Source organism: Musa acuminata, chromosome BXJ3-6 (assembly GCF_036884655.1).
Source record: "Musa acuminata AAA Group cultivar baxijiao chromosome BXJ3-6, Cavendish_Baxijiao_AAA, whole genome shotgun sequence".
NCBI classification, from domain to species: Eukaryota; Viridiplantae; Streptophyta; class Magnoliopsida; order Zingiberales; family Musaceae; genus Musa; species Musa acuminata.
The window spans coordinates 39,805,991-40,073,877 of record NC_088354.1 but is presented as its reverse complement, the minus strand read 5'-3'; the positions used below and the strand labels follow the sequence as shown (position 1 = coordinate 40,073,877).

The 267,887-nt window shown below is 41.5% G+C and overlaps 48 protein-coding genes, 2 long non-coding RNA genes, 2 other non-coding genes and 2 pseudogenes across 108 annotated transcripts in view; 31 read left to right on the top strand and 23 right to left on the bottom strand.

The window, feature by feature from the left end:
- LOC135640172 (plastidal glycolate/glycerate translocator 1, chloroplastic-like) overlaps nt 1-3,623 on the top strand; it is a 6,184-nt gene extending 2,561 nt beyond the window's left edge. Inside the window, exons 5-8 of the mRNA XM_065154370.1 lie at nt 872-981; nt 1,167-1,344; nt 1,644-1,773; nt 3,390-3,623. Of these exons, the coding sequence (XP_065010442.1) occupies nt 872-981; nt 1,167-1,344; nt 1,644-1,773; nt 3,390-3,540 (569 nt within the window). The 3' untranslated portion in view covers nt 3,541-3,623. The remainder of the gene's footprint in view (nt 1-871; nt 982-1,166; nt 1,345-1,643; nt 1,774-3,389) is intronic.
- Nucleotides 3,624-3,925: 302 nt separating this feature from the next.
- Nucleotides 3,926-6,417, top strand: LOC103990138 (protein BASIC PENTACYSTEINE7). 4 transcript variants are annotated; one of them, XM_009409187.3, is made up of 3 exons: nt 3,926-4,545; nt 4,663-4,695; nt 5,228-6,417. In XM_009409187.3, exon 3 carries the CDS (start codon nt 5,335-5,337, stop codon nt 6,145-6,147), a length of 813 nt encoding a protein of 270 aa, XP_009407462.1. In that variant the 5' UTR covers nt 3,926-4,545; nt 4,663-4,695; nt 5,228-5,334; the 3' UTR covers nt 6,148-6,417. The 4 variants fall into 4 exon arrangements, with proteins under 4 accessions (XP_009407462.1, XP_009407460.1, XP_009407458.1 ...); XM_009409185.3 differs by lacking the exon at nt 4,663-4,695 and having other exon boundaries at nt 3,927-4,545; XM_009409183.3 differs by lacking the exon at nt 4,663-4,695 and having other exon boundaries at nt 3,927-4,545; nt 5,190-6,417.
- A 367-nt stretch (nt 6,418-6,784) lies between these two features.
- On the top strand, nt 6,785-14,205 carry LOC103990139 (probable LRR receptor-like serine/threonine-protein kinase At1g67720). 3 transcript variants are annotated; one of them, XM_065154368.1, is made up of 16 exons: nt 6,786-7,043; nt 7,556-7,699; nt 7,773-8,304; nt 9,914-10,419; nt 10,511-10,643; nt 10,719-10,790; nt 10,890-10,958; nt 11,038-11,109; nt 11,345-11,413; nt 11,943-12,094; nt 12,179-12,420; nt 12,589-12,715; nt 12,785-12,853; nt 12,947-13,130; nt 13,320-13,455; nt 13,617-14,205. In XM_065154368.1, exons 3-16 carry the CDS (start codon nt 7,907-7,909, stop codon nt 13,950-13,952), a joined length of 2,565 nt encoding a protein of 854 aa, XP_065010440.1. In that variant the 5' UTR covers nt 6,786-7,043; nt 7,556-7,699; nt 7,773-7,906; the 3' UTR covers nt 13,953-14,205. The 3 variants fall into 3 exon arrangements, with proteins under 3 accessions (XP_009407463.2, XP_065010440.1, XP_065010441.1); XM_065154369.1 differs by having other exon boundaries at nt 7,550-7,699; XM_009409188.3 differs by lacking the exon at nt 7,556-7,699 and having other exon boundaries at nt 6,785-7,043.
- A 551-nt stretch (nt 14,206-14,756) lies between these two features.
- LOC135640171 (uncharacterized) lies at nt 14,757-25,879 on the bottom strand. 3 transcript variants are annotated; one of them, XM_065154367.1, is made up of 14 exons: nt 25,693-25,879; nt 25,107-25,206; nt 24,778-24,908; nt 24,502-24,658; nt 24,305-24,417; nt 23,082-23,165; nt 22,951-22,999; nt 22,749-22,840; nt 20,851-20,971; nt 20,635-20,711; nt 18,978-20,569; nt 17,025-17,111; nt 16,273-16,919; nt 14,757-15,103 (listed from the first exon to the last, which is right to left on the bottom strand). In XM_065154367.1, the coding sequence occupies exons 2-13, from the start codon at nt 25,197-25,199 to the stop codon at nt 16,390-16,392; spliced, it is 3,126 nt and encodes a 1,041-aa protein (XP_065010439.1). In that variant the 5' UTR covers nt 25,200-25,206; nt 25,693-25,879; the 3' UTR covers nt 14,757-15,103; nt 16,273-16,389. The 3 variants fall into 3 exon arrangements, with proteins under 3 accessions (XP_065010439.1, XP_065010438.1, XP_065010437.1); XM_065154366.1 differs by having other exon boundaries at nt 16,995-17,111; nt 20,635-20,696; XM_065154365.1 differs by having other exon boundaries at nt 16,995-17,111; nt 25,693-25,878.
- Nucleotides 25,880-27,787: 1,908 nt separating this feature from the next.
- LOC135639999 (APETALA2-like protein 3) lies at nt 27,788-32,291 on the top strand. Its single transcript, XM_065154070.1, has 11 exons — nt 27,788-28,529; nt 28,622-28,647; nt 28,746-28,776; nt 28,889-28,976; nt 29,076-29,221; nt 29,758-29,802; nt 29,915-30,018; nt 30,129-30,262; nt 31,007-31,108; nt 31,636-31,869; nt 31,968-32,291. The coding sequence occupies exons 1-10, from the start codon at nt 28,009-28,011 to the stop codon at nt 31,867-31,869; spliced, it is 1,431 nt and encodes a 476-aa protein (XP_065010142.1). The 5' UTR covers nt 27,788-28,008; the 3' UTR covers nt 31,968-32,291.
- A 3,760-nt stretch (nt 32,292-36,051) lies between these two features.
- Nucleotides 36,052-38,183, bottom strand: LOC103990142 (ankyrin repeat-containing protein ITN1). The gene is made up of 3 exons (XM_009409192.3): nt 37,642-38,183; nt 37,155-37,564; nt 36,052-37,078 (listed from the first exon to the last, which is right to left on the bottom strand). The coding sequence occupies exons 1-3, from the start codon at nt 38,120-38,122 to the stop codon at nt 36,245-36,247; spliced, it is 1,725 nt and encodes a 574-aa protein (XP_009407467.2). The 5' UTR covers nt 38,123-38,183; the 3' UTR covers nt 36,052-36,244.
- Nucleotides 38,184-42,363: 4,180 nt separating this feature from the next.
- LOC135640503 (exocyst complex component EXO70H1-like) lies at nt 42,364-44,479 on the bottom strand. Its single transcript, XM_065154984.1, has one exon. It carries the CDS (start codon nt 44,428-44,430, stop codon nt 42,433-42,435), a length of 1,998 nt encoding a protein of 665 aa, XP_065011056.1. The 5' UTR covers nt 44,431-44,479; the 3' UTR covers nt 42,364-42,432.
- Nucleotides 44,480-46,606: 2,127 nt separating this feature from the next.
- LOC103990143 (caffeoylshikimate esterase) lies at nt 46,607-48,849 on the top strand. The gene is made up of 9 exons (XM_009409193.3): nt 46,607-46,780; nt 46,905-46,937; nt 47,012-47,105; nt 47,180-47,212; nt 47,301-47,447; nt 47,520-47,650; nt 47,836-47,973; nt 48,074-48,172; nt 48,426-48,849. Exons 1-9 carry the CDS (start codon nt 46,778-46,780, stop codon nt 48,717-48,719), a joined length of 972 nt encoding a protein of 323 aa, XP_009407468.2. The 5' UTR covers nt 46,607-46,777; the 3' UTR covers nt 48,720-48,849.
- A 142-nt stretch (nt 48,850-48,991) lies between these two features.
- On the top strand, nt 48,992-50,924 carry LOC135585801 (caffeoylshikimate esterase-like). 3 transcript variants are annotated; one of them, XM_018828061.2, is made up of 9 exons: nt 48,992-49,229; nt 49,291-49,323; nt 49,450-49,499; nt 49,578-49,610; nt 49,688-49,834; nt 49,910-50,040; nt 50,121-50,258; nt 50,345-50,443; nt 50,530-50,924. In XM_018828061.2, exons 2-9 carry the CDS (start codon nt 49,295-49,297, stop codon nt 50,770-50,772), a joined length of 870 nt encoding a protein of 289 aa, XP_018683606.2. In that variant the 5' UTR covers nt 48,992-49,229; nt 49,291-49,294; the 3' UTR covers nt 50,773-50,924. The 3 variants fall into 3 exon arrangements, with proteins under 3 accessions (XP_018683606.2, XP_065011217.1, XP_065011218.1); XM_065155145.1 differs by having other exon boundaries at nt 49,406-49,499; XM_065155146.1 differs by having other exon boundaries at nt 48,992-49,323.
- A 323-nt stretch (nt 50,925-51,247) lies between these two features.
- On the bottom strand, nt 51,248-57,625 carry LOC135640570 (protein SODIUM POTASSIUM ROOT DEFECTIVE 2-like). Of its 5 annotated transcripts, none has more exons than XM_065155142.1 (6): nt 56,624-57,625; nt 56,322-56,391; nt 56,104-56,241; nt 51,983-54,594; nt 51,831-51,906; nt 51,248-51,664 (listed from the first exon to the last, which is right to left on the bottom strand). In XM_065155142.1, the coding sequence occupies exons 4-6, from the start codon at nt 52,736-52,738 to the stop codon at nt 51,519-51,521; spliced, it is 978 nt and encodes a 325-aa protein (XP_065011214.1). In that variant the 5' UTR covers nt 52,739-54,594; nt 56,104-56,241; nt 56,322-56,391; nt 56,624-57,625; the 3' UTR covers nt 51,248-51,518. The 5 variants fall into 5 exon arrangements, with proteins under 5 accessions (XP_065011214.1, XP_065011216.1, XP_065011213.1 ...); XM_065155144.1 differs by having other exon boundaries at nt 56,332-56,391; XM_065155141.1 differs by having other exon boundaries at nt 56,104-56,331.
- Nucleotides 57,626-62,169: 4,544 nt separating this feature from the next.
- Nucleotides 62,170-64,990, top strand: LOC103990147 (probable glutathione S-transferase DHAR1, cytosolic). Of its 2 annotated transcripts, XM_009409198.3 has the most exons (7): nt 62,170-62,210; nt 62,304-62,653; nt 62,758-62,848; nt 62,935-63,081; nt 63,700-63,817; nt 64,168-64,308; nt 64,646-64,990. In XM_009409198.3, the coding sequence occupies exons 2-7, from the start codon at nt 62,575-62,577 to the stop codon at nt 64,730-64,732; spliced, it is 663 nt and encodes a 220-aa protein (XP_009407473.2). In that variant the 5' UTR covers nt 62,170-62,210; nt 62,304-62,574; the 3' UTR covers nt 64,733-64,990. The 2 variants fall into 2 exon arrangements, with proteins under 2 accessions (XP_009407473.2, XP_065011219.1); XM_065155147.1 differs by lacking the exon at nt 62,170-62,210 and having other exon boundaries at nt 62,287-62,653.
- Nucleotides 64,991-66,218: 1,228 nt separating this feature from the next.
- Nucleotides 66,219-69,398, top strand: LOC103990149 (actin-7). Its single transcript, XM_009409199.3, has 5 exons — nt 66,219-66,315; nt 67,628-67,698; nt 67,810-68,203; nt 68,275-68,888; nt 68,963-69,398. Exons 2-5 carry the CDS (start codon nt 67,639-67,641, stop codon nt 69,026-69,028), a joined length of 1,134 nt encoding a protein of 377 aa, XP_009407474.1. The 5' UTR covers nt 66,219-66,315; nt 67,628-67,638; the 3' UTR covers nt 69,029-69,398.
- A 298-nt stretch (nt 69,399-69,696) lies between these two features.
- LOC135640771 (uncharacterized) lies at nt 69,697-70,522 on the bottom strand. Its single transcript, XR_010497449.1, has 2 exons — nt 70,007-70,522; nt 69,697-69,910 (listed from the first exon to the last, which is right to left on the bottom strand). It is a non-coding gene; the product is annotated as an uncharacterized LOC135640771 (long non-coding RNA).
- Nucleotides 70,523-71,774: 1,252 nt separating this feature from the next.
- On the bottom strand, nt 71,775-72,221 carry LOC103990150 (zinc finger protein ZAT8). The gene has a single exon (XM_009409200.3). The coding sequence runs from the start codon at nt 72,219-72,221 to the stop codon at nt 71,775-71,777; it is 447 nt and encodes a 148-aa protein (XP_009407475.2).
- A 3,563-nt stretch (nt 72,222-75,784) lies between these two features.
- Nucleotides 75,785-78,413, top strand: LOC103990263 (protein ALP1-like; annotated as a pseudogene).
- A 105-nt stretch (nt 78,414-78,518) lies between these two features.
- LOC135639613 (ras-related protein RABE1c-like) lies at nt 78,519-82,094 on the bottom strand. The gene is made up of 8 exons (XM_065153448.1): nt 81,752-82,094; nt 79,911-79,983; nt 79,685-79,785; nt 79,509-79,574; nt 79,319-79,416; nt 79,146-79,208; nt 78,974-79,066; nt 78,519-78,907 (listed from the first exon to the last, which is right to left on the bottom strand). Exons 1-8 carry the CDS (start codon nt 81,822-81,824, stop codon nt 78,824-78,826), a joined length of 651 nt encoding a protein of 216 aa, XP_065009520.1. The 5' UTR covers nt 81,825-82,094; the 3' UTR covers nt 78,519-78,823.
- Nucleotides 82,095-83,181: 1,087 nt separating this feature from the next.
- Nucleotides 83,182-88,705, bottom strand: LOC135640366 (syntaxin-52-like). The gene is made up of 7 exons (XM_065154723.1): nt 88,546-88,705; nt 87,129-87,361; nt 84,494-84,595; nt 84,186-84,289; nt 84,007-84,107; nt 83,872-83,916; nt 83,182-83,473 (listed from the first exon to the last, which is right to left on the bottom strand). Exons 2-7 carry the CDS (start codon nt 87,344-87,346, stop codon nt 83,342-83,344), a joined length of 702 nt encoding a protein of 233 aa, XP_065010795.1. The 5' UTR covers nt 87,347-87,361; nt 88,546-88,705; the 3' UTR covers nt 83,182-83,341.
- A 217-nt stretch (nt 88,706-88,922) lies between these two features.
- On the top strand, nt 88,923-94,521 carry LOC135581594 (small RNA-binding protein 11, chloroplastic-like). Of its 19 annotated transcripts, none has more exons than XM_065155987.1 (8): nt 89,014-89,084; nt 89,360-89,428; nt 89,631-89,733; nt 90,063-90,239; nt 91,809-91,931; nt 92,259-92,355; nt 93,249-93,287; nt 93,931-94,521. In XM_065155987.1, the coding sequence occupies exons 6-8, from the start codon at nt 92,290-92,292 to the stop codon at nt 94,348-94,350; spliced, it is 525 nt and encodes a 174-aa protein (XP_065012059.1). In that variant the 5' UTR covers nt 89,014-89,084; nt 89,360-89,428; nt 89,631-89,733; nt 90,063-90,239; nt 91,809-91,931; nt 92,259-92,289; the 3' UTR covers nt 94,351-94,521. The 19 variants fall into 19 exon arrangements, 14 of the variants coding, with proteins under 14 accessions (XP_065012070.1, XP_065012068.1, XP_065012071.1 ...); XM_065155991.1 differs by having other exon boundaries at nt 90,054-90,239; XM_065155992.1 differs by lacking the exon at nt 90,063-90,239 and having other exon boundaries at nt 91,813-91,931.
- Nucleotides 94,522-97,909: 3,388 nt separating this feature from the next.
- LOC103990155 (ubiquitin-conjugating enzyme E2 7) lies at nt 97,910-103,308 on the bottom strand. Its single transcript, XM_009409208.3, has 6 exons — nt 103,101-103,308; nt 102,900-103,002; nt 101,501-101,598; nt 101,306-101,406; nt 99,710-99,787; nt 97,910-98,317 (listed from the first exon to the last, which is right to left on the bottom strand). The coding sequence occupies exons 1-6, from the start codon at nt 103,147-103,149 to the stop codon at nt 98,240-98,242; spliced, it is 507 nt and encodes a 168-aa protein (XP_009407483.1). The 5' UTR covers nt 103,150-103,308; the 3' UTR covers nt 97,910-98,239.
- On the bottom strand, nt 102,233-102,893 carry LOC135641018 (uncharacterized). Its single transcript, XR_010497538.1, has 2 exons — nt 102,512-102,893; nt 102,233-102,402 (listed from the first exon to the last, which is right to left on the bottom strand). It is a non-coding gene; the product is annotated as an uncharacterized LOC135641018 (long non-coding RNA).
- A 1,102-nt stretch (nt 103,309-104,410) lies between the features above and the next one.
- On the top strand, nt 104,411-107,217 carry LOC135639550 (heat shock 70 kDa protein 4-like). The gene is made up of 2 exons (XM_065153359.1): nt 104,411-104,750; nt 105,282-107,217. Exons 1-2 carry the CDS (start codon nt 104,534-104,536, stop codon nt 107,012-107,014), a joined length of 1,950 nt encoding a protein of 649 aa, XP_065009431.1. The 5' UTR covers nt 104,411-104,533; the 3' UTR covers nt 107,015-107,217.
- Nucleotides 107,218-107,342: 125 nt separating this feature from the next.
- On the top strand, nt 107,343-109,848 carry LOC135639551 (uncharacterized). Of its 3 annotated transcripts, none has more exons than XM_065153361.1 (2): nt 107,343-107,476; nt 107,650-109,848. In XM_065153361.1, the coding sequence occupies exon 2, from the start codon at nt 107,713-107,715 to the stop codon at nt 109,033-109,035; it is 1,323 nt and encodes a 440-aa protein (XP_065009433.1). In that variant the 5' UTR covers nt 107,343-107,476; nt 107,650-107,712; the 3' UTR covers nt 109,036-109,848. The 3 variants fall into 3 exon arrangements, with proteins under 3 accessions (XP_065009433.1, XP_065009434.1, XP_065009432.1); XM_065153362.1 differs by having other exon boundaries at nt 107,373-107,467; XM_065153360.1 differs by having other exon boundaries at nt 107,373-107,557.
- A 2,326-nt stretch (nt 109,849-112,174) lies between these two features.
- LOC135641020 (dof zinc finger protein DOF3.6-like) lies at nt 112,175-114,147 on the top strand. The gene is made up of 2 exons (XM_065156003.1): nt 112,175-112,610; nt 112,795-114,147. Exons 1-2 carry the CDS (start codon nt 112,560-112,562, stop codon nt 113,677-113,679), a joined length of 936 nt encoding a protein of 311 aa, XP_065012075.1. The 5' UTR covers nt 112,175-112,559; the 3' UTR covers nt 113,680-114,147.
- Nucleotides 114,148-115,663: 1,516 nt separating this feature from the next.
- LOC135586393 (protein spotted leaf 11-like) lies at nt 115,664-122,901 on the bottom strand. Of its 3 annotated transcripts, XM_065156001.1 has the most exons (6): nt 121,706-122,901; nt 120,372-120,588; nt 119,739-120,289; nt 117,772-117,888; nt 117,194-117,625; nt 115,664-117,095 (listed from the first exon to the last, which is right to left on the bottom strand). In XM_065156001.1, the coding sequence occupies exons 3-6, from the start codon at nt 120,027-120,029 to the stop codon at nt 115,923-115,925; spliced, it is 2,013 nt and encodes a 670-aa protein (XP_065012073.1). In that variant the 5' UTR covers nt 120,030-120,289; nt 120,372-120,588; nt 121,706-122,901; the 3' UTR covers nt 115,664-115,922. The 3 variants fall into 3 exon arrangements, with proteins under 3 accessions (XP_065012073.1, XP_065012072.1, XP_065012074.1); XM_065156000.1 differs by lacking the exon at nt 121,706-122,901 and having other exon boundaries at nt 119,739-120,302; nt 120,372-120,572; XM_065156002.1 differs by lacking the exons at nt 120,372-120,588; nt 121,706-122,901 and having other exon boundaries at nt 119,739-120,325.
- Nucleotides 122,902-123,245: 344 nt separating this feature from the next.
- Nucleotides 123,246-126,451, top strand: LOC135640121 (uncharacterized). Its single transcript, XM_065154265.1, has 4 exons — nt 123,246-123,614; nt 124,419-124,515; nt 125,597-125,656; nt 126,066-126,451. Exons 1-4 carry the CDS (start codon nt 123,331-123,333, stop codon nt 126,144-126,146), a joined length of 522 nt encoding a protein of 173 aa, XP_065010337.1. The 5' UTR covers nt 123,246-123,330; the 3' UTR covers nt 126,147-126,451.
- Nucleotides 126,452-127,367: 916 nt separating this feature from the next.
- LOC135641901 (small nucleolar RNA U3) lies at nt 127,368-127,577 on the top strand. The gene has a single exon (XR_010497839.1). It is a non-coding gene; the product is annotated as a small nucleolar RNA U3 (small nucleolar RNA).
- Nucleotides 127,578-128,945: 1,368 nt separating this feature from the next.
- On the bottom strand, nt 128,946-136,067 carry LOC135639822 (protein ESMERALDA 1-like). Its single transcript, XM_065153762.1, has 10 exons — nt 135,554-136,067; nt 134,852-134,921; nt 134,577-134,644; nt 134,367-134,455; nt 133,540-133,737; nt 132,542-132,746; nt 132,292-132,459; nt 130,956-131,123; nt 130,674-130,864; nt 128,946-129,677 (listed from the first exon to the last, which is right to left on the bottom strand). Exons 1-10 carry the CDS (start codon nt 135,941-135,943, stop codon nt 129,515-129,517), a joined length of 1,710 nt encoding a protein of 569 aa, XP_065009834.1. The 5' UTR covers nt 135,944-136,067; the 3' UTR covers nt 128,946-129,514.
- A 1,299-nt stretch (nt 136,068-137,366) lies between these two features.
- On the top strand, nt 137,367-138,860 carry LOC135640210 (uncharacterized). Of its 2 annotated transcripts, none has more exons than XM_065154446.1 (2): nt 137,367-137,517; nt 137,662-138,860. In XM_065154446.1, the coding sequence occupies exon 2, from the start codon at nt 138,008-138,010 to the stop codon at nt 138,689-138,691; it is 684 nt and encodes a 227-aa protein (XP_065010518.1). In that variant the 5' UTR covers nt 137,367-137,517; nt 137,662-138,007; the 3' UTR covers nt 138,692-138,860. The 2 variants fall into 2 exon arrangements, with proteins under 2 accessions (XP_065010518.1, XP_065010517.1); XM_065154445.1 differs by having other exon boundaries at nt 137,367-137,524.
- Nucleotides 138,861-142,556: 3,696 nt separating this feature from the next.
- Nucleotides 142,557-144,368, top strand: LOC135640522 (pentatricopeptide repeat-containing protein At4g11690-like). The gene has a single exon (XM_065155040.1). It carries the CDS (start codon nt 142,568-142,570, stop codon nt 144,041-144,043), a length of 1,476 nt encoding a protein of 491 aa, XP_065011112.1. The 5' UTR covers nt 142,557-142,567; the 3' UTR covers nt 144,044-144,368.
- Nucleotides 144,096-145,013, bottom strand: LOC135641475 (protein rough sheath 2 homolog; annotated as a pseudogene).
- A 331-nt stretch (nt 145,014-145,344) lies between these two features.
- Nucleotides 145,345-149,975, bottom strand: LOC135586392 (RHOMBOID-like protein 2). Its single transcript, XM_065155041.1, has 7 exons — nt 149,829-149,975; nt 149,352-149,689; nt 147,934-148,097; nt 146,573-146,736; nt 146,202-146,461; nt 145,829-145,955; nt 145,345-145,606 (listed from the first exon to the last, which is right to left on the bottom strand). Exons 2-7 carry the CDS (start codon nt 149,678-149,680, stop codon nt 145,484-145,486), a joined length of 1,167 nt encoding a protein of 388 aa, XP_065011113.1. The 5' UTR covers nt 149,681-149,689; nt 149,829-149,975; the 3' UTR covers nt 145,345-145,483.
- Nucleotides 149,976-150,832: 857 nt separating this feature from the next.
- LOC135641805 (protein IWS1 homolog 1-like) lies at nt 150,833-155,572 on the bottom strand. Of its 2 annotated transcripts, XM_065157542.1 has the most exons (12): nt 154,968-155,549; nt 154,472-154,812; nt 154,005-154,389; nt 153,055-153,275; nt 152,818-152,947; nt 152,540-152,602; nt 152,372-152,449; nt 152,008-152,096; nt 151,823-151,894; nt 151,545-151,698; nt 151,306-151,418; nt 150,833-151,088 (listed from the first exon to the last, which is right to left on the bottom strand). In XM_065157542.1, coding segments are annotated over exons 2-12 (1,326 nt in total). In that variant the 5' UTR covers nt 154,492-154,812; nt 154,968-155,549; the 3' UTR covers nt 150,833-151,087. The 2 variants fall into 2 exon arrangements, with proteins under 2 accessions (XP_065013614.1, XP_065013615.1); XM_065157543.1 differs by lacking the exon at nt 151,306-151,418 and having other exon boundaries at nt 154,968-155,572.
- A 413-nt stretch (nt 155,573-155,985) lies between these two features.
- Nucleotides 155,986-159,063, top strand: LOC135581593 (scarecrow-like protein 9). 2 transcript variants are annotated; one of them, XM_065157540.1, is made up of 2 exons: nt 155,986-156,247; nt 156,585-159,063. In XM_065157540.1, exons 1-2 carry the CDS (start codon nt 156,001-156,003, stop codon nt 158,990-158,992), a joined length of 2,655 nt encoding a protein of 884 aa, XP_065013612.1. In that variant the 5' UTR covers nt 155,986-156,000; the 3' UTR covers nt 158,993-159,063. The 2 variants fall into 2 exon arrangements, with proteins under 2 accessions (XP_065013612.1, XP_065013613.1); XM_065157541.1 differs by having other exon boundaries at nt 156,073-156,204.
- Nucleotides 159,064-159,768: 705 nt separating this feature from the next.
- Nucleotides 159,769-159,840, top strand: TRNAD-GUC (transfer RNA aspartic acid (anticodon GUC)). Its single transcript has one exon. It is a non-coding gene; the product is annotated as a tRNA-Asp (tRNA).
- A 1,989-nt stretch (nt 159,841-161,829) lies between these two features.
- LOC135640595 (laccase-4-like) lies at nt 161,830-164,740 on the top strand. Its single transcript, XM_065155211.1, has 6 exons — nt 161,830-161,987; nt 162,056-162,207; nt 162,292-162,536; nt 162,610-162,738; nt 162,822-163,778; nt 163,850-164,740. The coding sequence occupies exons 1-6, from the start codon at nt 161,877-161,879 to the stop codon at nt 163,978-163,980; spliced, it is 1,725 nt and encodes a 574-aa protein (XP_065011283.1). The 5' UTR covers nt 161,830-161,876; the 3' UTR covers nt 163,981-164,740.
- Nucleotides 164,741-165,558: 818 nt separating this feature from the next.
- Nucleotides 165,559-170,153, bottom strand: LOC103990265 (amino acid transporter AVT1C-like). The gene is made up of 11 exons (XM_009409342.3): nt 169,781-170,153; nt 169,409-169,698; nt 168,679-168,893; nt 168,555-168,578; nt 168,272-168,452; nt 167,958-168,177; nt 167,288-167,423; nt 166,942-167,104; nt 166,642-166,685; nt 166,500-166,562; nt 165,559-166,228 (listed from the first exon to the last, which is right to left on the bottom strand). The coding sequence occupies exons 1-11, from the start codon at nt 169,972-169,974 to the stop codon at nt 166,139-166,141; spliced, it is 1,620 nt and encodes a 539-aa protein (XP_009407617.2). The 5' UTR covers nt 169,975-170,153; the 3' UTR covers nt 165,559-166,138.
- A 624-nt stretch (nt 170,154-170,777) lies between these two features.
- On the bottom strand, nt 170,778-172,625 carry LOC135640586 (glycerol-3-phosphate acyltransferase 5-like). The gene is made up of 2 exons (XM_065155188.1): nt 171,962-172,625; nt 170,778-171,882 (listed from the first exon to the last, which is right to left on the bottom strand). The coding sequence occupies exons 1-2, from the start codon at nt 172,541-172,543 to the stop codon at nt 170,980-170,982; spliced, it is 1,485 nt and encodes a 494-aa protein (XP_065011260.1). The 5' UTR covers nt 172,544-172,625; the 3' UTR covers nt 170,778-170,979.
- Nucleotides 172,626-173,498: 873 nt separating this feature from the next.
- LOC135641474 (putative cyclin-D7-1) lies at nt 173,499-174,987 on the bottom strand. The gene is made up of 5 exons (XM_065156836.1): nt 174,721-174,987; nt 174,561-174,647; nt 174,378-174,476; nt 173,863-174,279; nt 173,499-173,663 (listed from the first exon to the last, which is right to left on the bottom strand). Exons 1-5 carry the CDS (start codon nt 174,985-174,987, stop codon nt 173,499-173,501), a joined length of 1,035 nt encoding a protein of 344 aa, XP_065012908.1.
- Nucleotides 174,988-177,759: 2,772 nt separating this feature from the next.
- LOC135641097 (noroxomaritidine/norcraugsodine reductase-like) lies at nt 177,760-179,409 on the top strand. The gene is made up of 5 exons (XM_065156141.1): nt 177,760-178,136; nt 178,237-178,444; nt 178,526-178,742; nt 178,826-178,932; nt 179,086-179,409. Exons 1-5 carry the CDS (start codon nt 178,060-178,062, stop codon nt 179,260-179,262), a joined length of 786 nt encoding a protein of 261 aa, XP_065012213.1. The 5' UTR covers nt 177,760-178,059; the 3' UTR covers nt 179,263-179,409.
- Nucleotides 179,410-179,742: 333 nt separating this feature from the next.
- LOC103990172 (protein HESO1) lies at nt 179,743-184,956 on the top strand. Of its 3 annotated transcripts, none has more exons than XM_065156140.1 (9): nt 179,743-180,029; nt 180,843-181,033; nt 182,381-182,542; nt 183,165-183,283; nt 183,360-183,455; nt 183,595-183,664; nt 183,888-184,018; nt 184,205-184,315; nt 184,451-184,956. In XM_065156140.1, the coding sequence occupies exons 2-9, from the start codon at nt 180,865-180,867 to the stop codon at nt 184,793-184,795; spliced, it is 1,203 nt and encodes a 400-aa protein (XP_065012212.1). In that variant the 5' UTR covers nt 179,743-180,029; nt 180,843-180,864; the 3' UTR covers nt 184,796-184,956. The 3 variants fall into 3 exon arrangements, with proteins under 3 accessions (XP_065012212.1, XP_018683475.2, XP_009407504.2); XM_009409229.3 differs by having other exon boundaries at nt 179,748-180,029; nt 183,105-183,283; XM_018827930.2 differs by lacking the exon at nt 180,843-181,033 and having other exon boundaries at nt 179,744-180,029; nt 183,105-183,283.
- A 517-nt stretch (nt 184,957-185,473) lies between these two features.
- LOC103990173 (uncharacterized) lies at nt 185,474-187,298 on the bottom strand. 2 transcript variants are annotated; one of them, XM_009409231.3, is made up of 3 exons: nt 187,203-187,298; nt 185,850-186,006; nt 185,474-185,751 (listed from the first exon to the last, which is right to left on the bottom strand). In XM_009409231.3, exons 2-3 carry the CDS (start codon nt 186,003-186,005, stop codon nt 185,704-185,706), a joined length of 204 nt encoding a protein of 67 aa, XP_009407506.2. In that variant the 5' UTR covers nt 186,006; nt 187,203-187,298; the 3' UTR covers nt 185,474-185,703. The 2 variants fall into 2 exon arrangements, with proteins under 2 accessions (XP_009407506.2, XP_018683476.2); XM_018827931.2 differs by lacking the exon at nt 187,203-187,298 and adding an exon at nt 187,030-187,169.
- A 2,518-nt stretch (nt 187,299-189,816) lies between these two features.
- Nucleotides 189,817-198,163, top strand: LOC135581590 (ultraviolet-B receptor UVR8-like). 5 transcript variants are annotated; one of them, XM_065155692.1, is made up of 12 exons: nt 189,817-190,216; nt 190,830-190,903; nt 190,987-191,071; nt 191,235-191,363; nt 191,469-191,699; nt 191,862-192,107; nt 192,793-192,836; nt 193,509-193,691; nt 194,667-194,757; nt 195,284-195,327; nt 195,410-195,567; nt 196,068-198,163. In XM_065155692.1, the coding sequence occupies exons 1-11, from the start codon at nt 189,847-189,849 to the stop codon at nt 195,530-195,532; spliced, it is 1,620 nt and encodes a 539-aa protein (XP_065011764.1). In that variant the 5' UTR covers nt 189,817-189,846; the 3' UTR covers nt 195,533-195,567; nt 196,068-198,163. The 5 variants fall into 5 exon arrangements, with proteins under 5 accessions (XP_065011764.1, XP_065011765.1, XP_065011763.1 ...); XM_065155693.1 differs by lacking the exon at nt 196,068-198,163 and having other exon boundaries at nt 191,868-192,107; nt 195,410-195,783; XM_065155691.1 differs by lacking the exon at nt 196,068-198,163 and having other exon boundaries at nt 195,410-195,783.
- A 2,806-nt stretch (nt 198,164-200,969) lies between these two features.
- LOC135640883 (probable mannose-1-phosphate guanylyltransferase 3) lies at nt 200,970-204,464 on the top strand. Its single transcript, XM_065155696.1, has 5 exons — nt 200,970-201,129; nt 202,278-202,411; nt 203,018-203,080; nt 203,159-203,398; nt 203,465-204,464. The coding sequence occupies exons 2-5, from the start codon at nt 202,301-202,303 to the stop codon at nt 204,134-204,136; spliced, it is 1,086 nt and encodes a 361-aa protein (XP_065011768.1). The 5' UTR covers nt 200,970-201,129; nt 202,278-202,300; the 3' UTR covers nt 204,137-204,464.
- Nucleotides 204,465-205,427: 963 nt separating this feature from the next.
- On the bottom strand, nt 205,428-211,582 carry LOC103990177 (uncharacterized). 2 transcript variants are annotated; one of them, XM_009409242.3, is made up of 7 exons: nt 211,232-211,582; nt 210,862-210,904; nt 210,661-210,732; nt 208,353-208,512; nt 207,239-207,512; nt 206,388-206,481; nt 205,428-205,973 (listed from the first exon to the last, which is right to left on the bottom strand). In XM_009409242.3, the coding sequence occupies exons 1-6, from the start codon at nt 211,283-211,285 to the stop codon at nt 206,440-206,442; spliced, it is 645 nt and encodes a 214-aa protein (XP_009407517.2). In that variant the 5' UTR covers nt 211,286-211,582; the 3' UTR covers nt 205,428-205,973; nt 206,388-206,439. The 2 variants fall into 2 exon arrangements, with proteins under 2 accessions (XP_009407517.2, XP_009407515.2); XM_009409240.3 differs by having other exon boundaries at nt 206,388-206,631; nt 211,232-211,579.
- A 1,165-nt stretch (nt 211,583-212,747) lies between these two features.
- LOC103990178 (folylpolyglutamate synthase) lies at nt 212,748-219,266 on the top strand. 9 transcript variants are annotated; one of them, XM_065153907.1, is made up of 17 exons: nt 212,748-212,946; nt 213,036-213,142; nt 213,211-213,276; nt 213,345-213,454; nt 213,600-213,660; nt 213,954-214,037; nt 215,500-215,556; nt 215,675-215,735; nt 216,159-216,205; nt 216,313-216,390; nt 216,506-216,670; nt 216,748-216,990; nt 217,060-217,180; nt 217,788-217,943; nt 218,185-218,294; nt 218,685-218,873; nt 218,997-219,266. In XM_065153907.1, the coding sequence occupies exons 1-16, from the start codon at nt 212,748-212,750 to the stop codon at nt 218,742-218,744; spliced, it is 1,725 nt and encodes a 574-aa protein (XP_065009979.1). In that variant the 3' UTR covers nt 218,745-218,873; nt 218,997-219,266. The 9 variants fall into 9 exon arrangements, with proteins under 9 accessions (XP_065009979.1, XP_065009975.1, XP_065009978.1 ...); XM_065153903.1 differs by having other exon boundaries at nt 215,497-215,556; XM_065153906.1 differs by having other exon boundaries at nt 215,497-215,556; nt 218,978-219,266.
- Nucleotides 219,267-220,211: 945 nt separating this feature from the next.
- LOC135641261 (uncharacterized) lies at nt 220,212-225,537 on the bottom strand. Its single transcript, XM_065156516.1, has 7 exons — nt 225,045-225,537; nt 223,960-224,136; nt 223,728-223,877; nt 221,817-221,918; nt 221,671-221,741; nt 221,495-221,562; nt 220,212-220,742 (listed from the first exon to the last, which is right to left on the bottom strand). Exons 1-7 carry the CDS (start codon nt 225,303-225,305, stop codon nt 220,498-220,500), a joined length of 1,074 nt encoding a protein of 357 aa, XP_065012588.1. The 5' UTR covers nt 225,306-225,537; the 3' UTR covers nt 220,212-220,497.
- A 1,154-nt stretch (nt 225,538-226,691) lies between these two features.
- LOC135640827 (26S proteasome non-ATPase regulatory subunit 14 homolog) lies at nt 226,692-231,137 on the top strand. Its single transcript, XM_065155596.1, has 6 exons — nt 226,692-227,001; nt 227,110-227,287; nt 229,791-229,872; nt 230,192-230,368; nt 230,455-230,622; nt 230,741-231,137. The coding sequence occupies exons 1-6, from the start codon at nt 226,863-226,865 to the stop codon at nt 230,930-230,932; spliced, it is 936 nt and encodes a 311-aa protein (XP_065011668.1). The 5' UTR covers nt 226,692-226,862; the 3' UTR covers nt 230,933-231,137.
- A 1,026-nt stretch (nt 231,138-232,163) lies between these two features.
- Nucleotides 232,164-237,361, top strand: LOC135640830 (uncharacterized). Its single transcript, XM_065155599.1, has 10 exons — nt 232,164-232,392; nt 232,632-232,728; nt 233,173-233,348; nt 233,475-233,541; nt 233,636-233,697; nt 234,804-234,889; nt 235,233-235,423; nt 235,615-235,749; nt 235,866-236,063; nt 236,135-237,361. The coding sequence occupies exons 2-7, from the start codon at nt 232,693-232,695 to the stop codon at nt 235,367-235,369; spliced, it is 564 nt and encodes a 187-aa protein (XP_065011671.1). The 5' UTR covers nt 232,164-232,392; nt 232,632-232,692; the 3' UTR covers nt 235,370-235,423; nt 235,615-235,749; nt 235,866-236,063; nt 236,135-237,361.
- On the bottom strand, nt 236,356-237,296 carry LOC135640829 (uncharacterized). The gene has a single exon (XM_065155598.1). The coding sequence runs from the start codon at nt 237,176-237,178 to the stop codon at nt 236,600-236,602; it is 579 nt and encodes a 192-aa protein (XP_065011670.1). The 5' UTR covers nt 237,179-237,296; the 3' UTR covers nt 236,356-236,599.
- Nucleotides 237,362-237,834: 473 nt separating the features above from the next.
- On the top strand, nt 237,835-244,995 carry LOC135640828 (guanylyl cyclase 1-like). Its single transcript, XM_065155597.1, has 9 exons — nt 237,835-238,220; nt 238,315-238,439; nt 240,217-240,328; nt 240,988-241,062; nt 241,189-241,277; nt 241,674-241,735; nt 242,361-242,433; nt 243,804-243,879; nt 244,517-244,995. The coding sequence occupies exons 1-9, from the start codon at nt 238,050-238,052 to the stop codon at nt 244,562-244,564; spliced, it is 831 nt and encodes a 276-aa protein (XP_065011669.1). The 5' UTR covers nt 237,835-238,049; the 3' UTR covers nt 244,565-244,995.
- Nucleotides 244,996-250,582: 5,587 nt separating this feature from the next.
- On the top strand, nt 250,583-252,736 carry LOC135641781 (uncharacterized). Its single transcript, XM_065157489.1, has 6 exons — nt 250,583-250,661; nt 250,820-251,206; nt 251,292-251,636; nt 251,719-251,998; nt 252,266-252,373; nt 252,462-252,736. The coding sequence occupies exons 2-6, from the start codon at nt 250,907-250,909 to the stop codon at nt 252,599-252,601; spliced, it is 1,173 nt and encodes a 390-aa protein (XP_065013561.1). The 5' UTR covers nt 250,583-250,661; nt 250,820-250,906; the 3' UTR covers nt 252,602-252,736.
- A 969-nt stretch (nt 252,737-253,705) lies between these two features.
- LOC135640710 (uncharacterized) lies at nt 253,706-255,751 on the bottom strand. Its single transcript, XM_065155408.1, has 3 exons — nt 255,073-255,751; nt 254,611-254,994; nt 253,706-254,524 (listed from the first exon to the last, which is right to left on the bottom strand). The coding sequence occupies exons 1-3, from the start codon at nt 255,361-255,363 to the stop codon at nt 253,886-253,888; spliced, it is 1,314 nt and encodes a 437-aa protein (XP_065011480.1). The 5' UTR covers nt 255,364-255,751; the 3' UTR covers nt 253,706-253,885.
- A 4,083-nt stretch (nt 255,752-259,834) lies between these two features.
- On the top strand, nt 259,835-262,224 carry LOC135640615 (laccase-24-like). Of its 2 annotated transcripts, XM_065155253.1 has the most exons (6): nt 259,838-259,972; nt 260,075-260,226; nt 260,309-260,556; nt 260,643-260,771; nt 260,851-261,816; nt 261,886-262,224. In XM_065155253.1, exons 1-6 carry the CDS (start codon nt 259,898-259,900, stop codon nt 262,014-262,016), a joined length of 1,701 nt encoding a protein of 566 aa, XP_065011325.1. In that variant the 5' UTR covers nt 259,838-259,897; the 3' UTR covers nt 262,017-262,224. The 2 variants fall into 2 exon arrangements, with proteins under 2 accessions (XP_065011324.1, XP_065011325.1); XM_065155252.1 differs by having other exon boundaries at nt 259,835-260,226.
- Nucleotides 262,225-267,851: 5,627 nt separating this feature from the next.
- The window catches only part of LOC135641062 (laccase-24-like), a 2,820-nt gene continuing 2,784 nt past the window's right edge, over nt 267,852-267,887 (top strand). The window contains exon 1 of the mRNA XM_065156070.1: nt 267,852-267,887. This exon is cut by the window's right edge and continues 120 nt beyond it. The gene's annotated coding sequence lies outside the window, so the exon portion shown is untranslated.

The following is a 267,887-nucleotide window of genomic DNA, read 5'->3' as shown; positions in this document are numbered from 1 at the left end:
CATTTGGGTAGAAAAGAAGGATGGTATTTGTGATTACAAGCTAATTTTTTGTGACTTAATAGTGCTCCCAATTAAACCTCTATGAGGTAGATATACATCAACACATTTTGATCGCGATGCAGCATGGTAGTTGGTATTTTCTATAATGGCATGAACTATTGTTTTCCACGACCACCTCCAGAAGAAGAACTCTCTCAAGGCTAGTGGAGACAGTTCACATATCTAGCAATCACATGTGGGTTTCCAATTTGGGACTGTTATCTCACATGAGGGATCAACATTGTTTCTCTGATGCCACCTCTAACAATTTGTGCAAGGGCCATCCTCCACCATGCCTCCATAAGGATTATGGTGGTATTTAGAAGAGAGGATGCACTAGCATATATTTGAGGATTCTGTGAGGTTCAGTACCCGATATCTCTTTTAGAGATCTTAAATATAAATCTTACCTTCCATAGTCCTTTCCAAAGATGTCATAGTCCAATGATGAGAACAATGATGAAGAGAAGCTAGGAGAGTATGACATGACCCCTCGAAGAGTAGAGGATAAGTAAAATAAAGAATAAGAAGATACGAATGGTGGGTGTCCCCCATCAATATGTGAACCTGCTTTTGGATATTCCTTGATCCTTGCGGAGTAAAAACCATTGCGTTGGAATTTATCTGGTCTCAAATTCAGTTAAAAACACTCGGGTCCAAGATTTTGGAACTGAAGAGCTAAATGCACTGAATAAATGAACTTTGTTTTCTGATGTCACCATTTTCACTAATTATGTAAATTACCTTTTACACATGGAGGGATTTCTGTGGGGCAGTCGTTGCTAGCCTGCAAAAAGGTGAACCTAAAGTATGTAACTAATTATTTTTGTAGGTTATTACCTCACCAAAGCATCATCAAACCCTGGAGCTGGTGATATTCTTATGGGTTTTCTTGGATCTGTTATAATTTCATTTGCCTTTTCAATGTTCAAACAAAGAAAGGTACATCATCTGCAGTGCCAAACATCTTTTGTTCTTAATACTGTGTTAAGCTACAAAATCAACAATATATTCTTTGATTTTTATGTTTTTTGTAAATTACATTCAACTTTTGTCAAAAGATGTATGTAGGTTTCAACAGTACCAAAAACTTTAGCTAAGCAGTATCAGTTGTTTATGGCTAGTAGCTTGTCAGGCGACATGCCGCTGAGATTTTCTCTTCAGTGATTATTGCGACCACCTTCTCTCTGTACTCGACTGCAATCGTTGGGCGTCTCATTGGGTTAGAGCCATCTTTAACCATATCAATTTTACCAAGATGTATAACTGTGGCGTTAGCCTTGAGCATAGTGTCTTTATTTGAAGGTATTTTCTAATACTTGTTCACTTCTCTTTTTAATATTTATTAGTCAACATGATTTGTGCATGCAGAATCAGTTAACAAGGTAACCTCTCTATGAGACAGCTTGAATCCTAATCTTTTCCTTCTAAGAATCAACATGAGATTTAGAAGTTCAACGTCAGCTGTAACTGTGCTAAAATTCCACGAAGTATAGGGGTTTCTTTAGAGAAGGAATGATATTTTCTTGTTTCCTTTAATCTCTTATTAAGATAACTGAGTGCTAACCTTTTGTGTTTCGTTTTCCTTGTGTGTTTGGCTTTAGGTGCAAATTCATCTCTTACTGCTGCTGTAGTTGTTCTCACTGGTCTGGTTGGAGCAAATTTTGTGCAAGCTGTAATGGATAAATTACGTCTAGATGACCCTATCGCTAGAGGAATAGCAACAGCTTCGAGGTACATGTTTCATAGATTCTTCTGCTCGATTAATGTGGTCTATAAATCTTTCTAATAACATGCATGCTTGCTTGAATAGCTTTAACAATTGATTCACAAGAGGTAACATTTGAGCTATGAGTTGCTCAAGATCAGCCAAGTAATATTTATTGTTAAACAAATATAATTTTTATTTGGTAACTCCAAGTCACCCTATCATGCAACTATACAATTTTTTGAGACATTTGTATATGAGATTTTTGGTTGATCAATTAGAGTTTGTTTAAGGTATTATTAAGATGTTGTGCATGTTTAGATCTTAATGTCAATAGCAAGAATCAATGACCAACTGATTGTAACAACAAAAAAAGAGTTCAACCATCTTTCAGTAAATTATATTATACAGATTTCTAACTAGTTGGACCATAAATGCAGACAAGATAAAGAGTATTACCTTTTCTTTTCTTGGTCACTATGGGAGTGAAATAAGAGATCTAAGGAAGAACAGAGGCTAGACTTTATTAGTAACAAGAAAATACTTTGTATGTAAAAAAAATCAAGATGTTGGGGGGATAAACACCAATAAAAAAACATGAGACAATTCAAAAAGCACTTGATCATGATCAAATTTATAAGCCTACTTGGATATTAAGCATTTACCTGTTCTTGAAATCTCTGTTTTGGTTCAAAATCATGGTGTAACGTGTATCCCTTTTTATTTTGATCATGAAATAGATGAAATAAATCAAAAAATAGATTTTTGTTTAAGAATGAAATCTTATTGGAAATGTCCATATCCGGTTCATCCTTTGGATCCATATCACAACCCGGATCTGATGAAATAGGATGAATTGAGATTATATATTTGTAAATACGTAATTATCTTGAATATATTAACCTTTTTTTTTTATTGCTTGTAAGGGACAAAAGAAACATCTTATTTTTTTTCCAAAAATTTCTAATCTCTAGTGGACCTCTCAATAGGATCTGAACCCTAGCACTCTATGGAAACCAACCGCTATATGTCTGAAGTATTCATGATTATATCGAACAAGAAGTCATTATTCAACAAAGTTCACTATCTTATGATTCTTGTAGGAGATATAAATTAATGCTGAGCTTATTTTAGAATTCTTAAAGTGGAAATTCAGTCACCATTGCTCTAAAGCCTATGCATATTTGGAATTGAATAAAGGATCAGAAGGCATGTGACTATCTTTCAAAGAAACTTCTCTATCAATTTTCTCGAGTGCGTTCGACTGATGTTCCCTGTAATTAATCATCCATAACTTTCACTTAGCTTCTACCTTTCTCTTGTGCATCGTGCTAGTTGTGTATATAGTTTCTTCACCATGTTTCCAGCAAGTGCCATCATTGAATCCCACAATTCATGAAAATTCTCCTTCTGAGGATTTTCTTCTGCATGCATGGAAACTTTTTTTCTTCTTCGACATAGATTGGAAAAATAAAAATAGTTAAAAGGCTTCACAAAGATCAACTTTAGGTTGTGATCAAACTCCATTACTAGGCTACTTGGGAACAGGGTTCACTTTTCCACTGCACTGTCTTTGGCTCAGAAAAAACAGTAGATGTTTAGCCGTGTGTAAGATGATTGCTTATATCTTTGTCTGTATCAGTGCTCATGGATTGGGGACGGCAGCACTGTCAGCGAAGGAACCGGAGGCTCTTCCCTTCTGCGCCATTGCTTATGCACTGACTGGAATTTTTGGCTCGCTGCTTTGCTCTGTTCCAGCGGTAAGGCAAAGCTTGCTGTTTATAGTTGGGTAATGCATTCTTTTAAGTACACTGTTCTGAGTTTGAGGTACACTTCCAAAGTTCAAATGTAAAAGACAGTGTTCTTTGGTGTCTGATTCTTTGGAATCCATATGTTGCTACCTCTCTCTCTCAAACTTTGGAATCCATGTGTTCTTTGGAAAATAAAAAGGAAATGATAACCAAAATATTTAGGTTTTAAAAATATCCTAAATTTTTAGTCCCTTATGTTTTTTTAACGAGATTATCTTTGACCTCTATATCATCAACCGGCGCTCCCACCCTTCTGCCTTCACCTCTCATTCGTCGTTGTAATTATATCCTTTTCTGTCAATTCCATCCTATTCTTCTTCTAACACCATCGTAATTGATAGTCACACCTCAACTAACGGGGAAGAGGATGAAGATGGGAGGGGAGAAGACGGCAATGATCGACCGCAACGACGGCGGAGAGGAATCGGTCGGCTGTCTCGTCCATCTCGGGGTGGCTCCCAACGGACTCACCTGTCTCGCCCGGACCAGGAAAGGAAGAAAGGAGACACGCGAGCCTACGTTTCAATGGTATCCCTGATCGGGCCCACGGCATCAGGCCATACCGTGGCTCAGAATCGTGTTTTGTGACCTAGCGAAGACAGGGGATCTCCTCACCCAAGTGAAAACCACGGCAGGATGCGAGGCCTGAGACGCGCCCCATCGTCTGCGCCGAGTGGACCCACAATGGGTAGGGCCCACACTCGAGAGTCTAAAAGGCATGTCTCTCCCACAAAGAGATAACAGTTTCCAGCACAGCGAGATGGATTTTGTAGTTTTCGACACAGTTGAGGGGTAAACGTATCATTTCGCTCTCTTGATTGGTGCGGTGCTCATTAAAAGCTTGACAAAAGGACACCACCTGCCCTTTCCTTTGCCTCCCCCTCCAACCTTTCTCAACTGCTCTCCGCCTCTATCATCAGCGGTGCTAAATTTTTCGTTTGATTTTAGATGAACGATAGTAGGAGGCGTAAAGGAATTCTCTCTTCCGTAAGATCTTCTTCTTCTGCTTCTTGTTTCTTCTATGATCTGTTGCATACTGCTCTCAGCCTCCTCTTTCTGTTTCTTGCTTTTCTAGTATCCTCTATCAATGTTTGTTTTCTTCAGGATCTCTGGGATGATGGAAGGATCTCACAATCAGTTAGTCTCTGATCATAGATCTCTGTTTATATTTTGCTCTGTCAACAAAAAAAATCATTTTTTTTTCCTTTTTCCTTGTTAGTATGCTGCTTAAGCCTCTTTCTTCCGTTGCTGAAATGTCCTCATCAGCTCAAACTTTTATCTGTTCCTCGATGTTGATCTTTCCATCTTCCCATTCCCATCGTTTCTGTACTTATTTTCTAATTTCTTCTTTGAAAAAGTATAAATCTTTAGACAAAATCTATGACCCAACATTCATGTGGGAACCATATTTACTTAGTCTCTTAAATATTGTTCTTTGATTCCATTAAAAGCTTATCTTAGATTTTAGTTCTTCAAAATTTTGATTTCTCTTTTGTGAGAACATTGTGGATGTGATGATCTTAATCGATGTTCTGCTCATCCGGGCATTCATTTGTTGCATCCATAGCTGTTATCATTGATATAAATGCATTTTGTCTCTTTTCTGGCTTCAAATGTTTCTCTTCTCGCAGCAATTTATCCTTGAATGATGTTGGTGTTACATCTCCAGAGGTAGATTTCACAGTCCTTCAGCACATATTTAGGGAGCGTAAGCAACAAGAATCTTTGATGGGCTGAACCTGGAGTTCTTCAACTCTTCAAACCCTCGGTAGTAGCATGGATGGAAGGGGAAGGTTGGGGACAAGGAATTGGGACTTCTGTGATCAGTCAAAACAAGCAGGGAAGATGCTGAAGTCGGTGTCTGGTGCTGTTCCTGCACACCAGGAGACCTCTCTTAGGATTAGCTCCTATCCTGCAACTGGTTCACACAGCTCTCATCCACCCACGATGGACTTCTCATGGTTTCCGCAGAGAAGCTTGGTCTCCCAGTCAAAATGTGTCGACCACCCTGCTGCAAATCCAGTGAGTTCAGAAATGATCGACATCCAAACCATGCCGATCGCTGAGGAGGAAACAGACGACAAAGTGGCCACTACCCCTCCGCCTATTCCGAAGCTCCGTAAGCAGCATTCTTCTACCAAGAAATCTGGTCGTGTCGCCGCCAAGGTATTGCGACCGAAAGAGCCAAAGAAACAGCTCCCCAACCCCACGAAGAAGAAAGGAGGCTCTTCATCCACAGGAAAACGCGAGAAGAAGAATCAAGACAGCGTTGCAGAGCAGGGAACGATGCTTGACATCTCGAGCGTTCCTGTGCCCGTTTGCTCATGTACCGGCGTGCCACGCCAATGCTACAGATGGGGGTCAGGCGGATGGCAATCCTCCTGCTGCACCACAACCATTTCCGAGTACCCTCTTCCGATGAGTCCCACCCGGCCCGGCGCTCGCCTGGCCGGAAGAAAGATGAGCATTGGCGCATACGGGAAGCTGCTGCAGCGACTCTCAGCCGAAGGTTTCGACCTGTCGTACGCGGTAGACTTGAAGGATCACTGGGCGCGGCATGGCACCAACAAGTTTGTCACCATCAGGTAGCATGTAAGGGAAAGCAAGATTTGCTTTCCTCTTGTCGCTGCTGATTTGTGTTCGAGCTGTGTGTTGTACAGTAGAAGACTTCCTTGTAAGTATGTTTAGTCGAGTGAGTGGGTGTGTTGGTGTGTGAGGGACGACACTAAAGGTATCACCTTTTTTGGGGACATCACAACGCACCAGAGAGAGGACAAAGTGCTCCACTGGGAAGACAGTCTAACTCAGAGTTGATGGCTTTTCCATGGCTTCACTCAGAAGCATCGTCTTCGTCGTCAACCTTTTGTGGAGCCTCTCTCTCTCTCTCTCTCTCCGACTTTATGAAGCGTTCACGCTTCTTCTACCTTTTTCTTTTCGACTGTATGGCCATGTCCTCCTCGAACAATAATTCAAGTTCTCGATGGCACACAGCCGCCACATAATTGTTGACGGCAATCTCCCGAATTCCTCATCGTATATCCTGAAAAATTAGCTGAAAAGCCACATCGTCACTGCCGGAATCTAATGCGGTTTAGCCGCCGCCACTGTGTCGGAAGGACTTCGATCCATGTGGCAGTTGGTGGGACCCTGTGGCAGTCGCCAGGTGGCGTATCCCACGCCGTGTCTCTTTCCTTCCACCGTCAACGCTTCACACCACCTTTCCCTTTCCGCCCCACTGGCCACTCGAATGCGCCAAAGCCTCAGCCCTCTGCCACGCAGGGGTTCGAAAGCGATGATGATGGTGGAGAGATAGCCATAATTGCCACCACCCGCCTCCTCTTCCACTCCGGAAAAGCATGCATATAGAAAGGCTGAGGGTGAGTTCGTCACTCTCTTCCGCTCGGGAGCAGAGATGGCCGCGCCACTTCTCCTCGTCGTCTTCCTTCTCGTCCTCTTCCTCTCATCGTCGGCGGCTCAGATGCCTGGTAACTTCTTGGTGCTCGTCTCTGTTTAGGTCTTGGTGAGCCCGTCGGTGATGATTTCTTACTTCTGTGTTCTTTTGTTTGTGATCTCCTTTATGGTCGGATGAAAAGAGATCCTTATGATTGTGTGTAAATATGTGCGCAAAACAGCTCCATGCGCTTCTGATTTAAGTGAAAGATTTGTTGTTTTCCACCTTAATATTTTCTCTCTCATAAAAGGTTAGAACTTTTGGTTTTGATGCATTAGGCACGCTATTTTAATTTGCATAAGATAGGGTATTGTGAACTTTATGTATCTTAAAAGATACTGGTGAGATTTGCAGATTAGATGTTGGGAAAAAAAAATGAATTTTTAGCTTACTATTGATCTCAACTATCAAGATCATGTTGATTGTACTAAACCAGAGCAAAGAAATTTGAATGTGCAATTAAGGGATTTTGATTTGCTTATGTGAATAACAATTTTTTTTTTGTCATCTAAGTCTGTTGTTATCTATGTTGATTGTAAGGGCCAGAACGAAGAGATAGCATAGGTTTCTGCATGCTCTAGCTTGTTATTGCTTGCCAAGATGATGTTCTAAGAAGGGCCAAACACGACGGATAACTTCTCTTGCAGTTCATCCTACAAAACTTATTGTCTCATTAAAATTGTTGTCCCTGTAAGAAACAATTTGCTTATGGTTTAAGATGTGAAGATTAATCTTTCCTACTTACCTAATTTTTCTGATGCAGGTTTTATAAGTTTGGACTGTGGGGGTACAGATGAATATACAGATGATATTGGACTTGAGTGGACTCCGGACAGTAACATTATACATGGACAAACTGCCAGCATATCCATCCCTGGCGAGAGCCGGAAGCAATATATGAAAGTGCGATATTTTCCGGCAGATAGCAGTAAGTACTGTTATACATTGAGTGTGAAGTCGAGGACCCGCTACCTAGTAAGAGCAACTTTCTTGTATGGGAACTTTGATAGAAGTAATGTTTACCCAAAGTTCGATATCTTCCTTGGGGCAACGTATTGGTCCACCATTGTGATATCAGATGCAGCAACCATAGAAGTTCAAGAGCTGGTTTTATTGACCTCTTCTCCCACAGTTAGTGTTTGCTTATCTAATGCTAGTACTGGGCAACCATTTATCTCCACACTCGAACTTCGTCAATTTAATGGCTCACTATATTATACAATATACGAAACTCAATTCTTTCTCAAACTGTCGGCGAGAATAAATTTTGGCGCAGAGAGTACCAATTCAGTAAGGTACTAGAACATATGTTTCTTTTTGTTAGTGATTTGTTCGTAAGTCCTAAGGCAATGATTCTATTTTGTGATATGTTCATATTTATTTTCTAGTTGGATGCAGGATCAGATATAGTATCGCAACCTAATTTCGTAGTGGTTTATTCACACACAACAATGCCCCATATAAATATATAAAAAAATGATTGTTAAATAAATGAATCAACCTGAAAGCTCAAGAAGAAATCTTCCATGCTAGTCATGCATTTCTTGACTTGCATATCAATATCATCAAGCTTTTAAGGCCTTACACTGTGGGTACATCCTCAAATGCCAAGTGTTGTTCACTTCAAGAATGGGTAGAGTTGGATTCTAAGATGGTAAATAACTCAATAAAGGACAATATTGGTTTTAAATTTAAAATTTCCACATTATTTTGTATTCAGTCTATCGAGTGCATTTAGTTATCATTAGTTAGTCCATATACAAGGAGAAGGTGGAGTGTATTTACTAGTTTAGGTTGTGCCGCTAAATGGGTTGGCAATTCAACTTAACTTTCTGAACAAGAATATACAAGTGTACTTGCAGAGAAGCATACAAGAAGCAATAGGACACTAAAGGTTTGTAGGCTATCAATGATTTTGGTCTTTTTATGGCATTACGCGACACATATTCTAATCATTCCATTACTTTGGTGATGACATCTTGGGAGACCTGTGAATTTTATCGTCTCACTGATTTTCTTATGATGTTCTGCAAGGGTAGGTTGAACAGTTGGCCTTATGGAGACCATGGCAGCGATGGTCTTTTCAGGCTATGGGTCAAGAGAACCTTTGAGGTTCTATCAAACTTAACTATATCCAATGACTGCCAGAAGTAATGTATTACCATTGATTTCAGCTTTAGTCAGTTTCCAATCAGCTTCAGCTAGGTTCAAGCCAAAACCAATTCAAAAATCATTTTCAATTGGTGGCTAACCAGAACATAGCTGGTTCTTGTCCGGCTTTTGCCTTTCTTAATTGGAACTAATACTTTTTGTTGAGATCATTTGAAGCCAATCCAATGCCTTTAAAGCAATGTGATATTGACAGACTGATATTCTGATACTCCTTCCAACCCATTTCTGTCCATGCCCAACTTTTTCCACTTTAGATAACAACCAAATTAGGAGATTTCCTTCAAAACCACTTTAATTCATAGATTTTGCCCTTTTGTATGACAAAAAGATAGCATAAGAAATTGCTTGACCAATTAAATATGTTAGGACACCAAAATCACCTAGCACTATCGTATTATGAATTCTCATGATATATGTTGAGCCTACATAATCAGAAACAAGAAATGTATGGTCTTGCATACCATTTAGGTAAAGCTTATATACATTTCATGTAAAATCTGAAAGTGTGAACATTTGCCACAGTAGAGTAAAGAGGAGAAAATTCAAATATTTGTGTATATAAGTATGTATATATATGTATATACATATATATACTCCTTTTCTGCTGAATTCCCTTTTCTATACGTGCATTTTTGTTTGCAAAACCTGATGTTCCATATATTTTTGTCTTCAAAATCTGGAAAAGCAGACTTGCCTCCTAAACCTTGTTTAGTGAAACTTTTATCATTATAGGTTTCCCGATGACCCATTTGATAGAATATGGGAATCAGATGCTAAAAGGAGAGCAAATTACCTTGTCGATGTTGCTCCTGGAACTGAAAGAGTATCAACTACAATGCCGATAGACGTTAGTACTTTTGAAATGCCGCCTGAAAAAGTGATGCAGACAGCTGTGGTGGGTCAAAATGGATCCTTGACTTACCGTCTTGACTTAGATGGTTTTCCAGGATATGGTTGGGCATTTTCATATTTTGCAGAAATTGAAGAACTCAGTCCAAATGAGACCAGAAAATTTAAGCTAGTAGTCCCAGGCATGCCAGCATATAGTAAACCCACTGTCAATGTTCAAGAGAATGCTCAAGGGAAGTATCGGCTCTACGAACCTGGGTACACCAATGTTTCCCTTCCGTTTGTCTTTTCCTTTGGGTTTAAGAAAACAAATGATTCATCCAGAGGGCCAATCTTGAATGCGCTGGAGATCTATGTGTACCTGCAGATAAATTATGGATCTCAAGATGGTAATCTCTCCTACTCATCTATTTGGATAGATTGTAACTTACATAAAAATATAATTTTGAGTTTATGATGCATTTGTTTAATGAGTTGCAGCAATTGTCATGGCCAGTTTGGTTTCACACTACCCGCTGTCTGATTGGGCACAAGAAGGTGGTGATCCATGTCTACCAGCATCATGGTCTTGGGTGCAGTGTAGTACAGATCCACAACCGAGGATAATTTCCATGTATTAAAATCAATTTTCCTTTCATATCTTGTATTCCAAACTGTTGAAGATTGTAAAGATGTACCTTTTTTGCAGTTTCTTGTCTGGAAAGAACTTGACAGGAGATATTCCAACAGAATTGTCGAAGTTAGCAGGCTTGGTTGAAATGTAAGACTTAGTGGATAAATTTTCTCAGATGATCATTGTGGATTGTCTGTTTGGCTTAAACTACTTTATATTATATTGAATAATTTCTTTTTACTGCAGACATCTTGATGGGAATTCACTTACTGGACTAATACCTGATTTTAGTCGAAGTGTAAATCTGAATAAGATGTAAAGGGATAATGCCTTGTACATTTTGCACTTTAGATTTCACATGAATTTAACAAAATGCTTTTTTTATTTCATGCAGCCACCTCGAGAACAATGAATTAACTGGTCCACTGCCTTCTTATCTAGCAAACCTACCAAGTCTAAAGGAACTGTAAGTTCTACAATTCGAGTTAAAGTTACGATTTAGGTGGTTTGGGGCTGTGGATGCAAGTTTTATCATTATATGCATTTTCATATTATTAGAAGTTTAGTTATTGTAGGAGTTCCACCATAACCATACAGTTCTCCATCTACTTCTGTAGAGCTTATCTCCATCTCATCCGTTTTTATTTAAGTGATATTATTCATTTTAAAAAATTTCAGAGCTTTATGAATATTCATTGCAGGTATGTGCAGAATAATCATCTGATTGGAGTAATACCAAAGGGGCTTCTCAATAAAAACATCATCCTCAAGTGGGTATAGCTTCCATTACATGAGATATCCAGTGCAAGTATTGTAGTTTATTTCCAAAACATGGACTAGAAATTAGGTGATGAATCTGCACTTTAGGCATAATAAGGCAACATATTGACAAAACTGCAAAGAAAATTCTTTTATGGTGGGTTGATTCTTTCCATGATTATATATATATATATATATATATATATATATATATATATATATATATATATATATATATATATATATATATGTATGTATGTATGTATGTATGTATGTATGTATGTATGTACATATGTATGTATATATATAGTGGGTTGACCACTGCTGGATTGACCAGTGCCATGCCTGATACTTTTAGCTTATGCTAGAACATTGCACTAAGAACTCTGAAGCACAAGCAACGAAAAGTCCATCTTTTTTTTTTTTTTCTCATTTTTGCCTTGTTTGATAATTGATATAGTTTTTCAAACTTCTTGTGCAAAATGCTCACATTAGATAAATTTTGAACTGATTTCTGTTCTTTGTTTTGTCCTGCTTTAGCTACTCCGGAAACAAAGGCCTCCACAAGGAAAGCAAAGACTTGTATCATGTCATAATTATTGTTTTTTCTGTACTGGGAGCTTGTTTGTTCCTTCTGAGTATTATAATATGCTGCTTGTTTTTGCGCAAAACAAGGAAAAATCTTCCGAAAGGTACATGTGGAAAACCTTTGCTTTATTATATCATCAGGATTAAGAGGATCACATTCACAATCTACAAATCTTTTTTCCTTTCAGATGATGTGCCAAATGTCCAACCTGCTCAGAAGTTGGGTACTTTCTTCAGTGAAGTTTCTGCAGAAACAGCCCATCGATATACATTGTCTGAAATTGAAGATGCCACTGGGAAATTTGAAAGACGAATTGGTTCTGGAGGATTTGGAATAGTTTATTATGGAAAATGGGTAGATGGAAAAGAAATCGCAGTCAAAGTTCTTACTAATGACTCCTACCAGGGAATCCGGGAGTTTTTAAATGAGGTACTTCTTTATACTGACTGTCAAATATACATCGCTATTGTCAAGAAAAATACTTTTTGAATTTTCAATGTAGATGGTTAATGAGTTCTTTGCAAAACATGCCTATACGATACAGAAGATACTTTTTTGTTAATATTCTTATTTGTAGTTACTACAATGTTCTTTCAGGTCACATTGCTTTCTAGAATTCATCACAGGAACCTGGTAACTTTTCTTGGGTACAGTCAACAGGATGGAAGAAACATTCTTGTCTATGAATTTATGCAAAATGGAACTCTGAAGGAGCATCTTCGTGGTATGTCCGGCCTGTTTGTTTCAGAATAAATGCTTTTACGATACAAAAGTTCATGTGCAATTTTTGCAGGACCTTTGGCTCATGAACGGAATCTCGGTTGGATCAATCGCTTAGAAATAGCAGAAGATGCTGCAAAAGGTTATAAACCCAATTAAGAATATTTTTTGCATTTTAAAACTGCAATCACATTACGTTGAATCTAAAAGACCCCTTCGACTGAAAACAAATCAGGAATCGAGTACCTCCATACAGGCTGCTTTCCGACCATTATACATAGAGATCTCAAGAGCAGCAACATTCTGCTTGACAAGCACATGAGAGCAAAGGTTGCAGATTTCGGTCTCTCCAAACCTGCAGTAGATGGTTCCCATATCTCAAGCATAGTTCGAGGAACAGTGGGATACCTTGACCCTGAGTAAGCCTTTGATTTTTCTTCACTAAGTAATTTCAATCCGAAAATAATTTAAATCTCTTTGCGAACCTGGTTTTCAAGTTTTATTTTACTTGAAAACTATTATTTGTGCTCCTTTATCGTATGATACGATACTTTTAACAATGCTTAGCTGTGAAAGAACTCCAACTCACTAACGGTAGACACATGCAGGTACTATACCTCACAGCAACTAACAGAGAAGAGCGATGTTTACAGTTTTGGTGTAATTCTTCTTGAGCTGATCTCAGGGCAAGAGCCAATTTCCAGTGAAAGTTTTGGCCTGAACTGCCGTAACATTGTTGCATGGGTCAGTCACTATCATATTATAACTGAGCTCAGTTTTTCTTGTGCTTTTTCTTCTTTTATCGCCGATATCAGTTGTCAAGGCATGGATCTTTCTCCATGTTCTTACAGCTAGGTGGCTACTATGTGCCAATCTCTGACACATCGAACTATATCGTATGGCAGGCAAAGTCACACGTGGAGAGTGGTAACATCGAGGCCATCATCGATCCCTCATTGCGGGATGATTACAACGTGCAGTCTGTGTGGAAAATTGCAGAGATCTCCATCATGTGTGTCAAACCTCATGGATCACAAAGACCATCAATAACGGAGGTTCTCAAGGAGATCCAGGGGGCCATAGAAGTAGAACGAGGGTCAAGGCTGGGTGGAGATCACACCATGGGGCCACAGTCGAAGAACTCTACGGATCATTCTATGAACTCGAATGCCGGGGAGTTGGCTACTCCAGAGCAGAATGTAACTTTCCCAGAGTTCTTTCTGGGACCAGGGCTCCGGTAACTGTTGAACACTTTGGACATTATACTACCACTCAAGAAAGAACATTGACAAGAGGAAGCTGGAAATGGATATACACTTGTGTAAACATGTCAATTTCTGGTTATTTTTCCAAAAACTACAGCAGCTTAAAACCTTTGTAGCCATTTCAGCATTAGACACTGTTGACTGGCTTCAGTGCCAACAGCTGCTGTTTCCTGTTGACTGATAGAAAACAAGCAAGGTCTATATATGATATAAGAACGGTTTGAGTTCAGGAAGAAGAGTTTATATGTTGCTCAAGTGCTGAGTTGCAAACAAAAAGAGACTGTTGCTGCGAACACTGATCACTAGTAAGATGAAAAAACCATGTGAGTCCATTGATATCATCACAACCTGTTAATCATCGAATCGTCACAGCAGCAGCAATAATCTTCGAAGAATGATTTTTGCATCTAACAAAATAATCCCTGAAAAAATCGATTGAAAATTAGATTATTAAATCTAAAGAAATGAAAATAAGATTATCCCAATCTAAAGGTCAAGAATAAAATCCAAACACGGACATCAAAGCCAACAATTCTCATTACCTTTCCTTCACTTCCACGTTACCAACAACGGACCCGATCTCTGAAAACCTGTTTGGTTCGACTTGGAGATGGGTGTTCTACTTCTCCAATCAGCATCATCACGCTTTAGAATATATCCCACCTACAACCGATTCCTGGATGACCTCAGGAAAGGTGGCTATCCCACCCTCTTGCGTCATAATGGAGAAAAGTCGAATCCACAACGAAAATTCCCATGTGATTCAAGGGTCTTACCATGTGTAGACAAAGCACAGATTTATGCAAATGATCAAACAGTAGCACCAAGGTACCGCAATGTGAGAATCACTCTTCCCAGCTATACAATTACTTTGGCCAATAAATCATATGGGCCAACAAAAACAAAATACATGTATTTACATGAAGATCTTCAAGGTAGAGTCAGAAACTTCAAAACAACCCCATACATATGCAGCAGTATCCTCCACGTCTGAGCAAATACAACAAGACACACCTCCACTGAGGCAGAGCAAACACAACAAGACACATCAAGATGACAGCCCTTCGCTAATGCCTCATCGCTCAAGAAACTAGTCACAAGAATTAAGCTCAGTAACTGATGCGTTCCTGCTTGGAATATATCATAGACATTACTTTACTGCTAAAAATAGCAAACAATACAAGATAACCAAAACACACCTATCAGCTAATCAGAAACAAAATCAACATAAACATTATAGTGTCATGGTTAACCATTATAAAAAGAAGAGATCAATGCTTCACATAAATTAGATAACAACAGACAGCAAGCAGAAAAAAAAAACTAGTAATACAAAAAAAATTCAACCATTTAAATGAGGTTCACAACCATAAACATGCAGTGTAGCTCTGTTTCTACACACACTAGTTCAAATGCAAAGAGTTCATTGGTGTATAAATATAGATATATACACGCGCTTTAGTGCTAGTTTAAATCCTGTGACAGTCCACTGCAGATATCATTAGTGATATATATTAATAATCAAATTCCCAACTTACCATTTGTAATGGACTACACTTTTTAATTCTGCAGATATGAAGTAAGGAAACTCTAACGTAACAATTTTAGCCAATCCTAGAAAGCAGATCGATAATAATGAAGTAAAATAAAATTGTGAAATGGGAACATAATAATAACTTCAATAATCGCAAAGTCCTAGACTCAAATCCCACCTTCTCCACTTTACACTATGCAAAAAAAAGAAAAAACGAAAAAATCAATAATGTTTGCCATATGGACAGCTATCTCAACCAATTATGAAATCATTTCTACATTGCTACACTTGGCCAACCTCATAATATTTATGCTTCTTAATACTGTAGACATGCTCAGCATCTCGTCTTAAAAAATAAGTAGTTTGCGACTGTGCGTTATTATATTCAATGACACCTTATAGACAAGTTAGTTCTTGCTAACGTCAACCAATATACCACTGAAACAAAAAACAGCTAGACAAATCTTAACACAAGAAGATAAAAGCAAGATGGCGACATGCAACTCCATGCCAAATGTCTTTCTCTTTAAAAGGAGCTATTAGACCATCAAACTAGCATGCATTTTAAGGAAGGTCCTTATAGTTAAGAAGTGCATCATAGAGATTCCAAAGATTCTATGCAGTTGAGAGATCTCTCGAACTGAAACAGCACAACATGGCTGACATTAACAACATTTCAGGTTTATAGATATGTTATTAAAGCACCTTCACCATATAGCATTCCCCACAGTTAATCCATACAGATTGTAAAAATGTGCATACCTGTCGATGGAAATTGTCCAAATATTAAGCTTTCAGATTGAAAAACTGACTGTCATCCATTGTCAGATATCCACTTTCACAATAACAAGGTCAGAGCAGCACAGCAACAGATCAGCGTTACATTCCAAATGCCTGGTTATACAGATTACCTGCACTTGGTATGTGGAACTTATTTTCGTCAGTGCTTGTGTAATAGTCATTAAGTCCAAATCTCCCATTCCTGAATTTCTCACTCATGCCTATATTATTGCCAGGGCATACACTCTTCCAGGCATCCCACTGGCTATTTGAAAAGAGTGGATTTCTCAAATGCTGGAATGACAACTGCATAATTGGAGAAATACCAGCATGGCTTTGTGCCAAAAGTTGAGATGCAATGTATGCATCATTCAACTGTAAGAATCTTTCTCCCATATGATCTGGTATTCCCAGGTTCTGAGGAGAAGAAACTGATTGCTGAGCCAATAAATGAAGCCTTGGATCATTATTGGGGGTGCTAAACTGTGCAGGAAATGAATATTTCAACCCCAATGTTGAATTATTTGGTTCAAGATGTATCCGTCCCTTACCAATAGCCAATATCGCCGGATCAATGAACTCCACATCTCCTGAACTTCCAGCTAAATGTGATTGATAATGATTTCCACCTAAAAAACAGCCAAACATATGATTTTCTAGAAGGGTGAAAAGTTTTCAAAACAAGCATCACAAAGTGCACAAACCTAAGTAGGTCATGTCATGTTCCTGGTTACCTCTGTCTGGACAAGAAAACCCCGGAGGCGACGATATGGTTGGAGCCAAGAATCCAGGTGGAGCTGTTATCTTGGCCCTTGAAACACCTTCCAACAAGTATAGGATTTAAAATATATATTTTAACTGAAATAACTGGAAACATAGAATGTGCATGCAAAAACCTTAATATTCAGTAAATTTTCTGCCATATAGAAACAGAAAAGCAGTGAACTAGTAGACTTCAAAGGCAGAAAAAACATAATAATTGGACAATAAGTTTAGACGGGTAGGGCTAATTTAAAAGTAAAGCTCCACTAGTTCAGATCTAAACTAAGATACAAGTAGGGCCAATTTAAAAGCTTAGATCCAAGTAGAGCTGAAAGTCGATTGGCTAGAATCTCACGTGTATGAGAACAAATATCTGTCATGTTTATTTTGATCTGCATTTTTCCAACCAACAACTTTTGACATTGGACATGGATCCGTTTGAGTTCTAAACAGCTAATAATAGATAGGCCATTTTAGTAATTCTTTAGTAGTTCTCCTTTCCTATCATTCCTTTCTAATTTAAGCTTCTCTAAACTAGAGGGGAACAAACCAAGCCAAACTGAAACTGAATTGTTTCATTCAGTTTGGTTTCTTATTCAGTTTCGAAAACAGGTGATATTCTAAAGATATGTATTACAGTTTAAAGTATCAAATTCCTAAGGAAAAGGTGCATTGCATCTATATTTCTTACATATACTAGGAGTTATACCCTATTTATGAGCATGAATTTTATATTACCACAGTTGATTACACATATGACTATATGCAATCAGTTCACTTTGGTTAACAGTGATTTCTTAAACCCAGACCATGCAAACTGAAAGTTGTTCCTTCTCCATCCTTTCAACCGAAACACTCAATATGAAAACCTGCACAAAATCTAAGTGCATAAGTTCAGTTGGATTGATCAAGTTTATCAGTTCAATTACACAGCCCTACTTTGGAAACAGATTTATCCTCAATTTTCTTCTCCCATTCACTTTTAACTGTTAATGGGTAACACTATTTCTCCAAAAACATTATGAACATTGCATGACAAGAATATGAATAACACTCAACAAGTATACTCCTAACACAAAACACAGCCAATTTTTAGTACCCATTCAATGCTCACAACTATATATTAGAATATGGATCCACCCACTATGGTGCTGAGACCAAAAATAAGCACCAAATTTTAGCTGCAGCAAGGTACTACAAACCATTTAGAAGATCAGAAAGGTGCAAAAAAGCCATTTCAGCATGTTGTTTCAAGATATACTAGAGTTCTCTAGCTCGTGCATAGGACAGGGCATTCTATTGGTGTAATAAGTGAATGTGTGTTACATTATGGATTTTCACATATGGGCCAAAAACCTTTAGTTATCCTTGAGCACAAGTAGCTGGTACGTTCAAACCAGCAGCCTCTGTCACGCTTGTATTCTCTTTTGACCCAAGATGCATACATCATGAAATGATTGAGGCAATGAATAGAAAGGGTATCCAATTAAAGTTAGCAAATCATGGCCATAATGCATGATGAATAGAAACGAAACAGCAAGATTCTCACCAACTGTGATGTAATTACTTCCATAGAACTTTCCTTACAAAAGGGAGGAGGGAGGGGCACAAGAGGCACATTTTAGATTATAAGAGAAAAGGTTAAGTAAAAAATATTCTAATCACTTGTTTAAATGATATCAACAGATTGTAGTTGAACAAATACTAGAAAGAACATAGAAAAATAAAGTAATCCTAATAGCCAAAGAGAATTTACACCAAATGTCAAGAAACAACAACCATGATGTAATCTAAAAAAGATACTGAAGGAATGAAAATTGCTGAATCAAAGAAACTTTAATACAATAATTTTCACAATAAGTACATATTATTGTGTCATATAATGAAAGATATAGCTATAGAGACTAGAAACAAGAAATACTTACCAGTAGTCCTATCAGACAAAGTGTTGCTACCGATGAAAAGATCAACATCCTCAAAATCATTGGATTGAACTCGATTCTGGAAACCATCTTTATATGAAACTCGTGATGAGGACTGAAGTCTCTGAGCATCACTAATTTCTCTAGCAGGTTCTAAAAGGATTGCTTGACTTTCTGGTCTCGCAAAAGAAAATCTAGACTGGTCACTGTTTAGGGATTTCCATGAACTTGATAATTTTAAACAATTGTTTTCTTCAATTTCACCACGCAGCCTAGCCAAATTGTTAGCTGAGGATAATGAGTCATCCCATGGATCAAAATCTAGTGACAATAAATCTGAAATGATGCTGCTCTCTTGCTTTTTATCTACACAAGCATCATTGTTACTACTAATTATATCAATCATATCTACTGGTATCATCTTTTCTTCCATGCAGTTGAACCCAGGACACTCTGAACCATTACTGCTTGAAGAATTTGAGTTTATAACATATTCGCTGTGTCCATCATGTATTACAGATTCGTCGTCTCCTATGGAACACATAGCCACCTCAATTTTTCTATCCATGTCCCAAGAACCATCAGTAAATGGGGGTTGTTTATTTCCAAGTCCAATACTCCAGGGAGCAGAATTTGACTGACTTGTACTGTTTTGTGGGTGACCTCCACAAGGTGAAAACTGTGTGTGCTGCAATTTCACGGGATCCTTCATCATATCCATTATAGAGATTGATTGTTGCTTTAGGGGTTCAGAATTCAAATCCATTGATTTAATCATGCTCGATGTAACAGAGGCCAAATTTAAATCTCGACTCCTGAGCATCTCAGTTGAACAGAGATCAGAGACTGAGGTTTGATGCTGGTCAATATTTAACTGATTTTCCACAGAATGGGCATCTATATTAACTGAAGAAAATCCTAAGCGAAAGCTCTGCATATCATCATTGACAATAGCAGAACCATTAATAACTTTATCATGATTGGAGTTGCCAAATTGTCTTACGGTACTTTTAGAAATAGTGGTGGCATTTTTTGGCTCTGAGTCACTACCACTTGAAATACTACCTCTTTCCTTGTCTTCAAGTGCTACTGCTAGAGGGTCGGATAAGCAACTTGAAGAAACCTGAGAGGTACCAACCATGACCGGGGCCACCTGAGTTGATGATAAAAGTGTTTGCTGCTGCCTGTCAAAGTCAGATCTTATAGACACTAACGGACTAGACCTGTCATCCAAATCTGCCATTTTTATTTGTTCCACTGGCTTTGATGTTACAATGGCATTGTCATTCAATGAAGATCTCAAAGAAAAATCAACAATCTTGACTGTCTCTAAAGATGAAGTCAGCGGTGAATCTGCCCGAGTATCAAGTCGTAAAGGTTCCAAGGACCCGGACGTGGAATGAACATCTTCCTTGCTTTCAGGTACCCTTGATGTTATAAGCATTTCATCATCCCGTGCTGAAGGTTGCTTTGTGCTTGTCGTCAATAAAGAAGGCAAAGATGAATTGCTTATAGCCTGTGCGTTTTGAATCGCAGGTGTTCGAGAGCATTGTATACTTGAAGCCAAAATCTGGCAATTTGAACCACGAAGTCCCCTGCATATGATCATAGAATTAGCAAAAATGACCATTGCCAAGATAAGGCACAAAAACAAACATACCATGAAGCAGCTGCTGGTAAAGCATTGGACTTTTCGGCACTAATATTAGAAGAACCTTTAACCTGGATTGAGGAATTCTTAAAAAAAAAAAATTAAGTCAATATAGAGAGGGAGAATGAGACCTAGGCATAAAAGCATGATGTGCATAATATCACTATAAAGAGTGGCTGATCCTATCTCACAGAAGTCCTTTGCATCAGGAAAATATGGGCTTACAATACAGGTCCTCTTGACTGGATGCTTGTCCAAGCCTAATCTGCTGTTGAAGTCATCCATTGGCGGAGGCAAAACATTTCCAAAACGTCGTTGAGAACTGGAAGAAGTAATTTGAGGAACCCTACTCATGAAGTTCCATTAGTGAAACAAAGTCAATCATAAGAAAGACAAGTATACGGGCATAAAATAATATGCCAAAAGTAAAGACAAAAAATTATGGAGAATAGTTGACTTGTCATCTGCTGTAAAATAGTCTGAAATGCACAATGTTTAACTCAAGCAAATGATTGTACATTGATCAACAATGTAGGTGCATCCTTCCTGTGACACCCAAATAAGCTTATATCTGAACATATGCTTTGAGTGGTCAACCTCAACAATTAAGAAGTGAACATTTTTAATATATACAAGTTTTGGACTTGTAGAATAATTGGATAAAGAGCAAGTCCACAAACCTCTCCGTGTGGTCTGATATGTGGGATGCACCTCAGCTTAGTCTGAATGCTGCACCTGGCACTAAGCAAATATGATTACGATATCCTAAAGCTCTCGCATTAAAAGACAACAAGGATTCAAGTTTCGGTCCAAAGGAGTACCGGAGACAGCCAAGCAGCAGGCAATGGTGAGGCAACAAGCACATTGGCGTGAGAGGAAGGAGCATGGGGAAATTAAAAATAAAAAAATATGATTGTTGTGGTCAAGACAAATAAAAAATAAATAAACTGATTCTGAACTAGACCAGTGATATTGTCTGGTTTGGGTGTTGGTATTAATCGTACTAGTAAATATTTACTGGGTTGTACAGTCCGAGGTTCCTAATCCCGTCGTATACGGTCTGATCCCTACCAGTGTAGTACCAGTGCATGAAGTTATGAACCTTGCTACAAATCGATCCCGTCGACTTTTAAAACCTTGAAGGCACAAACCGTTGGCCAATCACCAATAACTGGGGCTCAAATATTCCTTGGCTAAGGTGAAACCTTGTGCCTGCATCTAGCTGCTACATACTATGCCAAGATGGAAGCCCATAATTACTCTAACTTCTATATTTTATAGTAAATATCACGTTGCATTAGTACAGCAACAATTACTTTAATCCAAAAGGTTATTTCTGGTATCCAAACCCAAATCTAGACAAAAGAGTCTACACAATTTGTGACTTAGATAAACAAATTTGCAATGTTACCATGTTAAACCAAATGACTAACAGCAGAACTGGCAGGAATTGGCTGAACCCAACATGAATAAACCAATTCTTGCTGACCCATACTCGTCAGATAAGTATGGTACCAGTACACTGGGCAGGACCACCTAAATTGTCCAATATCATCGAAAAGATAGTAAATAAATAAATACCAACCAATCTACATGGTCCAATACGCCAACAGGTAAACATTGATCAGTATGTGCCAGTCCAACTAGTCTTTAATTCCTTGGTTATCAGTACTCCATAAAGGAATACATTGTGGTCCAACCAATACTTGATTCCTTGGTCAACAGTATTCCATGAAGGTGTCGCAAACTCCGAATGATATAGCACAACAAGTTTGTGCCCACTAAGCATCTCTGATAAACACTATGCATTAATTTAGTATGGCAGTGTCAGGCAAATGCTGCCATCAGGGCAGCAACAGGAACCTCAACCCGAAACTGCTTGCAGGAAAAACACAACTAAATTAATCATTTACAGCCCAACAATATACATAACTCCTACAAAGTTCACCAGACAATTTTTGGCTAGGCAGACTTCGAAGTACTAAACAAGTTTCTCAAATATTTTCTGGATGGAAGCACAACAATATGATTGTGTTGGTTATAACATGGAGTGTCAAAATTTGATCATACTAACAATCAGAAAAATCACCATCTGCATGCAAAAAGGTGTGGAAAAAAAATACCTTGTACAAGCTGAAATCATCTCATCTTTTGTAAAACCATCCCCGTGGCTACCTATGTCATGCAAATACAGACAATCGGGATTGCTGCAGGTCTGAATCAACACAACACCTCAATAAAAACAAACAAATGCGTGCAATTCTCGTAGACAGCAAAACCTTGTACTTATTAACATAGGAGAGCATGGATGAGCAATCTGCTTACCATATTTCTTAACCATGCACGGCAATATTTTGTGGTGCCAAAGCATGCTCTGGTGAAAGCCAAAAAATCAGAGACGTTTATATGATAATATGCACAAGTCTGCAAAATGGAAATTCAATTCATGTACTTACCTCAAGGATTTACCTTCCAACACATAATTGTGTACAGCTTGTATACATCGAACAGCTTCTTCCTCCTTGGCATATGTAACATAACTGTCCAACAAAGGTCATGTCTAACAGTCAAACATAGTCCATGATGGAGAAACCATGAAAAGCATATGCTGGAAACCTAAAGCTAAGATAATTCTTATTTCATGAATGCATCTCTTAAATTAGTGAATATCTCTTAGTTTGTTGTTTTTCACTTATGCCACATGTCCAATTCAACACACATATCAGATCAAACACCAAATTTTTGTACAAGTTTTGTAAAAAGAACAACATTATGATCTACACACAGATTAATGATAGCCTGATAATTGTCTGATAATTTTATTAAAATTAAATAGTAGTATCATTACTCATATATTAACTATTTGCTTGGTCTGCATTATCACAAACATAGATTACTCATCCTAGATCTGTATATAACATATTCTTCTGAAAAAATAATTAGAACATATCTTGAAGGCAAAAGACGCCTAAAATGAAACACTATGACAAATGTTTTGCAAGAAGCCAAGATCAGTCAGGAGGCCACCCAAAGCCTAGGTTGTTAGGTGTGAGGACTGATGCCCTAAGTCAAACCATCCCAAGAATACAAAAAAATAACCAAAAGTAATTTTAAACAGGGCACCTGATTGAAGTAAGGCATGGTATACATCAAAATGTGATGTATACATCAAAGATTAAGGAGAGAATACTAACTTGTCGATATCCACTGATCATTTTCAGGCCAACTTAGTCATCAAAATGTGATATACATCAAAGATTAAGGAGGGGAAACAAAGAAGGAATCTGGGAGGAGCATGTTGATATCATTTGGAGCATAGAACATGAGCATGAGTCAATAAACCATTATGGGTTTCTAAACAAAGAAACATGAGTAACACAATTCCAGTAGAAACTTGACAGGGGTCGAGAACTTGAAACTCAAGTCTGAACACATCAATGACACGATTGTGTGTGTATAGGAGAGATAGATAGATAGATAGATAGATAGATAGATAGATAGATCGATAGAGAGAGAGAGAGAGAGAGAGAGAGAGAGAGAGAGAGAGAGAGAGAGAGAGCATCTTAATGATGTCTACAGTAATTAATTTTCTCTATTTATAGACAATTTGGTGGCAGTATATCTGTCTTCACATCCCAGCCAAGTAAACAACATGGTAACTGAGTCCGATGAGACTTACATGCCAAATGTGTTGTTAGTTGATGTTTTCTGCGAAGAAGTGCCAGCTGCACGAGAAATTGAAACCTTTAAAACTTTCCCATACTGGCCAAAGTATTCCTTGCGCTCAAGAATCTGATGCAGAAACATGAGAAACCTATCACGAGGCCACGTATACATATATACTGATCCCAGTTGAACAAATGCCAATACACCTACATTTTCATCACATAAATTAAAAGGTAACCCAGTTATGTATACAAGATTCTTTTGCATCACTCTGGCACCGCTAAGATGCTTCATAGCTTCTGCTGATATCTTGGTCTTTGCTCTTTGAGGCCTTTGCTTTTTCTCAGAAAATATCTCAGCTATTATCCTGCCCCCAGGTGAAGCAAAATTTCATTGTAAACTATTAGTATGTTTGAGGGAAAAAAAGAATAAATAGATTTAATAGATAAATGTAGCGAGAAGAATAATTATAATGCAATAGGCAACCTCTCGGAGTTGGCAGGTGCCGCTTTAAGGACTCTGTCCTTGTCATATGGTGTGCGGCATGCTGGACACCGAGCTTCTGTGTCTTCTTTCTCAGCCATTTCAATTATATGATGCCAACACCAGATACAAATCTATACATTAAAGAAAATTCAAACGGCATCAAACCTACAATCCTTCTTATTAACGATAATGCATATATTTGAACAAGGCTGAATAATAATACATAGATTTCGAAAACATATCAAGCAGTATGTTCCTTGATGTTCCAGAGGAGTGTCGGACTTGCAAGCAATAGAAGTTGAATGGTTCTTGCATGATAGGGATCGTACCTCATACCCACACTTGCAAGGCTTCAGCTGCTGGTCGGTCAGGTCCATCTCCTCCGCGCACAGAGGGCAAATCCTTTCTCCGTCGTCACTCATCCTCGTGCTTCAAGGAACACAAAATTCTCAAGCCGACTAATAGCGAAGCAAACATCAAAATGAGCAATCCGTTGATCGATTACCAAATCCAACGGATAAGAAAATAAATCACAAACCCGTCTTCTATAAATCCTAAACACACCCTTTTTTTTCTTGCATCGATCAAACAAATCCATCTCCGAAAAAACAAACAAAATCCTGAAATCAAGAAAACTTACAATTAAAACGATCCAACTTACAAATCCAGCAAAATCTCCTAGACCAGTTCAAATCTCTCCGATGCGATCAACCAAAACAACCGCAAAAAAGAAAGCGACCCTAAAGATGCATCCGAATCCAAAAACTTCATCCCCCAAGCAACACGAACCCGAAAAAATCCGAATAAAGATTTCAAGATTGATCGGATACAAGCATCGCAGGTGATAAAATTCGAGAAAACGAACAGAACCGCAGAAAACAGATAAAATCAGGAGAGTTGTGTGAAAAAATATACCTGATTCGGGGGGGCGGGGGAGATCGAGGGATTGGAGAGGGGGAGGATCGAGACGCCGAACTCGAAGGCGCCGCGGATTCTAGGGAGAAAGAAGGGGGAAACAACGAGGACAAGAATGCACCCCCCCTCCCCGTTGTTCTTTGGATCAATTTCTAATCTATTTGTTTGCCTTTATTTCGTCGTTAATTTGGCCCGCTGCGTTTAGAGGGTCCGTCATTTAAATTAAATGCACCCCACCAACACCAACCCGCCCATATGTTTGCATATAATTACGATCAGAGCCTCCGCTTCTGCAGTGCCTTCTTTTCTTACCAAGTCCACGCTTGTCCGTCTATTATCTTCCTCGCAATTGGACGGCTGCACACCAAAGATTGAGATTTCCTGATATCGTACAATATTTTTTATATTTAAAATATTAATCTGATGATGTTTGGATAATTAAATTAATTAGCATATGATGGGGATAATAAATGGCAACGTGACACGCTAGGACGACACTCTACCCAAAGAAGGCAATAATGCCGACGGGATGACGCTGACGTCACCCGCTCTCATACAACGATTTTGTCATCGTTTGACCCAACATACTTGGCCGAGGCAGAGAAGAACGACGATCGAGGTATGCCCATGCCCTGCGACAGTTCGATTCTTCACGCAACGACAACGGCAATATCAGACGCCATCAGAGGTACGATCCTGCCCCCGCAGATAGGCATATCATGTAACACTAAACTTCCCTATAAATACCCCGGAGTTCCAAACGATGGGGGACAGACGACAAACTCCCCTCCACATCATCTAACTTGATCGTCGGAGGGGTCGGGCTGAGCTTCCGACCCGACCTGTGTGCAGGGAAGGAGACAAGACGATTTCCTAGGGACGCAAGGAGAAGGCGCCTTCCCTAGGGCATCCCGACGATCCCAGGCGTGGTCCGGTCCGCGCGGTCGATCACTCCGACAACCCCAAGAAACCCCGAGCAAAGATCCTCGTCATTCAGCCCCGAATCAAACCGTGTCGGCCCCGAGACACGACATAAAGTTGTTTACATCAACAGCATCTTTCAAATTTATCTGAGAAAAAAAGGAGGAATTTTTCTGATGACGGAACAGAAGTTATGGATCACTTCATCACCCCCATTCAAAAGGAAAGAGATCGCTGGAAAGGTTTGGAATATGTCACAGTCCATTTCCACTGTGACCAGTCGCCATGGAATTGAATCGACCCCACAATATTAAACTACAGAGTGCGTGCAGTCCACATCAATACTTTCTTCGATTGACACAATGGCGGAACCAATCTCCCCACTCTCATCGTCTTGGATTCTTTCCTGGATTACCAGATTGCCATGCCATTGACCGAAACATTGCCGAAGCGGAAGGTACTTTTGTGAGGATTAGGGAAGAAGACCAACGGTGTGCGGTGGTAGCAAGGAATAAGAAGTCACCATTGTTGCTTCATCTAAAGCTGCGGTGGTAGCTGATCGCTTTCGACATCACACGTTATTCTCCGATAGTGAATGTGGATGCAGATTCTTCTAAGCAGTGCTCTCTTTTCGTCTCAATCAAGGGAACCTCTGCCTAAACCATTCTTCTGTCAGGGACAGTCTTTTCAGGGCTATCCGAAGAAGAGTGCAGTGGTAGGGAGTAGACCTTCTCTGGAAGGTCTTTTCCTTCGCTTGGCACGTCTCTTTCGCCGGAGAAGGTAGTCGACAATCCCCTAATTGGTTTATGAGATCGATTCGTCTTCCATTAGGGTTTTTCGACTGATTTATGATATAGAATCACGCATTATTCCTGGCATCAAACAGACGGAAACGTGAGCAGGCCACGAAACGCGCGCTCACGGGACACCTGGCGGCCGCCGCACGTGACATGGGCCCATGCGATGCAACGTGGGAAAGAGGAAACAGAATATCGACGACTCCATCCCAATATTAATTATAAAATTATATATATATATATATATCATTAAAAAAATAAAGATTAATTCACATTTTGTTAATTCGGAAATATAAAAAATAATTAAGAGCTATATTGAATATAATAACGGTAATATTATGGAACTGATATGATATATGCCACTCGGGCTGATTCCCACGTCCGCGTCGCTCCCCACAGGACTCCTCTTTTTGTCTCAATCCCGGCCCTCTTCCTCCGCCTCCCACCATCCGAGAAGAAGCAACCCCTAAATGGACCGGATCCTCTCCCACGTCGATCTCATCCTCCTCCTCGGAAGTTTGCTGCTCGCTCCCTTCTGATTCCGTTCTGATTACTGCAACTTGTCGTATTGAATCGGACGCGGCGAAGCGTCGCATCGATGGCGCACGAGAGATTGGAGGCGAAGATAGAGTTTGATCTAAATGTCGTCTCTCCCGGTCAGTCGGCCGCATGGGCTTCCAACTCATCTGAGGCGTCGAGCAGCGCCGCCGCCGAAGAGGAGGATTTGCGCTCCACCAACGGCGCCGCCTCCCTCTGCTTCGACAACCTTAGGTGCCCCACCGAGCCGGCTGTTGTTGATGATGACGGTGAGGATGAGGGTGGTGTTTTGCCGGAGCGGCGCGTCGTCACGTGGCCGCTGCTTCCTACGACGGCGGTGGCGTCCACGTTTCAGCCTCCGGTGGCCGCGAACTCTAGCTCGACCTCCCGCCGGGGCGATCTTGGCTTCGTGGAGGGGACGGTGGGTTGCGCCGCAGAGGCGGAGGCGAGGGTTTTGCTGCATCGGCAGCAGCAGCAGCAGGAGGTGGTGAAGAAGAGTAGGCGAGGACCGAGGTCTCGGAGTTCGCAGTATCGCGGAGTCACCTTCTACAGGAGAACCGGGAGATGGGAGTCCCACATTTGGTTAGCAGATGCTTCGTCCTGATCCTTATTCTCTTTTCCATCGTGTTCTAGTTTAATGTGCTGTGCTCCTTACTACCTCTAATTCTGCGCAGGGATTGTGGAAAGCAAGTCTACCTGGGTAAGGTTCCATCTCTCCTCACATAAACGGAGGAAAGATTGTTAATTCTTTATGTTTTGGGGTTTAACTCTTTTGCTCTGTTTGCATTGCAACTTTAGGAGGCTTCGACACCGCTCATGCTGCCGCAAGGTTTGACATCTTTTCCCTTCCTCCTTGAAAAATGTTTGATGGCCTGTATATATACTGCTCGAGTAGTTCATGGTTTGGAAGGATTGTGTTGCATTTATTAAATGGACTGCAGAGCATATGATCGTGCCGCTATCAAGTTTCGGGGACTTGATGCAGACATCAACTTTGATCTTAATGATTACGACGAGGATTTGAACCAGGTAATCCCAGAACTCGGTATATGTGGGTGTTGATGTGATCCGTCTCTCTTAAAAGACATGGTAAGGTTAAATTAGGGTGTCTATGTTGTATTATTTCAGATGAGAAACCTGACCAAGGAAGAATTTGTGCATATACTTCGTCGTCAAAGCACTGGGTTTGCAAGGGGAAGCTCCAAGTATAGAGGGGTGACTCTTCACAAGTGTGGTAGATGGGAGGCTCGCATGGGACAGTTCCTCGGCAAAAAGTGTGATGTCGTAGTATTTCTTGATTTCTTGCTCTGGAATACACTTATGTTTCATATCTATAAAATCTACTCTCGGTTAGGTGGTTTGTGTATTTGAATTCAACGCATTGCTTCTATTTTAAATTGAGGAACCACCTGCAAGTTATTGACCTTATATGCATTAGAAGTAAAATGTGTCATGGAATGGCTCTTAGGGTGGAAAAGTAATGGGAAAAATGTGGTGGATGAAAGTGAAATATGAGGAAGGAAAGTTAGATATTCAAAGTTGTCATTCTCAGAGGAAATTCTTTGATAGCCCTTAATATATTTGTAGATAAAAAGAAAAACAATTTGTTTGCGGAAGTTTCAATCAAACAATTATATGATGCTATATAGATACATAGAAGTGGTTGCATTCTTTGTAATCTCAAGAAAATTAGCAGTAGGTGCAAAGGTTGAACAAAGAGACATCTCATCCCTTAAAAAACTTGTTTACTTCTCAAAGATGAGATTGAACTCGGTGTTTATATTTAAACACAAATTTTCTTTCTGTGCAGGTATATTTATCTTGGTTTATTTGACAGCGAAATAGAGGCCGCAAGGTCTGCTTTCTCAATTCTTAATAATGACAGTCTGTTATGAGCGTTTACCTCAGAGAGTTGTGAACTGTATAATGTTCCTTTTTTCTTTTCCACTTCACTTTTTGACCTTTAGGGCATATGACAAGGCTGCTATCAGATGGAATGGAAGGGTAGCAATCACCAATTTTGAGTCAAGCCTCTATGAAGGAGAGAGACTTCCTGAGCCTGAAAACAAAGGTGTCATCAGTAACCATTCTTGGTGGTTTTGTATGGCCCAAGTTATTTTCACTGTACATTTTGTCAATTATGGGTAATCTTCACATGATGCTGATATCATGTTCTGATAGCTGCCTTTGAGGATGTTGATTTAAGCCTGAGGATTTCTCAGCCTAACTTCCATAGCACAAAGAGTGATGGCAATTCTACTGGTACCAATTTCAGTCATGGCTCATATGAAGTTCCGGAAACTGGAAATGCTCAGGTAAATAGTCTTCCACCATCTGCATTTCTGAATATGTCTTGATTTGTTGAGTTTACAAATTGTCCTTAGATGAGCCAGTTGTTTTAAATGTTTATTCTCGCACTGATGTTCTTCTTACTCATCCTGATTCCTCTTCACTGCTATAGCAGCAATACTTTCGTTGCATTCACAGATTTCTTAGATAATGTCCTTTAGAAGTCCCCTCACAAGGAAAATTCTTATGGTACTAATGGTCCGATTGAAGTACCTTTAGTAAATGGCAAAGGATTAGTATGTTAGAAGCTGATGTTGGTGGATGTAAAGTGCAAAAGTTTTTACGGAAGGAAGATCGGGTAGGATTATTATTTAGCCACATGTTTCGTGCATCATTTTGGTGTACACTAGATGTCCAAGTGAATTTCCAAGAAAGCAGAAATAAACAACCACTACCACAAGCCATAACGTCCAAGCAAATTTATTTTATAAAATATACAATATACATTAAAGTAACAAACTGTTAATTTCATTTCATTTTCTTCTGGAATCAGCATCTTCAGGACAATTATCGATGCACTATTTTCGAACTTTAGTCTTGTTCTTGGGTTTTGTACGTCCAATGTGCGAGGGTTCCCGTAAATGCATGTGTATTATGTATGTGAAATAATCTGGCATGCTGCCACAATGATATGATTAATTTGGTGTTACATCCATTCTTTAGATGCTCAGTGACACTAATATGCCTTTCATTTTTGGTTGCTGTTGCAGCCTGACAGTCCTAATCATCCGGCTGTTGTCCCTGGTTTCGCAATGACACCTCAACATCCCCATTTGTGGAATGCTTACCCAGGCTACTTTCCCAGAATTGAGGTAAAAACCTAATAATTATTTTGCTCACCATTTTACCTCTAGAATCGCGGAATATGTTCATATGACTACTGATTCTCTTTTTCCTTCTCTTAACATAAACATTGCTTAAAATTCATTTCCTCTAGCTCTTCTTGCCGATGCTTTTTATCGGTATGGTGGTGATTCTATTCCAACATTAGTGCATGACAACTATTATAGATAGTAGACTCCAAAACAGCTTTTTTTTTGTGTCAAACGTTTGTTCTACTACCTTCATGACTTTTTAGTTAATATTAGATAACGAGAACATGTAGGGCCTTGGCATTTTAGGCACATATGCTGCCCTGAGCGTTACAGGAGTGCCCCACTTGTTCTTATGGTCTCTAGCTGCTGCCCGTTCTTTAGCATCTTCCAGCGTTTGTATTATTAGTTAGTGGGTCTACTTTAGTATCATCTTTTTCCTATTGATAGTCGTGTTCATCAAAATTCGTGTCTTGCTTCATCATGCTTGCTGGTATGATCTAACGGACAGCATTGCGTGGATACAGGAAAGAGGGAAAGAGCAGAGGCCCGAGGTGGGTTTGCGATCCCTTCCCGGCTGGGCGTGGCACATGCATGGTCCTACTCTGTTGCCATTAGTCACGTCTGCAGCATCATCAGGATTCTCCAACGCCACAACAGTGGCTGCGCTTCCACCGCTGCCGGCTCCGCCACCACCTCCAATCTCCCATCACTTGCCATTCCCTCCTCCAGCGAGCACCGGCTACTTTCTCAGAAACTGAGTACGCACAGACACCACCACTAGCGCTGCAGTCTTTGTTATGTTGCATTCTCGCATAAGCTATAGGGTATGTATGATGCGTTTACTCCTGCGTGCCAGGTGATGGATTCGACGGATCAAAAGGAGCTCCCATGGCTCCGAGAAAGATGGGCATAGTAATCAAAGCTAAACGCTGGGTAGGCTTCACTTTTGCTGTCTGACACTACTTTGCCTCGCTTATCTACGAGGAATGCCTATTCTCTCCACTACGACTGTACCTCGTTCTGCTGCTCGTGGCGTGGGGTCGTAGAAAGCTGTGCTCCTCTTTCCTTCCTAGTTTCTTGCCCCCTGTCATTGGCTTCCAGCTGTGTGATGTGTAAGACTTACGATAGATAACGTGACTTTTCCCTGGTGAGGGTTTCCCTTCCAAGGATTACTGGGTCATGACTTGGTACTTCTTTTGTCTGCCAAAGTCCTGTGTGCATGAGAGCACACTCACTTTAGAGAGCAATAGAGAAAGAATTAGAACTGTTCCCCAAATGCAAAGGACAAACAAATAATAGGACCGCACTGCGTCTGACTAATTTTGGTAGGCTGTTTAATTAGGATCACTGCTATCAAAATGATCCTCCCCTCAATTATGTTGATTCCAATCCCCTCTCTCCAGGAGAATCGAAACTAGGCATCATCTTTTGTTACTCTCTTCTTTTTCCTCTGTGGCATGGAAAGCAGAGTTCTTTTGTCCGGTGTACAATCGCAGAACAGACTAAGCCTCGAGAGCGAAAACAAACCAGGGAGGCTATTGTGGACTGTCGTCTCATTAGCTTTACACATACACACACAAGCAGGTGGACTGGTGTATTGTGGAATATGGTACGTACGCTAACAGAGGCTTTTCCCATGAAGCGATGGATGGTGATTGGTCACAGCGACACCTGTGGCATCGCCCTCGCTGCATCTGCCTATGCTGTTGCACTTGTAGCCTTTGTGGAGTTCATTCTTCTTCTTCCTGTTTGATCTGTCTGCTGTAGGGTCACAGTGCTATGACAATTCATGGCCATGATGACAGCTTCCTAGACGCCAAGGTTTACCTTTTTCTTTCTTTATTTTAGTTGACTACAATGATTCACTCTATTCTGATTCGGCTAATACATCTCATCATTGATATCCAAGCTGGACATCCTTCATAGACTTGGTTTTCATGGCTACGATGCCCTGCCTATGTATCTATCATCTCATCAAAGGCCTAAAGCTAAGCTTGAGCCTCAATGTCTTTGGCAGAACTCGCAATCACCATGGCTGTGCCTATCGCGAACCGGAGAGGTGGAGGATGAGTCACTACCTTGTCGCAATGAGCCTTCTCCTTTCCTCCCTGAAGTGATTGCACTGACGAACTGAATCAAGATCTTAAAGATACGAGCTTTCACCTGACCTCGCTTCGGCGGCGGCCTCCTTTCCTTCGACGACCGACGGTCCATTGCTCCCAGCAGGGCAACGACAGAGTTCCGCAGCGAGATGATGCGAGAAACAGCTGAGGTGGTGGTGGAAGAGAGAGTGGCATATAAAGGCAGCGGTCCGAAGGAATCGGCTTCCTTTCTCCTCCTACAAGTGGGGACATCTGCAACAAACAGACTTTGGACCATTCAACTCTTTGACTTGAGGTCTGCATGTTTTGCCCACATACGTACAAGCTTGACTGTAGTTAAAGAGGACAGGAAGAAGATGAAGAGCAAGCAAGGTCAAAGCATACACAAGGTAAACCCAGACAGAACAGACATGCTCGGTGAGAACTGTCAGGTGGATGCTTTGAAGACGGGTAATCACGCAGCAGATTGGCTGCGATCCCTTCCTCTGCTGCTTCTCACCGACAACTTCAGCTTTCGATTGCGTCTAATTAGCACTACCAAAGAACAAGGACAAGATAGAAAAGCTGATGTGTTGTCTGCCACACGGGAAGAAGCGTTCAACTTCTCGTTTTCAGTGGTAGACACGAGCACCACGAGCGCTATTTCGATTCAGCTTTCCACACCCGTCTTCGACGGTAAGGTCACGTCCAACAAAACATGCTCCCCATTAACACGGTTGACTCTCATGGTGGGAAGTTTTGATGTACTGTTCTTCCCATCATGGCATGAGTTCATACTGGATATCCAATCTCGTGGCTCTTACGTACATAAATACGCCAAGCGAAGAAGGCAGTATACTGCCATGTATCCTGGGCTGTTCTCCGAACGATGACATCCACCAAATCCGACAGGGCCGGCAAAAGGAACGAGAGAGAGACGAAGCGTGTCGCCTGCTATCTCTCATTGTCGGCCTACTTGACAAGCTCGATCGAGGACTTTGAACAAAGAGCTTTCCAATCTTCCAAACTAGTATACTCTGTTTCCCAAAGACCACCTCAAACGTGTGCCTTTCAGACCGTACAATTTTCTGGAGCTACAATTCGAGACTTGCATGACTGTCGAAAAGAATTGTTCTTGAAACGACAACATGGCTTCCAATGAGAGATCATTCTTTGGGTTTACAGATGTTATTGTCTAATTTGATGGGATACGATCAGTCCACTGTTCTAATCTTATCGCACTTGGAAATTAAATCTGTAGCACGAATCAAAGGGTTTTGTCTGTAGTATGACCACCTACCGAACGAAACATCTAAATCAGCAAACGTCGGAAGCAAGTTTAGGAGATGATCCAAAATTGAATTTGAAGAATTAGAAAGAGAAAAGAGAGCTTAGGTTATATGAGATATCCCTATTTATAGTTTGAAATCCCTAATTGTTTTTGGTTAAAAAAATATATATTATCCGAATTAAAAAGTATTTTCTATTTAATGTGTGGGGTGCACTCAATTCTCTTCTTTAGTTAGAGATGAGTTTCCAATTCAAAATCTTAAGACGAATTATCAAAATTCTTACCAACTATTTTGACCAACATATTTTAAAATAATTAATTTAAATAAAAATATATCGGCTTTGTGCAATTTTTTCAAATCTCCGTGTTTTTTTTTTCCACCAATTGCGATTTGTAACCTATTGATTGTACCCAAGTCATGCTAACCATTTGAATAAATATGACATGCGTAATGTTCAACCGACATTTTTCTCTCCTTCTCGGGGGCATGAAAAATCTAAAGATTGAATCCAAATATTGTGATATGTGCATGCAAGAATACGTATCGATGTCGTCTATTATATTTTCTTTGTCATTTACATCTCGAAGAATAACCAAGATTCTGTTGGAAAATATAATAAAGAAAAAGATGAAAACACTATGGAAACAAATAAAAAACATAAGATCAAGAATACTATAGAAAAATATATTTAGGCTTGAAACGTATATAATCATTTTCCTAAAAATGATATTTGCATCATCTTCTCAACAAGATCGTTACAAGTTTAAGCAAATAATAAAAAATTATCAGAAGAATCAAAGAATGTCTAATTCAAAATCACCTGGAGAGATTATCAAGAAAGAAAAAGAATATGAAAAAGATATGTTCATAATTTACTCTCAAATATTTATTTATAAGTATTTTCATAAAAGATTCGATCTTTCAAAAATAATTATCAAAATAACTAAAAAAAATCATCTTTTCAAATAAATCTTTTGAATTTTTTTAAAATTTGAACAATTTATAACAGATTTGGAATGGAGATCACATCAGGAAGTACGCAAGAATCCAATCCACGGCCACTCAAAGCTCGGATTCTTCCTCGCAGAGCACCGTTTCCGCCGCCTCTTCCTCTTCGCCGTCGAGAACAAAGTACTGCTGGTACGTATAAGACATGAAGATATAGAAGGCAACGCTCGCTGTCTCCTCGGCTCCCACACCAACACATCGGTACGTACTCGTAACAGGCGCTCCTATTTGGAGCGTAAACCGCGACTCCTGCCAAGTAGAGATACCCAATCACCACGATGTAGAACTCCCAGAAAAGAGCGAGCACGGCGGGGTTCTTTGAAGTCTCGTGCAGAGATACGCCGGAACGGAAATGATAGGGAGGTTTTCGATCTTCGCCATAGACGAAGAGATCGAGGCGAGAAGAAGAACGACGACGAGCAGGAGGAGGTGAAGCCGAAGAGGTGTCTGCACCTCTGCGAGGAAGGGGAAGCGGCAAGAGGAGTCTCTGACCATTCGATCAACATTAAGATTTGTGATGACAAGATGTAGGACGGTGATGGAGTTGGAATAAACAATGTAAACAAATCAAAGATTAATCTGATTAAGAATCATGTTCGTTGACTTGTCGCGAGGTTCTCAGTCAACCTTTTGGACGCACACGCTACCCGAGAACAAGAGGCAACCCGTCGGGACGAATGGGACATGAATCGAGCTCTCATGTACAGTTTCAGAATCACATGGAAGCAACCACAAACGCCTTTCACGCTTCTTTAGATGGCATAAATCGGATTGAAATCGGAATCGGAGAAGTCAGAGGTGTGATGCCAGGAAGTAGAACCGCTTCTCTTGGATGATTTCTCCTTCTTCCTGATCTTACGAATGCGCTTCGATTTCACCACGAAGTAGGTCATGGAGCCGAGGACACCCGCCATTATCACTCCCCCGATCAACGTCACCAGTATCGCCGCCCACTGCAGTCGCCGGCCCAGCACAATGTAGGTGGAGGTCAGAAAAGCCACCGTGGTGCACACCGAGGCCAACCACATCAACTTGTTGATCACCTCCACCACCCTCCTCTCCGACTTCGTCTCCCTCCTGACGAGAGTGATCTGCACCACCACCACCGCCAACGACGTAAACAGCGCTATGGCGTTGAAGATGAAGAAGACCCTGAAAGCCGTGGCATGGACGGCGACCGCGATCCCGTCGTCTTCGCTTCCACCGGGCACGGTGAATATGGCTGCGAACGCCACGGTCGCGAAGAGCACCGCCACCACCGTCACCGAGTTGGTGGCGTTATTGATGCCCTCCCTGTGTAGTTTCCGCAGCTCCTTCGCGATCCCATAAACGTTCTTGTTCGTCTTCCTGGTCTGCTCAAGCTGCGTGTGCACGTGTTTCTTGATCTCCGTCACCGTTTTCCGAAGCTCATCTCGAGGCTGGTTTAGCTCTTTTGCCCGCAGCGCACCGTAGCGAGACAAACACTCTCTGATGTACGTTGACTCTTCGGAGAGGGGCAACTCTTCCGCGATATCATACGCAGTTCTATGGTCTCTTGTCAGTGCGTCGACATGCGTGTCCGGGAGAAGCAACAGCAGATTCACTATCTGGAAAGACAAACGAAGAACGATCAGATATAAGAAAGGCTTATTCGATGCAGAAACGATCGGATGTAGGTTCTACCTCTGCACGCTTCTTTCTCGTCGCCACATGTAAGGCGGTGTTCCCGTTTTTGTCAGGCAACATAACGATGGCGGGATCAGAATCCACGAGTGCTGTGATCACATCATGGTTTGTTCCTTTGGCGGCCATGTGCAGTGCAGTCTGGCCTTTGACGTCCGTCCTTCGCGCTAGTTGTGGATCTTTATCTAGCAATGCTTTCACTGCTTCGACATGGCCGAGCCTGGCAGCAAAATGCAAAGCGTTCTTCCCGTTGCGTTTGGCCACCTCCACCATGCTAAAATTCTGAGCGAGGAGCTGCTTGATCACTTCGGTGTGGCCCCTCGCCGACGCAGATATAAGCGGCGTCACGTTTGAGGGGCCAAACGTCTTGCCGAGTGTTGGGTCATGGCCGAGAAGTAACTGCACGATGTCTGTGTGAAACGAGTCAGCAAGAGGGAAGAAGAAAAAGGAGGCCGAAGAGGCAGCGCAGAAGATGAAAGGCTTTCACCTCGATGTCCTTCTTTCACCGCCACATGGAAAGCATCGAACCCTGATCGGTTCTTCCTCGAGATGTTCTCCTTATCCGAATACTGGAGCAGCTCCGCTACCACGCTAAGGTGCCCCTTCTCGGCGGCCGTGATGAGCGCCGTCTCCCCGAACTCGTTGGTCTCGTTGACCACAGCCGACACCATCTCCGCGGTCACCGCTTCCAACTCCGTCACCTCCGAGGTCATTCCCGCGACCTGGGCAACGACGTCGCCGAGGATCCGCCTCACGGCGGGCAGATCACCGCGCCGCGCCGCGAGATGGAGCTCCGTGTCGTTGTGCCTCCCCGTCACCTGCTTCACGTACTTCTTTTTCTTCTTGTCCATCGAGCTCGACAGCACCAGCGCCGGGGCAGCGCCGGCCGGGGAAGGCTCCGCCGCCAGCACCGACCCCATTTCCAGGTCAGCGAGAAAGGAGGCGGCTCTCTCGATTTCCAGGCTCATCGCTGCTGCTCCTCGACCCCGGCAAGCTTAGACGGAAGAACCGGTGGAAGGTTTTGCGGTAAGCAAGGTTGACACTTAAAGAAGAGGCCGGGTGGCTTGATGGGGATGGGACCGCCGAGGAAGCAGGGAGGAAGGAGAGCTCGTGGAAGAAGAGGTTGGCACGGCTCGAGTTTCTATCTCGTGCTTTATGGTGGTGCCTTGAGAATGTGACGCCGCCGGGCCCACCCAAGCAGATTTGGCGACGAGGACGAAGACGACAAGCCCGCCAAAGTAGAGTGGAGACGTGCCAGTGGGGGGACTCATCTCTCATCTCCTCCTGCCTTTTTGGCGTGCGTTTGCGTTGCCTTTCGTTACTGTCGAGTCGCTGTACAAGTTGTAGTGGTACTATAAAATCAATGTTGCAGAGCAGATTCTAAGGTTAACTGTTGCTCAACTCTATGTAGCTTCCGCGAGCTTTCGTCGGTAGAAGATGTCGTCAAAAAGTTCTTCCTCGTTGTCATGAACGATCCAAGCTTTTTACTAGCAAATGCAGATCTTGAGAGCACGAATGGAGAAGAAACCATCACCTGTTTCAGGTTTCTCACATTTAACTTTCCCATTCTCGTCTCCGAAGGCGGCTGATTTGACATGTCATCTTCTTCTCCATCATAATACACTGCTATTAACACTAACACAATGGATAAAGCACCAATTCCATCTTTCTCATTTATCTTATATATATATATATATATATATATATATATATATATATATATATATATATATATATATATGGAAATGGACATCTATCTGCTCCATGAAAAGCTGGCTGTTTGCCTACCATCTTCAAACTTCTGAGAGAAGCATAAACTCTTTTTAATAATATATATAAATGGACTTTGGTACTAAATGGATACCACTACAGAACTTATTTCTGCATTGCATTTATGTTTGTAAGAAATTCAAGATGGTCAGATGTACACATTTGGAGCATAAATTTATGAACACATGAACTTTCTTTAGTTTTGATGTGATTAATTATATATTATTATATATAGTTAATTATCATTAGTATTTCAATCTTCATATTTTTAAAAATTATATTAATTTTTTTTATTTATAAAAGTAAAATATTCAACTCTATTACTCCAATAAAACCTTTTTTTCTTGAATTCTAATTTTATAAAATTATCTTTTTAATAATCTTAATATTTTACTTTCGTAAATATATAGATCTTAATATAATTTTTAAAAGTGTAATGATCGGAATGATAGAAGATTTTAACACTTAAAATGATATTTTAATCTAAAAAAACATAAAAATAAAACCGTCAAAGTATATAATGTCAAGTAAATTAAAAAAAAATATTTTATCTAAAAAAATAATTTTAAGAGGACCTATTACTATCACCTGATCCTCTCGAAAGTGTGATTGAGATGTCAATAGGTGCACATCGAGAACCTCATCTGACATTGATCATAATAGAAATCGATGTTACAACGAGAATTATGAAGTATGTTAAGCTGAGTCCAAAGAGTCAGACGAAAATTCAAATCGAGTCAAACTGGTTCACCGCCACGTCAGAGTATGTCACGTATTTTGCATACGGAGATTAATCTCGATCACAAGCAACACCAATTTGGTAATTAACATGTGGTGAACAGTAAATCTCGTTAATGACGAAGAGTTAAAGCCAAAAGATTGTGTACGTTTGATAATGATGTTCGTAGTCAAATCATGAAAAGCATTGCCTTCCAAGACAAATCAATAATCGACAGTTGGCACAGCTCTCTCTCTCTCTCACAGTCTTCGGCAGGGTTTCAGCACTGGGTGTTCGTTTCCTGGTCTCATTCCAAGAATAATCAACGTTGTCTCTTACGTAGGCTGTGACGGTGATGAAAACATATTTTAATTATCTAATGCATCAGGTCATGAAATAAACCTTGATTTAATCTAAATATATCAAATTCGATTCCATACAAAATTCTAGAAAACTAAATAGTAAGTATTAAAAAAACTTTTTTAATACTTAAGTTAGCGATATTAAAAAAATAGTAATATAAGGTTAAGGGATCATCCGAATTATCTTATTTATTCAGATAATATATCTCCCATTATCTTAATCAATGATTCATATTCGGTATTCGAAATAAAAGTAATAAACTAATTGACTCACGAGCTAACATGGTTACACCCCAAAAGTGACTCAATTGGACTTTAAACTTCAATCAAGACTCAATAATAAAACCTATGTTGTTCGACGTATCATTAGTACATCTAACACTTTGTTCGATTCTTCGGTACATTGTTATTTTATTTAGCGTATTATCCAATCGACATGTTGACTTCTCGTAACACCTGAACATCTTAGTGCAATATATAATTCTTTTGGCCTGATGCTCGAACTCATGACACAAAATCTATCTTCTGACACATCAACCAATCTATTAGGATCGGAGCGGCACTAAGAGGGGGGGGGGGGGGGGGGGGGGGGAATTAGTGCAGCGGTAAAATAACATTGGTTTAAAAACTTTCGTACGATAAAAATCAATTTCGATGAAAACTGATTTTAGAAGCTTAATAACTTAGAAGCGTATGGAAGCGTAGTGACTAAGTAGTTTGCAGTATGTAAATGACAAGAATAAAATGCAAACCAGAGAACACAGCAGTTTTAGAGTGGTTCGGTCAAAATGACCTACATCCACTTGCGAAGCCTTCTTCGAAGAGGCTCCCAACTTCCACTAGCAAATCACTTTGAAGGGGAAGGACAAATACCCCTCTTACAACCTTTTACAAGTGGTTCACACTCTTACAAATTTTCAAAGAGAAAGAGGGAGGTGAACACTCAAGCTATTGAAAATAAAACTTGCTAAAGACTTTACAAAGGCTTTTGTCTCAATCTAATACTTCTCAAAGGTTGTAATCTCAGCTGAGAATTGAGGGGTATTTATAGGCCTCAAGATGATTCAAATTTGGGCTCCAAAAATTGAATTATCTTTGGTTCCCGATGCTAGCGGTGCCACCGCCTATCAGTGGTGGTGCCACCGCCTGTCAGTGTCTGATACTGACAGTGTACTGGCGGTGCCACCGCCTAGCCAAGCGGTGCCACCGCTTACACTATTTCAGCTCACTGGTTGGGCTCCAAACTTGGCTCAAACCAGTTCGAACTAGAGCCCAATTGGCCCCTACTTGGTTTATAGGATTAACACTAATCCTAACCCTAAGTAACATGCTAACTACGAATTTAAAGATATTTTCTAAGCTATTACAAAGTCCGTAAGTCAAGACTTCTTCCGGCGAGCTTCCGACGAACTTCCGACGATCTTCCGATAAACTCTTGGAAACCATTCTACGGACTCCCGACAAGCTCCTAGACTTCACGATTTGATCTTGGCGAGTTCCAACGAGCTTCTTCAGCAAGCTCCGATCTTTCTCGGCAAGCTTCGCGAACTTCCCACGAACCTTCCGGCGAGCTTCCGAAAAACCCTTCGGCAAGCTCCCTACTCATTCTCGGCTAGTTCCGACAGCATTCCCGACGAACCTTTGGACTTCCGTCGAACTCTCGAACTCGCAACGAATCCTTCGCGCTTAACTCCGACACTTTGTTTCGCTTTATGTCTTCGTCGTTATCGTAGTTAATCCTTCACACACAAGCTAAAACTCTACTCCGATCTAGACAATTATTACAACGCGAATTGACATTCTATTGCTCGGCACGTCATTGGTTGGCGCTTCATCCGATTCTTCAACCCATCGTCCTCTCTTGCGGCTTGTTGCCCAATCGGCAGTTGACCTCCGCAACCCCGATATCCTTGGCGTAATTCCGCTCTCCTTGGCCCGATGCCCGACGTCCGAAACCTTCTGTCGTCCAATATCCTGACGTGATATCCTCCGGCGCAACGTCAATTCCTCCTGCGTCAACTATCTAATCCTGATCGAGTAGACCTGCATCACTCAAAATGCAGTTTAAATTATAAACACATATCAAGTGGTTTCATCATCAAAATACGAGATTCAACACAATCATCCGACATGATGCTCTCCGGTCCAACGTTAGATTCTGCTTTCATGATTCAAGTCCACAATCAAAGTTTTTCATGCGTTACTTATTTTAAACGCATATTAGTTTATAATTTTATAAATTGATTTCATTTTCAAAATCCTTGATTTAACATACTCATCAAGAAATCTTTTTGGTAAATGCTTTCTTGGGTTAATTGGCTTGTAATTATACAAGCATATTTAGTATCAAGGACAAAAGTTGGATTAATGATCCTCTCTTAACATTACAAGTATAAACACATCTTATTCCAAATTGTAAACGCAGTCTCTATTCCGACCGGTTCGAGCCTACGGGCGGACTGAAGCCGGTCGAACCTCTGGATGAACCGGTTCCTGAGTGTCCGGAAGAACCGGACCCCATCGAACCGCCGAAGAGCCCGTAGATTCGGTTCCTCACGTCCTCTGGCGAGAACCGCACCACCGCCGCGGAGGCGGCGCCAGAGACCCTTAGCACCGGTCGGGACCTCTTGTAGAATGCCCGGTACGCCGGAACCACCAACGCTGCCACTGCCGACATCACCTCCTCCCGCAACCCACCATCCGCCACCACCACCCACCCCGCCTGCCCCCGGCACGCCGCTTCCAGCGCCGTGTTGAACCCTCGCATCCGCTCCCACGCTTCCACTGCGGCCGTCACAGTTCCGTCCTCTGGGATCGCTGCCGCCACCTTTGCCCACGCCAGCCTTTCGTAGCTCGCTGCGTAGTGCCTCGCCTTCGCCCCGTGCCGTGCCACCCACTCGTCCCCGAGGAGGAGGCGCAGTCCGCTCTCCTTAACTTTCTGCACTATGTACTGGAGGTTGTTGGCCAGGAAAAGGTATGAGAGAGCCACCTCCCGGTAGAGCTCTGCCTTCCCGTCGAGCTTGCAAATAAGCACGAGGACGAGCCACGCGATCCGCACTGAAATCGACCCGACGGCACTGGAGGCGGGGTAGGGGGAGGAGCTCCAAGGGCTGCTCTCGAAGGATGTGGTGGTGGAGTCGGCGGAGGGGGAGGAGGGAGCGGACAGGGACGGCGTCGCCTGCAATGCCTCGTCGAAGGACTCCGGCAAGGGGCTCTGGGCCTGGAAGGGGAAATCCGCGAAAATATCGGTGAGGGGGAGCTCGTAGTCAGCGAGGAAGACGAGGTAGTCCATAACATAGCGGGTGAGGGAGTGGACGCCGCCGCCGGGGACCCGGGACCTGGAGGCGTCCTTCTGGATTGCCGCCTCGAAGTTGGCCATGGTCGACCGCGCCACCTCTGCGAGTCTGAGGAGAGAGGCGAGAGCCTGTGACCGGACGGCGGTCGTGGCCTCGAAGGAGAACATCGACTCGATCTCAGGCCAGAGCTCAGAAACGGCATCGTAGAGGTCTAGGATCCGGAACAGCTTCTCCGGCGATCTCTTCGACCGCGCTACCGTTTCCGGGAAGGCGAGAAGCGAGGCGGCGGCATCGCGGGCGACGTCGGCGAAGCAGGACTCGCGGATGGCGTCGGAACTGGCGAACACGCGGTCGCAGAGGAGGCGCTCGTCGGAGAAGATGGTTCTGAAGGCGATTGGGGCAGCGGCGAGCCAATCTCGGATCTTCGACTCGAACTCTGCCCAGTCAAGCTTTCGGACCTGCGCCTGCGTCAGGCGCTCGCAACCTAACCGGTGGATGGACTCGTCGACGGCGGATTTGCGCATCTTCTTGTACACCTGGACGCACTCCTTGCCATAGCCGGCGGAGATCATGGTATCGGCGACCGCTCGAAGGTCGCGAATGGCGACGTCCGCAGCGCTCTCTACCTCGGTGATGGAGTCAGCAGCGTACTCGACGTCGGAGGAGTCAGAGAAGGAGGCCAAACGGAGGGAGTCGAGGGGGTTGAGGAGGCGACCGTGGGCGGAGAGGAGGAGCTTGAGCTCCCGCTCGAGGCGGCAGATAGCGTCGGAGAGGAGCGAATGGGCGCGGAGGAGGGCCGCGGAGCGGACGGCGGTGGACGCGCAGGAGTCGGCGGAAGGGGAAGAGAAGAAAAGCATGGAGCGGTGGAGGTCCGACACAGCTTGCAGGAAGCGGCCGGAGTCGGCGCGGCCGCTGCCGAAGAGTGAGTCGTCCACCTCCGGGCCCCACTCTCGAATGACCTCCGCTGCGGCCGCGATGTTCTCCTCCATTAACCTGTCAGAGAAGGTGAAGCAGGAAGGGGACAGGGGCCCACCCGCTGCTCCGTATCGAGGCCCACGAAGATGAAGCGGAGGACCGACCTTTGGCGCGGAAGATGATGTGAAGAGACTCCGCATTCCCTTCCGCGGCATCGTCGAGGCGATAAAAAAGCTTCCAACAGTTCCGTCGGAGGAGGAAAGAGATCACAAGGCGGCGTGGGACGAGAGACATGGAAACAGCGGAGCTGCTTATAAAGGAGCGCAGGAGACGAAGCTGGTTAATTACGTTGTTGTATCGTCGTCGTCATCATGCGTATAACACGGATTCGACAGCCAACCAACTCATGCACATATGCTTCCTATGCTTCCTTTAATCTTTAAGACAAAATATTATTTTGGGAAAGACAAATCGACAACGTAGTGATCGAGCTTGGTGTGACAGGGTGACGAACTTGAAGTTACAGTCTTGGAAAACGCTTCCATCGATCTCTTCTTCAAAGCCACTGTTTCGTCGAGGGGGATTGGCCCCTCTCTCTCTCTCTCTCTCACTGTCGTTCGCTTGCACTTCCCACTTCACCGCGAACTCGATCGCCACGTTGCATGCATGCAGTGTATACCTCACGTTCAACGCTCGCTCATCTCCTAAACCAGCAGTAGAAGAAGATAACGTGTATGGTTGTGATTCTAACTACTACATTGCATTATTCAGCGTCTTTCGCGATCAATCAAAATCAAAAGGAAAACGTCACTGAAGAAATAGCTTCTTTGAACTTTGATATGATGGGCATATTATATATATGTGAATTCGGCCGGCTGTGGCAAACAAGGAGGAAAAAATCTTCTTCTGGGCACCAAACTCACGAGCTAGATGAATTATTTGTGGTAAGCTATCACCATCATCTCACCTTTCATCTTGGAAAAATAACGACGATTAACTCGCTCCATCGATCTGAGCAATCGATCCTGCAAATTGTGGAAGGATTCAGCGTCGCCTTACGACGGCAAAAATGGACTTTATAGTAAAGATGAAGCCACTGCTGAATCGCGTTGTTAAATGCACGACGATGAGTGTGTCTGAGCGGTTGGTCTTATCAGGCATCTGATAAGATGACAAGTTTCCGAGGCGACATAAGAGAAGATGCTGAGAAGATGAGTGAGAGCATGCTGTCGATGTACGAACCCGTACTCTTCGCAATAAACAATGATAGATTCGAGAAGGAAGAGTTCGAAGAACTCCATCAGGAGAAGATCTATTCATGCCCACCTCAGCCTCTAGTCTTATAACCCATTATTTCTGCACCTCTTCACATGGGTGTGCTGTTGTCAACGGAGAGATGGATTTTAGGCACCATTACTGATCAGCAACTTGAGAAGTCAACCAACTTCTAATTCGTCTATCCATGCCTTTTCTATTGTTTGTGTTGTTCCTTTAGGAAGTAAAGATGTCAGCCGGGGAAACATCTGCGAGAGGAAAGCGGATCCTACTCGAAGACACAGAAGATTAACAGAGTTGGCATCCTTTAGGGTCGCGCAGGTCATCGCAATCTTCTGCAAACTCTCCTCTGTTTCGGTGGAGACTGCCATTTCAACTTGAGAAGTTGACAACGATAAGAGAACATGGAGATTTAGCCGGAAGGAAGGAGAACACGTGGTGGTGAGTCATATTCTGAGAAATAATACGGTGGAAGGAAGCTTCCTCTGTGATTCGTTTACCGATGAGAAGAGGAAGCGACGGTGGTGCCCAAAACGATGTTAATCCCACTGAGACATCATTGACAGTGGCTTAAACCTGCGTGTGCCTCAACCACAAACTGGTTGATGAGATAGTCCCTATCTTAATGTTAGCTTGACAACGATGAGGATGCCAATGGGCAACAAGATGTGCAGAAATTTGCTTTGACCAAATTAGGCCGAGTTGTTCTTATTGACCGCTAAATTTTGATCGAGATCGTTGTTACTAATCTAAATCTATTGTCATTCTCATCAGACCAGACAACCCATTTAGATTGCATTTGGCCTCAATTGTCAACCATTCATTCATTATCCATATATCATGTTGCCAAATTAATTCTCAGCCCCATTCAATATAACATGAACCGGTCAAAGTCATAAAAGTCCAAAAGGCAAAGCAGCAGACGTGACCCGTTATAACGACTCCCACTGACGCAGTCGAGTCATCAATGGCGACCTCCTTCCCCTTTGCTGCGTGCAATCGATCACAGCCGCCCATTCTTGAACCGATGGTGATTCGACTATTGCGGTTCCACAACAATTCGATGCCTTAATAGACAACGTATTTATCAGCGAATCTTCCTATTTCTACCACCAATATTAGCGTCATCGATGCCGTGCTTTCCATAACGCCAATCCTTCCGCTCTATCCGACTCTCCTTATCTTCGCGTTTCCTCAATACATCGCATCCTTTCAACTCCCTGCTCTTTCACTTCTACCGAATCGTCAACCCAAAGATCCAAACCTCCTCCTTGTGAATTCTCCCCCATGGTCTGTTCTTCCCTCACAAACTTCCTCTCTCTTGATCGATCGATCTATCTGTCTATCTATCTATATACAGATCTGTCTTTGGCATTTGTTTGTCTCTTTAATCTCATCTTTTTCCTTCTTACAGGCAAACGGCGATGAGGATGTCAGATATGAAGAGGTCAGCGATCAGCAATCAGAAGCTTCTTTCTTCTTCTTTGACAGATTATTCATGTCGTTTGCACATGATTTCAGGAATCCATAGACAACCCTCGGGGAGTCAAGCTTTTTACGTGCAGGTGGCTGCCGGAAAACAAAGATCCGAAAGCCCTCATCTTCTTGTGCCATGGTACTCCCCGATCACCTCTCGCTTCTTTCTCGTTCCCGTGCATTCCTGTTACGTAAGGTTTGTGATTCTTCCAGGCTACGCCATGGAGTGCAGCATATCCATGAGAGGTAAAGCTTCATCCAAGAAACGTCATCGTGCTTTTCTTCACCCAGTTTTTATGATCGATGATGGCTTCTGAACTCCTTTCCGATCCAGACACTGCAACTCGATGTGCAAAGGCAGGCTACGCCGTTTACGGAATAGATTACGAGGGCCATGGCAAATCTTCTGGATTGCAAGGATATGTTCCGAGCTTCCAACATATCGTCAACGACTGCTCTGACTTCTTCGTCGGCGTTTGTGGTATGAACTGCAAAAGCATGCGCTCATAGTTACAGCAGCACTTCAAGTTCTAACACAATCCTCTATGCTTAGAGCGGCCGGAGAACAAGAAGAAAGCGAGGTACCTCCTTGGGGAATCCATGGGGGGAGCCACGGCCCTCCTCCTCCACAGGAAGGAACCATCCTACTGGAATGGTGCTGTTCTGGTCGCCCCCATGTGCAAGGTCTTCTCTTTTTTCCTTCCCTGTGACCTACTATTCTTTGTTTCTTCCTTTTCAAGATCACATCAAGCACGTTTCACGCTGCTGTGTGTCACTGCTGTCCTAAAACACTCTGTCTCTCTCATGTGGTGGTACCTTTTAGTTAAGATTACTCTTTGACGAAGCACTAATCAATATGTTTACTTTAGATTGCTGATGAGTTGAAGCCCCACCCGTTCGTGGTCAGCATTTTGAAGAAGCTGAGTTACATCATACCGACGTGGAAAATTGTTCCGACGCGAGACATTATTGATATCGCCATCAAAACTCCAGAGAAGAGAGAGGAGGTAGCAAAGCTTGTGCCCAAGTGCAGTGTACACGGCACCTATTTCTTCGTCTATCTTATAATACACACGAATCTTCGTTTCTTTTGTTTTGTTTTGGTAGGTTCGATCTAATCAGTACTGCTACAAGGGAAAACCGCGCTTGAAGACCGCTCATGAGCTTCTCATGGCTAGCTTGGACATTGAGCAAAACCTGCACCAGGTGATCCTTATCATTTCCTCCTTCATGCATAGTTCATCTTAGCTTTTCTTATACGTTCTCTCATCATCCACTATGTGCTCCATCTTTGGCCCACTATTCTGAAAATTGCTTGTCCGGGAAGCCGATTTCGGATAGATTAAGAGAATTTCGACTCTTGTTGCACACGAAAGTAGCTGTCTGCTAAGCATGGTGAATGATTCACTTCATTTGATCGCTAAGCTTGTTTGAGTCCAATCGAATTTGCTGCGTGCAGGTGTCGCTGCCGTTCTTGGTGGTGCATGGGGGAGACGACATTGTGACGGATCCCTCGGTCAGCAAACTGCTCTACGAGACAGCGTCAAGCGAGGACAAGACGTTCAAGCTTTACCCTGGCATGTGGCACGCGCTCACGTCCGGCGAGCCCCCGGAGAGCATCGATCTCGTCTTCTCCGACATCATCGCTTGGCTCGACCAGAGGACGACCACCCAAGACCCCGCATCTGAGATGGAGCTGAAAGCCAAGCACGACGAGGATGCACACTCCAAGACATCGCAAATCGACGGCTAAGAACTCAGCTACCTTATCCTATTCATCAGGATTGCCGCTATTGGCTCCTCTACGGAAAATAAACAAGCTGACTTTTATGTAGACTTGCATTCCCCAAAAGAAATATAAATAACTTTTATATGGCGTCAAATGATCTTTCCGTGCAGCAATTGATTCCTTACGTGTACTATGGGAGACCAAAATCTTGTAAGCTTCGAGTCTATCGCAATGGCAACTTGTTTAGGACCCGTTGAACACCTCAAGGAGAAGTTTGTCACGTAATATAATGTTTGAATTATTCCATGTTCTTCCACGGAATTGTTCTTCCAGTCTTCGAAACCTATTGCTGTGGGCAGAGATATCAGTTGTTTTATACCAAACGTAGCTGAACTCTCTACCTGTGGATTATTGTTCATCCGCCAGCGATTTCCACCGCCCCATGTTTCTTGATCTCTATATAGTTCTCTGTTATTTCTTCCCCTTTACTCATCAAATCCTTTCTTACTGAAAGCTTCCTGTTGGCTTATAATGGTGAGTTCTTTCTCACAGAATTCCTCTGTTTCCTTTGGTTACTAAGCATCCTTTCTCACAGGCGCATGCCGATGATAACGTCGAATATGAAGAGGTTAGCGTTCAGTGATCAGAAGCTTTTTCTTATCGATTCCTTGTTCTTTTTGATCTTAGTAATATCTTTAGTTCGATTCTAGGAATTTATAGAGACTCAACGTGGAGCGAGACTTTTTACATGCAGATTTGTACAGAGGAACGTAGAACCGAAAGCATTGATCTTTCTGTGCCATGGTACTCTCTTCACACAGATTCAAGTACTGGTAATCTCTTTCATGAACATCTCTTTTAATGTTCCGGGAATTTGCCCAGGCTATGGCTCGGAGTGCAGCATATCCATGAGAGGTGAAGCTTCTGCAAACATCTTGACTTACTATTCATAGTTTGGATCGGTATAAATCACTGATTCATTCTCGATTTAGACATTGCAATTCGATTAGCGAAAGCAGGTTACGCAGTTCGTGGAGTAGACTATGAAGGCCACGGCAAATCGTCCGGATTGCGAGGTTACATCTCAAGCTTCGATGATCTCGTCAGCGACTGCTCTGACTACTTCATGAGTGTATGTGGTATGAACTCGGATCATTCATTCTCAAGCGTTCCTAGTTTCAAGTTCTAATTCTACGAGCCTTCAAATTTATTAGAGAGACGGGAGAACAAGAAGAAGCCGAGGTACCTTTTTGGGTTGTCCATGGGGGGAGCAGTGGCTCTCCTCCTCCATCTGAAGGCCCCAACCTATTGGAGTGGTGCTGTTCTTGTGAGCCCCATGTGCAAGGTCCTCCATCTGGTCGTCGTCGTCGTCGTCATTCGTGTGAGATGTGAAGTTATTCTGACCCTGGATCCAAACTTCTACAGATCGATGGGAAGATGAAGCCGCATCCTTTGGTGATCAGCATCCTGAAGAAGTTGTGTAGCATCATTCCGACATGGAAGATGATTCCTGCAAAAGACATGATCGATATTGCCATAAAAGATCCTGAAAAGAGACAGGAGGTGATCCAGCATACACGTGTGATCCGCTTCTTTTGGATCTCTATCTATGCTTGCTTGTCAAGTCATTTGCTCTTCGGTTTCTGCAGGTTCGATCAAATCCGTACAACTACAGAGGAAATCTTCGTTTAGGAACCGGTCATGAGCTTCTCAAGGTTAGCTTGGCCATCGAGAGAAATCTGCACCAGGTAACCTCTGTACTGCTACGTTCAACCAGTAAGTGAGATCAACGCTCAATCTGACCTTGCCGTGTGCCTCTGTCCTCTGCTGATAGGTTACTCTGCCATTCCTGGTGATGCACGGCGGGGATGATAAGATCTTCGATCCATCATCAAGTGAATTGCTATACAAATCAGCTTCCAGCACCGATAAAACGTTTAAGGTGTACGATGGCATGTGGCATGCGTTCACGTTTGGCGAGGCCCCAGAACGCGTGGAACTCGTCTTCTCCGACATGGTGGCCTGGCTTGAACAGAGGACGATGAAAACTGTAGTTGCACAAGAAGCTTCCTGTTGATGCATGAAGAATGGCGGCGATCTTGTTGATCTTGATGACTTCCATGAGACCTCGTTCTGTGTTGTGTAGAGTTTTTCTTGTCAGTGTTGTTTCAATTGTGAACTGCAGATAATGCAGGATCTAATAATTAAAGCGTTGGTTTCTGCTTGCCATTATCTGTAGTTGACCCAAATGGCCAGAGCTGGTGGAGCTCAAAGATTCCGAGAAGGTGATCGGATTCACCACGAAACCATGGCCTCCTTCGTCGTCATCCGCTGCTGCACCTCGTCGTTGATACATAGTAGGTCAGACATTAAAGTAGAATTGCACAGAAACCCTCGCATCGAGGAAGAACAGAACACGACCGGCACGCGAATCCTGAGGTTGGAATTGCATTATGGCACCCCACCAGGCAAACGAGTACGAGTAAGCAAGAGATGCACTTCCCTAAGAGTGCAGAAATGCAGATATAATTGCATGAGAAGCACAGGAAGGATCTAAAGCTTGAGATCACAGAGTGTCCACTTGTAAAGATGCATAGTAGTGACAGTGATGAGAGAGACCGAAAACAGAACAAGAGGAAAGGCCGAGATCGGATCCATTATGACCGAAATGATGAGGAGATAACCGGATGATTTGTTTGTTTCCCAGACAATCCCAGCAGCATCCAAGACATGAGAGAAGTACTACAGCAAATGTTCTCGTCTTTTTACAGACACCCTCACATAGGTTTTTTACAGCTTCCAGAGAGCAGCAGCCAATGATCGTCACAGGGAATCCGATGCGCGTGGTGGAGATGGCCAGAATTGCGCATGCTTGACCTTGGAGATGCTGCTCAGAACTCCCACTGGTGTCACGTCTCCGATGACTGTCACCTTCTTCGTCGCGAAGTCGATGTCGAATGATGTCACCCCTGACCAAGAGCAGCAGCAGCAGCATGATCACATCTTCAACTTAACCCATCATTAAAATTCACAACAACAACAGCAACAACAACAACACAACAGTTGATGTTTGTTTTGTTTCCTTCTCTGATGAGTACAGCACAGCAGCACAGTTGAATCGTGACGGTGTCTCACCTTCCATCTTGGAGATATGCTTCCTTACCTTCCCTTCACAGCCCTTGCAGTGCAAAGACACCCGCAAGACCACCACCTACGAAGAAGACAAGCTAGATTTATGTCTGATCTCGAGCAACCGAAGCATTAAGGAAGCCGGATGAGTTGAGAACCTGGCCCTGTGTTCTGGCAGCAGCAGATGGCCTCAATCGAGCTGGTTCTTCTCTCATCAGCGCTCGTAGAGTGGGTGGCTCGAGCGACATGAGCGGAGGAAGGGGTTCCACATCCGGCAGCACATTGCTGAAGTAGGCATCACCGTAGTCGTCATCAAGCAGGTAGCGAGTGGAGCCTGGTGTACTGAGCGTATCACTGGCTCTCTCCAAGCTCTTCTTGTTCCTCTGGTTGCAGGTTTTTGGCTTTGTGGGCGTCTGTGACATGGCGTTGACACTAGCCTTAGCTCGTCGCGGATCTCTCAGATGAGGCGTGTGCCGATCGATGGTTCTGCCGGTGCTCGGCTGAACCATCGACCGCCGATCTATGCTCGTGCATATCGCTGCCGATGCGGGGGAGACGCAGGAGAAGTTGACTCCTCTCTTTTCCTTGAAGAGCAACGAAGCCATAGTACAGTCAGCACACAAACAGAGAGTGAGAGAGAGAGAGAGAGAGAGAGAGAGAGAGAGAGGGAGAGACTGTGTGTGTGTTCTTGAGTGAACTGGCTTTGATGAGCTTATATAAGCATGAACACATAAAGTGATTGAGCTTGCACTTAGAAAAAAGCCTGATCTCAATTTAGATGGAAAAACTTGATAATCAATTCTAAACTTCAATGAGGTTAAGAAGAAGAAAAAAAGGAAAAAATCCTCCATTTTTCTGCTATAATCCCCTGAAGATGTGTGTTTTTTTCCTCCTTTTATGACAATTATTTCCATGATTCCCACAAAATCTTCCACAGTTTTGTCTTCTTGAGGAAAATAAGATTAATGTTCTTACCATGAAACTACCTGTTCTTCGTTCTATAGTAAGCTTGACCTACCTACACTGGCTCATTACTGCTCTTCATTCTACCTGTACAAGGTACAACATCATTCACTCCATCACTGCTGCATCTCACGCATTCTTATCTGGTTCTGCGTTTTATTCCTGGAATCTTACACTTCCAGTAAGAAATTATTCAGAGCATAGAACTCATCTGTCTAAATTCAATTCAATGATGCTCTTTGGACCATTAAACAGACAAAACCCCAGAAGAAAACACCCCAAAATCAAGCTGGCAACATTTAACTTCTTGCTGCAATGCTGTAATAGATGAACAGTGGTTATTCTCCATGATTCACGGCCCGGTTTCACGTGAACGCTACCTTCCAGCAGAGCAAAATCCAAGGAGAAACCTAAGAACACAGATTGCGAGAGCTGCTGGTACTGCTTTTAATCACCAGCAGCAGTTGTTCTGCAGTAAATCGCGCTGGTTTCTTCTAGCACAGGGAAGAAGTGGCTGAGACAATTGCAGCAGTCTCTCTGCATTACGATTTCTCACCTATGTGGAAGAAGAACTCAGCGGCGACAAGTAAAAGAAAGCAGGCGGCCTTTCTTCTCCATTATCTCAGAGCTAACTCTGGTCCACAAACCACAGAATCGGATGCTTCTTCTTTCTCTTGCCTTTGTGCCACATTGCGACAGGCGAGGAGTCCCCATCCTTATATTCTTGTCTCGAATGATTCATCAAAGCAGGGTTGCTTCCATGCATGGAGTACGCAGCTCCTCTCCATCTGTGCTAACCATATGTAATGAAGTCAACAAGGCAACAGGTTTACTCCACTTGGAAGAAGACTGCCATAAGCTAACACCAAATTCTAATTTATGGATTTCAGTAACCTTTTTGTTTTCTGTTCTTTCTTGGAACAGATTGTTTTGATTGTGGTATAACCTTCATCATTAATCACTCTCAGGACATGAAATCTCAGAGCAGCCAGCCATACAAGCCATAAAAGAACCCCAGAAGAACTCATTCAACTTGGAGTTTTGTAACAGTTTGAAGGTGGGATGGTATTGTCTCCTTGTACAGGTTAAAGACTCCAAAATGGTGATGAATGATAGATATTTCAGGAATCCTCTGCTGATAAAAGTTCATGATAACTACATATTCCTGCACAGTGGCATCCACTCTGCACTGATAATGGAATTAGCAGGCCATACTTTATTCCTCATGAATAACAAGATTCTAATCGGTGCCAATCCAAACAAGTAGAGTTCAAACAGTTGTGTGCAATGGAAGTGTTACTGTAGAATTCCTGAAGTAGCTTCTTTAAATACAGGGTGGATGCTTAATGTAACTGTACAATAAACTTGAGGTAGCAGCATACATTGATATCACAGATTAAGAACATTAAGAGCATCGAGAGTAGACTTGAGATGCTTTTGCAGCTCCAAGATTGATGACTATAGTTTATCTAAAACTCTTTTGACAGAATTGCAGCAGCAACATCAGACAAAAATGGTGTAAACGCATCAATCAAAAGGGCTCTATGCATGTTCCAACTTTATCTCTTGCGAACAGCAGTTGTAGAGCAAAAATGATCGTCGACATAAATTGCCGCCGCCTGATATGCTGTGATGATTCAGGAAAAACACCATCTGCTTACCTCTGTAACTAATACTTCTCGAACCCACAAATTGCATAAGGAAAAGAATAAAGCCTTTTGAAGGGACAGTTACATTGACTCCATAATCTCAAGGAACTTCTTGTAGGTCAAATTTCTCGAGGATTGCTGTTGTTTCTAGCCTTGCGCTGCAATCGATTACATTTCAATCAATAAACTGCTAACATGAAAAGGATAAAGAGAATGCAAAGAACTACAAACAACAGCTTTGAAATATAAGAGCCACCAACTGGCCATACTCACTAGGGGCTGTTCAATTCCAATTGATTTTTTCATTGATTCTGGTTCAGTCTGACCAATTTGCCTAAAACAGGGGTTTCAATATCAGGTTCAGCCAATCTCAATCTCACTTTAACCACTGATCCTAGTAAACCTTGGTAAACACTCGCCTTTCTTTCTCTACATATATACACACATGTCTGTATACACAACATACATATAACAATAAACAGTAATTGATTGACAACAGCAACAGCAATTGCTAGAGGACTTGTCTGCTGACATCCTCTAATCTCATAAACTTCTTTAACTGCTTCTGCAGAGCTGACAAAATGCACTTTTAAAGTTCAAAGGAATATTCTAGCACAACATCTTAAAGCCTACAATATATCCGAAAAAAATGAACAATAACATTTGGCTAAAAAATTTCCAACCAAGTGATTAAAATAAACGTGAAACAGCAACAAGGAAAAGCTGAATTGTAACTTGACTGTAATTGGAATGTGATAAGATGGTGATTTTTTATTTGATGGATCTGCTACGTTTAGAAAGAGGTAAAAAAAATAAGTAGAATATTTCAGTTTTTATAAAAAACACTAGACATGGATGAAACTGCTACCACAAACAACTTCCAGAAACGCAAAACTGTTTATTAAGAAGGCTAGTGTTCATGAAATCATCTGAAAAAGTGGATCTCATTAGTTTATTTACTAACCACCCATACTTCGCATAGAAGCTATCTACAACTTGGGAATTCTCAAACCTAACAAAGTTGCAAATTCACCTGTTATTTCTTAATTAAAAAAAAAATCGTTCTTGGTGGGTTTAAGAAGATGTTTGTCCCTCCAAATCGATGGTTATACTCACCACACAAACTCAACCATCATTCTCAAAAATCAAATGGGTGCATTATTTCTTACATCAGTGCCAAACACTTGCATATTCTGTTTTGTGACAACGATATACTATTGCCATTTTCTGAGCTATTTTCGGTAACAGGCTGCTTGGACATTGCTCGAGGAATCATACATTACTATGAAAAATGAATTTGTCTTTCATTAAATTCATCATTTTTCTTTAACCGAACAATTTCCTAAACTAATATTTTCCTTTTTGAACTGGCAATTTCCTTTGTTTTCACATTTTCCCTCTTCTCTTATTATTTGTCGCAATAGCTTATGAATACCAATTGTGGTACTATTTATTAGTTTAACATGCATTTCTGATTCATTCCCTCGTCTCGCCAAGAGCGACCTTTTGGAACCTTGTATGATATTACAAAAAATGAAATGTAAAGCTTTAACAGACTCTGTATCGTCAGTTTGAGTTCTAATTTGGCATTCAACAAGAAGCAAATTGAATACTGCAATGTCAATGCCCAAAAATAAAGACCGCGGCTTAAAAGGAAAAACACCAACCTGCTTACCAAGCATCACATGCAAATCCATAGAGTAGTGGTTGGCACTGCTATAACTTGCTCAGCTTTGGTTGTCTCGATTGCTTCTTCCATGTGATCATCTATTGTTGCAAGGACCACAGTCTTAGGGCCTCAGATCCTGCAATGTGAGGAAGGATCTCACAATCGTCCAGGCTTTGTGAAACTCCTCTCATGAGACAGTAAAGGAAAGCTTCTAACCTGAACACACCTGAAACATCAGATAGGCTGATAGCACAAAGTAGTCACTGTGAAACTCCAATTGCCAAAACTACATGACGAAAATGAAAAAAAAATGTCATTGGTTGAGCTTTCGAAGATTACAAGGAAACAAAAGAAACAAAAGAAGAAGAAGAAGCAGAAAGAAATCAATCGCAAGATGAGAATGCTCAAGATGACAACTTTGTAAATGAACAAAAGGAACAGCCTAAATGTTAAGGTTTCGACTCCTGAAGAGAATGACATTAATTCCAGCTACGGCTTGAGTTCCAAGACTGGCAAACCTGTTCGGAAGGCGTTCGAAGGCCGAGAAGGGGGAAAGAGGCAATCTTTCTATCGTCTTCGCCCAAGAAATCATCAGCTCTTCTCTCTATCTTCAATCTCAATGGTAAGCGTTCCCTTGGTTTTCAAACTCCTTTAATCCAAGGAAAGCACAAGATCCGGCCACCCATCTGGCGTCGAGGGAAGGTAGGGCTGTTGATAGAAGCTTCTCTTCTTGAAGGGAGGTGACACACTGCGGTGATCCGACCGCCCGTTTCGCTGGCCTAAGTCAGCACATAAACCCCAAAGCCAGCGAGAGGGGAGAGGAGACGGTGCGAGACGATAAGAAATGAGGGTCGAGGAGCTCCAAACCCAGAACCGAGAAGCAGAGCCACCTACGGCGAAATCGACGTGCTCGGCGTCGTTGATCTTTCTTTGTGGCTGAAATTTCAAGTTTTAGGATTGCGCCGGCAACTCTTGCGTTCGCACCATTGAGGACTCGAGCGGGTCGGATTCGGTTTCGATCCCACGCGGCCTTCCGATACGGGCTCGACCCAACCCATCGGACGTCGAGCGGTCTATGGTCCCAAACACTCGACTTGCTTCCGGCGAGCGGTGAAGGGTTTAGGGTTTCGTTCTTGCCGGCCTAGCTCTTCCGAGCCGGCTTCTCGATGGCGGAACTGATCGCAAGGTCTCTGGGGGACGGATGCTTGGAAGGAGAGCACGCGCCCGCTCTGCGCATCGAAGACTCCTTCGCTAGCCGTCTCTGTTCCCATGTCTTCGACAACTTCGTCACCAATCTCGCGTCCCAAATTGCCCTTGGAAAGTCTCATGCACTGTTGGTGCAAGTCGTCCATATAAAAAGCAAGAAGACATTTGAGATCGTTTGGACTTTTACATGATTGCTCACTGATTAGTGGTGCTTTTGTGGCAGCGGTTTGCTGGTCGTTGCGTTGAATCGAAGCCGTCTTCCTACTTCGATTTGCTGAAACGCAAGGGAGTGGATGCATCGGTGGTGGATAAATTGTAAGTGTTCTTGGTACTCGAAGTGGAAAGGCCTGCCTTTTAATGTTGCTAGTTGGCGTGATATTGGGAACTTCGCTTCGTATCGGAATTGTAGGAAAGACTGCGTTCCGCCATTGGAGACTGCTCTAAATTCCTCTATTAAGGAAAATAACGCTTTTGTTAGAGATGTGAGGAACTGACGCTTCTTAGTTTCTTTTTCTTAGCCGCTCGGATTGTGATGAGGTCCATATATTCATACAAGAGGTCTCCTTTGTCAGGTCTTGGTGGGCAAGGCAAGAATGGATTTGCAGTCGCAATTGACCTGGTACGTTCAGAATGTTGTAACATATGCTTGACTAGACATAACTAGTGCAAATGAAGGATATAGATCTGAATGTCACCAAATTTCTTTTTGAAATAATCATTGTTCTGCGTTTTTAGTACCCGCTTCACGCGGCCGTGACATCTGATTTGGCAGGAACTACATGGATATAGTCTTGAAGCATATCGTTTCATGTAATCTTTCCCGGTTAGTAGTTTGCTGTGGCACACCTTGTGACCATCAGTTGCAGGCCTACTTGATAACCTTCGTTCCAATGGTATTCTCAATTTTTAGTTCTTAACTCAAATGATTTTGAGGATTTAAATGCAGATTGAAGTTGTTGACATTTCGGCTTTTTTGTCAAATTAAGCTGCTAATTTTAAGTTGCAGATTTTGACCTTTGTCGTGATTTCAGTTGATAAAAAGAAGATAGTACATGAAGTCTGAATGATGAAGCAATTTTCTGTGCATGCTCAATTGTGATGGATAATGTTTTCTCTCTTTCTTCTAATCCTCAATATACAAGTAGTATAAACCAATGACATTCCTTTAGAATTAAGCTGCTATTTTAAAGTTTTATTATGCAGTAAAATGACAAAATAAGACAGGACTACAGTTTTCTGTCTTTTTATTTAAATAACTGCCGCAGATTCTAAATAATCCTGGGAAGATCAATAAGGTTTAATCTTGTCTTGTTCTATTGAGTATTCTTGAAGTTGGACTTTATAGTTGCAGGTTAATATGATGCATCAGGCAAACACTTACGAGCGTATTCTAGTGTAATTCCACCTCATAATCAATTTGGAAACCTTACAGAGACTGATGCTGTATATTCTAGTATATTTATTGTCCTATGATTTTACATGCATTGCCAAATTCATTAAAGTTCTATTTTCTTTGTACATATACATGGATTCTGATAATATAAAATTTCCAGGCTTCCACATCCCATGGTTCTGATTCTTGTTTGTATATTTTTGTGTTTCCCTGTAGGCACATTTTTTAAAAATAGTATTCAATGAAATTATTGATGGGCAGAGATGTCTGCAACATGTTATATTTTCAATGAATTGGGCAACCTTACGACCACTTCTGATTTTCAACAAAAGTTGGTGAAGTGGCGATGGATTTATCACTTTCAAATTCTGGGTGTTCTGATTGTGATGTGTCCAAATCATACTTTAGAATGTTGCGCTAAATAGTCTCTTGCCATTTTTGAACAATATGATTACCTCAAAATTTCTGTGTATATCTATTTGATAAAAAACAGATAATTAAGTGTGGGCAAGGTTTCTGTGTTTGATTCATGAACATCTTATTTGCTTCCATTTTCAGATCAAATTTCATGTATCTTTTGGTTCATACACTCAGACCTTCATGAACCCAGGTTCATGCATGTGTCTACTATGGTTGCTAGTGTACAGCCAATAACGCAGTGCACCAATCAACAAACAAGTCCAGCAAACTTGCTATGGCTTCGGGAAGAATTCTCATAAAGCAAAATTTCATGTACGCCTTAAATGTCACAATGGAATGGTGAAGCTACTTGTAAGTTCTCTGTTGTGTTTTGGTAAATGTTCATGCTAAGAAACAAAGAGAAATATTCTGAATGTGGCATTGGTATTAGGCAGAAGAGCTATTCTTGGATCAAGTTGCCATTAAATTTGCAAATGTAACCTCTGACAATACATGTGTCAACAAGAGCCTTTTGCCAAAGGTCAGAGCCAATGCATTTTCTTGTCATATCTTTTGTATCTAGGAGCCTGCAGGCCCACTTTCTCCTCACTCTAAATCAGAAATGCTACAAGCTTAAGTGAGTGATTTGGTCAAAAGTTCAATCCTCTTTATATTTCAGTGGTCAAAAGTTGTTCTTCCATATGAACATCAAGGTACAGATCTATATCTGAGCTTATTATTCCAAAGTTGTTTATGAATTATGATATGATCTTTATATTTTAGTGGCCTTACTGTTCTTGTTATTGCTAACCTAGTTTATTGGATTTCCTTGTGATGAAAATTACGTCAGTTACTGCATACTGCATTATCTGATAATTATTTCTGCAAGTTATGGAGTTATGTTCATAAGATGTTGAAAGTTTTGGTGTCTTATCTTGCGGACATGACACCTCCATTACGTAGCTAATTCATTTATGTTCGAGTTTAAATTGTTACGATAAGCTAGGTCATTGGTTTGACACTATTAGACTAGGATTTTAGTATGTCTACTAGAAGTATGTTCATTGACTTGGAAAGTACTACTCTCTCTAGCCAACTTACTCTTGACAATTAATTTCTTAGAACACCTGATGCTTGGGGACACAACAAAAAACTGCCCCTTGTTTGATCGAAGAAAAAAATTTATTATGCTTCATTTATGTGTTCTTGATGACACAAGTTTTGTGTAACTAACATTTTAGCATGTCTACTAGAAGTATGTTCATTGACTTGGACAGTACTACTCTCTCTAGCCAACTTACTCTTGACAATTAATTTCTTAGAACACCTGATGCTTGGGGACACAACAAAAAACTGCCCTTGTTTGATTGAAGAAAAAAATTTATTATGCTTCATTTGTGTTCTTGATGACACAAGTTTTGTGTAACTAACATTTTAGCATGTCTACTAGAAGTATGTTCATTGACTTGGACAGTACTACTCTCTCTAGCCAACTTACTCTTGACAATTAATTTCTTAGAACACCTGATGCTTGGGGACACAACAAAAAACTGCCCTTGTTTGATTGAAGAAAAAAAATATATTATGCTTCATTTATGTGTTCTTGATGACACAAGTTTTGTGTAACTAAAATATTGCTTCTGTGTCATACTAGTTTGTCTTGTAGTGTAGGTTTCATATATTAGTTCTATGAGCAAAAAGTACAAACACAATATTTTATGCATGTGTTCATGGACTGCTTTTCATGCTTTTTCTGTTTTGATATCAAAAGGAACCAGTCAATAATTCTAATAATGTATATAATCATATCTCATTTTAAGTTGTTCATGGGAATTATGTTAATCAACAATTGAACATAATGCTCACTAATAAGTTACCTATTTTCAACATATAGATATGGTAGTTTGGCGATGATTACTCCATCATTCCATGATGAATAATAATAATTTTTAAATAAAAATTTTAAGTATCTTTGATTAATTATTTAACAAGATAGGAAGATTGATAAAGATATTATTTATAGAGTAAAAATAGGATGGTTAAAATGACGAGAGACATCCGGAGTCTTGTGTGATCATTGGATACATTTGAGATTGAAAATTTTATAAGACAGTTATTAAACCAGTAATGCTTTATGAATCTGAGTGTTGAAAAATTAAGAAATAATATATAAAAAAGTTTGTGATGCTGAGATGAATATGTTGAGTTGTTAGGAAAGATAAAAATAATAATAATTTTTTTATTCGTGAACAATCAAGTAAAACTTGATAAGATGAGAGAGATTCATTTAAGATGGTATAAACATATGCTTAGGAGAAAAATGATAGTTAAAATAGTTGAAATGACTAACCCGACCAGATGATGATTTGGGTATTTAAGGTGACCAGCTTGGGTATTGTCTCATTCTCCTGTTCTCCTTCATCTTGATCCGATCATAATGCATACATGAAAGGCCATTATTTTGTGCATCATGGGTTTGTAACTTGTGTTTCTTGTTTGTGCAGACCGGTGGTTTGGATATACAGCTTCCTGTGGGTGCGCTAAAATGCCTTTTTTGAGTACCTTAATTTAAGGTGACCAGCAGGCTGGTTGAGTACCTTCTTCTTTTAATGTTAGATGGTAACATTTATAAGCAAACATCATATGTACATCCACCATAGATTTATTGACCCAAATAGAGTTTATCGAAAAGATTTATGATGTCGGTGGCAAATACTTGGGAGATTATAACTTGTTATGATTATTTCTCTTGAGAATGCTAGCACTAGATGTAAATATTTGTAGAATTCTTTTCCCAGAAAAATAATCGTAGAAATTGCTGTTGAGAATTTAGAAAAGTTATTTGTTATTTGGATGATGGCTTTGTTTAGAGATTGCTAAGATATAGAATTGTTTTGTTGCATACACAATTTTTTTTATGGCCCTGACAAAAAGCTAAGAGGTCCAAATTTTGTTCCCATGGCATGCACATCATCTTCCAAAGAAGCATATTCTCTGGGTATAAAGGCGTCACCCAGTTGGTCCTCTCATTCTTCTTTAATAAAGAAGGAACCTTTCTGCAGTCTTTTTCTCGGCGGTCATGGAGCTACGATTTCTTAAGCTGACATGTTGATCATGCATATTGGGACCAGTCCATCTTTGAATACTAACCATGGTTTCAGCTTATGGTCAGCTCACCGTCCTCTTCCACCCAACTGCAGGTCGGCTGAAGGATTGATGACGCCATTGATGATCCTTCCAAACCAAGGTGTTCGATGAAGGATGGTCTCAGAGAAGATATCATGAAATATTTCACTGTCACCTGAACATGAAGGACCAACTTTTCCTGGTAGGGAGTTCTGCAGGAACAACAGACCCTGATCCATCCCATGTTTCAAGGCCATCTTCGCCTATAAGTGTCTCTCCCCCTTTCCGAGTCCCACGCTAAGTCGGTCGAGGAAAGCAGAGACCGGTCCCCGTTTCCCTTCGCTAATGGCTGACGTTGCTTCTCCGGAACCCATTAAGGTCTGCGTCAAAGCCGCCGCCGGCGCCCCCGATGTCCCGGGCGACTGTATGATCCCGAAAACTCCCCTTTTTTTCGCGTTTCATCTGTTCTTGTTTGCTCTCCCGTCTCCTGTTAGGTTCGTCTGAATCGCGTTTAAATCGTACAAAAAGGTCCCTTTTGCCAAAGGGTTCTTCTTACCTTGGAGGAGAAGAACGTTCCCTACGAGTTGAAGCTGGTCGACCTCAGTGAGAAGCCGCAGTGGTAAGGAAGGATCCATTTTTAGATGATCCTTGAGTTCTTGATTAGGGTTTTGGCCTAAAGTTGAGGACTTTGAGTTGGAGATTCAGGTTCCTGGAGATTAATCCCGAGGGGAAAGTGCCGGTAATCGATTTTGGCGACGGCAAATGGGTTCCGGATTCTGATGTTATCACGGCGATCATTGAGGAGAAATACCCCAATCCTTCTCTGGTGACTCCGGCAGAATATGCCACTGTGTAAGGCTTCTGATTTGCATCTGTTCTTCCTTCATTTTCTATAGGATTCTTCATTGTCTTTGTTTGAGCACGGTTTTCCGTGCCTACAATGTTCATGTCAGTTGCAGCTTAATCACAGATTAACTGTCAACTGACATGGGCAATTGACTATCAATCTATACTTGACTTGGTCAAAAAGTGGAATTCATAAAGAATTTTTGATGTATGGCTCCAGGTGGAGTAAGAATTGTGATTTCTTTGGCATATTGTAGTCCTGATTGTTCTTAAGTTATTACCTGAAAGAGCAATAACTGAGACAGCATGTAATATAGCATAAACATTTTGTACATGGATATTTTGAAAGATTATAAGTAGAAGATAATAAATCTTGAAAGCAATTGTTATATATAGTACCTAAACATTGTGACAGTTGACAACCTAATCTTTGTTTACCTACTGTGGACTTGACTGATAAGTTTGTGAAAATGAATAACATTGAGTATGTTTCTTCACCAACCCATGCAAGAGTAAATACTTCAATGTGTAGCCAAAACAAAATTTTGCCGTTCACTGACTATGAAGTGCTGTCATAAAGGAACATTTGTTTGCTCTTTTTAACATATACTATTGGCATTTCAGGGGATCAAAAATATTATCTTCTTTTGTCAAGTTCTTGAAGAGTAAAGATCCCACTGATGGTTCCGAGCAGGCCCTGCTGGATGAGTTTCATGCACTGGAAGAACATCTGAAGGATCATGTATGTCAAAGAGTCGCATGCTTTTTTAACTAACATTTGTCTTCCTTGATGACTAGAGCGGTGTATGAAACAACACAGCCACCGCTTACTCATGGTGGATTACCGGGGGGTTGCCTAGGTTATTGCTGTGAACAAGTGAACTGATAAAACAGCAATTTTCTTATGGTTACTGTTTGAAGAAAAAAAAAACATTCAAAATTTGCACTAGTAACTGAAAGATCAAGTTATATGTCATCTGAAGAATTGGTCTCTCAAGAGTTACATGAATATAAATCTTTGTTATATTTCGCTAACCAGTAGACCAAAATCATTCATTGTTTGAACTATTCCTAATCCGTTGATTTTTGCAGGGCCCATTTGTCAATGGAGAAAAAATTTCTGCTGTTGATTTAAGTCTGGCACCAAAGTTGTTTCATCTTGAAGTCACTCTTGCTCATTTCAAAGGCTGGAGTGTCCCGGAGAATTTAACTTGTGTTCAGAATTACATGAAGGTGAGTTCCTCTATCTTGCCTAAATTTGATTTTAGCAATACCATGTCAGGGGCTTAGAAATTCCATGACCGACGAGCATCGTGTGTTATTTTGCATAAGCTGCAATCGACAATCAATTAAACTAGCTGATGAAACATCACGGATTTATCAATCTGACTGTTATACTTTTATAACTAGAGAATCATTCAATGACTTGTGATGTCTACACTGTTGTGATGATATTTGGATGCCCGACACAATTTTCTTCATGACATACTTATCCTTCATCCTCAAGCACAAGTCTCCATCTATACATGTACTGAAGCCTCTCACGTTGTGGATCATTTGCTTTCTGCAGGTACTATTCAGCAAAGATTCATTCATAAAGACCAGCGCTGCTAAGGAATACATGATTGCAGGATGGGAGCCCAAAGTTAATGCTTGAAGTTTGTTGACAAGAATACTGTGATCACATTTATATCTGGAACTGGACACTTGTGAGTCCTGTGTGGCGACAGTGTCCTCATCAACTGCTACATCTACCTGTTGTCTGTGTCGAAAGAAGCTGTTGTGGTACATTTTCGAAGCTGTTGAAGGTGAAAAGTATGCAGCTCATGCTGATCTTAGTCTTGTGTCCTAAACACCATGCATTTAGCTGTTTGTGTTTGCTACTCTTCCAAAACTATGGTTTGGTTATGATTCACCTCTTGAGGGAGTTTGTCCGATCGAGCATCTCAAGAATCATCCGAGTTTAATCTATGCCAAACTTTTTAGAAGCTAAACGGATGGCAGTTACCTTTACATATCTGTGTGCAACATGAGATCCAAGACAAAAAGGCTTTAAAGAATATGAGAAGTGAAACCATATGTATTATTCAACATGTCACATGTCGACGTCAACATTTTATTATTTGATAAAATGAACTGAAAATATTTTATTATTTGATTGGAAGAATAAAAAATAATAATTATATATTACCTTTTATATTTGGACCTTATTAATATTATGATTCTTCTACTTAAAAAATTTACATTATGATTTAAAGTGAAACAAATAATTTTATTTGGTCTAATGTTTTCAGTTGTAAAAACATAACATATAACACTGTCCTAAATCAACTCAAAGGTGATGAAAAAAAATTTTAATAATTTTTTTTTTATTTTTAGTATGTGAGATATTAAAATTATTTTTTTTATCAATAATATTATTAAAATTATTTTTTTGTCGTCACTTTTGTATCGATCTAACATTTGGTGTCACAACGTTAAGACAAATGAGGTTATTTATTTTATTTTCAGAACTATAGGGATCTTAATATAATTTTTTAAAGTATAGAGATGCTAATAGGGTATAAATACAAGAGATAATATATAATTAGTCTAAAAAAGAAAACTCCTCCGATTGAGTGAGGTTATTTTTTTCGTATTGACCTCAACCTTTAGTTAACTTAAAAGTTTTTATTCCTAACAATAATATTTTCTTTTTGGAAGAAGCATAAAGGCTATCATTCTCATCCTCTTAAGTAGACAGACTCCTTGTATTTTCAAGATTTGAGATTTGGATTAGGTCAAAACAATTAAATTTATCATATTAATATATCGTGTATCAATACATCGATATAGATCTTATACTTAAAACATCAAATCATACATATTACTAGTCTTACATATAGTGTTCACCCATGCATAGCTTTTCGAATTAAAGTGAAAAGGAGTTGAAACTAAGCTTTATTGATTTGAGGAGCCAAAAGGAGGATCTTAAGGGGTCAAGTGTAGTGATGCATGCGACACTCCCCCACTTAAGCTCGCGCCTAAATTGTTTGACTTGTGATCGCTTAATGGGCCGAGTTAAGCCCAGCAGCTACTTTTAACCCGGTCCGACTCGGACTGGCATTCAGAAACTCGCTCGTTATAAAGGCGACAAATCGCTCCTGTCTTCTCTGCCGTTTCTTGGGGTCTCAGGCGTCTCCCTTTGACTCCCCTTGTCCGATCCTTCCTCTCCTCCCTCATTCGCCTTCGTCGACAGAGGTTAGACCCCCCGCTCTCATAGATCTGTTGTTTCCTCCGTCGATTGGTTTCCGATTTTTGATGATTCACGGGTTGATGGTCCGGATCCGACGATTTCGACCTCCGATCGGTGCATTCCTGGCGGCCTAACTTGTGTTTCCATGAAAGATGCTGTTTTCCTTCCAAAAGATGGATTTTTGGGTTTAATTTGAGCAGGATCGGGGAGTGATCGAATCTACAAATGGGATGTTTATGAGTTGTTTATTCCTTTTGAGTGGATCTATTTTATCAGTGTCGGTTTTTGATTCAGATGATTATGCAAAGATCTGTGTTTTTTAATGACTTTTTGATTCATCTGCCTTTTCCAATAAATCATAGTTAGATCTGACCTTTATATTGCATCCACTTATCGGGAAACAGAACTTTATTACCTGACTAGTATATCATAGAACTGTAAGTCTCATTTCGATTCTTTTTTGTGTTGTTTTTGTGGTTGCTTATTTTGTTTTTTTGACCCACCCCCTTTTTTTTTTCCTGCTTAGTCTGCTTCTTTATCCCCATTTTGTTTCTGTTAACTAGCTCGATTAGCAAATTAAGTGTTGAGAGAGCTATATTGCTTGCCAATATTTGATTGTAACACAATTGGAGAATCAAAATAAGAACAAGACGTTGTCAACAAAGTAAAGTGTCATTTGGTTATATTGATTTCCGATCTTATGTTCTCTAGTCTTCTACAAGGCTATCTTGATTCTTTTTAGGGGAGATGATATAAAACTGTCTGTGCTACGTGTGAGATTATTTGATCTTTCGACACAAGGGAGATGATGGATTTCATGTCATAGTGGCTCTTTTAAGAGAAATACACAATTTAATCCGCTCTTTCTGAAAGGTTATACCTTTCAGTTAAGAGCTAACAGATTCTACAACTTTACTGGTTCTTCTAACTCACATTTGCGCCTTCCCAACTCCTCCTCGTCGATGTATGGCTAAGGCAATTTCTTTTTTTCTCCGGCAAGGACAATTTAAGTCATGTTTTAGTCATCAACTCAGCTTTGGTAAGGGTGTATCAGTTGATAATGAGAGCAGTAGCACTATGTACTCTTTAGCATCATTATTTATTCAAGAAGAAAGTATATCTGCAATATGTTTTTTGTGTTTAACTATTTTTCTTGTATTAATTATAATTGAAACAGTCCGCATGATAAAAATGTTAGGGTTGAAAATTTTCCCAATTTTGGTTCATTTGCCCTATACGAAAGCATGTGTTAGCATTTGAGCTGGAAACTATTTAACGGTTAAATTGTTGATATTCTTATGAACATTAATTTTCCAGGTTTATAAAAAATGGCTGATGGTGAGGATATTCAACCTCTTGTTTGTGACAACGGAACTGGAATGGTCAAGGTTGGTCAGTTTGCTGTTAGCAATTTTATTCTTTTTTTTGTTTAGTTTTGCTATTCACTTCTTGACCTTTACTCCAGATTATCTCATGCTTCTCTTGCCATCATCAAACAGGCAGGATTTGCGGGTGACGATGCACCTAGGGCAGTGTTCCCTAGCATTGTTGGCAGACCTCGCCACACTGGTGTTATGGTTGGAATGGGCCAAAAAGATGCTTATGTTGGTGACGAGGCCCAGTCTAAACGAGGTATCCTCACATTGAAGTATCCAATCGAGCATGGAATTGTTAGCAACTGGGATGACATGGAAAAGATATGGCATCATACCTTCTACAATGAGCTCCGTGTGGCTCCTGAGGAGCACCCAATACTTCTAACTGAAGCTCCTCTTAATCCCAAAGCAAACAGAGAGAAAATGACTCAAATCATGTTTGAATCATTCAATGTGCCGGCCATGTATGTTGCAATTCAGGCAGTCCTTTCCCTCTATGCGAGTGGCCGTACCACCGGTTTGTACCAGTCTGACAGCATTAGTGGGAAAATATAAATATTTGTGTCTAATTCGGCTATTTATTGGCAGGTATTGTGCTTGACTCTGGTGATGGTGTCAGCCACACTGTTCCGATTTATGAAGGATATGCACTACCTCATGCCATTCTCCGTCTAGATCTTGCTGGCCGTGATCTCACAGATTCCCTCATGAAGATCCTCACTGAGAGAGGCTATTCATTCACTACGACCGCAGAACGGGAAATCGTAAGGGATATAAAGGAGAAGCTTGCTTACGTTGCCCTTGATTACGAGCAGGAGTTGGAGACTGCCAAGACTAGTTCAACTGTGGAGAAGAGCTACGAACTTCCAGATGGGCAGGTCATTACTATTGGCGCCGAGAGATTCCGGTGCCCGGAGGTCCTCTTCCAGCCATCACTAATCGGCATGGAAGCTGCTGGAATTCATGAGACCACATATAACTCCATAATGAAATGTGATGTCGATATCAGGAAAGATTTGTATGGGAACATCGTTCTCAGTGGTGGATCAACCATGTTCCCTGGTATCGCTGATCGTATGAGCAAGGAAATCACTGCTCTTGCCCCAAGCAGCATGAAGATTAAGGTTGTTGCCCCGCCCGAGCGAAAATACAGTGTTTGGATTGGAGGATCCATCCTTGCCTCCCTTAGCACTTTCCAGCAGGTATGTCCTAGTTCTGCTTTTGTGCCATGAATGTTTTGCACAGATGCATGACTCGTCATGCTTCAAATATGCAGATGTGGATTTCGAAGGGAGAGTACGAGGAGTCTGGCCCGGCGATCGTCCATCGGAAATGCTTCTGATCTTCCATATGTGGTGCTTTTTGTTGCCTGCTCTGCCAGCACGTTTCTAGGTTTGCCGAAGGCCGTCAGATTTGCTTGGAGTTTCCAGTTTGTTTTCAGTTTGGGCCGGTAAAAGCCCTCTTGTCAGGTGATGTTTTGAGCCTAAGGCACCATATGCCACCAGGTTTTCTTCCTTTCGTTCTTTCGGATCCGGTCTCTTCTGGTCTGTTGATTTTAGTTTGAGTATGACATGGATGCCAGTTCAGCATCAACAGCTTGGTCTGTGGACTTTATCCCCAGGATTATTTGGTAATGCCTTTAATGATCAACTGTTGTATGATTATTAAAGTCTAAGCTTTTCATAATGACTTTGTAGTTTTTGTTGCTTTCATCATTGGCTTTCTGCAACTTAGTAGTTGTTGTCGTGAATGTGCTTCCAACTCCATTTTCATGTCTGCTGGATCAACAACTATCCATCCAAATACTATTTGGAGGAACACATCAAGCAAAACTTCATACAACCTTCAGTTTGATGGATATATTATTATTAACTTGAGATTAAATATTTTAATCCTAAATTAAATAGATCAATCGTAATATAAAAATGAAGATGAGTGAGTCAGAGTAGATATCCTGTGTGTTCATAATTAGAGATGATGACTGAATGCTTCTTCAAAACAGAAAGAACAGAAAAACGAAGGCAACTCTTTGAAATGCATCAAATGTCAGGGAAAATAGGAAATATATATACGAATTACATCCATGAATCTGTCAAGACACTTCAAATGTATCTTAAACGCCTTGGCCAAAAGAGCTCACACGGATTCTTATTTGTTGTCGTATCATAGCTAGCAAGAACACCCTTCTTCTCTTCCCCATCTCAAAGGAGCTCTTTCATGGATTCTTCGAGCCATCAGTTCATGCAAAACAATCAAACATCAACAACCAATCTTAAGCAACGTAAATGGCAAAGGTTACAGAGATAGAGCGCTTCTATACCTCGCATACTTCCTTAACGGGCCTTCGCAGTGATGCTGTGGTAGCACTTGAGGTTGCAGACGACTCTCCAGTAGTTGTTTGTGATGCAGTGGGCATGGCATTTCTCAGAGGAGGCCGGTTCACTCGCCGCCGGGGCAGGCGACATATCATTCGAAGTCACCACTGGTAAGATGGTGTCAGCGGCCGCCGGTGATACCGTCAGAAGCAGCAGACCCAGCAGGATCACAATGCAGCTCGCCTTTGCTGTGGCCATTGTCGTCTTCTCGGTCTCCGGACTGGATATGATGAGTTTTGGGTGCGATGAGATTGTTGGAATGAGGAGGAAGAGAGACGAGGAGGTATATATACAATTGCAGTGTCTATGTTTTGCATGGTTCGGAATGGCCTTCTATTTTAGGAGGATAGAAGCGGATGAGAAGACAGCCATGGCAGAGAATTCTCGGACCATTTCTTGCCATTGGTTTGCTGGTTTCAGTGCGTTCTCTTCGCTTTATATCCATGGATCAGCTACATATAATATTCCATCAACCACGCATCAAAAGAAAACATCTTTTCGAGTGTTTTTTGCATCTTTTAGAGCAGACAAATTATTAGAATTAACGAAGGAATTTTAGCATGAAAACGAGTCCTCATGGAAAAAAAATATATAGAAATTAGGATTTATTTTTTTATAAATATATTATTTTATCTCTAAGTTTTTAGTAGAGTAGAACCAAATATGATAAATATTTTAGATATTTCTATATTTCTGGATATTTATACAAGTGTTTTCTAAGTTTCCACATAGGGTGAGAGAAATGCATGAATTTTTTGAACTTTATATGTGAGTGTATATATATATATATATATATATATATATATATATATATATATATATATATATATATATATATATATATATATATATATATATATATATATATATATATATATATATATATATATATATATATATATATATATATATATAGTCATGCTTGAATAGGATAATTTGTTAATTTTTTCTATCAACTTTCTAGTATATTTTTTATTTGTTATTGATCCGTGATGAAATATCGAGATCATTTTTGCATCTTTTTATATTAGACAAATTATTAGAATCAAGGTTCGTTGTATCGCATTGTACCGACGTTTCGACCCGGGTTTGGTACGGTACGGTACCGATGTATCGGGTGGTACATCAAGGCGTACCGAGCGGTATGCCCTGGTGTACCGAATATATTTTTTTTATTTTTTTTTGCACTGTAACGATACCGGGCGGTCCACGTACCGATAACCTGTCAGATCGGTATGACAGACCTTGATTAGAATTGACGAAAGAATTTTTGTATGAAAAGGAAAAAAATTCCTAAAAATTATGATTTAGTTCTTTTATAAATATCTCATTTTATCTAAAAGTTTTTTTTTATGGAATAGAGTAAAATGTGAGATATATTTTATGTTATTTAGAGTGGCGATTTTTAAAGAGAGTGAGAGAAAAGTGTAAATTTTTCTGAATTTACATGAGAGAGTGTAAAAACAAATAGTAGCATTACTCGTTAATTGTTTTGCATCGTTTTTTTTAGTAATTTTATTTTATTTTATTTGTTGTTGAAGCATGCTATTTCTTGAATCGTAAGATCTATGAAAGCCAAACTCACTAAATTCCATATGAACCAATTTGTAGTCTCAGACGGAGTATATGATCATCTACTCCATTTATTCTAGGAAAATACGAAAGAATAGAATATCTCACAATGAAACCCTATACATATAGAATTTGCGTATTCTATACGAACAGCTGAAGCAGCTGACAGTGAGAACCAGTCTTGCGGACTCGATGCAGATCACCGAACTCTGGATCAGCCATTGTCAAGTCCATCTTCTTCGGATCACTCCGCTTCGAGTCCTCGGCCATGGGCTTATGTCGGCGCATGTGGCCGCCCAGAGCTTGCCCCATCGCGAACTCCACGCCACAGATGGAGCACCGGTGCACGCTGCGTCTCGACGTGGAACGATCGACCCTCGGGCGGTTGTGGCTGGTCCGGTGGCCGCCGAGAGCCTGGAACGTCGGGAACTGGCGGCTGCAAATCTTGCACTCGAACACGCCCTCCGCCGCTCTGACCTTCTTGCGAACCGTCGCAGGCTTATCCCCGCAGGAGAGCGACAGCAACAGCAACAGCTCTGCGCCTGCTGCTTGTTCTTCTTCTTCTTCTGCTTCTCTTGAACGCTTCATCCAGCGGCTCGATGCCTTGAACTCTTTCCGAGATACGAATTGTTGCACTGGTCGAGAGGCTCCGCGCTGTTGATTTATACATGCAGATTCTGCGATCGCTTACCGTGCGCGCATTCACGTCAAATGTCGCGACTGCTTACGCTTCCAACACGCTATGGATAAGCAAAGCGTGCGTTTGAGGAGGTCCGGGTTTCAGATCGCTGCAGCTGCGAAGGTTCCCTCTGTTTCATGCTTAATTTGCAGTGAACTGTACGTGAGACTATGGCTCGGCATGGGCGGAAGAAGGGTTACTTACAGTATACGCGGTTTACGGATTCGCTGCTTTGACTCGTCCTCCTTCGCTGCGAAGCAACACGAGCGACCGCGTCCGCCGACCGCTTTCAAGGGGCATTAGCCACCTTTTGAAAGTGGGGTCCCGTGCGATGGGTCCCACACCACGTCACTCCTGAATGGCCTCGCTGTCCTAATCGGGTATCCCTGGGTTCGTGAACATGTGGTTGTGATTCGTTGACCCGTTGGGGTCCACTGAAACAAGAACCCCGTTTTTGTACGCATTTGAAGCTTCCTGCGTCATGAGATTTGAACCACTTTGCGTGATAGACTCGATGCGACTAAAGAAACACCACCGTTTTCGTTCCTTGGATATTGAATATGGAAGAATGAGAACGGTCAAAATCTTCCATTTGGAACACCACACCTCATATTCTAAGTCTAACCTTTGCAATCAGCTTGTGCCGCTCGACTATGAGGAGAGAGAGAGAGAGAGAGCCCAATTAGCACTAAACGAGCCCGTTTAAGGCCTCAAAGACATGGAGAAAGCATCCTTAATTGGTATGTGGGCCGTGGGCCGTGGGACGATACTGTAGTTGGCCGCTGTGACCTCTCAACGCGAAATACGACGCGAAAGCGAGTCGTAGTGTTGGTCTCTCGGACACGACTTTTAAGCGTCACGTGCGTCATGCCACCTCTCCTGGCGACGTCTGTCTCTTTCTTTCTGCCTCCCGTCCGTCCTTTTCTGTTCATCCCTTTTGCCAAATCCAGTTCTTGGTGGTGGGGTTGTGATCATGAGCGCTGTCAGAGGGTCAAAGAAGAGGAGGAAGGCGGCTGTGGCGCGGGTAAGTGGTGACTGGTGAGATGACTCCGCTTGATCTTGCTTATTTCATGGAAACATTGATCTCCGATTTGCGACTTCTTTTCTTGTAGGAGTCGGATTATTTTCGATGGGTCTCATGTTCTTTCGCTTGTTAGATTGGGATTCCTGAGTGATTTTGGTAATGGATATGTGCCCGAATCGAAATCTTGATGCTCTTTTAGGTACTGCTTATGCGTCATTATCATCGTGGCAAAACCTAGTAGTTGCTAACATCTATCTGGTATTTCAAAGTTGTCATCGATAATGTGCCAATTAGTGGTTACTGCCATATTGCTAGTATTTCAAAGAATTGTATTACATGTAATGGGGAAGAAGATATGGTTTCTGATTTCCATGTCCTGTTACTGGGCTCCGGTTCCCTTTCTAAAGGAACAAGCTTTTCGAGAAATCGATTGACTAATTTATCGTATTTATCGAGATTTTTATGTATTATAAATATCTATTTTAGCATCAAGTCTAGCTATCGCATTTTACCATCTGAAGCTTTTCCTTGAGCAAACTTTCATGACATTTCAGATTAAGCTGGTCCATTACGCTTTGAGATTGCATTCGGATGATTCTCTTACTGATAAAATTTTCAAAATCTTGGCAGAAATCTCATTGCCAAGTTGGGGTTTTTCTCCTGTTGTTCGAGCTTTAGGAGATATCGGTCCTTATCGATAAAATCAGACACGCTTTTATACTAACCATCGTAGATTTTCTTAACTTGTGACATAACAATCATTACTTGAAATAAAAAAGCTAGTAGCATTATAATCTCATGAGGTTCTATGAAGATGTCGTGATTGTTTATGGTGCCTCTTAGATGTGTTTTGTGGTACACAACTTATCTGCTGTTTTGAGTATCCTTTGACAGGTTCTATGAAGGATGATGATGTTATTACCTTTCTTCTTTTTACCAAAGGATCTTTCACAAGATCCTATTAGAGGCTCAATTTACCTTCCAAATAGATTAATCATTTCTAAAATATGAAACTTTTGAGGTTTGCACCTCAGAGATGATACCAAAGACCTGTTCTTGATAATCTTTTTCGATAAAGTCTTTCCCACCCAATCGACACAACTGTTCTTTTTCTCTTTGGATATAATGCATGTATACATTGCTCATCCTGATGGAACGCAAGTCAGAAACTACAGAAGGTAAGCCTTGCTAGATATGCAATTCTAAAGAGGCTATGCTAATAGATGTTAGATAATTATGCAGATGTAAACAACCAAATTGTTGATGTTATCTTGCAAAGTCGGTTTCAACATAGAGGGGTTTTATGTTGCAGAGCTGCTCAAGTAGCAAAAAGGAACAATATACTGATTCATGTTTCACATTGAACATAAAGTATTAAACTTAAGTACCGCTTTTATCATTTTTCTAAATTAGGCTACAAGACCGCTGATTATGATTACTTGACACTAGCGATTTGTGTCATTAGCTTTAAAAGTTATATGCTCCTCATGGAATCATATGTTTCGGTATTGGCTATTAGCCAACTTGTCATAATTTGTATATCAAGTGAAATATACAGATATTTGTCTTATGGACTTGACATAATATTTCTTGCATGCTTTATGTTTCAGTTACTTTGCTTCTGTGATGTTGTGATACTTCTGATGTAACAATAGACCTCATTTGACATTAATAAATAATCTATCTTATTAATACTAAAACAAAATGTAATCATGTTCTGTTTTTATTGTTTGGCACGGCCCAAGTTTGAATGTGGATTATCCTCTTAGCCTATCTTCTTCATTGGGACTTTCTTCGGCAGTCTTTATGAAGAGTGGCCCAAAATTGTAGTTAAAATTAATTTACCAAGAACCGTTCCTTTTCAAAATGAAATATAAAGACTAAAAAGCGGAAGTTTTGTTCCTTATACTTTGTCTTGACATGAAACTTTGTGTCTATGACTATGCAACAGACAACCTGGTTGTGTGACAAACACAAACCAAAGAATTATAATTTTGTATTGGATGAGAGCATCTTTTATAACTTGTTGAATTGATGAAATGATGATGGGTTTAGTAGCTCAGCAACAATAGACTTTCCTAGGTGAAAAAACAAGTGAACCTAACTTTCTTTAGCAAGTTTTGTATGAGTTTCATTGGAAGCAAACCATATCTGCTTCCTAATGAAAGGGTCTTGTATGGACGCATTAATTTGGACTTATGTGGAGTAGTAAAATGATAGTGCCTTCTTTATCATTAAGGTACTCATAGATTTTGTACATCAGCATTCTACCTATTGACTAACATGGCTTCTATCTTGTTTTTGGCTATACCATGTAACTCTCATGATATTGCTTGTTCTCAGCATTATGCATTGACTTGCATGAAGCGATGAATTTATAGTGAGCAGTTTTAGTTTGCTATTATATGAAGACCATGTGATAATCTCCGACCATTTTTCAGACACACAATGGTAATGCTTCCAGGACAATTATCATTATCCCAAGAACTTAGAAAGTTTGAGTCGGTTTTTAAGATGTCAAGGAAGACCTTCAACTACATATGCTCATTGGTCAGGAATGACTTGATAGCAAAAGCATCAAAATTTGCTTTCGCAGATGGCAAAATCCTTTCTGTAGAAAATCAAGTAGCTGTTGCTCTGAGAAGATTAGGCTCTGGCGAGTCACTATTGAATATTGGAGTATCATTTGGGATGAACCACTCAACTGTTTTCCAGGTGACTTGGCAGTTTGTAGAGGCGATGGAGCACAGAGGTATCCAACATCTTAGATATAATCACTGGCTGGCCCGGAAGCATGACTGGGTTCCCGGTTTTATGCAGCTCAGGCTTCTTCAGGATGTGTGAGAAAGGTATGAGGCTAAATGGAGAGAAGGTGGAGCTTCCTGAAGGTTCAGAAGTGAGGGAGTAGATAATTGGAGACTGCAGCTACTCCCTTCTTCAATGGCGTCTCACTCCCTACTGAGGGAAGGATCTTTCATACGACCGAACTGAGTTCAACAAAAGACTTTCTGCAACCAGGGTGGTGGTGGAGAGAGCATTGGCAAGGTTGAACGTGTGGAAGATCATTCAAGGGGGAGATGTGGAGACCTGATAAGCATAGGCCGCCGAGCATAATTCTTGTTTCCTGCTTGCTGCACAACATAGTGATAGACTTGGAAGATGAAGTGAGAGGAGATGAGATGCCTTTGTCCCATGAACATGATGCGAGTCACAAGCAACAATTCTGTGACAGCAGACAATTATGGAAATGAGCGACAAGATAAGTTGTGCCAATATCTGTCTGGTCGATTGCCACCTTGAGATGAGCATTGAACTGCTTTCTCTCTCCTTTTCCTTTATGCCCAACAATTGGGTATTGATAGACGTCGCACCAGGTTAATTTTTCGATCATTGGATTTGATTGCCTCTTTCAACTGATACTTCTGGAATGAGCTAGAGTTCTGGTGTTGATTTGGCAGAAGGGAATGCCGATAATAAGATCAATGGCAATCGGCAGTGTACAGATCACAGTCCAATATTTTTCCTTTCTTGAAGAGACAGTCCAATCAGTTTTTCCACACAATTGCTCAGCGAATTCGGTTTCACTGCTGCTGTTGGTTTGTTGACTTCAACCTTATTGCTTTTCCATGGACATTTGGTGGTAGGAAGTGAAGACATTGCTTGAGTTCCATTTCCAAGAAGACAGTCTTCCACACAAACACATCGAACTTTTGATCTGAGTGCTTTGCGATCTCCAATCTTTAGATGGCATCAACAGCCTTGCTGTCAAACAATGCAAGACAACTTCGACTTGTCCAAATTCGGAGCACTAACTATCAACACATGTATGCGTGAAGGTATGCAAATCCGATTCCTTCTTCCTCTTCAGAAACCCAACCAGTCTGTTCCTTGTAGTCAACTCTTCTGCATGCAAAGTCAATTGGACTTCAATGAAGTCAACAAAAATGACACACACACACTTGGTCTGCAATCTACAACAAAAGCTGAGTTGACCGGAATATGAAAGATGTTAATTGCTTTTCTCCTTGTCATACTTCATCCAGAGCCATCGACAATCCTCAGCTCTTTGGTTGACCGAGCGATACCTATGGCGGACAGCTTCGAGGAACCTTCTCAACCTAGATTGCCATGGACTTCCCCAACCGGCAAACCTTCCTCAGCATCTTTCTCATGTAAGCAAACATGTCACTCATCCCATCTGCACATGCTCATGATGAAGAAGATCATCATGATGGCCAGTATTCAATAGCATGTTGGCCATTCTAAACGTAAAACAGCGTCAACAATAAGCTCTCGTCGGTTCTGGCAATGAGCTAACTAGATTGGGATGGAACAACGCATGCACACACGTTCTGTGCTTTGCTTCTGTCAAGCCCTTTTAGGTCAACGTGAGCAACGTTTACTTCTCGTTCAGTTCTAGAAGAGGAGCATTGACCTCGTGTTGCAACAAGACAACCGATCTCTCCTCACCACTGTCTGTCATTTACGTGTCAACCAGGCTACCTTCACAATCCAGCTTGTTTCAGACCTGTCACCTCTTCATCGTTCACCACTCAACAAACCTATACGCATGTATAGGTTTCGTTCTTCCCCTTCAGCTTAAGACATGAAAAGATACAGATTTGGAGGAGAAGGAGAAGAGATGGACAGGATTAGATTGGTCGATATTCTAATGCTTCTGTCTCGAGGAGGCGCTGGAGGCGGCGTAGGGGAGAGCGAGAAGTCGGCGGCGGGATGAGTGTTCGAGTGCAAAACGTGCAGCCGGCGGTTCCCTTCCTTCCAAGCGCTCGGAGGCCACCGAGCAAGCCACAAGAAGCTGAGGGCGGCTGGCAATGACCATGGCCGACCGCAAGGCGGTGCTGCTGCGAAGCCGAAGCTCCACAGTGCTCCATATGCCCTTAGGAGGGCATATGAGACGGCACAGGGCCGTGGGCGACGGGAGAGGGATGCCTTTGGACTTGAACTTACCGCCATTGGAGAAGGATCTCGAGCTTGTACCAAGGTTGTAGATCGTAGACAATATTCCCATGGTTGATCGCTCACACTGATGTATTCTAGAATTTTTAGTTTTAGTTCCATTTTCCGGACTGTGTATGTATAGTATCTATCATGCTGCCCTGCTGCAAATAATTTTTGTTTGGTCCAACAAGAAACTAAGATCCCAACTTATACACAACAACACTAGTAGAATGTATGAGCTGCCAAAGACGAACAATATAATTACATCCCCCGTTCTGGTAGAACCCAAATTACTGTCGTCATAAGAACATATGGCATGCAATGTAAGGAGTTCCAATCCCAAAAGGAAATAAATGTCAGATTACTTCGCCAGTCTCTAAGAACCAACGTATGAAAAACACATGGGAGGATTAAAATTACAATCACCCACCATATGTTCATTATATTCCTAGCATCAGTGAAGTACCATAAGCAAATTAGTTCCCAGATGATACATCCAATCCATCCACCACCTCTCCGATCGCTTTCTCAAGACCCACAGCATGCTGATTTCGCTGCTGCGGTACCCTCGGCAGCTGCCTGGTCCGGTTTGTTAATCTTGATCGTCCGATCCTGCACTCAAACCAACTGATTAAGCTTCCATACACGGAGTAATTTGTTATTCGATAAACTTTCTACCTCAGCTTTGGTATCAGTTTCTGCAAGTCTTTGCTTGATGTCTCTAGCTATCGAAAAAAAGACCTGCTCCACATTTAGGTTTGTCTTTGCACTCTGCAGCATGCAAAATTTACCATAAACTACCATGAGAGCATAAAAGTAGAAAATGAATGCATAACATATTACTGCTTACTGTTTCAAAAAACTTGATTCCATATTCATCAGCCAGTGCTTGTCCCTTTGCGGTCGGCACAGCCTGTGAATCACAGTTTAAACATCCTCTTTGGCAGAATCTTGTGTGCATGTATGAACCGGAAAAGATGAGTCTTAAGCCAACAAGCTGAAATGGACTAGGAGAACACAAACCCGTTTGCTTTCATCCATGTCAGCCTTGTTACCAACAAGAATCTTGTTGACATTATCAGAAGCATGTTGTTCAATGTTGCAGATCCAATTCCTTATGTCTGTCCATTGCGAAAACCATGCACTACCGGAATCAGAAAGAAAATTACACCGAAACTATGCTACGGAAATAACAAGCACAAAAGGTGATTACTGTTAAAGGACGACTCGTCAGTGACATCATAAACAAGCAAAATTCCCATGGCACCTCTATAGTAAGCTGCAAGGGAACAAAATTAGAAGAAGTTGATCCAGAAAACATTTGGAAAACTATAATATGTAAGATATGCACCTAGTAACAGACCAACTTCAGGAGGGAGAAAGAACTACCGGTTGTTATAGTTCGAAAGCGCTCCTGACCAGCAGTATCCCAAATTTGAAGTTTAATTCGCTTGCCATCCAGCTCAATAGTTCTTATCTTAAAATCAATACTGTGTAAACACCAGCAAATTGCAATCAGAACTGGAATATTATGGATATTAGGCAGCATCAAAACAATCATAAGTTGGAAGGCGAAAAGAAAAATGAATCTAGCAGTGCCTGAAACATAACGCACCCAATAGTAGTAATGAAACTTGTCGTAAACGAGCCATCAGAGAAACGCAAAAGGAGACAACTCTTCCCAACACCTGCAGAAAAAGGCTCATCAAAACAATGAACCCTCATATAGATTCAAAAGAGGCATCATCATGTAAGGAAAATTTGACTAAAATGATCAAATTTCTTATCTATAAACAATGGAGCATTCAGAGCAAGGACAGATACAATGACTTTCTTAATGGATTTAGATACAGTGCAAAGATATAAACTGAATCTACATTACTCCATCACTGTGATCACTTGTAAACCAAGTTTAGAAAGTCCAAACAAGTTAGAGCTCAATTCTTTATGGAGGATGATAATAGATCTTGGCTCAAGAACAAACAATTTTATGACAAGAAACTACTCAAGCCAAAAAAGAGAAAAAACAAAGATGGATACAAAAGGATCCTTTCTTACCAAGCCAAGGATAGAAGGATTATATATATTTTTTTCACAAAGGGTAAATGATGAAGGCAGGATTCGAGCCCAAGACCTTATAATAAGCTATCAAAGCCTTTACCAGTTAGGCTAGACCTTCGATTAAATCATACAAATTTCTTATAAATCTGGATTAGAGATCAAATGACCTTGAGACAAATACCAGGAAAATGTAAACTAAAAGAAATTACAAACTTCTGGACAGCTAAAAATCTAAATTATGATTCAAACTTTTAGAATAAAGTTAAGAAAAAGAAAGGAAAGAAATAGATAAGAAAGTGACTTCTACTTTATGTATCTTAAATTGAACCAACATGAGTCATACCAGCTTAACTAGAGCCCAGAACATCCACTTCGGAGCCATAAACGAAGCTAATAAAAGAACAACATAAAACTCATTTAGCAAAATAAACTTGCCCTGGTTACTCTCATTTTTACTAAATTTAACACATCCATACAAAATTTACCATTTCGGATCAAATTTCTGCCCTCAAGTTAGAGTATCTATCAAGTTTCCTTAATCAAATAAAAACTTCTAAAGATTATGATCACATCTCTCCAGCATCATTCATGTGTAACCAGGTTCCCAACTAAGTCCTATAACTTGCATATTCATAATATCCCAACCAACCAAACAATGAAATCTCATCCGAAAGATTTATCTAATCAAGCAGATTTAAGAACCTGATAAATTCTGATCGAGAAGGACAACAACATACACAGTATGCACAGCTAAAATTTAACTGAGGGAATAAAAAATACTCCAAATGAGCTGACTAGACCATGCACAACACTCAATCCGTAACATGAAAATGCAAAAAGAAAACATTTAAGCCTTTCCTAACAGATTAATCTTATACACAATAGAATAGAAGAAAAGAATGCGCTGCCTAGACAACAAGCTTGATGTTGAAGCGTTCTCCCAGAGAAAAAGAAAATAAATAATTGGATTGTTCGTTTACAAGTAATATTGGGAGCAAAGAAAGAGCATTGGAATCTAGCATGAAGCACCATCGAATGATCGACTTTGGATACCATGCCTAAAGAAATCCAATATGCTAATCAGAAGTGTAAGATCCAACGAGATCTAGCTCCCATATCTTACTCGACAAACCCAAACGGATTCCCTATCTCAAACCAACACCCGAACTGTGATCCCCCCATAGATAGAGCCCAAGAAAATCCATGCTTTTATGCTGATCCATCCCAACCACATTGACTGATCGAGCCACATACTCCTTGAATCAAGAACGCACAAAGATCTCACCCAAACAGGGGAAGGGAAGACCCGAAACTTTCAGATGAAAAGCAAATCAAAGGAAACATACACGCAAGCCACTGAATCCATTGGAACGAGAGGGGAACGGAAACCGTTACCGCTGTCGCCGATCAGGAGAAGTTTGATGAGGTAATCGTAGTCGACTCGAGCTCTTGCAGGTGGAGCAGCCATCGCAATCGGGACGAACACCCAAGGTCCGAAGGAAAATATAGACGGATCAAGGGGTGGTTAAGAATCCCCCCTTCCCCCTCCCCAAAGGTCCAACCGCCGGAGGCGAACGATCGAGGAAAGCAAGTGGTGATCAAAAGAGAACAGCTTATAAGATTCCTCAACTAGAGGAGGAGGACGCAGAAGGGTTTGACGTATCGGGTGGTGGAGATATGGAATTGAAGAGACTTGTTTGCGCCTCTGTGGCCGTGGGGTCGGCCGTTGTGTGGGGTTTCGGAGGAGGAAATGGTAGACGGAACCGCCGCACCGCGTTGTAGATGTATTTACGTACGTACGTTCGTGTATATATATACATATACATATATATATATATACATATATATATATATATATATACTGAAAGAAGTTATTAAAATTGAGAATTTTATAGAATGTATGATTATATGAAATGATCATTTTACTCATGCTTTCATCATTACACCTACTCCTATTTTTGAGTAGGTCTCCTCATCGAATCTCATTATAACAATTACACCTACTCCTATTTTTGAGTAGATCTCCTCATCGAATCTCACTATAACAATCGCATGACTCATGCTAGACCTAACGATTCTCCATAACCATAAGAAAGGAAAGAGGGGGTGACTTACTTTCCCCTATAACCTCCATTACTGACGATAAAAGGGTTACACAATCTCCTCATGCCCCTTTCTCACCATCGACTATCGATGAAGAAGAAAACACGCCCTTACTAACCCTCCCATCCCCCACCCCCTTGTCATTGTCATCAGTCAGGCGCAAGAAGGGAGGGGGATGACCCACAACCTCCTCGCTAGTCTAGCAAGAGTTGTTGTGCCTCTATTGTTGGACATTTAGTGAAAGAGAAGATGAACGCAATATAAGCATGACTAGAGACGGAGCAAAAGACAATGGTAAATGGAGACAGAATAATCATTTTAAAAAATATTCTGTGAAAATTTTTAAAAGTTGAGACACTATCTTAAAAATTTTCAAAATTAATTTTTGTTCAAAAATTCACTCATATATAGTTGATAGCTAGTGCAAGACTTCTTTAGATTTCACAATGATACATATAGTCCAACCAAAACATGAGCATAACACGGTAGGACATATATATATATATATATATATATATATATATATATATATATATATATATATATATAACACATTCCCCATCACCTGTGAAGGCTGGCGTCTCCTCCAAATTGCTATGGATTGCCCTCCGACTCTTCCAGCGGTGGCCTAACGAGCAGCGGAAGCCAGCCATATGCCACAATGCAAATTCCAGCATTGTTGCTGGAAGCAAACATGTCACGAGGAGGCAGAATGCAAACACTACAAATTAAGAGATATTTCTATATTATATCAAGCAAAAAAGTGCGGATATTATTTTGCCTTTCTCCCAGGAATACCAAGTGAAATCTCAGGATATAAACACGCAAGACTAGCATCATGCAGATCCATATAAATGGCATATTAGATACTTGGTGCCCTTTCTACAAGTACTTGATGAGAACCCATGCTATCACGATCAGAATCACAATTGCTACTACAGAAAGGAGCAGACACATGCACGAACAACCACCTTTTGTGCGCTTGCTTAGGATTGCCAGCCTCTTTTGCACTCTCTGCATGAAGTCAACAAATGAGAAGCAATGTCTATTTCATAATTACAGTTGCTCAGTCAGATACTGGCACTTGTACATCAAAATCTAACCTATGTTTCTTCAAAAAAAAAAAAAAACTTTACATGGTAAAGAGTTCAGTCTAAAGCAGGATCCAAACAAAGTATAACCTCAAAAAGTCTAGATTTTGAAAACTAGATGGATCGCATTGTTTCCTTAAGACATATACCAGTATCCATTTCTCCTATGGCTATTATGGTTTTATGTATTTACAATATGAAGTTTTGTTCAAAAGGGAACAAAAGAAGCAAAAGGAAATAAGTACTACGTTTGGGTGAGATGGTGGTGCCATTAGACTCATTGAGGTCAAATAAGCTAATGAAAAGAAAGAATGATAATACCTGTAGCCGCGTGTCAGTTATGTCAACATGTTCATCGAGATCATCCTGCATCAGCCCAAAAACACAGTTAATAGTGACTGCTAAAGTTCTGAAAAAAAATGACATTAGAAAGAACTCGATCATGATGTTACATACAATTAATCTTGTATGCAGATCCAATTCTTCATTAACTGCTAGTGCAATATGTTTTGTACTTAACACAGTCTCCTCCAACTTTTCAAGGCCCTCGTCTTGTTCTACAGAACCAATAAATAGATATAGGTCAAATAGAAAACAAACTATTGAAGACAGGAACAAAAATTATCAGAGCATACCTCTCATAATTTGCCTTTGTAAACCAACGATACCTTGATTATCCAACCCAGCAGTTCTGCTTACCACATCAGCTGACTTTTTACCATCTCCAAACAAGTCCTTCCTATGTTTAAATGGATAGTTAACTTGATGACTAACTAGTGAGCTACCATGATAACAAAAGTCCACCAATAAGCCACACATGCAAAAGATGAGACACCAACTTGATTCACATCAGAAAGACTGAAATGCCTTACACTTTGGCAAACTAGAATATGATAGAAACTAAAAGATAAAGAAATACCACTAGAAAGGACTGAAGGCAAACCTGTTGCCGAAGTTTGACATATTTAACTCAGATGCCATCTGGTCCGCTTTAGATTTCAGATTTGCTAGCATTTCTTGACGCTTATTTAACTCCTTATCCTTTCTACATTAAGAAGAAGTTTATAAAAAATGAAAAATTGATTATTTATCATTTTCCTAATGTAAAATGATAGATTGATATCACAATTACAAGTGCTCTGTCTGTACATGAGAAAAAACTGTCACCTTATGCTACCTAACACAAAATGGTGGTAGAATGTCTCATAAATTAGAGACTAGTTAAATGAAAAATATGAACTCATAATAATTATGAATAAATTTATACCAGCAGTATATGGAGAATAAAAAACATTGTAATGATGAACCTATGAACTTTTCCACTGAGCCTACAAAATTTTCAATGCTGCAACGACGTTACTCTTCTATAAAAAAAAAAGAAAAAAGAATACACTAAATCAACCACCTCTAGTACTCATAGCTTTCCACTGATGATAGCATAATATTTTCAGGATAAAGTTCATCAAAAAGTCTTCATTGATGTACTTTCAGTAGCCTGTGGAATCATGAGATCCAGATTCAGATCAACAATTTTTGGGGTCAAAGGAAATGGCCGACACTCAGTTGGAGCTTGATTGGTTTCCTCCGAGTGTCAAGAATTTTAGTTTTCAGCCACAACGACAGCATATTTGTAATATATATCAATACAGGTATTATAGCTTCAAGCTCTATCTTTACTCATGAGACATGCTCAACCTATTTAAATAAAGTTTTCTAAACAACTCATCCATGAAAATCCAACTCTTCCTATCATACAGTTGTTTTTGCTTCCCAGACACCTTCCAAGTAAAATAATCTTCTTACATTGTCATTCAAGAAAGAAAGAAGCAGTTCTGAAGGATTATCAGGCAGAGGCTCAAGAGCTTAAGTTCCTAAACACCTTGATTATTCATCGAGATGTCTAAAGATGAGCTTAATTTACTTTTTGCCACCTCTTTAGACATTCATCACAATCTCTCATGTACACTCTTGGAGATAGGATCACACTGGAAGATACGACACTGCACTTTTAAGAATATTCACTCTAATGTGAGGGCTGTTCTAGAGGTGAACAAGTATGTGGTAGACAAAAATGAAACAGATGAGTTGCTATGATGTGATGGCCTGGACTAGACAGCAGAGAAAGTTGAACTGTTACAGAAAAAGAAAAGTGAGATGGAAGACGGGGAGAGGCAACTGCTACTTAAAAAGAAGTCAAAATAGGAGGAAACTGGAAAGAATTGCATTTTGGTTTCCTATTAAAGAAAAGAAAACTATTTTAGCACACAATTTCTTGCATCACGAACCCAGCCGAACCAGGTAGGTTGTTATGCCTTCAAAAAGAGGTACTCACAAGACAAAGGTGAGTTGTGACTCATATAATTGAAATGAAGCTAACCAAATCGAGCACGATCATCAGCTGAGATTGCCGAGTTGGTCTAAGGCACCAGATTAAGGCTTTTCCAAACCAAAAAGATCGAGCACAATCTTAACCACTTAAAATCCTCATGTTCTCGTCAGATAGATCATCAGAAATATCACATAGATCTTTACAGGTGATGTGAGGTCCAGAGGGACTATGGTTCATCACATCACTGGCACCATATTATAGGCGTGTCTCTATTAGAATAGAGATTTGCTGGGATACACATCACATGTAATTTGCTAGTTTGGTATCACATGTGGTAACTCATATACCAGTCGACACTAACCCATAGTTAATGTTGAACTAATCAGATTGGGATATTGTATATCATGTTTCTTTTGTACATATACTTAGTTTCTTTGAGTTACCTCCAATATCTCATCCAAACCATCAATATATCCCCCTTTCCACAAAAGAAACAATTTTTGTGAACTTTCTATCTGCATTTGCTAACTCACTTTGCTGCATTCTTGAAAGTTAAAATCTGAAAAGGGCATATTCAAGATATCACCCAAACCATTGTGTGTCAACAACAAGGTCCCAATGCGTAACCAACATTTTCAGGGTTGGCTGTTCCCAGATAAAGGATTCACCAGAACAGCTAGAACAAGATTTTTGATTTTTCAACAGTCAAGAGTCTGGAAGAACTGAAATTCCCTACCGTGCATTGTGTCCATAAGAGATTCACCAATTGCCATTAAATCTGTTTATTTTTCTTCCATTTAGAATCCCAGGTTGACTAAAAGTGATCCTGTTAGAGAGCTATCTATGAGGGTAGCTTCTCCCAAACAAACAATAATAGACAGAGTTTTGCTTCTGGAAATACAGTACTGACAGGACATAGACCTCTTGTCTTTTTGTTCTTTTCTGCTTTTATCCTCTTCTCCCTTGTGATTCCTATCTTTCCTTTTCCTTCTTTTTCTCTTATCTTTCTCATAGCAGTAACAACAAAGCATTTTCACCTCTCAGCCTAATTTAGTGCGAAGAGTTAATTTTGTCAAAAAATACTCTACTGTATCCCCCTCATTAGATAGAACAAGTCAAGACTCCAAATAACTTGACCCTAGAACTACTAGTAAACCCATCCTAAAATAATGAAAAACTGAAATTACAGGCAAAAGAAAGGGTAAAAGTATTGAATAATGAAAAATTGAAGGAATTAAAAAACACATACATTGGTTGCAAACTCGGAAGCTTCGAAAGAATAGACTCCAAGCTCTCCAATCTGGTCCGGAGAATTGTTATCTTCCTCCTCATTGCAGTTAAATGGCGTTGGGTATCTGGGCCTGATGGAGGCAAAGATCCCCTTTCAGATATCATCACACTAATATCCTCTGCAAGCTTTGAAGCTTCATTGAGCTCCCTCGTCCATTGATCTAAAGAAGTTGCCATTGCTACTGACAGAATCTACATACATAATCTCCACCGTAAGATATCAAGAAATCTAATCTGTAGCTTCTGTTGTAATATAAAGCATAATATTAGGACTAAGAAATTCTCAAGATGAAGCCCATGAAATAACAGAAGACACCAATGAAATCTGGCATCTAATTTACTAGGAAAATGATAATATCAAGACTGATATTGTCAAAGCAAAAAATATTGCATAGAGGCCAAAGATACTGCATAGAGATAACATAATCAATTCAGTGAGCTCATGAAAATGATGATGTTGAAACTTAAAGAAATCTTCCTAGTTACAAAGGCAAGCGAGAGTAATATTTCAAATATATTCTATCAATCCAGGATACTGAATAATAACCTGATCATGATAAAGAATGTCAGGGAAGACGGATCAAAATGAGTGAACCATGACTCCCATGTAAAAATTGGTGGATATTAATAAGTAAAACTGCGATCGAACATTCTAGATAAGAGTCAAAGAATACTCGGATCCATCATTCCAGATAAGAGTCAAAGAATACTCAGATCCATCATTCTAGATAAGAGTCAGACCATCAATTGGGCGAGGAATAAGACTCCGGACTGGAAACATGCGATCATGTCCAAATAATCCAGGCCTACTCCGACTCAACATGTTCCCCGCTGAAGACATACTGGTATCCCCAATTATGTACATTGTTAAATCTGGACATCTACAGAACATCATGTTTTTTCCACTACACATTTATGAACTTCCAACAATGTTCCTCTCTCTCATCCCCCAGAATCGTCAGAAAACAATCTTCCATAAATTTTCATCTTCATCGAATATTTCTCGAGATTATCCAACAACACTTCCAACCCCAGCACGATAATTTTTATGAATCCCCTCCCCATTTATGTTGGATGAACCCTAGATCTCAACCAAGACAAATTCGACATGCCAAATAAGAGGATGACGTTCGTAGTGTAGCACTTGGTAGGAACCCAAACCCAGTAATACGCCTCAATCTCGACGGGGACAAATCCGATGCGGCGAGAAGAGGATGAAATTGACCAAAGGAATTGGGAGAAATCCAAACTGCTCCAAAACAATCACAACTCCAACCAAAATTCCCAATTAATAATCGAGAAATCACGACAATCTTTCAACAAACAGACTCCGGCAAAGAGAAGAAAAGTAATCGCCAATATATGGTATTGCGGACCTTTCTTCGCGAAGGATATGATCGAAAACGCCTTCTCTTCCCCTCCCGTCTAATCCGTTCCCACAATACTCCTCCGTGTCGAGAAACCCCAATTTGAAGGGCGCTACCTTGTCGTCCTCATCTCTTTCATTTTCCGAACGCAACAGAAAAAATCCCAATAAGCAACGACTCCGAAACTTGCGTTTACATGCTTAATTAAACCCACTTAATTATTAGAAAGACGAAGTCATTATTTTATACACGCGTACGGTTGTGATCGTGCAAATTCCAACACATTCCCGGACCTAACCTGATCGGATCTATAATGTTGTTCAAATCCGACCCGTTAACTAGTTGCTGTGTCTCTGAGGCTGAGTAAGCGTCCCGGGCGTCAAAAGGGTTCTGTTAGGGTTCGCTTTGTCAGATGGAATAGACGATAGAGAATATGAAGTAGCAGGCAGCGAGAGTCATGTGGAGTACAGCAATCTGGAGGAGATTCATCCTTCCCGAGAGAGGGTTGTGCTTTCGTCGGGATTTCAGCTCCACGATATACGTCAGCAGTATGTCTTCGTTTCTTGCGTTACTCTTGCAACCCAGGCACTTGCTAATGCTAATAGCTTCGTTGGTCTTGGGACAAAAAGCTTCTTTGGTTTTGTCTTTTCGTTTTCGAAGTGGTTCTTTTCTTTGATTATTTGCAGTTTTGGTTATGATGTTGTGATCCGTGTCCAGTGAATTGATTTATCTGTTGTTCTAATAACATCATTGGTATGGTCGCTGGTCCCCAATCCAGCAATCACGCTACTAATGCTTGGGCGCTTTACATTTGTATTATCAGGACTATCATATTACACAAGCGATGAGGATTTCGAAAACATGTTCTCGCGGTTTGGCCGTGTGGAGGAAGGTATTTTTTGTCGGTGACTGTAATCTTTCTTGTACTATATTGAAAATTTTGATTCTAATTTGATTAGTACTCGCCAAATTAATTGCTTTCTGGATCATCTTGTCTCAAATCAGTTATTGCAGTGCCTTGATTGTGTTTGATGTCTAATTCTGTCGTTGTTTTTGGTGCTTTCTTTTTTTTCTTTTTGGCATGGGGCAGCTAGGCTTATCAGGGACGCAAGAACTAATAGGCCTAAAGGCTTTGGCTTTGTGACTTATGCATCTGATGCTGAAGCAGAGAAGGCAATAAAATCTATGGATGGAAGGGTACGTGTCTCAATTACTTTTTCTTTTAGAAAATCAGTGATGTGAAGAATAACAGACAAACTATTTATAAACTCAACTAGAGCTTTTATGCTTTTTGAAATTTGCATTGATCATGTTGTCTTGCAATGTTTTGCAGTTAGTTTTCCTTTTTTTTTTCAACTGTCACCTTTTACACATTCAAGTATTTTGTTTTGCAAGTTCCGGTGTAGTTTTGAACTTGTTGCATTCCTCCTAGATGATAAAATGGAGTATGCCTGAGTCATCTTTAAAACCGATGCTTTATCTTTTGTCTGCGGAGGCTGAGCCGAATATTGCTTTAGCAACTGCAGGATGAGGAACTTTTGAGGTCAAGCATATGCCTCTACCATTAAGATGCAATTGAGGTTGACTACTACTTTGTCCTCCTAGAACTGTGAGACCCTGGATATCAGGTTGCTGTTCTTCTCAAATCTGTAGATGGTACATCCTTTACGTTGGAAGAAGACACAGAATTTGGCAGGAACTAGGTAATTCCCAACTGAATTGAGATTCTCAGCTTGGGTTGTCAATGCCTACAAACCTCGTTACAAGTGCACACTAGTACATGAGTTTATGGAGTCAAGCAGACAAGCAGTTGCTGCTTGAAATTATGGCAACTTTGTTCCTAGCATTAAATTCTTCCAATCATAACTATTGATGATAAAATTTTGAACCAATAATTGAACATTCAGACAGTCCCTAATGTCTATCTTCTAACTCATATTATTATCATAATTAAGCAGATTTGCCCTCAAGGTCAACCATGGTTTTAGTTCATTGGAAAGTCTGCAAGCAAGCATAAATCACTTGTTGAACTTCGGTGAAGCTATGCTTATGTCCTTTCCATGTCACGAAATTAGTTGGAAAACACATCAATTACTTGCCTAATCAGATGGTGACTCAAACTTGGACTCGGCATGACAAGTAAATGGATCATATTTGTAAGCAAAACCTTAACTGGAGGTTGTTTTGCTTGTAACAGAACATGAAGTTGGCTTCACCATGGAACAGGGCTGACATATTCTGAATAGTTATCACAAGTGTATCAAGTAAATTGATCAATATCATCTCTGCTGAAAATTATGATTATTTATCACATCTGATGTGATCACATTGAAGGAGTATAAATTTTCATAGTGTTCCCAAAGGAAGTTACAAACAGTGTCCAAATGACAACTATAGATATGATTCAACATGGTGGTTAACATTTTTTCTAGACAGAGAATTCTTTATCTTATGGATGAGATAACCATCATTGGAACTGTTCAGTCTTAAAAATACCCAATGTAATTATTCATTGAATATTTCTAGGATCTTCTGTCTAGAGATAGATTGATTGATAATTGCGCAATCAGTGACAACTTGTCTTTAATAGCTAAGGGAATTTAGTTTGTGACTGTATCCTGTATCGCATGTGAGTTCATGAAGTAACTGAGTTCCCAAATCCAATCCATGAGTTTTGTAAAGTTAGATTTGGATCTATGATCTTACTGGTTGTGATTATTAAGTTGCTTAACATGCTTATTCTTGTGTTTAATCTAGTTATACGTGAGATGATTGGGTTCGTTGAAGGGCTATGGATGGAGAGCCACCATACCCAGATGTAACTATATATTGCTTTGACCTTGGTCCTGGCTAACTTGACCCATCTGCATTCGGGTTAAGTAAAATTGGTTTGAAACACTCTGCCATCTAACTAATGCCAGAACTTGAGGTGACGTAGGCTTCCCAATTTGAAGAATGGACGTGGGACTTTAAGTAGAATCGAGAACAGTTCATTCCAAACATTGAATAGGAGTTTTCCCTCTGCATCCAGTACTTATTCAGTACAAATTATTAATTGCTGTAATGTTGTAGAGGAAAACTGTGTTGTTTGTTTTTACATCAGTCCCCCATTGTTAAAAGTAATTTCATGTAGAGCCCAGAAAGAAAAACGATGATCACATATTGCTTAGTGAACAGATAAGCAGGAACTTTAAAGGTGATTTGATATAGTAAGCATCAAATTTAGCAAAATTACTTGTTTTTCACATTGTCTCATCTGCCTATGCTGTTAGGCAGGTAAGAGGCAAAGAGTGAGCCGTGTTGCCATGGTAGAGGGCGAGCTTTGACACTATGGCGAGGTTGCTCTATTGCACTTTGGTTTTAAGGGTTTGAACCGTGAAATCATCTACTCACTTGTAAGTGTAAGACTAGGTTTTTTATCCTTCTAGGTCTCATTTTGGCATGAGCCTTGCACATTGGGCCGCCACTCTTTATATGAGTAATTTTTTGTTTATATTATTTATGTTTTTCTTTGTTAAAATCATAATTGAGGTGCTTTGAGTTGGCAAATTTGTTATATTTCTTAAAATATTGAAAGTTTAATGAAGTACTGTTCTAGATTAGATCGTGGTATCTTGATTCTGCAACTATATAGAAATGGCATGCACATTAACTGACAGAAAGACAATGTATTTTTAAGTGTTCCAATGTATTTCTAACACATATACATATGATTTTGACAGATATATGGTGGGAGGCTGATATTTGTGGAATATGCCAAGTCTGGGTCACAGGAGGACAAAACATAATTTTCTCCAGTGGTCTCCAGTTGCTTACAGAGTAATTCCTTTTTAGGATTTTTCCTTTAATCAGTAAAATGGTTCTGCTGAATGGTGGCTTATAAAAATTATCCAAGTATAATCTCTTCCTCTTGTTTTTATGCCTCTTGTGGTACCTTCTTCCTGCAGCATTTGCTGTTCCATTTTATGTTAAGGCCCTGCAATGAACTGCCAAATATTTGAGATTCATTCTATGGTAGTACTTCTGCAAAAAAATTGTCTTGGCATTAAGAATGAGGGTGTCTTGTGAAGCAGACATCTAAAGCTTATTTAAATTTGACCTCTAATCAGGTATTTTTCTGGTGATTATGAATTTTCAACTGGGACTTGAGCAAAGCTTACGTTCATGAGGGTCACCACCAAGCTGCCATATAAGAATCTTTCCATGCTGTCTCTAGATAAGATTTTCTAGAAGCCCTATACTCAAGAAGTTGTTTGATTTCTGATTGATGAATCAACTAGATATTGCACAAATCTTACACAGATTTTATTATTATACTGAAGCATAAACATATGAAAATTTATTAACTCTTTTTTATCCATGTACCTGAAGGCGAAAGCCACTTAGATCAAGTCTTGGGTTTAACTCCTATATCGGAAAGGTCCTATGAATGTTTTCACTGCATATGTTCTTCCTAGCACCAAACATCTAGCTCTTCCTTGATGATAGTATGAAGTTATTTAAGTTATATGGTTCTCTTTTCTTATTATTTAATGAAGTTCTAGATCTGGTCATGTTTGATTGCAGACTTAAAGTTACTTGTAGATGGTAGTTTATTTATTGGTTTTAATGAACATGCTTGCTATTAGAATATGGTTGAGTTGACAAGATGTACTGTTCTTTTCTTGAAAGCCTTAGTTCCATGCTAAAACATAAACAAATTTGATTGCCAGGGATGTTCATACAAAGATGGAGATCAGATCCCATCAATGGTAAGTTCAATCCAGTTAGTAGTCACAAACAGAACTGTATGGTTCCATTTAAAGGTGTAATTGAATAGGAACTGCATATAAATAAATAACTTGTTAATCTGAGCATAGCCTTGGAAAAATTCTGTTGATGTCCATCCTTGGAGTCTTTGTTTTTGAGTTTTGTGGCAAATATCAACTCCACAGTGCTTTAGAAATGCAATGACCATTTAAACCTCAAGGCATATGTACAAAGTCTCTTCTATGCCACAGGTCACTTGGACCTGACATCAAAAGGATAAGGCTGTCTCTCTTTTCTTACCATTTTCTAGTTGTACTTTCTCCAGTGAGGTTGAGTTCAATAAATCATTCCCTTGGGATACAGACATCACCCTGCCACTTATCCATATTGCCTAAATTAATTTTTAGTTCATCTGCAATCTCCATCTTAAACTTTGGATCTACAGTCTCAGAGTAGATGGCTAGATTTGACTTTATATTAGCATTAGCCCAGCTTTCAAATGTGGTTCAACCATGTGCAGTCTTGTTTTGGATTGGACCAAGTACATAACCCATGGATATCTCCTTTCATGTTCAGGGCATTCAGGTAATTTCAGACCACATTAGATCCCATATTCTCTCATAAATTATTTCCATTCATGTGCAGGGCATTCTTGTAAATTCAGAACATGTCAGATCCCCATGTTCTTCTATATGTTCGAGCCCCTCTGGCCTCTCCCTGTTGCATCATTACCACAATAAAGCCGCTTTGATTTCTCTGCTCCCCTGTTCCCTTCCCTTCTCTTCCTTCTCCTCTGCCTCATCGATCCACTCTCCCTGCGCTCATCTGTGTCCGGAGAGGATGTCTTGTAGGCCTAGTCGTCACCAGAGGAGGGCGTCACAGAGTGTCTTTGTTCTGCCAGAGAGCTTCTCCATCTCTGAAGCTCCTCCAATGGAGGTTGGCGAGAAGAAGACTGCGGTGGAATCGTCTCAGCCATCGTCTGAACCTGCAGCCCCTTCGCCTCCCCCACCAGCGTTGCCTGGCCAGGAGTTCAAGGAAGCTGTTGCCGAGAAGTATCGAGACTAAATCATGCCCTGCAAGCTCTCCTTGCAACCTTAGAAATTTCCATCGAAGTCGGTCAATTTAATTTCATCAGCACTAGTTTCAGTGTTCTTATGGAACCTCTCATCCTACTGGTTGATGGGATGCAGAATAAATGAACCATTTATTACTTTGATGTATCAAAGTTTCGTAGAATTCCCTCTGGATCTGGCAACTTTTATACATACATGACGAATGCCTGCTATCCAACCAATCTGATTTTTCCTTGTTCCTCTCTTGTAGGATATATATATATATATATATATATATATATATATAGAGAGAGAGAGAGAGAGAGAGAGAGAGAGAGAGTATTGTTTCATGATCTGGATTTAGGGTAACAATGTGCTGTGCCACTTGAACTTGGATTAAGCATGAAGGCTAACACATGAGAATAAGGACATATATATGCATATATAATGGTCTTATAACGTGTGTGGTTTGTGAGGAATCCTAGTCGCAACTACCGTATCAATCCAGATCTTTTGAGGAAGAGTTCTTCACCCAACAGCATTATTGAGCCATACATCGTTGCCATACACGTGGAATCGAGGCTTGGCACGACCCAAAAGTCGTGGGGCCACGATCAATGTGGTTTGGTTCCACGTTGGACATTGGTTCGGGTTTGGTCGAATCGTTATTTGGCGAGATCGACGATTTTGGTGTTTGCGTTTTGCGACGGCACGATGCGAAGGCGGTTCCATTTTATTTGCAACATTAATTATCTAGCTGCTCATCCTCGAGCGCGGAAAGCCAAAGGAAAAAAGAAGAGCAACCAAGTCGGTACGTCTTCTCCATCGCCCCCTCTCCTCTTCTTCCTCTCGTTCTTGGTTGTGGTGGCCATCGAGGTCGGATCTACCCGGTCCTTCTCCTCTCCGATTCTGTCCTTTCGCTCGATCTTTTTGGTGTAACCTATGGATGCTGCTAAGGTGCTAAGGTATTGTCTTGTTCTTGATTCGTTTGTGGTCGGTGGGTTTGTTTCGATCCCAAGTCTTCGGTGTTGGTCGATCACGCTCATTTTTTTCTGATTTCTTGCGTGCGATCTTCGTTTTCAGATCGGATGTGCTTTAATTCGTCTGATTCGGGTTCTTGTCCAGGATTCGAGATCCAAGATTCAATCGAACAGTTTGATTTGTTTGTACTCGTTCTCTCGTGTTGAATGTGTTGATCGGCCCTCTTTTTTGCATCACAACCGGACTATTATCATGAATCATAAACTTCATTCCTCTGTTGCTTTCTATGTCGCAGGGATTTGACAATCTCTTCGAGAGTAAGGAACATTTCATGAACAACTCTTTCGGAGGAAAGAGAAGAAGATAAAGAATAGTTTGGGATCAACCAAATAATTCCTCGGTGTTGATTTCAAGGTTGTGATCTGATTACACCAAAGATCTGCAGCATCAAGACCATTTCGTGATTGCTGGAGTACCTTGTGGTTCAAGAAATCGATTCAAGAAGTTGCCCGAGGTGCGATAACTTGATGGTTGAAGTTGGCAGCCAAGAAACGGGACGATCCATCCCGGCGGAACTAGGTCGATGAATCAAGTATCAAGAAACCGAACGATCGGTCTCAAGAATGAAATCTCGGCTCCGATCCATCAAAGAAAATTCGGGTATGGATCTTTATCTTGGATTTGCTAATATTTATGAGCTTGAGAACTGATCATATTTCTATACCCGATGATCTATTTTGTTTCTGTTCTGTTTAGTCTTTGCGATCGCGTCATTAACCCAGTTTTGTCTACGAGGAGAACAACATTGAGCGGAGAACGGGCGTCTCTTTTGGTTAATGCGTGTCGCCCGCCTGTCTTGTAAGTGTCCCGCATGACTGGCATTTTACTTGCCCTTCGTCAAAACTCATGCTCCAATCGCTGATACACTGACAAATTTACTATTTCGTATGAAGTTTTTACTTCATGTACACTGACATATAGGGAATATTTGCTCTCATCCGCGACAAAAAACGGTTATGGTAGCCACATCAGGTTAATATCTCCTTAACCAGATTGATTTTTTTTTTCTCTCTCCATTCCTCATGATCTACTTTGGAGTTATTGACTCAACACCGTTGTGCAGTTGGGAGGCTTTCGTCATCATCACATTGCAAGTTGTCGTTATCAAGGACAACATTGGTTCGCACAGTTTGGGCATGGATCAGCTTGCGCTGATCATCCATCTCAAAGGTGATCATGGATATATATATATATATATATATATATATATATATATATATATATATATATATATATATATATAATGACATATGCTGACGAAGATAGCAATCAGCGTTCGTGGGATCCGAAAGTGAGAACCAATAAATAGATCTTACGTTCGTGGCTCGGCAGCGGCACAGATCGAGATAATTAAATTATATATATATATATATATATGTATATATATATATATATATTCTGACGAAAATAGCAATCAGCGTTCGTGGGATCCGAAAGTGAACCAATAAATAATTTTACATTCGTGGCTCGGCAGAGGCACAGATCGAGATAATTAAATGATAATAACAATTAAAAGGAAAGTTGGGAACGAGCAAGAACTGCAACGATCAGAGGCATTCGTACACGGTGTCGGCCACCATGGATTCCAAGCCACCCATTTCACTAGGAAAAGCCTGTCCTCCCGACCCACCTGTTACGGGACGGATATGTTGGCTGTGGCACGACACCAGCGACGGGGAAGTGCTTCATAACCCCTACGTTTCACGCGTGCAAGCCCGCAAAGTCCCAAGTTCACATCACATTGGTTTTTTACACGCGCACGGAGCTGTAGGATTCGCTCACGGATGCGGGGCTAAGAGGTGGGCGGATGAAGGCAGTCCGGCCCGTTTGCGATAGAGAGGGAAGCGGGAGAGGCTGAGGACGTACGAGGCGACGCGGAAACCGGAAACGGAGGCCAGAAGGCGAGAAATTCGATGCCGGCGTAGCCTACGGCGATGGATGTGTGTGGCTCCACCCAGATGGACGTGGCCGGCTTGGCCGCGACGCACTCGCTCAGCCCCCGCCACGCTACCCCAGAGCGCCAGGTAGGCGTACAGCTGCGCGTGTTCTGACGTCCGTTATCGAGAGAGAGACGCGGATCGGAAGATGGATTAGTTGTAGGGAGAGAAGAGTCGTGGGTGAAGTCGAACCAGAGGTGCATGGGCAACGGCAGGAGGGTGGCACCGTGGAGGATCGGCGGGATCCACCTACATCTCGGGGAGGGGGAACAGACAGCCACGATGGCATTCACAGTGAACAGAACCGGCGCTAAGATCACCGAAAGAGAGAGTGGGATCGATAAAAAGAACCAGCGCGGAAATCCAAGGCTTCATCTCTCCTCTTCCATTATCGTAGCGTGAGGAGGATGATATCACATAACATAATCGTCTCATCTTTGATCACATCGATAGTCAAACGTCAAATCTCTCAAGACATTCCAACAACAAACAAATTCACAAAGTCAGTGCTTTGTTAGTCATCCACTACACTGTTACAGAAACGATGCAGTGCTTATTGCTAAACAATGTGGCCAATCTAATTCAGTATGAAACTTCAGAAAACTAAACTCAATTCAGAGAAAAATCTGGAAGCAATAACACCTAAATCGTTTTAGAAAGTAAAGATGCTTATAACAGTTACGAGTGTCGTCGAACATTAGGAAAACATTGGAATGCATGACAAACTGACACAACCACCTCAAGAACATTACCAGATCTTTTCTAGGATCAAAGGAGACCATCATACCACCGAAAATCAACACCAGTTGTGAAGGATATGCCAGATAGATCCCCTCGCCACACACCATAAATACTTTCTCGAAAACGTGTTGCTGACACGCAACCGATCTCCTTCGTGGTTTCAATCGATCACTGGCTGATCTCTCACAGCATTTCTTGAGATCGTCTGACAATGCGGCTGACCTTCTTCTTGAATTCATCCCTACTGTCTCTCCATTCCTTCTGCAATTTGATTAGTGCGTTTTAAATCAGATCAAGTTCCAATGCCTTCGAGTTCAGACAGCCCTTTAAATACTACTTTGTTTTTGCAAATTTATAAAAATGAGAAATAACAGATAAGTACATTATTAAAAGTGTTTGAATTCCACAATTTGAACTGAAATAAGCTGACGAAGCTACACTTCACTCCACATGAAAGAACGTGTCAGAAAAATCATCAGAAATTCCTCTATAACCTAGCCTTTTCTTTCTTACACAAAGGTTGTATGTCGTATGTACAAGCATAAGTGATCAACCAATTTTTAATAGCTAAAATATTCTCTCATTGAATCAAATAGTACATTTAGGTTTAGATGGGTGAAATCCTCAGTCTTCTTTCCCTCGATTATTTTCTCTGCCCACTATAATTTGCATTTCAATTAATGATACCAATACATAACAAATTAACCTCATGAAATTAATTGAACAAACAAAAAGATGCATCTTTAGTGAAGTTGCAATCCACCTCTTATAACAAAGAAGCAAACGTTTATCAAAGCAGACATTACAAGGTAAATAGTCTATGTTTAAAAATTAAATTAACATGAAACACAGATGAATACTGGATGAAGTCAGTGACTTTTCTTTTTCTGTTTGAAGCATGCATATAGACAATATTTTATTTTGATCATGACCACCTTAAGCTGATTAGAAATGTATGGACCAATGAAGTAAGATTCAACTAAAACCTATGTAAATTGATTTCACCAATTTCATCGACAGCACAGAGTATGATGCCATGGTTGATTTTCACATAACAAACATGTGGAAGCAAATTTGAGTACATCCAAACAAACTAATCACAATGATGCTTGGATTGACTTATTCTCTATTAGGAATAATTTTTAGTAGCCCTACAGAAAGGCATAGGTAAGGAAGTAAAGGAAACAGGCATACGGAGTGGACATCCAACATTGGTAAAATTCAGTAGCTCTAATATGCAAACATAGATATGGTTCATGTACTAGTTATACAATGTTTGAAACTGTCCAATGTAAGCCTAACTCCAAAACATGCAAAAGAGCATAAGCGTTCCAAATTCACAATTCTAAGTACTAAAAGACCTGTCTCTCATGAAGAGCTCTCTCTCATGAGACTTCACCTTCAACCATAGGCTTAGATATAATGTATATAAAAAAAATGACTGTGACAAAATGCAAACCCCTAATTGTGTAAAATATTTTCCTCAAGTGAGAAGGCAAGTTAAATTCATAATGCTAACTAAATAGTTAAATTGCCATATTTCTTTTCTTTTCAAACTGATCATCTTCTTAAAGTAATTCTAAATTATCTAAAGAGCGTTGAGTACAAAAACAAAATAGTGGTAAAAAAAAAAGTTTCATGTTTTTCACTTACAGCAGCTTCAACATTTGCAGGAGATTCATCGTTAGGACTTGAAAGCATGGAAATAATACTAAGAACGATGCTCTCGACCTGCACATATGAAGGCACTGTTTCAGTTTGAAATGATTTAATATTCTAGTTGGAAAAGATGTCGGATGCAGATTGCCTGTGGATCAATGATATCACAAGCAGAAAGTTGGATGGCTAAAAATTCACAAGAGAAGTAGCCTACAATATCTTTTTTTCAGTATAAAAATCAGAGCTGCACCATTAGTGTAAATTCTAAACTTGTAACCCAAGGATACTTGATGAATTTCATGATCAAGTTATTTGCAAAATAGGAAGACATACAGTTTCTATCCTCAAAAAGCATTTGATTTGCCTCACCTTACCATGTAAAAGACAAACAAAAAAGAAATTGACTCCACAAGCAAATATAAACTCTGGCAGTAAGGGCAACACACTATTAAACATTAATCATCACACTTAAAAGTATCTGTAACTTTTAGTGTGACCCATTGGTTATTCTACACGTAAGTGATGGTTGTAAGGGATCCAATTCTCTGCTCCATTTAAACTATTGGGTACAGATGGCAGCCTAGAGTTTCAGATATCAATTTCGATATGACAACCAGTAAAAAGAAGACCCTGAATTTTGCCACCATATGTCAAGAAGATGTTGATTTTACTAATATTTAGTCTATATTGCAAAAAAAGAAAAGAAAAAGATTTTGGTGGAGATGGAAACAGAAGTTTACTGTCCACATTTTAGTGGACAAGGAATTTTAGCAGATAAGCTTCGCATTTATATTTAATAAAACTATCATTATATTTTAAGTATCTCAGGTCCCTAACTACGTCCACCAGCACTATGACACCCCAATGAAGAGTTGGAAGGCATTGTCCATAAAGAATCATAAAGAAGCCCCCAAAAACAAGTGACATTTTACATAATCAAGGGCGAAAAAAGTTTTCCATGGTAGATATTTTGTTTAGGTTTAACACATGAAACCCTACCCAGTGAGTAGGTTGTTTGTATTATAAACCTTGGTCTAAAGCGGAAGCCTTGCCATGACACTAAGGCTCACCCTCCTACAACCATAACACACTGGCTAGCTGTGAAAATGGCAGGGTATTGACCAAGGAGAACATCAATTAGCTTAGCAGTTTAAATTAGTAGCTAAAATACAAGATATTTCACAAGTTTATCAAAAATTTAAAGGTTTCTAGGAAGTCAACAACCCCTTTTCTTTTCCTACTGTCCGTCGAAAAAAACCAAATCCTAACACCCCCCCAGGACTCACACCCTTCGTTTTCTTTTGTTTTATTTTCCTTTCTTTTAAGAAGGCACAAAATATTTACCAGTGAAGGAAAAATCAGAAGCATTGACATTCATATTATCAGTAAAGTCAGGATTACTACCACCGATGCCATGCTTTGTTAAGCGCAAATTTTCAAGTGATAATAAATGACAACCAATCAACAAAATTTTGAAGGCAATCCACCAATTAAAAATGGCAACAAGAAGCACAAACAGTGACACATCATAGGCCTCAAAAGGTAAACCACTGTCGACCCCATTTTCCCCAAAAAAGGGAGAGAACATACCGTGTGTACCGGCATCCAGCGCTCACTTGCTAGTTCATAACCATTTGGATCATCACCAGGTGGATGGAGTATTGATATGCAAACACGTCCATCCGGGTAAACTGTGGTTCAATGAGAAAAATACATTGTGTATTAATTGCATATAGCGGGAAGGCAAGGCACAGATCCAATAAACAAGAATTAGCTACCACTAACCATTTGGGTGCCACATTTCTGATGTAAATCGAACAGTTGGAGGGCTGTTGGGATAGTTGGAAGGAAAGCTCATTATTGCATTGAAGTAACCACCATCGCTGCAACATGATTGACACCATTCAAAATTACCAAAACGAATATTGTCGGAGCCATAGCTCTACCCTCAAGAAAAGTTTGCTTGTAACTTTGCAGTGTGAAGCTTTTTTTTTTTAGAAAAAAGGAGTCCAAATATGTTTTCATCAGTGACACTACAGAAAAGGCAACTGAATAAGTTTGACAGATTAACTACAGAATCCAGTGGAGAAGTTGCTTGAAGCAAATCCCAACAAATTCATTTACAATCAAATTATTTTCTTCTCATCAGTTTTTTGCTTCAACTAAGTTATATACCACAACACAATTGAGCTTTTTTTTAACAAACATCACAGAACAACAATCTCGTGTATTAAAAGAAGAAAAACTAACAAGTGCATATAATCTAGCATAGCATTAAAATAAAGTATAAGCTCTCGTGATGGCTTTCTGGATTTCACAAGGCTAGTAGTTACGCTCATCCAAGGCTATCCTCCATATCTCTCGAGCTTTAGTGGTTCTCTGTTGTTATGCTGCATTTAAGAGGAGGTTCCTGTTTTCTTCACAACTTCATTAGATATTAAGGCCATAACAACTTTCTCAACATCTCTAACCGATCGCTAATGACAGTTGTTTTCACTCCACTGGTGTGTATGTAGATTTCCTGTTTAGAATTTGGAGCCGTCCTTTCTACTAGTCTTAGCAACAAGTGCAACTAATTTGTGTTTGAAGGAGCACTACTTTCGTTTTCTACCAATGACTGACATAATGAATTTTAGCAATGCCCTTATTGTGTCTGTCCAGACAGAAACATGATCCATCAAATTATCCTGCACAACGTGGTAAAACAGAAATCATTGTCAATCGATTTGGGAGCTACACATTCCGATTCTCCGAGATTTCCGATCCCAAATCAAGTCTAAGAAATGAAAACCTAACCTTAATTTCCAAATTACACCAAGCCCATAGCCCGAAGGATTTCATAGGACCACTCCTGTGCGCAAGAATCGCATGGAACCCTACCCGTAGATAACCACGACCGCAGTAAACTCATCCGATCGCAAACACAATTCTCCAAGAAAAACCTATCGTACCAAGAAAGTCTAAACAAGGAGAACGAACCACAATTATTCGACGCAGGAAGGAATCACTCACTAAGACCACTCCCGTGCGCAAGAATCACAAGGAACCCTACCCGTCGATAACCACGGAGGCAGTAAACTCATCCGATCGCAAACAAAATTCTCCAAGAAAAACCCATCGTATCAAGAAAATGAAAAAGGCGAGAAAGATCCACAATTATTCGACGCAGGGAGGAATCACTCACTACAGAGTATCGGGCGGCCCGATGATGGTCACGCTCCACTCGAAGACGTTGCTATCGTCCACCAACCCGGCAGAGAAGCCATCCACCGGATTCTTCATAAGATCTGATCCAAGAAACACCAAGATCAAACCAATCGCGTAAGAAAGCTCCCGATCAAAACCCTAGACGACGAATCTATCCGGGAAGCGTCCCGATCCATACCTCTGAGCTGCTTTTGGAGTAGAAGGCTCGCTTGGCTCGCTGCCGCCATCGACAAGGAGCGTCGTATAGACTCCCCCACCTTCCGATCCCGCGATGGCGTGGGAGAGACGCGAAGGCGAGATGCGGGACTCAGAAACGACAAGCCCGGTTATTTATACGGCGTCGGCGGAGGCGAGCGAGGCGACAGCGAGAGGGCGATAGAGGGGAATTTGGGTGAAATAAGAGGAATTTTTAATGCAACTTTACTTTCCCTATAAATATTATATTATATATATATATATATATATATATATTGGTGCGCCGATCGAGATTACTGTCCTGGCCGAATCGCCAAACTGCAAACTTGGGCTTCCGGTTGGCCTTTCTACGGGCCCCACTCGCTCAATTGGTTTAGCTCTCGCGATCCGTCATATTTCTGTTTTAATCTTCGCACACAATCCGGGCAGCGATAACAGATGCAACGACGCTCGCTCAGTTGCTTTCTTTATACTTGTCATGATTGATGGAAAATTAGCAAATAATATATATTGAATACTAAGCCAAAAATGAGTAATTCTGATCTGGCTTCACGCTGGCCACAGTTAATTACAAGAACAAACCATCTTAATTAGGATTTGAATCCCATTAGCGTCATCAATTCTTGATAACCCAAGCAATCATCGTAAATCTTGAAGACTCGGATAAGTCTCCCGAGAACCGCAGCAGCTGATCCCAGTAACGGCCACAGCCGTCCTCTTTCTAGAATTTTCTCGAGCCTTCCGCTGGCGGCCTCTGCCGCCCCGGCAACGGTTCCCGTCCCCTTCCCATTCCCAGCTTTTGTTGGAGTCGCGTTTGAATGGTATCGGACCGGCCGGATGTGGGGGCATGGCAGCGTGCAGGAGGCCACCACCGACGACTGCAAGGTGGGCAACTACTGTGAGTTACCCAATGATATTGTTATACGATCGACATTATGTTCCTCTTCATCAACAACAACAAAATTGGGTTGGGCTAAGGCCTACTTGTTTATAGGCCCAAAGCTGCATCCAATGGGGAGCGTGGCTTACCCACTACATTGGATTTAATGGGATTGGTTGGCGCACACACAGCCGACCAATTACCGACCCAATGAGAATTGAAGGAAAGGAAGAGAACAGAGTAGAAAGAGCAGGAGGATTCTGGAACAAACCTGAGGGGCCCGATCGACTCATCCATCACCGTTCAATTCCCACAGCGTTTCGTGTCGATTCAATCCAACGGCCACTGATTACCACGGGAACATTCCAGAACCCTCCTGGCCAAAACCATATAACCCCGACGACCCCATCCCCCTCCGGCCTCGTCGTAGCATTTGCCTTCTTTTAGCTCGAGCGAAAAAAATCAAGGAACGCGCTCTCTCTCTCTCTCTCTCTCTTTCTGTCTCGAAAAGCTCTCGACTTTTGGTTTGAGCAGTGATGGCCGGCGGCAAGGGCGAGGGTCCGGCGATCGGGATCGATCTGGGGACAACTTACTCGTGCGTGGGGGTGTGGCAACACGATAGGGTGGAGATCATCGCCAACGACCAGGGCAACCGCACCACCCCCTCCTATGTCGCCTTCACTGACACCGAGCGGCTCATCGGCGACGCCGCCAAGAATCAGGTCGCCATGAACCCCATCAACACCGTCTTCGGTAAGCCCAAGTCTCCAATCTATCGTTCCTTCTCTTTCTCGCCCTTATTTTGGTTGGTTCGTTGTATCGTCTTTTGGTCATGCTTTAAGGAATAATTATCGTCTTATTTCGAATTTCTTCTTGTCAATTGGTTGGAATTAATGATCGATCGGATTTTGGAATTACTTTCTTTTAGTTCGAGCTGTGATTTGTGCTGACATGATAAATTTGCGATAGGCATCTTCTTGCGAGAACCCTTTTTTATTTGAAGGTAATGTTTCAGGGAAAAAAATTTACTTGTTCCGCTTCTAGTGTGTTCATCAAGATTAAATTTTTATCCTCGGTAGGGCGTTCAGGACGATACTCTTTGATTATTGTTGAAGTTCACGCCTTTATAATGTAATTTGGTCACCGTCTGCTGAAGAACATCTTTCAATATATTTTGCGTCAGATTAAATACATGGGATTGCCAAAATTGCAATCGCATACAACCGTTCGGTTTGCTGATGTTATAACGAGGATTTGGTTTTGCCGTTTGATATGTTTCGACAGATGCCAAGCGATTGATTGGGAGGCGTTACAGTGACCCCTCCGTCCAGAGCGACATCAAGCTGTGGCCTTTCAAGGTGATCGCCGGTCCCGGAGACAAGCCCATGATCGTCGTCCAGTACAAGGGCGAGGAGAAGCAGTTCTCGGCGGAGGAGATCTCCTCCATGGTCCTCATCAAGATGAAGGAGATTGCAGAAGCCTATCTCGGGACTACGGTGAAGAATGCCGTCGTCACCGTCCCTGCCTACTTCAACGACTCGCAGAGGCAGGCCACCAAGGATGCTGGAGTCATCTCCGGCCTCAACGTCATGCGAATCATCAACGAGCCCACTGCCGCTGCCATTGCCTACGGTCTTGACAAGAAGGCCAGCAGCTCTGGCGAGAAGAACGTGCTTATCTTCGATCTCGGTGGGGGTACTTTCGATGTCTCTCTCCTCACCATCGAAGAGGGTATATTCGAGGTGAAGGCAACCGCCGGTGACACGCACCTCGGCGGAGAAGATTTTGACAATAGGATGGTGAACCACTTCGTCCAGGAGTTCAAGAGGAAGCATAAGAAGGACATCAGTGGTAATCCGAGGGCTCTTAGGAGGCTTAGAACCGCCTGCGAGAGGGCCAAGAGAACCCTCTCCTCCACCGCCCAGACCACCATCGAGATCGATTCGCTGTTCGAGGGTATTGATTTCTATTCCACCATCACGCGCGCCCGATTTGAGGAGCTCAACATGGACCTCTTCAGAAAGTGCATGGAGCCGGTGGAGAAGTGTTTGAGGGATGCGAAGATGGACAAGAGCAGCGTCCATGATGTCGTCCTCGTCGGTGGGTCGACGAGGATTCCCAGAGTTCAGCAGCTTCTGCAGGATTTCTTCAACGGCAAGGAACTCTGCAAGAGCATCAACCCAGATGAGGCTGTCGCCTACGGTGCTGCAGTTCAAGCTGCTATCTTGAGCGGCGAGGGCAACGAGAAAGTCCAGGACTTGCTTCTGCTTGATGTCACGCCTCTGTCTCTTGGCTTGGAGACTGCCGGTGGAGTTATGACCGTCCTGATTCCGAGGAACACCACCATCCCGACCAAGAAGGAGCAAGTCTTCTCTACGTACTCCGACAACCAGCCTGGTGTCTTGATTCAGGTCTACGAGGGTGAGAGGGCCCGGACGAAGGACAACAACCTCCTCGGTAAATTCGAGCTCTCCGGCATCCCTCCTGCCCCCCGAGGTGTACCACAGATCACCGTTTGCTTCGACATCGATGCCAATGGCATCCTAAACGTCTCGGCCGAGGACAAGACTACCGGGCAGAAGAACAAGATCACAATCACGAACGACAAGGGCAGGCTGAGCAAGGAAGAGATCGAGAAGATGGTGCAGGAGGCTGAGAAGTACAAGGCCGAGGATGAGGATCACAAGAAGAAGGTTGAGGCGAAAAATGCGCTGGAGAACTACGCGTACAACATGAGGAACACTATAAAGGACGAGAAGATCGCCGCCAAGCTCCCTGCCGCCGACAAGAAGAAGATCGAGGATGCCATCGAGAAGGCCATCAGCTGGTTGGACGGGAACCAGCTGGCGGAGGCTGATGAGTTCGAAGACAAGATGAAGGAGCTTGAGGGCATCTGCAACCCCATCATTGCAAAGATGTATCAGGGTGCTGGTGCCGACATGGCTGGTGGCATGGATGAAGACGGTCCAACTACTGGTGGAAGCAGCGCGGGGCCAAAGATTGAGGAGGTCGATTAATTCGTTCTTGTTCGAAAGTAATTGGCGTCTTGGTTACTGTCCTTGGTTGTTTTGCTATCACTTTTCTTCTGCCCTGGTTAAATGCAAGTCTCTCTCTCTCTCTCTCTCGCTCTCTCTCTCTCTCTCTGCTCGTCTCCTGTGATAAGCTACTTTTGTTGACAGAAGATGGAACACGACAGTGATTGTTGTTGCTTGTTATCGCACGATGTGTGCAATCTGTGCTACTATTGAGTTGTATGTCTCCTGCAAGCATGTGACCTCTGTGTCAACAAGTGCTCGACCTTTTGCGATGGATTGCTTGTTGGATGCGTTGGTTTCTAGTGATCGAGGAGGCTATCGCTTGGATCTTTGCGATTCGATTGTTGCAGATGCAAGCTTTATCATTGATCGTGTCCGGTTGGCCTCACATTGTGGTTTCGATGGCAGAGGTGTCGTCTTCTTGCCAGATTTAATGTTCCTCAGGTGATCAATCAGTTCCTTTCTCCCCTATAAATTGTCTCCTTGGTTTTTGCTTTGCATTGGTTTCAAGGATGGGTAGCTTCTGTAAGTTTGCACTCGTATCTTGCTGTTCTTTCTTCATAATACACTCGCCTTTCCTTCTGGTTTCTTAGATTCTTGGTACTGTTTGGCTTCAGGTTTCGTAGAAGGTCAACTCTTCAATCGATATTTGACCCTGGGCATGTCGTTCTGACTAAAAAATGCGATCTTTGACCGGTCAGGGCATTGCTTTGAGCCTAATCTCAGGTTGCTTGTTCTTGGCTCTCGTTGCAGAGCTGTCCTATTTATTTTGGTGGAAGACGAGAACTAACAGGGCCAGAGAGCTGCTTCATCTTTTCTGCTGGAGGAAGCCATCGTTTCCCGGTTCCACACAAGTCAACCCCCGAGAGATCTCCGCCACAGTGGATGTAGCTGCTTCCTCCGAGGAGGGACAACTGCAGCTGCAGCACCATTCGAGCTCTAGCAGGGCCAGAGAGCTGCTTCATCTTTTCTGCTGGAGGAAGCCATCTTTTCCCGGTTCCACAGAAGTCAACCCCCAAGAGATCTCCGCCACAGTGGATGTAGCTGCTTGCTCCGAGGAGGGACAACTGCAGCTGCAGCTCCACTCGAGCTCTAGCAGGGCGAGAGAGCTGCTTCATCTCTTCTGCTGGAGGAAGCCATCTTTTCCCGGTTCCACAGAAGTCAACCCCCAAGAGATCTCCGCCACAGTGGATGTAGCTGCTTCCTCCGAGGAGGGACAACTGCAGCTGCAGCACCACTCGAGCTCTTGCAGGGCCAGAGAGCTGCTTCATCTCTTCTGCTGGAGGAAGCCATCTTTTCCCGGTTCCACAGAAGTCAACCCCCAAGAGATCTCCGCCACAGTGGATGTAGCTGCTTGCTCCGAGGAGGGACAACTGCAGCTGCAGCTCCACTCGAGCTCTAGCAGGGCTAGAGAGCTGCTTCATCTCTTCTGCTGGAGGAAGCCATCTTTTCCCGGTTCCACAGAAGTCAACCCCCAAGAGATCTCCGCCACAGTGGATGTAGCTGCTTGCTCCGAGGAGGGACAACTGCAGCTGCAGCTCCACTCGAGCTCTAGCAGGGCCAGAGAGCTGCTTCATCTCTTCTGCTGGAGGAAGCCATCTGTTCCAAGTTCCACTGAAGTCAACCCCCAAGAGATCTCCGCCACAGTGGACGTAGCTGCTTGCTCCGAGGAGGGACAACTGCGGCTCCAGTCGAGCTCTAGCAATGGAGATGATGACACTGTGGAGGCTGAGCTCAGGAGGCTCCATAGCCTTGCAGGCCCTCCGAGGTTTCTCTTCACCATTAACGAGGAGAGCAAGGAGGATTTGGAGTCAGAGGATGTAAGGTCCGGATGCAAAAAGAGCTGGAGTGATTCGTTCGATCGTTCAGACACCCCATACTTGACCCCTCTCTCTTCCCCTCCTTTCTTGACTCCACCTCTCACTCCTTTAGCTCGCTTCAAACACAGTGCTTTCAACCCCCTCTTTGAATCCTCAAAAGAAGAAGACTTCTTCAGGATCTGATCCTGGTGCTGCAGGCAATAACCACACTGGAGCAAGTTCCAAGATTTATGAGTTTGCTCGAGGATCTGCTGCTTCATTCTGAGCAAGAACTTTCTCTGCCCGGTTTTTGTTCTGAGTCTGGACAACAAGGAGATTCTCGGAACAGCTTTTCTGATCATGTCTCAACAGGCATAACTCATACATTTGAGCCATGAACGCACCACAAAAATGCAAAGCTCGTCTTAGAACATCCCCAAAGCTATGATGCTTCAACTCCCAGTCAAACAGCAAGAACAGGCTCTCTGGGCCATTCTGGTTTCCCTAAAGCAGAGAGGTCACATCAGAGACAAAATCCAATGGAATCCCATGCCAACTTTAATCCTCTACCTTTTGCTTTAACCAAAACACTTGTGGTTGGTCCAGAAAAAGAAGACTTGGATTAGCCTTATATATATATATATATACACTAAAGGACCTCTTAATTTGATGAGTCTGAACTATCAATACAAAATGGTGAGGTCCAAGTTAATGTTTACAATGTTTACTACTGAAGGCCTTGATGTTCATATTGTATATATCTAATTTGAACGGGTAAAAGATAGAAGATATGGAACTCATCATCCCAAATGGAATAAAGTTTGACCTAATCATGCAACAACATGTAATGTAATGGAGGATGGCATGGTCTCTACCTTTGACTAGTTAAGCCAAGTTTTATACTTGATGCCCACTTGTTTAGCTTTTGGGTGAGGCAAATGGCGTGAGGAATGTGAGCTTCTTTTCATGTGTATCCATCAACCTAAGAAATCATTCTATCTCTTCTTTTTCTTCTAATTATTTATTTATATCTCAATTTGTTATTATTATGATTGCTATTGTGGCTGTGAGGGCGAAAAAACTTTATTGAAGAAATGAAAAATGCTTCGATACATTAACATATTATACAGATTAGGAGAAAGGATTTCCCTCAACAAAATAGAGGATTTTCCTCGATAGAAAGATTTCCTCATATAGTTGGATGGAGAAATCTTATCTTCTATCAGCTACATCTTAATTATATTATAAATACTATATCATGATACAAAATTGCTACATCTTAGTTATATTATAAATAAATCATTTCCCTTGATACTATAACATATCATACATCTACATGTATTAATGTATTCACTCTTCTCTTCTCTTGTACTTCTTTGATTAAAAGTTATTGTATATTTTCATATAAAAGAGAGATATATCAAGTATACACCATTCGTCCATATCACTCTCTCTTATACTTTTCTGATTAAAAGTTATTATATATTTTCATATAAAAGAGAGATATATCAAGTATACACCATTCGTCCATACAATCGTAGGTTGAGATTCTATTGATTTAGTTATAATATACATTATCTCATTTATGTGTTTCCACCCATGATAGATAGTTAGGGTTAAGGTTTGACTGACAATCTTCTCCGATGTTTAAGACAAAATGTATTATATCGATCAGCCTAAAATAAATAAAAAATAAAAAAATTGTGCTAAAGTGGAGGCAAAAGTTCTTCCTATTAGCTCCATATTCAAAGTCCTTCGTAGGAAGAGGATGCAAATGAGGTCCTCTAGTGGTCTTCATGGAGGAAGGAGAAAGAGGAGGTCGATTTCCCTTGTTCCCATAGTGGAGAAAAGAGAGGAGAGTCCCCCTTTTCGGAGGTGGAGGTGATCTTTTCATACAGCATACCAAAATATTCATGATACGATGAAAAGCCTTGATACATCATACATACGATGGCAGGGGATGTCTCCTCAGAGCATGTATTGTTTGTTGCCTCGATGACAGAGTCACGAAGATAGATGTATACACCCCAACCTGCTCGGAGGAGCTGTGGTGTGGTGCCATGATAGTGGTGCTACTGTGAGGAGGTGGAGGTGGAGGTGGACACATACATGTTGGCTTATAATTGATGTTACATGTTCTTCCCTGTCAGATCACAACACGTTAAGCTTCGGTGGTAATGTCCAAAGACGCTTCTTTCTTTGAACAATCGAAGTCTGGATCATTAATTCGTCCATTCTTTCGATCGTTAAGTGTGGATTCAAGCTCTTAAAGCAGTCTAATCAGGAATTAGGGTGAAGACCACTTGGGAGATAAAGGAGGACGTGATCTCGACATGCAAAGCTGCCATTGGTGGTGAGAAACGACAACGCGAGCAAGTAGCAATGTTGCCCATCCTTTTCTCGAGACAATGGTGTCCTACCACTGCAACCGTCCTTACGTAACTCCATCGCTCATTCATGGGTGATGCTACTCGCTCGTGTGTCACGCTGGTCTGCATCGATCTTGCTTCGACTCGTGTGTTCCTGAAGCTTTCCGTTGGTGGATCGCAGGGATGGTGCGGTGGAGCCATGGAAGACTGGAACTACGAGGGGAAGAAGATGAGATCTGGATGGAGTTCTCATGCATGCATGCATGCGAAGCTACGATAGCGGAGTATACTGCTAATGTGACTCTGTAGTGACATGTCCAGAACCTTGTTTTGCCTCTAACCTATCTATATCTTTGCAGATTCTACTTAGCCATGATGCCTGTGAAGTTGTCATCCTCGTCACCGGATGTTCCCTCTCCTCTTCTTTCTCTGCTTCCATGAGAAGATAGATGACCGAGATCACTATCACAAGAATTGCAGGTTCCATGAACAAGATTATTCAGAATCCATCACCAACTTTTGGCCATTCAATCTGCGAGTCCATTCAGAATCACACACAATGACTTTTTGATTTCTTTTTGTTTCCTTTTCCACCGGTTTCTAACTCTAAAGATTAAGAGGTTAAGAGTAAATATTGAGGGGAGAAAGACTTCATATTCCACCAGTTTCAAGCTGTTCGTGCCCAAGGCAACTCAAACCCTAACTCATCACTAGCATCTATGGCTGATCACCGTGTATCCAAGCTAAGATTCAAGCTCAGTGCAGCATGGATTTATGGATATGTGCCAGATGATGTTGATGGGATGAACGCTGAGACTGTGCTTCTGAAGCAAAGGTAAGGATGAGAAGCCTTCTTTCTGATGCAACCACATTGCTCTGAGCACCACCAAGACAAGCTTTCCTTTCATTCATATAAAAAGGAGAACGTGTTGACTATCTGCAAAGACTAAAGGTTAATGTATAACATTGCTCTTCCAAACTCTATTATCATGCCATTAGGGTTTCAGCACTCATCCTTTTCTATGCCTACCTTTTTCTTGCCTGCATGAGCCACTTATGTAGCCTCTTAACAGTGCTCCTCTGATCAACACTAAGATCCTTAGGGGCTAAGAAACTCTCTCCAACCATCTCTTCCCCCAACCCTACCATATATAAATCAAAGACACCATGGAACAAAGGAAATAGATATCCTTTTCCCCTCCACATCTCTTCTTCTCTTGCTATCTCTTTCTCTCTGTATCCTCCCCTTTCCTCTCACTCTGTCAATTGGTGGATGTGCGAAACTGGACCTTCTCTTGTCTCCTATCATCTTTAAGAAAGAATTATTAGAAGAAAGAAGAAGAAGAAGAAGAAGTAAGCATGGATTTTTCCTCTGCTCCGGTCTATATGGATCCACCCAACTGGAACCAGGTGAGTGCTAATACTACCTTCTTCTTCTTCCCCTTCGAGCTTCTAATCCATTGGCTTCTTCATCAAAAAAGCAAATTGAAAGGAGAAGATATTCGTGTCCTTTTTCTTATCTCTTCTCGAATATACCACAGCGGTTTCCTTTTCTCGCTATCTTAATCTTTTTCTCCCTATCTGGCATGCTTAGCAACGACAGCTTCAGCTTCCAGCCGCTGCCGGTGGAGGCGGTGAGGCTCCTTTGCTCCCTCCGGGGCTGGCAGGACCGCCGCCGGAAGCTGGTGCAGCAGCTGCAGGCTCATCCAGGCCTCTCTCCATGACGGAACGAGCACGCGTGGCGAAGATCGTCCAGCTGCCCGAGCATCCGCTCAAGTGCCCGCGGTGCGACTCCACCAACACCAAGTTCTGCTACTTCAACAATTACTCCCTCTCGCAGCCCCGCCACTTCTGCAAGACCTGTCGACGCTACTGGACCCGAGGCGGCGCTCTCCGAAACGTTCCTGTGGGGGGGGGCTGCCGCCGCAACAAGCGGAATAAGTCTTCCGGGAGCTCCTCGAAATCGACTGCCACCGCCTCCACAGCCGACCGTCAGGATGGCACCTCATCCTCGTCGTGCATGGCCACCGGTGCCGGCGGTGCTATCCCACCAAGCATACCCCAGCCGGGCCAGTTGCCCTTCTTGGCCTCCATGCACGGTCTGGCCGACTATGACGCCTCAAATCTGGGCCTCAACTTTCCAGGACTTCCTCCCATGGACGCACCTGACTACCACGTGGGAAGTAATTCGAGCGTCGGCATCGAGCAGTGGAGGCTGCCGCAGATCCAGCAATTGCATCTTCTGGGAGGATCGGAGCCACCACAGCCGCCTGCGGTGCAACTGATGCCAGGGCTGTTCCATGTCAACAGAGAAGGCGAGAGGGATAGCACCGCAGGCCGAGTCTTTCCGAAGCTTTCAGGCTCTTCACTGATCACGCAGCTGTCACCGGTGAAGATGGAAGACAACCCTCAGAGTCTCAACCTGCCAAGGCACTATTTAGGTCTTCCGGGAAACGAGCAATACTGGAATTGGTGGTGACAGGGGTGGCATGCGACAGCAGTGGAGATTGGGCCACAGATCTTTCAGCTTTCAACTCTTCCTCACCAGGCAACGTCTTGTAATTTCCAGTCCATGGCTCGACTCCTTCGCTCTACCCATAAGCCTTGGAAGCTCAAATCTTGCCATTGCGCTTGGTTAGTCTCCCATCTTCTCTTCATGATCAAAATGAAAGAACTCAGAGAGTGGCTGCATGCTGAAGAACATGTTTAACTGTAGGATAGTGTATCCTTTTGAATCTACTCTGTGCTTCTTCTTTCCTCCCTTGTTTCTCGCCATTTCAAGATGGTGGTGTCTCTGACACGAGCTTGCAACCACAGTAATGCGCTTGATTGGCTCGGGTGGAAATCTACTCGCATCATTACTGTCAGACCTGCCATCTGATAGAGATTGTTCTTTTGCTTTGTTCATCAATCCTGACCACATCTAGCAATTACAGCCTTGTTCTTAGTCCACTTGTTAGAGTTTGTTCTTTTCATTCATCTCACCTCCTGTTGTTTCTTTCTGCCATTGTCGTGATCAGAGTGTCAACTTAACATGGAGTGAAGATGAGAAGATTAGTAATCTTTTGTCCTTCAGCTATATGTAAGATCTGTTGCCATAACAGTATCACTGGTCATTCTCTCTCTCTCTCTCTCTCTCTCTCTCTCTCTCTCCCCTACGACTTAGTATCTATATACCTGAAAAATGAAGCATGTGTAGGCAATAATCTCCAAAAGACATATATCAGCAGGGGCACCTAAAATTCAATTACTATGACTTGCTCTTGATCTTTCTTGATCTTGAGGCTGAAGAGCATATAAATCTATGATAGCTGCAGTGACAGCTAAAGAACTCGGCCGTCAGGCATGTTGACCTTACCATTAGATTTCCAGAACTCTGGAGCTCATCTTTTGACTGTTCTACCATCTTTCAATTGCATGTATTTATCGTCAAACATCAAATCTCTAACAGGGAATAACCTATGTCGTTCGTGTTCGCTGGGAATTCAAACTCCCGTTCAAAGAGTTTTAGTCTTTGAATTCTGTAGGTTTGGATGGTCATGTTTCATTCTTTTCACATGTTGTACACGAGCTGTGCGATCCAGGAACATCAACCGTGGGAGGGACAAGGCGACAAGCACTTTATCTCGGAATATGCTGTAAGATATGGTCATTGGTCATGCATCGAATGGAAAGAACTCCATAATCATATCCTTTTCTTCGTTTGCTTGCACTTTAATACTGCACACCTATGGATGCAACTTCCACGCAACTTCTCAAGGACTAGAGAGAGAGAGAGAGAGAGAGAGCAGCGGGATTGAAAGCCGAGATCTCATCGAATTCCATGCAGCCAAAAGAAGTGGGTTTTTAGAGTAGCCTAAGACCAAGAAGGCTGGTCCGGGGAAGGACACAATCACTGAAACAATGAAAAAGAGGAAGAGGATATATGTGTATGTATATATTACAGCAGTAGAGACGAGGAAAAAAAAAGGAAAAGGTGAAATCCCCAGAAAATTTCTCTTTGCTTCCCCGACTCTGTCCTTGGGAATCTGGGTTTTCGTCTGCTTTCAACAAGTCCAATGCAGTCGCTGTTGGAGAGAATAAAGCAAGCAATCAAAGTCCATGAAGAACTTTGGCAAAGATAGAGAGATTACCCTTCCTGGTTTATCCTCACCCCACACACACACACACACAGCAGAAGGAAGGCAGCTTTAGCTTTTAGTTAAAGGGGTGTCCTAAGAATCTTTGATGTCGGTCTCGCTTCTTCAATTAGCAGCCGAAGCAGGAAAGGTTAAACAGGAGGCCCTGCAAATCCGAGTTGGCTCACGTTGCCTCACATGAGCTCAATCACGGCCATGACACCACATGGTATCAGATTCCATGATGCTGAAGCATGTAAGTTAATATATGATAATACTTCATTTCCAGTATCCGCCAAAGAGATGTCCTGCTATAATTCATGAATTCTCTAAGAAAACAAGAGCTGAAGCTTTTGAATCTGCAACTATCCATTTTAACATATCAGTGTTCTCGTACTTTAGCAAACTTACAAGTCCACAAACCATACAAGTCCACAAACCAAATGGAAGTCATTTTCCACGTACAACCATGTGATTGATGATACATTTACAGCTCAATGTTAAAAACTCGTGCTCTTTGTTTACACATAATTGCAAAAGCCACAAAGCATCAGCAGGCAAAATGTTCTGATACGCATATCACAACCTCCCAATGAAGAAAAAGCTAGGTGTCAACGGAATCCGTGGAGGTCACATTCATTCTTGGCTCACTCTGAGCATGGATGTGACCCTGAGTCTGGGTTGAAGCCTCAGCTTGAGCATATGCCTCATGCTGCTGCACCAAGAATCCATTCATGCGTTCTAGCAACTGCACGGCTTTCCTCTTCCCCCGTTCTGTGCCACTGATGGCCAATTCTTGCAGTGGTCCCATTATCCCACATTCCTGTGCCGCAGCCATGGTACCGAGCTGCTGCTCTCCGTCGCTAAGATTCAGCAGAGTAGCTGCGGCATTCTCTCTGTTCCTGGGAGAGCCATTTGCTATCATCTCCGCCAGCAGAGGGACAGCCTGAGCAGCTGCAATCGCAGATTTCCCTTCCGGGTGGCTTGACAGTAGGGCCAATATTGCCATAGATTCATCCAACATAGACTCTGCAGGTTCTGTAAGAAGCCCCATAACTAGTGGAACCACACCTGCCCTCACTGCCTTCCCCTTGTTCACTTGGTATATGCACAGATTAAACAGTGCTGTTGCCGCATCTTTCTTCCCTCTGTGTGTGCCTTCACTCAGCAGTGACACCAATGCAGGGATCGCCCCTGATGCCCCGACGGTCACCTTATATTCATCCACCACTGAAAGACTAAAGAGTGTTGCTGCAGCATTCTCCCGTGCTTCCATGCTACCATCTCTTAGAACATGGACGATACCAGGTATGGCCCCTGAAGAGATTATTATTGCTTTATTGTCATCATGGATGGAAAGATTCAGAAGGGCAGTGACGGCATGCTCCTGGGTGCATAAATTTTTGGATGAGAGTAGATTTATGAGGAGGGGAATAGCACCAGCCTTAGCTATGCAAATGCGGTTGTCAACATTCCGCTTAGCCAGCAGACGAAGCTCTCCAGCAGCTGCTAGTTGGTCATCAAGATTTGGGGAGGATAACTTGCAGAGAAGTGCATCTATATTAGCAAGTTCACGTGACGAGCAAGCTGAGCTGGGATTAGTAGATCGGGATGGGCACTTGGGTGGATCCATGCCATTGGCTTCACACCACTGTTCTATGAGGCTCCGAAGGACATAGTTTGGAGTTAATGATGCATTAGATAGCCTCTGTTGAGTTTTTGGACAAGTGTCATGGCCAGACGCCAGCCACTTTTCGATGCATGTCCGCTCATAAGTCTGCATATAGATAAGAAAATCATCTGTAAATGTAATGCAAAGACAGCACCACCTAACCTTTCATAATAATAGAAGAAAACTGAGAGTTCAACAGATACCTGCCCAGTGGCCACAATGACTGGATCTTTCATCAACTCCAGTGAGATTGGACAGCGGAAATCATCAGGAACAATAGGAACTTTTGGCTTTCCATCCAACAGGAAAGGCTTTGAATCTGAGCGAGTGCCCATCTCAGGGTTCTGGGTCTGCACAAAATCTTTTATCTTCTTTAACAACATTGACATCTTTTCAATGTTTTCTCCAGGATCTCCACCACTTGCAAAGACCATCTCATGCAAAGCTAATGATTCTTGTGTAAGATCACAGATGGTGACTAGCTGTAATTGTTCTGCCAATCTTTCTAAAGTATATGGATCTAAAATGGCATCATTGCTCTTGTTGTATAGAGATAAGAGATTAGAATACAGCTCAGCATCGGGCATGTCATCTCGTTCTTTGGCTCTTTTGAATTGAGCATGTACCAACTCAATCTACACATAATGTTTCTTATTAGGCACAGCATTAAGAAAATCAAATTTGGTTCTCTTTACCCTATAAGTTTGAGTTCTTCAAATAGAAATTATATGCTAATGAATTAAACTTACAGTAGTAAGTTATTGTTTTCTGGTGACTGTACCTGTTCTCTAACTTCTTCTGATATTTCAAGTTTATCAAAGGAAATCCCATCCAAAGCTTGATCTATTTGAGAAATTACGTCATGAAATCTTTTGATCATCTTCTCCCTCTCTAGGACCTGATCACATGAGGCAATGTCCATGCAAAAAAGTTACATTCAAACCCAAAGTGGCAATCATATTATGCATCTAAGTATCCAAGTAAAAATAATCAGAGCAGTATTTTTCCCAAACCGAGAATCTAAAGTCTTGGTCATGGCAGTTTTTGCAGGTAATAACCAAAGGTCTTCACTTCACTGAGTGGATAGTAGTACTCTTCAAGAGACAGCATCTGAATATCCATTTATTTCTTTCCAAGAGAGTAGAAACAAATTTAATAATGCCTATGAAGCCGAAAGCATCAGCTAAATAACACCAACCATGACAGTAAGTGTAAGCTTAGCAAGTTAGATATAGAGGACGATGGCCTAATCAACACAGCAAAATTAAAACATGCCACCATGATATGCAAAAGTTACTGCTAGTAACTATATATGTCATATCATCACAAGCAAGAAACTGTTAGATAATATGTGAAGGTAACAAAGGGCTACAGTAAGCAGGCAAACAAGCAAAAAGAAAACATTTAATACTAAAAATAATAATTGGACAGTAAAAATACTTTGATCTCCATTCATCTAATTAGGATTATGGGATCTGGATCCCAATCAGTTGGTTCAAGAAAAGTTCTTGGTGTACTTTAGGTCAATTAAGATTCTTGTATAGCCAGAGTAGCAATATGTATGAAAGAATATAAGTCAACATGATCATTTTGGTTTAATACCATTGGAGTAAGATAAGTTCCCTTTGAAAGAACAAATGACTCTCAGCTAGCAACATAGATGGGGGGAGATTTGATGATGAGATTTGATGGTTTCTTTGAGGTAGTTCAACAAAGTAATTTTGAAACAACTTAAGAAAGATTTCTTCACATGCTTAAATTATGTTTAAAAATAAACTTTAAATAATACCTATCCCTCAATGATCGTGATCATTGTTGATAATTCCAAAAACCCTGCCCCTCAATTATTATAACCATTGTTGTGTGACAACAAGAACCATCAACAATTGACAACAACCGGCAACAACTCATACTCTAAGACATCAAACTCGATCAATCTGAAATATTGTTCTAAGGAAACAAATCATTATACTTCCAACATTGGAAATATTCGGTATATACATAATTGATTACTTCTTTAGTGACTGCTGGCATGTAATTTTCCTTTCCATCGAACGATTAGTTAGGTTGTTTCTAGTTTCCTTTACCTTTTTTACTTGTCTTTCCAGTTTGGGATTACGGCTGTTGCAACTACCCCTAAAAATCTCCTGAGCTCCTAACTTAAGGAAATCTCAGAAATTGATATTCTCCCTCATATTCAAGTTGAACAGTAAACTATCTTAAAGAAAAATAAATAACACATCATGTTTGTCAAATCAAAACCAAGCCTTTAGCTACAATGGACGTAGAAGCACAAAAATTCTCACTGATTTCACAAACCTCACGGCCAAAAATGGACAAATCGAAGACATGTTTATCAAACTATTCCCCTTCAATCTTAAAGAAAAATAAATAACACATCATGTTTATCAAATCAAAATCAAACCTTTAGCTACAGTGGATGTAGAAGCACAAAAATTCTCACTGATTTCACAAACCTCTCGGCCAAAAATGAAGAAATCGAAGACACGTTTATCAAACTATTCCCCCTCATATTCAAGTTGAACAGTAAACTATCTTAAAGAAAAATAAATAACACATCATGTTTGTCAAATCAAAACCAAGCCTTTAGCTACAATGGATGTAGAAGCACAAAAATTCTCACTGATTTCACAAACCACGCGGCCAAAAATGAAGAAATCGAAGACATGTCCGTGTGGGATAAAATGGCAAGGCAATAATTCGAAGGAACTTGTCGAACCAACATACCAAGAAGATCTTGCTCCCCTCGCTGCCGAGCCGGAGGAGGTCCTTGGCGGCAGCAAACGCGTCCTCGAGCGGGGCTAGGGTTCTCGCCACCGGCTCCGTGATCGGGTCGCGCCCGTCCCCCAGCTCGTCGAACATGGGTGCGAGGAGCCTGATCCGCCGAGCGAGGCTGCACAACGGCTTCCTGTAGGCGTTCCGGTAGTCGGAGATGGCAGCGATCTCCTCCACCGCCTCCGCCAGCCGCCGCACCACCGCCTCCCCTGCCACCATCAATCCCTTCTCTTTCTCCTCCATCGCCTAGCTTCCCAGAAGCAGCAATCGAAAGAGGCTAGGGATTTGAAGCAAGCTGGGCAGGAGGGAGATTGATGACCGAGAGTCAAAGTCTTGCTCGACTTGGACCTGTTTACTTGATGCATCGTTCTCAGGTTTCTCGGTTTAGTCAACCCCGTGACGTGTACACCAAACCGCGCGTTGGCAGGGTTTACACGGCCGCTCCAACAACCAGACCTAATCCCACATGAATGACTCCACTTCCGACGTAAAGCGACCACAACCTAACGCGAAGGTCTTGATGGGTTTGATTTGACGATGTGATGGGTCAGTTAATGAAATTAGAACTCAATATCAAATTATTACCGGTATTCGTGACGTGCGAAAGCTAACTTTTCTCAGATCGACATAATACATTTTGGCCATAGTCGAATGAGAACATCCACGAAGATCCACATGTCCTCTCATGACCGGTGAACTGTCATCGACATCTATTGGCGATGTGTTTTAGCTCCCTTGCAAGTCAAGTATATGGCTTTGTCGGCGTCTCTCTCTGAGGCATTCTTTCATTCATGTTATGTATCTGCGAAACACGAATATGTCAAGCAATATCGACAACGGGAGTGAAGATGATAGCAACATCAAATAATAAGATTACTCAAAAATGAAGTGCTCGATCGACGAACATCAAGCAGATGAGATCCAAAATGCCAAAGCACATGTAATAAACTCTTGATTATCCACTGTTCGATTCGAAGAACAGTAAGCAGAAAACATCAACAATGAGATAATGATCGTCGAAATTTGTAAAGCTACAACAACGAAAAAAAAAAAAAATCTCTAAGCAAGAAGTCTCCATCCAAGTAAACAAACATTTAACCAGATGTCAATCCAGCTGCCTAAATTCTGTCTATGGAAAATCCAAAGGGTCGCAGAAGGCGTCATCATTTCGTTTTATCGCTCGCTCCAGCAGACCTGAGTATAGAAAGAAGTTTCAGGACCCAAAAGCATTCAGGTAAAGATACAAATCAGCAGCTGGCATATTCTATAGGCTTCTGTCTTGAGATGAGATGCTTGCTTACCAAAAGCTCTGAACCACAAGTATGAGGCTGGAATATTCAGACATTCAGAAAAGATCAATATGATAATGCAATCCAACGTAATTCATTCCTCGTCTTAATTCTCACAGCAAATCCTGTTTCATGAAACTTGATCCCACTAAGTAGCTAGTCTAAATCGATTCCGTAAATGTGCTAAGATTGCCTTAGCCACCTAACTTTCAACCACAACTGATGGTCGAACCAAAACCTGGCTAAAATCATACCAAAGAGGAGGTATATACCATCCTTCATAATGCTAATTAGCATATCAATTCCACTTCTCTACATGACAGTTTAAATTTGTCACGATTGTTGATTTTATTCAACACACTGACATATCCTATGCCAACCACAGTTTTTGTTGTAATGGCAGGAAATATTTCGGAACCTAGTCATAATAGCGGAAAATATACTGAAACCGATTAATCAAACCCAATTTAAGAACAAAAGTATATGCATCAATCAAACAACATTGAATTGCAGCCTCATATTCCTCATAATAAAATCACATTTAAATATGCCTTTATCAAATAAAGTTCAGCAGCATTTAATCAATTCTTGTAACTCAGATAAATGTGAATTCAAAACAGAGCTAATTACCTCATCACCCGAAGCACATCAGCCATCTCCTCTTTCTTCTCTTGGCTCTTTCTCGAGTTCCCAGCGTTCTTTTTGCAACTTTCAGTTCATGTTGTCCTTAGCGACTTTCAGAAGCTCAGTGATCCTCTTTTCATATGGGACAAAGCAACCCACTTCCCTGATCAAGTTCCTGATAAATAAACCCTCTCGCTAGATTTCTGGAGTATAATTGTCATTTTACTGTATGCAACTAGCAAGAGATAGAAGTTGGAAGCATATGGTAGAAAAAAAAGTATTTATCAGCTTTGATCCATTGACTTTTAAAAAAAAAACACCATATCTGTCATTTAGATTGTATAACAAGAACTAATATCCAAGGCAAAGAAAAAATCAAAAAGAAAAGAAGATAACTACAATTCCGAATCAGGTTATATATAGTTAGAAATATTAGCAACTTTCTGATTTGTTCTGCATTAACTGGTTTATAATATAGCTAGCTACCTGTTCCTCTCAAGTAGATGATGATGCAAGACATCAGAGAGGATTCTATATTGCAAGTACAATTTCTATATCAGAAACAAAGTGTATAGCAAGAATTCCATGGTCTATAATACACAGTCATGGTTTGTTTCAACAATATCGTATGAAACTCAAGGAAAGAACACATAAATAACAATAACAACAACAACAACAATAACAAAGCCGAAAGTCTCGGCGATATGAGGTCGGGGATCTTTTGCCTCAAAGTGTGGTTAATAGCTTGCATTTAAACATACCATCCAACTCGTCACAGTAAACTCACAAAGTCAATCAGCGGCCGTTCCATGTCTCCATCTAAAAGTAGTCATTTGATCTAATCATAAATCAATCTCTTGTGTGCAAACAATCATCCCATCTTGTAAAATAGAAAACAAATATATATTCCCCCAATTTCCAACTAAAGAATTAAACAAGAATCCATTCTCAGGGATTTCACATTCATACACCTTTTCTGCTGGAAGGTCGGGAGGGGAAAACTCCCTCTTCCTGACGATGTGCCCTTTGTTGAGCCCAACGAAGATACCGGTGTTCGACTGAGGAAGCACCATCGGTAGACCCAGATGGAGCTGCTACTAAGCCATAATTTGGGTGAGACAAAAGACAACGGCAACGGATCGCTTCATACCTGCGCCACGGAAGACAAAGAAACCCTAGCAGCGGAAACGGAGGACGGGGCGGCAACAGGCGAACGGACAAAAGCGGGGTGTGGTCTATCAAGAGAGCTGATGGACGGCTGTGATTGCCAATTGGGTGGCGCATCGGTCGGTGTGGATCTCCTACCTGAGCCCAGCAGGGGATTCCGACTTATGTAGGTCAGACCCACGCTTTTTATTGGAGAAGAACGTGTGGGCCCCTTCTGTCGACCACTAAAATTCAGCCGCCAATTTGTCACGCCGTTGGGTTGTACGTACCAAGAATTATTGGTGACAGCGGCTTACTCTCACCGGCCGTCACCACATCCAGATATGAAAATGGCGGGAAAAGAGTCACTGTGCTCGGGACACTTCGTGTACAACGCCGCGAGTGGAGGAGAGAGGTAGAAGAAAGCGAGAGAACCGAAGCCGCGTTCAAAGAGAGACGGCGAAAGAGGGTGAACGAGTAAGGTGATGGCACCGAAGAGGAAAGCGAAGGGCTCTGCTCCGCCGCCGACCATCTCACCCAGGAAGACCAGGAGCGCCACCGCCGGGAAGAGGGCGGATCCTCCGGCTGAGAAGCCGTCCAAGAAGGCCAAAGTTCCGTTGAACGGGAACGCGAAGAAGTCGGACGGTGCCAAGGTGAAGGCTGATGATGCGAAGGCGAAGAAAAAGGCTTCCGATGCCGACGGAGCCCCCGATGCTTCCCCACCTGCTAACACTGACGTCTCCGCCAAGACCGTCGTCATCGAGGCGTGGTGGGTATTTCTGCTTTCTAACAGATTAAAAGAAGCATTTTGGCTCTTTTTGTTGGATTGAAACTAGGGTTTTAGACATCCCTTTCTGCATGGAACCGTTGGATCTTTCGAACCTTTTTAGCAATCCATGACATTTTCTCTCTTTTCCGTGAGATTATCTTACAAGAAATCCATTTACATAAAAATTGCTCCTTGCAATCCTCTCAATTTAACATTTTTAGAAATCCATATGGTAAATATCCTCTCTCTCTCTCTCTCTCTCTCTCTCTCTCTCTCTCTCTCTCTCTCTTTCGCACACCTTTTCCTTTTGCATGTTTTAGATTATATGTCATGTGGCAGATATGATCCGAACACACTCCTTGCAAGCAGTCCTATTTAGTATATACAACTTTGAACACTGCAACAGTTATGTAGACATATTAAAGAACATTGTTTTTATATTTTGCCGAAAATTTGTTAATTATTAATTATGGTAAAATTGCATTTCTGCTTCTTGTATTGTTTTGATCCTAAATATTGTATCATGACTTTTAGTGAAAATAAATAATATAAGGAATTCAGAGTCAGGTTTATGTGTATTTATTGATTCCTGTGTTTTTTCTATGGCACCCATGTTGGGTCTGTATGTGCTTTCATGGAACAGTGTTGTGTGCTCTGCATATTATTTTACTCAAGGTGGTGATGTTAACTTGTGCCTTGGGTAACTGCTATGATCTGTTTTGGTAACTGAGACTTCTAGTTATTACTATTTTGAAGGTTTTACTGTGATTTTTTTGGCATTTTATCTTGATCATTGCATTTCAGCAAACAATGCAATTCCTTCAAGACAAGGGCCATAAGGGTGAAGGAAGGCCTTGAAAGTGCTGTGCCTGGAACAGTTGTTACAATTAATCCTGAGAAGGTATGCTTCTTCTTGCAGTTGGAACTTTCTTGTCCAGGGCATTGCTTGTTTAAATGGTTCACGCAATGAAGCTAGATTGGAAACTTGTTGACTAGCTTAACAATGAGCACCTTTTTATGGATGTTATGTTGCAAAAAAGGAAAATAAAGCAGTTTGATATTTAGTCAACCATGTTACTGTTTATCTTCAGTTCATACTTTATATTGTGAATTAATTTTGAATCGCCAATGGTTGTCATGTTTGTGATGGTGTAATGTTGTCCAATTATGTATTGGTAACTCCTATTGCAGTCAAATGCACACTCGAAGCATCTTGTTTCTGTTTCAAGCGAATGTGAGATTGTAAACATATAAGTTTTACGTTTATTTCCTGTTAGTCCATCCATATATATAAACTGCATTTTCATGAATCTTTTTTATTTGATCCACAAATTCAGCCAAAATATAGCCTCCGGTCAAGTTGAATTGTTGAAGTCATTTGATAGTGTAAAAGTATAAGATGCATAGTGAACATATGATAGGACTTCATTCAACAACAACAGGATATTAGTATATCCTACCGTCCAATTGATTTTAAATTTTTGGCCATAAATGATAGACCAGCGCTTGAAGAATTGGTTAGGATGAAATCATGGTATGAATTAAAGATGATAAAATCATCAAAATTCTTACAAAGCATATGAAAATAGTCAAGTCTACTGACTCGCCTATTTGTCTGTCAGCATGCAAATCGTACAGTGCCTTAACATATCTGCCACAGGCTATTTTAGCAAGCATGAGATTATCTTTCTTAAGCATATGGGGTTTTGTGCATTATATACTTGGTAAATTGTGATGCAGATTAAGTTTGCTATGTTTATAATACAATGCATTCACTCCTCTAAGTGCTGCTGTCCAAATTCCCAAACAAGGTGGTATTACATAAGTAAATCAGTATGTTTATTTATAACATTTCATGGTTAAGAAAAGTATATTCTCTTCTTATTAACGGAAATGAATAATGTTTATCTGCCATTCATGATTCTGTCATATTCTATTCTCCTTTACTTAATCGGTTGGTTTGGTTTCTATAATATATGCAGCCACGACGGGGATGCTTCGAGATACGTGAGGAAAGCGGTCAAATTTTTGTTTCATTATTGGTAACTCTTGTACAATCTTGTCTTATTAATATATTATCTTTAGAAAATTGGTTTCTTGTTACAACATCATTTTCACAGGCTTTGCTTAGGATGCACGCAAACGTGTATCGGATAGCTATTTCACACTGTCTTCATCGAAATGCTGATGACTAGTCCTTACTAAATTAAGGATCTTAGTTTGTGTGTGATTATGGATGAATCAAGCTGATAGGGAAAGAGTGGCGAATGAGTTCTTTTATCTGGTTGAAGTGGTATTACACGGTTTCAAGAAATTACTCTATATGTATTTATAGGTCATTAATCTGGTTAAAGTGCTTTCTCTTTCATGGCCTGAAGGCTGATCAAGTTGCTCAGCACCAAAAGACATCTTTACTAGAATAAGTAGCTCACCTCCTTCATTTCCTTGCAGAATATGCCAAGGCCATTCACACCCATGAAGAAGCTCGACATGGATGAGGTCATTCAGGATATCGTTAAGAAGATCGCTTGATTGAAGGTGGCATTATTAGTTCAAAGAGACTTAGGATGCATGCTGGAATACTTGTTGCTTTCTGACTTCCTATTTTGGTGGCCTCAGCGATGCCCACACAGTGTTTGTTTCTGATCAGTCTAGTGGAAGTTCATGAATGACTTGACCCGTAATCCAATATCATTTTGACTCATATTATCGTGCTTTTTCAGCTGTCGGAAAACAATTAGTCAGATGGATGACTAATGCTGTACTCAATGTCATCTATTTCTATTTCCTAAAGCAATCACATCGTACATTGATTGATGTTATTGCTCTGTGCTTGTATCTCATCGTTTGATATCCTTAGTGATTTTTCTTGTTTGTTCCTTGTAATTAAGATCGGTATACATAAATCCATGCAAAACCGAAACTTTCAGATGTGTTTATTCAAATCCAATAATCGGATTACATGTAATCTGATCAAACAAAATAGAAAAGAACAGAGAGAAAACAATCACTAGGAAATTTGTTTAGCTGTAAGAATCTTATGGTCAGTTGACAATGGCGGCGTCTCCTGCTCGCGGATTCTTGGCCACCGGGGTGAAGGCGTCGAGGCCGAGGGTGGAGTCGTCAAATCGAAGGGAAAGCTTAGCACTGCGTCGGCCTTCAGCTGGATGGCGGCGTCTCCTGCTCGCGGATTCTTGGCCACCGGGGTGAAGGCGTCGAGGCCGAGGGTGGAGTCGTCAAATCGAAGGGAAAGCTTAGCACTGCGTCGGCCTTCAGCTGGATTGCTGCACACCCTCGTCGAGCGCGGCGGAGGCTTCCTGGGCGCCGGCGGACAAGTGGAAGACGACGGAATCCTGTGCGACGATGATGTCGGCGTGTGAAACCCAACGTCGTCGACGACTGTGCTTGGTTTCACTTGTTGCTGTTCCAGCTTTGCTTCTGCCTCCAACTTTGCGATGCTCTTCTCCTTATTCCTGAACTCCATATCTTCTTGCTTGTTGATTTCTCTGCTTCTGCTTCTGCTTCTGCTTCTAACTTATATAGTGAGCTTTTGGATGGATTCGGAGACCGTCTCGGACACGAACAAGGAGTCTAGGAAAAGAAAGGAAGGAGAGAACGGTTCGAACATCATCATCTATTCCAACCCAGAAGATCACGGCCGTTGATCATATCCGCTTTGTTACCTAAAGTCCCACATCGTTTATTTATGAAAGATACAAACAATTCATTAGAAGCCCAGCGAGAACAGCGGGTACGACCTTACTTGAACAGGATCTGTTCTATAGGCTCGTACAACTGTTACTTCGAGTACGAAGCAGACAGGCAACATAATCTGGTTGATGACACATGACCTCAGAATCAGAGCGTGATTAATGGCTAAGATCGTACGATTGAGGCCGCAGAGGATCGTTCTCAGCTGGTCCTCAGACCAGATGGGGTGATTCTGGGGTTGTCTGACAGACCCAAACCACAATATTTTTAATTCGTTCTTTTTTAAAAACACACTTTCTTATTCAAACATATTATTTCCAGCTGTTTTTCTCTTATTTCAGGAAAATAAACAAAGGGAACAGTGTTTTATTTCTTTCCAAAAATTCAAGTTTCTATCCCAATAATCAGTGTTTTTGCGAAAAATATTTTATTAAATGTTTTTTTTCTCAAAAATACACTTTCTTACTTGACAGACCCAAACCCTGAAAATTTTTAATTCGTGTTTTTTTTCAAAAATACATTTTGTTATTCAAACAAATTATTTCCAGCTGTTTTTCTCTTATTTCAGGAAAAATAAACAAAGGTAACAGTGTTTTTTTTCTCTAAAAATTCAAGTTTCTATCACAAATCAGTGTTTTTTCGAAAAAATATTTTATTAAATGTTTTTTTTCTCAAAAATACACTTTCTTACTTGACAGACCCAAACCCTGAAAATTTTTAATTCGTGTTTTTTTTCAAAAATACATTTTGTTATTCAAACAAATTATTTCCAGCTGTTTTTCTCTTATTTCAGGAAAAATAAACAAAGGTAACAGTGTTTTTTTTCTCTAAAAATTCAAGTTTCTATCACAAATCAGTGTTTTTTCGAAAAAATATTTTATTAAATGTTTTTTTTCTCAAAAATACACTTTCTTACTTGACAGACCCAAACCCTGAAAATTTTTAATTCGTGTTTTTTTTCAAAAATACATTTTGTTATTCAAACAAATTATTTCCAGCTGTTTTTCTCTTATTTCAGGAAAAATAAACAAAGGTAACAGTGTTTTTTTTCTCTAAAAATTCAAGTTTCTATCACAAATCAGTGTTTTTTCGAAAAAATATTTTATTAAATGTTTTTTTTCTCAAAAATACACTTTCTTACTTGACAGACCCAAACCCTGAAAATTTTTAATTCGTGTTTTTTTTTTAAAATACACTTTGTTATTCAAACAAATTATTTCCAGCTGTTTTTTTCTTATTTCAGGAAAAATAAACAAAGGTAACAGTGTTTTTTTTCTCTAAAAATTCAAGTTTCTATCACAAATCAGTGTTTTTACGAAAAAATATTTTTTTTAGGTACTTCTTCCTTCCAAAAAAATACAAAGGCAACAAACTATTGTCCCGGTCCGAACCAAAGCTCAGACCAATCAAAATTGTGAGTTACAGATTTTCTTTTTCCTTCCAAAAAAAAAATACAAAGGCAACATAGGGAAAACAAAAAAGAGAATTCTCACACTAGAATATGTGAAAAGAACATTGACCACCAAAACCAATTTTCCTTTCTAACAAACAAGAGAACTTATTTTTGGATGCAATTTAATTGGCAATACAGCACACCATTAATCAACCTTGACGCCGCAATTGATAAAATAATGAAAAAATTGAATAACCTAATATATCACAACACAGCTGACTCTTCTCACCCTTCACATGGGGTGAATATTCTAAAGCTAACCATTGTGATTACAGATGAAAGAAGAATGACTCCCTACCTCCTTAGGAAAGAATTGTTTAAGATTGAAGGTACAACAGTGAAGCCAAAAGGTTGCTGTCTCAAATGCTTGGCTTGCATCTCAAGTGGAAAAGAATTGACTAATATACAAGACACTCCTACAACGATGAGCACCAAAACTGCCAGGAGACATGACTTCCGGGTATTATGGATCCAGAGGTTGTGAATGCATGTTAAAGTGTCTGACAGCACCCACCCGGGTGACAATGATTAGGTTCCCATCTTCTGTTAACTCTTCAACTATAAAAATGTAGTAATCCCAGACCGTAAAGAATAGCAATATGCAGTCTGAATGGAGCCTGCAAACTTGGAAAGAATGGTGCTCTCGCAAGAGGCCAATGAAAGAATGAATGGCACATCGACTCCAACATCAGTTGAATCACTATACATGTCAACCAAAAATTCCTTGGAACTGATACTATCGAACTGATGAAGATCTCAAGATTTCAGTTTTGTTTGAGAGGCACATACAGTCAGGGCATGGGTAACTGTATATCGAATCATTTGGTCTTTTCATCTCAATTCCCTTGGCATCACTGTGAGCTCGCATGTTTAGCAATTGGCGTTTCAGTGACTTCCATCTGTGAAATAAGCAGGTAAAATGTATTACATCACGTAAACATGAAAAACACTTTACTAGGAATATCATGCATGACATACATATGTGAAAAAAAAAAAGATATGATAAACAAAATAGAATCCTTCGTCTACTGAATATCAAACAAAAATAATAGCAGTATATAAATATAAACGATTGTCTTAAATGAAACTTCATTTCTCCAAAAAATGACTGGAAAGTTTCCAGCTATTTATAATAATTAGCAAAATCAAATCATTGGGTAGAAAACTTTCACACTCAAAATGAGTCTACATGAGGTACTAGAAGACTATGGTACAGAGACTGCTTTCCCTGACACACCTACATCAACTAGAAACAAGTAAGGATACTGGATGCAGATGCATTTGAGCTGTTTCAGACTCTTCATCTAATCTTCAAATTTCCACACTCAGTCAAAGCATAACAGCCAGCATGCATTTAAGCTGATAGAAAAGTTAGATAGAAAGCACCGTTCAATTTAACAGGGTAATTATGCACCTTCTCTGCCATATATTGTCCAAGTTTGTTAGTCAATAAACAAGGATATAATTGTCTAATAAAGTTTTGACATCTAAAGTTCTCATATTCTTGGATCTAAGAATGGAGAGGAAAGGCAATATTACTCTCCACATGTCCCTACACATCTACAGTCCAGAGAAAACTATTTTCTGAAAGGTACCCACAGCATTTCCCATTTGGTAGAGGCATTACAATCTAATACAGTCTTGTGAGTTGACTACCACATACTTGAGACAGAAAGCAATCGAGCAACAAGAAGATAATGTTGTCAACTTTCTACTTTCTAACTAGCGAAAATATTTCATTTTTTAACTGAGATTGGATTAACTTATTGAATGGTAGAACTAATCAATTGCTTAAAATTTATAGGCCACAAAACTGCTTGAGTTGAAAATGCTAAATTCCAAAGTAAAACATGATAAAATTTAATGAGGTAATAATAGCAGGTCAACTGACATACCCAATATTTGGATTATCAAACAATAACGCTAACTTCCTCTTGTCAGGTTTGATAGTCTTAGAGTGCCCACCATACAAGTATCTCCTGTGGCCGATCAGAATCTGAGGGAAGTTTCCGCCTTGAGTACTCACAAACACTTCGCTGTGAAGACAGACACTGTAGTCTATTGCAGCCATCCTAGAGGAATAGTTCTGCAGGAAACAGTCATTTTACGTGAATAACATGAAAATATAGACAAATCAAAATGTGGTGCTTCGAAAAGAATGAATAAAACATAAATACCTCAAATGGAGCAAGTTCCTCTGCTGATGCTAGTGTTTCTTTAGTTTGTAGAAGGGGAAACATTTCAAGAAGGGGAGCCATAGTCTTCTCAGCTTTGTAAATTTTCCCAGAAGCCAAATAAATTGCAGTGTCATTACTGAAACCCATGCCACGGAGCATCAAACCAACCTTATACCAAAAACTGAAGTGCATTAGTATGCCTAGGATGCGTAAGTAGAACTTTATGTTCAAGCATCAGCGATGGTAGCCAAGCTAACATTGCCAATCAGTGGAAAAAGTAAATTATGGTTTGTGAAAACATAAGTGAGTTTACCTGCTTTATGTTGATGAATGAAGACTAATAAGGCATCTACACTACTTTCTATTCTTCAATGCTAACCTCACAATGTGCATTATTCTATCTTAAGACTATCCAATGACAAAATCATTAATTTTTCCAGAGACTCGATATCTTAACTGTATTCCTCTTGTATTTATTGCAATATAATGAAAAAATCAAATAAATGATTTTTCTAATCAAAGTGTGAGCAATGAAGTTCAGTTGCATATACACCAACTTGCTCACTAAAGCAATGAAATCAGATGCATCAGCATTTTGCAGTTATCTTATCCTTGGCATGCAGATCAATAAAATGGCCAAACCCCCTTGAAATGCAGAATCTAATTTCTTAGACAAAATATCAAATTGTCAATAGCAATAAGAATCAGTTTCCACAGATCCAGAAGAAATTGATTTAACCAAAAGGCCATATACGAGAGATCTATTTATGTGCCACTTATCTGAAAACAAGGGAGCAACAAATACCCATTTCTCCAACAACATGAGGTTGATTTTGTGACTATTAAGAGTGGTCACAGGAAATTAATAGTAATGGTCAATCACACTGCACCCAGATATGGCCCTATCTAGTCGTGGTTACTAAACCTTGTGATATACCCATGTGAATGATAGCAAGGACAGTTTAGCGGCAACAATTGGATAAAAAAGCAATGCAACCAAAACTGAGAGACTTAAAAATTTAAAGGGAAAGCAACAAGAATGAGGAGATAATTAAACCGTTGATAATATTTCACATTTGTGTCATGATATGGTCATATCAAGTTGATCATCTGAAAACATAATATTAGCAATAATTACATGCATAAATGATGAATCAATTTTCTTTTCATATCTCCTATTAAATTAAGTTCATGTCCCTGAGTGAACCTTACAAGTAAGCAACACGCTAAAAGACAAAACTGTAATGATGGGATACTAAAAGACCATCAGCAGATCATTCCAACATTAAAAAAACTACTAGACACTTCACATAACAAAGGATAAAATCGGTTATACCTCTAAAGGTGTTAATGGACATTTTCCATTTATCCTAATTGCTCCAGGTCGAATGATGCGACCAGGTTTAGTAAATTTTCCTCTCCAACCTCTCTCTCTCGCAGCAATCATGTCCTGTTTCTCTTCTTCCCCGCCATCAAATATGCAACAAGAGAAGGCAACCATATCCTGGAGAAAAAGGAAAATACAACCAATCCATATGAACCAAACAACACGAGATTCAGCGACATCAAAACAAATCTGAATATACCTCTTCGAATCGCAGATGCACAGCAATATATCTCCCATTATTGTCTACACTGCGTTCTTTCATTCGAGAGACCAAATTTTCAGCCAAAGTTGTTATAGGATTTGAAAACCTCAATGCTTCAAAATTTGCCAAGCATCTTAGACGCTGAACTGCGGAGGGGGCATTAAATGATAACCGATTTGCAAAAGGAGAGAACCTTATCAGCCTGATTCAAATTGCAGACATAACTTTGTTAAGTGACACCAGAGCTATCATAATTGAAGTTTATATCCACAAGACTAAGAGTACCTAAATGCTTTAAAATAATAAAACGATGACCAATATTAGCTCATTCAGATAAATATTGTAATTTATGAATGCAGCTAAATGTACAATCAGACACAATATTTTACTTCTGAAACCTTATTAAAAAACCAATTAACCAAACTACTCCATGATTCCCAACCTCCTTCAAATTTCAATAGCAACTATCAAGTCCTACTATTTTTAAAGTTTCTTTTACCTAATTGGCCTGATCTTTGGACAAATTTATGGCTTTTAGTCTTATAACTATTTTCTGTCAAGCTAAAATGTCAAATATAGAGTTCATTATATAATTTGTAGATATAACTAATCCGTCTTTCTTTACTCTCAATACCATTAACAAACCCTATAACTTGTGCCGAAAAGAAAAGGATGGAAGAACAAGAAAAGAAATACAGGTAGCAACTAGATTGAATAACTCGAAATGTCCACACAATCAAAAGGCACCCAATTTGCGATGGCACGAAAAGCCTAATGTTGAAAATGCAGCACCAACTTATACCCCAAGATAACGAAAGAAGAAGAAAATTTATCATATGCAAAAACAAATTTATTAAGATAAACAACAGTGACATAGATAATGTAGCACGAAGGAAAAAACCACAATAGATTGTGATATACAAATTCCCGGGTGGTCCTCTGAACTTCCAAGTTAATAATTGAAAATGACAGAAACAAGGAGGTAAGGAACTCACTTTTCCTCAGCTAACTTAGGAAGAACAGCATCCTTGTAGTACTGAATGGATGACCAAGCTTTTATCTTGAAGTTAAACACATTGCTCATGTTGTTACCAAACCGTTCCATTAAAAATTCAGGGACCTTGTCAACGACACGCACCTCATTTATGAGAGTACTTATGAAGTGATCCTTGTCGTAGATATCATTGAATTTGCTGTGCCAATCATCAAATACATCAGAAAACAACTTCATGAATCTTTTGTTGCTGAATTAGGTAATAAAAACCAGCACTTTTAACCAGAAAAAAGGGAGTTAAATTTGGTACACAAATATCAATGATACAAACCAAGTAATAGACTGCTCCATATTAAGCTTCACTTTTGGTCTAATAACCGACAGTCAAGGTTCAATGCAAAAGATGCATATAATGGTCCACTGTTATATCTATTTCTCTGTCTGTGCTGTTTAATTTTGCCTTTTTCAGCTGGTCCTATGGCTGGATAAGGGGGGTTGCATTTAATTGGTTACAATTAGCAGAACAGTAGCTGAGCCCAAATAGTCGTGATATTGCATCTTGGTCAAATAGCAAACAGTCATTGTTGTCCAAAGCAAAGATGTACACCGTGGTCCACTGTGGCAAAAGGAACCTTTATATATAAGGTTGTCAAATTGTCCACAGAAAATACGATGGAGCTGCAATTGTGGGCCAATTATGGGCACTTACAAAGAAACAAAACCGTTCTTCTTTGCTTAAATTAACTATGGAACATAAGTGTGATGATAATGAAAACAAATGGTTAAAACTTATATATGAAATAAATGAGATGGAGATATGATAATAACCTAGGATCTCTCCAAATGCTGTGGTACGGAAAATAAGGAATAATAAGTGTCGCATTTAGATATCGTGCCACAGCAACTGCATTGCATATCTGCAGAAAAAGTATAAAATGCATAAATAAATGACCAAATAAGCACAATAACATACCCAGAATGGAGGATACGAAAAAAAAAAAGAAAAAAAAAAGGTCATTGCAAAGAGGAGGGAACAACCGACGTCCGTTGTTGATTCAAGCCACCATTTGCTTCAATAAATATGTAACCATTAGAATCAGGCAATACTGCAAAAAATAAAAAAAAGATGTTCAAATAGGCATTCGATTATACATGTACAAGGAAGTATGTTGATGAAGATTGTAAAATCAATCAAGATCCTAAAGAAGAAAAAAAATATAGATTGCATGAGATATATGTTCTCCAGTTGCAAATTCTTTTACAAAAAGAGCAATAGAAGTCAAAAAATTATGAGATTCACTGAACAACCTTACCATCAGCAGAGGTGTATATGCAGGGTCGCCACCTATCATCCTTGAAAGAGTGCTTCCACACAGTTGCTAACTGCAGAATCACACAAAGTTTAAGTCATTAGGTGAAGTGATCCAACAAAAATGTATCAACTGCAATTGTGCCTACTATTTTTGCGACAACAGCTTTAGTTGAAAGTCTTGATTCCTAGTTTTGCAACTGTATAAGCACACTCTAATCCTTTGACGGCTGATCTCAGTTAAAGTACATTCCAGTTGATAGCAGAAACCCTCCAATCCCACAATAAGCATAAGAAATGGTAGAACGATTGTATTCTAGTTGAACTTGGAAGAGAATGTGGAAAGAAAAAGATAAAAAGATTAATGCTTGTTGTGTTAGGTTTTATCACGAAACATCCAAACCAGATGCATTGTCATTTTACAATCTAGTCAAGAATTTGAACTGAATTATGCCAATTAAAGACGATTAAAAGTAATTGCACCAGTGACGTTATGATCTTGATATGTCAAAGTTCATGCCTAGATATCTCTTAGGTTTACAAGAAGATGCAAGCAAAATCTAGATATTCTGATATAGAAATCTGCCCAAGTGAACCACATCGAGAGAAAATAATAGAGAAGAAGATGCTGAAACGAAGGCTCGGATCCAAATCAATTTGCGAATAAAAGCAGCTTAAGAGGTTCAATTAGGGTTCAGAAACTGACCCCATCGGACGAGTTATCGGCTTCCATGTCAGCGCGGAGGCGCTCGTACAACATGGGGCTTCGGTAAACGGAACCGGGGGCGGGGCGGGAGATGATGCGGGGAACGCTATCGAGGGGCAGGGTTCCCATATAGAAGATCATGGCGGCAACATACAAGAGCGGCGCGAAGAGGAAGATGGCCTGCCGCCGGAGGAGGAGGGAGAGGAGCATCCACGCCATCCGTTGCGCGAGCGTCCGCGGCGGCGCCAGAGTCGCCCCCCTTCCTCCGCCGGTCTTCCCGCCCCTCCGATGGATCCTCGGCGACCTCCGGGGCGACGCCGGCGGCGAAGGCGTCCCCCCGCCGCCGCCTGCGCCGCCGCTCCCCAGGCGGTTGTAGGCGTGGTACTGCATAGCCGTCGACCACCGATCGATCCGCCTCGATCCACTCGCCCACCCTCGATCGATGGATCGAGCAACCGGGGGCGATTCAAAATCGTGGGGAGAGGGGGGGGGCCTCGTGGATGCTTCCCCCGGGTGGGCTGTATTCTTTTCTTAGGAGCGAGACAGCGTGGTGGCACGCGGTAAGCGGATACGGGAGGGCGGTGTCGGGACTCCTGGGGGAGCCCCCGAGTGCGGCGCACGCTACTCGGTGGCGTTGTGGGTCCCGAGCTCGGTTGGCCCGCGCCGTCTCGGAACGCATACATTATCTGTGACATATCCTACATTCAATTTGTTCTGGCAAATCATCACGCCACCTTCGTACCAGCTAAGTTACCGGATTCTCGTGCCATGAATTAGAGCTCTAATTACCAGACCCAATCGAGTGGTGTGGGGCCAATTAGTGAGACAAAACTAGCCCTGCGTAGAGTGGAATTGGGTTGATTCAACCGACTAGTTGTGGGATGCGGAGGTCAAACCGAAACATGTCATTAACCTCGCTGGTTCAACTCATTATATGATTTTTCTAAAATAATTTTTAATTTTCTTGACTGTTTATTTTGAAAAAAATAAAGTTTTCACATTTGATGCTCTTTTTTCTACTAATCCCCTTAACGTCTCTTCATGATTGCCTTAATCTCTCACATTCAATTGTATCGGACTCACTCCTAAACGAAATGCCTTTAGGCACGGTGCTCATTCGGCATTAACGATGAGCCTTCTTTCATCAGAGAAAAAATTAATCTCGATTTTTGATAGGAAATCTATTGTCAAACAACTTGTGGTTGTCATAAGAGGTCTAAGTTACCTTCCACTCATCTGTCTGTTTACATAAACAAATTCAAATTAGAAAAACATCATCTTCCTTCTCATTTATGATAAAAAAGACAATCATAAACTTTCTTCATTTCTTTTATAAAAAGGAAGACGATCTCAAGTTTTTATCTTATCCTTTAAAATATAAAAAACATATTTTGAGAAAAATTTATTTTTTTATTTTTCGAATTGCTCAAACTCACGTTTAAAAATATCAGATTACGAATTGAAAAGATCAAATGAAAAACCTTCGTATAAATGATACCTTAATAGCACAATATTTTTATATTAGAGATACTTCGAATAATTTATCTAGATTATATCAAACTGATTAAGATTAAGAAATGACAGTCGAAGATGCCGTTTAAATTCTTCTCGCTGCGCACCTCTCTTTAATTTGTTCACGTGTTTCCATGATAACGATCCGTAGATTCTCGACAGGGTGCTAAGAACGACGTCCACATCGCCGCATCAGAATTTAGCGCGAGTGTAGTGTGCAAAGCCATCATGTGATCATCTGCTCGCTGCACGGTGGTCCTGTCGATGCCTGTGCATCATCTTCCATTACTACGCAACCGCATGTTTCATGAACTATACATGAATAAGGATGTCTCCGACTCAGATCCACCTATTTTCTGCGCACTGTGCATGTATTCTGGGAAATGTAGCAAGTGTTGGTAGGTGTGGCATCTCCGTTGCATTAATGACGGCAAAGCAGGGCCTCGGTTGATGTAAGTAGTACGTATCCCGAAGCAAGCAATTCAAGTGTCCCTACTTATGTGGAGCATGGTGGTTGATCGGTAGTCACCCACAGCAGCAACTCCTCTCACTTTTCTTTCTTTGGTTGCTGAATCGGCCTTCTTCTTTGTTCTTAGATCGTGTCTGGCATGACGATTAGGCACAGATCAACAACCTGCTCTGGTTACAGGTACTGCTTGTGGGAAGAAGACGGTACGGAATGACGACGGTAAGTCATACGCGAGCGGTAAAGAAGAGGAAGAAACATTGATCATGTTGATTCCGTCACCATACAGTAGGGTTCTGCCGTCGTATAAAGGAGAAAGTGGAGGACCCTTTCCGGTGACCAGGTGTGCTGTGACACCTAAAAGAACAAAGCAAGAAAGAGAACTTGAGCCTGACCAGGGACCTCACTAGAGCTCTTTTCAGTCATCAAACAGCATAGCACGAAGAAGTGCAGTTGCCAAAGGGCAAGCAGGTAACATGGGAGAAGAGGAGAAGAAGAAGAAGAAACATAAGCACAAGGACCAGAAGAGCCAGCCACAAAAGCCTCCTCGCCGAGACAAGTCTGCGACGGGCGACCCTCACTTCAAGCCGAGCGCCGACGTCAAGGGCATCCGCTTCGGCGGCCAATTCGTGGTCAAGTCGTTCACCGTCCGGCAGGCGACGCCGCTGGAGCTGCTGCGGCTTCTGGACATCCCCCCGTCCTGCCTCAGCCAGTGCCAGAGCCTTCCCTTCCCTTCCACCACCACGTACCTGCCCACCAACTTCACCATCTTGGCCCATCATGCATGGCACACGCTCACCCTCGGCCTGGGCACCAACAAGTCCAAGGCGGTGATCTTCGTCTTCGAGTCGGAGAGCATGAAGGTGGCGGTGGACCGGCTGTGGCCGCGCATGATCCCGCTGGGGGACGTCAACAAGAGGCTCATCCGGGGGCTCGCCGGCTGCGAGATGTCGCGGTTCAAGTTCCGGAAAGGGTGCCTGACGTTCTACGTCTACGCCGTGCGGCGGCTGGGAGCTGCCGGCTTCTCTTGCGCCGACGACCTACGAAGGATCCTCGAGGCGGTCGTGGCCCTCAAGGACTTCTTGGACCACACGGCCATGCTCGCACTGCCCAGCCAACGAAGCATCGCTTTCCCGAATCCCGTTGCAATGGCACACTAAGATTTGTTCCTCCCTCTCTCTCTCTCTCTCTCTCTCTCTCTCTCTCTCTTTGATGCCTTTCAATTCTTTGACGGCCACAGCCACTTAAATCTCCATAGTTCTTTTTCTCTCCTTCGATGTGAGAATCGCCCTTGTTTCAGTGAAAAGTGAGATTACTTGTGCATGCGAATGCTTGTTTCATTCACTGTGCTGGCCATGAGGTCCGAAGCTCGAACACTCAAACTCCTCTCGCAGGTGCTTGTCCTATCCTAAGGAACACTGTTTGCTCTAGCTGGAACTGAAAGCCAAGGAGAACATGACCGAAGGGTACCACAGCATCTTCAAGAAATTTGGATGGTTGAGGTGAGCAGGAGGAATCGTGTGGCCTTTCTTCTTCCTTGGGTGGGAAGGGAAACTTTGGATAAAGATGCAAATGGGGGACCGGATGCGTAGGTGCAGCAGATGCTTTTTGACGAAGGAGGAGCAGCGGGTAATCATGGGTTTGTAGGTGAGGGTGGTTGGTTGGGTGGATGGACGGACGGACGGACGGACGAATTGATGATGATGACAGGTGGTGGTGGTGAAGGTGCCGTTTCTTTCCGGCAAATAGGAAGAGGACCCAATGCCGGTCGCTCCCGCTGGCCCACCAAAGGCGGAGACGGGGACACCACTTGCATGCTTTACTCTCTCTCACGCCTCTTTCCTTCATCATGGCCGGTGGGACCGACCTCGCTTCCCTTTCCGGCTTAATACACCTACCAAGAGAGAGAAATTTTGGAATCGGACTATCGATTGCAAGCGATTTTGGTTTCGGATTTAGGAATTGATTATTTTATTTTTTTTTTATTTTTTTATTTTATTAAAAAAAAGTCTCTTCAATTAGTCATTTATTATTAGAAGCGATAGATTCGTCATTTGGAAGGAATTTAGGTTTTTTTTTTTTTGTTAGTTTGGAATCAAATGAGAATTCAATCATTTGAAATCATTGGATCATTAATTCTGTATAATTCCGGGAAACAACTTTGAGCCGTGGCCTAGGGGCCGATGCGGCTCGGTTCAGGCCCGGATGATGGGGAATCTTTCCGGGACGACCTTCGAGCCCGTCGAGGTGCTTGGATGCGATGGTCGAGACAGGGTCATCGTAGCCTTCGGGCAGGAATTTCTCGTCTTCGCGTCCAGCAGTGGGGACCTTCAGTTTCGCACCTGCACAAAGGTCGGGTTGAGGTGCTCAGCTCAACCCCTCCAACGATCAAGTTAGATGATAGTGGTTAGGGGCGTCTTTCTTTTTCTTTCTCCTCCCCCCCCCCCCCCTTCGTTCGGAATGCGAGGGTATCTATAGGGAAGCTTACCATTTCCTGATGTGCCCGCTTGCAGGGGGCAGGCTGGTAACGTCCGACACTGGTGTTGGCGTGGCATGAAGAACCGGGCCTGAGCAGGCGTTAATGCACCTCGACCGACGTTTTGGTCCGTTTGACCAGGTGCTGTCACGTTGATCGAGGCGTGAGGCGTCATCTGACGTCAACCGAGTCTTATCATAATCACTATCCTCATCATATTCTCCCCCGGAAAGAAGCTATGCGTCGGTCGTCGTAACGGGAGTCTCTTCAATTAGTCATTTATTATTAGAAGCGATAGATTCGTCATTTGGAAGGAATTTAGGTTTTTTTTTTGTTAGTTTGGAATCGAATTCAATCATTTGAAATCATTGGATCATTAATTCGGTATAATTCCGATTCTTAATCGGTTTGATTATGATTCAGGTCTATTTTGAACCGAATAATGATCGGATCTATTCATTGATTTGTGTCGATGAATGATAGGCTTCTTATTTTGAAATATCCATTATGTTTTATTCGGTTCATAAATCATTTAGATTGATAAGAAGGAACACATATGTTATGTTATTGGAATAAATTAAATAAGATCTCATAAGTTGAGGGGCCGGGCGTTGATGATATCATTACATGTACTGGAATTTTTTTTTTATGAAATGGAGAATTTAATGGATGCTCTAATTTACAAAAATTTTGTTCATGTTTGGAGCGTCATGCTAAAATGCTAAAAGATTGTCATGAGGATGTTTAGAATTGTTAATGATATTTTAAAATCAATGTTGAATATCAATATACCTGACTTAACTAAATTATTGTGTTTTTTTCATACTATTGCATTTGGAGGAATAAAAGAAGCTCGTTGGAAAATAAAAATAAAAAATATTATATCTTCCGATGATGGACAATCATCACACTCATAACACCTTCGTCAACGGATCGTTCATCATTTTTGTTTAATTGTATATATGTTTAATAATATGTTTTACCTTGTTTTTATACGTTTTATTTAAAACTTATGAGCAGAAATAATTTATAGGGCTGCAGAGCAACCACATATTAGAATGGGTAAAACTATCCTAAATTGATTTAATTTTCGTGTGTTGTTTTCTGTAAACTATATTATGAAGCAAAATATCAGCTATCTCAGTACCCTAGAATCACCTGGATGGCACAGGGTTATATGGGCATCTGAGATAGTGTTAGGTATTAATTAGATTCACAAGTTCGCATATAATACCTATGGGAACTTACAAACGTGCCTGACACCCAATGAGTAGTTGTTTACGGACTTGTGACTATTTATTTACCTTCTAAAATTCTTATTTTTCCTTTTCTTTTTTTTCCTCTTGCATACTAAGTGTTTGTTAAATTGCTCATAAAACTGTCATCTTTGTAAGACGTTGGGACTTGTCAGTCACTCGTTTTTTGAACTAATCAATTTGCTCTTTTACAAGTCATTCGAGACCTAAGCGAGATTCAATTAAGTTGACCCTTTGCAGACAGATAACATAAGGATACCTCACGATTAAGCAATTCTGACTAAGTCCATAACTTTATGGTATTAGAGCAAATAAGCAATTCAACCAAATAACATAAGTTCGTAATCTTACCATGGTGAAGTACCATAGTGAATTGAGCAAGATGAGGTAACTTAGACTATTGCCTCAAGCAATCGTAGGTAGGTTGTAAGTGCAAACTTACTCTAAAGTTATTAGAGCTACTGAAGAGGATCACGATAATAAAAATGACGAGTAAGAAGTTGGTTATTCTCCGTAAGTGGAGGAAGCATAATTCGAAGCACTAACTAAGAAGAGAAACTTTAAGAAGAGGTTTACAACTATGAAAACCTACTTTGATATTTTCGAAGTGAGTCCAGAGGAACTCTATCATGGCAATGAAAGTTTCTTTAGGTAGAAAACTCATAAGAGGAGGAGGAATCTTAAATCAAAAAAGTCGAGTTCCGAGTAGATAAATTGACGGAAGACACCAAACACTTCATGTAGCACCTACACGAAGTCATAACAAAACTCATATCTAATATTACACTTGTGTTACTCTAATATAAAACTTGAAGGCACCCAAATCGCATTGTTATGTGGGCGCTAGTGATACAAAGGAAGCTTGAGAATTTTTTGTTTGATATAGAACAATACTTTTAAGTTATAAGGTAAGCATGATGATTTTGGGTCTAGGAGGGACCTATTTATAGCAAACGGAATAAATTTTATGTTTCCTAAGTAGATAATTTGAAATATGAACTCCTGAGAGAGTGACACAATTCCCTTTTGGGTATGATATCCGGACAAAATATTTATGTTTATACTTTTAAGTCCGAATTAACTATAATATAATTCCCATATCAAGTTTCTAACTTAGAGTTCATATATATTTTATATAAATCATAAAAAAACTAAAAATAATCTTTTAAATATATCATGTATTAAAATAAAAATATTGTTTTCTATAATGGTCTGTTTTATGATTTATATAAATATATACTCACAGATAAGTAAGTATATGTAATCGATGAACTCAAAACTATTCTTCTGCAAGCAAGCAAGACATGCCTTCAACCCATAACCCCTTCCTTCTCATTCAAAAGATCATCAAAACCCAGCCGATTCACCACCCCGCCACCACCTCCCTCATCTTCCGCCTCCTCATCGACGCCCACATCCGATCCCAGAAACCCTGCCCCGCCGCCCTCTGCCTCGACCGAATGCTGCGTTGCGGCCTCACTCCACCTATCACCACCTTCAACCGGCTCCTCCACCTCCTCCTCGCATCCGACCTCCTCCACACCGCCTCCTCCCTCTTCCTCGACGCCAAGAACCGCGTCCCTTTGGACGCCTACAGCTTCGGCATTATGATCCGCGGCCTCTGCGACGCCGGACGCCTCGACGAAGCTTCGAACTTGATGGAGGAGTTCGAGGCCGGCGGCTCGCCGCCCAGCGTGGTCATGTACACGACTTTGATCGATGGGTGCTGTAGAAGAGGCAGCTTTGATGCGGCGAGGCGATTGTTCGATCGGATGAAGGGACAAGGCGTGGCCCCCAATGAGTTCACTTACACCGTCATGATCAGCGGGTGCTTCAGGAACGGCTTCTCCAATGCCGGGTTCGAGCTGTATGACGAAATGAAGCGCGCGGGAGTCTTTCCCAATCTCTACACATACAATGTGTTGATGTCCCAGTGTTGCAAGAGTCAAGATCTGGTCTTCGCCTTTCAGTTGTTCGACGAAATGACGGAGAAGGGAGTGTTGCCGAATGTTGTGACGTATAACACACTAATCGGTGGGTTTTGTAGGCAAAACATGGTAAAAGACGCGACGAAGTTGTTGGTGAGGATGAGGGATGCTGGACTGAGACCGAGTTTGGTAACTTATAATGTTCTCATCGACGGGTATTGCCGAGCAGGAAAGATGGTGAAAGCTTCTCGTGTATTGAACCAGATGAAGCAAAATGGTCATTCTCCGAGTATGATCACTTACAATGTACTCATCGATGGGTTTTCTCGAGCTGGAGATTTGGTAGGAGCAGCCAATGCCTATCGAGAAATGCAGGACAGAGGGTTAACCCCCACGAACGTAACTTACACAATCCTCATCGATGCTTTTGCTAGAGAAGATGACATGGACAGAGCTTTCGAGATGCATCGATCCATGGAGAGAGCGGGCTTGGCGGCAGATGCTCACACATACGGTGTTTTAATGCGTGGTTTGTGCATGCAGGGTGAGATGAAGGATGCCCGGAAGCTGTTCGACGCAATGAAGGACAAAGGGTTGAAACCGACTGATGTGATATATAACATGATGATTTATGGGTACTGTAGAGAGGGCAGTTCATACAGGGCGCTGAGGCTGCTGAGGGAGATGATAGGAAATGGAATGGTTCCCAATGCTGCAAGCTATGGTCTGACCATTCGTGTGCTTTGCAAGGATGGGAAGCGGCAAGAAGCCGAGGTTTTGCTGAGTAAAGTGATACACTCGGGCTTGCAGTCGTGTGAATCCATTAATGGAGCATTGTTTGACATGCAGTGACGGGATCACTTCACTTAATTTGGCCTTCCACACAGAAATCGAGACATGGGTCTCACCGTTCGTTCATCACGGCCGGTGGCCACTGCCGACGGCCCACCTGCTTAAGGAACTTGCTCGGCAGAATATACTTTGCAGCCCACTGCTCGGCGAGTTTCTGTTTTTTTGCTTCGGCGTACTTCCTCAAACCCTGCAATCTGCTCCCTGTACTTTGCTTCGATCCTCTCCGGCGCCGCCTGCCGCTCCTCCCTGAGTGTCATCCTCCATCTTATCCCTCGTCTGTCAAGCCTTTTCCGATTCCAGCTGCAGCTCGAGCCTCTTCAGCCTCCATGACGCTTCCTTCTTGTGCTGCATCCATGCTCGACGCCCTTCCTCTAATTCTCTGCCACAGTCAACCAGCTCCGACATATGGTGGCCGTCCTCTGAACTGGTCATTCTAGGCACAGCGCAGTGCCGAGCACTTGTCCGTCCGAGGCTGTCGTCTACTCCTCGCTCGGCTTGAAACCAGGGCTTTGACCGAGTGCGAAGGCGTTCTATGGGAGCCGGCATCGTTCGACAGCCACGGTGGAAGGAACAGTGTGGCCATGGGCAGTGGGAGAACGCGCCGATCTTGGACCAGCTTTTCTACGAAGCTCTCGAAAACGCCGTCGTATTTGCCCCGCACGTCGATACGCTGCTCTCTCTTTCCTCCCTCTGCTGCGTCTCGCTGAAGACCTCCCACCACTTGCCGAGCCGCTTGGCCGTGCGTGACGAGATCTCGGCGGCGATCTCGTTCCACTATGGCCGTGGGAGATGGGAGTGATCTAACACGTTTGGCTTTCAGGGCAGAATCGAAATAAACTCCCAATAATCTAGATTTTGCTGACCGCAGGTGAGAATAAGAATCAGGAAATGTCTCAATTTGCTTTCGTTTTAATATTTTTCGGGCCATTTTATCGTCAGGCTGCCGCACGGTATGTTCACCACGGCTCATGGCGGATTCAAAGCGAAGGCTGGGTTCTGCTTACTGCAGGTCAGAATAAACGACGAGCAATTTCTAAGCCTGACGACGTTTTAAAATTTTTTTGGGCCTCATTATCGGTTGGCGGACTTTCGGTAAGTTCACCACAAGTCCGCTCACCGCAGGCGCGAAGGAGTGCAGCTTATCCTTATTCACACCTGCGGTGAGCGGTACAATGTTCGAATCGTTCAAGCTGCTTATCCTTTTATGGGGGTAGAATTTTCAACTCTACATCATTTTGGTGCCCGTTTTCTCATAATCATGTGAAATGTTGTGGCTTCATCCCTAATTTACACCATTCAACTTCACAATAGACCCGTATGTTGATTCGGAATCTTTGTAAGCTTGAGAGTTGGCATATACATAAGAAATATAAGAAAAATTGAAAAAGCAGGGGGTGTTCATAAAGAAAATAGAAAAGTGGTAAAGAACATACGCATTCGTCAACTGCACAGCTGGGAGCAGAGTTCCTCTATCTGGGCTTCGGTTGCATTCGGCAAGAGGTAGCTACGGGCTCTTCTGTTTCCCCCACACATCAAGTTCAGGCTGTTCCCTTCTTGAGACGACTGCAAGAACAGGTAGCGGGGTGCCTTTTGTTGTTAGAGAACAGATGCAAACAGCATGTGTAACCTCCTTATATCTCTCTCTATCCAATCCACAAATATAATTAAGCCGTATCTCTCTATGGCCCCCCGTATTAAGATGCCACAGAACTTACATTCAATCACAGGGCTGGAAGCTTAGGCAATGGCATGCAATGTAGAATTGAGGAGGTTTAAGCATCATACCAAGCAAGAAATAGTGGATGATGAGCAACTCCTTATGGAGGTCGGCACGCAACTCAGGTAATGGCACCAAGAACAATAATCATTTGCGTTAACCCCTCGAAACAGCATAAGAATGCCAATGGTGAACCTGTAGGTTTTGAATTTTATCTCAGTGATTGAGAAGATAAGCCATGAGTCCTACGTAAAGAGAGAAGACCTAGAACCAGTATGATATATACGAAAACACAAATAATCAAGATGATTATACACTACCTGCATGGCTTACCGATAACATGTGGGCAGAAAGTTTATCGGTTTCCCAACAAAAGGTTTATTCTATGAACATTCTCCACCCCAGAACTCGTAAATTGAAAGCATTAGCTGTATCACTTACCCGACAATTAGAAGAATGGCAGCAGTGATCCATAGTATGTATTGATACAGCTTGTGCTTGTGTTTGACCGGAGTTGCAAGATATCCAGGTGGAACATTCTTTTGGGCAACCCACCCAAAGTGGGGGCGAATCAGGAGCACAAATCCAAGAAGAAATCCAGAAACAAATCCCCCAATATGAGCAAAGTTATCCACATGTGGTAGGACTCCAACAGCCAAGTTGATTGCTATGATGAGCACAAGCGTAAACAGTGCTGCACACTGAAGAAAGAAGAATGTCAACAGCATTAAGAAATTTATAGGTATTTTCCAAGTCCAGAAGGTATCAGAAGCAGCATAGATTTCACTTAAATGAGAACTCTCCAATATCACCTTATTTGTGTAGATCGTCCAATTGGTTAATAGTTCAGAAAGCATGCCACCGAGCAATCCGAAAAGTGCACCAGAAGCACCAACAGAGATACTTGATTTGATGAACAGAGCAGACATCAAACTCCCACCAAATCCAGAAATAGCGTATAGCAGGCCGATCCGTGCTGCAAAAGGAAAGGAAAATATTGAGATGCCCAGAACAAGACTGAAAGAACCCTCTCCCCATAACAAATCCCAGAGTACTCAGTGATGCAGGAAAGCAGCTCAAGATACTCAACACGTCTAGCTGTGTTTTCACTCGCATCACCGAAAGGCCAAATATGCTTTTATTGTAATAGTAATATGGATTTTGATCTCCCACATCTATCAACAGAATATGCTTAGCAATCATATATTATAAATTGAATTAACTGATCAGCATCGATATATACACCTAACACTATGACCACTCGTGTTAAAAATGACCTATACTCCGTTTCAATCTATCCATGCTAACATCAAGAGTTTTATTTTCACACTTAACTCCATGTAAAAGGAGAAGAAATAAGAAAAATAGTAGAAAGTTGAACAATGACACAATAAACTAGAGAATAAAAGTAGTAGTACTTTCCATCCATATTTATACAGCTTATCTTCTAAAAGCTCCTTGATGTCTTGAAAACTCAACAATGGCAACTAGGAATACCTTGATAGTAAACAGGGAAGAATAGGGGACTCTATGTGCTTACTTTTTACTTCAATTATCCCATCATTAACCTCCAGATTATTCACCACCTTTGTCAATGGATCATCCACAATTTGTAAGGTTGATCATCACATAAAAGAGAAAATTTCAAACGGAAGCATCTAGCTCTAGCGGTCCAACAAAGGCTTTTCCTTTAGGATAAACTGCCTAATTGGCAAATAAGTTTTATTGTTGCTAATTGACTTTTCCGCAGATGGCATTGTTTTTGCATTATATGGAACACAGACATGCAATCTGGTATTGTTAGAAGCACTTGATCCGATAGTATAGGAGTCATGCATTATGTTGATGCTAGATGCTAAAACAAGATTAACCGAATCCCAGATCATAACTTCTTACAACTCAGATAGGATAAAGCACTAGAAGATTCATATTCAGGAATGCACATACTAAACAAAGACCCCTCTGCAACTCTATAGAGTCAACAGAGACATGCAGGTATATTCATGTTTCTAACACATACAATAAATCAAGGCCATGGAAGTTTCAAATTTGGCTTCTCGTGAGTGGCCCTAATAAGGCAGAAGTTAACAAGCAAAATTGCAGATACACCAACATGCAATATACTATTGTTTGCATATCAGAAAAGCCAATTTATAGTTAGACTGCCACATACCAAATCCAAATTCTTGCTCAAGCCGAATTCCGATTAAGAGAAGACTCAACATATTGGCAAGCACATGGATGACTCCAGCATGTAGCCAAATGCAAGAAATCAGACGCCATCCTTGGTGTTCATGAACCACTTTACGCACATCTAAAGCACCCAACTTCTCCAACCTGAAAAATTGATCACATTTTTGTTAGTTAGATATCCTCTATAAGACACTAAATGTCGTAGAAGAAATAACAAATGTTTAACCATTTAATTTGCAACATAGAATGATCCAACTTCATCAGTATTCACAATTTGACCGACGGGAAAGATCCATCCAAACTTCTAACATAAGCATAAAGCAGTTTCTGGAGCAGCAAGATTGGCAAATCCCTTATCGCATTAACTCAAACCAAAGGTGGCAGTCATGGTAATAACATATCAAGCATGTTCCGATTACATATTCACGTATCATAAGCATAAAGTATTAGGATCTCTAGTAGCACAGACAGAAAACAGATGTCTGAATTGGAACTTTTCCTCGTGCAACAGCAATCATATAGCCACCACGAAGGGTGCCACTTAGGATTCTTGCTTGCAAGACAAGAACCTAAAGACTCAAGTGCCCAAACACAGAATACACAGGAAATTTCACACATCATCACCTAATGAAACCGGTGGCAATCAGAAAGATGAATGCAAGGTTATGATTCTACAACCAAAACTATGTCAACTTTATCAATTCCAAGTTCCAACTCCAGCCAACCATTAGCTCCAGCATTTATACTCCTCCATCCCCTCTCGATGACTACATCTCAGTACACTTTTTCTCTTACCACTAAAGTTGCATAATTATCTATCTACTCAAGAGAAGTTGTATGATTTAAATCAAGCCCAATTTACATAAACCATAACTATGATGACATGCATAAAGCACAAAACAAGGCCACTAAACATTGCACAATCTGATAGCTATGAGAGTTTTAAGAACGAAGAAAGACACAGGAGGCGATCATCAGTTTACCGATGACAAATGTGGGTAAACGGTCAAGGCGTCCATCAGCTTGAAAACCAAAATTGGAATTTTTCTGACAATCTCTAACTCCCAATTCCAATCCAACACATACACTCCTTCAGCTTCTCTTGACGATTTACATACAAGCACATAACATGTGATAAAAATCAAGCCATGTTTAAATGAAGCATAGCTGGAATAAGATAAAACTAAGGCGATCAAAACATGTACAACCAACCACTATATGAATTTTAGGATTGGAACATCAGCCTAATCCACTAATAGAAATAGGCCCATCCATCATCACGAGGATTCAATGCTCGAGAGATCAAACCCCCAATAATGCGATGACGAATCACAATTGTGACGAAATTAACAATAGCAGAAGCTTTCTTTTCTGTGAAAATAGAACAGAAAGACTTACGTTGAGGACGACGGCCCGAAGAGGGGATTCTCCTTCAGGGGCTGGAAGGCGAACCGGCCGAGAAAGACGGCAACGCAGTCCCCCATATAAGTCTTGGGGCAATCATTCTCGTACATGATGACGGCGAACACAACCAGGTTGGCCAGGACGAACGCCGGCACCAACCAGGGTGTCCACCTCCGGAACGGACGGTGCTCTGGCGGGGGCAGGCCCCGGCACCCCGGCGGCTGCGAGGCAGGGAACGGCGAACCGGCCGGATTCAAGTCGTTGTCCCCTTGCAGCCCCTGGACCTTGATCTCGATATCCGACGCACCAGATTCCCTCCCCATGCCTTATTACTGGATTATTGCGATGAAAAACAAATTAGTACGGGAAAAATCGATCCATTGTTTAAGGAGAAGAGGAGGAGGAGGAGGAGGTGAGCATCAGAGAGAAGAAAATGAAGAAAATTAGAAAAGGATTAGGGGATGGGATTACTTGCAATTGATGGAGGGGAGGAGAAGCGGCGGACGGCGAAGGTACGAAAGAAGAAGAAGAAGAAGAAGAAGAGAGAGAGATCGTCGGTTTGGCGCGCTTTCTTCTATTGGGATATCTTCTGCCGGGGAAAATCTCAGCGGTGCGAAAGAATAAGAATTGGACGGGGGAGATCACATGTCTCGACAAAGACAGGGAACACACAACAGGGGTGGACGCAAACGAGGCCCGATAACGACGCCGGGCCACACACACCGAAGAGGAAGCTTAGCGGTTAACTGAAAGGGACCTCCCACCTACGTCATCTCCGCCCGTGACGTGGGCCCGTTCCCCGGTCGGTGACTCGGGCGAGGCGGACCGTGTTGTCCACGCCAGAAGACCCTTGCCGTCTTCGTCTTCCTGTCGTCGTCGTGTTGGTTGTGGCACGTGCCCGGCACGGACGTGGGTGCCCGCGCGGTCCGCCTGCGACGCAGCTGGTAGCGGTTAAAGAATTAGCTGACCAACCCGCCAGTTAAGCTTAGGCAAGTGTTTGATGGGCCGAGCTTGACGAGCTTCAATGTTCGGGCCTGCGTTCATAGTGGAATGGCCCTAATGTCCGTCCTGGGCTTAACATTTCAAGACAATTTTCCTACAACACTATACCGTACAGAAAAAGGAGAGATTTGCCTTGAACAAACACCAGTTTCCAACATGGGATTTTTTGCAAGAAGAAGCCGCCAACAAAAATAGAATAGACATCATTCAGCAGATATTTGTGACGAAGGTGATATAAAAAAACAAAAACAAACGGAAAGTGTCAACCAGTTTAGTCGTTAAAGAATTTTGACAGTTCATGCATTTGCCTTTTGTAAAAAAAAAATTATTAAAGTACTATGCTCACTTGCCAATCTGATGATCCTTAACTGGAGAACGTTCCGACTCGAACAATCACCGATATCATCGTTCTGATAAAAAAAAATTAAAAAAAAACTCGGATACAAGAATTTGGTGAAACTATTCTCCCAACATTCAACCTTCAATTATTTTCAGTTATTTATCAAAAGATATGTTACATCATTGTGGATGAGAGAAGTACTACTCAGAAAAATGTTTATGTTTTGTACACTCAGTCGACCACCAGCTCAAATGCTCTTAGAACTTGTCGCGCGCGCATATGATCACTAACTATAAATACATGACAATGCCACGCCCCTCGCTACTCGGTTTCAATGCCTGAAGCTGCCTCATTTTTGATGTTTTCAACTGCCGCAACTTCTTGTTTATCTGGAAAACAAAATGTTGATGTCAGTAACATTAAAAGAACATATGAAAGATTCAAACTTACAGTGAACATTTCAAAGCACAGGAAGTAAAATTCCGTTACACAAAATACATTCCTTTCTACATTGTTGTTGCACAAAAGTAACATTCACAACACCTCTCCTAGTTTCAACCAAATCAATCATGAAATTTAGTTTCTCACTGTATGGATATGACTGACCACAAAGTTTCTATTGATCTATTTCCTTCAAACTGAAGTGCAGAAACTGAGAATACTGCCCGTTGAATAGCCATACATGCTGACGCCTCCCACCCCAGAAATAATGAGAAACACTGTAAAGAGTGTTTAACTTAAGTTTTTTCTGAATTATAGTAAAGCAATAGTTGTAAAATAGTTTTCTGATTCAAAAACCATGCTGGGAAGATAAAACATAAAATCTATAGGTTCTCCATATCAACCTTTAACCGGTGCTGATCATGCATCACTTGCTTCGCTTGTGCTCTGACTTCTTCAGGATCAACTAGAGACCGAGGGCGCACAACAAAATCTAGAGGCAATGCTTCAGGGACAGAAACATGTTGTCTGGTTGCTGCCTGTCCAGTTCTTCGCAGACTACACCCAGACAAAAGAGAAGCTAATTATATATCTCATGATCAACATAGCTCCACTTAAATTCAATAACTGAGTGTTTCATCCAAAAATAGTAACAGTGCAAATAAGTGGTGGGTAGTCTTACTTTGAAAGTTCATCCAGATCCAAGCGTATCCAGTTATCTTGAGATTCCAGTCTCCTTGCTTTAGTAAGGTGCCTTTATTTTCCCAAACAGATAGTATTTCAGAAAAGATATATCAAAGTAATAACATGAACATGCTAAAATCTTATAGAAATTTCCAGAACAAAGGGGTAAAACATAATAGATACTTCTGAGATAGTTGTCTGTATGGCTCTCTCTCTTCATCAGAAGTCCTCATATCCTCAAATCTAGTACTCTTGTTAAATATTGATCGACTCTGCACATGATTGTTTAAAAAGTCAAAATAAATACATAACCAATCAACCTATGAATTATGGAAGACAAAGTTAACATTAAGAATATATATATGTATATGTATATATATATATAACATATACATATATGTATATATATATATATATATATATATATATATATATATATATATACACACATATACATATACTTATATATAAGGGACTATATTCGAATAAAATTAAAATCATGTTCTAAGAACTAGATCCAACTTGCAAGGATAAAAAATCTCATTACCCATCTATCAACCAATTCTTTAGCAAGTTTTCTATTGGAAGTTGTTTCCTCATCTGATTTTGATAAGAACATTATCACCTGCATGCAGAAAATTTAGAATTGGTAAAAACCTCATGAAAATTCAGAGATGGTGTCCACTAAGAGGATGGCATCATAATTATCACTCACCTTCCCGATACCACTTCTTTTTAGTTGTTCTCTTCTGTCACACTGCTCTAGATCAATAGGAAACTGCATGGTAAAAGCACATTGTCATGATTACATGCAATTAACCAAACGATGTAAATAAGGATTCATTATCCTGCATTATTCCAGAAACTTTCACATTGCTATGAATAACCCAGAAAAGATCTCTGACAAGCATATGATAGGAAATATCATGTTCCCAACTCACAAAAATAAAAGAAAGAAAGTTTCATAAGCTAAAGATGGGGCATCATACATACATCGGAAAGTACTTTTAGTATGGCAGTTCGGACATTCATATTCGGAAAACTTCCATCAGGCAAGGGTTCAAGCCAATTTTTCAGAAGAGATAATACTCCATGATCCAAGAAATCTTGCTGAAGTGTTTTCCTGTATATGGGGGAAATCTCAAGATGTCAGCAAGACAAAATGTATCAAATGAACACAAGTCCTGATGGTTTGAAACAACAGCACTTTCTTTACCATAGAAATCTTACTTAGAGAGGGCCTCAACAAGTAATGGCAGCTTCCTGAGTTTGTTAATGGCTGGTTTGTTCTGCCTGTTCAGCTCAGCATCTTCTTCAGTCACCACCTCTAATTCAGCCATAACGTGTTCAACAAGCAAAGATATTTCAGCATGGGACTTCTCATATTTCTTCTTTTTCCCTCCCCCATTAAATAGTTGCTGAATTTCATCATCTTCTTCACCCTCTTCTGCCTGAAAGAAACCAAAAACAATGAAAATGAATAATACAAACAAACCGGTTCCATGTATCACTAACTGCCTGAGGATGAGCAACTCTAGCACTAAATAAATGCCTTCAGCTTTAGGTATATGGTTATAGTAGAAACCAATGTAAATGCATATAAAAACAAAGTGGTTCCATCTGTTACTAACTCATACAATTGTTAGCTTTCGAAGTGTATCAAGCAAATGCATTCTACATATATTTTCTTCTTTATTTTCCATATTTATAAAATTGCTTTTAAGATAAATTTGATAATAAATTCCTGCACTTACAAATCAAAGAATTGTCATGCAGTAGACGAAACAATTTTTTTTTTAAATGCATAAACACTTGTTTTTAACCGAATGGAAAAAATACTTTCAGACCTCAATTGCATGCATATGCAAGTGATATCAGAAGCTGAATATTGAGAATATATGAATATTCTAGTCAAATCAATCAAAGATAAGTGTCTAGAAGTATACACCATAAACACGAGATAAAAGTGCAGCTGATAGTATAGCTTTGTCAATCAAAGTATTCATCTGTACAGTTTGCTGCTTACCAAAACAATAAAAAGAAATGGCATTCAGATGTCATTGCTTTAAAATAAATTCTAGAAATCAATCAAGAAAAAGTATGACTCGCTAAAAGCAAATTAAGTAATAAAGAAGACGACCGCTGAAGAAATTAGAAATTTTCGAAAAGCATATTCAGACCTCTAATTCGCCTCTGGCTATAGTGTTCCTTGATCCACTCCCCACTTTTCCCTGCTTGGTGGACGGCGTTCCCTTCCTCTTCTTCTTCAACGACAGCTCTACGTTCCCCGACTTATCCAATCCTTCGTCGCCGAACGCCGCCATGGGGCCGCCACTGCAATGCGGCGGGCCCTCGTTCGCGCCCTTCATTATAAGCCTCTTCCTCGGCTTGCCGCCCTTGCACTCGTTGGCAGAATCCATCACCGGCGTCGGTGAGCGGCCCCACCGCCAGGACCTCCCGTCAACGTTGCCGTCGTCGTCGACGCGATCGGCCGGCTTCAGGGAGCGCTCCCGACAGGACGGCATGTTCGAAACCATCAATGTCTCACCATCCTCGTCCAGAAAGCTGCCAAAAGAAAAAAATCAAGACCAAGCATCCCAGAAGCGAAGGAAGGAAGTGTAACCAAGGTTTGAATCCAAAAACGTACCCATCATTGCCAAAGGCCATGGCCGAGAAGACAGTGAGAAGGCGAGAAGACACACTCGACGAGGAGGACAGAGCGAGGAGTATATATGGAAGTGAAACCCGAGTCCGAGGCGGATACGGATTTCCTCTGGGTTTCGGAATTAATTTTTCCTTGTGGAATTAGGATATGCGCACAACACCTCTCGGCTGCAATCACTGTCGTCGTTTCGCGTGATCAGAAGGGCTAATGATCGATTCTTGTTTTTGTGATATTACGCGTCAACAAGGTGTTCGATACATGTCCTGCGACCGGTACTCATTTCGATATCTCCATTATAAGAACATATTCTACTTTTATTTCTTCTGCGAATTCGATCGAAAGGAAACGAATTCGACCAACGGGATGCATCACGAAGACGTACGAAAGAGAAATCAGTCATCAGAGAAGAATTGCTGGAGTGCGGAAAGATGGGAACAAGAACCCGATGCCAAGATCGGCAAACGATAAAGATCTGTACCTTTTACTCTGTCAGGTCGAATTCGAGTGCGAGAACAGAGTGACCGTCCTTGGAAATGAGTTGCGTCCTCGCACTCTTTTGGATCGGACTCGTTCTTCTCTTCCATCTCGCGGAGCTCATCCTCGTCGAAGAAAAAATCGAACAGCGGGTGAAGACTCTTGTTCATCTCGTTGTCCTCGCACCACGAAACATGGGAAACAAGTCGAAAGCCGCTCATTCTTTTGTCAGGAAAACCAAAGGAAACGCGAAGAAATCGTAATGCTTGGATCAACTCGAAGGAACAGAACCGAAATGAATCCAAGAAGCACCTTCGTCGTGGGAGAACCGTGACATGGAGCGGGCTCTCCCAACGCCTTCGATTCACAGGTGCTACCAACGGAGAACGAACAGGCGCGACAAGAATCACGGAAACAAAGAACAAATTGCTCAAGATTGCTCATATTTCTTGGCGATCTTGGAAGAGGAAGCGAGAGGATTCAGAAAAGGTACGGGAAGAAACCCGAGATGGCGAGTGAGGAAGGGCGACGGGTTCGCAGACGTCGGATCTGAGATCGCGGATGCGGTATGGGCGTGTGCCGGGGGACACGGATGAGACGAGAGGACCGCTTACTTGGCCGTCTGTGACTGGCTCTCTGAGGAGTGGGCCCGAATGCGTCAGACTAAACTCTAACGTGCAGCTTGGAGAGTTTTGGGCCAATCGGATAAGAAATTGTGGGTGAATTGGGTCCATTATGGTTTCAACGTGCAGCTTGGAGAGTTCTTTACCTCCCATGATCCTGACTCGCCAAGCATACGTTGCTGGGTCAAAGGCTTCATTATATTTGGCCGCCATGACGACAAGGAAAGCATTCAGTTCACAAAAGCAAATAACAGGCATAATATCAAACACCTTATATGCAAAGTTGTAGGAAAGATAAGACTTCTCGAGCGAGGAAGAAAGTCGCATCACGTTTTCCTGGAGTTCCACTCGTTTGCTTTGAACATTGTTTTATTAGGGGTGGAAACCATCTCATAGCTTTAACGGCTCCATCCAATGTATCAGCCGACCTGCGCCGAGGCTCCCACGTCGACACAAATTAAACATTACTATCGGCGGTCAAACTCGCGTCTTCCTCGTCGGTCTCGGCTTCCCGTTGCAGAAAGGGCGAGCCAAGTATGGACTTGGAATCCTACTGCTCAATATGCCTTCATATACATAAAGGCGAGGTCGACTACTGATCAAAGTGCCTCGATTAGGGTAAGACGGGAGCTTCCTTGTGGTGATAGATTCTGTAGCCAAGGTGACGTCTTTTTGATGATTTTGGCCTTCCTCTTTCTTGTCGATTACTTTGTTTCTGCCGGCTGTCACTTCCATGGATTCCGTGGATCCATTCGCTTTTAGTTTGCTTGTTCCTTGTCATTTCGTGTTTTCGTTCAGGCGATGTTCGATGGCATATCTAATTTGCAGCTTTGGCTTGTTCTGCTTCATCTGTGTTCCTGTTTGAAGATCCAAAATGACATCTTTCGTTTCTTTTAGATCTTGGTCGTGCTATTCTTTGCCTTCCTCTCTTGTTTTTGTTGATCGGGCTTGGGGTGATAGATCGGAAAAATAGTGACCTTTGGGAAATTTTGGTGCAGAGGATGATGAGAAGTCAGTAGCCATGGGAACTGGAATTCGAGATCTGCGAGGAGCGATGAACGGGTTCAAGCATGACCAGCTCTTCCCTGGTCCAATCACTGCCGATGGTCTCAAACTCAAAGGGCTGCCGCCACCGACGACCGCCGCCTACCTGGATGGCTTCATCGATGTGCAAGATGGTCCTTTTCTTCAGGCCTCTTCTGATTCTGCCTTGAATGCGAGTGCTCCGCCTTCGTTCATGGATGATCTCTTCACCGAGGAGGACGCCTTGAACAGCTTAGATTTGGGAGGACAGCAGCAATCGTCGAACCACCGGAGTAGCCGGCTCGACCTCCCAGATGACCATCCTGGTCTCCCGCCCTCGGTCTGCACTCCAAACGCCAACGTTTCGCCAGTGACCGAGACAGGTACCCTGGACGACTCTGAGATCTTCTCTGATATCGGTCTCAACTACATTAGTCAGATGCTCATGGAGGAGAACACCGATGATAAGTTTGATGTCTATCTAGAGAACCCAGCCCTCTTTGATCCAGAGAATACCTTCCTTGAGATCTTACGTGAGAACTTGACAGCTTCACCTGGTCAACCACCATTATGTTCCAGCCATTTCTCTGACAGCCCGGATGGTGACCACCATGGGAGCTCCGGTAGCAGCACGGTCATGGACAACAGCCACTCGTATGATGCCCCAGAGACTCAACCTGTCCCTATCGATGACTCCCCGCAGTCTTCGTTTTCCTTCGTGAATAGCTTCGGTGATATCTTAGAAGGGGTGGAGGAATCTCTTCTGAGCACTCTTGTAGCTCCTGATCTGCCTGCCGACAGCCAACCCGCGTGGCAATTCCAGGGAGGGATTGAGGAGGCACATAAATTCCTTCCGAGCAATGATAAGTTGGCGATCAACTTAGAAGCCAATAATTTCTACCTACCACAAGTGCCAAATGAGGGGACGAGACTGGTCGAGGTCAACGCAGAGGGTGGAGTCAGTGAACATGCAGTTCATCCGTCGAGAGGTCGGAAAAACCGGCATGGCGAGGATCTGGAATTGGAGGAGGGAAGGAGCATCAAACAATCTGCTGTCTTCTCCGGGGAGACCGGTCGCACCAAATTGTTTGATGAGGTTTTCCTGTGCAGCGGGGGGAGTTGCGCCAAGGCCGTTGACAAATTCCGAGAAAGATCGCAGAACGAAGCAAGTAAAGTCTCTCACGGCAGTCGTTCCAAAGGCAGGAAGGGTCGAGGGAAGAAGCAACCGAAGAGGGAGGTGGTGGATCTAAGTTCTCTCCTGACCCATTGCGCTCATGCCGTGGCCGCAGATGATCATCGAAGCGCAAATGAGTTGCTGAAGCAGATCAGACAGCACTCCTCGCCTTTTGGAGACGCAAACCAGAGGTTGGCTCATTGGTTCGCCGACGGCCTGCAGGCTCGCCTCGCCGGTACAGGGAGCCAGATCTACCATTCCTTGACGGCAAAACGGATTCCCGTCACCGACGTCCTGAAAGCTTACCAGCTTTACATGGCTGTCTGTCCTTTCAGGAAGGTCTCCCATTTCTTTGCGACGCAGACCATTCTCAATGTGGCAGAGAAGGCAACGAGGTTGCACATCATAGATTTCGGCATGTACTACGGATTCCAGTGGCCATGTTTCCTGCAACGCCTCTCTTCTCGGCCTGATGGCCCTCCGAAGGTTCGGATGACCGGCATCGACGTCCCCAGGCATGGATTCCGCCCGACCGAGCTGATCGACGAAACGGGGCGTCGCTTAGCCGATTACGCATCCAGCTTCCGCATCCCTTTCGAGTTCCGCTCGATTGCAGCGGCCAAGTGGGATGACATCCGAGTGGAGGACCTCGACCTTCGTGACGACGAGGTGGTCGTCGTCAACTGTTTGTACCGGTTCAAGAACCTGTTGGACGAGACGGTGGTGGTGGATAACCCGAGGGACAAGGTGTTGAACACCATAAGAAAGATCAACCCGGATGTGTTCATTCACGGCGTCGTCAATGGCACATACAGCGCTCCGTTCTTCGTCACCCGCTTCAGGGAAGCTTTGTTCCACTATTCTTCCTTGTTCGACATGATCGGGACGAATGCGCCACAGGAGGATGAATCGAGGCAGCTGATCGAGAAGGTCCTCTTCGGCCGAGAGGCGCTCAACGTCCTTGCCTGCGAGGGCACGGAGAGGTTGGAGAGGCCGGAGACTTACAAGCAGTGGCATGTGAGGAACCTGAGGGCGGGGTTCGTGCAGCTTCCATTGAACCGCGACATCGTGAAGAATGTGACGGATAAGATGAAGTCCTGCTACCACAAGGACTTCGTCGTGGACGAAGACAAGCGGTGGCTGCTGCAAGGGTGGAAAGGGCGTATCGTTTATGCCTTATCGACATGGAAATCCAATAGTTCCTACTAGATTTGCTTCTAATTCTTTGCGTCTTTGTAGCATACGACGTGAATGAAGTTTCATTTTGCATCGTTCGTTCATGGAAATTTTTGCCTCTCTCGTTGAAGAAACACTCCATCGTCTACCAAAAATAAAATCACCAGTCAAACCATGAACGAATGCAGCAAAGTCAACTTCCTTTTTTCATGCGCAAACAAGAGTTGTCTCGATCACAACAGATGCAGCAAAGTCAAAGCTGCAAACATCTGGAAAAGATAATAACAAGACAAAGGTGGCAATGAATGCCGTCGACACCTCCGACCTCGTCTCTTCCGCAAGTGCACTACATGGATTTCACGAAGATAAACACGGAGAAATCTGTGCTAAAAGCAGCGAGACGTCGAAATCTCATCCTGCAACTATATAAATTATGTTTCAATCTTATTGCATGCGCTAAGGGAGAAGATGGCGCTATCTTTGATCGAAGACGGGAAAGAAAACGGTCGCTCATGTGTCTGCCATATGGAAAACACGGGAAAGAAAACGGTCGCCATGTCTTGCCCTGTCTTTGATCGAGTCGCCAATGGCTGCAGTTCAAACTCCAACTCTGCAGAATCCCTCGAGCGAGAGAGTCGAGGGAACAAAAAGTCAAAATGAAGAGGCAATCTTCGATCTCTAGCTTAACCATTTACGAAGCAGAGCGATGGATTGTTCCCAGCCAAATCTCTCGCCCTTATCGTGAGAAAAAGGCTTTATAGTAATAATAAATTATATATATTATAAAATTTCGAAAAGATATCAACGAAGTCGTTGTAGTATAGTGGTGAGTATTCCCGCCTGTCACGCGGGTGACCCGGGTTCGATCCCCGGCAACGGCGATATTGTTTTTTGTATTATTATATATGGCCTCATGTCTAATTTTTCACCTATAACAATAACGAAATTATCCTCTTTTGCTCAATTTGTCTCACTTTTGGTTTCGACAAATTTATAATAATAATAAATAAATAAATAGATTATCGACTTATCGTTGAGAATGGATATATAATTCTTTTTATAGTCTAATGGATGATCATTGAGGTGAGACGATAATAATTATACATAGTTTTATATTATTATATTTATGGCCTCATGCCTAATGTTTCACTTGTAACAATAATTAATAATAACTAAATTATTCGGTTTTAATAATAATAATAATAATAATGAATCCTCGACTTATCCTCGAGAATGCATGTGCAAGTCTTTTTATAGTATAATGAGCGGACGATAATAATTATATATATATATATATATATTATTTGACCATCAATAGAATCATCAAAACTATAGTTACGAGATAACGATCTTATCGAGTCAGCTGTTCCGTCATCACCGTGTCATCGACCTCGTTAGGTGAAGTTGACCTCATAGAATGAGTGGGTATTGAGTCCGACATGACGTGTCAGACGAGTGGGCGTGAATGACATAAGCGATGACCCAATATGAGTACAGTGTAAAGGCATCTTGCTGTTCAGGGAGATAGTAGCACGAGAGTGAGACAACGGAGTTTGAAATTGATGGTGGTTTTCAACACGCTAATGAAGCTTAATATCATGTCGTGGTTCCATCAACGATCACACAATTGGTAGCAAAAGAACACGGTTTGACCTGATGGTCAACTCATAAAGAGGAGAAAGTCTTTTTGTATATACATTTATATATTCATTTCTTTTTGACCGAAGAGACAGAAATCTGTTCACAGAAGTTTTTTAAACAACATGTCCACTCTTCTTTGATTCTGATTAATATCACTGGAATTTGCACAAATCTGATACATTCCCAATTAAAGTTTGAAAGATTTGATTCACTATAAGACCATTACTTAGTCACACTCTCTTGCATGGAGTCTTCACTGTAACAGTTAACCTACAGCCTGTGGTGATTGCTACGTTTTTCCCTTTAAAGAACTCTGCAGGTTGGTTGTTCTTTTCATCTGCAGAAGAAGCATTTCCTACTGAAAGTATAGATGAGTTTGAGGTCTCCAATCAATAAAAAGAGCTAACAGCAGTGGAGAAGACTTGTTACCTGCCAGAAAATGAAGTGATTTGTGTGCCAAGCTAAGTCATATCATGATGGACTCTTGAATGTTATCCATCATCTTTACTATGTTGAGGATGGACAATAAGTATTCTTGGCTGTGCAATTTTCTTTTCCAGTGCAACTTCTCTTTCTTGGCTGTATGTTTTGAATGACCTTCTCTTTTATGAAGAAACAATGCACCATTTAATTCATGAATTCCATTGTTTCTTTTTCTTTTTGGCTTTAGAAACTAGAGAAATTTTATGAGCAACCATTCAAATTTGATCTTTAAGAGCAGCAATACTAACATCAATAATAGTGCATCACAGGATCTGGATTTTGGCCAGTAGCTTGGTCACAAAGCTAACAAGTTAGTGATTATAAGAGAGAGAGAGAGAGAGAGAGAGTTGGTATGTAGTAAGTACAGTGGGTTCTGTTGAATTCGATTTCAACAACCCTATGCTTGCACGTTAATACCAAAACGAACGATCCAATATTCAAGTGTTGTCTTTGTGATCACGAAATGGCTTTTGGTTCTTAATTGATTTGAATCCACTTCAAACAGTCGCCTAAGAAGAGAGAATCTGTTGATATGACTTTTGAGAGTACTGCACTTCCAATTTCAATCGAAATTTTCTTTATGAACACTCTAAAGTTCAGCTCGACCAACGCCTTTGCATCTGAAAGATTTCATATCTTACCTATTAAACCAAGCCATCTCCTGCATATATATATATATATATATATATATATATATATATATATATATATATATATTACATATTGGACGTGCTCTTATCCATCTCCATTGACTGTGCCAATACTACGGGCTCAACTCGTTCACCGTGCATCCATGGGTGTTGTTTCTTCGGCAGTTCCTGTGAGAACTTTGCTTCTCGCGGCGACCATTTTGCTCGCGTCGGCAGAGCTCTCATCTGGTGCTACGAGGCATTACAAATTCGATGTTGGTTACGTACTTAGAGATGTCCATGAAACCTAGTGGAAGCAGGAATAAGATTTACTCTTTTGCAGATAACACTGCGGAATGTGACGAGGCTGTGCAAGACGAAGAGCATTGTGACGGTGAACGGGGAGTTCCCGGGGCCAAAGATCGTCGCGAGAGAAGGTGATCGTGTTGTGGTTAAGGTGGTGAATCATGTTGAGAAAAACATCACCATACACTGGTACGTTGAGCTCCTTTTGCTGCATGCCGCTCTCATCTCAACGCCTCAGGTCAAGTTTGAGCGACACGAGCTTGGGTGGTGCAGGCATGGCATAAGGCAGCTGCGCAGCGGATGGGCGGATGGCCCAGAACACATCACTCAGTGCGCCATCCAAACCGAGCGGAGCTACGTCTACAACTTCACCCTCGCAGGTCAGAGAGGCACGTTTTGGTGGCATGCACATGCCTCTTGGCTGAGGGCCACCGTCTATGGCGCTCTCATCATCCTCCCCAAGCCCGGCGTTCCTTACCCGTTTCCGAAACCGTACAAGGAAGTCCCTATCATCTTCGGTAATCATAGGATCTTGCGTTTATTGTATGGCTAAATGAATCATAATAATCTCATGAACACTTGATGTTGCAGGTGAGTGGTTTAATGCAGATCCAGAGGCTGTCATTGCCCAGGCTCTGCAGACTGGTGCAGGGCCAAATGTCTCTGACGCTTACACGATCAATGGTCTTCCCGGGCGCTTGTATAATTGCTCGGGAAAAGGTAATCTCCTATCGGAGAAGACCGCCTTAGAACTCATCTCGCCATGTCTTTGCTGCTAACATTATGATTTGCATGGTTGAAAGATACGTTCAAACTGAAGGTGAAACCCGGGAAGACATATCTACTTCGACTGATCAACGCTGCACTCAACGACGAGCTCTTCTTCAGCATCGCCAACCACACGGTCACCGTCGTCGAGACCGACGCCAATTACGTCAAGCCCTTCGACGCTGACACCGTCCTCGTCACGCCCGGCCAGACCACCAACGTCCTTTTGCACGCGAAGCCGACGTTTCCCAACGCCGCTTTCCTCTTCGAGGCGCGGCCTTATGCCACCGGGCAAGGCACGTTCGACAACACCACCACCGCCGGCGTCCTCGAATACCCGAACCCGATCGGTTCCGGCAGCACGAAGCTGCCGCTCTTGAGGCCGGCGCTTCCATCTCTTAATGACACTGCTTACGCCACCAACTTCTCCAGCAAGCTTCGCAGCCTCGCGGATGCTCGGTATCCCGCCAACGTGCCGCGAACCGTCGACCGACGATTCTACTTCACGGTCGGCCTCGGCGCCGACCCCTGCCCCGCGAACCAAACTTGCCAAGGCCCCAATGGCACCAAGTTTGCTGCGTCCATCAACAACGTCTCCTTTGCGTTCCCCTCCACCGCTCTGCTCCAGGCTCACTACTTGGCTCGGTCTTACGGGGTGTACACGACGGACTTCCCCAACAACCCTCCGTCTCCCTTCAATTACACGGGGACTGCCCCCAACAACACGTTCGTGAGCCATGGAACGAAGGTGGTAGTGCTGCCGTTCAACACCAGCGTGGAGGTGGTGATGCAGGACACCAGCATCCTAGGGGCGGAGAACCACCCGATGCACCTCCATGGCCACAACTTCTACGTGGTGGGGACAGGCTTCGGGAACTACGACCCGATGAACGACCCTCCCAAGTTCAATCTGGTCGACCCCGTGGAGAAGAACACCGTCGGCGTCCCGGCCGGCGGATGGCTCGCCATCCGCTTCCTTGCTGATAACCCTGGTAAGCGTACGACCGTGCAATCATATCATCTTCCAGCTTCGGTCAATAACGTTGACGTGGTTGCGTGACAGGCGCTTGGCTCATGCACTGCCATATCGACGTGCATCTCAGCTGGGGGTTGAGGATGGCGTGGTTGGTCAACGACGGGGCACTCCCCACCCAGAAGCTGCCCCCTCCGCCATCCGATCTCCCGAGATGTTGATGCTGACCGTTCGATGGGTTGATTCCTCCTCCTCTTGGGCTTGCTGCTTTATTATTATTATTATTATTATTATTATTTTGGACCGTAATTTTGTCTTCATTTTGTCCTTGTGAGGTTTTCGCATGAGTGAAATCGATGTCATGTATGCATGATTTGGTGCAGTAGAGTCCAATGCTCCGACTGGTCCACGCACCACATGCCCTGTCTCGTGTCCTCTCTCGTAAACACCTTAAACAAAGTTATCCAAGCCCACGTGGCAGACAAAGCTACATTGCAGTGAAAATTTTGCCTTGCCACTGTTTCCCTAAACAACACATCATGGGTAGAAACGCATGATGTGGGTTGACACTTATTCCACATGATCTTAGAATGAAACTTGGACAAAGGCTATGGTGGTAGGTGCATGCATGGATGTCCCTATTTGAGGGCACGTACAGCCGCGGAGGCCTCGTGGAGTAGCACTTGCTGTCGACTGCGTGCCCTCAAAGTTTACTCGGATCTCCACCACGTAATGTCTCCACGAACGTCACGACAAAAACTCATCATAGTCGTCGATTCTACGTGGCCCCACTCCCCCTCCACGCCAATAATTGGTGGATCAGAAAGTTCCTGATGCGTTGACCGTTGACAACGTCCGATGAGCTCGTGCGCGATGCCGATCGGACGGTCGCGATGGAGTTGGGATCCACGTGGGCACGCGGGCAATTTGGACGGCTCGCATCGCGTCGGCATCGTCACGAACGCTCATTGTCGGCGCACGCTGCGATCACCCGAACGACATGGCGAGGGAGGAGTCAGTGATTCCGCCGTCGTTTGCATCGCCGTCATTCTGAGGGTAAAAGTCCATTCATGAAGTTTGATCCGTAGGCGAAGGACGAGGCCTGCTTTCGTCTTGCTGCTTCGGTGTGGTCCGCCATGCGCTGTGTCCAGGGTGGCCGCCCGGAAGATCCAAATCACGGTCGCAGCGAGGAATGAAAAGGCTGGTTGGTTTCAGAGGTCTCGTGCAGTGCCAAATCCAGGGAGCTGACAAGCTCGGGGACTGCGGAGATCAGTCTTTCACTTCTTTCTCCGCCAGTGATTCACCGCGGTAGTCTCGGCGACAGATTCTCCGCAGAGAAAGGTGGGGCCTGTTGATGGGGTGGTAATGGCAACCACCGTCGCTGCTCTCCCCCTCTCCTCTGTCTATAAAGACAATTCACCACACTGCAACCTCACGCTTGCTTTCCTCTCCCTCTCTATCCCTCTCTCTCTCTCTCTGTCCGCATTCCGCTAAGCCAGTCAGGGCAGCTGTTGTCAGATCCAGAATTGAGGATGGAGGTGTACATGGATGAGAAGTGGAAGCTGTCGAAGAAGGGGGACAGGGGAAGGAGAAGCATGACGCAGTCCTTCTCCAGGCGCTGCGCGAGTCTGGTTAAAGAGCAGAGGGCAAGGTTCTACATCATGCGCCGCTGTGTCGTCTTGCTCATTTGCTGGAGAGACTACTCCTGACGAGACCCGTCCTTCTTCTGCTACTGTCTTCTTCTTCTTCTTCTTCTTGGTGGCAAAGATCTTTCAGCTTTATCCAACAAGAGAGATGGTGAAGTCGAAGGACAAAATTAGGTTTCGTGTATAGATATATATATATTTGATCTGATCTCCGATATCAGCTTTTTAGTTCGAGTAATTTGGTTGATGTGGTAAATGGTTGAATTAGAAGCAGAGACTAAAATGAAAGAAGAATCATACAGAGACAAAGTGAGAGTGATGTTCTTCCATTTGCAGCTAATGGAACAAACCATCACCTGATGACATGAACTAGAATCAACATAGATCAGAAGAACATAGACTAAAAATGAAAGAAGAAATCAAGAAGATAAGTGAGAATTATCTCCTTCCTTTTTCAGCTAATAAAACAAACCATCAGCATCTTCAGTCAATCTGATGATAACATGCCCAGAAAAGGGACAAGTGAATTAGATTACACACCAAAACATCTTTTAAGATGTAACATCTATGTCCATCTGATCAGAGACCTTCCAAGGGACCTTTGTCACTTGATCTGCACTGGTTCATCCTTCACAAGTACTAAGCTGATGGCAGAGAGCCATGGAACTATTTCTTTGGACTTACTGTAGCATACTTCAGAATCAGATTGGCACTTGCAAAGAAGCTGATGCTTTTACTGATTGACCATTTGCTTGATCGAGGAAATCGAGCCGATGAAGGAGCTTACTAGTCCGATCACGATAATTAGAACACATACTGAAGCCTGAACAGAGAAATATATGATCAGTCCAACTACACAACATTGCCTATGAGCCATCTAATGAATGATGCCAAGGTACTAACCACTGGCACTCAAGTCTCCTTCAATCAAATCATGCATTCCATGTGAAGATAATTGACTAGGATTCAAGAAAACGTCCCAAAAAATGAAATAGCACATGCTTTTTGTCCCTCAATTATCTTCATATGGAATGCATGATTCGTAGACGACGACTATTAGCTTAAATGTGATATGGTAGATGACTATATTTTACCTGTATAAAATCCACAGATCTGCGCTTGATGCTGAGGTAGCACGAACAGGGTAAAATGAGAGCCTACATGGCATTGATGGTGCGGTGCAAATTAGGAGAACTCTCTTGGAAGAACAAAATATTAACCTCAATGGAAACTTACCACTAGCATTGTGAAAACAGATCCAAGCAGTGCCATCACATATCCTGCAGTCAAAATGAACTATGATTAAGCCTTTCCTAGCAAATTGATAGAGCATTGCAAGTCCAGAAATGTGCGATCAGAAGCAGTCGAGAGTACTCAAATCTCAAAGAAATCAAAACTCTCCTAGAAATGACCTGAAACTAGATTGTTGTTTTGCATATATACCACAAGATGATGTGACTGAAATGGTTTCTTGGTTTGCACTATTCAAATATATTGCAAATTTGTAACTAAGATTTTATGTGAAAGGATTCTCACCAAAGAATGGCAGCGTAAGTGCCACAACCAATGTGGAGAGAACCAGAAATGTTCTGAGCGAGAGCATGACTATATTGGATTGACTAGTTGAAGGCAGCAGCTCTTCCAGACTCAGCGCGACTGGAGTCATAGTCAATGCATATTTTGAGAGTGGATTTATAACCTACAATTCACAGACCAATACGGTTGTCAGTAGAAAAGTAATTAATTAAGAGATATAAATCCTTGGATCTGCTTCATTTACTTATCAAGATCTGGAAATCAAACAGTTTCATAATTTGCAGATTGATTATTAGAATTAGAACAATAATTATATGAAACGATTCATGTAATAGTATTGCCATACCGTAGTCCATACTGCAACCTTTGAAGCCAAATATTGGCGAGGCATGTTTAGTGTAAACTGAGACTTAAGAGAATCACCAAACATCAGATACCCTGCCACAGCTACCGCAGAATACATAATCGTGCACAACACGAAGCTGCATGTAAAATATGCTTTTAGCACAAGTATAACTATTAGTCAGTGAAGATAATAATAATATCTGACAAGAACACTGATTGAAGAGTAGGATCCTCTATAACTTTCTAACGGCAACAGTGATGTAGGATCGTCATCGGGAAAGTTCACAAAAATATATAGTTTCTCTGATAACATAATTTTATGAGTTTTGTATGCTGGAGATGCGCATGCGGTCCTGTTACAGTAACCTGACAAAAAAATTGAACCAGTTGTTTCCATCTCAGCAATAAGCGAGTTAATCCTATCAGGCCCAAAGAGGAACCATATTAGAGAGTTCTAATTTCAACGGAGGGATGCGAATGCAATCCCGGTTGTTGTTATTTACCATAATTCAAGATCCTCAATGATGGCTCAGTCAAAAAATGGAATGATTTCTGAGGTCATTACTACCTCAGAAATAAACATGTAATTCTGAAGATACAACTTGAAAATGTATGCACATTCCTCATAAAACAATGATATTTGAAAATGGTAATGATTTCTATTGCTGTACCAGATTATGAGGACAGTCGGAAATTGAGATGGTCTCTTCATGGAAGAATATATATTTGGGAAAACCGAATGCCCAGAGTAGCCAAAACCATATAATCCAAGAGCAACCGGAAGATCCACCAGATTTAGTGCCCTTCCACCCGGATGGAATCCTATTTGATCTACCACACCCCCCCAGAGCAAGCAGATTATGACCAATATCGTCGCAACCACCCCAGCAGCTGACACAAAAAAAGATGAATACCTCTGGTTCAGGTTCACTAGAACATATTGAGCAGTCGTTAGCGAGTTCGGTGAGTTTTCCAAATGCATCACCTGAAAGGTAAGATAGCACGCTCAGGTTCTTCAGCCAAACAGTCGGAAGAACTGCGATGGCTGTTGTCAGAGCAAAGAGCTGGTGAGGGCTTAAATCAAGTCCCAAGAAACTTATGCTGGCATCTGGGAATATGAATGTCAAGCTATCACTCACTAGAATTATGTACTCCACACAACACCCCTGAAGAGGCAGCAGTCAGAGTGAATTCTACTAACCGAAAAGTGGTACAAGCACAAGACAATTTGCAAACCGAGCTAATAATTCTCAAAGATTTTAACTTACATAAAGTTCCAGGTAGAGTACTATCTGCATCAAAATCAAAATTGTGTGTGTCAGAATTGGGTGATCATTGAACAGAACATGTTATGGGGTGCATGAACAGATGGATAGTTGCTTGAAAACTTACTGATATAAATATGCGGCCAGACAGGCCGAATGCCGCATGTCCAATATCAGGATAAGTCTTAAGTCCGGGAAAGCTATCCAAACATCTCTTTAGCAAAATACCAGTGTAGAATGAGATGGAAGCCAGACAAAACAGCAAAAGCATGCCCAGCCATCCGCCTTCTTTGACTGCATACGGTGTCGATAGCAGTCCCACTCCACACAGAACATTAATTCCTGATGATTTACAATATTTTAGCAACTGAATCACAAATCACAGACACACAAATCATGTTTTTCGTATCATGAAAATTATCCTAATGAACTAAGGCACAGACAGAACTCCACCTACAATGCTTTAGTTTAACAAATGTGTTTAGACTTTAGACAATGTATGTTCCAAACTGGTTTTCTTAGTAACACCTAACAAATTCATGAGACTGAATTTTAACAAGGAGCCTAAGAAAGATGAGTTCTTTGGCTGGATGGAATGGTATGAACAGTAGAAACTTAATTAGCTCATTTTAGTTTTTATGAGCATCCTGCACAATTGGAGCTTATGCAACTGATAAATTTCGTTCAATAGTAACCTCGAATAAGATTCTAGAGAAAGAGAAGAAGAAACATGTTTAGAATGCATGAACAAATAAGAAATTTGGTGCATTTAAGCTGCAATTCTTAAAAGTTGAATAAACTGCCCAGTAAAAGCAGAAAGAGGAAAAGGATGGTGGAGTGCATCGACTTAATGATACCATTGACCACTGCTTGAGCAGCAGAGCATTGATGTGGTGGAGGCAATTCACAGTAAGAAGCAAAAGCAAAGGAGCTTTTCATTGGAACATCGGGAGGAGGAATTGCCTCAGGTCCATCGTGGCCTGTCACCGAATCATAGGACACGAAGGGTTTGGTAAAGGATAGCTCGTCTTCGTGGGTGGAAACCATCGAAGCCCTCAGGAATGAGCTGCCCACGCGGACCAAACTGGATCCTGCCAAGAACCCAACTCTCGGAGATGGCACGCTGCTAAATACGTCGATCGATGGCCTGCAAATTACAATCACCAAACCCATCACGGTTCCCCATTTGCGGCTCTGTTCTTCCTCATTGGATTACGGGAGAGGAGTACCTGTAGCTCTGAGGCCAGGTGGTCTGATAAGAACTGGGATCTCCCCCAATGTGATCGCCGTAAGAGGACGCCGAGGAGGGCGAGGAAGACGATGGGGAGCAGTCGGATCCACCGTGCTGGTGGGCGAGGTTGTCCTCGTCGTCCGTCTCGAACACCACGCCCCTGTCGGGCCCCATCTCTTCGTCCGTCTTCATCGGCTCCCTCCTCTCTCTCTCTCTCTCTCTCCGTTCCCAAACTCCTCAAAGCTCGAATCTGTATGCTTCTCCAGGCAGATGGTGGAATCTTCCTCCAGGGAAGGGTGTCTGAAACGGAATTAAAGGGCGGGGGAGAGAGAGAGACAGAGAGGACGAAGGAGTGCACGTACGTAAGTGGTGGCGATCACCGGGGCTTCTCGTACACGTGTCGGAAGGGGGAGGGAACGGTGGCCGCGGTCAGCGCAATGTGCGCGTAGGGAATCGTCGACGGTCGTTTCGGGTGCGTTACGCGGAGCAGATATGGAAACCCACAAAGTGTTACCACTTATGGAAAGTTGGGTGGCCTTCCGATACCAAATTATTCTTTCATTGAATGAAATGATACGATATCTTTCTGAAATAAAGAAAACAGTATATATATATATATAAGGTTAAATAGACTAATATGTTTGAATTAATTGGCATTAATCGTGTCATTGATATAAGAGAGGAGATCGGAGTTGGTAAGATCAGCGATCTATTAACTTAATAGATGTAACATTAAATGATTAAAATGGTTAGGTCTACTTTATAACACAATTCGATCTTTTTATTATTTCTCGTTTACAACTAATTAAAATATGATATAGTAATGATTTCGGACTATTATGTGCCTTCAGCTCGATTTATTGATGATGAGATAATTAACAAATTAACTTGTTGAGTATAAATTAATTAAATTTATGTTAATAATATTATACTGATAGTAGTGAATGCTTAAAGAAATATATATGATAAAGAAATATATCATATAATCAAAAAAATTACTTGTAAGAATGCAATATATATTCCTTCATATAATCATGTTTACACAATAATTGGTAATTATTTACTACATCATGCGGAATTCAACAATTAGTAATACATCAAATGAATCAAATATATAAGAATGCAAAATAAATCCTATTGACACAATGTTTACTGCAAACCCCCTGCCGGGGGCAACCTTCCCTACTGCAGAAGAAATCACATCACCTCCTTCACTCTTGCCATCCATGGTGTAGTTGATTTGAAGTTGACCGTGCCGTCGTTACCTGCAAGCACCCTGTACTTGTCCTTCCTCGTGAAGTTGGTGCACTCGAACCCAAGCGTGGCGCCGAGAATCCTCTGCACATAGTTGGCCACATCGTATGGGCTCTTCCCCGCCGAGCACGTCGCCTCCATCGGCAATTGGTTAAGGAAAGTGACCTCGTACACCGGCCTTGGGTTCATGAAGAAGAAGATTGGATCCATGGCTTTCCATCCCCTGGCTGTCGTTGCATGGAAAAACCCCACTCGGTAGTTCATGGCCACCGGCACGATCTGGTCCGTCAGCTCGGCGAAGAGCGCGCTGAACCTTAGCAAGAAGGGCTCCCGGCACGTCGTGCCTTCCGGGCACACCACGAGGTCGCCTTTCGCTAGCTCGGATTTGATGCGCTCCGCGTCGACCCGACGGTCCCTGGTCAGTCGAATCGTCGGTATCGGCGACAGGATCTCCGACAGGCGGGAGATTGAGTACGTGACGGCGGCGACCTTGCGGCCGAGGACCATGGAGAGGACCACCGGGTCCATGAGGGTGCGGTGGGTGCACACGAAGAGGACGCCGCCCTTCGAGGTGACAGCTGGCGGCGGAGGCCGTCCTCGCATGATGAGCTTCCCGCCCAAGAAAGGTGCAACGGCGGGGATCCACCGGATGGGGATGATCAGACCGATGGTGATTCGGACGAAGGCCACAACGACGCCGAGTGGCATCCACAGGACGATGAGGAGCGCCGTGAGGGGTGTGGGGCGAGCGACGAGCCGGCCATCGTGGAAGACGACGGGCCGAGGCCGGCTTAACTCTTGGCTCTGCTTCAGGTCACAAGCTGCCATCGGAAGGTGATACTGTTCCTGCATGCACCAAATGGAATTAGGGTTCTTATCAGACTGTAACAAGATTCAATCATGGATGCATCAACAGTCTTTGCACCTTGCAAAAGGACAAGAACGACCGCGCCGACGTCCGTCTGCCGAAACCCGCATCAGGCTTGTCATCTTTAAAGATTGCGCGCAGTTTGCAGAGGGGCGAGTCCTTCTCTGCTCGCTTGAAGAAACCGGTGGCATATCCGAAGCGACTGATCTCGAGTTCACGCCCCACAACGTCGTCGGCATGCAGGTGATCCTTCACAAACCTCTCCACCATCACCCGTGGCCAACTCGTCACCACCACTCTACTCTTAAACGAGCTGAACACGCTCCAAGCCGCCATGTTCACATCATCCATGAAGAACTTGGGGAGGACCGCTCGTGCCACCGCTTCCATCTCCGACTCCCGCACCCCGGCCACGGCCACAAAGACCGTGAGCTGTAGGCTGAGTCCCGCCATGCCGATCGAGTGGAGCAAGCGAAGCAGAGGCCACAGGAACAGCAGCGCAGCGAACCGGATCAAGCCGGACGTCTCGAACGCGAGGAGCATGAAGTAAGGAAACGGGTCGACGTCGTCGAGGAGCGTGCCTTCGAGCTCCGACACGATGGAGCCGGACTCAGGCCGGCCGGAATGTCGATCCTCCATCTCCCAACGCCTATCGCCCGTTCGATGATGTGTCTTAATCCTTTGGAGGCAAACGAGGGGGATGGATTGGCGATGGGAAGTTGGCGAGAACCGCGGCATGAGATATATACACAGGGGGGAGCACGAGGTGGCGTCCATGGCAGCGTTCACGGGAACGTTTCCATGGAGGGGGGAATAGGGAAGCTGAACCGCTCTCAACTACCAAGGAAATGTGGAGGCGTCTCTTTACCTCACACGCCATGCAACGCCAGAGCAGGGGTTGTGAACCTAAACCACATCAAGAAGACAAACTTGTAGGCTACTCTCACTTTATTTGGTCATCCGTTCGCCCTTTGTTGACCTTGGTTTGCTCGTGGAGACTGTGCCTACCTCTGACCCAACTTCCGTTTTAATACTCCTAACGTAACGAAGTTGCCGCAGGAGAGACGCAAGCAAGCTCGCTCGCTGGCTTATTTATGGCCGCATTACAGATCTGGTTGAGCTCCTTCACTTCCCTTTCGAGACTTGGGAAGCTTAATCTGGCACTTCCTTATCCACATACGCTCTTTGACTTTTGTGTGTGAAATTTCCCACCGTTGACCGAAATCAAGTTTGATCCAAATCTAATCCTACCGTTGACCGAAATCAAGGTTGATCCAAATCTAAGCTAGATTTATGATCAGGTCTCTACGTGGGTAAATGTATTTGCTTAATCTGAGAGATCGATTCATGTAGAGCTGTCTTCTTCTGCGTGGTGTGTACTCATCAAGTTAGACATGAATTACATGTTTGATTTCTGAAAATTGCGAGCAAATGACTTCTACACCAAATAGATTTAGTCACGACTATATGATGCAATTTGCAAGAGGATATATATAAATTATATTAGACGCAAACTTCTGTCTTAATTCCAGCGGAAGAATGTGTTTCCACTCTAAATACACTTAGCACAAGCTGAATCACAGAGGGTTGGGCATCAGGACACTTCTGGTTCGGGAGAAGGATTCTTGATGCCGCGAACATGTACAGGTCTATCACTGTGTTCCGTCTTTTGCTTCTTGCAATGGGGTTCTTCCTTCGAGACGAGCTGAAACCCGAAGCAGTAGGACTTTGTTTGCAAGGAGATCAAAGGTTTCGGATCCTACAGGATAACACCGTTCTCTTCTGTCGGTGTTTGTTTACGGAATTGCGTACGTCTTGAGAGATCATCCATCATCTCCTGGCATTCATTCACCTCGCTCTACAAAGCTTACCAATGTAAAAACGTGGTGCTAATAATATATGAGAGAGTTTTGACTGAGATTTCGATCGCGAGAGGGGAGAAGGCTGAGTAATCTTACCATGTTTTGCACAGGATTCGGAAGGGCGAGAAGGGAGAAGGCAGCTTCGCTCCCTGCCAAGGTTTGCAGAGCCGATGCCGCCACGGTGGACTGATGAAACCTCTGGAATCTGCTGTCTGGCCATGGGATTCCCATGACGAGCCAAAACATGGTCAGATTAATTAGGCGGACTGTCTCCGCTGATACAGTAATGATCGTCCGAGATGCATGGGATGTTCGTGTACCTACTAAAGCGCAGAGAAGGAGATCGATCATGCGAGGAATGTACGGGGAGTGGACGTGACTTAAACCCCACGTAAACACTTCCACGTACGTGTAGGCCGTGATGCATGCGAGTCTCCAGTCGAGCGTCTTGAGGACCGTCAGTTCCATCTGCTGGATCGTTCTCGCGTCAAACGAGTGCCCCAATTCCTCCATCTAAATCGATTCATAAGCTCGTCAGGAGATCCTAATATTTCTCTCCAGAAAACAAAACACCATAATATTGCTGCCGTAGGTGGATACATGCATCAGACCTGGAGATCATGCAGTGAAGGCATGGAGACCTCGTCCATCTTGGAAGCAATGGATAGGCAGGCCACCGATAGCAACTCCATCATCCAATCTTCCCATCTCTGTCCACGTTCACCAAAAGAAGTAGGACCGTAGTGAGCTTACTGTTGCCTTGGTGGATGCATGTGAAGAGGTAGCTAAATTACCACAGTACAATTCATGGAGATGAAGCGATCCAAATAATTCACAGCGTTGAACGCCGTGCCAGTGGCCAAATTCAGCCGGTTGCAAACCTAATGTTCATAAAAAATTGTTAGCATCGAGTTGAAGGTACAATCTCCGATGAGCTTTTCGTGTACACAGTACCAGTATGATGTATTGTATCGCTCTGGTTCTTGCGGCAGGCAGATAGGAAGATCGATGCAGCTGATGGGAGTAGCCATGGCAGGGCAAGTACCGGTGCTCCCTCCGCAGGAGATCATGCAGGATAACGTCGCGGTCTTCGACGGCGGCGCTGCTAACCATCGACGGTGGAGGCGAGGGGGAAGGAGAAGCTCGTGCAGGTGGAGGTGTCGGGCTGAGAACGAAGGGCTCCTCGTCGCAGAGAAGGCAAAGACCGCTGTCCTCCATCATCCCCATACTGACGAAAAGGTTCTCTGACAATTCCAAGTACCTCGCAGCTTTTGCAGAGAGAGAGAGAGAGAGAGAAAGAGAGAGAAGTACGCAAGCTGTGGAATCCAGTAGACATCCCATACATCGTTCGCAGGTTTATATGCACCACACTACACGACACGACAGGATATCAAAGGACGTGGAAGTTACAGGCAGGTGATCACGTAAAGAAGTGGGAGGGTTATCCATGCGGTCAGGTTGGTGGTGGCTTTAAGACATGGGAGGGTTGCCCTCATGAGGAGGGGTAAATGCCAACGGAACAGTTTAACCGATGGCGTGACGGTGCACGAGAACGGGCCCCCTGCCTTCATAAGCAGCGGATCCACGGATGATCACGAATCCGGGATCCGGGATCCGCATCAGCACAGCGATCACGAATCTTGATGACATCTCGACGGAGGACCATTAGGCAAAGCCTGATGGGGACCGTTCACGTTTTTTGACCTCGTCACACGTGAATCATAATTTATTACTGTATTTGAATTCTTAATCGCTACAACTATTATGACACGATTTAGTCTCTTGTTTATTGGAAGGATAAAATTAAGAATTATAATTGATGAGGATAGTAATTATGATAAGATTCGGCCGACGATGTCTCGCGCAACAGCACCTGGTCAATGCAGACCGGAACGTCGACCGAGGCGCATTAACATTCTGCCAAAGCTCAATTCTTCACGCAACGCCAACACAAAGTCAGACGCTACCAGCCTGCCCCCTGCAAGCGGGCAGCTCAGGAAGCAGTATGCTTCCCTATAAATACCCTCTCGTTCATTAGAAAGGGGAGGAGACAGACACATAAAAATACTTCTTCATCTGAAACCCCCTTCACATCTGCTAACTTGATCATCGAAGGTGTCAGGCCGAGTGCCTCGGCCCGACCTTTGTGCAGGTGCGAAGCCGAAGGTCCCCTTCGGACATGCAGACGAGGAGTTCTTGCCCGGAGGAGACGGCTACACTGTTCCGATCGGACACTGCACCCGATCGCCTCAGCGGGCTCGAGGAATGCCCCAAGGAGATCCCCGTCGTCCGGACCCGAACCGAGCCGCGTCGGTCCCGAGGCCACGGCTCAAAGTTGTTTCCCACAACAATAATCGAACTGACAATTTTGGTTCCTAATCAAGGAATCGATAAATGCCATCAAAACAATCTTTTTCGTATGAAATCTAGCCCAAAGAAAAAAGCAGGACGCATCCGCCGTGCTTTGAGATTCGTGCGAAGTTCCCCTGAGGCAGCGTGAGATCACTCTAAAGGTCACTCCGCTTCCCTCTCCGATACTGCCTGGAGCAGCGTTTCTATTGCAGGAAGCAGCCGAGGGTTGGCTTCGAGAGGAGAAGCAATCGACCTGCTAAGCAATTACAGCAATCGGAAGTAATTAAGAGGAGGTTTAGCAACAGTAATTGCTCATCAGTCAGGAAGACACTATGAAATGATGTCTCAGGCACGCCATAGTGGAGGACTTATATGCATTTGGAGCGACGATCCACACCTGCACCCTGAATGAAGCGGAGCTCAATGGGTGGCGAAGAACTATAATGTCACAGGGACCGTTTGCGATGTCTCATCTCCAGCTGATAGAGAGAAACTAATGAAGGAAGTCAACTCCACCTTCGAAGGAAAGCTCGATATCCTGTTAAGCTCCATGGCTGACCATTCCATCGGTTTCACTATAGCTTGTAAAAAGGAAGAACAAAGTCCAAAGCTGGTTTGATCTTTACGTAGGTTAACAACGCCGGGGACAAGCTTTCTTAACCCAATCGTGTCTATAACCCCTGAGGACTACAAGTTTCTGATGAGCACCAACTTCGAATCTGCTTTGCATCTGAGCCAACTCGCGTACCCCCTCGTCAAGGCATCAGGAAGAGGAGGCTGCGTCGTCAACGTCTCTGGTTGGTGGACACAATAACGCAGAGTTGCATGTTTCTCATGGCCGTGACATCGAATAGATTCTTGCGTTCCGGCTGCTCTCTATGTTCTCATGCATATGCTTCGGTTGATGCGATCTGAACTTACATGAACGAAATGTTATGAGGCTTCTGCCTTGAGTGTGTCCAATGCCATGTCTACATATCTGCAACAAACCTTGTCACCCCTCTCGGTGGACTTGGTATACCCATGGAAATATGTGGCTCAGAGGAAGATGGCTGTGCTTCCAGGACCGACGGCTGGTGGCCTTGCGGGCGCATGCCATGCACCATTTCCATGACTCTCTCGAGATAAGTCTTCCCTGATCTTTGACCATTTGAAGCACATCTTCCCTTCTTCGATGGCGGAAACTTTTGGCTATTGACCAAACCTTCTTAGCTTTATGAGAGGACGACGACTGAGTTGTCTCTCTATCTTCCACCAGAGTCGGAAACCCGACATGAACAGACCTTGACAGCGAAAGGCAAACTCTTCTCGTTCTTTTGTAATCCTCCTCGGTTCATCAGAGTTTGGATTTTTGTCTTTAATTATCGCAATCCCTACATTTATTATACATTTTAAATATAATTTCCTTTTTTGTGAATATAAAAAGTATAATATATTTATTAAATATTTTATATTACGCTTACAGTGTGATCGCTTAATCCATTAGTTCAACCAATAAACTTCTCATTCAAGGCTTGATCTGATCGATATCGTCCAAAGCAGGAGAAGTCTGGTTTGATCCACTCCCTCTCTGAGTCCAAGCTTCCGAACACGTGAAGCGCATTTGTAGTCTCTTCGACCGGTGTCGTAAACTTTTTGGCTGTTGACCCAAATCCTGTGGCTGTGTGCTACTCCACGAACAGAGACATCTACTTCCTTCTTCCACCGCAGAAAGATAAAGGGCCTCCTTCCACGAAGCCAGCCTTCCGCTCGATTAGGTTACTACGACCGCATAAGAATCGCCGCCGGGCTGCTTGACGATTCTCCAAAGGTTTGCGAGGCGCCATACAGTCCACCACGTAGCTAAACGACCCACCGCGCACGGCGTTCATCCAACCCTTTAGATTTCCCCCCATTATATAAGTGACAGAGAGACCCTGAACACCACAAAAGAAGGAAACCATGGCTGGCAATGCAGTGGATAGATGGTCTCTTCGTGGAACTACGGCTTTGGTCACCGGAGGCACCAAAGGAATCGGGTACTCTACATGTTCTATGCTTTTGAGGGACTCTCATCATTTCTAACTTGTTTGTGATTTCTGGGCAATATGAGTTCAAGTATGATGGTCAACATTCCAGGTACGCCATAGTTGAAGAATTAGCTAAGCTTGGGGCCGCGGTCTATACGTGCTCTCGGAACGAAGAAGAGCTTAGAAAGTGCCTGCAACAGTGGGAGGCAAAGAACTTTAAGGTCACGGGATCCATCTGCGACGTCTCATCTGCAGTGGAGAGAGAGAAACTGATGGAGAAAGTGAAGTCCGAGTTCGATGGAAAGCTCAACATTCTGGTAAGTATCGCAGGAGAAAGGATCCAAAGCAGTAGTAGATTTCTACCACTGATCCACCTGTTGTGTTTGTTCTTTGTGTAGGTTAGTAACGCAGGGACGGGCAGTATGAAGCCGGCAATGGCTGTCACCCTCGAGGAATACAAGTTTGTGATGGGTACCAACTTCGACTCAGCGTTCCATCTGTGCCAACTGGCCCATCCTCTTCTCAAGGCTACAGGACGAGGCACCATTGTGTTCAACTCCTCCATTGCAGGCATGGTGGGCATAGATAATTTCAGTGTCTATGCAATGACCAAAGGTATAAATGAAGCTGGCAATTCGTCGAACACTTTCCTTCCATAAGCTGTTCGACATCATCGTCTTCTTCTTCTTCGTCTTCAGGAGCGATGAACCAGCTCACCAAGAACCTTGCTTGTGAGTGGGCCAAGGACAACATCCGAACGAACAGCGTCGCACCGGGATTCATCAAGACCCCTCTCATCAAGGAAGTAATGGCCCTCCCTCTTCACCTCGTTTAGCAATTTCCACCGAAACCCTTCGTGAAGTGCACAGCGGATGCATGCGTGCGACTGCAGAGTGCACGACGAAAGGTCCTCATGAACGACTGCGGTATGTACTAATGTTTGGCGTCCCGATCGCAGGCACTTGAAAATGAGGCGTATGTAGCGGCGGAGACTCGTCGTATCCCTCAAGGGCGTCTCGGTGAGGTCGAAGACGTGGCGCCTTTGGTGGCTTTCCTTTGCCTCCCTGCTTCTTCCTTCGTCAATGGCCAAGTCGTCGTCGTCGATGGAGGTCGGATTGTGAACGCCAACATCTGATGTCTCTGCGGCGGCTAATTCTTCTTATTCTTCTCCAATAATTGTTAGCTATGGCTAATAGATTACTACCATATGCTGACTGCCTCCGCATTCCGACGTGACATGCAATCAATAATAAATCGAATGTATTTGGGTGAACATAAAAAAGCTAAATCGAACATATTGGATATGCATGTTAACAAAAAAAAGATCCGACCCGCCGCGGTCATTAGATGAGCCCAAAGCGTGCCATTCATTGCTTTGCGACGTTGCGAACCTTTTTCCGTACGGCCCATCTCTTTATTGACTTGCGTCAACCAAAGTGCGGGTCTCGATCAAACGGCCCACGTCCGAGCGGCCAGTGGGCTCGTAAAAGGAACACCGAATCGAGTCCCCAAAAGAATCTCCCTCGCCTCGTTCATGAGCGAGTTCCCATTGCCGTGCTGTGGACCCCGCGTCGTCCTTTCCATACCTTGCGGTCGAAGAAAATTATATGGGGACGTGGGTCTGGGGCCCGCGTGCCGGGACTCGGCACCACTTGGGAGCGCGTTGGGAAAAGGAGGAGGGCGAGATCGGGCGAAGCAACCTCGGCTAATTCGCCGATGGATTAACGAGCGCCCCCACCACGCTCCCCGCCGTCTCGATCTATATGTACTCTCCACTTCACTTCGAGTTCGAGTTGGGGGAGAGGGAGCGATTGCGAGCCGGGATAAATCTTTGATTCGTTGGTTGCTCGATCGATCGATCTCGAGGATGTACTGATACGATTCGCTGCTGAACCCTTACCGGTGAGTAATCTTCCTCCCTCCATGCTAATCTCTTGATATTTGCTTCTTGTTATCCATCCGATTCGTTTTAGGTCGGCGGCACGGGGCATGGGTTCTAGGGAAGAGTTTTCTCTCTTAGGAGGATAAAGGCGTTTAGGGTTTCCATTATAATGGTAGGATCCATGAAGATGGGGGCTCTTCTTTCGGTTCTTTGGCTGTGTTAGTTTTGAACGGCATTTTCTTGCTGCGAGATTCTTGATCAGTTGAAGATTTGCGTTCTTGAACAGCATTTTCTTGCTGCAAGATTCTTGATCAGTCGAGGATTAGGTTCCATTATACCTGTCAATGTCGGCTTATAAATGTATTATACACAGAACTGAATTGCCCCTTTTTAGATTTCTTAAAATAAACAACATGATAGATGCTAACTATGAGAGTTGGCCAATTGTGCACCCCATTGGATTCTAAAAGAGGTCCTAAAACCAATTTAATTGACCTTTAGAAAACTGAAGCTACGTTGAACACAAGTTTTAAATCTTAATTGAGATGTTAACTGATTACGTTTGGATGATTACTTAACATGAATGATCTAATCCGATGCATTGAATGATTGAACTCAAGATACATCCCTTTAAGACTGTAAAGATACAACAGTGTTGAGTTCCATTCAGCAGAGCTTTGATATTCTGTAAGCTTGTTCACAGGAAAAGTATTATTTGGCATCTTCCAGATCTTGTCTGAATTGAGCTTACGGACTACATATGCTATCCTCTGTTGCTGCCAATATCTTAATATTATGATAATTTTCATAACTAGCCTGTCTGGATCTTGCAGTGTATCTGTCGGTCAATCATCAATGGAATATTATAACTCTTCATCAATTTCCAGTGATAGACTTGGTGTGCTTGGGCTCTGTCTCAGAGACATCCTTGCTGAGATTAAACCAGAAGATAGTGATCGAATTAAACGGTTGAATGCAATTAATCAATTTTCAGATTATCTTAGAACTGTGCAAAGCTTGAGGGGTAATTTTTCTTGGTCAGTTGCTTTTATTTTTGTTTTCTTGTGCCAATGTAGTTGTTGTACTATCTTTTGACCTTTTCTCCACTGTAATTATAAAATGATATGGTGTAAAGCAATTACAATGATCTTCATGATTTAATATACTGCTGGTGAAAATGCATCATGGTTTCTTCCAGTTATTGTGATTCTTAAGAGTTTGGAAGTTTATACTCATCATAATAAGAGAACCATATGGATGTTGCATTTTCACCGATGATGCTGCATTAGAAAAATGGGGTCAAGCATGTCAGATGTGAAGTTAGTTTGTGAGTGGGATTTCCTCGATTCTTGACCATATTTAAGAAATTATGATTCATTTGGCTGACACTAACATGTTCACTGGAATAATTGAATACCATGAGATGCTTGAACTTAAAGAGTACGAGTGTGAATTTTAATCTCAATCAGGTCTCAAATTAAGTAGTGCACATTAAGTAGAAGTGTAGGACAAAATCAAGTTCTCTCACATTGTGGACACTGTTAACATGTGGTGCATCTAGGATCTGAAAATTTAAAATTGATGTGAACATATTTTTTTACTTCTGTTTTTTGTACTCCAATAAAGTCTAGGTTGTAGTGGTCCTATTTTACATCTACTGCATTGAATTTGTTGAACTATTTTGTTGCATTAGATCCACTCTTTTTTTTTTCTTGATATTTGTTGGTTTTCTTTTTAAAAAAACCTTAACTTGCTAGTTGAATCTCATCATACTTAGTCTCAGTTTTAAGTTTGAGACCATGACAAAATACGTGGCAATACAAAGTTGTATCTTTTAAGATTGAAAAAACGAAACTGACAAAGACGCCTTCATAAACAGCAATTTTCTTTTGAATTTGCCAATTCATAAGCCACTTCTCTCCCATTTATCTTGAAGAAGTAAATTTCAATGTTTTATGTGCATATGTATGTGGGTTATGAAATTTATAGCCTTATTTATACAGATTAATAATGAAAATGAAAAATCAAATGGTTTAGAAAATATATTGTTATATGGATTAGTGGATAGCTTCCATCTCTCTGATGCATTACTTACAATACATAATTATCATGCATTAGTTGATTCGATAGATGAAGAGAGGCATTTTTTTTCTATAAAAGCTTCTATCATAAACAGTGTTATAACTCTGATCTTCATGCACCTGTTTTTTTGAAGTATGAATCTCTAGAAGTTGGATGAGATAGTGCAGATGTGGTTTTATTTATTATCTTTTTCAAGAATACAAGTACATAAACCATACACATATCACTAGTATGTCACATTTTTCTTATGTTTCCAGTTGCACTTAAAAGCACCTGATTGCATTTGTAGGTGCTGTAGTAAGGCCATTTGGATCTTTTGTTTCTAATCTTTACACCAAATGGGGTGACCTAGATGTCTCTGTCCAACTTGATAATGGCTTGGGGGATTCTGCAAGCAAAACTGTTAAAAGGAATTTGCTCAGGGACATAATGAGAGCATTGCGAAGATATGGTAAGCAACTGTTCTTTTCTTAAAACTATAATTTTTTTCATCCTTGTCTAACTCCTCTCTCCGTGTATGGCTTCTGTGTGTGCCCTACTTTTCTGCAACCTCCCTGTCTTCTTTAACCAATTTATATATAATTTTTCATTTTTCATTAAACAAAATGTTATATCATTTATACTATTGAGTGTTCCAATTATTTATAAATCAATTAATCTCAACATTTCAGTTCCTACTCGACTTCAGTTATTTTCCTTGAAGCATACTGGTAAGTGTGTTCTTTGCATCACTGAGGCACGTGCTTCATCTCATGAGTAGACTAATAGAGATGTTAGTGTCTTATTGTGCCTTGAGCCTTCGGACACCTTTGGTTGTAGACTTTTCAGAATGCTTATCCTTGCAAAAACTTCATCACCGGTAGCGTCGTTGAATTTGATTATATGATACTGTTAGATAGTATAATAGGTTTTCAAACAACTAAAAGCGTCATAGTCCTACTTAGTTCTGCTGCTAGTACGTGGCATCATCAAAGGTGCTTGAATGAGATATTGCACTTTCGTTTCTTTTACAGGTGTTGCTCGTTACATTCATTTCATTCCTAATGCGAGAGTCCCTCTGCTTATATTTGAAGGCAACTACCACAATATTTCTTTTGATGTCTCCATCGATAACCATCTTGGTATAATGAAGTCGAAGATCCTCCTCTGGATTTCTCAAATGGATGAGCGGTTCCGTGACATGGTTTTATTGGTCTGGCTTAGGTTTTCATGGAACAACTACTTTCTGTAGTTTCATCTTGGATTGTTAATTTAATTCCCTTTTTCAGACGAAGGAATGGGCCAAAGCACAAAACATTAATGATCCCAAGTCTGGAACTTTGAATTCATACTCACTATGTTTGATGGTTATCTTCCACTTTCAGGTAGAACCTTGACCTTGTGATCCTTTCTGTCCTTTGCTTCAGACAGCAGCAGCTACTATTTAGCTGTTGATTTGAGACGATTAGAAATTTTGGATGCCCACAAAAATTTCTGCTTTTTATTCTTTCCTTTTGTTTTCAGACTTGCGAACCTCCAATTTTACCTCCGCTCAAGGAAATATATGGAGGAAACATTTCCGATGATATCACAGGTACAGATCATCTAGTCCTGATTTATGCGACAGCATGTGTTATTTTCTGACCATGTTCGCATATGTCTGACTTGCATACCAGCATACATAGATTTGTGGTGTGTTTTGTGATTGTGACCATGGCACAGATATGCGTATATAGGTTTACAAGCTAGCATACACAAAATGAGATCAGGTTGCTTACATGAATGATAAGTTGTTTGCACATGTCTGTTTAATGCAGGATGGAGTTCCATTTCTGAGAGGCACATCGAGGATGTATGTGCTGCGAACATAGAAAGGTTTCGGTCCCGAAATTTCAGGCGGAGAAACCAAAGCTCTCTTGCTCAACTTGTGGTGTCTTTTTTTGATAAGGTATTCCCATTCACCTACACTTGCACAACATTTAGTAATCAATATGACAAGCCAGGAACCAGGCATTATTAGCTGAGAGCTTCCTCTAAGCTACATCAGTCTGGACAGGAACTACCAGCATCATTTATTACCTTCTCACGAGGCATTAAAACTTTCTAATAAAGATTTAATCATATCTTTATGCAGTTCTCTGAAGTCGAAACCGTAGCTTCAGAATATGCCATCTGCACACATACGGGTAGATGGGAAAGAATCGACAGCAACCTGGGATGGGTCAGAACATCACGTAGCATGCTTGTAAGATTGTCCTGCACCAAAAAAGAGATTACTAGCCATATTTCTCTGTGTTTGTGTTGACACACATCATGAACTCTTTTCCCAGTCTTTACTGACTATATTGTTTTGGATGTCAATGAACACCTTTCGTTACAGATTGAAGACCCCTTCGAGCGACCAGAGAATGCGGCTAGAACTGTTGGCCCGAGTGAACTACGTGTAGTATCGAACGCATTCACGGATACATACAATAAGCTTTCTTCTAGTTCCATGCTCGCTAATCGCAACTCCTTGATCTCCAGTTTATCCAGGCCTCGCGTTAGTTCACAGCTTGGAGTGCGCTCAAGGGTGCATTATAATACTACCGGGACCGCAGCAATCGATTCTGTTGTCCTAGACCGGTTTGAGAATGTGATGAGACTGGATAGGCAATCTCACGCCTCGACTTCTGCTGCGACAGTCTCACGGCGAGCTAATGAGAATAATACCCAACGTTGGTGACCGCAACATCTTAATTTCTCTTATCTGGGGCTTGCAATTAGTGACTGGCTTGAACTTTAAATTGGAATATGGTTGTTGCCAAACCTGGGAACAAGTTGTATTTCAGAACTAGGATCTTTGTGGTTTTAGCTTTAATTTTATGATTTTGAGCTGGGCGGAAATCCTCTCTTTTCTCGTGGACATCTATAAAAAAGAGTATGATGTATATAAATCTTTTTCAGTTACGTACGATTCTATTAAAATGTTAAAAAGAGTAGGATGAATTATCAAAAACAAAAAAGAGGCATTCATTACAGAAACACATCAATTTTAAAGTACTTTTATCCAAAACATTACATTTCAATACATTTTTATAACACAAATATATTTTCCCTGAACCGATTAAAAAAAAAAACCCCACCTAAGAGTCAAAGGCAAAGAGAGAGAGAGAGAGAGAGAGAGAGAGAGAGAGAGAAAACAGGAATTTAAAAAATGAATAGGATCTACCATGGAAACCTGATAGAGCATGAGCATTTTGACAAAGTGGGTGCCGAAATGCTACTCATACATACATACATACTATGATCCACAAGACGGGTAACACGAGGTTCCCACAAACCTAGGTAAAAGTGGATCCTAAAACAATGTAATTTAAAGATCACCATTGGTAATTTACCAGTGTAAATGAAGAAAAGTTCATCAAAAAAATAAGTTCCCAAACTCCCAATATTTTCGAACAAACAACATAGTCAGCGTAACCTTATTCATGCTGTAAACTCAGCAAAGTACTGGCTTCTGTAGAAACAATAAGAACAACCAAAGATGCACTTCTCAAACTAACAATTATTATAAATGACCACAAACCTTCTTTCCATGCCATGCCATGTCGGATACAGTGGGATGCAAAACATCATTAAAACTTAAACCAGTCAAGCCTTCTTACCAATTCCATTGGACATGTTGTAAACCCCACGTCCCTGTTCATCAAAGACAACATCAGTTTAGTTGTACCGACAATAAATAACTAGGAAAAAATAAGTTTAGAAAAAAAAAGAAGAAAGAAAGAGCCACGGACAATGAGGGCCAAGCAAGAGCCTGCCAATGCTAGAGGGATCGCCACAGATGTTATTTTATCGAAACGTCCTTTCAAGTACGTATGCCTATGAACGTGCTGAAAATATTGCTGATGCTTCAGAAGCCTCTCCCTGGGCACGAATGGTGGTTCCGTCATCCTGCATAACCAAAAGATAATAAAATGAACACAGAATTCTGATCTCAAATGTTTGGTGTAATCATAACGTCTAGAGGCGTGTAAATCCCATGACAGGTGCAGAAGCTCAAAAACAAAACATTATTCTAAGTAGGATTCCACTTCACCGTTGTTACCAACAGTACTTCACACAAAACCATCATACACTACACATGGCATAAAGATACAATAAACTTGTTGCATGGATGCTAAATAAATTTATAGTCCCCAAATCAAATTTGAAGGAGAGCTGTCTGTACATCCTCAACAACAGCCTTTTTTGTTCTATATTTAATAGAACAAATCACCTAAATTCTTATGGTATAAATCCGAAGAGAAAATGCTAAATGATTTGGCAAAAACTTAATGTTCCCTTTGAAAGGATAAACGGATATTACGTATCAGCATCCTGTTTTTTTTTTTTTTTTTTTTTTGAACATACAAAAGTAATGGTAGGACTTGACTGAAACAACATTAAAGCTCAAGGATCCAATTGGAAAACATTGATATTTGAAGACTGAATGAAATTAGACTCCATTGACTAGGGATTACAACTACAATTTATGTACTACAAAGAGAACAAAATGAAGACAGGCCACGATTCCTAATACCTACAGACAATATAGATTCAAGGGATAATATTCATGATTTCTTAAATATGACAGCATATTACGTTGATATGTAACCAAAACAATATGCATACAACAGATTGTGCTTGTGATGGCATTTTTTTTTTTGGTAGAATCAAACGTAAAGCTTTGAGGAATTTGACAAAGTTCTCCATTACAAGAGAACCATTAAACTATCTGGATTAAGCAAGATTCTTGAGAATCCGTATACGATCGTTATGCCAAAGTTCAAGATCCCTTTGACGGCGAAAAGAGATCTCCCGCATCAAAAACGACCACAGATCAAAACGATGAACGACAAATAAAACGAATACATAAACCAAGCCATGGAAACAAGATGTCTCCCATCACAGATCCGCTCCGTTAGATAGTCATACACGGATCAGGGGAAGGCTGCGCACGCGAGGAGAAGGAAGAAAGAAAGAATAAAGGCTCAGACGATCGATCGGACATTAGGGCAAAGGCCGATCGGCCGATCGGCTTCTCGTTGTGGCGGAAGAACTCAAATCCAATGATCGAAGAGCAGCATTGGAGGAAGAGAAGGGTTTACCTTTGAATTCAAGAAAGAGGAGGCAATGAGGGCGAAAAGGATCCGAACGCTCACGCGGTGATTCCATATATTATAGAGCCGGTGTCAGAAAGTATCATCTGCACCGTTCATACAATGTAAAAACCATCCTGACCGTCCACTACCTCCGCTCTTTTCTCGATAAGTATATTATTAAAATATAGAATACTCAATATGTATATTATTTTAAATACTTAAAAACTCTTATTATCACAATATATACTATTAAATAATATATTAATGTTAAATAGTTTTTAAAACCGATTTGCTCCAAAAGTTTTCTTTTTAAATTCGAGTTAATAACTTTTTAAATGATGAGATTATCCTTCATTTTCATCCCATTATTTGGATTTTATTGTCGTGGTACCCTCATTCATTGTCTTTATCCTCTCTTCCGTTCACTTTTACTATCACTCTTATTTGCCACTATCATAGACTCGATGGTTCGTTATCGTTTATAGGTCATTTCTTTAAGAGAGTCGACATACTTTGAAAGAAACCATCAAATCATTCTCGCTCAATAACGTAGCCACCATAGTTAACCCCAACCCCAACTATGACCGATAAAAAGTCACTTGCACTAAGTTCAAGCATAAGTGCTAATCATTCATCGATCTCGATCATTATTGTTTAGATGGCCCCCCCCCACCCCACTGATAAATCCCACATATTTGACTCTCTTGAGCTAACGAGCAATGATGCACTATAGAATTTACGATAAACAATGGATGAGAAGCAAAGGTGATGGAAATATAGAAATGATAGAGACGACAAATGACGGGTAAAGATCGACGTAACATAATCTAGAAGTACTCTCATCTTTTAGAAAATAAAAGATGCCCTATTAATGAAATGGTAATATCATATTTTAGATGATAATCTCATCTTAAAAAAATATTTTTTTAAAATAATTTGTCCCGCTTTATTAATGAAAGGATAGACATTTTTGAAGGAATATATAATAAACTATCGAAAAAAGGACAGCTCTTGTTAAATTTCACTATGTTCAAAAAAATAATTTTATTACCAATATCAGTGAAAATAAAATATAATCTTACTTTATTGAAGTAAAATTGAATCAACTAAAGAACAAACAAAATACATCATACAAAAGGTAAAAATCATAATTTATATATATTTTTATGGGCGAAGAAATATACTATATATTCAAGCGGTTGGGAGACATAATCTGCTAACACACAATGGTGAAGGATTTGAAGACCCAACAAAGCAGAAATCTAATTTGGCAGCATAATATGGAATTCATATATCTTAAAGTAAATTGGGTCATTTGCTAATAACCTAATTTTCCAGAATTTTTATAATCCCTCCTTATTTCACCCATTTTTATTCAATGTCTGTATAATTATCACCTTCTCTTTAATTGATTTACACCATATTAATTATAGTTGACAAATAAAATTTCATATAGATCGGAAAGTTTTTATCGATTTCAAAACAAAATTGAGGCCATATGGATAAATCATTTTCATAAGTCGTAGATAAAGTATAATAATAATTAATCTTGTTGTTGCTTGAATACCGTCAATCATGAGTTAGTGTGGTTTGGTCTTGACCTGATGGTGTGAGGTCATCCAAAGAATCATTGTGATGGTCTTGCGAGTTAGTTGGTGGGCATCGAGGTATCCAAGGTGACTTTCGAGGATGCGAGGTGGTCTCAAGATTGAGCTGAGGTAGATTTCAATCTTCTTGACGAGTTCCTACATGAAGGTTAGCATTAAGAAAAGTTTTTCGACCCAATCTCTTTGGTGCTCAATTTAGTTCTTTATGAATTATATGAGATGTGAATGGTTTGTAGAGAGAGAGGTCTACAACCCCTATATAAGCATAGGGGATCGATTTTTATATCTAGGTGATCGAGGGGACCATCATAACGTCCTTTCTTTGATGTTTTGCCCACGAGAGTGACACACCAAAACGATCTCTTATAAACTATCGTCCATGAAGGTCAACTGAGGAACAACCATATGGGGCTCACTGTCTACGGAGGTCGATAGGATCAATCCGAATAACTTTTATAGCAACCAACTGCCCGATTTATCTGGTCAGAATATTTTCTATCAAATCGAGAGGTAATGAATTATACCCTCGTACAATTTGAGAGCTTAAGAGAATGGATGCAGAAATCAATGACTACATCATAATTGTTTAATTATTCGTATAAATGACAAGCCTCGTTCGAAAACAACGTCCGATCGTTATCCCCGTTGGCTTCTCATCTACGCTTCTTCTGGAAGCTTCCAATCCCAATCCCAACGCACTCCAAGCTAATTGCGTAACGGCACAACGAACCCCGCCGCCGTCCCGTCGGGCTCGCCACGTGTCCAATTGGTGGCCATTATTGCGCTATCGCGTTGGGGCGTGGGACGAAGCAGCGGCCGACACGGCATCATTTCTCCAAGGGTGGGGCCCGTGAGGTTCCAGAAGCGTCCCGGGAATTCCTGGTCCTGAACGACGCCGTGCATCTGGCGGAGCGTCTTCTTGCCACGTGTCAGGGCCCACCACAAAAGACGTCCTACGTAGACCGCCTAGCGCTGCAGGAATGGATACGGGCCGCATTGGGGATCGCCGACTGCTTTTATGACATTTGGTGGCCTTTAGTCCTATGGGAGCAGATAGCAGCAGTTCGAGAGCGAGGTCGAAGTCGCAATCAAGATCGAGGGAAAAGGAACTATTGATCGATAGATTGGGAGAGGGCGGTGATATGAACGGTGGGGAGGCGGGAGGAGGAGGGAAGGAGATGGAGGAGGACAGGAAGGAGGTCAGGGGAGCGGCGGCAGATGATGAGATGGTGAAGGAGGAGGAGGGAAGGGCGAAGGAGAAGTCGGTGCTGATGTGGGGCTACCTTCCGGGAGTGTCGCCGCATAGATCGCCGCTTCTTTACCCTGTTGCCGTCCGAATGCCGGATTCGGCCGCCAGAGACCGGTGGATGGATGTCAGCGGCGGCGGATGCGGTTTCGCCATGGCCATTTCTGGTGTTTTCCTCTTCTTCCACTCTCCTTTCCCTCGATCTCTTCTCTCTGGCTTTGTTTAACAAACCTTGTCGTCTTGTTTTTCCTATTCGCTTTTCCTTCCTAATGTTTTGGATGAAAAATTTATTTTTGGGGGTCCTCTGTGTAACACTCCAAGCTTAGTTAGAGATTGAAAGTGGAAGATTTGTATTAACTTATATAGGCTTAATGAATCTACTATTATTAGTTTAGTAAGTATTTTAGGCCTGTGGTTCGGACTCAACGAGTTAATGAGTCAGTCATCTATCTATCACGTTAGATCTGATAAATGATATTAGAGCGATTTAGTATTGGATAATATTAATCTTCGTCAAGAACGTCAAGTCCTCGAGTCACTGATCTGATTGACCACAAGAAGAATAACAGAGCTGAAAATGCATTTCCAATTTCATATTGTTAAAAATCCGTTTTGAAATTTGTTGCTGCTTTTCTTGTCAGTCCAAAGAGCTTGTCTATAATAGCCTTGTTGCTGAACCTTGTGGTTATGCTTGAGAAATATGTTTGAACATTTCTTCTCTTAGAATTGAATGTTGATCAACTAATGACTTGACTCGTGCTGTGTTCTTTCTTGTATCAGAGTCAGGCAAGCTCTTTACATGGGGTTCAACAGATGACATGGGCCAAAGCTATGTTACTTCAGGAAAACATGAGGTCGTCATGCTTTGTTCTTAATATATTTTTTTTCACCGTATGGATCTTCTGAAGTGATGAACCTCTCGTTTTGCATTTACCAGGAGACACCGGAGGTATTTCACCTTCCAACTGAGGTGCCCATTGTCAAGGCAGCTGCAGGATGGGCTCACTGTGTAGCAGTCACAGGTGCCATACCTATTTAAACTTTTTGTTGATATTGGGTAGCACATCTTACTTGTTAAGAAAGAGAAAATACCTGTGGGAAATCGAGATCTGCAGGTTTCATCTCTTAACAAAGATAGCTATCGTTGAGCCTTTTGGAAACTCAAATTTTATTTTCCTAGGCCAGCTAATGGAGAAGTCTATACATGGGGATGGAAAGAGTGTGTGCCAACTGGGAGGATTGTCAAAGAACAGTCTTACTCTGGAGGAACCTCAGAAAAAGAAGAAAGGCATAGTGGATCATTGAGTGATCAAGGTGATTAATAATTTTCTTGCCTATGAGAGAATTTATAATAAGAATTGACAATCTTCTTTAATTTAAGATTCATTTGGATCTGTATCTCTGGCTTTTCCGTCGCAGTGAGCCCAAGGTTGCAGGGCTCAAGAATTGGTGGAGTTGTTTCAGAATTTGATACTGGATGTGGTGAGAAGAATAGTAAGCGGAGAAGGCTATCTTCAGCCAAAGTGGAACCAGAAAACAAATCATCTAGCGAAGAAACTCTTTCAGCTCTTCCATGTCTTGTAACTCTTGACACAGGAGTCCGTATCGCGAGTGTGGCTGCTGGTGGACGCCATACACTGGCATTGTCTGGTACGCCCATTTCCTTTACTGCCAGGTTATGCAACTACATATCTCTTCTACACTCTTACGTGGTTCACATCGCTTATAATATTTTCTATTTTCTTTATTCTCATTAGATAGGTTTCTTAATTGAGGAAAAACAAATGATAATGCATTATATTTTTCTCTAAGTTTCAGATGTAGGCCAGGTCTGGGGTTGGGGATATGGAGGGGAAGGGCAACTTGGTTTAGGATCTCGTATCCGGAATGTGTCTTCTCCTCATCCGATACCTTGTGTAGAGTCAGCTTCTTTTAGTAGAGACCAACCATCAGCAGCTACCCAAGGAAAACAAAGTCTAGATGGACAGGCTTATAAATGCATGGGAAGCTGTGTAAAGGCCATTGCTTGTGGAGGTCGTCACAGTGCTGCAGTTACAGGTCATAATTATTCACTAGAGTTTTGCACTTATTTTTTTGACAGTAAGTGCTATTCTTGTCTTACTTGACTAGTGATTTTTAAATTGATGGTATTTAGACATCACATTCGCTCATGTAAATGCATGGATCTATGTGTGTGGTATGTAAGTATATGTAAATCTGCGTACATGTTGTCGTTGTCTATCTTGTCTTCGTACCTTTAAGTTTCTAGGTGAAAAAAAAAGGTGGAAGACATCAGACCATAGCATATTACATTTACGTTAATATATACTTTCGACATACAAGCAGCAACCAAAAATATGCTGCTAGATGTTGCAATAAGTATAATTAGTATTAAGCATATGCTCATATAAAATAAAAACAGGGTAAGTTGTATTTGGAATAAAAGTTCAGATGTAAGCTAAAAACACTAACACATATGAATGTGGATAGATATTTGAAAATTGCAACAAATTACAAGTCTATGAATTAGATAGTTTGTAAATCATGTCATATTTAGCTTAATGTTCAAGAATTTCGAGGAAACTGGATAAATTCAATAGTATGACAAAGGTATGAAAACATCATAAGATGTCACAATATGAGTGGACAATAGCTAGTAGGCATTTGATCTGTTCATTGTCACACGTGTTGATTTATTATTATTGATTCTCAGCTTCATTTTTTAATTATGTTGTGCTGGCAGATACAGGAGCTCTACTTACTTTTGGTTGGGGACTCTATGGACAGGTTAGCCTCCTCTTTATTCCCTTTTCTGGTAATTTGATAATTTATTTGATGACATTACATTTTTCTGCATGATTATTAATTTTTCCTGGAACTCTCTCAGCAATAGATTGTAGTTATAATAACATCTGTATATCCATTGTGGATCCATGTTATTTACCCATGGCCATGTCCATCTGCAGCAGCAGTTGATTTCTCTTTAAAACTTCTCTTCCATGCTTGGTTTTAGATTGTACTAATACTGAAAACTTGAGTTAAAAGGTTTCATGAAAGTCAAGATTTGGTTTTCTCATTCATTTCGGAAATGGTAAAGCGATGGATCATGCTACCTTTTAATTTTATAATGAGTCAGCAAAGGTATTCAAAGACATGGAAGGAATTGCTGGTTTGGAATATATTACATTCTAATTCGGGTACCTTGCTCTTCAATCTGAATTATTTTTGTATGAACTTGTTCTCAAGTATTAACCGTTCTCCAGGATTAACATGTAGGCATTGTAGAAAAGATGGAGAAAAAGCAAACTGTAATGTCGAAGATGAGATCCACTGTAACATGGGAAATTGCCTTTTTTTAATCTCTCGACTGTGGATTTCCTTTGCAGCATATAAGGAAAGAATAAACTGATGCTTTTGTTTTTTTCTTCCTTTTCCTTCTTATATGCCATTTCTAATCAGTGTGGACAAGGAAGTACGAATGACCAGCTGAGCCCAAAATGTGTATCATCTCTATTGGGTGTCAAGATACATGAAGTTGCTGCTGGCCTGTGGCATACCATCTGCACGTCTGTTGATGGTGGTGTGTTTTCCTTTGGCGGGAATCAATTTGGGCAGCTAGGAACTGGTTCTGATCAAGCTGAGGTATAGTCTCCATATGATGCAATCACAAACTATTCATGTTTTTTGCATAACAATGATTGCAATGTCATGGCTGCCTGGTGCAACGTGCCAATAGCTATTTCACAAATCCTTTGCATTTCAAGTTTAAAATGTTTTCGAGTGAAGAGAGAGAGAGAGAGAGAGAGAGAGAGAGAGAGAGACCGTACACTAAGAAACAACTAAAAGAGAGATAAAAAGGAAAACTGTGATCTCTTAATAGCCGCAAGTAGGTTGTTGTGGCACAGAATCTGGTTTATTTTTCTTGCCAAATGTTAAATGTAGATGGAAGTTTAATTTAACAACAAACTCATGTTATTTTCCTATGTTCCTCTCAGAAAATGAAATATGCATCATTCATCAAAGACCCAATCATGCCCCATGTCACACAGAACTTGAAGTCTGTGTGTTTGATATATTCTTTTTCTGGAAAAATAGAATTCAATGCTTCCTAGATAACAGGATGGGAAATGCAGTAAAGGACCAAAAAAAAAAGGAGGTGTGGGGTGGGGGGGGGGGGGGGGGGGGGTGTTGGGGCGTGGGGTTGGTTTCAGGAACTTCAATATTTGTATTCAATATTTTCATGCAGGGAATAGGCCAAATCAAAATCCTTTTATGACTGAAATCTTGAATAGTATATGTTTTTGCATGCATGATTCTATTTGTAAGAAAATTGATGAATGTGCTGTGACTCTTAACCTAACCTCAATTAGGCAAGCTAAGGTCTTGTGTTGTAGCCATGTGACTGATGAAATAGGGACAAATTACTTCTTTTATAGATTCACCTCACTGGACTTCTCCCTTATATATAATCAATCGTATGACTCATTGGAGCAATTAGGATACACCTGGCACAAGACATCCATTATCATTATAAGAGTTAATTTCATGATGGAGTATTATCTGTACTATCTTATTATAGCAACTTGATACTGGTGCCTAAATTTCTGGTGGTGACAGACTCTTCCCAAGCTATTGGATGCTCCATGTCTGGAAAACAAGAGTGCTAAACGGGTCTCTTGTGGAGCACGTCATACTGCTGTGATGACAGGTAATTACTTTCGAGCCTATACGATCATTCTACTTTGTTTAGCTTCTAGAATATGCTTATACCTGCAAAATTTTGAAACCAAAGCCATGGTGTCAACTGCTACCTGTAAGGATATATGTTCATATGTTCCTTTTCCTTAGGTAAGGTAAATGGGTGATTACTGTCAGACATATTTGCATATGTTCAAGAATTTAAATGCTGCAGCCCGTACCCCAATTTCTTTTTGCAAATGCATCTGCCAGAATAAGTTTTCATAGTTAAAGCAAAACGTTGCATGCAGGGCACCCCACTTGTAGAATGAGTGGTGATTTCTGCTTCTGCAGTAACATTATTGTTTCTTTGATAGAGCTATAAGCTTATGGATTTCTATTATAATTTTGTCGTATTTTCCTTGATCCATAAAACAAATTAGATCACTAGACACACTGCTGGAAGCAGCTCCAACAGTTGTTACTTTGCCTAACTAGTACAACATTCCTAGAACATTTTATTGTGAGCATAGATACTACTACCTGTGGTGTTGCAGGAGATGGACAAGTATTTTGCTGGGGATGGAACAAATATGGTCAGGTATCATCTCTTAGCAAATTTAAGAGCTGCTTCAACTTCAGGTCTTGGTTTAGATTTACCAATATGTCTTTTGTATGGACAGCTTGGTTTAGGAGACGCAACCGACAGAAACATTCCCTCTTTGGTTCCGATCAACAACTATCAACCTAAAAATGTATCTTGCGGTTGGTGGCATACATTGGTTCTATCGGAATCTCCAACGTGAAGCTCTACTGTTCCAAAAACACTTATCACAATTTTGTAAGGTTCATTAGGTTTTCAACTTATTATATGTATAAATATGTACATACCAGTCGACGGCAGCCACTGTGTCACATATTTAGGCATACGGTTGGTAGCATGTAAGCGGCAAAACCAGTCATTTAGCTTTCTGCCTCTTACTAAACTATGTTGTACAGTAATAATGGTTTGATCAAAGTTGCTGTTAATAGATGCTGTCATGACGTTTGGCCCAAATTGTGGCTTTTCCTATTTTCTTACCACGGAAAAGCCATATGTTTTCTGACATTATTAACTTCATATCTGTAATGGTTTTTGGTCATAATTGCTGCTTTGTACCTTCTTTAAACATAACTTTCAAACTCGTGATGTTTAGTAAAGTCTCTCTTTCTCTTTGTTTATATAAAAAAAAATATAAAAATATTGATTGTCATATCTTTGATTCACCAAGTCAAATTCTATATTTGTTTTTAGTAGTGCTTGTGCTAAGTTTCCAACCTCTCTCTTCTCTGTCTTGGCAGATGTAATTTAAGATGGATTCGGATCGGACAAACAAGTTTTATGTGATGCATATGATGTCAAAAGAATCAATCATTATCAGAAAGCTAAACCCCAACTGCTCTCTTTTTTACGCTTCCACGGATCAGGCATGCAGTGGCGCGTCATCCTGGAGTTCCTCCTAATCCCCCCCCAACGACGGAGAGTTCTCCAGTGTAGAAAGAATCTTTTGATGCAACACTGTGTCGATAGATAAGATCAAATCAAACACTGCTGCATTTGCAGTGGCAATTCTTAATCATTTTCAATCTTTTAATTTTTATTTTTTCTTGTTGACTAAGAAATGCCAGTTGGTTGCTTGCATCACAAGTACTTCTACTATCTTATCTTGATCACATCAGCAAGGTTATTAGAGAATTCAGCTGAGTTATCCGTTTACATCAAAGTATCCATCCACATCACTCTTAACCACCAGAGCACACAGGTTTGTGTGAATCAACCACTTGCCATGGATTCTCTTCACCTTTCCTCCCATCTCTATCCTTCTTTGATGCTTCATCTCATACTGTCAGCAATAAATAATCTGCTTTACATCACATAACACAAAAGATGGGAAACACATCTTTTCGTTCCATCTTCCTTAACAGTCCTCTTTTACTTCTTTTTGCTTGCTGATGTGCTTGAAACGAGGACAGATGTTCTCCTTCACCCGATCACAAGCTGTACACCATTTAAGTTGGGGTGACATATCTCCAACCTTGCACTCATTTGCAGCCACAAGGGTGTCATGGTGTGCAGTTGCATCCAACATGAAACCCTAAAATATTTGACATATGAACTCATGTGTGTTATATTAATGCAGTTTAGTCTTGCATTGTTGAAACATGATTCATTGAAACCAAGTGGTGGCATGGAGTTCTCAAAATTGCCACACATAAATGAAAAAGCCAATTCCAATTTCCAGATGGTTAGATACATTTCAACAATGCTTTCAGTGTCAATTCAAGATGTGACATAATGGTTTCAAGCTATGGAGAGAGCTGCCCAATTTAGAGTAACACATTAATTTCCCATTTCTGTGAGGTAAAATCCTGCACAAAATCTTAGACACAATCTGAAAGGAACATGTCACCAAAACATAGCAAACTGCACATCTATTGGGGTTATCTGATGATAATTATGTTGGAAAGAGGATGAGGACTCCAACCTAACCCTGGAAGTATATCCAATAAAATTGGCAAGATGTTCATAGAAGCAACTGCGCAGGATGGACCAAAGACCAATCCTGCAACTTTATGCTCCTCCAAAAGACCAAATTGGTGTTGCATCGAGAAGAAGTTGCCGTTCCTGACCATTTGCTGCAGCCAGCTTTCTCATACAATCTTTCTACCTCTGTCTATTTAAGCCAACCCCTTCCTACTTTGGTTTCTCTTCAGGAGAAGCACAAGCTTCTTTGCTCTTATCCTCCCCTCACCCCCTACTGTTCGACCAAAAGTGTACTTTCTTCTTCTCTCACGATGGAAGGCCTCATTCCCTTCGTGTACAGAGCCATACTGCACTACGCCCATGGCGAGGAAGCTCCTTCGAGGAATTCATGGCTCGACGAGTCACCCTCAGCTTCTTACATGAGATTGCCTGGTGACTCCGGCAGGCTTCGTTACCCGGAGATCCACCTCCTTTCGTCCTCGCCCCCGGCGGCCGCGCCCGCTTCAGCTACGACGCAGTCGCTCACGCGGCGGTCCGCCTCGCCCCGAGTGGCTTAAGGGATCACGAAGGTGATCGAGTCCAACACCGTGGCTTTCTTGGCTCGACTGGAAGAAGGTCAACGCATGTTGATTGCCCTCCTGTTTGTTCCTGCTGCTACGAGTAGTAAGTATTACCACAGCATGTGAATGATTGTTGTGGCAAGCTCTTTCTCTCTATCTCTCTCCTTTGTGTTGGAATAAGGCATGGATCTCCCAAGGAGTCAACACCATCAATCAATGGTAACTGTAAAGATCTTGAGAAGGAACAGTAGTGTTAATTCTTGTAAATATTAGGTGGTTGGGTTGTGAGGATCTTCCTTCTGATGTTCTAAAGTGAACAGAGAAATTATAGTATTTGGTCCAGATTTCATGAATTTGCCTTTTCTTGTTGTTGTTGTTGTTGTTGTTGCTCAGAACCAAAAGTCAAAATGTTTATGATGGATTTCATAGGTTCCATTGACCTGTGACAATTCTATTTGAACATTCAAAGAAAGATGATTAATGGTAGAGGATGAAGATATCTGTGGTAGATTCACAAGACTAGTAAAGATATGCTTAATGAAGTAATATTAGGAACAATAAAATGCATGCATATTTAAATAGATGTAGTTGAGCATGCTGAAGCTCAATGTTAATCATTAACATGAGAGGAGTTTTGGTGGTTAAAATGTCAAAATTTTGAGAAATATGTAGTGAATGAAAAGGTCACAATCTTACAAACCCAATCAATAATCTTGTGATTTCTGTCTTAGTGTGTTTAGAGACCATATTATTCCACAGATTCCCTTGGATTCCTGTGAGAGAAACTGCATTTTTTTCTTGTATTAGTTCTCATAGAGCAAATTTGTGTTTAAAGCAACAAATCAAGTTTTATATGTATCGGTATCGGTATCGATGAGAGTCTAATTTGTGGGTACTTTAAGATAATCAGATTAAGAATAAGCACCTCTCCATAGTTCTGAAAGCTAAATGCATCACTTTGTTCATTTTTCCAAATGGATCAGATCAGAGTCTAATCTGTGGGTACTTTGAGATTAATCAGAACATCTCCACAGTTCTGAGAGCTGAATACAGCACTTTATTCATTCTTCCAAATGGATTAGATCAGAGTCTAATATGCACATCTCCACAAATGCAACAGTTTATTCATTCTTCCAAATAGATCAGATTAGAATCTAATCTGTGGGTGCTTTGAGATTAATCAGACCAAGAATAAGCACATCTCCATAGTTCTGAGAGCTGAATCCAGCACTTTGTTCATTCTTCCAAATGGATCAGATCAGAATCTAATGTGTGGGTCCTTTGAGATTAATCAGACCAAGAAGAGCTGAATGCAACACTTTTTATTTATTCTTCCAAATAGATCAAATTAGAGTCTAATATGTGAATACTTTAAGATTAATCAAACCAAGAATAAGCACATTATTACAGTTCTGAGAGCTGAATGCAGCACTTTGTTCATTCTTTCAAATGGATGACTCTAATCCATTGGTACTTTAATATTAATCAAACTAAGAATAAGCACATCTTCGAGTTCATTCTTCCAAACGAAGGATTGTAGGTATAGAACTGTCAGTTCACTATTCACCAGTGTTATGTACAGTACAAGCACTCAGTGTGTTGGCCACTTACATCAATGTGGTCATGAGGTTCTTTTTTTGGTGTTTGATAAGAATCCCCACTGCACTGCTAATTCTTTTCATCTTTTGGTTGTATCAATTGCATTATATATATGTAATCACAAACATTAATTGAACATAAACAGGCAAATACATTCTATCATGCTTTCTGTCTTTTGATTACTTCCTCCAAACTCCTACCCAAAACACATTTTGTCTTCATGTTTTAAGGCCCAAAGAATGAATGTCTCACTATTATCATTGTGTGATGAAATTATTGGTCTCACATGAATGATGAAGAGAGTGGCAGTGTGAGCATCTCCTGCACAAATAATTTTACATAGAGACCACCATATAGTGAGTGGTACACAATTATTTCTGCAAACATTATGGATTGCAGGAGGAAGCCTCCATCACAAAGAGACCTTTGTGTGAGCATCCTATTTCAAGCCATAATATTTATTCTATATGATCATAACAATTAAGATACATCTTCACATCTTTTGATTTAAGAAATGCCAGCTGGATATGAAATTACTATGCTATATTATTGAGAAAGTCATCCAAAGCATGAGAAGTAATATTTACATGGAAATTGGTGATGCAAATGGCTGTAAAAAGGTCAACGCTGACCTCTAACTTTAGATCAAGCAATATTAGATCCCTTAGAATCTCTAGAAAAGCTTTGAAAACTTCTCTGATCTCTCTTGACACAGTCATTACATGATGATTGATCGCCATGTGATTTGGCCTTTGAAATCCTCGTCATTAGATGATTGCCATGTGATTAGGCCTTTGGAAGCCTCGGTAATGCGTTTTTCTATTGCATACAGTCCAATGACAGCCTATCTCCAGTTGAAGGTTGGTGAAGGTGAAACTTTGACTTGTTCATCTCTTTTCCTCATATTAAAGAGTTCATTTGATCTCCTAATATAGAAGAAGATTACATCAAATGAATTCATACTCCTCATTTCATTCCATTGTTACCGATGTTTAGTGTTTAATTTATTTTTTTTTCCTTTCGTCGTCGACGCTTATAATTATTTCTTATTGTCATTCAATCCGTATTCGAATGCCTCTTATAATTTTTCAAGTATTTTTTCCTCTATTAATCAGTTTTTCTTTTCGTATAATTAATACTTGTATAAAGTCAAAGGTAGACTGATTCCTTGTTAGTAGTTATGGAATAAGAACAATTTGAAGTTTCTTTTCATATTATAAAATTTATTATTATTATTATTATTATTTTAAAAAAATAAAAAAATTATTAAATAGCGTATAAGATGTTATATATATATATATAATATTTAAAAACATATAAAATGAGATTTCAAGCCTTTAATTTTATGAAAATAAAATGATACAATGTGCCACGTGGGAAACTCTCTGCCACTGAGTTAGCTAAAATAATTATCATGTCTAATATACCTATATTTCAGCAAAATGAAAAAGGGCAAAAAAGGGATTATATATTTTTCCTATTTAAGGAAAAGAGAAAAAAAGGGGGGAAAAGCTTAATTCCGGCGGGTGCTATAAAAGGGAAGGGGTGGTAGTGGTTGCGGTCGTGTCTCGGCCCTTCGCTTCGCATCGTCTGTCGAGTCCCTTTGTCTTCTCCCTTCGATTTCTCGATAGGGAGAGGAGGGAGAGCGGAATAGTGGTCGGTTCTTTGTCGCCGAGATCTGCGCCCTGCTGCCGGAAACTCCAACCAAGATCTCTTTTTGGTGAGATTTCTCTCCTCTTCTTTTGTGGGATCGCGTTTGTTTTGCTTTTCTTTAAGCTGGATCTTGGTTCCGATCCCGCGCGTTCTCGATCTTCTGCTTGGTTGGGTCGCAAATCGAGATTAGGGTTCTCGATACCGAGGTGGACGTGAAATGCGCGGAAACTTTTTAGGTTGGAGGAACCGTCGTGCTTTAGGTTGACATCTTTGTGGTGCGGTTCGATTTCGGGTTTTGGCAGTTGGTGGGGTGTTTATATCGTTCGATTTAGTAGTTTTGGGGAGAAGATTCGATTTTGGAAATGATAACCTGATTAAATTGAGGTTGCTTACTTTTGCATCCTTGTATGTGCTCTTGTTACTCTTTTATTTCTGGGATGATCTACAGAAAAGTTTTCTGCTTGGCGTAAAATTTGGAAGTTCTTGGCCGGATCTCGTTGAATTTATCTTGTTCTCTGAAATTGTTTTTCTTTTTTCAATATTTCTGACTTCTTCTTCGTCTGGTTGCTCTCTTGTTAAGCACAATTTTTCATAATTAATGTGAATTAAGTTGGTATTTAATGAGTCAAGATTGCAAGCTTGAACTTTGCTGTGTTCATCTTGGTGGAGCTTGTCACGATTACACCAGATCCGAAGTTTAAATCGAGCAACTTGACAAAAGGGCTTCTGATAAGGCAACCTACCTATTAGTGACAACTGGGCTTTGCATTTATTCTTAAAGCTTACACTACAAGTATAAGGATATGATCAAATAAGTCAGCTTCCCTGTTGATGAATCCAGCCTGTGCTTTATAGCTAGAATCTATAGTTCCATCTTTGGAGCCAGCTGGAACATACCAACAATTTGCTTCTCAATGATACCATTTTTGTTCCTTAGTTGTTTGATTTGTTGCTTGTTAAGAGTCTTGAGACAATGTGATCTCTTCTGTAGCAATTGAAAATTTTTTTGCCCATAATACTGACACCTTTCTGCAGTTTGAAGGTTCTGTAATCCTTCATTAAAAACTGGTCTTTCTTATCATGCAGTTGTCAGAATAGAGTTGCATCAAGGAACATTTCTCCTTGTGCACGGCAGGATAATAACTAGGAATACTGTGGTTTGCTTCTTATATTTGGTTAGCTGTACATTCTTGAGATCTTTGATCTGATCAACAGGGAAATAGAGGAAGCTATAAACCATGAAGGCGCTCATTCTTGTCGGAGGATTTGGCACTCGCCTCCGACCTTTGACTCTCAGTTTCCCAAAGCCGCTTGTAGATTTTGCTAACAAACCGATGATCCTCCATCAGGTATGTGCTTTCTGCAATGTTGCTGCTTAAAGAAACAGGGAAACAGAATCAGTTTTAATGTTAATTGGCCTGATCACTTGATTTAACTTCAGCATTTTGTTTTAAGTTCCCAAATGGCATATTTGTTACCCAAAGGAAAAAGGGAAACTTTTCCACAACTACTACACATCTCAATGTTGGAAATCAGTAGCCTAAGCTGACCGACGCATTTGGTCAATTATGACTATTTTACTTTTGGTTCTATTTTATTAATTTAATGATTGTCACTTGAGATATTGCATTTGCCTTTTCAAAGTTGAGATTTTAATGGTACTTAGTCAATTAGGTGTATATCTTCATAGCCAAACCTTTGTTTTGATTGCTTTTTTTCTTTCCTGGCTTACGTGAAAAAAAGTTATATTTGCATCCAGTATATTAAAAGAATAAAATTGGTTTTGCCTATTAATTTCATGTGAATTCAATAGCATTCTTGTAAAGTGCTGCTTCTCCATCAGAAATCATTTATGAAACTCTTGCTTGTTGGAATCAGTGTGTTGTTAGGTGTCTGTTCATGACATTTTGATTAATTAATTTCTTCAACCAATAGTCTGTAACACTTTTGGTCAGATTGAAGCTCTGAAGGATGTTGGAGTGACTGAAGTCATTTTGGCCATTAATTATCGTCCGGAGGTACAAGATAAAGTCATCCATCTCTTTCCATCAGCCTTTTTAGTCTCTGCATTCACATTTTACAGCATTTTTTTTCAGGTTATGATTAATTTCTTGAAGGATTTTGAGGATAAGCTTGGAATTAAAATTACCTGCTCGCAAGAGACTGAACCACTAGGAACGGCTGGTCCCCTGGCTTTAGCCAGAGACAAGCTAGTGGATGGTTCCGGGGAGCCCTTCTTTGTCCTTAACAGTGATGTCATAAGTGAATACCCATTTGCTGAACTAATTCAGTTCCACAAATCCCATGGTGGGGAGGCGACGATAATGGTGACCAAGGTATATTGCTCGTCACTCGTTCATTTACCCATTACGTGCAACCTGAACTTTTTTTATATCTGATAGGTCGACGAGCCATCAAAATATGGTGTTGTTGTTATGGATGAAGAAACCGGAAGGGTTGATAGATTCGTGGAGAAGCCAAAAATATTTGTAGGCAACAAGATCAATGCTGGGATTTACTTGTTGAATCCATCTGTCTTAGACCATATTGAGCTGAGACCAACCTCGATCGAGAAGGAAGTCTTCCCAAAAATTTCTGCAGGCCAGAAGCTCTATGCCATGGTCCTACCAGGTTTCTGGATGGATGTTGGACAGCCAAAGGACTACATTACGGGACTGCGGCTCTATTTGGACTCTCTAAGGAAGAAAGCACCATCTAGGTTAGCTGCTGGCCCACATATCGTTGGGAACGTATTGGTGCATGAGAATGCCGTGATAGGGGAAGGATGCCTCATTGGACCAGATGTTGCCATTGGTCCTGGCTGTGTGATCGAGTCTGGAGTTAGGCTGTCAAGGTGCACGGTGATGCGGGGAGTTCGCATCAAGAAGCACTCATGCGTCTCCAGCAGTATCATTGGGTGGCACTCCACGGTGGGGCAGTGGGCACGTATCGAAAATATGACCATCCTTGGGGAAGATGTGCATGTTTCCGATGAGGTATACAGCAACGGAGGCGTTGTTCTCCCACATAAAGAGATTAAATCAAGCATATTGAAGCCTGAGATAGTCATGTGAGAAGAATAAATTGCACTGGAGGATGGTTTGTCACAGCCATGGATGTTGCGTGTGCCTGTTTTTATTTCCTAGTCCCTGCAAGTGTAGTAGCCATTAGCTTTGCGTCAGGCTGCTAGTTTATCGGTGCTTCTTCTTTTCGGTGTTATACCTGTAGATACAAGCTTGTCTCCGGTACAAGACAAACTTTGTAATTTTCTGTAAGCTTGTTGGATGCGTCTTTTTCGTTTTTCTTGCTCATTCAGCTCTACTTTTGTAATGAACCATGCAAAGGATAACGATAAAGCTATTTTCTGTCATAAGCTATCTATCAAATCGGTTGTTGTGGCAAGTTGAATTGTTAGCTGAGTGAACAAAGTGGAACATCATGTTTTTGATTCACAAGCGGCAGTTAATATGAGTTGAATGGAGGAATTGGAAGTGTATATGATGTGGACATATCCGAGAAAGACTCGTACCATCGATTCATTATTTCGTTACAGGTTCAATGCGGAAAGATCACCCAACAAACGCTGGCCTTCCATTTCTTGTGGTTGTCCGTCGTGATGACTTGATCAAAATTAGAATACCAAGCGAGATTGAATTGATAGTTCTTGGAATCTTGCTCTTTAGCTGTCGTGGCTTTCTCGGTCTTCCTTCCATCATAGCTGCAGCAAGTTCTTGGGCAGGAACTTCCAGCGTAGAAAGTACTCGTGGACATGGCTTTCTCCGCGACAGGCGAAGGCGAACGCTACAGACCAAGTGTTACCGCGACTATAATGGCATGAACCCGTCGTGATCCAGAGCTTACGGTCCCAAAACAAACACTTGGGGTGTTTCGCCTCGAGAGAGTAACCCATGGCTGCTACTGCCGATTGGTATGAAGCAACTGAATGCATTCACATCTTACGGTGATGAGTGACTCGAGCACTCTCCTCCACTCCGTTGCAGGAAAATTGCATTAATATATGATGACGGGAAGAGATGATGCTAACTTGGACAGTCAGCATCGTCCAAGCAGCCAAATTATGGTTTGTCCTCCTATCAACTTGGACTTTTACTACTTAACAGTTCATCATTTATACTGAGATTACTGGTAGCCATGGAAATAATTGGAGGCATTCCGGTGCACGTATTTTTTGTCCCCCTTGCTGATTAAATATCAATTTAATGTTCCATAGATTCACTGGTGTTGAATGAAAAGTTAGACAAACTGGTGCCAATTTGTTAGAGTCTGAGGCACAGATCAGTGATTGAGACTCCAACCAATATTTTGTCTGCTAAATACGATTTCCACAAAATGGAAAAAAAAAAAAGGAAAAAGATTTTGCTGTCAACAACAATTAACAACGATCACTTGCAGAAACAAGTTGGATAGACTAATTACAGTAACAAACAGAAAAATAGGGCAGAAAACAATTTTGTGGTCAACGACAATTAACAATGATCACTTGTAGAAACAAGTTGGATAGACTAATTACAGTAACAAACAGAAAAAATTGGGCAGAAATATGATCACGATGAACTATATATCAATCCGTCAACCGTCTTCTAAAAGGTAACATCGATTTGTATATCCATAGTAACACTCTCAAAAGAGGGGAAAAAAAATTCTCAATAGTCTAGTAGCAGAGTGTAGGATCCTAAAATGCTCGTCACATCACCCAGCAGAAGAAAACAAGCAAAAGGACTACTTCATGTAGAGAGAAAAAGTTCACAGCATCTCTGATACGACGACTGATCATAATACAGAAGCTTGATGTTTCTTCACGGCGAACTGATTTGTCAAACAGATACATCATGCTGCTTCCATGCCAAGGTGTTCTGTGGTTCAAGCAAACAAGTGCATCTTCAAGATCACCTGTGAATTTTATGGGCAATTTAAATTGAGATCGATGCAAATCACGCATTCTGATAAATTACAGTAAAGCCAATAGAACAAGTCGAACCACATATGGAAGGTATATTGAATAAATTAAAAATGGAGTTATTTTAGCATTAAAAAAGATGGTAGCTAAGTCCATAAATTCGCAAGCAGGTGAGATGATTCAAATATATTTCTTTTTCATGGCACCCAAGTTGCCATATTATAAAATAAGCAACACGATATATTGATGCTAATGAGAGACACCTTCTAAACATCAAACATACTTCGGTACCTTAAAAGTGTGGACACCCTTAGAATATTAAAAAGGACCCATGTCGAATTACAGTGTGCAAATATGAAATAACCTTCAAAAGAAATCACCAGCAATATATGAAGGTAGAGGCTTACCTATAAAAGCAAATAACAGAGGTTGCACACACGAAAATCCTTGTTGACAGACTTATGGGAAGAAGAACATCTTGATGAAAAGAGCTAAAGCAAACTGCAATACCATAGCGCCAACAATTAACATCATCAGATCACTAGATTGAGTATAAGCTTTCAGGTTCACAGCAATGAACCAAGATGAAGCAATGCCAGCGAGGAGTATGATGATCCACCGGAAAAGCTCAACAGGAACAACCAGCAACAACTGGAATATATTTTTTTTTACAGAACAAATAATCAGCTGGTGAGGAATAATCATAATCCTATACAAGCTTAAAAACAAACGGGAGTTAAAAATTACAGCATTTTGCATGGAAAATGTCTGTTTCTTTTTATTTTGCCCTATTATATATGTTACATACTTAAGTATGCCACACAAGTAAACGATTAAGAAAAGTTAAAAGTATTCCATTTTTTTTATTCAACTAATGTCATGTGGCACGAGTCAATCTATGTTCAGTAATCACTCACATAAAAATTACTTGTACTACTGATTCTGAAATCATCATCTCCAATAGTTTCTACTAGCACCTTTTAATATAACGTAGTTCTATTTAGTAATATCCCATCAGCGAAACAGACTAAGATCACCTTCTACTGATCCACATCTACTAATTTGTCTTATCAACTATCAAAGTGCCATAGTAATACATTGATATGGAATTATTAACATGTTTGTGTGTGTGCGCTAGGGTTGGATAGAGTAGCCACAAGTAAAAGCAGACCATTTGGCATCATCCTGTGAACTTTATGTACTTTGCTTATTCATCAAATTTTACTAAAGCAACAGACATCGCAGAAAAGATACTCACACAAATGGGCATAAAGATGAACAAAGAATAACCCCACATGCACCAGAGACGTACGAGGCTTGTTCTAAATCCAAAATACTGGAGCAAGAAGTAAAATGCAGCAGGTACAGCAAGCATATAGCCAAATATTGCACATGCTGACCACTCTACATAAGTCACATCAAATGTCCATGTGGTACTTGAATCGTTTCTTTTTTTCATCAGGTAAGTGCCAAAATTTCCAAGAGCAGCAAGCATGAACATCAACGTAGCTGATATCCAAATAGGACCATATCTGCAAAGATCCATATGTTTGAGGTGTAAGCAAAAACAGACTTGAGAAATAACAAAAAAATCAAGCCAGTCAAGAGAGGGACGCATGTTACAGACAAGAGAGCTTGAACTAAACTCCTGCATGGTTGCAACTTGGTTGATTTGAACCATAAACCCATTTAACCCAATCCATCCATTATAGTAGTTTGGTTTATGCATCTTGAGTTTGATGTTTGGATTGGTAACAATTTGCCTTGATTAATTGGTTATGGCAGTTCAAATCCAACTCATAATGAGATTTTCATGATGTACAATTGTTTTCTTACTACCACATTTGATACCTTTCATATAGCTCTGGTATCACAGAACTGAAGTCAGCTGAGCCAAAACAAACCCACCAATCAGACCCACTTGTGGTCAGATACTAGATATTATTTGCATTGTTGAGAGTTGGATTGGACTAAGTTGACCTTCAACCCTGGCCAGGCCAACAAAGTTGCAGCCACACCTCTAAACAAACAAAACATATTGCAAGGTGATTATATGTAAGGAGTCCTGCTCAATAGTGTCTATATTCATGCAAGAGATCACCTCACTATATTGGAATAAAGAATTGTCCGGAAACAAAAATCATATTTGTTCACATGTCGATTAACAACAATGAAACTGTGTTGGTATACAAGCTGATAACCAAAAAGATAAAGAAATGATAACAAGATATAGATGTACAGGTCCTGCTAAAAATCTACATCCATGAAACAAGACATCCATACTTTGTGTCAGAAAGAACTCTCATTGGGTAGAAATAATAAGCATCAATAAATCATATACAGGCTGTAATATTTGTTTGATAGCAACTTACAGATCAGGATTACCATCAATCTTCCTGTAGAAGTCATTCATAGGGTACACTGAACTGATGATTCTCTCCACCACAACATCAGTATCAACATTGAAGTATGAACTATATGATGAAATGCTAAATACTCCTTGCCAACTAGATGTCGTTTGTCCATCAGCACCTGCATCAACAAGAAACATATAATGGTAAAAATCGAACCACTAAATGTAAGAATCATAAAACAAATGCCATCTAGAAAAGAAGGCTCTCACCAATGCACATTCAATGTAACAGCAATCATAAAAATATACAACTATAAGTTGCCTTAAATACACCCAAAGTGACAGCATGTGTTCTGTAATAATAGAAGATTCATGAACAAACATAAAAGGAAATAAATGTAGAAGTACCCAAACTAAGTACAACCGGATTTATCGAAGTACATAGAAATTTAAAAGCCATGTCCAGCCATATATTTTACTTGGAAATACCAAACATTAGAATCTTTAACATAAGCATCGCATAAGGATGAGCACTTCTGGATTTAATAACATAAGCTTGATATGCAGATTCTGGCGCATGTAGGAACTAAAAACATGTAATGATGCACAATACTTTCCCTTTTAAAATATCTTTCTCCTTGTCAGTTGGAAACAAAACATACAATCTTTAAAATGAGTGTAACTAAATGTACTCTAATTGTGGTGTAACAACTCACCAAGTTTGACATATTGATTCTGACATGCCTAGCAATTAAAACGTCCGTATTAGATATTTCTACTGCATCAGAAACAGAAAAAGGATCAGTTTACCGTTACCACAGTAAGACCTATGGGATTAGTAGACTATACAACATAAGTTGTATTGCAGTGACAATTCAAATTCAGATGTCTCATTGACCTAGTTTCTTAGCAAGATCTCTTTTGTCCACTGCACATTCAGTAATAAATTTTCATGGGTTTTAGCTTGGACAAGGCAGACCAGTTTCCAAAGGAAGCATCCGAGAAAAGTGGTGTTAACTTGAACCACTTTATACCACATATCAGTACCTATAATGTGAGAGCGAATATAGGTTTTTGCATCAGATACCAATCTCGACGTATACGCTATGTTGCAGGTAATAGCACAAGTGACTTCATGAATATACTTTTAAGATCTTACCATAGTGTCTAGCTGACTTTATTATCCTTTTCAAATAACCTGACTGGAAAAAAAAAAAAAAACTGACCGATTCTTTTTGTAACTATTTTATAGACAATGCTTTTTGTAACTGTTAGAAAGGATAACAGTTGACATAGCTTGCTTGCCAGAATATGTATGTTTGGAACACACTGAGATGCTAGATATGCAAGGATGAGCCAAGAATTGTGTGCATATGTTCAAGATAAGCTTAACTCTTTTTCAATTTAAAAAGAGGTGAGATGAATCATGTACAGGTCATACAAGTATATTTCTTTTAGTGACTTTAATATTTGTCAATGACCATTTACTTTATGTCACAGTTTGCGTTTCTTGTTTGCTCCTGATATTAAACAACAAGATGCTTGGTACATCAGTCTCAATAATGTCTTATGAAGACAACCACATAAAGATGTAGGTAAAATAGGTAACACTATTTCTTCCGGAATACACATCCATATATATAAATTAAGTCATCACAAGCTACAAACTAAACATCACTCGTTCTTTGCAAGACAACTTAAAAGATAGCTAGCTAAGAATACTTGCCATCATCCTCTTCTCAACTCTCCTCCTCAATTTTGAGATCTCCCATTTTGAGTGTGGGACTACTTGGGGTGTCACAGGCTCTCCCACAACACCATATCTAGTAGAAGATAAGGTCCGATACCAATTGTCATGAGTTCATTAACCTGATAGAACTAAACCAACATGACTCGAAATGCCTAAGCCCAAGCTAATGGCAGTAGGTTCATCAAACCCTCGATACTTGTCACACTTTTTATTTATGATATATGGATTACTTCATGGGTCTTCATATACAAAGGTTGTTCACACGATTGTTTGTTGAGGAACAATCAAACAAATTGATGAAACATATAAAGAATCTTAAAGAGCAATTCTTACAAGCTAAGCAATAGACAAGATGTACTTCAATATTAAGCACTATTTGAAAAATTCCATGCTGCTAACAAAGCTACATGATCTAGATTATGATCTAAGCTACAACTGGCAGCCATCATTATCCAGCCAAATGATTTTTTTTTTTCCTTTTTGGAGAAATCCTAACCAGACAACAGTTTTATATTTCCTGGACGTGACAGAGACAAGTGCAATTCAAAACAGATAATACATGGCACAGAATAGTTACCACTAGGAGTGCCAGGAGCCTGATAGCCTCCATTAGATGGTGGAAACAAATGCAAGTTTGCAGTTGATGCCGCTGCATTAAAGTCAGACCAAGAGTCAAAGAACAAACCCAAATAACCAGACTTGGCCTCAGGTACCATCACTTTCGCCCTAATCCTGATAATTCCAAACAGAAACTCACAATAGCAAACAGCATCAATACCTTCACTAGCGACGCTTGTCGTCTTGTCTTCAGCAATCACAGCCTATACGAAGATATCAAATCAAATCAGAACTGAGTAATCTTCTCAATCCCTTTAATTTCTTTCAGAACAAACTTGAAGATTCAAGAAACAGATTTCTTTATAAACACAGACAAACTTCCAAATCCAAGAACAAAAAAAAAATCAAGAAAAAGAAAGTCAACGAAGCTTCCACATCCGATGACATCAGGGAAAAACGAATCTAACGAGGGCAAAGAGAACAACATCGATCCGTCGTGACCGCATGAATTAGAACGATCAGAGTGTCAAAGATCACAACCAAGCATTTGGTCGGGCCAAGAATCGGCCCTCTCGATGAATCAAGATTACCGGAACGGAGCCGAGCAAGTGACTGGCGGGAAGACTAGTGTAACCCTCCTCCATGGCGCTCAAGAAAACCTCAGCAGCAAAGCAGACACGACGGAACCGTCATCTTCAGATCGCCATTTCCGACCCACACGGGAGAGCTCTCGATGGACGATCGAATTCCTCCCTCGCTCTCGCGAAAGAAACCCTGATCTCGAGACCGGTCGGTCGCTCGATTTCTCCGCACGCACCCCACGAAACACTCGTTTAATAATTGCCCGTCTCCGGAAACAGTGCTTTACGAAAAAAGAGAACGGAAACGAACGGCACTTTACGACCTCCGACGCCAACTTCACGCTGAAGGAACCGAATGCGGCTTCGCTGTCCCCGTCAAGCAACAGGACACAGAAGAACGGCCTCCTATCGGCTGCCTGGTCGGGCCCCACCGCCGGACCCCAAGGGAAGCCAGGAGATGTTTAATGCCAACCAATGGACCGATGACAGCTATTAAGCTGATAAGTTCGTTTTAATCCTGTACAATCATACTTACATGTGATTTATGATGAATTTCATGAACCGGGTTTGGATCTTATTTGTGAGATTATGATCCGTGGGTGAGATAATGCTCGCTGATACGGCATATTTTGGGCACAAGACACGTCACAGTTGCTTGACACATCACGTCTCGAGAACCCCGAGACAACACAGCCCCCAAGATACGTCAAGTCAGGATTCGTACTAAGGCACTGCTCGGTACGTCCACCACGCCAATCCGTGTATGATCGACCCCACGTATAGTAATATAAAGATTTCTGACCGGCATCTGGCCAGGAGAGGGGTGTGGTAAAATCAATTGATCACTCTACTGACTTGCTCGTAAGAGAGGCCTCATCGGGAATCACCCGACAAGGGCCATTTTTGTAGGAAAGCGGCCGCTCACGACCCGCGAGCGTCTCAACTCGAGAATTACCATTCGGTGCACAAAGGAGAGCAACCAATCGGCCCGTATCTCGACCAACATCAACCAGCACTCCTTCCTGAGGGTGCAGCTATCTCACGAAGACAAGCTGCCAACCACCCGGAGACGTAGAGATGCAGCTCGACATACACGGCGCTCGGATCGGTATACCAAAGAACGTTGATCAACACCCCGTCGCGAAGGCTCAGTAGACCTCGACATCCAGCTCAACCAACAGAAAACTCCCGACATCAACCCGCGGATCTAGCCAGGCTGACTCATCAGCCACCACATATTTGTTCGTTAACACCTGCTATATAATATATTGGATATCTTAATTAACAAATGAGATTTAATATATTCACTTATATTAGTTAAGCGCATCATATCCGTTATTCGACTTAGACAATGGGCTCATGAACCATAGTCAAACTCACTGGTTATCACAACCTACGGTTTGATCGTTTCCCCCCTTTTCTTTATCGTTTCTTATTTTAATTTCGGGTGGATTTGAATGTCGATTCCGATTTCGGTTCCCGTGTCGCTTATTTACACGTGACATCGTGACGGTTTGCGCCCGCGATGCCGCGGGCGAGCCCCGCAGCGCAGACTCGGAGGGCGCCGTGGCGCGTCATAGACATTCTATCCCTTCCCACGACGTATCGTTCTGTTTCGTTGGCCTTTCTTCATCCTCCCCTCTGCGCCTGCGCCATTCGTTGCCTCCCGCCCCCGAGAAGAACCCATCGCTTCCGCGTTAGATTCGATCGAGACATGGCCCGAGGTATCGCCTCGACTCCTCCACGTCCCACCGCTCCCATGGACGGAATATCCTTCGTGGATTCTTCCTTCTTATTCCCGTTTCCGCTGCAGAGTACGAGGCGGCATTGAATTGCTTGTCCTCCCTCATCACCCGACGCAGTCGAGCCGCTAGGGGCAACAAGGGCGACCGCTTCGATCTGATGTTCGACTACCTGAAGGTTTTCCCTGTTCTCGATGCTTCCTTCCTTTTTGGTCGGTTCGACACGTTCGGTTTGGATCTGTGTAGATCTTGGAGTTGGAAGACGCGATTTCCCAGCTTAAGATTATCCATGTAGCTGGCACCAAAGGGAAGGTAGGAACTCTAATTCACGCTTGAATGAGACTCGGTTGGTGATGATGAGCTGGTGACTGATGATGTAGGGTTCGACGTGCACTTTTACTGAATCAATTCTGCGGTGTTGTGGGTTTCGAACGGGACTGTTCACGTCCCCTCACCTTATCGATGTCCGGGAGCGGTTCCGTCTTGATGGGTAAGGTTCCGATCCTCTCTGCAGAACTCATACCGTGGCCTGAGTCCAAATCAAGCCAATGCTCTTCTACTTGGGCATCTATTTTTGTACTTGATATCAAGTAGTGACATCGGCATTCCTTTGTTTCCGATTATGAGAATTCTAGGGTAAAAGTTTCTGAAGAGAAGTTTTTGGAGCACTTCTGGTGGTGTTGGAATAGATTGCAGGTATACATGTTTACTTTTGATGCAAGATTAAGGTTATTTCTATTAGATATTAGGTGTTAAATCGTGTGCTTCTATTCAAAATTGACAATAGTGGCTCTTCATTTTTTGAATCATTCCCAAGAATCGTTCAAGTTGATACAGTATCTGATAGTTGTAGGTGTGAAAAATGCACTTATTTGAGCAAAACAAAAGCCTCTCTTTTCTCACTTTCTTTAGCTGCTGCTAGTCTCATCAATCTTTTTCTTTAGATGTAAGCATTTTCTCGAGTCAGTAGAACATTGCTTTCCTTGCAGGAAAAAAATGGTGACAATCTCCCTATGCCTACCTATTTCCGCTTCCTTGCCCTTCTGGCATTTAAGATATTCACAGCAGAGCAGGTTAAGTTCACATTCCTTTGCAATTCTTTGTTACCTCCTTTTTGATACATATGCTGTTCCGATCTTCACATCCTTGTGTTTCTTGCATGTTGCCTATGGGTCTCAACAAAAGAAAAAAGAAAATTTATAAGTTGAAGAGAAAAGATCTATATACTTGGAAATGTTTCACCTGATTTATGTGATACATCAAGCTCTGTTTTTTGCTTTTCTCTGTTCCTTCATATGGTAGTTTTTCTTTATCTAAAATATACGTTAGTGCTAAAAGGTTGAACCGACTACAATTGCATTTTATTGAGACTCATAAGAAATTATCCAGAGACATCTGCTAAGAGATATTGGTGTCTCTCATCTAACAGTTTCTCATGTCTTACGACAGTTGTACTTCAATCCATTATCTTCTGTCCGATAGACTTGATACATTTAATGGTGCCAAATAATGGTGCAAATAATGGTGCAAAATATTTAAGAGACTCGGATCCGAATAATGGTGCAAAACAAAGATTTAAGAGGCTTTGCATTAAAAGAACCATTTAATGGCTTGACACACGGGTCCAAATGCAAGATGATGGTGCAAACCATAGCTCAGGAGATTTTGCACAAGGAGACGCACATATGGTTAAATTAAATACTGGTGAAATAATGGATGTAGAGTCTGATTTAAACACAAATTATAAAATATCTCAGATTATCTCTTTCCCAGAAGCTTAAGCTGATAGAAAATGACATGATTTATATTTGAAGTCTTAACATTGTCTGATGAAACATTTACCATGTTTGATGTTGTTGCTTTTGTGCTACTCATTACACTTGCTGAGAGAAGAATTAGGTATTATGAACTTGCTATAATTCAAAATCTATTGATCATAGTTTAGCTTTCAAAGCAGAATCAAGAAGCTTAAAGTGTTATATGTTCTTTGAAAAGGTTCTATCAACTGATGATTAAGTCAAACGCAAACTGGAAGTTAGAAATAGGCATGAGATAGAAAAGAGGAACTACAAGAGGTAATTTTATTGGGAATCAAAGTCCTTGAAAGTTAAAGGAAATGAAACTCGAGATTTTCTAAAGATATTGGAATATATTGGGAAAGACTGACCCTTGATAGATATTGCATTAAATTTTTCCTTGTACACTGAAGTTGGATGAGATGTTAAGAAAACTCCCTACTTCAAGCTTAGCTATGAACACAGATTGTTAAAGCTGTAAATCACAAATCTATTTTTAGCATTTAGGTGATAATGCAAAGCATCTTATTATTTCAGTTCCATGTTCCTTTCCACTTAATGATGCAACAGGCATTGTTGCCCATTTGCAATTAATTAATTGAACAGATCTAAATGTCATTGTACAGAATGAGTTGCTGGTCACTCGCTAGCATGTTGCAGCATTTTCTAGTATTTCTGAGGCTAGCTCTAGAAACAGATGTAATACGTAAACACATTAATGTTCTGTCAAATGAAGCAGGTGGATGTTGCCATTGTGGAAGTTGGTTTGGGAGGAAAATTTGATGCAACCAATGTGGTGAATACTAGCTTCTTGTTGAGTTGTGTTTTTTGCCTTTAAATAATTGTAGTCTGGATAAATCATATAAGTGGAACACTATTAAGGACCATTCTCGAATTTGGCCTTCATGTTTCAGGTGAAGGAACCAATCGTCTGTGGAATATCGTCCTTGGGTTATGACCACATGGAAATTCTTGGTTAGTCTCCCCATCCCTAAATATGGAAAGTTATTACATGCAAAGAATCAATCTGCTAATATTAAAGTATTCTCTTAAGAAAAATCCACGCTGTGTTTAGTTTCGGTGCCTTCCTGTTCAACAGGGAATACTGAGGATGATTGATATACCATTTACTGTTGATTCTAGTATATATGGTAAAAGATTATTGAAATTGTACCATTAATATGCTTGATATGTAATGGTGGCAACTTAATATGTATCATATCATCTATGGTTCCTGTTTAGTAGATGCTAGAAAAGATTACTGCAGTCACACCAGTTATGAAAAAAGTCCTTATAAGCCATAGGAAGAAATCTTATGAAAGTTGTTGAAGCACAATAAAAGAAATAATAAGACAAAAGTGTTATCAGTTCACTTACTGCTGACTCTCCCATGAACAGGAAATACACTGGGAGAAATTGCAGGAGAGAAAGCTGGCATCTTTAAGGTCTTTTTATTTCTTATTTATTGTGTCTATGAAAATAGATCATAATTTGTCACAGGAAACATACGTGCTTTACTTTAGTTCCATATCTTTCACTTCATTTGACACAGAAAGGAGTACCTGCATGGACCGTACCCCAGCCTGAAGAAGCAATGCGCATGCTCGAAGAGAAGGCTTCTCAATTAGGTGTAAGTGATACCATTTTATGCAGTTATGATTAATTAACATACCACACTACAACCTGAATGGTGAATTCGTGATATTTGCATTACATAAATATAACTTTTATTAATCCTATTACAGGTTCCTCTTCAAGTAGTTTCACCTTTAGATCCTGGACTACTGAAAAATCAACATCTTGGGCTAGATGGCGAGCATCAATGTCTAAATGCTGGCCTTGCTATTGCCTTGTCCAGTGTTTGGCTTAAAACAACCGGAAATTTACAAGGCATGCAGATAGACAAAAACGTAAGTGATATTTTTTCTTCCTTTTCGTTTTTCATTATTTCAAACAGGGGATCACTATGTTCTGCAATTGCTAGCAGAATTTACCTGAGCAATTTGTCAGAGGGTTATCAAGGGCTAGTTTGGAGGGACGAGCACAGGTTGTCTCAGATTCTTCTCTTGGGCAACAGCAGAACTCCAATCTGGGAGGCTTGACTTTCTACCTAGATGGGGCACATAGCCCAGAAAGCTTGGAGGTGTGTGCAAAATGGTTTTCCCGTGTTATAAGAGAAGATCCTTCACATTTAGAGGAACAAATTCACAAGAAACACCATCCTGGACGGGTAAAATCTAATTTAACTTCAACATGCTTAACATGTCTATTCATACCTTTTTAAGAGTATCTCCTGCAGGGGGGTCACCCTAACTCACTAGGGGGGAAGGAGCACCTACAGATGCTTCTTTTCAATTGCATGTCAGTGAGAAATCCTGAGTTGTTGCTTCCACGTCTGGTAAACACTTGTTCTCAGCATGGTAAGTAACATGAGGAACAGTTCTCAATGGAAAATTCATATCAATGCGACTAGAGTGGTTGTAGCTGATAGATTTTCAATTAATCTTGAAGTTAAATTATCAATCATCGACTTTCTAATTATGAGTAAGCTTTCAAATTTTAGTTTTGTTGATATTTTTTATTCAAACAACTTCTTGTTATGTCTATTAATTATAATTATATTGACATATTTGTACACTGTTCTTATCTTACATTGTCGTTTACTTCCTACACCACCTTGTAAAGCTACAATTATAATTATAATTATAATTAAACTCTTTTCCCTCATAAGACATGCAATTGAAAACTTATCATATACAAAACCATTTGATTTAAGACGAAGTCAAGATAATTATATTAGTACCAGGGAATCGATATGATACACTTCAGACTTTTGCTACTGGAAACGTTTGTCTGAGCAAGCCACAGAACTACTGGTATTCGTTGCATTATCCATGTAAGGGACTATATAGAATAGTGGTCATTAAGTAGCTGTATGTTGTTGATTCCTGCATTCAGATATTCCTAGATACTTTAGTAATACATCCATATGAAATTTAACTGTTTATCATTTTCAATGACTGTCAGGGGTCAAATTCCATAAGGCCCTTTTTGTACCAAACCAATCAGCATATAACAAGGTTGGGTCTCATGCATCACCACCGACTGATCCACAGCAAGTTGATCTGTCATGGCAGCTGACACTGCAGAGAGTGTGGGAAAACCTCATTCATGGTGAACAAGGTACTGCAATATGTTCTTTTATTGACTTTCTTTATAAAACCACATATCGATAAGCTCATCCTTTTGCTTCTCCTTCTCCGGGGTCAGAATTCATCGAATTATGTTAAATCAGATAGTTCTAAGGTCTCTAAATATTTTCTGGACTTACGGATGAAATGCTTCTGGTTACAGTCAGTTATGTTATGATGGTGCTTTGAATTGGTTAGCAAAAGATGAAGGTAACAACATCAAATTCTTGTAGGCTCAAGTTGCGCCAATGCCTATGGTGGCAGTTTAGTGTTTCCTTCGCTCCCGTTAGCTCTCAACTGGCTCAGGGAAAGTGTTCAACGAAGAAGATCAGTTCAAGTTCAGGTACGAGAGAGGCTAAACTTTCCTACAAGTAGAAGACAATATAGCCATAATATTTGATCTTTATATATTAATAAAATGTGAGAACAGTGACTCGTGTCAGACAATTTCTATTCCAATTTATCTGAATCACCATTTGACTGATTGTTTAGAAATATGCCATTGGTGTATAGAAACTAGACATCGTAATTCAAACAACTTGTTCGTCCCTCTTCATGGATAAATTTGTGGCAGAATTACTGATAGTGATCACATTTATACTGAACCAGCTCTTTGATTTTGCATCATTGCTCGTAGGGGTTGTTTGCTCACTGCTCTCTCAAACTGTTACTGCTCTCTCAAATAGACTGACATGAAGACACTTCTCATAGCCTGTTTGTTTATTCGTTTCAGGTTCTGGTAACAGGTTCCTTGCACCTTGTGGGTGATGTTCTGAGATTAATCAGGAAGTGATGTTTCCTCCTCGAGATTAATTAGATAGCTGGATCACGTTATTTTGATCCACCGATTCTTTTCCACATTGCCACTCTATTTAAGACAAACAACAATTGAAGATTGTCTCGAACAGCATCCTAAAGATTAGTAAGTCTTTCTTGAGATGTTTTATCTGATATCTTGCTCCTGTTGTTAAGAATCTCGAGTTTTCAGGTCGAGGGCAAACAAAATTTTGGCTGATCGACTTTTAGAAATGCATTGTCGTAACAGGTGATTCTTCGAGTAGATTGATTATATCTTGTTCCAGGCCTTGGAAAAATGGGAATGCAAGTGATGATTGCAAGGGGAACAGGAATTTTAGTTCGACTCTTTCAATGTTGCACAACATTGTGGTGCGGGATGAATGCTTTTAAATTGGGTTGGATTTGTTGAGAATCGAATGCCCACCCAAACTTTGGTGGGGGGTTCTATGCAGAAATTTCATCTCAACCGGGTTGTCTTGTGAGGGCTTAATGGCAGTTACTAGTGATCCGCTCTTCTTGACGGAGTTGTCTGCGTCCTCTCGTCGACGTGACTTGACCTCCGATTTGCCCTTTTTAGCATATGTCCGAAGTCCGTCTCTCTTCACATGTCTTGGCAGCTTAGAATTTTGGGTTGTTTTCACTTAGACCTCCGATCTTTTTAGCATTTGTTGGAGGTATTCATATTGCCTCTACCGATTGAATGGTTCACCCACGACATCACCACAAGTATACTAAAATTTATATAGAGGAAGGAGATGAGATAATAATAGGAGGAGACCGGTGAAATATTCAGATTGCCCACCAAGTCATGAAAAGTATACTAAAATTTAATTAGAAGAAGGAGATGAGGTAATTAGAGGAAGGAGAGTCATCGAAGAGAATGATTGAATAGCCCGATGAAGTATTCAAATGACAAAGACGAAGATAGCTCAATGCGAGTATACAAGGAAGAAGACCCATTGAAGAGAATGACTATGAGTTGGAAGGATCACCAAGTTGGCGGTATAGTCACGGCATATACACGAACCGCAGACTCACTGGCAGCAACGTCGCGGCATATACACAAACCGCAGACTCGCGCCTGCAGCATCTAAAAGATTCCAGATTAACTACCTTAAAAATTATTAAAATCGTATTAATTGTTTAAAGAATACTGTCATAGGATTTCAATTAACAACCAAACAATATACAAGTCTTCAGTTTTTGAATCCAAGCTGCATATTACATCTTGCATTTGATATTTCTAACAAAAAAAGCGATGAAAGACTTTTAACCGCTGTTGTACTTAAGAAAGAATTATTCTCAAGATAACAATCTAAGGCCGACATCTACTAGCACACCATGAAAAAGAAGGCAGATTTCTGCCACCTAATCCAACAAGGATGCTACAAGGATTAAATATTTTATTCCTGCTAAAGACACTCAGCAAGTAGTTCTACAACCAAATTTCAACACGGGGAGATCAAAATCAAACCTTTCACTAAAATGACCAATAAAAGGAAGTTAATGTCGGTGACAAAAGCGATGGAAAGACAAATAGTATCATCTGTTGCATGCCTTGTGCTCACACTTAGGCATTTTCATCTGTACAAGCAATAGAAGTGTTCATGGCAGCAACAGCAAAACTCACCACCATGTAATTCCTAAGGATACAAACTATTCTACCTTGTATCAAATTAACTCCAAAATGTGCCGATGGCAGATGTCAAAGATCAATATCATAACACACATAATTGAGTTCAGAGCATTTAGTCATCCACCGATGACATGCCTGCCATGATTGATTTTAGCGTCTCATAGGTCATAAAAACAATGCCAACGCCCGGAACAACTTTGTAGTATTCAGGCATAATACCTCTGTATAAGCCTCGAAACCCTTCGGTCCTGATTATGTGCCTCAATGTCCCAAAGATGCCTGACTTATAAACACAGGCCCTTCCAGCTGCCCCTTCCAACTGCTTTCTTCTTCTCACGAGATCCAATGGAAATGTCACTGCAAAATCATACTGGGTAGGTCAGCAATATGTTGTATATTACGTTTGGTAATGCCAGGAAACTACAATGCTGAACAATTGTTAAACTGGTGTGCATCTTTTAAAAACAACTGCCACATAGTAATTGCACCAATCCTACAATCTGCAGGGTGACACTGATGCTCTGGCGATACTAGTGGATATTAATATGCTAAATATTTTTTATTTGTGGCTTAGACGCACTATACCATACAGTATGGCACATAACAGTGATAGCTCATAGGTGCATTAAACAATTCCTCCTCACACACACACACACAACACACACACACACACACACACACACACACACACACACAGAGCACCATTTGGTCATTTCTTTGAGATAAGCTCAAGTTCTGTGAAATAAGTTCAAGTGGCTATTGTCATGAATTAGGATCTTCACATAATATTTGTTTGACCTATCATGGAGCATAGGACAGTCAGATTCAACCTGGTTGAAAGGTTAGTCAACCAAACAAATTAAATAATAGGCGATTTGACCTTGTCTGATATCGAAATGGTCATGGCTACTTGTGAGGAAGCCCTGAATAGTCTCAGCCTGGTCAGAAGTTAATTAGGGGTTAATCCAAGTATCCGACATAAGCATATATTTTTTGCATTGTTTTGGGCTTCCCTTATTATTCTCCAGGTAATTCTTTTAACTATGGTCAGTGTCCTGCTTTGATTAAAATATATAATTGGATCGAAAGTAAGTTTGTTAGCAACTGACCTGTTGATGAGGCAACACCAGAAAGACTTCCACAAGCCAAACTAACCAAGACAGGAGAATCATATGGCCTGATGTCATAGAAAGAAATTTGAAAGTCACAGATGCTTATAAATGCAAGAAACTACCAACATAGTTTTAAAGATTGCAACTTATTGATCAAACAGAGAGAAAATCACCTCTCAACTTGCCATTGAGATCTCAAAGTTTCGTAAACAGAATAACTTATTGCTATATTAGGCCCAACACCCTGCAATTCAACAATTGTCAATAGCAACGATGAAATAAAATGTTTTTACCACAATCAAAATATAAAAGAGTTTACCAATAATGTGGCTCCGAGTCCCTTATACAATCCTCTGATACCCTCATCTCTGCAGATGGCATACAGAGCATGTGAAATGCCCCTATAATACATAGTATTTGTCTGCACATTGTGAGACAAGTTGTCAAAGACTTGAAACCCTGCAACTACCATGTCCAGAAATCACTTGCAAGCCATACAGCTACAATTGGCAGCAAGAAGCTCTAACATAATCAATAGCATGCTCCTATCAATTAAAAGAGTTGCCACAGTAAATGACTGGATTGCAGTTAGACTTACTGAGCAGCGCGGATCCATCTTGAACTCCGGCCTTAGTCAATCAAGCCAAGGTCCAGCGACTTCAGAAGATGGTAACCGCACAAACTTCCAGAGCCTTGTGATACATGTTTTTGAGACACAAGCTGGGCTATTTTGAAAGGAATAAAGATGGAAACTAGCTTCAACTTACACACACTTGGAGATGAAATGTACATCAGATCAGAAGGCAACTGGAAGTTCTTATAAACTGAAAGGGGACAGGACAACTTGGAGAGTCTCTTCTTATCTAAATAAAGAGGAAGCAGTACTGCAGCATAATACTGTAGCAATGCCATAAGATGAAATTATGTAGTTGTTTCCAACATATTTCTTATGTAAAAGACAGAGTAACATAGACAAGTTAAGAATCTTAACTGAATAAGGGCTTGTAACTTTATAATTATAGGTGATTGAAAGCTCTCGACGTAAATGTCTGGATGTTTTACTTTCTTTTCTGTTTAATAATACTTAGTTTACTATTTAGTTGACAGTTTGGGTCTTTGAGAGGACCCCTCTCTCTTAAATTGGAAAAACAACTTGACTTGTTAGATCCATTGATGAGATATAAAATTTCCTAAAAAGTTGACACTTGATGAAAGCACCCCCTTCCAATATAGATATGGAACAATTTTTTGACATCAAGGGACATGCATGGGTTGGTATGCTTCTTAAAGCAAATATGCAGGACTAAAAATTATGAGCATACCTTAATATAGTCCAATAAAATAATGAAATGCTGGGAGAATGAATAAGGGGGAACAAATAGCTCTTACTGATAGCTGATGGGGAATTACTTAGTAGTACTACAGTGAAGAAAAATAGTTATATTGATCCAGCAATTTATGGCCAATGATATGCAAAGCTTATATTTTTGGCATCTCACACGTTATATCCAATAACCAAAAGATAACATGAGAAAATTGAACATAGTTATTAGAGCAGTAAATAATAAACTTATTAGCCAAAACACTCGCGCTGATTTTAATATGAAAAACAAAGATTCTGTAACACATGAATGGACATTCAATGCACTGACAAAGGGCACATGATAATGTGATCCCTCTATCCAGTGGAAAATGAGAACTACAACAAATAATAAAACTTAGAAGACAATTGTACGAATCAATGCAAAAGCAATTTGGTAGCTCAATTAGCTAAGCAATGTGTGGTCACATTCCTGCAGCCAGTATTTAGAAAAGTAACTAGGAAAATCACGAACCAGGATGAGAGCTGCAACTAATTAAAAATGTCCTATAGCTCCCATCGCAGTACGTGCAAAGTGAGTCATCTCACTAACAGACAAGTTGCTCCAGTTCTATACTCTTATTATTCCTACACACAACACAAAAACCACATTAATGAAATTAATGAAAAGCATGCTGCAGCATGGAAATAACACTTAGGCATATCAACATCATGCCCAATTTTATTACATCAAAAAGATAACCAAATTAAGAAGGAAAAGAAGGTTCAGTTTGACTTCCAGAAAGCCTAACATGACGAGAAGTCTTTGATAAATCAAATACAATTAAAAATGAAATTTCACTACCAGGTCTAAGAGTAAAAATAAATGGAATTGTGTTTCTGATTTTCAAAAATAAATAATATGATTACCTGCGCAGCAAGACGTGTCCTGACAAGATCCAATGGGTATGTCATTGATGCAGCTGTTATTCCAGCCAAACCTCCACCAAACAATCGCACACAGACATCTGCACTGACACTGTCTCTATGCTTATCTAGACCAGGAACCAATTGCAGAAACTGCACGAAAATATCATTAAAAAAGAAATCAGTATGGAACTAAAGACCAATGCATGTTTCTCTAATGAACTTTCGAACTTACATTCTTGTATCGCTCATAGGCATAGAAGCTTATCGAAGAATAAGGTAAGCGATGAGCAATAGTGACCAAGTTTCCTCTCCAAAATGCTCTGAAACCTTCTTCGTGAACAACACGAGAAGCCTCGTGCCATATGCTAGCCTTCCTTAGAGTTGCAACATCAGAGTGCATTCCTTGAACCTGGATTTGTGGTGCAATAAGAAACAACCATGAAGTTCATCAATGAAATTAAGAATGTTTGTTTCTTTCTCCACTTAAAATAAAAAACCAATATTTAAGCATTAAAAATGTACGTTATTTATCTTGCAAATTACAGGAAACTAAATAAAGAGTTAAAAAGGGAACTCATTTAGTTAGTACTATCATAGAGGCATAGTAAAAGCTCATTGAAACCCTACAACAGAACTACAAGCGATGTCGTAGACAATCGAAACCTCAATGATTCCAACCAGATTCAGCTAATATGCAAAGAAGGGATTTGAAAACCTTTGAGTCGGCCAGAACATAGAAACTATATAAGAAATTAAATCCATTGCATCTTATGACTTCTTAATAGCTGGAACATCATGTCTGCAAACTTAATAGGTAGTACATCCAACTATAAAGCCTTCAACTTTTGTGAATTGTGACCAAATTCTCTGAACTAGCAGTCCATGTGCGGCCTCTTTATAATATTGAACATCAAAAACATACCAACTAGCATACAACAAAAAGCAACGAATACATGGCTAGAACAAACAACCATTTCATGCCATAAGCCTACTGATGCGTGGAAGAACACCCTTTGATCCAAAGATTCTTCATCCGAACTAAGATGTTGATAAATTTTCAATCTCATGTTTACCATAACTTTCCTGCCCTGCAGGTTCAGAAACTGGAAGTTTCTGGCTCCTGCCCTGCAGGTCCAAAAGGATCGCCACATTAGTTAATTCGACATAAATAAAATCAAATCACAACTACAAATCTCAATGGGGATAGAAATTTCGTAAGTAACAAAAGCAGACACACAGAGTACAACTACATATATAAGAGCAAAGAGGTTCCTCCATTGCGTCGCAAGACAGGAGGCAGATCGAAGAGCTAGCTACCTGGAAAAGAATGGTAAGGCGAGCAAGAGGGGCCGTGCACGTCTTGCTGACGGCACCAGCGACCCCGCCGGATATAAGGTGTGCTACCGTCCCGATCTGCGGTTGATGTTGCAACTGCTGCTGCTGCTGCTGCTGGGGGTGGTGTGAGGAGTAACTCCTAGCCCCACCATCGAGGGCGCCTGCGCCACCTGCGTGGCCTGAGGAAAGGGCTCTGTGGCCACCACCCTCCACTACGACCCCCACCCGCGCCTCTGTCTGCATCTCCGTAGACGGATCCCACTGTTACTCACCCGATTATCGAGACTCACGAATCCTAGAAAGCTGCCGGAGAAGCTCCGGCGTTCATCCCCACCCTCGCCCGAACCGAAACCCTAACTATGCCGTCGGGCTGAAATCTCCTCTTTTTTATTATGGTCTTTTCGTCTCCCTATTAAGCTCTATTTCCTACCCGGTCATGGTTTCCCCGACCCCAAAACTTCCTCCGGTTAGCAGGTAGGGATATGAACCGGTAAGCTACGAGTGAGTGAGATGCATTTAATTGGTGATGATCGCAGGATCATACGGTCAGTATTGATTTAAGGATACATCAGAAGCACCGGAGAGGGCAAGCATTACCCACGCGGACGACTCCGAGTTCGTGGTGCATGGAATATTCTGCGCCGAAAGGAATCTGATGCTTCCACGTGGCGGCCAAGTGTTGTGTGAGTTCGTGGTGCGTTCCAGCGCACGAGAGGGCGATCCGAAGCTGAGACTGTAAAGAGTGCGCCACGTCATTCGATGATGTTGTGCGTTAAAGAGAGCGAATTTAACACATTAGATAAATAATTTCCACGGCTCAAATATGATATTAAATGATACATTTTGTTGACTGGTCAATGTTTGTGGAACATCCGATCCGATCCTACGTTCGAGTTATTTGATTATTATGACTATTATCTTGAAATATAACGAGGGATAAATATTATGACTATTATTTTTTTATCAAACGATGCATGGAATCCAGTCAACTCCTATTATACATGTCATATCAATTACCAAAGAATATGAATAACTTATTAAGCACGTCATATTCGTATAATATTTTTAAAAAATATTTCTCATTAAATCAATGATTATAAAGACAACAACTATATCATTAAATCAATCAATAGTTATAAGAACAATGCTGTATAAAGGTATGCAAACACCTACTAAAGTCAATTTCGATAAATCAAATTGATCTTCAAATTTAACTTTGTCCATAAGTTTGGTTCGAACCGGTCTCAGAGTTTGCAAATCAATCATTCTCCATTAGATTCGGAAAGGAAGTCATGTCGGACTTAAATATACCTTTGAGCGAATACACGCCTTCTTGCGATCATGCAAACCCACTTTGTTAGCGGGTCAACTTCTTGCGACCCGTTACTCGACTCATGATCTCGACAGATCGTCCAAATTGGATCGGGTGTAGGTCAAGTCGGATCAAGATCGACATATCGGTCCACATTCGGGGGATGCTTTCCCGACACACCCGATTTGGATACTACCCTAGCGGCTTAAGGCAGGCAGCCACAATCCCCAGCGGGTCCCGCTCATGCGTGAGGCGGGGGTAAGTTATCAAGGATTAAAGAATTATTGTCGTCCGTTTGATTCGCATCGGAGGGCCAGTACGGCAATCGGGGTCGCTGCGAGGGGACGTCGGTTTGCTCGTCTTTTACCAAAATATCACAGGTTACCAAGGAATTCTCCCCAGGCGAAAGGGGTTGTGCGAAGCCTCGACGAATAATAACAGAAGCAAGAGAGGGAGAGAAAGGGAAGGAAGGAAGGAAGAAGAGGGATATGCAAGGGATGGAGAGATTGCATCGGATCTTCTCGGGTGCCGGCGGGATGGGCCATCCGCCCACAGATTCCCCCCAACTCGACTCCGCCGAGCAGGTCTACATCTCTTCCCTCGCCCTCCTCAAGATGCTCAAGCATGGTAACGTCAAATCTCCATCTCCGTGTTTCCGATTCTTTATTTTTTCTGCTTCTTTTATTGTGTTGGCGGCGATCTAAGATTAGGGTTTCTGTGATATCCGGGAGACAGGGAGAGCCGGGGTGCCCATGGAAGTGATGGGACTCATGCTGGGGGAATTCGTGGACGAGTACACCGTCCGGGTCGTCGACGTCTTCGCGATGCCGCAGAGCGGGACGGGCGTCAGCGTGGAGGCCGTGGATCACGTTTTCCAGACCAACATGCTCGACATGCTCAAGCAGACCGGAAGGTGGTAGTCCTTTTCCCATCTCTCTACTAATACATACACCGGATCTTTAAAGAGATGCATGTTCCAAGACCAGATAACATTAGCCGCTTACTTTGTACCTCCGTAGTTAGGGCTAATTTTAGGCTGCTGTTTGGCTGATCTAATAATGGATTTAGGTACTTCTTCTACCTGCCTCGGGTTTTCTAATTCGTAGGATCTCTGCATGCTTTATTCATTGAATTACTAAATTCCTTTTTCGAGTTCATTTTTTGGGTATAATTTGTTACCATTGAATTAGGATATCAATTATTATAGTACATTGCAAGAATGTTTATTATCCGGTGGCTACACTTGACAGAAGATGACGCCTGGAGCTTTTTTTGTTCCCTCATTTCTTATTTCTCCTCCTCAGCAATGTTTGGGATCTGTGAGAAACTGAACCAATTTTACTTCTGACTTGAGTCGGGATTACTGATTAGGGCTTTAAGGTTATGACTGTTTGCGTAAGCTGGTTACTGTAGAACAAGGAAAATAACTTACTGATGTGAAGTTCTGAACAAATGCCTATATGGCCTTTGAAGAAAGAAAAACATGTTCAAGTTCTTTACATGGACTTGCAAAGAAAACTTTGTCTGTCATCAGGAGGTGGAAACTCGGGGGAAGGGAGAAAGAGATATTCTGCAATCTCTAATTCATGTCTGCGCAATCTACCTTTTTCTGAAAATTTAGCATTGGTAACATTGGTAGGATGGAGCAATATTTTTATGACTTCACATAATATTGAATTTCTTTATTTCTCTTTTTTAGGTAATAAATTTTGGATGTTTATAACACTGAGTTATATATTTTATCCATATCTTGTAAAATCTATATATTCATTAGAGAATACAGAAAGACTTCTTGAGAAGGACTATTCAAAGGGTACTTTTGTTAAAAAAAATTTCAAACATATCTTCAGTTTTTCTATTTAGTTTTTTTCACTTATTAATTTACAGGCTGCCTTTGGGTTGATTTGTTGATCTTGCAATCTAGTATGATTGATCCATTCTTATTATGATGGCTAATCTTTGAAAAAATTTGATCCTGTGAACCATGTTAATAAAGGGTTAAGCTGGTTGTCTGTCTTTAGCAGGTCTTATTCAAAAATAAATTTTGATATTGTTAAATTCACATTTTGTAAAATTTACTTATTGCTCATCTCTCTCTTTATTTACTTACAAATTGTCTGTTTGTGATATCGCTCTTTTTGTTTGCCATCTCCATTCAGCCAGCTATATTGCCCATTTATAGGTTAATCATTTTCTTTAATCTCCTCTCTCCCCCTTGTGATATTGAACTTCAAATTTTGAGGATTGCAAGTTCTTTTTATTTTTCTTGCATTTTTAGTTTTAGGGTCTTAATTTTTTGAGTCAATATACTGTTTATGAATGTAAACAATGACATCTCTCAAATTGAGATTGGCTTGATTGGTTCATCTAGTCTATTTTACCCTACAAGAAGGCATTTTTTTGTCCATTAAATTGGTTTACTATCATGAAACAATTATGTAAATGGACTGATGTTCAAAGGAACACCATGTTTCACAGAAGCAACACTATGTGGTTTTTAGACAATCCTGTCATTTGGAACCTAACGCCATAATTATCTATGTTCTTCAAGTGTCTTGTTTAAGTGCTGCCATACAGAAAGTCAAAAGTTGTTTCTTTTTCAGCTAAAGATGTGTTGTTTTAATGTTCTATATTGGAATTTCTCAAGGTTAAAGTGACTGGATTTTGATTCTTCTATTCTTTCTATAGTAGGACTTGAGACTTAAAGTTTATCAAATACCTCATCAGCTAACATGATTTTTTGCCCATACATTCACATGAACCCATTTGTCCACTTGCCACATCGTTGATAATGAATGAGATGTGGTAAGGGAAAGGTTAGGGTGTTGGGATAAATCTTCATGATGATAGATATACATGATTCTGCTGCTTTATGCACTAATGAACAGGGAGTTTCAAGTGGTTAAATGTTCTATTTTCTCTTTACAACTTTGTGTTTCTGAATTATGACAGATTGCCACTCAACATGCTTTTTTTCAGAAGACTATAGTGCCATCTCGTTTCAATAAAATTGGTTACTAGGTAGCTGGAAATTTCAGTCGATGTTGATGTAATGATAGGATTCTACGAAAATGAAATGCATACTGTTTGATTGGGCAGCAACAAGAGAACCCTCGTTACTACTTCTCCTTCCATGTAATTTCATTGTCTTGTTTGGTATTTCATATTTGAATTTTGTCTGCAATGGTAGGTATCTATTTGTTTTTGGAATTTTAAGATTTTTTATTTACATCTATGTGATAAGATTTTAAGATTTTTGGCATTTAAAGAAGTTTGTCTGTGATGATATTTGATTCTTGTATATCTACATTTCTCCAGAATTTATTTTAAATGAAAGCACTGGTAGGTTTTTTATTTTCTTGTTTGTTAGATTTCTCTTTTAGTGTTTATATTTGACTTTGGTTTTAATGTTACAGACCTGAAATGGTGGTTGGATGGTACCACTCTCACCCAGGCTTTGGTTGCTGGCTTTCTGGTGTTGACATAAACACACAGCAGGTGTGTAGTCATCTTCTATTCAACAAGTCTCTTATTTTATTGATGTTTGTTCTCTCTTTTGCTTTTGTCTTATAATGGATGTGGATCTAGTGGTTTGGGGTGTCATTCTTTTGCTGACCATGCTATATGGTTGATTCTTGGTGTATTTCATACGATAGTTATATCGGTTTTGTTTGTTTGTCTAGATCTAGAAAACTGATTCAGCCAATATGCCTCTCTGTGTGGGTTATGTCAATGGCATTTTCTATGTTTTGTTTTGATGGTAAAATATTCTGATGTCTTTTTGTGTGGTCTATATCATTTGGATGGCTTCCTTCAGAGTTTTGAAGCACTCAATCCAAGGGCAATTGCTGTTGTAGTAGACCCAATCCAGAGTGTCAAGGGTAAGGTGGTCATTGATGCTTTCCGCTTGATCAACCCTCAGACAATGATGCTTGGCCAGGAGCCTCGCCAAACAACATCCAATGTTGGGCATCTCAACAAACCATCCATTCAGGTTGGGTGCTTGTTTATTACTATCTAAAGTCATTCTGAGTTGGTTGTCTTGGTACACTTGATCTACCTCTGGATGTTATTCACCAGGCACTGATACACGGGTTGAACCGGCATTACTATTCTATAGCAATAAATTACCGCAAGAATGAGCTGGAGGAGAAAATGTTGCTGAACCTTCACAAAAAGAAGTGGACTGATGGATTGATACTTAGGCCATTTGACACCCATTCCAAAACTAATGAGCAGACTGTCCAGGTATGTAATAAGACCTAGTTTTACTTCCTGAACAGAACATTCTAGGATACTAATTGTTATTTTAAATGTTTTGCCAGTTGAAAAACCCGTACATCTAACCTATTGTTTGCATACTCAGGAAATGTTGGATTTGGCTATCAAATACAACAAAGCAGTACAAGAGGAGGATGAACTTCCACCAGAAAAATTGGCTATTGTTAATGTGGGAAGGCAGGATGCCAAAAAGCATCTGGAAGAGCATGTCTCCAACTTGATGTCATCAAACATAATCCAGACTCTGGGGACTATGTTGGACACTGTCGTGTTTTGATGGCAGATTTCATTCAGAGGACAACACTTGGTTCTGATTGAATTATTGAATGCTCCTATGCTTTTTCTACAAAGAAAAAATTCCATCGATGCTAGTGTTTAAATCAAACATTGGGGACTGCAAGTTATCTTCTTGTAGTCCTCTATCCTACTACTTAACACATTGCAGTGGTTATGATGTATTGGTTATTCTTACTCTTTGCCCATCTCACTTGCATTGAAGTCTGTTTCATGGCAATATCCTGCAACTTTCTTTTTTGTGTGTTTAGCTGTCAGTTCTGGTTACTGAAATGCTAAGTCAGTGGCATCAATAAAATCTACTACTGCTGATGATAGTTTAATTGTGATTGATTGGTGCAGGCTGTTTGGGTCATGCAGGTGATGTGCTTGGGGGCATTGTTTCAGCGAGTAGTTTAATATCGTGTTCTTTTGCAGTCCACAGGAAGCGAGTAGTTGCACCAAATTCCAATTTCAGTCGTCATATATCAGCGAAGATTTAATAGGTACGAACAACCTTTTAGTTTTCTTTTTCGCGTCTGAACTCTTTCCATTCATGCGTTCTTGTAGTCTTGAACTGCTTCTCTGATGCGGCTACAGATAGGACTGCCTCGTTCTGAACTTTTGGCTATACGATGAACACTAATTACTAAAACTTAATAACTTTGTGGTTGTGAACGCTTTAGAGTACTGTAGGAAAATGGGTTCTGCCAGAGAAAAGTAGGTGATGTCTTCAAAAACCACACGGACACTTTTTTTCCTGAAGTTGAAACAACCATCAGAGAGAAGCGACATCTCTCGACCTTTAAATTAATTTTATTAGATGGTCATGTCAAGAACTTTACTATGAATTTAACCAATCTAATACACATGTAGCCTGAGCTGATGCATTATTAGGAAGGAATACATGTTTTCAATAAGATTTGACTTTAATAATCTAAACCCAATATATAAATATAATTATTAAGAGCAGTTATTTTCTTACTATATGCTTTAACATGCTAAGATTGAAACGGTAATTTCGGATTGACCCTCTTACTTAGGGGTAAGGTTCGAAACCTTAACTCCGATATATTTATCAATGTGTCAACTAACTTAGTAAAACTTTTGATAATATATCGTAAGTTCGAATGATATTTTTATTATTTATTTATTAAAAAAATAAATTCCCTACGACAATAACAAACGCATATGTCGATAATCATGTTAATGTGTTCGTTAGTGGGAAAAGTCACTCTCTTATGCCCCTTTTCACATCTTTCTCCCTCGCGCCATCCTCTCCCCCTCGATTTATGCCCGCTTCCTCTACTCGGTGAGAGAGAGAGAGAGAGAGAGCGATGGAAGGATAAAACAAGCCGTCGTCTTCGATCGCCGATGAACTCGCATCGATCGATTCGTCCTTTGCTTCCTTGTCTTCGTCGTTGTCGCCTAACTACTTTCAGCACTGTCTTCCCTCCTTCCACGGTGCGTGATAGTCTGGTGGATGTTAGATTCATTGGCCCTTCGGTTCTGGATTCCGTAATGGGTTTCGGGGCCACCGTGGGGTTTTGGATCGAGTACTATTTGCGTCGTGCAACATGAACATCGATCTTTACTGTTCTTCTTACCTTTTGCGATCTGTCATTCGATGTCATCGATTAATCTGTCTCTGATCTTGTAAAGACAAGCCCTAAACGAATAAGTCGTGGTTCACGATGGCACAGGTGATAGCGAAACATTCGTCGCCAGGCGACTTGTACCGGACCTTGAACAGGCAAAGCACTGATGGCCAGATCGGGAACGCTCAGAACGCAGCTGCAGGTTCTTGAACATTATTTTAACTCATTCCCTTTGTTGATGGCGATTAGGTTTCCTATAAATTGTGCTTGCCATTTAATTAGCCAGTGACCAAAGTGGCTCTTCCAAAGAACAACATCTAGTTAAGAAGCGTCATTTGATTCTTTTTATAGATAGCTTGTGAGTGATAATTCCTATGGTTTGCGCGCATGAGAGAACATGAAGATCAGAGTTATAATGCTCGAAGTAGTCATATATTCGTGCATGACTTTGCACAAGTTTCCATTGTTCTCTTTTGTCTTGCTTTAAATCAAAAATATATTCTAAAATTTTGTGTCTTCTTTTGCAACTATTATAGCTGAGAAAACAATACTAATGAATGCTTTAATCCGCTAGATATGGTTTAAGCAAGGGGTTTTTATCCAAACAATTAGTAAATTACCCTCTGATATAATGATCCTTTTGCAGATGTTATGTCTCGGGGTAGTCCAACCAGAGGGCAAACAACACAGGGCAAGGATGGTAAGCCTGTCTATCCCAATGAATCAGAAGAATCAGCCTGTTTTGGCTCGTCCGTGCACTATGGTGGTCGAGATTTCTCTGTCAGCTCTCCATCAGACCGAATCTCTGGAGCTCCAAAAAGTGTAAGTAAAACAGCAAATTATGAAATCAGAAAGGCAGTCATCATGTCTAACTATTACAAGGAATTTAACTTTGTACTGCATGCAATCCAGTGTTAATTATTGTCATTCTGTTTAAACTGCTATCAGTATAAAACTAATGAAGGGAACAAACCAGGCGACACAAACATTGCCACTAGAGGTGAATGGTGGCAAGGTACGAAATACGTTTATAAACTTTATCCAAGTATTTGGATCCAAGAGAAGCAAATTAACTAAATTTTGCATTTGCCCATTTCTTTTTTTTTCAGGTTCCCTATATTACTGAAGACATCGACCTTATCAGAATGCTCTATGTTTTTAGAGGAAGAAGGTACTTTAAAGCCATGGACCCTAATTTCATATGTTTCCGTTGTTTGCACAATTTTTTTACTATTATATTTTACTGTTTCAAGCCACTGATGAATACTTTGTCATTTGAATTTATTAGGCGTGTGATAATTCTTGAATGTCTTTCCTAACCTTCCAGGAAATTACCAGTCTTTTAGATCTAAAGGTGTTTAGTTATGTTATTGCTTCAGTATGTTTTTTTGTTTGTCAAGGATAGAGTGTTACCATTAATGGTCAGCTTGTTCAAAATATATTTTCTCACTGTTTTAGGTCATCTATAGTGGGTGAATCAAGACTAGTTCTTGAGTTTCGTCTTTCTTTCTTTTTTTTCTTTTTGTCCCAATGCTTAGTTGCGGCCTCCAGGCTCGAACCATAGAACCTGTTATCGACCATATTGATTGTATTGCATGTCCAGATATTGTTTACTAAGATGGATTATTTTTTAATGACCAGATTCTGGAAGGTTGATTCAGTTACTTCATTTAATCATTATATGATGGACAACACTCTTTTAGCTCAATTTCAAATGGTCTCATATTTTTAGGTTCATGTTTTCTTTAAGTCCAGTTTTAGATCTTAATTATTCTAAGTTGCAAATTCTAAAGTTAGATTAGATGAACAAAAAAATCAACAAGAGATACAGGTAGAATATTAACAGATTATATGCAGGATTTTTTAATTGATTAAACTAACCTACATGAGGTTCAAGTGGAATTCTTGAAGATGATAAATGACTCAACTGTCAGAACAAAGGCAACAAAGGCTACCCTTCAGAGAATGGCAACTGTTTTATGAAAAGAGAAAAAACTGTGCCTACGATGTTGCTTCAAGGCTCCAGTTTGGCAACTAATAAAAACAGTTCATGTGCAAAACCAAGTGAAAAAATTAATCGGTTTCACTGGTTGAATATTTATTGTGTATTTTCTTTTCTTTTCTTCAGTCTACAGTCAGAATGACATCGCTATTTGAAGCGGCAATTTCAAAGACTTTAAGATAATACCGTGTTGCCTCAGTCATTCTAGTTTTCACCATCACCATCAGCATTGCAATCCCGATCCTAACAGGTTTTTTTTTTGAGAGCAATTGCAGGCCCTTGCAAGCTACTATTATTTCAGCAATCAGGTCTCATGTGGTTCCTTCTTGCGGGCATCAGCTCAAACAACCGTTTAATCTTGGTATTTAACTTCTTTCTTGATGTAGGAGTGAAAAGATAAAATTCTTGGAAAGTTGATTAGAACTTGGGTGCTATCTATCAATGGACTTCGATATTTGAACAGTGAAGCCTTCACCTCCAGCTTCCATCTTCGTCAGGTTGTGAGGCTGCTCAGAAATGTAGCATACAATACATATAAATAGCACATAACTAGGTGTTGTACAAATTGACTACGGGTTGAAGCTATGTTGGAATAGCTATCCCGAAACAGGGTGATGGTTTCGCAGATGTTATTGCCAGGTCCTATCAAAACAGTTGTTATTCAGATATACTCGTCACTGCAATCTGAGATTTGATTCTCGCAGGTCTCTCACAAGTTGCCAGTGCAGCACCTCTCCCTGCGAGAAACCTCGCCCTGAGCATGTCGCGACGCGGAAGCACATGGCGCCACATGAGGAATAAAGGAAAAAGGAAAAACAGCTCAGGGCCCAGCTGTTCGTGAAGTTGTCACTGGGAACGTCGACGCTTTGACTCGAGGTGCCAACCTGAGCTTAGTGTAAGTTAACTGAACCTGAATCATAACCTGTATCGTACACTATACTATGTGGCTCACGCTAAACGAGTTAGGATGGGTTGAGCTGACGAATCTGGATCGGGATTGACAGGCATGCCTGATGATGATAATCATCTGCTGATGTTTTTATTTATTTTTCCAGTATTGATTGTTGGTGTTTAATTTGCTGACAGAGTTCGGAGGAGACAGCTGCACGACAACTATCTACGCTTGGTTTAGTGCAGCTCCAGCCTAACTTCAATCTGAAAGTATGATGTTTGGGTACTTGAAGAGGGGTCAGGGTCCTACAGACTCTCAAGTACCATGGGGTAAATCCTTCGCACAACACAAGTGTTGTCTCCAGGGGCTATCTATCAGATTTGCCTAACTCTATGATTCCTTTCCAAGGGAATAAAAAGGTTTCCTGGTGTTGATTTGGGTACAGCAAAGTTACCCTGCCACATCCTGGTTGAGGTAGCAGGCAGAGCAAGGGGAAACCAGGTTGGCATGTCGCACCGACATTTGGGTGGAACTTGGCGATGAAAACTTCCGACAAAAAAATAGGAAGATGGGGAGGTTTCAAGCAAAGATGATGATGACGCCAATGACCGAGCTTATGCTCAGAGATTGCTAAACAAAGAAGGTAACTTTCGTAAACCCTTTTGTGTGGTTTAGATGTCGGGAATCTAACTAAAACATTAAACAAAAGCGCAGGCGAGGAGGACATGAAATGATAGGTTGTGCGACGTACCCATGGAAACACATTGATGAATGCACATAAAAAGCATATTGAAATGAGGCAGTGAAGTCAACTTTTGACAAGATCCCAGGTTTTTACAACGATGAGTGTGCTTGATTGATTTATTAGAATCAATACCTGCACCCTTTATTAGAATCTACTCTCCATTTTAGATGATCTGTGGTCCACTGCAATCTCCAAAAAAACCAAGTGATCTATTTCAGAGACTAGAGAGAGACATTTACTAAGCATTTAACAGCTCAAATAGTATATGACGATAAACAAAATACACGAATGTTAAAGTTGGACTATTTGACTTCGAAGTCCCAAATACTCTTCTGTTATACAACTCAAACCAGATAGGTTAAGATTCAGTCCAATACCTTATAAGGAGCAAATATTCAGAGCAGAAATCCAAACCCTAGCTCACTTATGCTGGCTCATCTCAAGCCGTGGTGTGAGCGGCGCGTGAAGGCATAGAAGATGATGGCGATGTAGATGATCATGGCGGTGGGGATGAGGGTGACGAGCGGCACGATGGCCCCCACCGCGATGCCGCTGCACCCGAGCCTGCCGAGCTTGACCTGGACCACGTTGACGAGGGCCAACGTGAGGAAGCCGCAGCCCAGAACGGAACCGACGGCGGAGGCGACGATCCCGCCGCGCAGCAGTGCTTTGTTGATGCGCGCCGCGGCGCGGCGGTGGGGGCGGACGAGGCGGACGGCCTGCTTGAGGCACAGCGCGATCAGGCTGGAGAAGAGGAAGGAGGCGAAGGCCAGGACGTGGAAGGAGACTAGGTCCTCCACTACCCGGTTGCCGACGGCGCAGTCGACGTCCGGAAGGCCGCCGTCGGGGTAAGAAGAGGGGTTCCAGGCGAGGCCGACGAAGACGGCGAAGGTGAAGAGGGAGTTGACGTTCATGATGCCGTCCAGAGCCGTGATGTCGATGCTCGTCCCTCCGCCGCCGCCGCGGGCGTCGCCGGCGTCTGGCCCCTCCGCGTAAGCGCCAACCTCGTCCATGGCGGGGCTCCGATGGGCGATGGGTACCAACGGGTAAGGCGGAGAACAAAGAAAAGTGAAGTGATGAGGGAGGCTTCAGGGAACCGTCGACATAGCGAAGCTCGTCTTTTTGTTCCCCTTTTCCTGCGGGATTCTTTTAATGGTTTCTAAAGGGAAAGTAACACGGAAGTATCTTTACGTATCTATCCTCGTCAATTCTAAAAACAGCGCATCTGCCCTCCACAGTATACGCCTCATTCTTCCCACACACAAAAACCGCGAACAGAGTCACACACCTAACCGACCACCACCACGGCTGCTTCGCGTCCAAGCCAAATTATTATCTCTATTATTTTCCTACCGCCGTACGAATCCGGTCTTCATATCTCCATCCGACCCTCCGTGGAGACGATCTCCCGCTGGCGCTTCGCTTCGGATTTATTGGCCATTATTACTGCCTCCTATCCCGCAATCCCCGTACGAAGTAATAAATGAGATGGATAATTATTAAAAAGAAAAAAAGAAAAAGAAAAAGCCGCGGTGCATCATTTTACCCTCCCCTCGCTCTCCCCAGCAGGCACACCCGCGTCTCCAGTGGGGCGCGAATTGGCCGGCCCCACGTGGATCCCGCGTTTAGTAGTATCTGTCGTCTGGTGGCAGAAGGCGTCGCGGAACTCCGTCGTCTCCCATTTATAGTTTTATGGGCCGCTGAGTTCGGTCGATTCGTGAATGACCGACCAATTCTGCTGCTTCTTCCAAATCGGATTAATTGATGAATCGAGTCGGTGCGGATCGCCCTCCGCCGCGGCGGCAGCATCGGCTTCCTGTTGCCTAAATCTGGGGGGTTTGCTTTTGATGCTATGAATGAAACCGCTGCCCTGGAGCGGCTTGAATGGTTCTGTGGCCTTTCCGCCTTATTGCTGACAAGCTGGTGAAGATGATCGGAGGAAGGGCGGCACGCCATAATGCTGGTGGTGATGAGGAGGAGGTGGAGGCGAACGAAGGCCGTCTTTTCTCCTTCCGTTTTGATCGTCCCGTCTCTTGTCGCTCTCGCTTCGTGGATGTTGGTCTTCTTCCTTTGTTATCCCAATTCTCCTCCGTTTCGGCGGCTGATTGCCCTGCCTGATTGATGATGGTGGTGTCGTGTGGTTTTCTAGGTCCCTCATGTGCGGCAGCGATTCGATTGGGACTGCGGCCTCGCCTGCGTGTTGATGGTCTTGAGGACCATAGGGTTGGAGCAGTACGACATCCACGACCTCGAGAAGCTTTGCCGCACCACAAGGTGAGCCCTCTTTCTTCTTATTCTTGCTGGATAGATTGTGTCGCTCCTTTTGCGCACAAATTGGATGGCTTAGGATGTGAAAGCATCGAACCATGGTCCACCCGAGGAGCAGATTCTTGAAAGGGGAAAAAGAAGCTGGAAAAATGTTGCCAAAAAGATCAAATCTGCTCAAATACGGATTCGAGGAGGGTCTAGTTTCAGATGGCCCTATAGTTACAAAAATATTTTCATGGTAGATGTAATTTGGCTTGATTTGGCTCTTAATTGCTCCTCAATAGTAAAATCCTCTGCTTTATCTTCACCAGCTAGTTTTCCCTTTCCTTTGTTCATCTCTCTTTCAAGCCAATATTAAATGTACATTAAATTGCTTTGTTGGAGCTATTTCCCCTTCAATCACATGTGACGGTGTCTATGATGCCACGCAATCTTGCCATGTTTTGAATGTCCTATCTCCAAGCATGGCCTTTTAGACGACATTGTCAAACTTTGTCAGGTTATGATTGTATAGCACATGTAACCCTAGGAATATAACTTAAGTCGCAACGGTAGATATGTTCCACTATAGAGCTATGTCTAAGGTTCGGAGGGCATGGTGGTAGATTACATTTTTTTAACTTTTATGTTGATATAGTTAAAGTCATGTGAAGTACTAATGCTATAGAACTTTGGTTATGATTGTGGAATGCGATCCGGAGAATACAGCAACTCAAACCTTGCAATAGAACTTACAGAGAAGGAACTTCTGAAGTGTGCTTATTTTGTTGTACAATATTTTTCTTCTAAAAGGAATTCATGTAGACTGAACCATTTAGATGAGCTAACTGGAAAAGATGGACCTCTATAGACCTGAGACTTCTAACAGGCCTTTTAATCTATTACAATGTTCATGCTACTAACAAAGACATAGATCCAACTAGATGGGTTTACTCAAGCATGTTACTGGTTTTTTTTTTTTTTGTGTGTGTGTGTTGGGGTGTGGTTAAGGGATCAGATTATAGTAATATTAAAACAAATACATAGTGATCACATTTGATGTTAGAAGTCTGTTACAGAAGTTCCATTATCTATATGTTCCGTCATAATGAAACAAGCTTATCATTGGTTCATTCAGACTCTTTCACGTCTTTTAGCATCTGCAAATTTTGGTAGAAAATTAAGTTTTTTGAGTCTATGATTATTAGTTATCACTAAATTTTCAAAGCCGGTGTATGCTTTCTTAGCCTTTGTTGCACTGAATTCAAATTATGTTGATCTGAACATGCCTTAAATATGATTTTCTTAGATGTTTCAATTTACCGAGGGCTATATACTAAAAGAATCCATTCTGGGATCTGCAGTTACAATACGGCTTTGAAAGTTGTTAATAATGATAAATATTGCACATAGGATATTTATAACCTGGTGAATTACTAGTTTATGATAATGAATGTGGTGGATTTACTGAACTCATGGATTCTCAGAATGAACTAGACTTTGCAATTCAAATTTTGGAACTTTGTCACCTGTGGCACTAATCCAAGTACTTGATATGCAAACTTGTCGACATTTGTTATCTAGAATTTACATGTTGATGTGCTTTAAAAAAAGGAAAAAAAACCTGATTTTCCCATTTGTGGATATGATGCACTTCACTTTTAGATGCCTTTCTTGTGTATCAATTCACCCAATGTATGTTCCTGCAAAATATGGAAAAGATTGTAATATTCAGTTTGTCTTTCTTAAATCACCTGGCATAGCATGCTTTTGGACACTGATATTTCTGCACTTCTTTTTGCAGCATTTGGACTGTTGATCTAGCATACTTGTTGCATAAGTTTTCTGTGGACTTCTCTTTCTTGACTGTCACTTTAGGTGCAAATCCAGATTATTCAGCTGAATCCTACTATAGGGTGAGTGCCCAATCAAAGTCTTCATTTCAGCAAATTTATGTCACTTTTTTGCATATTAAAGTTTTTCAGAACTGTTGAAGAGGCATCCTACTTTTTAGAATATATGCAGATTCATGTCTCTTTATTCTACTGTGGCTAATTCTTTGAGTGTTATTCAAGACGCATCGCTATTATTGGTCTCATACTTTCACTAAAGTGTCAGAGATAAAATTATTCCTTTCTGGAGAATTTAAGAGAAATGGATATGTTGATTATACTGTTCTTAAGTATGAAACAGAAGAAGTTCTACATAAATAGATGCATGATACACTGAAAATGCACATGCAGTTGTAGGTATCATGTATGTATCACTTCGCAGCTATTATTCATGGCTCTTTACAAACATGCACCATGCATGCTTTATGCTCTTTTTTTGGGTACAGGATTTGTACTTGCTATAGTTTGGGTGCCTCACACTTTTGCTTTTTAAATAAATTTATAGTTATTTCTTATTCAATATCAGATGTATGCTCCTAGTCATGGTTTCTCTTGTGATATTTTCCTCTTTTTTCAATTGCTCAGATCCCCACATACACCTCTTTTACATAGACTGTGGCTGTTTATCCTTATTCTCCCTTATAAACAACAGTCTAAACTTGATGACGTTTGAACATATACAGGAACAACTGCAAGATGACATAGGAAGAGTAGACGGACTTTTTGAAAAAGCACTTGAAGCTGGAATTAGCATACAAGTATGTGTCAGTACTTCTTATCAACATGTGGATGTTATGGCCACTGCTTAAAAAGTTATATAATGTGGTTGAATGAGTACCTATCTACTCGCTTTACTAGTTTAAAACATTTATCATGTTCCACAGTGCAGATCCATCAGTGCAAAAGATATTTCTTGGCTAATACTATCAGGCCAATGCGTTGCTGTTGCTTTAGTTAACAAGATCAAGTTAAGGTAAAAGCTCTACCCAAATTTACCCATCTCTTGTGGGGTTTAAGATCTAGTTAGCACCTTCATTGATAACTTTCATATATTAAAAAATCTTAGCTAGTTTTTCATAACCTTGTGATCCTACACTCTCTTCCCGACCATCCCTCTCTCCCTCCTTACTAAGTGGTAAAGTATACAGATTTCATTACCTTTCTGAACTTATAGTTTAGATCTTTAGTCTCATGAACATGAACCACCAGCAGTAGACCTATACTATGGGACACCAAATCACAGTGAAAAAAAAAAGTTCTTCTTGTTTGGCTTTTTTATCATATGGTAATTAAAGATCTGTTCATGTTGGATGACTATTGATTGTTTTTGAACCATTAATTGATTTTCCCAATGCTATATTTCATGCAGTCAATCCTGGACAAAAGATGCTCCTGTTGCTGAGTGCTATATGAGCAACACAGATTATATGGGTAAGTTCTTTGATATACAGTTGTACCATCATTTTCTTATTTATATTAACCGTGAGGTATTATTAGTCAGTAAGCTGGAAACTATACATGATATGTACAAACTAGACTTCATGATGCCTTGGTGATGGTGTGTCAGGCATTCATTTTAAATGTGAATAAAATAGTGTACTAATGATATTCTTTCAGTGAATCAAAGAAATCAATATATTTAAATTGACAATGTTATAGCCAGCTTTCTTTGATAATAGTAGTTGGAAATGTCATTAAATGGAAGAAGAGCAATCCATGGCAGAGGCTGAAAAGTCTATGTCTGTATTGCAAATTAAATCAGTTTATCTGAAACATCAGTTGATGACTTTTACTGAAGTCATCCTTTGACACAAGCCTGCCCGAACTGTCAGCTCCTTGTATGTCATCTGACGATGACAAAATATTTGTCATAGCCATCTGTCACTTGTTTATTCTTGTTCTTTGTTAACAGTTTGTTTAACACTCGACCAAATTAAATTGCTTGAATTCTGTTGTTGTAAGTTGTACAATCTTTTTCTCTGTCTTTCAAAGTTATTCTGTTTGCTATATTGTCATTACATTTATATTGGTTAAGTGAAATAAATTCTTTGAGCAGGGCATTATGTTGTAATATGTGGCTACGATGGAGATAACGGTGAATTTCAAATAAGAGATCCTGCCAGTTCTAGGTGCATTTTTTTTACACTGAAATAAGGATAGGACCAGCATTTTATTCTCATCTTCTTCCAGAATTGCGAATGGGGTTTCTTTTTGGGTCTCTGATGGTATTATTTGATTATGAAACTGGTTTTTGGAAAGTGTGTTTTCCATGAAAGTAAATCAAATCTCTAGCAACTATATGCATCACTATTTGGCCAAATTCAGTCTTAACGTATTGACATGTGCACTATGTAATGCCATTCTAAATGTGTTCCTGAAGGCAATGGATGTTTTAGAAATGATTTGGTTAAGCTTGCTATAAAACTGTAGTTTGCCATTAATAAAAATGTTCTGAACATAATGGGTGAAGCAACTTTGAAGCGACCTTTTGGTTGTGGTGCACCTGTACTTATATAATTTGGCGTCTACATATCATGTCTTTCTTTTATGCATGAGAGGTCATCTGAGGTTATCTCTGTCAAAAGAATCATCCTTCCTTTAATAAGTTACTCAACATATTGATCTATCATTTATTAAATAGTGTCACCAATAATCTTGAATTTTACAATCTTGTTTGGACCTTCAAAAGCTCGAAACACTCCTGTTCATATTGAGCAACACATTTGCTATAAAACTTTTGTCCTTTTTTTTGGGTGATAATACAAGATGGAAGTCAGTTTCTGTGGCATTCCTATCATAGGACCATATGATACCTAACCATTTCATATTAAAGTTACAACTTTGACAAGCATCTCAGGTCATGTTTGACTAGATTGAATTTAGTCGTTTTCCATTTTCTCTCTGGGGTTCTGTTTTGGGTTTTATTTAATGTGGCAACCGGTACTAATATATTGATCAATTCACCATCGTGCACATGAGCTCCCAATTAGGTATCCATCATATAGATCATGGTCAGAATTAATCATTTTCACATTGTCGTCAAATCAGTGATCATCTTTTGATTTGTGTATCTCTTTTGTTCATCCTGTCATTTGAAATAGTCATTGTTAATTGTTCACTATTTTGTTCATCACATCATATAGGATTTTCCTGTAGCTGTTTGTAACTGCAGCACAGAGGTTGTGATTTAGTTGTGTGGACAAAAGAATGCCTTGTAGGCCCTCATTTACCAATTTTACCTTGATAAATCATCTCATCCCAATCGGAGAATACTGTACGAGTAAAACATTGTGAATAAGTATTTTGCTGACCATCCTAGTCTCAGATTTCCAAGACTGCATAATTGTTCAGTCTACACTATGTAGCTGAGTTTTACGCATTTGAAGTATTGTTCTCTACATGGCATTATTTCCTTGTTTAATATTTTAATTTCTCTTTGGTATGATCATATTGTCCAATAAGCACTTCTTTTATTCATTTCTCTGTGAAAATTCTTTAGGAAATATGAGAAAGTTTCCATGAAGTGCCTGGATGAAGCGCGGAAATCATATGGCACCGACGAAGATATTCTATTGGTAAAATATTCTTTCTATTGCTATCACATGAGAATCAATTTTGCTTGTACCATGCTGTCCTTGAGATGCCTTGTGATATATTCACAAAGCATGCTTCTTCCTCAGTTATTTCTTATGATCACTTTTTGAGTCTCGAGACGCGTCACTTGTTTTGGAATATGGGTTAGTGTTCTTTGTGTCAAAGTTGTTAGCTAAAGTTGTTGATTTTGCATGGTCTACGAGAAGATTCTTGAAATAAAATTGATCCCAAAAATCAGGACACCTTTTTCTGCTAAACAAACAGATAAATTGCATGATTTTGGCATACAATGACTTATACTCTGCGTCATGGGTTTGGTGTTTGCTGTTACATACATAACAGAGTTACCAATCGAGCAATTGGTTAAATCGGTAATGACGAACTTTGGATCTTAGTATTGGGGTCTGTATTTTCTTTTCCTCGTGGTCGATCAATGCTTTCAATATGAACTATTTCTTAACATACTGCTACTAGGAACCCGCACTGGAAATCGCATGCTTGTCGAGCTATTGGAGTTGTTTGTGAAACTGAGATTTTATTCTGTAGACCCTAAACCAAGGGAACAGATTTGCACTCCTTGTTTCCTCTTTCCATACCTTGGTTTTTCTCCCTGTGCAGGTATCTTTGAATGGCCGAGAATGTGAAAACCTTTCGCCCAAACTCTAACAGTAGGCGCAGCTGTCGTCTTTACAGTCATGCTTTGCAGGGCTGTTCAAGTTGCATCCAATCGCTGCCGGTCGGGTTACATGTACTGTCTGCATATTAACTTCAAAACACACAAAGCAAACTTGTAAATGTGTGAAAAATGAATGTAGATCATGAAAGAAGGATAATTTTACATGGATATATTCATAGTCGTTCAACCTGGGGATCATCTTGGTAGGCTGGTGAATCAGACTGTTTTGTTTCTGAGTCGACCGAGAATCTAGACATGTAACATATGCGACATATAGTATGCTTACACTGTAATTTATAGGTACAATCGAACTCATTTACTGCGACATATAGTGTGCGAGGGATATGTTGGATGCAGTTCTGAAATGTCAATGTAACAATTGATCTTATGATTGGAAATCTCCAGCAACTTTATAGGTGCAGGTCTTCTTCTTCCATTCTTCCACCACCACAACTTGCCACTTCACTGTCCCACGTTGTAATCGCTTTTGGTATGATGCCGATCGCAAATGGAGTTCAGGAGTCGGGTCGAATGGATTGGTGGGGCATCTGAGAAGTTGTGCCTTGTACGTCAGTTGTTGTTGGAGCTGATAAGAACATCTTTTAATCAGTGTGTGGGCTGAGATCTGACTGTACGTTCTTCAGATTCGGATCGTTTTTTAGGCGGAGTGCAGGTGATCGATCACTGTCGTGCAAAGGCCGGTCAACCATTGGGGGCTGGTGAGGGATCGTTCTTGTTCGGGTGTCAACGTCTTGGACTTTGTGACCGGGAAGAATCTCCAAGCAATCGAGGAATCTTGAGACGGGTAACACAAAAACACCTCCCGGCAAGGGAGAAGCGGCATTAGAATCTCAATATTTTGGATTAAGCTGATGATGATGGATTAGCGTGTAGTGGCTTGTGCACATTAATTATCCAAAACAACTACCAACCGCACATCCAGCGTTTTTTATGTAAAAATAATAATTCTATTGACGATTCTCTTTTTGTTCTTTTATTATTTTTATTCTAATTTTTTAATATTTTATAGACTTTTTTATGTGAATAAACATAAATATTTTTTTTTTCTTCTTTTCGAATAACGAGCATCATCGGAGTAACTTCCGATGGTAGGAGGGAAGGGAGTGGGTGGAAGTAGAGAGAGTCGAGGGGATACAGTAGGGAAGGACATGGAGGTAGGAGAGAGCAGAAGACAAAAAGGAAATAGGAGGAGAAGTTGGTGGATTTGAGGGGAAGGAGGAGTTGTGGAAAATAATAATAATATTATTATTGGTAATTAAGAGATATAATTATTTCCTACTAATTACAAACTATTTTTTATATAATTTTTTATTTTTTTATTAAAAAAATTTATTATTATTTTAAGAAAAATTATATGATATTCATCGCTTTCACTTTGTTGTCACAAGCAATCTCTCTTGAGCTTAGACTTGTGCAAGCCAATTATTGCTAATGATGATGTGATATTTTTACCTATGTTTAATATTAAATAAAAATTTTATAATTAGATATATGGTTACGTTTCATGATGAAATCAAGAAAGAAAGATAAGATATTGACGTTTGTTGTCAAAGAAGAACGAGGGGTGATGATAAGAAATAAATGAGTGGTAAAGTGATGGGTGAGAGTATATCGATAATAGCTAACGAGAGATAAAAGATTCGGTTGAAAGTGAACATCAGGATTAATCACATCTTTTAGAAAATAAAAAAATTTAAAAATAAAATTAGATATATATATATATATATAGGATAGAGAAGTTGTTATTATTTTATTTTCTCCATCGAAATAGTGATATTAGGGTGGTGCGGTCATGGTACTTATTTATAATTTAAATTTCCTAGAAAGTTGGACCCACTGTTAAGTCATCAAAATATATACACATTCTAAGGAAGGAATCGGAAATAGAGTAATAATGTATTGATTTCCTTTGAGAGGAAAAACTCATGTTGTATGATGAGTTGACATTGACACATTTCTCCCGAACCATAATCTGAAGATTCGGTCCCACCTTGAGATTAAAGCAAAAGAGGCACTCCAACCCACGATTCCGAAGCACATCAAATCCACCACCTCGACCACCAGCTTCTGTGCTAGAAGATGATCATAAGAGTTTAGGTCAACGTTGTAAGATCTGCTGACATTTACGACCGGACGTGGGGTCAAAGCTGTCATCTGCCGCTCATGCATGGCTCAGTAGTATCAGAGTCATCGAAGAGAAAGAAAACTCAGACAAAATGTTGTGGCGATGTGCATTATTGGTTTGTGAGAGGGCAGAGAAAGAGTGGTAGGCCACGAAAACCGAGAAGAAAGCAGCGACAGCGGGCGAGAGGACGCCAGCTTTCTGCCCGTCCTTTCCATCCGCCATTTGCTGCAGAGTTCTGACAAGATGGTGACCAAAAGTAGTAGAAACACCGAGGAAGAAAAGGAGGAGGAAGATGCGGGGGTACGTCAAAGCTGTCGTTCATCGTATGTTTGCTGTGCTGCTGCCGGTTTTGGGAACCCAACTCTGCGTCTTCGTTCGATGCTTTGCTCCTCCGTCTGCGCTCCGCTGAGCCGTTAAGTAGACTTCATGTCAACTGTGTCTCGAGCTGCATGTGGAGAGTGCAGGAGAAATAAGTCTCGTACCAACTTTAGCAGATAAGATCTTTGTTTTAAAAGAAGACACGAGAGATGAGGATTGACGAAGTGCCCCCATAAGAGAGATAAGAAATTTATGAGCATTTGGTTCCTTATTTTTCAATCCACGTGAAATTAATATAGTCTTCCCTAGAAAAAAAAAAAAGGCCTTAAGGCCTTTTTTTCTAGCGTTAAAAATATTAACACATGGAAACCGTCGATTAATGAATCGATCTGACTGATTTACTATTGAAAGTTCGAGTCCCTTCTAATGATTCCTCTTGGATATCGTAAAAAGCAAGCGTTACGAAAAAGAACGAAGGAATCTATAAGAAGAGATGGTTCATCGAGAGTGACTTAGTCTTCGAGTGGTGAAGCTTGGTCTGGGAGTTGGACGGTCCCCTTCGCTTGGTAGCCTCTTGGTTGTGCCTCTTGGCTATTTCGATGATATTACATAATAGGTTTACGTCGGGGGGTGTTTCGGTTTGATCATTTCGATGTTTAAATCAGAAAAATGAAGAGGGAGGAAAACAATAGTATCAACAGTGTAAATGAGGGAGTAAACAATTTTTTTTTCTACTTGTCTTGGCCTGGCCTAAGACTTGACTTTTATATCTAGGCACGGGATGAAGCAGACGAACCTCCGTTAAGGAAGCCTTCGGTTTGCCTCCTTGCTTCTTTGGGTCAAGCGAGCATGATTTATCTTCATTTGTCGCTCCTGTGAATAAAACTTTTAAGTGTATGTTGAGACCCTTACAGGGGATCTCCGCATGGCCCAAGGGTTTGTACCTTTTCTTTGAAAACCTCACACGCGATGTAAACCGTCGATTATACTTTCTCCCTCAACATAGATGAAGTGCTGAAGGCCGAAGGCCGTGAGGGAAAGGCTCAATGGCGGGAGATTCCAAACTTCATGGCGAAGGAAGAATTTGGCGGGTCCGTCGGTTGCTTCGCGGGTTAAATCACACGAGTAGCGCTTCAATGATGTTGGAATTTTTATTTGTATTAAATGTATCCATTAATCGATTTCCATTTCCACATATATATATATATATATATCAACTTTACGCTTTATTATTCTCTCTCTATTTTTATTCGCCTCTTTCGCGCCATCGGCATTTTCCGCGTCAGGCCGTGCCGTTCTTTTCGGTGGGGCGGCGCCACCGTTCCTCCGACCCTTAAACGTAGCATCGTCGTCGGTTGCCCCCTTTCTGCTCGCTTTTATTATATTTCCCTTGGAATAATAATAACTGCGCGGGGTGAGGGCGGGCGGAAGTGGCAGGACAATGAATCCGATTTAATGAAGGAAGGTGTGACGTCCGGGGAGCAGCGGGCATCGTGGGGCCTTCGCCGTCTGTCGCGGCTGCCGTCCTTTACGCCGAAAGTGACGGGCGCCGTCAGGCGGTGGGTCGGCCCATGTGACGGCGTCCCCGTGCTTTTCGGTGGTGGGGACGGGCGGTGGGGCGGATGGCCAGGGTGGGTGGAAGAAGGAATCTTTATTGCCTCCATGTTTTCCTGGAGATTCCGGATTCCGTTCGGGAGAGGTGGGGCGCCGAGTCTTACGGTGGCAACAACCGTGACCGCAGACCACACCACAGGGCGGGGATACCAACAACCTGCGACCGACGCAGATCCTTGCGAGGGGGGCGGCACATCAAAGGCAACTTTATTTACTGCCCCCGCCTACTTTATTTAGGCGGGCAGCTCGCCTACTTTATGTACTGCCCAGCTGTCCAACGCAGCTTTATTGTGTTTTTCTAATATTTTTCTATTTTCTTCGACAAAAAATAATTTCTTTAATTTTTATTATATATTAAAAAATAAAAAATAAAGATCTTGATAATATATCATAAGATCGTATATTCGAATTTTATTTTTTAAATATTTTTATTTTTTAAAATATTCTTTTGATTTTTTTTCTTTCTAAAGTCCTCTGGACTCGTCCTATTAGATTTATTGTAATATCAATTAGAATATATTAAAAATAAAATTATAATATTTTTAATATCACATAAAGTTATTATAATTAATTCAAAAAATAATTATTAATTCATATTTGTATTAGTATACCAATCAATTAAAATATTTTTATATAGTTTTATAGTATCTTTATTAAAATACTAAACAATGGACAAGAGTTTTATTATTAACATAGAAAAGTTTAGTCACCGACTTGAAAATGCTAAATTGAGAGATGCTTCACAAAATATATCCTAATATATGTATAATAAATATATACCATTTTATTGTATAAATAGATCAATCTCGTGCTCGGATGACTACTAATGACATAAAGATTCTTAAGTTATATGTATTTGATACGTAGCGTACAAAAGAGAGACTGTTTATAATAAATGAAATGACGATTCCCATCGCTTTAATATAATGAACGTTTTGTCTCTTATCTCCGGCGAAAGAGATCGGACGGTGCACCCATGTCTTATGGTCTCCCAAGGAACATATCAATACTAGTATTTTTTGAAGGACAACGTGGCTTCTCAGAGTTATCCTGACAAGTGTGGTGGACGAGTAGATATAAGAGATTTTTCATCTTTCTTATAATAAATGTATATATAAGAGATTTATACTATCAATTTATAATATTTTAAAATAAATTTAAATATCTTCATCAAGAAATTATAAATCTTTCTTATATAAAAAAATTATTTGAATGATCCTATAGTAATAAGTACTTTGAAATTATATTATAAATCTATTAAAAATATTATTACTGAGAAACTGGTGAAATCTATTGGAAAAAAAATAAAATACTAATTAAAAATATATAAAAATTATTGGAAAATAAAATAAAAAAGCCTTTTTTACTGGTCCAGCAAACAATGGGGCTTTCTACGTCGAACGGTGGCTCGTACGGTACAATGGCCGAGCACCTCAACTCGGTGTGGTCCAGTGATGGAAAGCTGATACGTTGTAGAAAACGATGGTAGTCGGAGCAACTTGCTGGCTTCTTCTGCACCGTTCCTATCATTTGAGGTTTTTGGATTTATGTTGTGCTGTGTATTGTGATACGGATTCGTTGTATTAAGTATCTTTAAATCTTACACCGAGCTTTGGCAACTGAAGAAGAAAAAGGAACAGCCCTAAATGGGTTTTGAAGTACCTCCTATTAATGTTTACAGCTTACTACATTAATTATTCTCTGCCGCAAGCCTTTACTATTTCCCGACGGTGTAGGTGGGAAGCCCAACACGCGACCTGCGTTCGGGTGCGTGCGTTTGGGTGGTGGGACGGACACATGGCGGGTCGGTGGGGGCGGAGGACCGGTCATGGATGCGGCCATGGGATGGATCGGCTGTGCGGTGCGGAATTAGGGCTTTTGCGTTGCGTCCACCTCTTTTAAAGGCTTTCTTAGTGTGTGTGTGTGTGTGTGTGTTGGGGGGGCGTGTTGCTTCGCGGTTGTCCTGGAACTGGGAACGCCCTCAACCCCACTTCTCTTTACTGCTCACGGTTCCTCAACATTCCTCCCCCAAATCTCCATCTCTCTCCCTTTCCATCTGTTGATTTCTTCATCTCAGAAGAGAAGAGAAGAGAAGAGGAGTTTTCGTAGCTACCCGCTCCTCCTCTGTGCATCTCATCTTATCACCTCCTCTTCCTTCTATTTTCAGGCATCTCTCTGCTTGGTTATCCTTTGAACCAGTCCAACAACTGCGAGCAGCGCGCGTGCACACGTTTTGTTGTTGTTGTTGTGTGACATGGCCAAAGAGTTCGATGATGGAGGGCTTTGGCTGCCTTCTGATTTCCTCTGCGACGAGTTCGTTCTCAGTGGAGGAGGAGGCAAGGACGGTGGGGGCGACTTTGCCGCGGCTTGCTTTACGGGCGAGTTCTCTTTTGGGTTTGGCTCAAATCTGGACTCTCCTGTGGAGTCGGTGACGGAGACGGAAGAGAGCGACGAGGAAGAGGACCACATCGCCGGGCTCACGCAGCAGATGGCTCGTTACTTCCTCCAAGACGAGGACAAGGATGCCTCCGGTGGTGCAGCGGACGACGCAAAGGTAACGAGTATTGATCCTCTTATCTGGCGACTAATTTATGTGGGCGTTCACGCCGGAGATCCGCTGATCCGACGAGTTCTTCAAGGCCATGGCACGCTCGCCCCAGTCAACGCTGTGCGCGTGGTCCGCCGCCTCCAACAAGGGGAGCCCGAACGGCCCGTCGCTCGTCTCTTCGCCGCCATCCACGTCTCCGATGAAGAAGCAAAACAAGGATCCCGCTGACCTGCTCTACGAAGCCGCGGGGCAGGTGATTCGGATGCGGAGCAACGATCTTGGCCGTCGCGAGAGTCTCTACGACCGCGGGATTCTTGGCGCGCCGATTAAACCCACCCTGGCGGCGTCGGTGGCTTCAGAGAACGCGAGCTTTGGCTACCATGCGACCGGTGCCGTCACTCCCGTTCTCACGCATCAGCAACTGCAGGCAGCACAAGTGAGCCTCGACCGTTTCGTTAATCTCTGATCCGCATCTCTTATTAGCCCTCAGTTCCCTGACATCTGGTCCTCTCTGTTAGTTTCACCATCTGAGGCAGCAGCAAACGATGAAGCAGCCGCTGTCGGTGGCCTGGGGAACGCAGAGCAAAGCCAGAGGCGGTGGCCGGCCCTTGGATCTATCGCCCTCCGCGTGGCCACCGCTCCGAAAACCGCCACCGCAGCAGCAGCAACCACCGCTTCCAGGGGCCGGGATGCGGGCCGTGTTCCTCCACAACGCCGGCTCGCGGAAGGAGTCCGCCGGGACCGGCGTCTTCCTGCCGCGGACGGTTGGCAAGAAGCTCGAGCCAAGGAAAAAGACCGGTAAAAATCTTTTCACCGCTAGAATCTCATCATTATTCTGTCGTTTCCTGTAAACCTTGGAGCGGTCGCCATAGTCTTCCCATCATTCGTCGTCTCGGGTGAGCAGTTCATTGGCGTTACTTTTCCTTTGTATCGGGAGTCAACATTAAGCTGGTAGACTTCACCCTCGTTTCTCCCTTATTTGCTTTGATGCGCTACATGTCTCCTCGCTGTTCTCACTTTTATACAGTGTTGCAACTTCTGCTTGATGTGCTTGATATTGCACAGGCTGTTCGACCGTGCTGGTTCCCGATAGGGTGGTTCAAGCTCTGAACCTGAACCTGAAGGAGTTCGCAGCACAGCCACGCTTCCCCGGTGGCTTTGTTCTGACTCATGGTGATTACTCTGAGATGCGTTCATGTCCACATTGGTGGAGTGTTGTTGTCATATTCTAATTTGGAAGCTCTTGTTTTTGGCTTGGCAGATGCACTTGTTGGGCGAAGCAGTGCGGGGCTATCACATCAGAGAAGGAAACACAACCTAACTGCCTCGCCGACGCCCGATGCAGCAGTGGCGACGGCAGCAACCCATGACATCGGCCTCCCTCAGGAATGGACCTACTGACCCATCTCACGTACACCAACTTACTGCAGTCTTAGTGCTTGCAATAGTTTTTAGGATAGGGAGTAGGAGAAGAAATTATGAAGAAAAATTATATATATATATGGCATAAGCAGCAGCAGTAGGGAATTTATAATGGATTTAGGAAGGTGGCAGCGCAGCAGATTTTGGCAGGGGATGCAGGGATGGATCACAGGGTGTGAAGAAACAATAAGCGGTGGCTGTCTTATATTTGGCCGAGAATTATGGTGGGGAATCCTTTAGTTTCTCAATAAGGAATTCCAAGCTCTCTTTCACCGACGTCCAGCTTGATAGTCGTCATCAATCACCCCCCTAATTCTCTCTCTCGCTCTCTCTAGCAGCCTATGTGTGTGTGACGGAGCGCAAGAAATGTGCCGGTCGCTAAGAAATAAGCAGGGCTCCCAAGTTCGTTAGTTCTTTGCCGAGTCTCGAGTCTACTCTCTGGATGTGAAGAAAGCTATATAAGATCATGGTTTGCGGTTTGCATGTTTGGAAATAAAAATGTATCGATTGTAATCAAGTGTTAATGAAATATTGTATCTGCGTTCGAATTATTTGGCATGTTCATCCAACGTGGGGTTACCCACCACCGTCGACACATTTCGTGCTGTACGACTTTGTGGGCCGGCGTCTGTGGTTTGGTTAATTCTTTTTCCTAAAGATTTCCTGAAAGCTGTAAATGACTTGAGAGACAGGCATGTCCTTCGCCAACTTTAGCCTGCAGAGGGAAGGAACACTTTTATGCTTTTGCTTGAGAGAGAATGCGGCTGTGTTTATCATCTCAATCGTAGGATCAATTGATGTACATTGGAACGTTTCAATTTAATCATATGTCTTGTTGATCATTAATGGCGATCGATAAGAGGACCAGTCGCGTTCGGAAAATGACTTGTCATTACACGCTCAAATTTTGGTTTGGGCTTAGGCCCGGTCCATTAGCTTAAGCATAGCCGTCTCTGCCCCCTCATTTTCGTAATAATAATTTGCTCGACAAAATTTTAAGTTGACTTAATTAAAATATCCGTTGACTTTTAATCTCAATTGGAGAATCTGCCCCTATGCGTATGAAAAGCTAGTAGGTCAAAGGGTACATAAATGGCTGATCCAGTATTTACACATCAGTAATTACATTACATCTGTAGTTCGACATGCACAGATTTGGAGAGCTTAGCCTGAAAACCCCATGCACTCCAAAATTCTTTACATCGGTGCAGTATTTACACATTAAATTCTTCTTATCGTATTATATATAATATATGTATGATATTATTGCCTCTCTTCTTCTTCAGTCGACGTGGAGTCCGATTCGTCTCCGTCAACTGCAGCAATCTGCGAAGGCCCGATCCTAGTGGCCGCCGGTTGCACACTGGAAGGTGGAGGCGCAGTTGCCACCGGGCCGTCGCCAACGTCAGTACTTTCCTCGCCCGCCTTGAGGTCCGCCGGGGGCAGGAAGCAGTCCGTGGAGAGCCCCCATATGTTGAAGTCCACCTCCTCCACGTTCCACGTCTCCTCCATCCGCGTCCGCGTGTGTCCGTCGCTGGTCTCCCCGAACCGGAACAGAGACACTTTGGTCCTCCCGGCGTGTGCGATGTTGACACCGTCGATGGGCCGGTAGTCCTCGATGAGCGACTCCATGGTGGACTCCCAGTACACGCTCCCCTTGCTCGCCGAGTACTTGATCCGAAGGAGGCGGGAGTCCGCGAGCTGGAGGAGCAGTCCCGTGCGCTGGCTGAAGTAGCCCCACACGGTGTGCTGGATGATCTCTACGGTGCTGCTGCTGCGGGCTCGCAAGGTGGCCGCCTCCGCGTCCAGCCTCAGCACGAAGCAGTCCTCCCCATTGACCCTCTTCTCCCCGAGGCACACCGAGCAAGCGAATAAGTTGGCCGTGCACCTCGGGTCGAGACCCTGTGCATGTGACAGAGGAAACGGTGTGCTTTTCGCTCGTGTCAACGAAGAAACAAGGCGAGGGAACGGAGAAAGAGTTCACGGACCTGAAGAGAACGGCGAAGGGGGAGAGGCGGGCCACGGGAGGCGTGGGACTGGTACCATGGGGTTTGTCTCCACGCCACCTTGCCGTCGCTCCCGGCGCTGATCTTGCACCCGGACACCAGCAACTCCAAGCACCAAAGATGCGGCTTCTTCTGCCACAGCACAAAACCCCCAATCTCCCCGGCGCCGTCGAAGCCACCGCCCTTTCTTACCTTCCTATTGTTGCTGGCCGTGTCGCCGCCGCCGCCGCCGTGGCCCTTGGGAAACTCCGACGCCGTCATGCGGACCTTCCCCACGGCGTACATGCTGTTTATCGCGTTCAACGCTTGCTCCCCTCCCGACGCCGCGATGTACTGCTGTACGATGTATTTGGCCATGGAGACTTCCTGCCATCCACGCATATTAATTCTCGTTTTGGTTCATGTCAAGAAGAAGAAACATCGATGGGACAGAGTAAGTCTCACAATAGGATCCTTCTCCATGCCGCGGACGAGTGTGGATCTATACGCTTGGACGGGAAGCGGGACGAGAGGCGCCCCGATGACACCGAGCATGAGCTGGAGCTCGGCCCCGCGGCCAATGGGCGATGGCGGCGACCGGTCGACGTGCGATCGCATCCACGCCTTTACGTTGGCGCAGAGTGTCTTGTTGCTCCTGGAGCTGGCGTCGGAAAGGAACGTCTCCTCGGGGATGGGCACCTCGAGGACGGTGTCCAGTCCATCTTCTCGGTCCAGGTTCGGCCACAGCTTCCTCATGGAAGCTAAGCGAGAAAGGAGACGGGGGAATTGCTCAGAGTCCGCCACCAGTCCTTCCTTGCTTTACCACCTACCGATGCCGTCTTCTTCTGGTTTTCTATCCATAGGATAACAAAGCAGCGGCGGCATGTGTTGGACCTTCAAAGCTTCTCATTTGTCTCTCCTCTTGTTTCAACCTCAACGCCTGTCTCTTCCACGCTTTATCTAATGAAATGCTTGAGCTTCGCTTTTGTTCCTCGTCGCTTCAACACCTCTGCATTCTCTTTGGACGACTCACAGCAGCAAATCACCAACCGAGTCTGTGGCCTGCGGATGATTCTTTAGCTTCAATATATAGTGAGAAGGGAAAAGGTATAGCGTGAATGGGCAGCAGAGCTTTGCAAAGGAACCAAAGGTGCATGCACCCATGTTTAAGCTCTGCACGTTTTCCTCCACCATACGTCTGTCGTTTCTTCCTGCATCTATTTAAGGTGGAGTAAGGGGACGTGATCAGAAAGTAAATGGTTTCATATGATGCCATTCTTAAAGTGGAAGACTCTTCGACTGAATATATTGACCAAATTCTTAAAGAGGAGTGTTAAGAAGTTAAAATATATTTTAGAAGATTATAAATAAATATTTTACCTTTTAAATAAGATTAGATAAGAGTTTTAGGAATAAAAAATTCTTAGTTCACAAAATTAAAATATATTTAAATTTTTTTAAATTAATATCTTATCTTTTTAAATAAAATTAAATAGAGTTATAAAGATTATTGCATTTGATCCTCCCATTCATTCATAGTCACCGGACCGATGCTTCACGTAACATAGAAGACCTGAGAGATATAGATAGGGTTCATGTGTGTCGTGTCTGCCAAATTTTGTAGTGGAAACAGAGCAAAGATAGGATTGTCGTGTTGGCCTCGATTGCCGGAGCCGCCTTCACCGCCCAAGCGTGCTTCCCGGCCTCGCCAGTTTAGTTTACAGTCCAAGGGAACTCCACGCCGTCGCCACCCATTTCATTTCAGTGGATCCGATAATAATAATAATAGAGAAACTCGAACGTGTGAACCTTACGAGAGGAGATGCTCAACTTTCAGTGGTCATTCCATGAGAAGAAACAAAGTGAACTAATGAACTTTCATGTGGCAATGTGTGTTTTCTTTTAAAAAGCTTTTATACCAACATTTCGTTGAGCCATTTTTTTTTTACCCATATCCCATACACCCAAATCCTCAATAATAGACGCCCACCATTTATCATACATCCAATCCTTAGTTTCCATAGAATTTTATATTTTATTTTTAAATAAATTTCTAAATATAAAATCCTTATTATTAGACTTTCGTCAACGTGGGGTTTTACGAGGTCGATGTACATTGTCTTATCTTTAAATATTTAAAGATAAGACGTTGTTTATTTTCATGACTTGAATCTTTATCTTTTAGATTGTAAAGAAACAACCCTACCCTAGTTTCCCATGTTGAGACTTCAACCTACTGACTAAGCTACGTAAAAGCATCCATCCATGATTTCTTAGAGAGACTATAACTATTTAGGTCTAGATGTTTGAGGCAATAATAGGTCTGTGATGCCATTAGATGTTATGGGTTGCACGCACGCTACATCGATGCATTCAACGAGTGTATAATCTTGGCGACAAGCTCGAGTAATTTTTAAAAATATAAATTTTTATTTATTAAGTAAATTTACTAATCAAATATTTTTTTTTTACCCATATCCCATACACCCAAATCGTCAATAATAGATGTCCACCATTTATCATATATCTAATCCTTAGTTTCCACGGAATTTTATTAAAAAATAAATAAATTTCTAAATATAAAAATCCTTATTATTAGACTTTCGTCAATGCGAGGTTTTATGAGGTCGATATACACCATTTTATTCTTAAATATTTAAAAATAAGATGTTGTACATTTTCATGACTTGAATCTTGATCTTTTAGGTTGTAAAGAAATAACCCTACACTAGTTTCCCATGTTGAGACTTCAACCTACCGATTAGCTATGTGAAAGCATCCCTTCATAATTTCTTAGAGAGACTATAACTATTTAGGTCCAGATGTTTGAGGCAATAATAGGTTTGTGATGCTATTAGATGTTCTGGGTTGCATGCGCACTACATCGATGCATTCAACGAGTGTATAGTCTTGGCGACAAGTTTGAGTAATTTTTAAAAATATAAATTTTTTATTTATTAAGTAAATTTACTAATCAAATAATTCTGTAAATATAATATTAATAGTTATGATTTAAAAAAATATATATATATCACTGAGTACACTGAAGATACCAACTAGTTTAGTTGGTAAAGATTTTGATAGTTTATTGGTAGACTTAAATTTCGTTTTCGCCACTTACGCTTGATTTCGAATGTTTTATGGTTGCCTTCAGCCCAATCCCATAAGTGGGCTTGTAGAAGTAAGCCAGCCCAAATTGTGGTTCCACCATCAGTGAGCTTACAATTCTACAGCTTATGAGCAATTAATTATATACGGAATTCCACGTAAATTGCAGATTATTTAGCCCTTAAACCCCCAAAACAGGTATCGAGATATTTGATGAGAACGAATTCTACAGTTATGGAATCAAAGAGCATTCGCTATCAGTTTCTAAGGATCTGCTTCGGAGCTGCAGTCTCGTTTCTCATGACACACACTGTAGTAGCAGCCGGTGGGATGCCATCCCATTTCGTGGCAACCTAATCCAACTACACCTTCAAGCTATTGATTTCGACCCAATCCTAATCTACATGGGATATTTTAATGTGCATTGAATTACAATCTTGTTGTTTTCAATATTGTTAGTATAAACAACTTTATGCCGTGGCCTCGGGGTCGACGCGGCTTGGTCGGTGGTCCGAATGACGGGGATCTCGCGCAGCGTCCCTCGAGATCTCTCAGTGGTCGATCACGGCGGTCCGATCGGGATGTCACGTCGGGAGGGAAGCTTTTGCCGCGGCACCGGGGATAGGCGACCCCGTTCTCACACCTGCACACAGGTCGGGTCGGAAGCTCGGCCCGACCCCTCCGACGATCAAGTCAGTGGATGCGAAGGGGATTTTTGTATGAAGAAGTGCTCTCTCCATTTATTTAGAACTTTGTGATATTTATAGGTGAGTTTAGTGTTACCTGATGTGCCTGCCTGCAGGAGCAGGACCGTACCTCTGATGGCATCTGACATTGCCGTTGGTGTTGCGTGGAGAACCGAACTATCGTAGGGTATGGGCGAGCCTCGGTCGTCGTCCCCCTCTGCCTCGGCCAAGCGCGCTGGGTCAGACAACGAGGAAGTCGTTGTCTGAGAGCGGGTGACGTCGGCGTACATCGAGTCGGCATTATTGCCCTCCTCCTCGGGCAGAGTGTCGCCCAGGCGTGGCTAACGTCGTGGCACGTCATGTCGCCATTATTACCCTCATCAAATATGAAAGCCATAAATCATACGATGGCCTATCTTCTCACTCTATGGGCCATCTCCCTGATGTTGATGCTGACCCATTCCAATCTCCACTTTTGAATGGGACGCAAGAATGAGTATGGAATTCTCAAACAATATTTTCATGTCTTGGAGTGCTTAGGAAAGCAGCTTACCCACTTCCGGTTATGACGTTTATGGCTCGTAGAGACTTGTATCGCAAGTCATTACTCATGGCACCATTTCCTACGTTGATACCAACTCTTGACATCCAGTGAATGGACCGTTCCTTCTTCAGTTGAGTTAGCATGCTCTTCGTTTAGTTCCTGAGATGTGACACAATCTGTTACCGAAAAGATGTAGTTGAGATGGTAGATGAGAAGGTTCAGCTACTCGTCCTCTGTTTGGATTCGATTGGCCAACTCGTCGAGGACCAGAAAATGACATGCTCGGTGCTCGGTACTGTTTCCCTGTGTCTTTCTCCCCACGAAACCGTGTCTCTCCACCCTATACTACCTCTCTAAAACCATCATAGACAAAATGGTTCGTTATGAACTCTGCAATCGCATCGACGTATCTTTCAGTACTGCGGCGAAGGAAGAGACTTCCGCTTGTGTCCCGACCTGCTATTGTTCATGCTTTTGGTTGATCCATTGATGCAGTCAAAACCGGACGAGGTCATCGACTCGTTGGAACTACAGAGCGACAGGTGAGCTGTCGTTACCTTGGCTTTCGACGAGTCATGTAGTTCCGAGACGACGCACAGATTTCCACGCGACATTGCCGAGGAACGAGTGCTTTTAGCTAACCGGTCGATCGGACTGGGCAATCTGGAAACGTATGTACAACTGAAGCTACCTACTCTGGAAGGATTCATTAGTAATAGGATGGGGTTGACCAGAGTGGTAGTTTTCGCAACCTAATCATCACCTGCTACGATTTGGGCTCTGATTCTGTCCGTCAACGGTGAGGAATACCTTTCTGCGTGCGTTTGAGGACGCAACGGTGGCTCTATAAAAGTGGCCCTCGTTGGCTTCTCCATTGGCATCCGGTCTCGAAGAAAAAGCGGAGAGGAGGCTTTCCTCTGCTTCGGTCGCTGCGATACTCCCAACTTAACCGATGCGTTCCTCGGCTTTCGTTCTTGTCTTCCTATGCTTCGTTGCGGATGCAGCCATCGTGGAGCACACCTTCAATGTGATCTACTACTTACTATCCCTGCAGTCAATCCTTGTTTCTCTTTCTGCAGTATTATCTTTGGTTCCGTCGATGGAGTTCGACATGCTTTTCGTCTTTCAGGTGGGAAATCTGACGGTAAGTCGGCTGTGCGAAGACAGAGTTATCACTGCAGTGAATGGCCAGCTTCCCGGCCCCACCATAGAGGTTAACGAAGGCGACACGTTGGTGGTTCATGTCACGAACGAGTCGCCCTACAACATGTCGATCCACTGGTAAGTAATGGAGGCAAACTGCAAAGACTCATGCGTTTGGCAATTAGGAATCAGTAGTCACAAGCTGCTGCTGCTGCTGCAGGCATGGCATCTTCCAGATGTTAAGCGCGTGGGCGGACGGGCCGAACATGGTAACGCAGTGCCCCATCCGCCCCGGGAACAGCTACACCTACAAGTTCAACGTCACCGGCCAAGAAGGCACGCTGTGGTGGCACGCCCACGTCTCCTTCCTCCGTGCCACCGTCCACGGAGCTCTCATCATCCGTCCCAGGGGCGGCCCTAAGCGCTGCCCCTTCCCGCAGCCCCATCATGAAGTCCCCATCGTCCTGGGTATCGTTTCTGCAACAGTGCTCGCCTCGTCCTATTAAACTGGCCCCGGATGACCGAGCTCTTCCTGTACTTCAAATCTTCTGCAGGGGAGTGGTGGAAGGCCAATGTGGTCGATGTCGCAGACGAGGCCTTTCTTACCGGTGGGAACCCCAACATCTCCGACGCGTTCACCATCAACGGGCAGCCCGGTGACTCGTACGAATGTTCCAAGAAGCGTGAGCGATGACTCTTTACCTCTGCCTGTCGATGACGACGCGTGCATTTCTGATTCGTGCTCTGCATGGTCGCATGCAGACACCTACAGGCTCAAAGTCGTCGCAGGGAAGACGTACATGCTCCGCATCATCAACTCTGCACTCAATAATCAGCTCTTCTTCAAGGTCGCCGGGCACAACTTCACCGTGGTGGCGGTGGACGCCAGCTACACCAAGCCCTACAAAACCGACGTGGTGGTCATCGCCCCAGGGCAGACTGTCGACGCCCTCATGGTCGCCGATGCTGCCCCGGGCAGATACTATATGGCCGCCCGCCCATACATCAGCACGGGACCCCAGGGCCCTCCCTTCGACACCACCACCACCACCGGTATCGTCAAGTACAAGTCCGCCCACGGTTCTTCGCCTCCTGCGATGCCCACCATGCCGCCCTTCAACGACACCGCGACCGCCCACCGGTTCTTCACCGAGATAACCGGTCTCCTTAAGCCGGGCCGACCCACCGTCCCTCTCGTCGTGGACGAGCAGATGTTCGTTACCTTCGGGCTGGGGCTTGCTCCCTGCGAACCGAGCCAAGTCCGGTGCAACAGGACCGCGGGTTCTTTCGCTGGAAGCATGAACAACGTATCGTTTCGGTTCCCCACCACGACGTCGTTGCTGGAGGCGCAGTATAAGGGTGTGAGCGGGGTGTACACGGCCGACTTCCCCAACAACCCGGCGGCTCTCTTCGACTTCACCAACCTCACCGTGAACACCGACCCGTCCCTGCAGCCGTTGCGGTCCACGGTCAAGGGCACCAAGTTGAAGAAGGTGAAGTACAACGCGACGGTGGAGATGGTGCTGCAGAACACGGCGATACTAGGGACGGAGAACCACCCGTTGCACCTCCACGGCTTCAACTTCTTTGTGCTCGCGCAGGGCTTCGGGAACTTCAACGCGACGGCGGCGGCGAGTAGCTACAACCTGGTGGACCCGCAGGTGAGGAACACTGTCGCGGTGCCGGTGGGCGGATGGGCCGTCATCCGATTCGTCGCCAACAACCCAGGTGCGTCTCTTTCTTTTCGCCGTCTTCTCCATCGCCGGGGCAGCTGGAACTATACGGTTTGATGTGTAGGTGTATGGATCCTGCATTGCCATTTGGACGCCCACTTGCCGTTCGGGTTGGCCACAGCATTCGAGGTGGCGAACGGACCCACCGCCGAGTCGACTCTGCCTCCACCGCCGCCGGACTACCCCACTTGTTAACCAGCAGACGCCGATAGCAAACGAGCTATATTTCCTCGCCTCACGAGTTGTTCGATGTCTATTCTTTGGGTGTCTTGCACGTAACAATGACACCGTACGACTTCAATTCGTCCACAGAGTATATATTCTATAGTAAATTGCAACATGCCGTATTTTCTCGCAATAAAACGTCATCTGCGGATTAATTCGACTGTCTCGTTCATCTCCACCGTTGTTTTGTGAGGAAAGTGTGGGTAATATTTTTGCCAAGCAACGGATCGTGTTATGGGCCGCTACAAGGCAGGCCGGCCCATAAGCTTCCATCAGAGTGTGCCACGGGTCACATATAGCCTCTTCGATTGAGCACGAATCAACGAAAGTTGCTGCACGCATCGGAGTAGGACTACGCCACGTCGATCGGAATCAATTGATGGGTGACGTTTCTCCTACTCTTGTCGTTCGTGGCGTCGCCACCCAATCCATGCGATTGAAAGTTCAACGCGATTGGCACACGATACGAACAATCCAAAACTTTCGCCGTCGCTGGTCAGCCGGAAGGCTTGAATGCGTTTGCTTGCTTGTGGCGCTCTTCGCAGAGTAAAAGAGGCGGCGGCCACTTGGACGGTCAAAGCACAGAATGGGACGATTCCATGCCCATTATTGAAATCGTTTACTCATACCTAAATGCCATTTTTTTTGTTATAATATATAAAGGCGGAATCATCAAAGAGGCGTCAAAGAAATACTTATAATAAAAAAAATAAAAAAAATTAGACTCTCGATAGTCTCTTCCTTTTTGTCATCCTTTTGTCAAACTTTCTTGAATCAATCCTATAAAATTATTCGAGGGTATACTCACAAAGTTCCTCTGATACTTATATTATATTAGTCTTGATCGTAAAATTTTTCTCCATACATTTGCTCACTCGTGAGAGATGCCGTCTTCAAAGCTTACACATGAGTTAAGATCCGGATTCAAAAGACAGCCCATTGTTTCTTGCATGAGGTAAACAAACATCTTGATAGAATACCACAGAAGGGTCCATGTGACCTTTCTAAGACTAATTTAATCTGGTCAAATGGGTTTAACCTAATAATTCATAATTAAACAATCAGTCATTAAAAATAATCCTCTTTGGTTCTCTTAGTCTGATCCGATTGATTTAAATACGAGCAAACGCAAATATCAAGAGAAAAAAAGATTGGTGCTAGAAGGAGAGCTTGAACCTCCGTGGGAAACAACTTTGCGAGCCGTGGCCTCGAGGCCGACGCGGCTCGGTTCGGGTCCGAACGTCGGGGATTTCTCCAGCTACAATACACCTCTTGGCTCCTAGCTGCTCTCTACTGTTGTTTTTGAGTAGTCGAACCTTTGATCCGCCATGCTGTTTCAACTCACCAATGACTCTGACTCTGGTGTGGGGTTGGCTGAGTTGTGTTGATCATTGTTGATTCTTGCGGATCCTCCAAATGAAGGAAAAGACCATCTTTATTGCGCTAGTCTCTCAAATGCCTCATGTTGCTTGAACTGGATGGATGCTTGTCGGAGATTTAACAAGCATCGTCTCGCAAACTTATGAAGTTTTGGGTCATTCCTCCACAAAATTTGCACATTGACTCTTTTTTCACTTAGTTGTCACATCCAAGTAGGTTCGCATGACATTCATGTAGGATCCAAACTTATCTTGGATCTATAAATCTCTATCAAAAATAGACATTCCATTTAGATATCCAGAACATAATCTATTCAAAGTAAAATATAATATTGTTATCTTTTTGTCATACTATATTTAGTTTTGTACTGAAGAGGAATTCTGACATAATGTCTTCTTAAAACGGAGTGCACCAAATTAAAATGGGTTTTTTTTTTTTTCTCTCTCTTTTGATGAAAGGAAATTTGATGGAATAAGTCCTTTACATCCTAATAGTAGTCTAATATGATTCGGATTTATATGCATATCATTGAGATTTCTTCAAGATGAAAACGTCAAAAGATATCTTTCAGTGATGTCATGTGATGACATTTGGCTCAAGAGATCAATAAAACTAATTTAATCTGGTCAAATGGGTTTAACTTAATGATTCATAATCAAACAATCAGTCATTAAAAATAATCCTCTTTGGTTCTCTTAGTCTGATCTGATTGATTTAAATATGAGCAAACACAAACATCTAAGGGAAAAAAAAGGACCGTGTGAAATGATTACTTGAGACGATAGGAACTCGAACTGATACTATATCTCTTATTAGTAGCATGCATACCAAACTCATTTTTTGACTCTATAAATCTCTATCAAGAATTGTCATTCCATTTAGATATAGGGAATATGTCCAAAGCAAAATATAATATTATTCTCTTTATCACGCTAAGGCTATATATATATATATAATATTTCAGTTCATATATTTTTAAAAGTTATATTGAGATCTCTATAATTATGAAAGTAAAATATTTAATCTCATTTTTTTTATGTCATCAACTCTACTAATAGAACACTATCATGTGTTTCTAAAATGAGATAAAAAGGTAATTTCGCAATCGCTATTTTCATGTGAAAGCTTTGCTATCATTCTCTAGTTTTATCCTCCCCTCCGGCTTTGCTATCATGCTTTGCTTCCCTTCCCTCTCATGTCTTTCCTCGACCCTCTCCAATGCTTTGCTTCTCTTCCCTCTCGGAGAAGGGAGACCTCGACGACTTCAAGTTCGATGTCAAGATCGACATCGCCATTGCCAATCCCCCCTCCATTGCGCTTACATCGCTTTCAGGGCATGAAAGAAGGCCACGCACTTCAACCCTCATAACTTCATTGATAATTGAGTCGACCTTGACATGTGCGACTATCACGATGTCTTCTGCACCGTGATGCCTGATGACTCCTCGATCAATGTTGCCATCGACATTGAACTTGATGACATCGATATCACCGGGTACCTCCCCACGGAACTTGGCCTCTTGCCCAACACCGCTCTCCTTCACATCAACTCCAATTGCTTTTGTGACATCATCCACTAGAACATTTCTCGTCTCAAACTCCTCCATGAGCTCGACGCTAGCAACATTTACTTTGTCAACCCATTCCCGGACGTTGCCCTTCGCTTGCTATCACTTAAGTACCTCGACCTTTAGTTCAATGACTTCAAGGGAGCACTGTCGTCGGTGCTCTTCGATAAGAAGCTAGACATCATATTTTTCAACAACAACCGTTTAGCTCTTAGATGCCTGACAACTTTGATAACTCTAAAGCCTTCATCGTTATCATCGCCAACAACAAGATCCATGACTGTCTTCTAAGTAACATCGGTAAAATGACGATCACCCTTAATCAGCTTGTTTTGATGAATAAGTTTTTAAGATTTAATCGAAGATTTTTTGCTCCCGGTAGACTATCTAGGAGGATAACGAAGCCGAAAAAGGATAGTGAAGCTTTTACAAAAGTTACTCTTATATAAAATTAATGATTAAAATATTATATTTTTATCTTCTATCGGTAGAGCAAACAATACTAGGAGAAACGATATTAAATGTTTCAATTGTATAATTATATGAATCCCACCATATAATCTTTAATTTTGTACTATAGCAAAATTTATCTTCACCCACAGAGAGGAATTTTGACATTAATGACTTATTAAAACATAGTGCACCAAATCAAAATGGGGATTTATTTATCTTTTGATGAAAGGAAACCGAAACCATGTGTGACTAAGACCTGTTCTTCCGGTTTATATCTTCTTCCTTCTTCTCCCTTAAATTGTTTATCTCGTTGACCCTGTCCCTTTCCTGACCTCTCGCTGCTATCCACATTTGAATTGCAACGTGGAAGAAGAAGAAGTTATTCCGAATCAAATCTTTGTACGCCTCTTATAAAACTCCCAAACTGGTGCAACAATGAGCAAACAAGCTCTCACCTACCTCGCTTGACAAGTAAACGTTAGCATGCTCTCCTTCATTGGTCCGGAAATGATCCAAAGATTTGTTTCCCTTGTTCAGGAATTTTCAACACACATGCATTCGAACTCTTATTCTTCTAATGCCGTCGGACTCGTTGATGGTAGAAACTTTCTCCACGCTACCATACCTACTCTTAACTCTACTGAGTGGGTTCTTTCTATTCGTAGTCCAAAGTCCAAAAGAAGGTGGTCATTGTCAAATTAGATGACTTACGAATACGCTCAACATACCTTACCATCATAATTTATACATTTCGCCCTCAACTATCATATACTTTTATTGAATCGGAATCATCGACAATCATTTCTGTTCCCATTTCATACATAATTGAATGTGCAGTAGATTCAGATCTAACCTGGGTTTAACTTTTCAATCTGTTATAGATGAGATGTCGGAATGATAGAGAATTTGACGGATGATCCTATAAACACTATATTAAGAGGGTGTGTGTGACAAAGACCTTACCAAAATTATGTTGGAGAATTCGAAAAGTATGAAGAAGTATATTTTCTCACTTGGGGGATTTTTATGGTGTTGACTTGGAGAATTCGAAAAGTATGAAGAAGTATATTTTCTCACTTGGAGAATTCGAAAATTATGTTGGAGAATAAAAATTCACTCAAGGAATATTTGTGCACTGAATTATCGGACATTATAGTTTTGATGGTAGCTGATATTATGAATTGCTAGTTATTGATAAAAAGAATAGAAAATAAGAATAATTACTGAAGAAACTTTATTGAAGAAGTGAAGAAGCTTTATTGAAGAAATGAAAAATGCTTCAATACATTAACATGTTCCCTTTCCTATTTATACAGATTATGAGAAATGATTTCTCTCAATAGAATAGAGGATTTTCCTCAATAGAATAGAGAGATTTCCTCATATAGTTAAGAAAATCTTATCTTCTATCAGTTATTACATAGAACATCGATTGGATGATTGGCGATGAAATGGTGAGTCAATGCCAAAGTTAGTATCCTCTTTAAATGTCACATGAGATAAGCAAAGAGATAAAGACGGCATCATAAGATCAACTACGAATTAAAATGAATTATGGGGTGTGTGGTGTCAAAACCGGCACGACTCACAATGGAAAGAAAAAATCTGACACATCGCAGTCGTCCAACGATGAAAGGTCGTGAGATGTGAGGCTGCGGAGAGGTAATCCCCCCAGTGGTAGGTGAACTTGTGACCACCGAACAGTGGAGGTGGCATAACATCGATCCAACGACACTGTGTGTTCCTCAGCACCGTCTCACGCACAAAACCATGTGCAGGGGAGCCACAATGACTTGTGGTTTCCGGCTGCCGTTCTCATGGTTCATCCACGGACGTGCAAAGTCGACGCCCTGAAACCCACGGCGAATCTTCCGCAACATTATCTTAATATCATTGTTCCGTGGTTGTTGTCGATGATCTAAGCCCTGCCAGCCATCGACGTTAAACCTACTTCGACTGCCGCCGTGCATTTGTTTGGAACGATGGAAGGGCGACCGGGCCGGCAGAACTCTCCCAAGAGAACAAAAGCCTGCATTAAAACTTTGCTCTGTGATCTTACTAAGTAGCAGACTCATATGCGCAGACGATCCCTTCCTTCCAATTAATACAGGAAATGAAAGAAAATAAAATGAATGGAATATCTGCGAGCGGTCAGACTTGGCACCTTTGTTCACTGCACAGCACAAGTTGTCACCAATTATAGAACTGAAGCCGGTCTTACCAACCCCCGAAGATTCAACAATAGTAGGATGGTTTGACCGCCACCTCCTGTCTTTGCTCCATTAAGAAGCATAAGCTCATCAATATTGAAATATATATATATATGTCGTTTCTATCGCTTTCGTAGCAAGTAAATCGTGTCTGAGAATGCATGTATAGGACTATAAAAGGACCATTATAGCTTCGTTCATTGGCACCAACTTCGCCGGGCAGCAGCATT

Coding starts and splice junctions, on each gene's coding strand:
- LOC135639551 (XM_065153361.1), top strand. CDS start 107,713: ATGCGATCTTTGACCGGTCAGGGCATTGCTTTGAGCCTAATCTCAGGT.
- LOC135640586 (XM_065155188.1), bottom strand. CDS start 172,543: ATGGAGGATCGACATTCCGGCCGGCCTGAGTCCGGCTCCATCGTGTCG. Junction 171,883..171,961: donor CGTTCTTGTCCTTTTGCAAG/GTGCAAAGACTG, acceptor TGGTGCATGCAG/GAACAGTATCACCTTCCGAT.
- LOC103990150 (XM_009409200.3), bottom strand. CDS start 72,221: ATGAAGCGTTCAAGAGAAGCAGAAGAAGAAGAAGAACAAGCAGCAGGC.
- LOC135640615 (XM_065155252.1), top strand. CDS start 259,898: ATGCGTTCCTCGGCTTTCGTTCTTGTCTTCCTATGCTTCGTTGCGGAT. Junction 260,772..260,850: donor GTACGAATGTTCCAAGAAGC/GTGAGCGATGAC, acceptor GGTCGCATGCAG/ACACCTACAGGCTCAAAGTC. Junction 261,817..261,885: donor ATTCGTCGCCAACAACCCAG/GTGCGTCTCTTT, acceptor TTTGATGTGTAG/GTGTATGGATCCTGCATTGC.
- LOC103990265 (XM_009409342.3), bottom strand. CDS start 169,974: ATGAAGACGGACGAAGAGATGGGGCCCGACAGGGGCGTGGTGTTCGAG. Junction 168,894..169,408: donor TGCTCAAGCAGTGGTCAATG/GTATCATTAAGT, acceptor GTAAATCATCAG/GAATTAATGTTCTGTGTGGA. Junction 166,686..166,941: donor ACTTACGCTGCCATTCTTTG/GTGAGAATCCTT, acceptor TTTTGACTGCAG/GATATGTGATGGCACTGCTT.
- LOC135640828 (XM_065155597.1), top strand. CDS start 238,050: ATGGTTCTGTGGCCTTTCCGCCTTATTGCTGACAAGCTGGTGAAGATG. Junction 240,329..240,987: donor CAGCTGAATCCTACTATAGG/GTGAGTGCCCAA, acceptor GAACATATACAG/GAACAACTGCAAGATGACAT. Junction 243,880..244,516: donor CCGACGAAGATATTCTATTG/GTAAAATATTCT, acceptor CTCCCTGTGCAG/GTATCTTTGAATGGCCGAGA.
- LOC103990138 (XM_009409187.3), top strand. CDS start 5,335: ATGGATGGAAGGGGAAGGTTGGGGACAAGGAATTGGGACTTCTGTGAT.
- LOC135585801 (XM_065155145.1), top strand. Junction 49,611..49,687: donor GTGCAGCATATCCATGAGAG/GTGAAGCTTCTG, acceptor TTCTCGATTTAG/ACATTGCAATTCGATTAGCG. Junction 50,259..50,344: donor ATCCTGAAAAGAGACAGGAG/GTGATCCAGCAT, acceptor CGGTTTCTGCAG/GTTCGATCAAATCCGTACAA.
- LOC103990155 (XM_009409208.3), bottom strand. CDS start 103,149: ATGGCGGCAGCGAGCCAAGCGAGCCTTCTACTCCAAAAGCAGCTCAGA. Junction 103,003..103,100: donor ACTCCAAAAGCAGCTCAGAG/GTATGGATCGGG, acceptor TTCTTGGATCAG/ATCTTATGAAGAATCCGGTG. Junction 98,318..99,709: donor CTGCAAATGTTGAAGCTGCT/GTAAGTGAAAAA, acceptor ATCAAATTGCAG/AAGGAATGGAGAGACAGTAG.
- LOC135581594 (XM_065155986.1), top strand. CDS start 92,290: ATGCCAAGTCTGGGTCACAGGAGGACAAAACATAATTTTCTCCAGTGG. Junction 92,356..93,248: donor GGTCTCCAGTTGCTTACAGA/GTAATTCCTTTT, acceptor TTTGATTGCCAG/GGATGTTCATACAAAGATGG. Junction 93,288..93,930: donor GAGATCAGATCCCATCAATG/GTAAGTTCAATC, acceptor ATTCATGTGCAG/GGCATTCTTGTAAATTCAGA.
- LOC135641474 (XM_065156836.1), bottom strand. CDS start 174,987: ATGATGGAGGACAGCGGTCTTTGCCTTCTCTGCGACGAGGAGCCCTTC. Junction 174,477..174,560: donor TCTCCATGAATTGTACTGTG/GTAATTTAGCTA, acceptor GAACGTGGACAG/AGATGGGAAGATTGGATGAT. Junction 174,280..174,377: donor CTTCACTGCATGATCTCCAG/GTCTGATGCATG, acceptor GAATCGATTTAG/ATGGAGGAATTGGGGCACTC.
- LOC135641020 (XM_065156003.1), top strand. CDS start 112,560: ATGGATTTTTCCTCTGCTCCGGTCTATATGGATCCACCCAACTGGAAC. Junction 112,611..112,794: donor ATCCACCCAACTGGAACCAG/GTGAGTGCTAAT, acceptor TGGCATGCTTAG/CAACGACAGCTTCAGCTTCC.
- LOC135640830 (XM_065155599.1), top strand. CDS start 232,693: ATGGCCAGATCGGGAACGCTCAGAACGCAGCTGCAG. Junction 233,349..233,474: donor TCTCTGGAGCTCCAAAAAGT/GTAAGTAAAACA, acceptor AACTGCTATCAG/TATAAAACTAATGAAGGGAA. Junction 234,890..235,232: donor CAAACAACCGTTTAATCTTG/GTATTTAACTTC, acceptor TGATTCTCGCAG/GTCTCTCACAAGTTGCCAGT.
- LOC135639822 (XM_065153762.1), bottom strand. CDS start 135,943: ATGCAGTACCACGCCTACAACCGCCTGGGGAGCGGCGGCGCAGGCGGC. Junction 134,645..134,851: donor CATATACACCTCTGCTGATG/GTAAGGTTGTTC, acceptor TATTTTTTGCAG/TATTGCCTGATTCTAATGGT. Junction 134,456..134,576: donor TGAATCAACAACGGACGTCG/GTTGTTCCCTCC, acceptor CTTTTTCTGCAG/ATATGCAATGCAGTTGCTGT.
- LOC135640121 (XM_065154265.1), top strand. CDS start 123,331: ATGGCACCGAAGAGGAAAGCGAAGGGCTCTGCTCCGCCGCCGACCATC. Junction 123,615..124,418: donor ACCGTCGTCATCGAGGCGTG/GTGGGTATTTCT, acceptor ATTGCATTTCAG/CAAACAATGCAATTCCTTCA. Junction 125,657..126,065: donor AAATTTTTGTTTCATTATTG/GTAACTCTTGTA, acceptor ATTTCCTTGCAG/AATATGCCAAGGCCATTCAC.
- LOC103990143 (XM_009409193.3), top strand. Junction 47,106..47,179: donor CCTCATCTTCTTGTGCCATG/GTACTCCCCGAT, acceptor TGATTCTTCCAG/GCTACGCCATGGAGTGCAGC. Junction 47,448..47,519: donor CTTCTTCGTCGGCGTTTGTG/GTATGAACTGCA, acceptor CTCTATGCTTAG/AGCGGCCGGAGAACAAGAAG.
- LOC103990142 (XM_009409192.3), bottom strand. CDS start 38,122: ATGAGCCTGGAAATCGAGAGAGCCGCCTCCTTTCTCGCTGACCTGGAA. Junction 37,565..37,641: donor GGTGAAAGAAGGACATCGAG/GTGAAAGCCTTT, acceptor CGTTTCACACAG/ACATCGTGCAGTTACTTCTC. Junction 37,079..37,154: donor CGAGAAAGAAGCGTGCAGAG/GTAGAACCTACA, acceptor TTGTCTTTCCAG/ATAGTGAATCTGCTGTTGCT.
- LOC135640883 (XM_065155696.1), top strand. CDS start 202,301: ATGAAGGCGCTCATTCTTGTCGGAGGATTTGGCACTCGCCTCCGACCT. Junction 203,081..203,158: donor CCATTAATTATCGTCCGGAG/GTACAAGATAAA, acceptor ATTTTTTTTCAG/GTTATGATTAATTTCTTGAA. Junction 203,399..203,464: donor CGACGATAATGGTGACCAAG/GTATATTGCTCG, acceptor TATATCTGATAG/GTCGACGAGCCATCAAAATA.
- LOC135641261 (XM_065156516.1), bottom strand. CDS start 225,305: ATGCAGACAGAGGCGCGGGTGGGGGTCGTAGTGGAGGGTGGTGGCCAC. Junction 224,137..225,044: donor GCCTTACCATTCTTTTCCAG/GTAGCTAGCTCT, acceptor CCACAAATCCAG/GTTCAAGGAATGCACTCTGA. Junction 221,563..221,670: donor TCTCAATGGCAAGTTGAGAG/GTGATTTTCTCT, acceptor CTATGACATCAG/GCCATATGATTCTCCTGTCT.
- LOC135639550 (XM_065153359.1), top strand. CDS start 104,534: ATGGCCGGCGGCAAGGGCGAGGGTCCGGCGATCGGGATCGATCTGGGG. Junction 104,751..105,281: donor CCCCATCAACACCGTCTTCG/GTAAGCCCAAGT, acceptor ATGTTTCGACAG/ATGCCAAGCGATTGATTGGG.
- LOC103990149 (XM_009409199.3), top strand. CDS start 67,639: ATGGCTGATGGTGAGGATATTCAACCTCTTGTTTGTGACAACGGAACT. Junction 67,699..67,809: donor ACGGAACTGGAATGGTCAAG/GTTGGTCAGTTT, acceptor ATCATCAAACAG/GCAGGATTTGCGGGTGACGA. Junction 68,889..68,962: donor CCCTTAGCACTTTCCAGCAG/GTATGTCCTAGT, acceptor TCAAATATGCAG/ATGTGGATTTCGAAGGGAGA.
- LOC135639613 (XM_065153448.1), bottom strand. CDS start 81,824: ATGGCTGCTCCACCTGCAAGAGCTCGAGTCGACTACGATTACCTCATC. Junction 79,984..81,751: donor TCTCCTGATCGGCGACAGCG/GTAACGGTTTCC, acceptor CTTTTTCTGCAG/GTGTTGGGAAGAGTTGTCTC. Junction 78,908..78,973: donor AAACTGATACCAAAGCTGAG/GTAGAAAGTTTA, acceptor GTTTGAGTGCAG/GATCGGACGATCAAGATTAA.
- LOC135641781 (XM_065157489.1), top strand. CDS start 250,907: ATGGCCAAAGAGTTCGATGATGGAGGGCTTTGGCTGCCTTCTGATTTC. Junction 251,637..251,718: donor AGCAACTGCAGGCAGCACAA/GTGAGCCTCGAC, acceptor CCTCTCTGTTAG/TTTCACCATCTGAGGCAGCA. Junction 251,999..252,265: donor CGAGCCAAGGAAAAAGACCG/GTAAAAATCTTT, acceptor GATATTGCACAG/GCTGTTCGACCGTGCTGGTT.
- LOC135640710 (XM_065155408.1), bottom strand. CDS start 255,363: ATGAGGAAGCTGTGGCCGAACCTGGACCGAGAAGATGGACTGGACACC. Junction 254,995..255,072: donor GCATGGAGAAGGATCCTATT/GTGAGACTTACT, acceptor CGTGGATGGCAG/GAAGTCTCCATGGCCAAATA. Junction 254,525..254,610: donor CCCTTCGCCGTTCTCTTCAG/GTCCGTGAACTC, acceptor TCACATGCACAG/GGTCTCGACCCGAGGTGCAC.
- LOC135641097 (XM_065156141.1), top strand. CDS start 178,060: ATGGCTGGCAATGCAGTGGATAGATGGTCTCTTCGTGGAACTACGGCT. Junction 178,137..178,236: donor GGAGGCACCAAAGGAATCGG/GTACTCTACATG, acceptor TCAACATTCCAG/GTACGCCATAGTTGAAGAAT. Junction 178,743..178,825: donor TGTCTATGCAATGACCAAAG/GTATAAATGAAG, acceptor CTTCGTCTTCAG/GAGCGATGAACCAGCTCACC.
- LOC135640171 (XM_065154365.1), bottom strand. CDS start 25,199: ATGAGTGACGACGGAGAAAGGATTTGCCCTCTGTGCGCGGAGGAGATG. Junction 23,000..23,081: donor TTGGAAGGTAAATCCTTGAG/GTAAGTACATGA, acceptor GGCTTTCACCAG/AGCATGCTTTGGCACCACAA. Junction 22,841..22,950: donor GTGCATGGTTAAGAAATATG/GTAAGCAGATTG, acceptor GTGTTGATTCAG/ACCTGCAGCAATCCCGATTG.
- LOC103990139 (XM_009409188.3), top strand. CDS start 6,971: ATGGCCGCGCCACTTCTCCTCGTCGTCTTCCTTCTCGTCCTCTTCCTC. Junction 10,959..11,037: donor AGTGTAAATCTGAATAAGAT/GTAAAGGGATAA, acceptor TATTTCATGCAG/CCACCTCGAGAACAATGAAT. Junction 12,716..12,784: donor TCTGAAGGAGCATCTTCGTG/GTATGTCCGGCC, acceptor CAATTTTTGCAG/GACCTTTGGCTCATGAACGG.
- LOC103990172 (XM_009409229.3), top strand. CDS start 180,865: ATGGAATATTATAACTCTTCATCAATTTCCAGTGATAGACTTGGTGTG. Junction 181,034..182,380: donor AACTGTGCAAAGCTTGAGGG/GTAATTTTTCTT, acceptor TTGCATTTGTAG/GTGCTGTAGTAAGGCCATTT. Junction 184,316..184,450: donor GAACATCACGTAGCATGCTT/GTAAGATTGTCC, acceptor CTTTCGTTACAG/ATTGAAGACCCCTTCGAGCG.
- LOC135581593 (XM_065157540.1), top strand. CDS start 156,001: ATGTATCAGCCGACCTGCGCCGAGGCTCCCACGTCGACACAAATTAAA. Junction 156,248..156,584: donor TGATAGATTCTGTAGCCAAG/GTGACGTCTTTT, acceptor ATTTTGGTGCAG/AGGATGATGAGAAGTCAGTA.
- LOC103990177 (XM_009409240.3), bottom strand. CDS start 211,285: ATGGAGGAGGGTTACACTAGTCTTCCCGCCAGTCACTTGCTCGGCTCC. Junction 210,905..211,231: donor ACTTGCTCGGCTCCGTTCCG/GTAATCTTGATT, acceptor ATCTTCGTATAG/GCTGTGATTGCTGAAGACAA. Junction 207,513..208,352: donor ATTGATGGTAATCCTGATCT/GTAAGTTGCTAT, acceptor GGATCTTTGCAG/ATATGGTCCTATTTGGATAT.
- LOC135640595 (XM_065155211.1), top strand. CDS start 161,877: ATGGGTGTTGTTTCTTCGGCAGTTCCTGTGAGAACTTTGCTTCTCGCG. Junction 162,739..162,821: donor GTATAATTGCTCGGGAAAAG/GTAATCTCCTAT, acceptor CATGGTTGAAAG/ATACGTTCAAACTGAAGGTG. Junction 163,779..163,849: donor CTTCCTTGCTGATAACCCTG/GTAAGCGTACGA, acceptor GTTGCGTGACAG/GCGCTTGGCTCATGCACTGC.
- LOC135586392 (XM_065155041.1), bottom strand. CDS start 149,680: ATGGGGAGGGAATCTGGTGCGTCGGATATCGAGATCAAGGTCCAGGGG. Junction 146,462..146,572: donor GGACGATCTACACAAATAAG/GTGATATTGGAG, acceptor TTCTTTCTTCAG/TGTGCAGCACTGTTTACGCT. Junction 145,956..146,201: donor GCCATTCTTCTAATTGTCGG/GTAAGTGATACA, acceptor CAAAACCTACAG/GTTCACCATTGGCATTCTTA.
- LOC135640522 (XM_065155040.1), top strand. CDS start 142,568: ATGCCTTCAACCCATAACCCCTTCCTTCTCATTCAAAAGATCATCAAA.
- LOC135640503 (XM_065154984.1), bottom strand. CDS start 44,430: ATGCCGCGGAAGGGAATGCGGAGTCTCTTCACATCATCTTCCGCGCCA.
- LOC103990173 (XM_009409231.3), bottom strand. CDS start 186,005: ATGACGGAACCACCATTCGTGCCCAGGGAGAGGCTTCTGAAGCATCAG. Junction 185,752..185,849: donor GCTCTTGCTTGGCCCTCATT/GTCCGTGGCTCT, acceptor TTTGATGAACAG/GGACGTGGGGTTTACAACAT.
- LOC135641805 (XM_065157542.1), bottom strand. CDS start 154,491: ATGGCCTTTGGCAATGATGG. Junction 151,699..151,822: donor GATCTGGATGAACTTTCAAA/GTAAGACTACCC, acceptor GTCTGGGTGTAG/TCTGCGAAGAACTGGACAGG. Junction 151,419..151,544: donor ATGATCAGCACCGGTTAAAG/GTTGATATGGAG, acceptor CACTCTTTACAG/TGTTTCTCATTATTTCTGGG.
- LOC135640570 (XM_065155142.1), bottom strand. CDS start 52,738: ATGGAAATAATTGTCATAAAAGGAGGAAAAAAACACACATCTTCAGGG. Junction 51,907..51,982: donor CTGCCAGAACACAGGGCCAG/GTTCTCAACTCA, acceptor TCTTCTTCGTAG/GTGGTGGTCTTGCGGGTGTC. Junction 51,665..51,830: donor GCATATCTCCAAGATGGAAG/GTGAGACACCGT, acceptor GCTCTTGGTCAG/GGGTGACATCATTCGACATC.
- LOC135639999 (XM_065154070.1), top strand. CDS start 28,009: ATGGCGCACGAGAGATTGGAGGCGAAGATAGAGTTTGATCTAAATGTC. Junction 28,648..28,745: donor TGGAAAGCAAGTCTACCTGG/GTAAGGTTCCAT, acceptor TTGCAACTTTAG/GAGGCTTCGACACCGCTCAT. Junction 31,109..31,635: donor GCTACTTTCCCAGAATTGAG/GTAAAAACCTAA, acceptor GCGTGGATACAG/GAAAGAGGGAAAGAGCAGAG.
- LOC103990147 (XM_009409198.3), top strand. CDS start 62,575: ATGGCTGACGTTGCTTCTCCGGAACCCATTAAGGTCTGCGTCAAAGCC. Junction 62,849..62,934: donor CTCAGTGAGAAGCCGCAGTG/GTAAGGAAGGAT, acceptor TTGGAGATTCAG/GTTCCTGGAGATTAATCCCG. Junction 64,309..64,645: donor GTGTTCAGAATTACATGAAG/GTGAGTTCCTCT, acceptor TGCTTTCTGCAG/GTACTATTCAGCAAAGATTC.
- LOC135640827 (XM_065155596.1), top strand. CDS start 226,863: ATGCAAGGGATGGAGAGATTGCATCGGATCTTCTCGGGTGCCGGCGGG. Junction 227,002..227,109: donor CCTCAAGATGCTCAAGCATG/GTAACGTCAAAT, acceptor TCCGGGAGACAG/GGAGAGCCGGGGTGCCCATG. Junction 229,873..230,191: donor TTGACATAAACACACAGCAG/GTGTGTAGTCAT, acceptor GGCTTCCTTCAG/AGTTTTGAAGCACTCAATCC.
- LOC135640366 (XM_065154723.1), bottom strand. CDS start 87,346: ATGGCAACTTCTTTAGATCAATGGACGAGGGAGCTCAATGAAGCTTCA. Junction 84,290..84,493: donor ATGTCAAACTTCGGCAACAG/GTTTGCCTTCAG, acceptor ATTTAAACATAG/GAAGGACTTGTTTGGAGATG. Junction 83,474..83,871: donor TAACTGACACGCGGCTACAG/GTATTATCATTC, acceptor GACTTCATGCAG/AGAGTGCAAAAGAGGCTGGC.
- LOC135581590 (XM_065155692.1), top strand. CDS start 189,847: ATGGGAGCAGATAGCAGCAGTTCGAGAGCGAGGTCGAAGTCGCAATCA. Junction 190,904..190,986: donor TTACTTCAGGAAAACATGAG/GTCGTCATGCTT, acceptor TGCATTTACCAG/GAGACACCGGAGGTATTTCA. Junction 192,837..193,508: donor GTTGGGGACTCTATGGACAG/GTTAGCCTCCTC, acceptor ATTTCTAATCAG/TGTGGACAAGGAAGTACGAA.
- LOC103990178 (XM_065153903.1), top strand. CDS start 212,748: ATGCCGCGGGCGAGCCCCGCAGCGCAGACTCGGAGGGCGCCGTGGCGC. Junction 212,947..213,035: donor CGATCGAGACATGGCCCGAG/GTATCGCCTCGA, acceptor TTTCCGCTGCAG/AGTACGAGGCGGCATTGAAT. Junction 215,557..215,674: donor AATTTGATGCAACCAATGTG/GTGAATACTAGC, acceptor TTCATGTTTCAG/GTGAAGGAACCAATCGTCTG.
- LOC135640829 (XM_065155598.1), bottom strand. CDS start 237,178: ATGGACGAGGTTGGCGCTTACGCGGAGGGGCCAGACGCCGGCGACGCC.
- LOC135640210 (XM_065154446.1), top strand. CDS start 138,008: ATGGGAGAAGAGGAGAAGAAGAAGAAGAAACATAAGCACAAGGACCAG.
- LOC135586393 (XM_065156001.1), bottom strand. CDS start 120,029: ATGGAGGAGAAAGAGAAGGGATTGATGGTGGCAGGGGAGGCGGTGGTG. Junction 117,626..117,771: donor CAGAAGAAGTTAGAGAACAG/GTACAGTCACCA, acceptor CATTATGTGTAG/ATTGAGTTGGTACATGCTCA. Junction 117,096..117,193: donor TCATTGTGGCCACTGGGCAG/GTATCTGTTGAA, acceptor ATCTATATGCAG/ACTTATGAGCGGACATGCAT.